This window comes from Centruroides vittatus, unplaced genomic scaffold, assembly GCF_030686945.1.
Source record: "Centruroides vittatus isolate TY-2023 unplaced genomic scaffold, ASM3068694v2 contig_367, whole genome shotgun sequence".
NCBI lineage: Eukaryota > Metazoa > Arthropoda > Arachnida > Scorpiones > Buthidae > Centruroides > Centruroides vittatus.
The window spans coordinates 666,774-939,647 of NW_027122190.1; the positions used below are offsets into that span (position 1 = coordinate 666,774).

The window sequence follows — 272,874 nt, forward strand, 5'->3', positions numbered from 1 at the left end:
ATTTTGATTTTTTCCCTGAAAGATTTTTGGACCAGCTATTGCGACATTGCATTATATCAATAAACAGAATTAAATCATTACAAAAATCTTAGAATTTATCACCAAAAATTCAAATATTTATTGAAAATATTATCGTCGATAATATTTTCAATAAATATTTGAATTTCGTATATAAGATTTGCCTAATATTATATATATAAAAAAGTTACGTTAATATTTCTATCTGGTCTTTTGCCAAAATTCTTCTATTCTTGGCACAAAATCTCTTATTATGTGGCGTGTTCCAAACTATTGCGTTGACTAATAAAAGTTTAATGGTGCTTTTGGTTATTTTCTTCTCCTTTTTTTATTCTTCGTTGTTAGTATTCTATATTTGTGATGTCATTAATATATTAATATACCGCAAAAGACTTTAAAAATAATTTTTTAAATATGTTTTTTACCTCCTCTTTAAACCTCCCTACAACAAAGAAAACGGCCTATAATTAGGGAATGTAATTATTCAATTTTGTAATTATTTATTTATATTTTTATGTTCATTTTTAATAATAATATTTGGTATAATTAAGTAGTAAATTTCGTTATGTATTTTCCATAATGGAGCTAAAATTTTCTCGAGTGAGCTTCTATTTAATTACTTTTTTAGATATTATCTCATTTAAGTACTTGACAGGAAATAATTCATCAAAATCTAACGGGCGTAAGTCAAAAAACTAAACTTTAAAACGCCAAAATCCTCCACGAATACCAAACTTTCCGATAGATGGCAGAATTGTGATCTAAATTGTTTTTTTTTACGTTTTTGGGAAATTGCTAAATATAATTAATAAATATAAATCGAATAAAAATTTTTAAGTAATTTTTTTAAAATATAAAAAGCCATTACGTAAATAAATTGTATATTATTTACTTAGAAATTGGAATTAGAAAGAAATAAAATAAAATAAAATAGAAAAGTAGCAGAAGATAACCCATTCTCTAACGCGTGATGGTTACTATAGCAACTCTCAATCTTACGTGAGTTTGTTGGACTGCGCATGTCTACACTTACCTGCGTTTGGTACGTGATCGTGTTGAGTCGATTGAGGCGATAGTGTCGTCCGTACCGCACCTTGCTGTAGTTAGGCCTAGCAGTGTGGTGACCTTTCAGGTAAGAAACAACTAAAAATGAGTTTCACTTGAAATAATTTCGTTGCCAATCTCTTACAGAGAGTAATTTTCGGCTGTAGCGTGTAATTTAGATAAGTAGCGGTTAATTCTTTTGTTTTTTCAATTTTCTTTTTTTCCTGAAAGTTGTAGAAGTGAAAGTGTAGCAAGAAGAATTACTAAATATGGTAGAAAGTATCTTGTAGAACTATACGTTCAAACGCCTATTGATTTTTTTTGTGGCATTAAAAGTGGCCTGTAGTAGCTAATGGAGAAATTTATGCCTGGAAATTACTGGCAACAGGTTTTAATCAATTTTTGGCATAGTAGCCTGCTTTATCACATATCTGAACGTACTGTATCCAAGTGCTGGATTTCTCACTAGGCACGTGAGGCACTCCCCTAGAAACCTCTGATCTCTGGGACCCAATAGGTAATGCGAGGAACACTCTTGTAGGTTCTTGATCTCTGGAACGCAATAGGCACGCGTCCCTAGAATCCTCTGTTCTCTGGGATCCAATAGGCACGCTTGTAGGTTCTTGATCTTTGGAACCCAATAGGCACGCGCCCAGAGGCCTCTGATCTCGGAGACTCACTAGGCACGCGAGACACATGCCTAGAGGCTCCCGGTCTCCGGGACCCACTAGGCGCGTTCGGCAAATGGATACGGTCCCAAAATTGGAGAGAAAAATAAAACAGTTTTAAATTTACAATTGTATGTTATAATTTATAAATTTATAGCTACATTTATTAGTTTATTGTTGTGAAATTATGTAGAGATGCCCAATCTCCCGTATAAGGTACCATTAATTAACTATACGTACAGGACTATATACGTGAAAATATATTTATAATATCTTCGATTATATCGTTTATAAAAAGAAAAAAAATTACAAAAAATATATCGCTTTAACATGACGTTTCTATTATATTTTTTCACATGCTATAAAAATGCAATTAATTATGTTTCTCTTGGTTAGTTTTAAGAGTTTTACGCTGGTTTAAGTTTGTGCTATTGAGGCTATTGATCTTTTATGTTTAATTTGGTCGGATGAACATAAAGAAAAAAATGTGATAAACAAACTTTATGTCATAAATTTTTGCTTTTTTTCGTTCTGTTTACCGATAATGATTTTAATTTATATTTTCTCATTATTTAAATAATAATTAATAAAAAATATATATATTAAACTGTAGATCGATCGATACACTCTTTCTCCATACTTTTTCCCTCACTTTGCTTGTATTTTTTGAAAATTTCAATGTTTTTCACTGTCTAAAAATAGTAAGTAAACAAAGCTCATTTTCTTGTTAAAAACGTCATCTGAAAAAGCAATTTCCATCATAAAAGCTGTTAAAGTTAAACAAACGTTTGTAAAAATAAACATTTTTATAAATTTCTAATTTTTAAATGTAATTTTTTATTATTTTAATAACATAAAAATTGCATTATTTACAATGTATTTTTTTAAAAAAAAGTTTAATAATAACAAATGTAAAAAAGTTATTTTCTGTTTTAATTTTCTCTGAAGTAAGAATATCACTTTTAATGTTTTATTAATTAATATAAAACGTTTTTTTAAAGTTAATAATAATTATTTTTAAAAATCAATTGAAAATATATTTTAAGAATTATCACAACAATTGTCCCTATGGATACATGTTATTAAGAAAATTAATTCTAATTTAAAAAATATTTAAATTTATTTTAAAAGCAGAGAAAATAAAGTGAAATACTTATTAGTTAATGGAATAAGGTAATAAATTGTAGACGTATACATTTTTACTGTCGTCCGTCTGTCTGTCCTTCCTTAATCTCGAGAACAGAGTTATATAGATGAAATTCGAAAAAAAATATGGAAAGAATTAGGAGAGAAAGTTCAGATTAACTGTATAATAATGTTTGAGTTAAACCGAATATCACGTGATTTCAATTCAAACATTTCCCCCAAGAACAAAGTTACGTAGATGACCGGCTCGACTCAGTTGTTATCAGGAAAAGTATAATGTACCGTACAGGGGCAACACACTACTAATTTGAGATGGAGAGCGTATATTTTAAATTAAAGTAAATTAAAAAAATTTGATTAAAAACATTCACAATAATTTTTGCTCGTTTTATATAGATTATTATTATTAATTTTCATGCATGTGCTTAATAGAAAATGTCATTAAACATTAATTTTTAAAATTTAAAGCAGATTAAGAAACGGCATTATTGTGTTTTAAGAATTAACTTTATAATATCGTCCTTAGTGGAAAAATACATTTGACATTTTCAAAACAGTGAACCTGTTTAAAAATGCAAATTAACTGTTCTTTCGTCGTATATAAATTTATATAACTACAACTACTTTAGTAATATATATATATATTTATGAGATAAAACTTTTAGAAAATCAAAATTACTGCACACTTTTTTGAAGGCACGATATAAATAATTTTTATTTTTATTTTTAAGTTTTATGTGGATGCTAAAAACATTTTTTAATATTTACGGAATAATTTATTTTATTATTTTTAAAAATTAATACGTTGCATATTTTATTAATACTTTGCTAGGTGTTATATAAACAGACGGAAAGTATGGCGATCGGTCAAAATGACTCCCCCCTAAATATTCACATTTTTGGACATGGGGTACCTCGAAAATTTTTGAAATTTTGTAGGGGGTTTGTGTATTAGGGACATTGATTCTATTAAATTTTGGTGGTTAAAAGTCAAAGAGTAGAGAGATATAGAGGGGTCACGTGTCATTAGTTCAGTGGGGTTGGAATTAATGCAGATTTTACTCATTAACATTTACAATTCTTTTTATCTAAAACTCTTCCCTAAACTCAAAATTAAGCTTTCTGTCATTTTATAATAATCAACAATATTAAAAAAATTTAAAATAAAATCTCATAACAGATAGCGCCACACGCGCATTAAATTAGTAGAAAACGAGCAATTATTTATTGTGACATCGTCACAATGCCCGACTGCAATTTTTAATCATATTTTTAAAATTTATTTAATTTAAAATATGTACTCTCCACCTCAAATTAGTAGTAACTTTTTCCTGTAAATCATACTTTTTCTGATGACAACAGAGTAATACCAGAGTAATCGTGGTTCTGGATAAAAAAATTTTAATTAAATTCACGTGACTTCCTGTCGACCAGGAGTTCTTGTACAGTTGATCCGGGCCTTCGGCCCATATTCTTACCATATCTGGGCTCGACTTCTATTTACCTAACTGCATTTTTGAGATTAAGAAAAAACAGTCAGATAGACGCCAGTGGGAATTTACTATTGGGCAGCAGTTTTTTTAAATTACAGCCCAAAAATAATATAAAATTGTCATTTTGATCCACTTTAAATTAAGATGAAACAATTTTTAAATAGAAGCTGTTGTAAGTGTGATTTTAAATTCTTAACACATTTTTTTCGGTAGGGCTGTAAAATTTATAATTTAAAGTCTGATTTTAAAAAATTTTGTAGACAATGCAAACCTCCTTTAAACGTACATATAACAATACTTTTACAATCTCTTACCTGAGGTATAAGGGAACCTCTTGGGATAGCGGACACATTTTGAGAACTGCTTCCATAGTAATCTAATTTAATGCCGTCTAGACCGGAGTTTAATTATATTTACTGATCTGAGATGAGAATGGAAGATATTTGATAGCTTTAAAAGGATATTGAAAATTGGGCATTTGTATTATGCAATATTTTAATATATATATTCTTTTATTATGTTTGAACTGGGCTAAAGGATTCCCTCAAATTAGCAAACTGTGTGAATTTTAATAGAACTTGGCAATGGTTTTCTAATAAAGATTATCGATAGAATATATCGTTTCTATCGATAATCTTTGTAGGGAATTATCCCTATACCAAAAGTAATGGCCGTGGTTCGAATTGATGATATTGGGCTGCAATTTGAAAAGTATTGTAGATCTATAAGTTTCCACTGTCGTCCGTCAGTCTGTCTTTCCTTAATCTTGAGAATGGAGTTAGATAGATGAAAGAGGAGACCAGATATCAAAACTATAGGGCAAGAGGCCCCGATTAACCGTATACATATGCCCGGTATAAATTGGAAATCACGTGATTTTAATTCAAAAATTTTCCTCCGAAAGGTGTTAGATAGATGACTGGCAGGGGCTCTATCGTTAATGAAAACGTATAATATACAGGGGCAAGCCACTACTAATTTGAGGTGGAGACCTTATATTTTAAATTAAATAAATTAAAAATATGGAAAAAATTGCTGCCCAGCATTGTGACGATGTCACAATAAATAATTGCTTGTTCTGTTTATAAAATTATTTTTATGCTTGATTAAAAGCAGAAATTATTGTGACCTTGTCACAATGCCGGGCTGCAATTTCTAATCGTATATTTAGTTTATTTAATTTAAAATATATGCTCTCGATCTATAATTAGTAACGTCTTTCCCCTGTATGGTACATCATACTTTTCCTGATAACAACAGAGTCATGCCGGCCATCTATGTAACTCTTTTGTGGGAATTAAAATCACATTATTTTCAGTTCAGACTAGAAGTTATTGTGTAGTTAATCGAGGTCTTCTACTAAGAAGATTTCCATTTCTTGTCTCGACTTTCATATATCTAACACCGTTCTCGAGATTAAGGAAGGACGGACAAGTAGACGTACTACAGTAGGAATTTATAATTGTATAATTTTCTCAAATTGTAGCCCTATAGAGTTTATTAATTATTATATAGATGCTAGGAAAGTTAGTGTAAAATCCTCTCACTAATCATGCAAAAATGCGAATGGCTAACCTCATTTTATTGCAAATTGGACATTTTGTGTTGAAATATTTTCGTTGTTTTATATTCATTTGGTAGGAGATCTTTAAAATTAATAATTTAATCTCGTAATTTTAAAACTTTTGTAGACGAACCTCCTTTAAGCCCATCAGTGGATAAAACTACTAAACACTGGTCGTGGGTTCGCTCTACACCAAGGAGCCGTCACGTGGAGTTTTCCGAATTTTGTTGACTTGGGCCTTACTTTTACATAAAGGCCAAGTCTGTGGTTTGAATTGGAACTACTCTATGAAATTAATTAATTAAAATCGTTTTCAGAAATAACCGATAAAGTTTAGTAATCATTATAAACGGTAGATTAGTGTTAAATCCCCACACCACTCATACGAGTTTGGTTCATAATTAACCCCTGTAAGCTACTAAAAACCTCTATAAATTTTTGAATTTATTGAGAGTAGGACCACCATAAATCAAAAATTACGTGCGTTTCTATAATACAAGTCGATTATATACTTTTAACTCTGATAAGCACCCCCACTTATTATTTATTCGCAATTTTTCCAATGAAATAAATAAAATTCCTATATTTAGAAAATTAGTTTTCCTGATATCGGTGAGCAATCATTCTACACTAATTCGTTCTCCGTTAGTAGCTTATATTTTAACATTTTTGGAACACTCGGGAGGTATGATTACGTTTCATTTCCTACGTCACGTCGCGTGTACACGGATATAACGTTAAAGCAAATCGATAATTCATAATAAGTGATCACTGCTTTAATTTTTTTTGGCTTAAATTATTAAATTGTTTATTGCGAAATTACTTTTTTTAAGAATTAAATTTCTATTGCGAAAAATCAATGTAACCTGTGTAAAACGGAATCGCGCGGTACCGAATACTATTCCGTTTTGGAGGATTTTCTCCTATTTTTAACATAGGAAATTGCTCCATTTCGACGAGTTTGTCCTATTTAGACAGGTTCTGTTTTTATTAAACATAAGATATTGTTCCATTCTAAAGAATTTCGTGCGTTTAGGCAAGTTTTTCTTTGTTTTAAAACAGAAAAGCGTTCCATTTCGAAGAACTTTTCCTGTTTAGGCAGGTTCCGTTTTAGGCAGGTTTTGCTGTAATTATATATTTAAAATTTAATTAAATTTTTTCGTATATTAATTAATTAAAATTAAAGTAAAAAAATTATTAAATTAAAATGAATTTCTTAATTTTTACCTTCGTTTTCTTAATTTAAAAGGAAGGTAACTTAAAAAATATGTCCAACAAGAAAAAAAAATGTAATGTAGCTTATCAAATTTAAATTTGTAGGCTGTTATTTAAACTTTTATAAGTTCTTTATTAATTTTATTTTATTTTTGTTTTCGGAAACAAATATAAATTTTCGTAATTAAATTATTCCTCTGAAAGAAAGAAAGTAAAAAATATATATATAAAAAGAATGAAAGTCTCAATCTGATATTAAACTAAATGAAATCAGTATTGAATGAGAAAATTCCCAGAAAAACAATTTTTGGTCAATAATAAATTTCCAAGAAACCCTAACACAAATGCATATGATTTAAAACGAAATCGATGGGGAAAACTTCGAAAATAATCTAATATTGGATTTAAATATCAGATTATTTTTCTTCGAATTTTTTACTTTTCTCTTCTAAGAGAGAAATCTGACACTCTTATTCTTTCATAAAAAAATTATTTAAGTTAAAAAATATCGATCTTTCTTTATAGATAATTACTCTCTCTACCTTCGTGGAAATTGCAAATTCGATAAAGTTGATTATTATGAATTCGTTCTGCTCGACGTAAAATCAAGCAAATGATTCGTTATAACGCATAATTCATCACCCCTTTTCTTCGTTGTAACCCAAAATGGAAAATTCACTTCATTTGTATTATCGTTATAACGCTAGCTAACTTTCTACACGACCCTTCGAGTTGGCCCGTTAGTGAAATTAATCTGTAGATTAAAATCGAAATTTTAAAGTGGATAAACTTGTTCAATTTTAAAGTAATTGGCATTAATTTACAGCTTACAGAACACTGCAATCCATATTTGTTGGATAGTAACGGGATTATACAGTTGAATCGCACGAAAATAAGTTATATTGTGATAATAAGATTAACTCGATTGTTAAAATATAATCTGGCGGATAAAGTAAGATTATAACATAAAAAAACTGATTAAACACACGTTACATTTTTTCATATGAATAATTAAATAACTATGCGTGTTAGTACTGACACGTGCAGTATATAACTGGATATCGGAGTAGGGGGATTGGATTGTTGGAAGAAGGCAACGAAACGCTTGAGATCTTTAAAGTGAGGACTTTCTACGGGAAACTGGTCCCTATTTAGGTGTTAGACACGTGAAGAAAACCGGGAAAACTCCACGTGAACAGACCGTTGGTCGTATCAGAAACTGACTCCCAGTTAAATGCACTATGTATAAGACAGAGCATTTAACTGGGAGTCAGTTTCTTATACGACCAACGGCCGTCACGTGGAGTTTTCCCGGTTTTCGTTAGACACGTGGAGAAAACCCGCCGATCGGGTGCGAACCCGTGACTAGTGTACTGTGGTTTTATCCACTCGTCAACTGGTGGGTGAGTGATAGAGGGTTGGAGGGACACGTGTCTGCAGGCGCTAAATGAGAAAGGACGAAAGAATTTGAACAACAACAAAAAGTTAAGTGTTATACTAATATTAATATTAGAAATTAAAAAGTAATAATAATTAAAAAATGACTGTTTTATTCATCTTTATAGTAATTCCAATATGTGCAATTACTATAAAGTTTACGTTACTCCCGTAAATTTCAAATCAACTCTGCACATCTATGAATATTAATCAGCATTTTTTAAAATAAATTATACAAAATTATACATAAATTTTTATAATAGAGATAAAACTTTTCTAGTTTAATTGAAAGAATTCATTACTATAGTCGACATTGATTATAATGCAGTCTGTTTGTTTGTTTAGTTAATGAAGTTAGTAAATGGCTTCGCAGTAATATAAAATATCATTAACCTGCAGATTTTTCATTTAATAACTTAATTTAAATTAAGAACGATGACCCCAGTAATAAAATTTGTTTATTGCTCGGACATCAATTGTTTTGTTTGTATACCATCTAATTTACTGCGCTATTCATTTACTTTATTGCTTATGCAATTCTGAGTTTAGGTTACTTTACTTATTGTAAGCAATTACTTATAATTATTATGTATGTGATACTACCGATTAATTTAATATAATTACAATTAATAGAATTTCATTAAATGATTTCTTGTTTATATTTAAGGTATTGGTTTACGGAAATTCCGAATTACTTTTCAGATTTAATGAGAAGTAATTAGCTCTTAGGAATTAGATTATTTTCTTTTTGTTGGAAATTATTTTAGGCATTTCTGCTTAGACTTTTTCAAATTTACTTACTTACATAACAATAATTACATAAATATGGTAATTTAGTACGTCGAATGCGCCATTTAAGCATGTAACATTTACTCTTTTGGCCATACCATATTTGTTATTGATACTTTCTTCTATATTCTAATGCGTATTTTAAAAAGTAATTTCTTTTTCGGATACAAAATACTATCTTCTGAAGTGGAAACTGGAAAGGTGTGCCAAATATGACAGGCTGTCACGTTCCACACACCTTTTTTCGAATTATTGACTACCACAGAGCTGTAGTCTTCTATATATTTTCCGTCTTACAAGTTAGTATTTTTCAAGAAACGACTGTTTTTCTGGTAAGCGCAATAATGCCAGAAGCAGCTGAGTTGGTGGGGAGGATAAAAATGTCTATTAAACAGTCGAGAAATGTCCAACTTCAACGTTTATTTGTTTAGAACATCTATTTCGAGAGCCCCCCTATAATAGAGGGTAGGCCAATGGCTTTACGGAAAAAGACGTTTGTAAGAGTATTTAAGTAGCGAGTTATAGCCTAAAGCGCATTTAAAACATCAATACTACGTTTCCATCTTAGTGCAAGATAAAGACATGAAAAAGTCGATGCGATCTCACGAGGGGAAAAAAATGGCATTTTGTAAAGCCAAACATTATCGTTTAGATATTGGGCACATTAAAAATAAGAAGTCGAAAGATAATGCGTTAAAATAAGAGGGATGAATGTACCTAAAAAAAGCGAAATGGAAAACTGTAGTTCCTCTGGTTTACCAGAAATCGATTATTTTTTCTGTTTAGACACTAAACAGGTGTTGACACTTCTTAACAATACCCAGGTCTGAAGATCTTCGGCGCTGAACTCGAGGCACTTAAATTAGTAAACATCTACTTTAATGATAAGCAGTGGGTTTTTATATAGAAAAAGGGGTAACCCCCACCAACAGGGGGCCCGACTCATAAGGGCCCCCCAAACCAATCTCATATAAACTCATTACTGTAGTAAGAACATAGAAATATGGAAGAATCTAGATCGCAGAGGGAATTTTTTAGGGCTTCCTAATTCAAATTTGCCTAGGCCTAACTCACCACTGATGGTAATAATTGAAGTTTTTTCGTGATAAAGAAGGAACTAATGTACCAGAAGAGTGTTTGGCACATCGAAAACCGAAAAAAGTGATGGATGAATCGTATCTAATAACTGCGGTTTTGTCAGATAACACGGATAAACGAATCACAGATACATTGTGACAGAAGAGCGCTCGATACAGGGCTATTGTTCTGATAGAAACACGATGAATTTTATCACGTGACGGAAGCATGACGTTCATTAAATAGCTTTATGCAAGATTTCTATTCGTGGAGCGTATAAAGGGAAATTAATTTAAATGCAAGGTGTGGCATGTAAGAAGGTTTTTCATTTGCAGCTGTCACCATTGTACGCTCCAATGATTCCGAATAAAGGCATTGGAAAAACACTTAAAAAGCAATATTTCAACATACGCTTTATGGAGAGATGAGGCGGTAAACAAAATTTTTAAAATTTTTCTTCTATTCTTTGGTAATTTATTTATTATTAAAGCGTTTTGTTATAAATGTGTAGCAGTTTAACATATAAAAATTAGATTAAAATACATTTTCCAACACGAAATAGTTACTTATTCTTGGGGGAAAGCACAACAATCGATCGAAAATGCCCCCCAGAATTTACGTTAAAGACTCCCAGACTTTTAAACGTCGAGAAATGCAAAAAATTTGGGGTTTTTTTTCTATGTGTATGGATGTTAGTGTGCGTGAGGGGATGAATTTGTTTACCCATTTTTTAATAACTCCTGTGCCTTTCGGTCCACCAGTGGCCAAGTGGATAAAATCAGTAAACACTAGTCGTGGGTTTGCGCCTGGACAACGTGCATTTTTCAGAGTTTTCTTTACTTTAGTAACACCTAAATAGGGGCCAGTTTCCCATAAAAGGCCTCCCGAGAGGCATTCCCCTCGGCGGATCGCCCACGTATCTCTTTGTCGTATACGAATAAAACCAAACCGAACATGTGCCTTCCGAAAATGTCTGAAATTTTGCAAGGAAATTTGTGTATTAGAGGGAAATGTTTCTAGAAGTTTCCAGGAAATTCGGCCCCACCCCCTTAATATCTCTCCAACAAATCCGAAGACTTAAATTAGCGATTGTTAGGGACGAAAACAAATAAAGAATGGCGAGAAAGTCCAGAACAGCGTTGCTATCTTTTTAATTTATGTAATAATTCAAATTTAAAATTATCTAATAAGAATTATTTAAAATATAATTTAACGTGACAAATTTAATTTTCAAAATAACCTTTTACTATATTTAAATATTCCATTGCTAATAGACACAATTTGCTTAATTTGAATAAATTTAATTAATCAAACTTTAAGAACAATGATTTAATAATCTGCTCTTTAAATGGTACCCGTTAATTGAGATGATAATTAGATATCACTCGAAGCGAATATAGCTATTTAGGGCCTATTATTATTATTATTATTATTATTTCCATATTTTAAGTAGAACAAAGGCTTCATAGGATCCGTAGGCTGTCGCGTACGTAAGCTTACATTCTTGATAAATATTTGAAATTCTTAGAGTTAACAGGGGAGAAAAAAGCGCTGCAAGTTTATTTGTAATTTTAATGTAACAAAACAGAACATAATAGCTTTATTTGGCGGAATTCTGTTTTATGTTTCCTGGCCTCATAGGAACGCATTTAAACAGAAAATCGAATCCACCCAAACGTTCAACGAAAGCATGACTATTAGCCATAAATGGAGCAATAAAAAAATAATTAAACTATGTACTGATGTATATATATCCACTGTATCAAGTACAATAATATATATATTATTCAGCAGTTATCTAGTCCATTCACTGTAATTGGTACGGCCATAGAATGAGAATGACAATTCGTAAACTCTCGTTCAAGTGGAAGTTAGAAACTACTACACTGCAGAATATGTATATATATATTAGTACACTCGCCTCAGGACCCGAAGAATCTAAAAATAGTCCCCTCCAGCAGTACAGTGACGCCTTACTCTCCCTCAACATCGTCAGTGTTGCCACTAAAAGTCTGATATTTCATTTAAAGGAACAAAATAATAAACAGAATTGAGAAAATAGATAAAAATGAGGGCAATAAGTCGTAGCTCTCACAAAAATTATATTTATTATGCTAATGGGTTTCACTAATTATATATAACTCTTTGCTTTATTGGTTTTAAAATCGCAAAATGTCACTTGGATATAATTAGAGTAATTATTATTAAATAAGAGGTTGTCATATCGACTCAAGTTCTGGTTTTATTCAAAATTTCGGACCCTATTGAATTACCTATTATCTGTAAAATTCCCAAGAGTTCCAAATACGTACGAGCTATAAATATAATTAGAAAATGATGAGAAAGTACATTTAGTTTATCAAATTTATCATCATTTAGTACAGGACATCATCATTCTTTACGAATTCTTAGCCAGGACAATTTATTAGTCCTATATTTATGTTAATATTTAGCATAATTTAACACAATTAATATTTATAAACTGGCATCTCATTTGTATTCAATATTAAATGTTTAATTTTAAGATTTTAATGAATTTCCCTATACATCGCTGGAAAACATTTGGAGTCAAACAGAATTAAATTAAGGATGGAAGAAGTATAGTAAACAGTAAAAAGAGGAGTGGCTGGTAAGTAGCTTTATGAGACCCAGGAAAATTTGAATTAGGGGGCCCCACGTATAGTGTTAACTCCAGACATTCCTTATAAAAAATTTGTGGGCCTCTGCACATAATTGTCCTTTTTGTCCATAGGATAACGTGCCACTGGGGGTAATGCATATTTTCTGAATTGATTGATCACAGCAGAAAACAAGTAAAAGATGAAGTAAGTTTCAAGCTCCCCTACCATATTTATTCCAAACGAGTGACTTAATATACGAGACAACCCCAGGAGAAGCATTACTCGTGTTTGATCATTGATAAAATACCATATAAATAATATCTGAGGGAGAAAATGATATCAGCAGGGATCTATCAATCACATCACCTTTAATGTGAAATTCGACGATAAATAATCATTTAATAGTGAGGCAGAAATTCCAGATTTCAAAACTACGTAAACAACTCGAATGATGCTTTCTTCTAGACGTAAGAATCTATCAGTTGATATATATATATATATATATATATATATATATATATATATCATCAGCTAAAATGGGAAATCGATACAAATTACACGCAACACTCGAGAAGTGGCAATTAAATTACATCTGTATTACGTACGGTCTTAAAAAGGGGGGGGGCTTAAAATACAAGCTGAATTGATTTTAAGGACCGACAAGTTAATTTGTGTATGAAAGAAAAATTAATTTTTTAATAGAGTAAAATTAATGGATGATCCCTCATCCATAAATTTATGGATGAGGGATCATCCATTCATTTTATTCTATTAAAATCGTTCTGTTATTCTAGCATCTCCTTTGTAAGGCATCGTAACGATTACCTGCGTTACGTAATTTACGGGCATTCCCTAATTATAATTTCCTTCTGCATGAAAAAATCATCTCCACGACTCCAGCATTATTTGTGGGATTAAACGTAAATCTCGTTGGTGATGACTTGACAACGATTAGGATCCCATCGTTCAAGTAATTCACTTTTACCAGTTTGAATTATTGAACTGTAACACGACTAGTTATTTACAGGTTATCAATATATAATTCAAGAAAGAACAATAAAGAAGACAGGAATAATAAATTATAAAGATTTCTCTTCTAATTAATTCTTTCTTCTGTATTTTTTCTGATTATTTATAGATTTCCGAAGCAGTGAATAGTATTATTTACGAGTAGAGAGTCGCAACAACAGGAAGAAAATTACAAAAAAAAAACAAAAATCAAATGCGAGTTGCGTAACTTTCCCGGTAAAAATTTAAAATTGTATGTGGCGCCAATGTTATGTTACTAATTATTATAAATTAGCAAGAAGGATTGATTTTGAAGGTAGTTTTTATACATGAAATTGTAAAATCATCGTTACGTCTGATCCCACTCTAGAAAAACACATGACCCTTCTATATCTTCCCACCCAACAAAATTTAACAACACGAATGGCCCTAATACACAAACGTCCTTGCAAAATTTCAGAAATTTTCGACAAAAGAAACAGGTTCAAATCGGTTGAAAACGAATCAAGTTCCCCCAAACACACACTAAAATACATACATACAGAAAAACCCCTTAACTAGTTTTGCATTTCTGGACGTTACGAGGTCCTCCGACTCCAAAAATGTAAAAGTTTTTGGGGAAGGGGTCATTTTTTTTACCTGTCGCCATGTTTTCTCTCTGTTATATATACAACCAGTAAAGTAATGAGCACACAGGTAAAAATATCCAACTCTTCTATATTTTATACTTTCCTTTATTGAAAACTACAGCATTGTCACGCTTCCGATGACATTTTTACATCATTACAATTGATTACTATAATAGATAATATAAACGATCACGTGTTAAGCTAATTTAAATATAAATACCGTAAAATACAACAGACAACAATACAAGCAGATAAATTTCCAGTGTTCTAGTCAACGAAGTGATGAATATTTAAACAATTCATTTGAAAAAACGTGTGTGCAATCGAAGACTAGATAATGGCCAAAATCTGTTACTATGGCAACAAAATGGTTTATAGTCAGTGGCCAAGATTCAAATAAACACACCCGAAATGAGTAAATAAACAATTAAAACCCAGATAATGGCAATTAATATTTTTAATTAATTGAGTATAAGAAAGTGCGGAAAATATTTTTGTAGGGGATAATTTAATATATTTTATTTAAATCTGTCCCCACGTTTATTTTTAGTAGGAGGCGTGTCTACACACGGTGTGCGTGACGTCACAACCGGAGAACGAGCGCTTACAGTAGTTATACGTCATCGATCATGTCAGCACGTGCCGTTTTTGAATTAAAAAAAATTCCACGTGAATTTTAATTGTTTACTTTGTCTTTTTAAATAATATATAACGTTAAGATAAATTTATATTCTTTTAAATAATTTAAAGACGTGTTAAATATATAATTTCGTTCATGTAATAGTTCGAGTGAATCAGTTAAAATTGTACGTGTGTATAAATTGAATAACGTCGTAATTTTTGAATATTATACACCCGATACAGATTATTTTATTGTGATAAATGCTTATTTATATGTTTTCTAAGTATGAATTGATTACTGATAAAGATCTTAACCCATATGCAATGGGCACGGGCGTTGGCAGAAAATTTTCCATGAGCGAGGGCACAAATAATTACATCAATACGTTTAACCCCCATCTTTTGGGGTTTTTTCACAGGTAGATTATCAAATACAGTATTGCATCAAAGCCCCCATGGTCGAGTGTGTAAAGATACGTATCTCAATCACCAGGATTACAAATTATTGAATTTTTTAATCCATCCCAGGGGAGGGAAAGTGCTCCGTTACCCCCCTCTGCAGTGGGGTACTCTAGACCAAGAGATTCTAGAACCGATTACGTTGGTTCTATAATACCCCACTGTATTTCATTCGGTATATTGTTGTAAACAAAATAAATCTTTTTATAAATAAATTTAGTGTATTTTAAGAGAATATTTCCCGAATAATATATATAACTTCCGCTTTTATTCGTAAAGTAAGTATCGATATATTTTATGTTTTCTATACTTTTATCCATTAGTTTCCTCAGAAATTAACAGAAATATATTGTACTTAGTTCCTGTCATCAAAGCTTTATTAAACTAATAACAGGCACTTCAAAGGATAAAAATAATCGTTAAAGCAGACTTCTCCGGGATATTAAACCTTTAATCCCAACAGAAAGTTCTATAAATTCCGTTTTCAGCATTAGATATCATTTTATATATATGCGGTAGTGAAGGTATTTTCGTATTCCAGATACACATTAATGAGAATTGGTTTTGACGTTGGATTTACAAATCAATATTAATTTATTCCTTTTAATGATTGTCGTGGTGTAAGCAATAACAAGTTCGGGCGAATGTTTTCAACGTTTTACCTTTATTTTTGCCAATTATTAGGCTGAAACTCACGATAATTAAAGGTTTATGTAAAAGAAGTATGGTATATTTGCAGCTTTTCCTACGCGGTTCTTTCTTAAATAAATGCGAAGGAAATTCTAAATTTCAGTGTGTGAAAATTCTGAATATAAAATATCACTTTAAAAAATAATTAAATGATATTTCTCTTCTTCAAATAAATAAAAAGGCTGGCAACATATTGTTGGCTTTCCCGACATTCCTTGTTTTTATCCCTAATAATTACTACCATTACCTTTATAAGTCTTCACATTGGTTCTAAAGATATTAAGAGGGTGGAGTTATAACTACCGAACCAATGATTCGACTTTTATGAAAATTTCTGGACATCTAAACATTTTTTCTTAATAGTCAAATCTCCCAGCAAAATTATAGAAATTTTTGACAAAATCGTAGGAGTTATTAAGCTTCAAATTGATGAATAAAATTTTACTCCACCACACATTAATATCCATACATACAGAAAAAACCCCAGCTTTTTTTATTTCCTAATTTTATACCCCAATTTTTAATTATTACCCTACTTCCAGAATCCAAAAATGTAAACATTTTGGGAAGTGGATCATTTTCTGACCGATTGCCATACTTTACCTCTGTTATTTAACAGCCAGAAAGTAATAAACGTGAATACAGTGATATAAAATTAAAGAATTTAAAATTTGATTATGTATACTGTATATATATAGTTTTCAACCTTAGTATCGCTACTATTACCTTTACAAGTGTTTAGATTGCTTCCGGAGATATTAAAGGGGTTGTACCATATCTCCCGAACTAATAGTCCGATTCTCGTGAAAACTTCGAAAACATTTTCCCTTAAGGGCACAAATTTCACTGCAAAATTTCAGAAATTTTTAACAAAATTCACGGGAATTATTACGTTTCAAATTGGGTGTCCCACACACTAACATCCATACATACAGAAAAAACCCCAATTTATTTGGAAATTCTCGACGTTTCAATTTCTCCCGAGCCCTAAAATATAAAAATTTTTGGTTGTGATTTTTTGACCGATCGCCATACCATCTCTCTATTATACATAATACCCGGGAAAGTAAAAAGTAATTAGTAGTTTCCAAACGATTATAAAACTAGTGGACAGGGAATTTCCCCACGAAAATTTCTATTTTTCATATCAGTATTATTGAAATCGAAAATATTTCGAATCATTTTTCATCTCGGTGGAGACAGAAAGTATTAATAAAATATCTTCCAACCTAATATATTATTTCCAATATAAGTAAAGATAGTATATACGCGTGATACCATACGGCATCTTCTATGGAATGTGTAGTAAGAAGTGTCCTATCCTCTTCTGTTACAACTGGCTGATATGGGATTTATCATTTGATAGATAGAAATCGTTCATAAAATATATCTACAACTGTACCTTTCAGCACAGAAGAAGAAGAAAGAAAAAAAGGAATTGAACGTTATAACAGATTAACCAGGGAAGTACAACAGTAAGTATAACGTTAAAGATTATTAAATAAATATATTCTGACTCGGAAATTGAGTTTAATGTAAAACGAGCTTATGAAATAGGTGAAAGCGAGCTGAAAAATTGGCATGTAAGGGATTTAAACTGATCCATTTTACCAGAGAAAGTGGAGGAATTGACGTATATAGGATGTAGCAGATGAGTTTTTCGAAAGACAATAAAACAAATTCTTCTTATTCTTCAATATTGTTTTATATAAAGAATTTTTTCTTCTTTATGGCCACATTCAATTTAGAAATTTGCAAAGGATAGAAAGCAAATTTGAACTTCCATTTTTAAATGCCATCTGATGTCGACAGAATGTATAAATATTGATTATCAATGTTAGACATGCAGGTTTTTTTTAATCGTAAATTTTTTCTTGATGTTTTTATCATTTAGAAACAGCTGGACGTATCTGAGAATATTGCAGATGTTTGATAATGAAGTAGGATCTACTCGTGTTTTTAATCTTTTCGATATCTTTTTCTTGATTGTTTTCAATAAAAAGTAAATCCGTTTTATAAAAACGGAAAGCGAGAAGTCATTCTAAAATATAACAACTATTGTTTTTATTATTGTGAGTATAATGAATTAGAATGACAAGTTGATTGCTGTTTGCCTATTCGAATAAAATAAACAAGTGTAAACAGTGGTGTAACTAAGAGTTTCCTCTGGGGTGCTCTGGAGGGATGACGTAAAAAATACAATGAGAGTAAAGAGAAATTAAGCGTACCGTTTATTTATAAGCAATTTATTTTTGTTTACATTTTCTTCTGGGATCCAACTCTCATATAAAACCCCTAAGTACAGTACATCATAGAGTGAAAGTAAGATTAAAAAATCCAGCAACGAGTTGCATAAGTTTCCCGGCAACATTTGGTGGCACCATTATATTTTATTTTAAAAAACTTATATTTTTATTATTAATATAAATTAATATAAGCTGTAAAATAAAGTTTGTTGAACCTATTCACGTAATGTTATTTGAATGATTTGAATTAATATTATGCCCTTAAGGGAAAATGTTTTCGAAGTTTTCACGAGAATCGGACTATTAGTTCGGGAGATATGGTACAACCCCTTTAATATCTCCGGAAGCAATCTAAACACTTGTAAAGGTAATAGTAGCGATACTAAGGTTGAAAACTATATATATACAGTATACATAATCAAATTTTAAATTCTTTAATTTTATATCACTGTATTCACGTTTATTACTCACAAGCAAAAAGCTTTATCCTCACAAGCAAAAAGCTTACTTGTGAGGATATAGATAGATTTTATAAACGTTTTAAATGCTAATAACGAGTAAAATCGTCATTAAGTCCGACCCTACTGTAGATATGACACACGATTCCCTTTATCTCCCCACTCCGTCGACCTTTAACTACCAAAATTTAATAGCATCAATCACCTAATAAACAAACGTCCCTGCTAAATTTCAGAAATTTTCGACAAAAAATACAGGCGTTATTAAGCTTCAAAAAGCGTGAACAAAATCGTGCCCCAACACACTAATGTCCATACATACAGAAAAAAATCCCAAATTTTTTTATATTTCTCGACGTTTCAAGGACCCACGAGTACAAAAAATGTAAAAAGTCCGGAGGGGGTCATTTTTTGACCGATCGCCAAACTTTCTCACCTGTTATATATAAAATAATACAGTAATTTACAGTAATAAAAGAGGTTAATCATTGGATTTTACGTTATAAATTCATTTTATCGCGGTAGTAATTAATATAAAAGAAGCACTAAATCAAGAATGGCAAATATTTATTCACAAAGTTTTTAATCTCTTGAAAACTAAGCTGTAAAATAAAGTTTGTTGAACCTATTCACGTAATGTTATTTGAATGAATTATTGACAGTGCATAATATAACAGTGTCACGTAAACACAGTAACCGGTTGTAACAAATTTAAATAATAATATTATTATTATAACATAATAAATTTTGATTTTCATGACGATTAGACCAATAAGAGAGTGTCTATAAATAGTAAAAGTAGATTCGTCCGTAATTATTTTATTTCTATTGGCAGAAATAATATTACAGATAAAGGGGGAAAAAGGCAGTAATAAAATAAAGATAAATTTATCAATCATGTGATATCATAACACTTGATTGTGAAGAGAATTAAAGAATAAACGATGGTTACTGAATTACTAGGAAATTTCTTTGAGGAAATTACGATTTAAACAATATAAAAGAAGAAATTTAATAAAAGAAATGAAGAAAAAGTAAGATAAATAATTTACTTTTATTTCGTTTCTTTTTATGACTTGTATTAAGTCAATACTAATATTGATTTATGAGTCATGAAATCAAAATTTCGAAAATTGTTGATGTAAAATAATTCGATTTCAAACGTGTAACGAGAAATTATTTAATGCCAGACTACAAATTTTAATCATATTTTTAATTTATCTAATTTAAATTATATGCTTTCCACTTCAAATGTGTAGTGTCGTGCCCCTGTAAATCATACTTTTCCTGCTAGCGATAGAGTCGTGCCAGTCAGTCATCATATTTAACTCCTTTTGAGGGAAAATATTTCAATTGAAATAACGCGACTACTTGTGCAAACCGGAAGTTCATGTACAGTTAAGCCAAGCCTCATGCCCCTAGTCTTTCCATATCTAGCCTCGAGTTTCACCTGTCTAACTCAGTTCTAGAGATTAAGGAAGGACAGCCAGACAGACGCCAGTGGGAATTTATATTGAAGCCCAATTATAGAAATTCGAGTGACTGTTTAGGAGTATTATACTTTCGGCTTATATAAATTGTGCTCAATTTTTAATATTGGCCTATGAATAGAATATATCTAGGCCTACACGAATTGCTATTGTAATGGATATTTCCGTTGTTATGAAGAATATTTTTATGATAAAAGACCGGAAGTCGATCGTATTCAATGCATTCATTGGCTAAGCCAAGCGTGTAAGGCTGAATCTGATAAAGTAATAAATCTGTGTATTCGTATAAATCATGACCGAATTGCTTGTAATGCGTTATTTTATGTTGTTTTTTAAGAATATTTTTCAGTTGTTTACCATTAAACATTTTTAAACAGTTCCCTCCCCTAGTTGCCATGTTTACATGATTTCGTGATTAAATAGCGGAGTGTGAAGTATTATACTTTTTAAAATCAATTATTTTTTCTGACACCGTCTACAATTTTTAATCATATTTTTAATGTATTTAATTTAAAATATATGCTCTCCACCTCAAATTAGTAATGGCTTGTCCCTGTACATCATACTTTCCCTTTAACGATAGAGTCGTGGCGGTCTTCTATGTAACACTTTTCAGGGGAAGTTTTGAATTGAAATCACATAATTTCCGGTTTACATCGGAAATTAGTATATAGTTAATCGGGGCCTCATGCCCCTAAGGTTTCCAGATCCGGTCTTGTTGTTCGTCTATGTAACTCCTTTCTCAAGATTAAGGAAAGACGAACGGACGGATGACAGTGTGAATTTACAGATCTATAGTTTTTTTCAAATTGCAGCCCAATTATTTTACTTACATATAACATTATTACTTTAAACTATAGAGATATACAATTTTAATTTTATTTTTCCAGCTGTTATAACATAACACGAGAAAGTATTATAATCGTGTTGGATTTGACCCTGTTTTTTTGCAATTCTGGACATTTTGAAAGTTCTTAAATTCAAAAAAGTTGAAAAAGGAAAGGAAATTCCCTGTATGTGTATATGTGTATTTATGTGTGGATGTGTTGGCATCGTTTACTATGTCAGGATAGGATATCAACTGAGAAACGAAATTTGGCAGGGTAATCTTTATATAAGTTGACATCGATACTTAAATTTTGGAGCACAAAACTCGGAGGATAGGAAGATAGAGAAAAATAAAAATTTTCTCTAGTTTATCGACATTTACAATATTTTTAAAAACTCATCCATACCCTCAAAAGTAAATCTTTTTGCCTTTTTTACAATTAATAATATAAAAGTTATTTTATCGTAATTCGAAACTACTCCCTTTAAGTTTCTGTTATTGCTTAAACTTTTTATTGTAGCATAGTTGAATATTTATAGGGCTTTAATGTTCCATTCAGGCTCTGAGAAAATCGAGCAAGAGCCCTTGCCAACTTTATTTTTATTTATTTATTTATGAAAGTCATAAATAAAATAATAATTGAAAGGGGCATTAAGAATAATAGTGATAACAATAATATTTGATGATAATATTAACTTTTAACCTTTTCTGGCTGTAAATATACAACACTTGCGTACAATGACAAATATTGACGTAAAGGAAAGCAACATGTATCTTAAGATTTGTCCTTCAATGAAAATAAAATGAAAACTTAATCTATAGAAAAAAAAGAAGAAAGGAAAAATAAATGTGATTGAATCAGTTGGAAAGGGATTTCCAGTTGATTTTCACTTTGATTACTTCCAGAAAAAGTTTTTGATTAAACAACAACAAAGTATAGAATATATTACAGGGATTTTTTCCTTTTTTTACTCAAACATTTAATTGGTTTCTTCCCTTTTCTATTATTTTCCCGTTTAAATCGATGTTAAAAAATTTAATAAGATTTCATCCCGTTTTAAAAATAGCCCATACGAATCTCTTTTAATTGTTTAAATGCGTTGGTATTTCATTTTAAAGTAGTCAAGACGTGTTTGGATGTAATGGATAGGCACAGAGAATTTTTCTAAAACTAATTTTCCTAGTAGCAGAAACGTAATTACCAGTTACCACAAACGACAGATGTAAGTGATCGATGTAGGCTAATTTTATCCACATTGATAGAACTATAATTGTATTTAGACCATTAATAAATATGCAATAAATGAGGGTTATTTTTTCGGTGAATCTAACCGCGTGCCTCTCGTATGACCTGCAGAAAATATTCCTTCACCCACATCTGACACCAAGAACATGGGTCAAGTTAGATGTTGGCCTACTTCTGTGTTTAATAACTTATATTACAAATAATTTTTCCTTTTGACGTCATTAAAACTAATACTATTAACGGGAGCGAGTGTTATGTAGGCCAAGGTTTTCGTAATATAAATATAGGATATTGAGATTTTTGCAATGTGCCACTTGCTTCGAACCAATTTGCAGATTAAACTTAGTAGTAATTTCACTTAATGGCTGCTGTTTGTATTCATGGAGGAATCAGTTTTTTGTCTTCTTATTTTTACTTTATCGCTGTTATATATAACAGAAGTAAGTGTGGCGATCGGACAAAAAATAACCCCCACAGATGTTTACATTTTTTGGATTCAGGGACCTTCAAACATCGAGAAATTCAAGAAAAGTTGGGGATTTTCTTCTACATGTATGGACGTTAATGTTTGTGTATATGGGGGCACAGTTTTGTTCACCCACTTTGGAGATAAACAACGCCTATGCCTTTTGTCAAAAATTTCCGAAATTTTGCAGCGAGGTTTGTTTATTATGGGCATTGATGCTATTAAATTTTGGCGTGTTAGGGGATGTGGAGATAGAGAAGGGGTTATGTGTCATATCTCGAGTAAGATCGGACTTAAGATTTTATTCGTTTTTAGCATTTACATTTTTTTTTTTTTTTCCTCTTCCCTTGCCCCGAAAATTAAACTCTTCGCTATTTTATAATAATTAATAATACCAAAATGATGTTTTAATAAATCTTCGTAACAAATGGCGCCACACAAATCTAACTTTATTGCCCAGAAAGTCAACTCGCTGCTGTATTTTTAAATCTATTCCTCCTGCCCTCTAAGATGCAATTATGAATGCAATAATAGAAAAATTAATAATCGATAGCGTGACTAAAATATAAACTTTGATTTTTTTGTCTTTAAAATATAAAAAAAATTGAGTTGAAAGACATTTTTTTAATATAAAAAAAGTAAATTATAAAATGTAACCTCGTTAAATATTTTATCCATTATGTATATTTTATAAAAATTGTTAATCTACTTTACCTTCCAGTAAAACTTATTGATATACATTTATATATTTTTTAATGCCAAATAAGAAATTTTCTTGTAACAAATATTAAATAATACATTAGTTGCTTTATTATATTTACAAAAAAAAAATTTAAATTAAATTAACTTACTTTACAGATATTAAATAATGTTTTAAAAACTTATAAACAATGAAAAATATAAAATTGCCTCTCCATCTTGTAACCATCTTGACTGTAATAAAATAATTTGCCATATTAAATTTACATGTTGCTTTTAATATATATTCACTTAACCTGAAAAAAATTATATTGATAGTAATTTAAGAAAGTTTCACCTTGATTATAAACAAATAAATTTCCTGAATGAAATTCATTATATAAATTTGTATGCCATATTTATAAATAATTAACAAGAGGTATTCAAAGTATTATCGTTGAGCTTGGTTTCCACCTTACCAGAAAATATTCTAGAAACATGAAACAGAAACGTGATGTCACTTCTCGTCCAGAAATGTCGGATTGAACGGTTCCAGAACGGAGAAGATGGCTGAAAACGTTTCTATTTTTCTGTTACGCTTTATACATTCCTTTTTTTATAATACAGAAACAAAAAAGTGAGATTTTGATGACGTAATTTTTCTAATTTCTGGCAACACTTCGATAGTTAGAAGTTCTCAAATTAAACAGCGGATGGAGAGGATAAAGAATTCGTTTACGACTGATTTTACTTTACCGGTTGTTATATATAACAGAGGGAAACTATGGCGATCAGTCAAAAAAATTACACTCCCCAAGATTTCTACATTTTTAGACTCGGGGAACTTGAAACGTCGAGAAATGCAAAAATCTTATTTGGTGGTTTTTCTGTACGTATGGATGTTAGTGTGTGGGGGGTGCGATTTTGTTCACCCTTTTTGAAGCTTAGTAACTCTTATGCCTTTTGCCGAAAATTCCTGAAATTTTGCAGAAGTTTCTGTATCAGGGTCATTAGTGATGTTAAATTTTGGTTGTTAAAGGTCGAAGAGGTAAGGAGATAGAGGTCACCTGTCACATCTCGAGTAAGGTCGGACTTAATGATGATTTTACTTGTTATTAGCAGTTACAATTTTTGTAAAACTCACCTCTCTTCTGAAAATTAAGTTTTTTGTCATTTTACAATAATTAATAACATAAAAAGTTCTTAAAATAAAATCTCATAATAGATGGCGCCACACACAATTATAACAGTTTTGCTGAGAAAGTTACGCAACTCTTTGCTGGATTTTTTGACTTTGACATCATAAATGTAAAACTTGATATAAATAAGATGAGCAACATTATCATCCATTTCTCTTATTTCTGTTATTGGCCGTACAGAAATTCTGTGTTCATTTTGTGTGTGTGTGTGTAGTGGACACAGAACGACACAGAATAAGAACGGAAACAAAATTTTAAATATTAGCGTTTTTATTTTTATTAAATGCAGTTAAATTACATTTCTAATTATCATCAAGTATTCCCCAGCGTACGCCATTAAACAATGGGAATTATTGTTAAATCAGGGTATTCTTTACCATTCTAAAAGGTCTGCATGCAACGAAAATTTAATGGCACTTCCCGTTATTTTATATTATTTAATAAATTTTTTAAAACTTTATTCACTCGTAATTATCTTCGTGAAATTAATTAATTTCTGAAAATGCCATTTTTAAAAGTGGAGTGCCTCTAAAATTGAAGCAATGCGATTATATCATACCCCAAACATATTGATCAACAATCTTTTTAAATTAATTGTTTTTTTAATCAAAAGTAGATGATTATGAGTATAAGAAATTCGAGATTTCGGTAAAATTGTATAGTAAAACCTGTATAAACCGGATTCGCACGATGGCAGGTTTTCGCTTCGGACAGGTGTTTCTATAAGCATAATGAAAATCGCTCCATATGAAAGAATTTTTTTCCGTTTAGACAGATTTCCATTTTATTCAGGTTCCGTTCTGTAAAGGTTTTACTGTACAGGGATATCTGTGTAAACCGAACTCTTATAACACCGAATATTTTTTCCAGTTTGGCAGGTTCAGTTTTGAACAGAGTTTTAATACAAAAAATCGCTGCCTTCCTAAGAATTTTTCCCGTTTAGGCAGGTTTCCGTTTTAAACAAGTTTAACTGTAATAATTCGCTACAAAAATAGATTATAGATTGCTATGTTTTCGTTAAAAATATAAGTCTTATGTTTAAAAATTAAATAAAAGTTTAGAATTTCGTTTATAATAAACGAAGTTTAAATACTTTATTAATTATTTAAAATATTCAAACGGTCGTAATAAGCAGATTCTGGCTACAACGGACTTTCTAATCTGTATACATGCTATAATATAATATAATTTCGATTTTATATCGACGAGAAGGAACTAAAATTATTATAGAATTAACATAAATTCAGTAAAATCTGTCCAAAACGGAAACCTGTCTAAACGGGAAAAAGAAGGCATTGATTATCTGTGTTAGAAAAGAACCTATACGAAACGGAAACCTGCCAAACCGGCAAAGTACGAGTTCAGTTTAAACAGGTTTTACTGATTTATAAATCTTCTCGGTAATAAATATTTTATAGGGGTGCAGCCCACAGTTTTTCAGTTATATAAAAAAAATGGCGGGTACAATATACTTGTTGACTTACACAATAGAGTTCCTATTCAATTTCATTAAAGTTTTTTCGGAATCGTTCAAAAATCCTTAACTAAACAAGAGATTTTCGAGAATTACTTTCTCTGGAATACTTCACAAACTCGTCATTCGTTTCTTGTCAAGGGCTCTGAATTGTAACAGTCAGAATTCAGATACAAAGAGAGAGAATACTTTCTTTCTTTTTTTTTTTCTTCAACTTGACATTGAGAGTGAAGAGCACTTCACAGAATAGTAAGCAACTGTTGTCAAAATTTTCGAATTGCTACTGGCAGTCGAATTCAGACAGGGGGAGAGAGAAAAGTTCTTTCGCTTAAACACTGCAGGCTAAGAATATTTTTTTACAAATATAGAAATTTTATTTCAGTGTTTTTGTATATTCGTTTAATTTATTATTATTTAATTAATTATAGTCAAATAAAAAAATTTTAAGCCTTATTTTAAGCGAATTAGCAGTATTTTGAGCATTATCTTCAGCAAATTAGCAGTTTTAAAAATTATTTTGAATATTATTCATTTTTATCCTTATACAAGTAGAAAAACTTAATTATTTTAAGCGATATATTTTACTAATTAGAATTGATAAAACGATAAATTTAATTATTGGGCTACAATTTGAAAGAAATGACCCATAAATTCCCACTGTCGTCAGTCTGTCCATCGCCCGTCCGCCTGTCTTTTCTTAATCTCGAGAACAAAGTTAGTTATATAAAAGCAGAGACCAGATATGGAAACCTTAGGGGCAGGAGTCCCCGATTAACTATATACGAACTTCCGATAAAACAGGAAATCACATAATTTCAATTCAAACTTCCCCAAAAGGTGTTAGATAGATGACTGGCACTACTCTATTGTTAAAAGAAAACTATGATTTACAGGGGCAAGCCACTACTAATTTCAGGTGGAGAACATATATTTTAAATGAAATAAATTAAAAATGGCATCCTGGCATATTATGTTCTAATTTTAATATTTAAGTAAAAGGTTAGTAATTTCCGCTTAGTTTCGGAATAATTCAACATAACTACATTAATTACCAACCATATTAAAATTAATTAAAGTAATATTAACGGTTATAAATTTTGCTGATGAAATACCTACAAACAAGATTAAGAAACAAAATTAAACATAGTTTAATTTGACAGTATTATAGACGTTAACGTGGATAGAAAACGTTGAAGAGAGATCAACGTTCCACCCAGATTGGGTGTGTCTCTTCTGAGTGTTTCGTATTTTGATAAACTTCACGCGATACACGCAATTCGCTTATGCAAAATCTGAATGTTTGCAAGAAATAAGAATACTTATCACGAACACCACATCACGATTTCACATCAATGACAAAGCCTACGAGTTTAAATACTTGGAAAACTTATTATAATTTCTGAGTACAGTTTATTGTAACGCTTTTGATTAACGATAGAAAAAAATCGACAGAATTTAATCATATTTTAAATTTATTTCATCTAAAATATATGCTCTCCACCTCAAATTAGTAGTTGCTTGCCCCTGTACATCATACTTTTCTGATAACAACGGAGTCATGCCGGTCATCTAACTCCGTTCTCGAGATTAAGGAAGGACAGACAAACAGACACGCCAGTGGGAATTTTACGCGTGCAATTTGAAAATTGCAGCCCAATTATTTAAACAATCAATTCTTGGGATCGAGTAAAGAAATGCGAAGAAATTAAACGTGCTGTGACATACTTATGTCGTTGGATCATAATGTATTTTTACTTACGGAATATATAGTTGTTGCAATGTTGTTGTTGTTTGTACTTGAATATTCTTTGTTACAGTACTTTATTTTTCAATAAATTAGATAATAAATGTACTATTTTTTTCAAAAGTGCCTTTGAAAGATGGGGTGAGTATTGTATTCCAGAAAATATGGTAACAGTTTGGTAAAATCTTTATACTTTTCGAATGATTTGTGTGAATGTGATAGATTTAAATACTTTTATCATAGTTTAATTATTTAAGTTATTGAGAAAATTTAATTATTTCTGGTAGAACGTTTCAAAAAGACAAGATCCTTAGTAATTTATTCGGAATTTCTTCACAGAAGTGATCAGGAAACCACCTTTCTATCATATTGAATGAACATAAAACATAATCCGTTAACCATAAATTAGTTTTTCCTTAATTTAATCTTAAAATTTATTTTATATAATTATACTTACGCTCATTATTGTTGTTAAAAATAATAATAATTACAATTAAAAAATTTCACATTAATACCGATGGCTTCTATTCTGAATGCAATAGACATAACTTAAAAGGTAACGAAACTATTCAACTCTTCCTTAATTAATATTCTTTTTTTTACATACAAAAATTAACGAGCAAGTGCTTTAATATATTCTATAATTAATTTAAATTGAGATCATTTTATTTATCTTAAAAAGGAGCTAAAAATTACTTAAATTCCCTTTAATATCTAATCCTATATTAGTCTACTGAATTAGAAAAAAAGCCATTAAAATATATTCGTCTTTAACGTTATATTCATTTACAAACCATAAAGGTAATGATAATTATTCATAATATTCATGAATCATAATAATAATAATATTTTTTTTTCTTACTGAATGATTAAAAACGAAATTTTTACAAATAATTTCCTTCACGTTCGGATAAATGCTTTGTTTGAATAATTTATTTATTGTTATTACATGTGTATTTTTAGATACGAAAAACTTTCTATTCTAATGCGATTTACATACCTGTACAATATGCAAAAATCATCATTTTTTATTTTTATTGCTGGACGTCCTGGTTGCAGAACACTTCCACTCATTTATACAGATTTCTGCTGAGTTGAAATTTCCATTATTTTTTTAAAATTTTGTATACAATTTTCTACTTTTCAGCGTCAACATTTTCCCATTATTTTATATATTTTTTGGCATTAAATTACTGGAAAGTTAGGAGATTTTTACAATTCGTATATAAAATATATTATTTTCAATGTAATACTTTTTGCTTTATTTGAAATGTTTCCGCTTTCCGAACACGATTTATTTAAAGGGATATCAATCATAAATCTTCAATATTTTTACTGTAAAATAATTTTTTTTTCTCTCGTATTTTTTATTATTATTCTATTCCTCGAGAGGATGTAAAATGATATTCTAATCATTTCTTTTAGCACTTTATCATTTTCTTCCCTTCAGATATTTTTTGTTTTGAGCAATATGTGGCTTGTCTTATATCTTTATTTTCACTCTTATATTTCTTTGTACGTTCTCTACAATTTTCATACTTACTTTATTATAATACTTAATTGATATTCTAATTATTTTTCTTCGTATTAAATTATAATAAATGATATAAAAATCTCTAGTTAACTAATTAAATGTGAAATTTTATTTTAATATATTATACCCGTTTTTAAAATTAATAATTATTTAATTGTTATTTACAAGAGATATTCTAGTGTCGATTTATGCTTAGGAATCGTCCATAAATCACGTAACGCTATTTTTATAATCTTCAACTATACGTAACACTATCGCACGCACCCACCCTCCAAAATGACGTAACGTATATCCTCTTTAACCCTCTACTGTACTACGGAATAATACATAGCAAGGGGGGTAAAAACGTTACATTACTTTATTAGTTACGTGTATAATGTAGAAAGCAGTAACATAAACAGCACTTCACGAACAAAAACGAATTGTTCTCTTACTCTAGTATTACGTAACGTTTTTGCAAACAGCCTAACCCCGTTGTAACGCATCGTTACCCGCGTATGTGACGATTACCCGCATACCCACTCACCCAAAATTGCCTTACGTAATTTATGGGCTGCCCTTTATAGAAGAATTTAGTATTATTCTCGTATATGTTGATATATTAAAACGTTCTATTCGATTTTATTTATTTACTTCTAGATCTGTCAACGTAGAAAACTTTACGGTTTATATGAAATGATCCTGTCAAAAGAAAGAAACTATTTACTGCTATGGCAACGGAGCTTCGCTTGTCTAATGTATAAAAAATGCAAAAATCTATTTTCTTTTCTATCTTAATTATAATATTTTTAATATAAATTTTAACTCGACAACTTTCTTTTAAGGGGTGTCTGATGGCTTCGGGTGGGAGAAGATTACAGGTAAGTTTTAATTAATTTTAGATTGGACAAGAAACAAAACTAAAAAAAGAATAATAATAATTTTGAAATAGAAATATAAATGGAAATGAGTAATGACAATTTTTAAAAACAATGAGAATTTCACTTTTAAATATTACAGAGAACTTCTAGTTTCACGGAAATAACAGAAAAGAAACAGAAAAGAAAAATGTTCCAAGTAATTAATTTTATAACAATTAAATCTTAAATGCATATTCTTTATTATATTCTAAATTCTGCATAAAGAACGCTTCTGCTGCTCCATAAAAAGATTTAATAATAATTTTCGTTTTGAAGAGCCTAGGAAGAGAAGGGGCATCTCCAGAATATACGTCATATACTAGAGATACCGGATTCTGGAATCGCTCAAAGTAAATACAATTGCGTTATACGTAAGTAGACAAGAAAAATTACTCATATATAATTCAATTTTTAAGAGTGCAACCGAAAGTATGCCCGACACCGGAACGTCAATCACCCTCCCATCTTATGAGAACTAATACTGTGCCACAGCGCGAGACACCAGTCAGGGCACCATTGATTCGAAGACACGTAAGTGATTGTGTGACATATAGGTTTCGTTTTCAATTTATCAAAACTGTATTGATTTCGTTTGTGGTGCAGAGCACAACAACGGGAAGAACAAGAGTAAGGGATACTTCATGCCAAACAGAACTTGATGTCTTCGATATCGGTAAAGGTGTTACAGGTAATTTTCAAACGTACTGTACTTTACATAGAAAAAAGTATTTTTGGTGTTTTATTTATATAAAACGAGCTGTTATTTATTGTGACGTCGTCACAATGCTCTCGATTTTAGAAGTGTTTTGCCCCTGTGCATCATACTTTTCCTGCTTAACAATAGAGTCGTGTTGTTCAGGAGAAATTTTTGAATTGAAATAACGTAACTTCTGGTTTAAATCGGAAGATTTAACACAGTTATTCGTGGTACTCTGTAGTTAGGCCTTCCATATCTTGTCCCGATTTTTATCTATCTCATTTTGTTCTTCATATTAAGGAAGGACAGACAGACGACAGACCATAGAAATTTACGGGTCTAAAATTTTGGATAATGGTAGTTGTTAGTTAGAGTGGTAGGTAGATGACAGCATGACTCTGTTGTTATCAGGTAGAGTATAATGTACAGGGGTAAGACACTACTAATTTGAAACCGAGAGCATATATTTTAAATTAAATTAATAAAGCATATTATTAAAACTTGCAACACGGAATTGCGACGATGTCACAATAATTTTTGCTCGTGCTCATTTAAATTTTTTACTCTTTCAAAAAAACAGGCGAAGCTTTTTTTTGTAAAAGATATATAAAATATACATTTATAAATATATGAAGAAAGAATATATGAAAAATTATATAGACTACTTAAACAGGTCTATGGTATTTAAATCAGCGAGATACAAGGAGTCAGGTTAATAGTAGCAAAGGGTGGAAAGAAGAAAATAGCCCAAATCGCCAAGCTATACCGAAAGGTAAGAGATGTTAAACACGCTTATAATTTCCCCTAATTTGCATATTTTATAGTGCTTTAATTGCTACAGTGATTCATCCAGAGATATCAGGGATTGAAGTCGCAAGTCCAAAACCTAGATGTCGAAGGAGCCACTCTCTAGCTGTCAATCGTCCACGTCTTTCAACAGACACAGCATTTAGTGAAACATCTTTAGTAGAAAGTGTAGATTCTAGTGGTGACGGAGGAAGTTGTTTCTCGGCAGACATTGAATCCGATTCGGATTTCGTAACCGACGACGAAGAAACATGGGAGAATCCTAAACAACCGTTACTAGCGAAGAAGAAAAACCGTAACAAGCTACAAAAGCAAGAGAATCAAAAAGTTTTATACACAAATGAAGCACTGGAAAGTGTAAACGGCAATATATGCGAAGGGCAATCATCTGTTAAGCAACAGAACACTTTGAACACTAACGAGAATAGTCGACCAAGAAGACCCCCGTCTCCTCCTGAAGAATACGAATTAGAAAATATAAAGTGTTCCGAAGAAGGTTCATCCACAATAGAAAGTAGTTCGAATGACTCAGAATCGTCTTCACCATCTGATGAAAGTTCATCTTGTCCATGCGAAGACAGCAGTAATGGTGAAACTGAAGAAGAATGCCCTCAGTGTCTTCAAGAATTAGCCGTTGACGAAAGAGCTCTGTCCCCCGAAGTAGTGGTAATTAACGAAGAAACAGAAGAACAACAGGAAGAACATAATGTCGTGCCAGAAAACGAGCCTAAAAGACTCGAACCTTCGTCTCCTGTGTATCTGAAGCCACCCATGACTATAAACATGATTGGAGACATTATGCATACAGGAAAGGTGGGTGTAGTCTCCGTACAAGGATATTAGTTATTCCTGAACATAATACGCTGTATTTAAAAATTTTTAAAGCCAATTCCTGATGATCTCGAAGAAGGTTCGGATACAGGAGGATGCAGAAGATTGTCGGAAGAGGAATTTGTTGCCACGCTCAACATTCACGAGGCTGCTCGAAACGGAGATTTACATGTCGTGAAACTTTTATTAAAAAGAGATTCTAAACGTATGGAGTAAGTAAAAATAATAAAACTTATTATTTTTTTACCGTAATTGTACATTTTGAATTTATATTTATAGGACCGTAGACGAAAGAGGGTGGACTCCAATTCATCTAGCCTCCGCCAATGGTCATTCAGATGTTGTAAAGGTAAATTTGATACAGAATTTGTTTAATTTTATGTTAATTTGACGATTAAAACGTATTTTGTATAGTTTCTAGCATTGGAGGGTGCACATTTAGCAGCTTTGGATCCAAGTGGGTACAATGCTATCCACATAGCTGCGATGAATGGTCACCATGATTGCATAGAAGTGAGTCAATTATACCTTTAAGTAATAGCAGTATTTGTAATGTACTCAGAAAACACTTGACTTAACAAAATCCTTTATTCAATATTCTCGTAACTTGCCAGAGAGCGTTTCTAGCACGTTTTGCTTCTCATCAGTTGACACTGTAAAGTGATGTAAAAGCTCTGAAATACAAACCCTTAAGGACACTCATAAAACGGAAGCAGTGACCGAGAACGATCATTTGTTATTGAGCTATTAGTACAATTTTTAAAATTTTAGACCTATAAACCCCCCTCTGCATGTCTGCTCTTAATCGGGATCTCCGGCTTATAAGCCTTCCTTATATGGTCTTGATTTTCATCTATCTAATTTGTTCTCCTGATTAACGAAGAACAGACTGACGGACGACAGTGAAAATGTATCTTATATGTTTGAAATTTGAAAATTGCAGTCCAATAATATAAACTTTTATAACAATCTGGACGTTCCAGGCCACCGCTTTCTATTTTGTACTTCTTTAGTGATCTTGTACGTCACTTTAGTGGTAACTGATGAGGAGCAAGACGTATAGATAAATGAAAAACTTAAGAAAGATTATTAAATAAAATATGTTTTATAGTCTATTGCTTGCACAGCTGTTTTACATATATATGAAATTAAATTTAACTTTAACGTGTCAAATATTCCTAGGTATTGTTAAGAATGGGTGTGGATGTGGATACGTTAACAGCAGACGGCTTCACGCCTCTTCATTTAGCTACAATGAAGTAAGTGTTATCGATTTATTTTCAGAAATATATATATATCTATTAAAATAATGAATTCTTTCAACGCAGCAGTTACGTCGATTGTTGTCGCACATTACTCAGATGGGGAGCAAGTTTGGAAAAAGAGGATGCACTAGGAAGGAACATACACGACATGATCGAGGAATATTCGTTAGATGAAGTTCAGATTTTTCTAGAAATCTTCCAGCAAGATTGTTTAAGATTGACCATGAACAAAAGGTAGCAAAATGGTAAGTTAGTTGAAGGATTTTACAATACTTTATAAATTAAACTACTGTACTTTAATATCATATACACTTATTTATTATTATTAATTTTAAATAGAACTTTATATATATATAAACAGTCTGGTATTTTTGTAAGATAGTTTTTAAAAATGTATAAAATTCAATGAATATATCCTTTCTTGCTTTATATCTGAAAAGAAATTTTAAGTAGGGGAAATGTAAAAGTTCGCATGACTTTCATCTCTGTTAAATCATAACAATAATAAATTTGAATACAAAAGTTCAACAGAACAATTTTTAAGATATGACTAAATCAGTAAATTATTTTTTTACAATAAAATTTATAATATTTTTATGCACACAAACTTAATTTTTTCATTCTGTATAAATTTAGAAAAATGTAAGTTTAAAACTTAACATCGTCATAACGCTGGGCTTCAATTTTTAATTATATTTTTAATTTAAAATATATGCTCTCCACCTCAAATCAGTAGTGTCTTCCCCTTGACATCATACTTTTCCTTTAACAAAAGTGATATTTACATACAATATTGCAATATTTCTCCTACAGCAAAGGCCGAAAGTGTCCCCCAGAGTCCCTGTAATTTGAGGGAATGAGGTCCGGAAAGCTAGCACGAGATTATGCGAATTATCAATGCAATGGGTAGTCCCATAAACTAGAATATCTGTGAGCAAGTAGTAATGTCGTCCGTCTATTCGGCTACCTTTCTGCCTTTCCTTAATCTCGAGAATAAAGTTATAGAAAGATGAGACCAGATATGGAAATCTTAGGGGCAGGAGGCTTCATGATTAACTATATATGAACTACCTTTGCAAGCCTATTTCTTATTATTTCTCTATATCTAGAGGATACAAATGAAAGTCCTGTATTGATATATATATATATGTATATAATGAATATTAGCTATTTTAACTTAGTCATTTGAAAATACAAGCCATTGTTTTATGCACAATGAATGTTACACTGATTTTTCAGTTTGAAATTTATTTACATTTAGAATTTCGGTGATAAATTTCGTTTTCTTTTACAAAATATCTGTCACAATATTAAAAAAGAACACATAAAATAACAATTATATTCTGACACAGCAGCAGGATTAATGGTAGATATTCGTGTTGCAACACAGTACGATATTTTAATTTCGGTAATAAAAATACTTTAGAATGTTAGCAATCATTTTTCAAAATGAATTATTAAATAAGGAAACGTCACCGTTTCTTCCGGACTATTTATAGATTATGAATTAATTAATTTGATTATTTGGTATCAATTTCTGGTTGAATGAATTATATATAAACAGGTGAACGACTCAATAAGGACAGGTCGACGTCTGGTTTTCAACAGCTGCTTAAAAGACCCATTAAGGAAGCTTGCAGTCTTTCTGTAGAACTTGATATTTAATTCGAAAAATTTTACATAAATCGAATTAACGATTGCGGAAAGTTCGTTACCGTATTAAATTTACTTACATTCCTGATATTTTACGACGTAACTAAAGCATGTAACAAGAGCTTTATTTAACGTGATATACGTTTATAATAACTATTGGATGCATTAACTTATCGTAATTCATTTTTAAAGCATCATATTCCCTACAGACCTATCGAGTTTGTATTGTTACTCTATATATACGAGTATATAAAAGTCAAATTTGTATGTTTGTTAGGTAAAGGATTCTACACCGTTCAACGTAAGTGCATCAAATTTGACATGAATATTCTACACCTTAGTAAAAATACTATGAGGTCCTCACTCCCTAAGCACCCCTAAAGCCCACTCCTCTTAACTTATTAAGTATGTTTGTTTGGTAAAATGTTCTATACCATTCAACGATATTCTACGACACTGTAAAAAATATTGTTGGGATTCTCACCCATACAAACTCACTCACACTCTCACTTACTCACTTACATTCTCACAGTTATTTTAGTGACTTTAAAATCCACATTGAAATTTGACAAATTTTTATTTTAATTCAAATCTTATTTTGTTTTTTTTTTTCATTCGTTCCTTTGATATTTTCTTTGATTAATTATATTAATCAAAAGAATAGAAAAGATTTCATTGTCTGATAATTAAGAAAGGACATTAAAAAAAGCATCCTTTAGCAGTTACAACCGAAAATATTGAAGCATTTGTCAAATAGCTGACAGAACACATTAATAATTTCTATTAAGATCCTTTATACAGTAAATCAATAATCGTAATTTAATTTAAGCTTAACATAGGGGAAAAAATTTCAAAAATCCGTCTTTTTTTACTTAATTGATATTGAAAGCTGCTGAGTAATATATTTAAAAAAAGAATTCTAATTAAACATTAATTGAAAAGACACGCTTTATCTTTCAAAAATAAATCCAATATAAGTCAAAGTCTAAATATTTCTGGAACGAAATTCATTTCCTGTGTGCTGCTCTTACTTTTAATTAAGTAATATTATATAAATTACATACAAGTGGCGTAGGTCTATTGTTGTTTCTCCTTTATTAGGCTGCAATTTGAAAATATTATAGACCTATCTCTAGTCACGTGTGTAACAGTAGTGAATGGTGTCACGGAACGAGTTGGTGCCACGTGATATTCACACATAACTAGACTAGGCTTTCAGATGAGAGCAACAATTTATTAATTTTCATTTTTGATATGCCGTAGCTAAATATATATAATAATTGTAGTATTTATGAAATTTACAGTATTTTGAAATAATCTCAAAATACTGTAGTGAAATATAATAGGAACTACACATCATTTACTGTTCTTTGAACTCTACGATACAGAAAAATGGACGAATAAGTAAGAAACACGTTTCTCAGATCTAAATTTATCCAATTTATTCGTAATGGAATGAGTTAAGGTCACGTGTAGTTCTGTGATATCGATAGTCTACACGATAATACTAGTCCTAATTTCTAGACAGTAGTCTGAGAAAGAGAAGAGAGAGTTGACACGTTTTCATACCGTACGTTGAGTGTGGTAATTATAGCAATTATTGTAATTAACAGCTATAAAATGCTTGATTTAAGTGTTTTATAATTTAAATAAAATTTCCCAATTATTTAAGTTTGGACAGTTTTGTTTACGATTCAGTTTTGTTTTCCCCATTTTAATGTCTAGAATAAAGAAAAATTCAATTAAATTTTTTATAAAACACAACGAAGATGTCAAAAATAAATGTTGGAAACAATTGAAATAGTTTGAAAATTTTTAAATTTATGCGATTTTAAAGAAAACCTCAAGGTTTGGTATTTTACGTTAAAAACTCGAAGATGAAAACAGTGGCGCATTATAACTTCGTGAGGCCCATGCGAATTTGAATTAGGGGGCCCCATGTAGAGTGTTGACTTAAGATATTTTTGGGGGAAACTCTTTGGAGGTAATACTTTCTTGTAAAAGATTGGTTTGAGGCCCCCTGCTGGTGGAAACCCGGGCAATTACCCTTTTTTCCTATAGGATAACGCACCACTTCATGAAAGTGATATAAATAAAACGGCGAAAAATCGACATTAATGGTGATCAACAATTATCACACGAATATTTTTCTCGTGTTCTTTTCTTCTTTTGATACTGGGCAGTTACAAACTTGTGAATGATATTGCAAATACTGGAAAAACTGCCCTCTTCATGGACCCCTTATGCTAATCGAATCGACCATCATTTCCTTTATAGTGTCTTAAGATTAAAGAATGCATGCCCTCATTGTTGTACATCAGTAAGCGAAACGGCCTTAATTTTAGTTATTCAAGTAGTCCCCTATTCATGTAGACCCGCTGTATCATCATGGATCCACATTTACGACTGGTCTGTAATCTAATCACTTCACTATGTTTGATAGTGATGACAGTGAATTAAAATTGATAATTAATACTCCATTATTCGATACCGTCTGTGTGGGGCACTAAAAACTAATTTAAAATGTACTGTAAGTACACTCATAAAAGTAGTCTTCTTATCAATTTTCTTTACTTTCTAATCAATCTTCGTTTTCTGAAAGTTGATCATGCAAACTTTTTCATTGTATTTCTTTCGTATTTATTCCAAAAAAGCCCTCATAATATTATTAAAACCCGCGTAAAGCAAGGAAGTATTTAATTAAATACAAATATTTGATTGATTTTTGCTAATTTTTCTATTTTACAGGAATTTTTCCTGGGTTTTCTAACTTCCCAAAGAAAACTGTGGCCTATACCAGTGTTCAAAATTCTGGTAACGAAAAAAAATCAAACATTTATCTAAAAACTTCCTAAAAAAACACCTAACTTTTTGCCTTGCTCCATAGAGCAAAAAGAATATATCTGAACTATATTAAACGCTATTGTGTATCCACACAAAGAAGAACAAACTGATATAGCCCAAAGAACTGTTATACATAAATATTTTAAGCCTGACGTAGATAATTACATAAGTTAACACTTTTTTTTCCTTTTTTTGTGTAACACACAATTCATATCGACACTGGCTATTTGTAAGTAAGCACAAAAGTGGAGTTTGTTAGGTATTTTGTACAACACTTTCTTGTACTCACCTCTTGTACACTATTATATCTATGCACTTTACATACAAATATTTATTGAATTTTTGCACACTTCTATAATTACTATTGTTAAACGACACGGTAAAAAAAGAATATATCAAGTACACATATCAAATGTTTTCCTCCGAAAATTCCGAAGAGTTTTCAAGGAGGAAGAAACATAGTCATTAAATTATCACAGAAAATTGCATATTGCTACAATAAATTATTTTTAAAATATTTAAATATATATATACACACACACACTAAACACAAGAAAAATTAAAAAATCAATGGAATTTATTACTTCTCAGATAAATTTTATAGACTTTCTTAATCCGTTTCAATAGGGAATATTCATCTGTGAATATTCACAAGATGAAAGTTAAAAAAAAAGAATAGATTTTTCAAATTTTCTCTCGAAGACTTATAGGAAATTTAATGCAGAACGAGTTTAGTTTACAGATTTGACTGAAATTTTAAGAAAAAAGAAATATATATATAAACAAGTTTTAAACAGCCGTTATGGCGGCTGATAATATAAAATTTTCAGCAATATCAGTTATGCCATTCAGTTATATTTTTACTGAATGGAGGGGAAAAAATTGGTATAAAATTTCATAAAATAGTTTATGAAATGTAGATTTTTCTTTTTGAATTATGAAGAAAAACAAGCAATAAAAAGAATACGGATACTTAGACATGTTTAAGTATTGCAAGTTTCTTTTTATGTATAATACATTCAATTGAGAATTAAAATGTTTCATGAAGCGAGTGGCTTATTTATTTTTATTTTTTTATTTTTTACATGAAAATTCAGCGATAATACTAGCAAGCTTCAAAACTTTCAGCGTAAACAAACTAAACTGGTACTCTCCAGAGTCACGGCCATTAAGGTCCAGTAAACAAACAACAGTTCAGCAAGAGTTTGTTGATCTTGAAGTGATGTTTCGTGTAACAAGAGACTTCTATTGCAAAATACGTACCATAAACAAGTGATTTTACTTGGAAACTAATGACATAAAATGTAATTTAATTTTAAAAAGTGTGAAGTTTCCATTTTTATTTAAGTTCCTAAACGTTAAACCAGGCCGTTACTCATCTTTTTCATAAATATGCAGCGCCATCTTTGGATAATTAAACGAAGCAAAATACACTAATATCGATTTAATCCCCGCAATTTGTACTTTATGTTTATTATATCGTGCTTGTTTAATCTGTTCCAAAAATAAGTTTGTGGCGAAATCAATATTACTCTGTCGTATTATATTCAGAAAATTCTATTCTTGTTAAACCAATACTAAAGATTTCTGAATGCGATAACAGTAAATCCCTATTGAGTTGGACTTCCCTATTGAACGTCGGATTATGGGGTTAATCAAATGGCATTATCACTAATTGCTTACAAACAACACCTTTTGTTTGTTTATAAAAGTTTTTAACCATTAGCATAATTTTTATATTCAATCTTCTAAAGGTGCGATTTGATAACACTGGAAAGGGGCTGTTTAAGTATAACGTCAGCAAATTCTGCCTCTTTTTGATCCCATCGCCTTTTTTTTTTTTTTTTTTTTTTTTGTAATTCTTTTAATGAAATTTTAAGTCCCTGTATTTGCTCCTCTTAACAAAGAAACCATTATTCTCAATACTTATAATTATTGGATGATGCTAATACTTAGATATTACAATTGTTTAATTTCTCTACAATTTTTTAAACATAATCTGATACAATAACAATATATATATATATATATATATATATATATATATATATATTATTTATCACAGAACACTATGTTATGGATTTTCTTCATAGCTCTGTTCAACGTTTTATTTCAGGGCTCCCTAATTTTTGAAGAGAATAAAACAATTGTTTAAAAATCGTTTTTATGTATACGAGAAAAATAGAAGTCTATTTATAAACGCAAATATTACTACAGTATACTTGAAAAAATTTTTGTCAGTTCATTTCCACGTCCCTTCCCGGTCCTGTGCCTGTGCACCTTCTTAGTTACGGCACTGACAATACAAATGTTAAGTTTTAAATTGTTGAATATTTGTATACGTGTTGAAGCGTTGTATACGGTAATTTTCCGCCACGTGAGAGTGTGCCAAGTTTACTTTCAAGGCCAAAATTATAGCAAGTTTAACTGATGATTTTCCCCATGAATGAAATTCGTACAGAACCTGGAGAAAACTTAGAGCCCTGTAGAGCTTCCTATTCCCATAAAATTAATGTTATTTTTACTAAAAAATAAAATTATTTAAGGCAGCGTTTTATGAATAAAGAAACATTCTAGGCATTTCATGTGTTCAAAAATAAAAATTGAAAAGAGGCTTGCTCTATCCTACCCGTAGTTACGTTTAGTTTGTTTGTTTACGGCGAAACGACACGTGGACGATGTCTCCCTGGAGATCTTTCTATGGGAAATTGGCCCCTATTTAGATGTTACCAACATGAAAAAAATCTGAAAACTCCTCGTTGCCAACACGTTGGCGAAGCGAGAACCTAACTCATTAAAGATTTACAAGAAAGGCTTCGAGTTTGTATCTTGTCTATTGGACCCACCAGTGGCTGAGTGTATAAGACCACTTAACACTGGTAGCGGGTCGCGAGTTCGCGCCTCGCCAACGTTTGATCACGTAAAGTTTTCCGGATTTTCTCCATATTAATAACATCTAAATAGAAGCCAGTTTCTCATCGAAAGACCTCCAGGGAAACATCTCCTTCGGCAAATAGTCCACGTGTCGCTTTGCCTGTAGTGCCGTAATTCTAGCTGCTTCCACTGTCGAGAATTTTTGAATAAGGATTTTCCTATAGAGAAATTGTAGCAACGAGTTGAGTAACTTTCCCAGCCGTTATGAAATTTTATTTAAAAAATAACTTTCATATTATTAATCATAATAAACCAAGTTCTATGTAGCGCCATATGTTATGAGATTTTGTTATAAAATTATTTTTATATTATTAATTATACAAAAATGGAAAAGGGCTTAATTTTGAGAGTAGAGATGAGTTTTATATTTTAAAAAATTGTAAATGCTAACAAGTAAAGTCATCATTAAGTTTAACTCTCCTCGAGATATAACACGTAATACCCTCTATCTCCCCACCCTCTCAATCTTTACCACCAAATTTTAATAGTATCAATGTCCATACAAGAGCTATCGTGCCAAATTTCGTTTCTTAATTAGTGTTGCAACGAATAGTATATTCGACCTCAGGCCGAATACCGAATATTCGGCCAGGAGCGTGGCCAAATAGCCGAATATTTGGCCAAACTATTCGGCTTGATTAACGCACGTAAGAAAATTGGCGCGCAAACCGCATTATGGCAAGGATCCTGCTCTCTATTGGCCCGCTGTCACTACACTTCGCCAATCGCGTTAATTCTTGACAGTTGTAGCGGACAGACAAGAGCGTCATGGCAGTATGTGATAAATGATGATATCAAATGTGGATAACAATGAAATGACCTACACGTGTAAATAACGGAAAAAGAACAGAGAAGGACCGGAAGTGAAAATGTGAAAATAAATATGAAATTGAGTTGATAACATAATCGAACAAGTCGAGGCAGCTTATTAGCGCGAAATTCGCGGCCGTCAATGCCAAATAATTGTCCTCGTAGACTTCGGAAAGCTAAATGCTTGTATTGAAAGTCACTTACGTGCACGAGCGAAAACCTGGGGCCGTTCAGGCTACCAAGCTGTCTCGAATCTGTGAAATCATAACTGTGACTTATACCGACGCCCTATCTATCTCTTTTCTCCGTGATCACCAGGCTACGAGCCACGTAATTGTAAAATGGAAATCTACGACGGAAAAGTGACGAATTGAAAGTATCGTGCGCGCACATTATGATGTATGCATAGGCGTACGTGGACTAGAGCGATAGAGGAGAGAGAAAGAAAAGAGCAAAGACGAGCGCTTAAAAAGAAGGATAGGCAGTGTCAGACCCTCAGATATGCGACGATTCTGGAACGAATAGGTGTGTATGTGTGCTGATCTTTGTAATTATAAATTGTGAATACATGTGACTAATATTATTTTGTTTTTTATTTTGTGCAGGTTATAAATTATAAATAAATATAAACAAACAACACTAACCCGATAACATTAAATCTAAACACCAAAATGATTAATTTACTGTGTTTTTGTTATTTCTTATTCCTGTTTTTAGGTATTCGGTATTCGGCCGAATAGCGAAAAATAGGCCAAATAGGCCGAATACCGAATAGTAACCGAATATTCGTTGCATCACTATTCTTAATCATTATCCCATCTTGAGATATTAAACACAATAGACACATGCACGCACACACATACTCATCCATGAAATTTTATACGTTTTTTTTTTTTTTCATGTTTATTTTGGGTTCAGGAGGTTTCCAAAAACTTGGAGGGTCAAATTTGACACGAATCCAATATTTTCCCTTGTTATGTATACGTAACAATCAGGATTATATTTTTAACGCCAACTGCTGGAGATCGCATGCATAACCTGAGGTTACAATACCCTTAAACTTCATTTTATTAAAATAAAAATAGTACAATTTAAAATACATTTCATTAGCACCGATATGATATTTTTTACGATTTGTGAACACACTTACCATCTTTAAGTTCAAGAAAAGGCAAACCACAAGTGAGCTCACGACATTTTCTGAAAGCTGTATCGTAAACTTTATTTTCACAATAGCAATTACCGACACTAAAAAGACAAACGATATTTGGTGTCCCTGGAATTTCAACATTGATACGGGCTAATTCTCCACTAGAAAGATACGGGCAATTCAAATCAGTGACGTTGATTCCATTGCAAACCGCGCAATGTACATTTCTGTACTTAACTCTGTGGCGTGCCAAAATAATGGCCGTATATGATTCACACTTTTCTTTAATAGAATCGTCCTTCCAATTAGCAAAACAAGTAGATATCGTATCCGAGTAACAAGATCTTAAGTTCTGAGTGTTTTCGGGTGAAACTGGTACCAATTTACATCTTAAAAATGTTTGATTCGGCAAGAGCACACCCCACGTTTTCAAACGAGAATTGTACACGAGATCATTCGGAAAATCGTAACTTAAGTTTGCACTCAATTGCCGGCACGTTACACCAATTTTCCAAAATTCTATATCTCGTTTATCTTCATTGCAGCTAGCGCAGTAACGGTTTCTGTATGTTATTTTACTTCTTTTACTCGCAACTGGTATCAATGTGTAAGGATCTTCAGCATTTGGATTTTCACATTTTCTTTTTGTTTCCAAATCTCTCCAATTTTTTTTACAGTTAGAAACTGCAAAATAACCTTGAAAGTTATTTTTCTTCAAACAAATATTTCTAGTCTCCGTTCTTTCCATAGCTTGTCGATTTGGAGCATCTATGCAACAATCTCCATAGAATGCACAAGAATCGTCGCATTGACAACTTCTTGCTGGTACTTCAAGGTTCTCTTTAGTAGTGTTGCAAGTATCAAAAGGGCCGCATTGAGCATTCAAAGAAATTAATTCTTCGTATGATATTGCTCTTTCCTGAGAAATTTCTATTAGAACTGAAGCAGTGGCGATCAAATTCCACAAGTTCATCTCTAATCTTATGATAACTGTTAAAAGCAATAAAATACAAGAAATTATTTATAAAATCACAACGTAGAAAAACAAAATTGTATTTTTATTGGGCTACAATTTTCAAAAATCGCAGCCTGGTATTGTGAACATGTCACAATAACTTTGTCGATTTTCTACAGGGGATTAATCTTTCCAATATATTCTAATTTATTTATTTAATTTAATAAATTTACCTTTGTACAAATCAAAACAGTTATACTTACGTTGTTATATAAAATTAATCTGGTTACTCTTCAATTTAATAACGTTAAATAGAAATGCTGTTCATAAAGCACGCATTTAAAGTCATCTCCAAGAATATAAAGAGGATATTAACCAATGGAAACTTTCATAAAATTTACGTTTTCTAATGTAATTAAAATAATCAGAATTTTATATATATATATATATATATATATATACATAAAACGAATCATAACTTCTGTCTCATTAATTAAAATAATTATCTGTAAATATATTTTATAAGCTTATAGGAACAATTAATATTTTTCTGTTCAAGGTATTTAGAATATAAATTAATTACTTTATTATAAACCCGTGGGTGTTATAATTTATTACTATTCAGTTAAATTTTTAACGTTTACTTCTCATGTCTGTATCAAATGCTGATTGGTAATGTTTGGAATTTTCATTTAATATCTTCGGAATTTTCGGAAGACGGAAACAATTTTATGGGGCACGTCTTTCCCTTCTAAAGAAAGTTGATCTTTTCTTTTCAGACAAGCAATAATTCAGGAAATGAGCAGACTTTATTCTCTTCTGCGTAAAAACCGGGATTGTTCTTCGAATCACATAATAATCAAAGCCATTTAATGCCGTTGTTTTCAGAATGTCCATCTTTGAACGCTTCATCGGTGAAGTAAAATTTGGCTATTTTCACTGCCTATATTCAGGCATGTTCTTTCTTATTGACAATGATACTTCAGCAATCTGACTTGCAAACTTTGTGGAATGAGCACCATTTTTCGGCTACCGTTTCGCAGTAGTAAATACTGTGTAAAATCCTTTTTGTTCTACTGCGGAAGGGTTGTTTGTGAGATGTAACTTCCATGGTAAAACATGGAACCACGAAAAAGGAATACGAAAAGACAAATTAAATTTCATACTAAATTTACTAGGGGTTCTTCCAGGAAGACTTTCTATGGCTTCTAGTTAAATTTTCAACACGTGAAGGAAACCTGGTAAACTTCACAAGACCAATCCTTAAGTGAAACGCGAACACTGGACCAGTGTTTAGTGGTTAAATTGAATTGATTATTAACCTTTAGAATAGCCCAAATCTTATAAAAGACTCATTATTAATTTTCACGAAATTTTGTATTATAATATTTTAATATATTTACGCAAAGTATATAAAAATAGTGTTAAGCTGAAAAAACAATAAAAATTGTTTATTGTTTATTTAATTGTTTTATTATTTAAAAGATTAGAGTAAGGTCGTAAAATTTCGATAAACATCTGGAGGAATTTAATGCTTATAATTACTGCTTAGTTTTATTATTATTATCATTTCCGTTCTTTTTAAATTAATTTTATTCAGAAATATTTAATTTATAGTTATTACTTTACATTTCTTTTCAATAATCGAAAATAAAAATTTATTTGACCCAGCAATTGTTTATTGTGATATCATTACAATACCGGACTGTCCATATCTGATCTGCAATTTGAAAATTACAGTCTATTTAATACATAACGATAGCAAAAATTCTTAACAGAGAAGGTTATAAAAAAAAATTAAAATTCTTATCAACAAACACTAAAGCCTGTTTAACATTATGTAAATTAACTATAATGTAATATCTAAATTTAAAAAAAAACGTAAAATAATTTATAAGTGAATATTACCACTGTGAGAACATATACAGTATTTATCAGTAAAGAATAAATAATATTTAAGCTTATTTACACGATTACAAGGGTTACAGGGTTAGCCAAGTGTCCATGAAAACTTTAAAAATTTATTAAAAATGGAAAAAGCATCGTTTTGAAGTGTGTTTTTGCTATAAGCATTCTCAGAAATGGCGATTTTTTACCACATATAAAAGTTGTAGTTCGAAAAATCGCCGATAGATGGCGTTAAAAACATTCGTAAGGCAATGAAAATGTCCACTGTTCTTTCAAATTTTTTATTGGGACAGAAACTGACTGAAAATGTTTGATGTGGCACAATTGAGACTAGTGACTGCAAAGTGCAGCACGTCATGCTGTATGGCATTGTTTCAGTTCGGAAAATGTGGAAGGGTCTAATTGATACACTCTATTCTTTAAATACTCTGACAAACGTAGATAAACTGGTATCAAATATGGAGATCGAAGAGAGGATGAAATCTTGTAATGGCTTTAATAAGTTTATTCACCAAATGTTTGATCAAAAATTTCTAAAATGATGTTAGATGGTTCCTTATCCCGCATAAAAGTTATTGTAAGTAGCGCCTTCCTTTCTAGCATAAAAGACACGAATTGCTCACGCAGAATGTCAAATAATGCTGCACATTTACTGTAGTAGTTTTCCAGCTAGTTCTTGAATCTTCAGAGTTCTTCTCTGGCGATTCAATAGAAGATTTTTTCTCTGAAGATTCTCAAGAAAACATTTTTTCTCTGAAGGTCTTCAAATTTCTTCAGAAAAAAAATGTCCCACAATGTAGTAGGCAGTGAAGCCACACCAAACTGTCACTCGTGGTGAAGTGGGTGCACTGTAAACACATGTGGAATAGCAGTTGTCCATTTGCGACTATTGATCATGTTCGCTCTTCCATGCAATGAAAACATAGCCTCGTCTGTCCAAAACACTGGTTCCTGTGCGATGTTTGATAAACCTCCGTGTAGTAAATATCTTTCTCTGTGCGGTATCTATCGGTAAAAGCGGGTACAGTGATTGCAATTTGTACGCATAAAGATTTAAGACACAGTGAATGAGTGTTTAGTTTAGTTTCATGGAGAAAGGCAAGGCAACATGTGGGTCATTTGCCAAAAATTGCTGCCTCTCGAAAAGATTTTCAATAAAAAACTGGCCTCAACATAACCTCGTTTTTATTTCTTCCAGAGAATGTTTTAGTGTCAGCGCCATCTATTGGTAACTTTACAAACTACAACTTTTTCCTGTCAGAAAATATCCCCATCCTGAGAATACTTATAATCAGTCAGGGCCGGATTTACATAAGGGCATTTGGGGCCTGTGCCAAGGACCCCACAAAATAGGGGCCCCCACAAAACTAAAAAAAATTATGTTTAAACATAATTTTTTTCTATTACCGCGACAGCCTAGTGTGGTCTAATCATGAGGGCCACAGGCAGAGAAAACCAAACCCGGGAAAAACCTATGAAACATCGGAAAATTTCGGGAAAAAATTTCACATAGGTATTTTTCAGTTAAATTAAAATAATTAGTTTTACGCTATAAAATATATGTATGTTTACAATAACCTTATTTTTAAATGAAATTTACAACTTCCTAGTTTAAATCTAATTGAAAGTACAGTATTTTGTGTAAACTTTCTAAATCATCAAATTTGCCTACTCTTAAAGGGGGAACCCCCAGAGAATTTGTGCCCAGGGCCCCTGGATTGGTAAATCCGGCCCTGTAATCAGTGGTGATATTCAGCGGGTTCACACAGGTTCGGCCGAACCCCGTTGTTAAAATTTTCAGTTTTCCGAACCTTGTTAAACACACGGAACATTTCTCAATGGTTTTGTTTTTTTTAAATATATTAAAATATACATATTATACTCTGTAATACTACTAAACTAGAGCCTTATACCCCGTTCGCACCGAGCATTCCAATCTAGATTGTGAGCAAGGTCGGGGAACTATGTCTTGGTGCAATCTCTCTCGACCGTTTCAATCTCGACCAAAACGAGGTTTAATCGCGATCGATTCAAGAGAGTTCTTGAAACTAGATCCAGTCATAAGAGAGATCCCACAATCCCACGCGCGCGAGATAATACAAGATGGCTGCGGAAGACGTGTCGGGCTATGGACAGCGAAATAAAAAGGATATTGTATTTCGAGAGATGATGACATCTGTCTATTATCAGCAGTGCCATTCGGGGTAAAAAATTTCTCTGCCTTAAAAAAAAAAAAAAAAAAAAAAAAAAAAAAAAAAAAACAGGTCGACAGCACTAATATACTATTGTTACCTGGTCTTCGCTCAGGGCTCGTTACGTTCCAAATACGCCACTGATTATTAGATATATCGCAAGAAAAGGTATTGTATTTATTTCTATCCAAAACTTCCATTTCGTTTGTCGGTGATTGTCAGGGAAAAATTTTCTGCTAGCGAACCCTTTGTTAAATATTTCGAATATCACCACTGCTTATAATGCAAGCTATGCTTCATTATAAGAAGTTTCGCGATGATTTTTCTTTTTCGTTTGTTTATGAACTTTTAAAGTTTTAACGGACTTGACTGACTATTCCATTTCTTCAAAGAAAGAAAATAAAATGGAAAAGGGTTCGACACACAATCGTTGGATGGCCTTGCTTTTATATAAACTTATTTTGAAAAATAACTAATTATTTATTACATTAAATAGTCAAAAATCCAGACTAATTAAACCCGGACCCTTTCCGAATTTTCAAATGTATCTGTAAATTGAAAAATTTACACATTCATTTGACACATACAAGTACTGTAAATTCCAAATACACTGTAATTCAAGTTTAGGTTTTGTAGATTCAAGCAATATAACTTGTATTTAAACAAGCATATTCTAATCATAATTTTAAAATTAAAAAATTCCGATTTTAGGGGAAAACTGGCCCCTATTTAGGTGTTAAGGAAAATTTTCTCACCAGATGGAGACTCTACGTAAAAGCATCCGATAACTCCCTGGATACTGTGCCCAAAATTTTAAGTCATGGGGTATATGCTAATTTCCAACAATTCTCAGAAGTAATTAAGAAATCATTAACTATTTTAACAAACTACACTAGAATTGTAACAAAAAAAGTAATTATTCTTTAAATACAAATACTATTGAATGACTATATCAAGTGGATAAAATTGGATTGGAGTGATGAGATGAGGAGGGAACACGGGTGTTCTACGAAGGAAGTGTGTTTTCCGCATGGACTTTCAATAGCAAAATAATCCCTATTTAGGTTTTATACAGGTAAAGAAAACTAAGAAAACTGCACTCTGCCTGCCCGTTGGTCAGAAGCAACTCCGCAAACAACTATCAGTGTTAAATGGTTATATCCCTTCTACCAAAAATCCAAATTGGATTTTCAGAAATTTCATATTCAAATATACGAGTATTGGTTCCTTCACTCATCATCTACTTGTCTCATTGTGGATCTGGCTGTACTCATAATAAATATACAAAATACACCTTTTAATGCCTAGTGCCTGCAAAATGTACTTAGAGTTAAAATATTTAAAAAACTGTTAAAGAATGTAATAAATTATAGAACTAAAACAATTTTAAGAAAACGTCTATAAATTATTAAAGATAGAATTAAACTTAAGAGCTACTCAAAAGAAAATTTTGTTCACAAGTGGTGGGTGAGGTCGCGGGTTCGCTCCGTACTAACAGGCTGGCCGCGTGCAGATTTTTGGGGCTTTCTTCGCGTGTCCAACACGTAAATAGAGGTCGGTTTCTTATAGAGAGGCACCGTTTGGCCGTACGCGCAAGTGTTGATTGCCTTATTTTTATCAATCTTATCACTAGAAAGTGAAATTTTTAATACTGCAATATTTATTTTTCATTTTTTGGGTCTCTTAGCTTTGTGTCTATCAAGATAACTAATTTTTCCATGCTGATCGTGGGATCGGCTAGGCCCACAATTGGCCAACCGGGTGATGAGAAACGGAGCTCAACGCATCCGGTACAGATCATCCCGAAAAATTTCTGAGGGTTGGTTTGATGATATATGAAACGCAACATGAGCGATCTGCCAAGCAGCATATGCCTCTCGGGAGGACTTTCTACGGAGAAACTAGACGTTATTTAGGTGTTAGACCCGTAAAAAAACCCGTACAACTGCACGCGGCCAGCACGTTAGTGTGGAACGAATCCGCAACCTCACCAAACCGCTGGTAGGCAAAATTTTCCTTTCAATGTCAGTTCGAATTAATTCTATATCCAATAATTTATATAAATTTTTCTTAAAAGTACAAACACGAGTTAAATGTATATGGACTTCGATTTAACTAAAAAGAAATGACGTCACCTTTTTTAAAAATCTCGTTTTATAATCAAAGCCAAATGAACTGGCTATTTTCTGGCAATTATAATTTTAATTACTAATTAATTTGTCCTAGAGAGAAACGCCATCTCGTATCAAATTTAGTAATTATAATATAATTAAATTTAAGAAATTCATATCTTAAATGAACAATATCTGAATGTTCTAGTCTCTCACATTTTAGCTTTTAAAAATTGAATCCGTAATAAATATAAGAATTCGATTTTTGATTTTGAAAATCTAAAACTTTCCATTTGAACGTTATTCACAGAAATCCGGAATGAAAGTAGTATGGTGGCGCATGACGTTTATGGCCTTTACGTAGATCGAGTCTCCATCTGGTGAGAAAAGTTTCCTTAACTAAAATTAAACAATAGCGTGGAAAACAATATAAACTATTATATAAGTACGTTAATTTAAATAATTATATTCATGATAAAAATAATACATTATTGAAAATTATTTACCATTTTCAGAGGTAAATTGATATTCCTATAGTCAGTTTTAATTGATACTTGGAAAGGCAACGAAGGACGAATTCTTTTGGGAGGGGTATAAAAATTATGAAATATAATTTTAGAGAATGAGGAATAAGTAGCCACATAGCAAGTGTACATGTATACGTATAATAGATTTAATATATAGTTAAAATATATTAAAAGAAATTTGGCAGAGTTGCATTACTTTCCCGGCAAAAAGTTAAGATTGTGATAATATATATTATGTTATTTTAATTTAAAAAACTTTTTATATTATTAATTATTATAAAATGGCAAAATGCTTAATTTTGAGGGCAGAGATGAGTTTTGTAAAAGTTGTAAATGATAATAATTAATGAAATCTTCGTTTAGTCTGACTCAACTCGAGATACGACATATGACTCTCTCCTATTTCGTCACTCCTTGACCTTTAACCACCAAAATTCGGCCGGATGGCCGAGCGGTCAAGATGGCAGCCTACCGCTCTGGAGGACCCGGGATCGAATCCGTATAGGTCGAAAATCCCCAGGAATTTTTCAAGGGGTGGTCTGTCCGGATATGTCGGGTCTTGTCCCTCACCACCCGGCCGCCATATTGTGGTCCTGGCCGAAGCCATAATGGGCTTGCTAAAAAGAGAACCTCTTAGTGCTCACAGGGAAGAGTTTTAAAAAAAAAACACCAAAATTCAGACCAAAAATGTTAAAATATTGGGAGATCGTTTTTGAACCATCACCATACTTTCCTTCTGTTATATATAACAGCCCTGAAAGTAAAATAGAAATAATTTTTTGTCATTTTAATATTGCACTAATTTTATTTTTCCATAGTATGGAATTTTCAAAATTGTATCATTGGTTTACATTTCATTTCTAAAATCTTCACGACTTTATCATATTGCCCGTTGCAATAATCATGGCTTTCAGTGTATCCGTACCGAATTGTCTTTTCTGCTGTCCATAAGTTATTTGTTAATGATTGCCACCAACAAAATTACTAGTGGCAAATATATGAAGGAATATCAATTTTAATTAGAGAGCACTGCTCACATTTAACACTGATGGTAGGCCTTCTTGAGGACCCTTCTTTTTAAACTCTCTCCACCCTGTGGGCAGTAAGAGGGCCTCCATTAGAAAGCCCATTATGGGTTTGGCCAGGGCCACAATGGGGCGGCCAGGTGGTGAGGGAAAGGGCCCGATATATCCGGACAGACCATCCCAGAAAAATTTCTAGGATTTATCAACCCGTCCGGATTCAAACCCGGGTCCCCCAGAGCAATAGGCTATCACCTTGATCGCTCGGCCATCCGGTCTTTCTTGAGGACCCGTGCTCTATAGTAAGCTTGATTTGGGGTGCCATATTGGCGAGGGCCAAGACAATTGCCCTTTTTGCCCATAGCATAACGCACCACTGAGCAGGAATGTATTTGTAATTTATTTTAATAAATCTGATAATACTAATACATTTAACAGGAATCCCAGGGCAGCGGAGACGGATGAATCAAGAAGCTAATCTTGAGATGATTCGTGTTAATTCATATAATAAAATAAACAATATACAAAAGTTTTATTGCTTTAATATTAAAATAAACTACATAAACTTGCAACGAAATTGAAAAGTAGTAACAATTTATACGTTGATATTTTTATTATTTTATAGAAATAGTAAATTTGGTGTTAACGATGAAAAAAAAATCTCAATAGGGCAATCACCCTGTTACCATATCCTGAACCCTATAGTGATGTAAGTGGGACTCACTAGTAAGTTGTATTTGTGGCAAGTAGGGTTTCTCAAACGGAATCTCGGAATCCCGGTTGTTTTTTTAACCCGGAAAATTCCGCAAATTTCTTAAAAGTTCATTTTTTTCTTTTTTGTGTTGAGGAAATTTTGTAAACAGAAAGTATAATTAACTCATAAACTGTCAGAATACATTTGTATTTATTAATTTTAAAGCTGCTTTAAATATTTGCTTGATACGACATCTCACAGATTGTCAATAATCAATACGTATTTGTGGCAGAACTCTGAAAATTCTTTACTTGTCAGAACCTGTAATATCTGGAATAATTGCGCCGATGCTGTCTTAATTTTAACTATGCCCAGTAGCTTCAATAACTGCATTATGCCAGGTTGTGCAAATTGGGCAAGGATAGAAACGAGTACAAAGTATGCAAGTATGAAGTTTTTCTTCATAAACCTGATTATTAAAGCCAAACGAACTGCCGAATTATCGGGCTATAAGCTCGATACCGCTATTAAAGCAGCCGAGGTAGACAAAATTAAGAATACTTGAGAGCAAAAGAAGTACTGCAACGCATCTCGAAAACGAACTAGAAATCTTCCAGGCTACGGGTAAGAAAACACGTAACATCCGTCTTCTCTTAAATGCATTAAAGACGATTCCACCCACATCCATCGAATTGGAAAGGGCATTTTCAGTAGCGGGACTTTTCATTATTAAAATAAGAACCAGATTGAATGATCGGAGTATTGACCATCTTTCATTTTCAAGATCTGATAAAAATTTACAATAATATTTCGTATTATGCTTTATTTAAAAAACGAAAATTACCTTTTAAGTTAGAAGTTTGATCTAAGTTCATTTTTTTTTTATTTATTTAAATTTTCGACTCAATTTAAAGGCATTTTTGTAAGCAGTTTCCAACGAAGTTTAATAATTTCTTTTCTATTTGTGAAAATTTGTACACAATTCAGAGCTAATTTTAATGTATATTTTACACAGCATTATTAATATTGATTTTGGAGGTTGCAGAACGTATTAAATTACTTTTAAAAATGAAAAATAATTATATCATTCGATTTCAAGATATTTCTTATATTTTAAAAATAATTAATTATATCTCGGGATCCTTTTTCCCGAAATCCCGGGACAAGCAAAAGACCGGGAAATGAGAAACCCTAGAGGCAAGCTTATGGTGCATTATGCTTTATTTCATGCCTGGTCTTTGTGGACTTGATGCAAAAAAGTTACATGGAGAAAAATTAATGGCAATTAAAAACTAGAAAAATTTCAATTTGTACGTTCTAATTTCTTAAGTATGGTAGTGTAATTATACTTGCTGTATACCTGGTTTGTTATACAAATATCTTTTACCCTTTCTTCCGTGGGAAAGATACGACGGCTAATTTTTCAAAACCTTCCTAGGTTCTATCTGGCTCGCAATGAATGAGGTGGTTAAATGGTTAGAGATAGCCAAAATATCGAGAATAGGACACCCATGTATAATTCTGATCCCATTAGAAAACTAGTATTAAATATTCTCGGTAATACCAGAAGTAATGGGAGGCTTACGTCACACATTTTTTAATCATTGATCTCTTTTTTCTGTAACAAAATGATTTTGAATTCGTGGGATGAACAGAACACAGCAAAAATGGAAGTTAAAATTTGAAAAAGACCTATCTCTGAAATAGCTGAATAAACCTGTTTGTATGTTTCCGTATTGATCTTGACGCATTTCAGTGAGGACATTAATCTGTAAATGAAGGTGTATGAAAAGAAAGAAAGACTCCAGCAGACTAAGTTGATAGTCTGTCGAACTGAAGATAGTGAATATATGACGCTGCTTATACAAAGGAACACTACGCATGACGAGATTTTGGAATCTTACGTCACGTATGGGGGATGTTAGGAAACTTTCTGCCCCATTACTAGCTCTATCATTCTACAAAAACGAGATAAGTTTCCCCTATGACTTCAACGACTTGAATATTTTGTAAAAGCTCTGTTTTATTTCTGTCAAGTTCTGCATCCAGCCATCACTTAATCTTTCATAAACTGTACATACATTAACAGATACGTTGCCAAAAAGCTAATAATCTGTAAAATAATGTCGAAAAGTATTATTTAATAGAACCTGAGTACTTAATTGCAATTATCCACTTACGTTGCTTAATGTGTTTCCAGTGACGACAAAATATTCCAAGCATGTAAATCCAACTTTAAATCCATTGATTCTTTCCATAAATAAATTTAACTGCATAAAATATAGAAACGATAAAAGAAAATTGTAATTATTATTTTAAAAATATTTAATAAGTAATTAATATTATTTAAAATATACTAATTATTAAATAGAAAATTATTTGAAAAATTGTTTTACGTATTTTCGACGCCATTAAATATATATAAAACTTAGATTAATTAGTTTCTCAGCCATATTTGACCCTCTCTCTGTTATGTAGTGATGTACTTTTGGAAAACCTTCTTCCTATTAATTACGTGTACAAATAACTCATGGACCCCTTTACATTGAAGAAATTACTTCTTGTTTGTAGCCTATGTGGCAATGCATCTAGCGGGCGACCTGCCAAGGGACAATGTCTCCTAGGACGACTGTCTGTGGGAGAATGGCTCCTATTTAGGTGTTTAAAACGCGAAGAAAATCCAGAAAACTCCACGCGGCCAGCCTTTGGCGAGGCGCGAACCCACGACCATGTTCAATGGTTTTATCCACTCGGTCTTTGAAGGGCCGAGTGGATAAAACCATTGAACATGGTCGTGGGTTCGCGCCTCGAATGTCTTGAAAAAGTAATGAAAATATTTTCTGATATTCAAATAAATAATAATTAAGCATATACAAAGAAAAACAACTTTGTAAGCAACTAATACTCGTGTACAATGTACAGAACTCTTTGGGATTCCCAGTAGTGTGTGCACCTAATTAGTGGATGATCTCTAAAATCCTGTTTCAATTGTTAACAAACATACCAATTGTTTATAATATACAAACTTCCGACACGTGATTATCACCAAAGCAATTTACATAAAAATTCCTAAATTCTTACCTGAAGTCGAGTCTTTGAATGCAGATCGAACAAAGCCAACTCGTGTAAAACATCTCGAGGTCGTATACTCTAAGAATAACATTGCATAAATTAGATTTGCATTAAAAATTTATCATTACATCAGAGTTAAAGTAACATTTCAAATGTGGTTACCTCATTAGTAAGAGCTTCGCAAGTAAGAGTGATGATAAGTACAGTTGTAACCAACAAGCAATTTGAGTAGCCCATAGACAATGCTAATTCTCCAAGACTATTAGAGAAGATGAGAAAATGAGTATTGAAGCAAATGGCGGGAAGAAAGAGACAATAAGCCAGAAAGATGTATTTGTTGAAGAAACCATCTAAAACTAAGACCATTTTGCATATTAAATTGTGCTCGGCTTGAATACTCTTGAAATCCTCGTAATCATATTTTCTATTCAGAAGATCCCGCAGCTCTTGTACGATTCTTGAGAATTTCTTCCTGATAATCTCAGTGGTAACGAAGAAATAAGTAACTTGACCGATGAAGAGATTTAACCCTTGTGTGCAAGCCATAAAAATTATGATGATGTAGAATCCTGTGACGTACAAACCAAGATAGCCGATAGCTATGTGATAGCATCGATAAATGAGAAATGTCATGCAAAATATGCAAAAAATCTGCAAAGAGGGAGTAATTACTCGATAGATAATCTTCTGAACGAGGAATATTTTCTTGAAATCTTTATTCGATCGTGTCGAATTTTCGTTCCATATTTCCGAGATGGTTTTGGTGGCCTTTTTTCGATCCTTCCAGAAGTTGAACATGGTGAGGAGAGCAGCATTGTAGCAGCAACACGCGGATAATGTTAAAGAAAAGATTTCACCGGGTTGACCGTGCGCTTTTTTGATGAATTGCATATGCGGTACGTGAATTTTAAATCCGTAATGCAGGATGATCAATGTTAACATGTGAACAGTTATTATAATGTGGAAGACCGTAATAAAAAACTGCCAAATTTTCCTCTCGTGGTAACATTTCGATTTGGCGTGCCTGCAACTTCTATTAGGGATTATCCCAGATAATCCAACGTATTGCAAAAACCTAAATGTTTCCTGCAGTAGGCATAAGTAACAATCGGGATACTCCATTTATCGAATTTACTAGGATTTTACGTTTTACTACTAAAGTAACCAAGGTTACAATGTCAAGGACTGTAAATAGTTCGGAGTATGAGTTGTCATAGAAACGTCATAACAGTTCTATATATAAATACAACTACAAAATGGACTTTTTAGTCGTTTTAAAAACTTAAATTACCATCCTCTGTAGTCGTATTTTACCTTACTAATCAACAAGCCTTACTAATTAACAAAGGATAGATCGTTGATTAATAAGAATTTGTCGTCATAATAATAAATTTCACAAAAATATTAGTTTTAATCCTTAAATATATATTATAGTTTATCATTTTTTGGCAGAAGAGCCTTTAAACTAAACTGTGCCGGTTGTAAATACATACAGCAGGCACAGTTTAGTTTAATAACAAAATATGAAGACAAGATGTGTAATGAAAAACAACTCGCAGGCACTTTTAAAAATATAAGAAGTTTCAGGCATCGAAGCCCAAAGGGCACATACACGACTTGTACACCATTTATCTGTGCAAGCCTCTTGAGCAAATAAAGATGTACACACAAGAGACTTGCAAACTGTTTATCTCGAGCACTTTCGGGCAGAGCCCATTTCGGGTTCGGTACTAAAAAGTGCTCGAGGTAAACACTTATTAGAGCGATCTCCAAACTTAAATGCTTATATATTTATCATTTCCTGATAATGAATTTAGCAGGAAATGAATATGTTTGGGCATATTCCTGAATAAAGTTCTAGTATTAGTTCAGATTAGGTATTTAATTTCTTGTAAATGAACTAATTCTTCAGTACATTGATCTTTTATTGTTTGATTCTATGTTTGGAAATTATTTAGGATCAAAATGTTGTTGTGTGTGAATAATACTGGTACTTCTGTAAAAACAAACAGTTTTTTTGAATTTATAAATTATAAACTAAAAATTATTTTTTTTTAAATTCTCCAAACTAGTTAAAGTAAACCAACCATTTAATTAGCTGAAATCATTTTATTTCATCACTAAGAAAACTTTTTGAACATTTGAAAGACATTAAAACAATATTTGCTAGTTTGGAAAATTTATCTGATCAATTTTCATTTTATTTTAACTGTTACAAAACATGTTTTCATATAAAATCTTTTAAAATTTTATTGAATTTAATCTTAATAAAAATTCTAATTATATATATATTAATGCAGTATCTATACCGTTCCCGTATTGCTGGATTGAGTGAAAAATAGTGAAGTTAAATTCTCCAAAAGAAAAATAATTTAAAAAATACAAATTTCTGCACTGCAACCATATATTATAGTTAGTCATCAAAACTTTTACTGTACAATATTTTATTATTATTATTATTTTTTCAATATATAGGCTGTGTTTTCAATTTGGAACCGACGACGTTTTTTTTAATTACTAGAATGAATCTAGTAGATATTCCAGCCTATCCAAACTTTGCCGAATAAAGTATTTTGATCACAAATTTCTAAATTTTTTTTCAGAGTTACAAAAATAGTTTCGTTTTAATAGGTTCTAAAGTTCAAATATGAGTCGACAAAATCATTTCTGCAAGAGAAAAGTAATGAGTCAGAACTGATTTACTTGTCTATCAAGAAATTAAAAGATTTAAAAGCTTTAAAGTACAAATAAGAGGATATGCTTCTAAAGTAATATCAAGTTCAAACGAAAATTTAAAAAACAAAAAAAAAAAAAAAAACAGAATTATTTGGATACTTGAAACAGTGTACAATAACAAATTTGTTGCAATGACTTCATTTAAAAACACATCTTTGTTTTAATAATTTGACAGTCATATATAACAACAAGCTTTTACTATTTATACAATTTGTATATCAACCATGCGCAGTGTGCGACTGCTATTAAACTAATCGTCGTGTGCAGTAATTTCCGTCTTGAGTCGTCGCGTCTCACCAATACTACGGGAGATGTAGAATTTAGCGTGTGTAAAGGTAGTCTTGCTAATTTTTTAGAGTTATATTCCACTTGATATTTGCAACAGGGATCAAATTGCCAGGATACACCATATAATCCTGAACAGAAGAAACTAACACAACCCATTGGACAGCAGATGTAAAGTTTATCAGGCCACAGATACGTAGAAGCGATGGATCCGAATCCCATCAAAACGGCAGTTTTGTGGAGACAGTTGCCTATGGATATCCACCGTGCCGTCTCTTCTCCCAATCGCGAAGGCTCGATTATGATGGTGGCACAACCGGCTTCTAATGCTCTCTCTAATTCATTCTCAAAAGCTTCATGAGAATTTTCTCCTTCATATATTTCTTGTATAATTGCTACTTCTTGAAAATCACTGCAATTAAAAAGAAATTAAATAAAATTAATACGATACTTTCATCCATTCTTTATAAATTTTTCAAATTAAAAAAATTCTCCCACTTCATTCAATTATCATCATCATATATTGGTCTTCTAAAAAGAATACAGTAGAGCATCGATAAGTGGAATGGCCGGAAAGTGGAACGATTTTCAGTCGGATTGTGTGTCGTGCTGAATCGAATGTTTTTGAAACTAAATTTACTTCTAAAGTATAATTTTCATGTTTTTTATATTCTTTAATATATTTATTTTGTTTGTACAAAATGCAGAAATAATTTTTAACGATACGATAGCCTCGACGATTATTATAAAAATTTTCGTTAGGCTTAAAATCAACGAAAATTCAACACGAAGCGACACGCAACGGAGAAAAATTTGAACATTGGACAAGTTAATGTATTTTTTCGTACAAAGTCGGAAACTGAAACAAATCATTAACTGGAAGGACCCCAGTCCCCAATTGGTTCCACTTATCGACGCTCTACTGTATTACCATTTTAAATTATTATCTAAGAACATCATAATATACATTAAAATATTGAAAAATTGTCCCAAGTTTCACTATTGCCCATTACAATTTCTCAATGGGTGCACCTTGCGTTACACAGAACACATCCACAGAAATTCTTCCTATATTTGCTACAGCAAATCCATTGTCACTCCTCCCATAGCTCCTGCAGATTACTCGTGTTGCTCAATGATGAGTAATTCTGTCTTTCTGAACTGCGGAATACTCTGTACAAACCACCTTATTGTAGAGTCACCATTTTTGTTTATCACACTTTCTCACTTGTAGGCAGTAGACTACAAGATGTTTGAACACAGATGGGAGATGAAACTCTAACATTTACTTTATTAATTGGCATACTGTACATCACATACTTCTCAGATAATAATTAACATAATTACAATAATTTAAATAGATAGCATTCATTTTATAAGACCTTATATACATATAGCTTAGTTTTAACATGTAATTATCTTAATTAGAATTAATTACTTTAAAACTGATGATTAAAATCTATTATTTAAGAACAGAAGATTTAACAATCATTAATTTTTAAAACTTAATTACTGCTAATAAAGAATTTAATATAGTGTGAAATTTTACACTAATTATTTCCAGTCATCAATTTATTAATGCATTTTTAACAACTAAATTTCATTTCAAACATCGGAGACTTTAGAAAACACATTTTAATTTTCCTCCTCCCCATTTTCTAATATTAATGATAAGATTTAGGCAAAAAATGAAACCAGGTTAGCATTTAAACAAAAATAAAAATAAATAACTGCCATTCTATACAAATTGACAATTGCTCTCTAAAACAAAGTCCTGCTCTTCAGTTAATAAAATTTTGTTTTTCAATTTCCTCCCCTATTAAATCCAATATTTACTTTTATGTTATTTTCTACAACATTTAATCAAAATTTGAAAGTTCAAATCTGGGCAGTTGAAAAACTCCAGGAATTTTTCGGGGATGGTCTATCCTGGATGTTTTGGGCCCTGTCCTTCATCACCTGGTTGCCCCATTATGGGCTTTGCCTAACCCAATATGGGCCCGAAAAAGGTCCTCTTGGTATCCAAAGGACAGAGTTAAAAAATATGTATTTAAAATGAAGGTTTAATACATAATCATAACATTTAATATCCAAATAATGCAATTAAATTTTAAATAATGCAGGCAGATTTTATTTATCAAAATTTGTGTAAAAACTGAAAAAATAACGAACCATATTAAATATAATCCTTTTCAATATTCAAATATAATCTCACTTAACATTGTATCAAATATCTTTGAAGTAACAATGCTAGATGTATTCAATTAAACATTCAAAATGGGCCAAAAAAAATATGAATACAGTAGTATACTTCTTACATTAATTTATGTATTTATGTTCTGTTTTAATTCAGTTTTTAATTCTGTAACTTCTAAATAGTTCGTTTGCACATACGATAGTGTGTCCATAAGCCATTAATGAAGCAACTTATTCATTAAAGACACAGTTAACACAAGTGATTTTTATGTATAAGACACAATTTATTACATATTTGAATCTTAATTATCATCTATTATATAGAAAAGATATTTTATTTTATGAAGTAAAATTTCTTAACTAAATTTAAAACAGTTAATTGAAATTAAACACCAATGAAACGTGTCTTAACTTTAAAAAAAACTTCTGGTATTAACTTTTATTTTAAAAGTATAGCATAAAGGTAAAAATAAAAAAATGATAATATTATAATAAACAGGATAAGATATGTTAAATTAAACAACCTACGATAAAAATTGATAGATAAATTAGAATGTCATAATTAGGTTACTAACCAATGAAGATTATTATTATTATTATGTGGATAGCTGTAAATATGTGAATGATTTGTCAGGTGAATATATATAAAGATTCTTAAAAAAAATTTTGTGTATGTTGTGTTAATGCAACTAAATTATAGGTGGATAGCTGAGCAGTTAGGGTAGCATCTCTGGAAACCTGGAACCAAATCCAGACAGATAAAAAAAAAAAACCTAGGAATTTGAGAGGTTTATCTGGCTATGTCAGACTATATCTCTCATCACCCGGCTATCCTGTCATGGGCCTAACCAAACCTATAATGGGCTTGCTAAAAAGATACTGTAGTGCTTGCAGAACAGAGAGAGAGAGAGAGAGAGAGAGTTAAAAAAATGCAATTAAATGGTTAGGAAATTGCAGCAAAGCTTTCTTTCAGGAGTTATTTAATCCTCTGTCCAACCAAGTTATAGTTTTGTATTGAAGCTACTATTTATAAGTTGCTGATACATCTAGAAACACAACATTTTACAATCACAGACAAAACAATTACAAAATTAGCCAAATTTCAGAGTTTAATGATACATTAGATCTATTGTATTGTTCCATAAAGTATGTAGCTAGAAGTACTGTACATAACCATGAAATACTTAGTAGCTATGAATGTCTAATCTATGTACACAACTTTGTTACACTTCCATATTTCATACAAAGCAGCAACTAGGGATTGAATTCTTTGCTTGGCAAAAGGAGAAAAAATCAATCCGGTAAAGTATTATGAAACCTTATGAGAGTTTAAAAGATTTATTTATAGATAAAGACCAGAAAAAAGAACATCTTTATCTTGCATTATATTAATGCAAAACAGCAAACAGCAAAGATACTTAAAATCCTAGCTGTGGGTTATTCTACATCCTCCTCACAGTTGAAATCTGACACCACTGAACTTCCGATTGTTCTGAAAATTTAAAGCAGCATTAAAAAGTCAATGCTTGTTACTGGATGCTTAAGTCCAAACTGCTATCTGGGAATGGATCAAGGAAAGTCTAGAATGTTTTTTCATGCATAAATGGATTAAAAAATTCAAAAAACATGTCATTCTAAATGGTGATTATGTCACAAAATGAATATGTATGATTAAAATAAATGATCTATTATTATTCTTGCAACTGATCACATTATTACATCCCTTTGCAAATTAATTTAATGAAAATGGAGACATTATTCATCAATAAATCATTGTGTGCATCTTAGAAAGATCATAAAACATTAATCTTGTGATGTTTTCACTTGAAAATCTATCTAAATTTTCTTAAATAATGTCTGTAACCAGACTCACTGCATTTATCTAAAATCTAATTATTATTATTCCCATATCATGTGATTTAAATTACGATGTTCTGACTGACATTTATGTTATGCTGTTTAACATGTTTAATAATTTTACTCTTTTTTTTTCCTATTATTTTTGTATTCTTAAATTCATTAACTTAAATTTATGCTGTTATATTAAAAACTATTCTATTCCTTTGTTCTTATCCTGGTTTAAATGATAAAGTTGTACTCAGGATATTGATTTTTCCCCACTCTCACTTGTAGATTACATTTATCAATGAAATATCTTTGAAACCTTGATTACAGTAGTTCTTCACAGTCTTCTTGTTTCTAAATATAGAGTGAAACAAAAGATCTCACAAGAAAATTTCAAAATTTACATTATATATGTATAGTACAATTGTCTTGGTATCTGCAGAAAAATTTCTGGAAGGAGGAAGTTCAAACTATATATATATATCAATCACTTTATGAATATAATTTGTAAAATTGTTTCACCAAATCCCATGGAAAGTGCCTTGTTTTCCTCCTAAACTGACACCTGATATAATTATTATGAATGCATAATATAAATACATACACAACTTACACAAAAAATATAACATTAAAAACAATATTTTCTATTTTTTCAATACTTCAGATCAATAATGCCTTACTAATAATAAAATAATAAATATTTCATCGGCAATTAATCAATTGTAAAATTCATATTTTAAACTTAAAATTGGACTGTATTTCGAACTTCAGTCATCACTAGAAAAAGCATTTATCATAATTGAATTTAGTTGCACGAGTCTATTACTAAAGCATTTATCTCTGAAAGGACTGTTATCTCATTTACAGTTTATGAAAGATATAAGAAGTCACTTTCTAACTGTGATAACAATGATAATAAAATAAACAATTGTTAATTTAATAAAGTGAAATCGTACGATTTAATGTAATAAAAAAATGAAATGTACATAAAACCCATAAAATATTGGCATTTTAATAGGAATGATTATTATTTCTCTTAAAAGTTATTCAAAAAACAATCTTAATTTAATCTTTTAATGTTTTAAATCAGTAATTCATTACTGATAGTTTACTTTTATCATTGAACAATAGCATTTAGACACAATACCTATTTTTGTATTAAAAAATACTTAAAGATTTCAGTAAAACATTCATTTAATGGACAGCCCATAACCCAAATTAGTCTGTTAAATTGAGGTTTTACTGTAGTAATACTTTATGAAGTTTCTTAATAATGAAAATAATACAAATAAGAATATTTAGTGAATAATATATTGCATTTAGATGTAAGAAGCTATAATTTCTTAATAAGAAATTACAAATGTAAGCATCCGTAAGACCAATAGCTAGATTAAAGTTAAAGCAGCTGTTGCAGGTTTGAATCCCACTCCAGGCTAATTCTTTTCTTCCAGAATATTAATTTAATTATAATTATTAAATTTAATAAGATATGATGCCTAATGCCTACCTCTAGGTCAAAATACTTAGCATTTAATTATTAACAGTAGTGGGAATATAGACCAATGTAATCTGGCAATCATTTAGCTTTAATAAGAAAATTTTCAGACATTCCAAAAATTATTTTATTAATTTTCAATTAATATCTAAGCATTAATCACTTTTACCTGAGGAAAATAAACATTAACTTTTAAAAGTTAAGGACATTTTATCTAGTATGAGGTAAAAATACTGTAGAATATTTCTAATCATCTAAATCGTCTATATATTTGTAATCATCTAAATTTCATTAAATTGTTTAATTTTAGTAGTAAATGATAAGCATCTTAAAATATTTATACCAAACATTTGAAACTAATTGATTAAATTCAGCACTTTAAATTATTTTCAGTAAATGATTTATTATACAAAGTTGGAAATTAAATAAAATTATAAATTGATTTATCAATGTTCCAAGCTTTATAAGAGAGATGGTAAGTGTTAATTGGATATTTTGCTGGTACTAGAAAAAAGAATCTGAACTTACTGCAACTTAATTATTAATAAAAACTCTTGTAAACAAATCATTATGAACTAACAATAAGATTTTTTAATGGATTTTATTTTGTAATATGCCATTTTATAACATTATATGGTATACTAATACACAGTGTCTGGAAAGTTACTGAGCAGTGAAAAATTTGTAATGACATTAAATTTATACATATGGTATTGCATACAAGACCTGTAAGTCATATGTTCCACATTTCCATTTATGGTAATTCTTCCTCATAGATGTTCTGATTTTTGGACTACAGTTTTTAAAAGATTTCTTTGCCAACTGTATAATCTTATGTGAAATCTGGCCAGCTAGGTCTCCTGGTCACACTCCCCTGAATTTTCAGCATTTGCTGTAGGAGGAACTGTAATATCGCATATAAACCTTCACTTTTATTAAAACTTTTTCCACTGCACAGTAACTTTTTGAACACCTTGCACCATTTTGTTAGATATACAATATATAACTGCTTTAAAAACATTTTAATTTTAATATAAAAGCAGTCATTCTATCTATAATGTAATAGCAATTGAAACATTCAAACAAACTACTTCATTGTTTATGAAGTTTAATACTCATAAAAGTAACAACTATTTGATGCATTACATGTAAGATCATCATTACATGTAAAAGTAACAACAAGATGCATTATATGTAAGAGGAGGTACTGAAAGCAGCTTATTGCCCTTTAAACCACTTTGTAAATAAAGGTAAACAGGTGACATTACAAAACAATGGAACTATTTTAACCACATAAATTTTGCTTTTGATATAAGATTTAATCGTACGGGGGTAGTCCCAGAAGTACCCAACCTAACAAAGAGAGACAAAAAATTTAGAAAAACATATCTTTATTTCTCAACATAGTCTCCTTTTAGCTCGATACACTTTTCAGAGCAATGTTCAATAGCTTTGATACCCTGTTTATAGTGAGAACTATTGAGCTTTTCAAAATAGCCATCAACTGCAGATTCCACCTCTTCACTGTTTGCAAATATTTTACCACCGAGCCATTTTTTCAAGTTTGGAAAGAGAAAATAATCCAACGGGGCTAAATCTGGCAAAATAGGGTGCATGAGAAAGCAATTAGACCTTAATTCATTGGTTTTGGCCACTGCGATAACAGATGTGTAAACTCGTGCGTTGTCTTGATGAAATAACACTTTCTTTTTCACCAAATGCAGCCATTTTTTCTTGATTTCATCACTCAAGTGCTACAATAAGTTTGCATAATACTTGCTGTTGATTGTTTTACCTTTCTGAAGATAATCAGTGAAAATTATCCCATGCACATCCCAAAAAACTGATGCCATGACCTTGCCAGTAGATAAAACTGTCTTCACCTTCTTTGGAGCCGATTCTCTCCTTTCAGTATATTATTTCGACTGTTCTTTTGTCTCAGATGTGTAGTGATGGACCCATGTTTCATCTATGGTCATGAATCAATGCAAAAACTCGGCTTTATTGCTGAGAAACATCTCCAAACACTTGACTGAAACATCCTCATGACGTTGTTTTTGTTCCATTGTGAGCAAATGCGGCACCCATCTTGTGCAAAGCTTTCTCATGTCCAAATTTTCAATCAAAATACGATGTACAGATGATCAAAATACTTTTTGAAATGCCTACTATGTCTGCTAGCTCTTGCACTTTGAGTCGACAGTCATTTAATACCATTTTGTGGATTTTCTTCACCATTTCTGGTATGGTCACCTCATTTGGTTGACCACTGCAATGTTTGTCTTGGCAGCTTGTATGGCCTCATTTAACTCTGCCACCCAATATTTTATTGTTGGAAACAAGGGAGCAGACTCCCCCAGAGTAGAATCTAGCTCAGCTTTGATATTGGTTGGACTGAGACCTTTTAAATGAAAGTATTGTATCACATAATGATGACCAATTTTTCCATGTTTACAAATTCACTGAGATTGTTTACTATTGAAGGCTGTCAAACGAATACTAAACAATGTAGCATCCTCAAACTTCAAACTTAAGCTTTATAAGGTTGGTACTTTCGACCACAGTAATTTTTTCAAACTAACACCATCTATACATCAGGTTGGATACTTCTGGGACGACACACATATTGAAAATGTAAAAAAAAAAAAGGCTAATGTTATTAATTCAAAATGATCTATGATGAAATTAATAGTAAAATTATTTAATGTTCTTAATTTAAAAACCATTTTGAGGAATGTACCCTACAGTGATACATACTCTAGAATATTGCTAGAATGGAAATAAAACTTTCATTAATTCTACTCTACTGTATACATCAACTTCTGGAGCACCCATGACAGTGTACAAAAATTCATTTACAAAACTGCTTTCCCTGCTTTTAACAGTGCTAAATTAACGCCTTCAGCCCTTAGCCCGAGATATCTCGGGCTAAGGGCTGAAGGCGTTAGCCCGAGGGCTGAAATTTATCAATTATAGAAAACAAATCCAGTTCCACAGCAATATCCCTTTCAATAAACAGATTGAAAGTGAAGAAAGTCTCTTAACATGTTTGAATGTAATTCTTGATCAATTTTAACTAAAAATGCTCTAGTTTTAATGGCGGGAGGACACAATTCACCGGAAAGAAAAGACACCTGATCCCACCAAGCAACGTACACTCCATCCGGGAAACCAGTTGACCCGAGGAAGAGCGAAGTGATAGCTCGAAAACGTTTGTCAACCGCACTGTATTTATATGGTGTATACGTGTTACACACCGGTTATAGATTCCAGATAGCAGTAAAAATGCTCTTTCTGTAGATGCAACAGATATAACCACAATTATATTTTCAATAATTATCAACTTAATGATTTAAATACTAAAATATACTACCAAATTTGAAACGTCCCTGAAACATACAGTCCTAGCTTAGTTCAAATATATATTTATTAATGAAAGCAGACTGTGAAGAAAGATTTATTTTCACATAGCAAATTTAATTCTTACTGCTATTTTGCAAAATAAAAACAGAGAAATGAACAATCATATGCTAATATAGCAATCATCATTAACACAAAATTGCAGTTGATAATAAATTGTTTTTTTAAGCTTACTTTGTCTGTTTATTTATTGAAAAAAATCTTAAAAATAATTTCAACAATCATAAGAATATAATTAGAAAGTATATTCATAGCTGCTTCATTCAAATTTCTCTTTTATCTCCAGAAATTCATCAGTTTGATCAACATTAAATATTTTTCACTAAAATGCAATTGTGTTTCACAAAACAGAAAAATTTGTTGGAAAAGATGACATTGCAAATGTAGTAATCATTTCTCTTTCAAATTTTCACACATGATTTGCTGTCTATAAACTAAGCTTAACACAACTCTTTAAGCAGATTCTACGTTGAATGTCTATAGAAGGTTCAAAGTTTGGAATAATGCTGTTTTTCTTTGATGTATAAAATCTGCTTAACCTGATGCAGGCCATTGAAGGTAGCTGAAAACATTCATTTTTAATCAGTGAATGCTGGAATGTGAGAGAAAGGTGTAAATTTTAGTATTTAGAAGATAGTTCCAGCTTTAAATTAACAAGGGTTACTACTGTCTTCTAACGTGAAAATTATTTAATAATAATTTAAATCAGACAAAACAAATTTGTACATTAGAGTTTAAAAAATGAAGCAAATAAACTAAAACTGTAACAATGCCATCTTTAGTTTTGATTTTGTTAACAAAAAGTTAATGGCAGAAAGTAATGCTGTCATACATAAACAAAACTAATTATTGCATAAACAAGTTAGGGCTATTGTTTTAAATGTTTGCATTTAGTTTTAGTTGTCAAAATTCACTTTACAATGATGAAAAAATCAATGAGTTTAAAGCTTATTAGGATGACAATTATTGTGGCAAATGCCTTGAAGTTCTCTGAAATGATGTAATTATATAGATAAAGGGATAACTACAGGAAATTTATCAGCTATTGAGATACAAATTCAAACAGAAATGTCTATCCAATTCAAATCTTTGATTGAACGTACAGAAAATGAATAGGAATTTGTGATTTTGAGAAAAATCAAGACGGTAGACGAATGTGTCTATGGCACACAAAAGAAAAGTCGTCGGATAAGTTTATAATTGCAATTTAAAATTGGCACCTAATTCAACCTTTCCATCACATAACTCATATCCTCTTTCAAATTGCCTCCTGCAGGTTTATCAAGACAAAATTATAGCAATACAATTAAAATAGAGCATGATTGATTAGAACAAGTTTTTGTAAGCAGTTAAAACAAATGGCCAAAATTTATAACAGTTATATTATTTTATTTAATTACAGTTGCTACATATTATTACTTGAAAAACTAAACATATATAATGCTATATTAATTAATTGGCAACTTTGCTTTTGAATTAAAGTTTAAATGTTTTAAGGTCATAAAACTTTTGACTTGATGATAAAAAAATATATTAATAAGTTTTATTTATATTATCAGATTATATGTATTTTATCATTAAGTTCAATCTTGCTCCAAGCATTTTCTTTTTCTAAAAGTTAATTAGCCGAACTTATCTACAGATGACAGAATATTCATGTATACTGCTAAATTAATTTAAATTTACTAATTTAATTATAATTTAAAATATTGATTATTATTAAAAGTTTTGAAAGTATTAAATTAATATCTATAACAAGCTTAGGCCTATTGTTTTAATTTACCATAAGAAATTAATAAAGATGAGTGTAAAAATTTATATAACATTTATATTAAATCTTAATTCTCTTATAGTCAATTTTTGATTTTATGTTTTTTTAACAAAGAAATGATATACAAAATAGAATCATTTCAAATTGAAGTTTAGAAAATTGCATTTATCAACAAGTAGACGGCATGTGTAAATGTCAAATATCGCAAAGGAAATTGAATAGACACCTGTCCTAATCTGGTTGAAATTTAACTTCCTGTTGACCCTCAAGCAACAGATATCAAGTTAAAACAAGATATTGGATTATAAAATTAATCAAACTGTTGCTATGAGATAAACTACAGTTTATAAATTAAATTTCAAAGTGATATAAAAATTATTAAATATATTAATTTCTAATATTTGCTTGAACATTAATGATCTAATAAATTTAAATATGGTTATTAAATTGAAAAAAAAACACCAACAGTGTACTTAATCTGTCTGGTTTACCTGTAGTAAATAATTGTTTTCTGTAATGTGAAACAGACACTGTAGTAAATGAAAAATCAACACAAACTAAACAAACATATTTTGTTTATTAGTGAAATAGTTCCATCAACAGATTTCGCGACGACTTAATATATTAAAAATTATCTTGTTCGAACTTAATAATTAAAATACGTTACGCATGCTAAGAGCGTACTTCAACCAGATCAATGACTTATTTAGAGAAACATCTGCGCTGTTTTTAGAATTTATGAATGATGTACGTGATAGGATTTTTGTTTACATATAAAATTGTAGCTTCTGAATACTCTTCAAGCATGTAATCCTGTTTTCAATTTTAAATTTTGCTTATCTAAAGTATTATCAATTATTAAACAGTAATTTTTCCATATTAATTTATATAAAACCTACACTAATTCTTTTATTTTGTGTCTATATACATTTATTAACTGATATATAAACATTAAAAATAACTTGCCAACTGAAAATAGAAACAGCTACTTTTTTTTATAATTAGTTATTTTTAAAACATGTTAATAATTAAATATTTTTAATGTCTTTAAAAATTATTTCATCCTCTTTCTAAGAACTAATGTAAGAAAATTCTAATAAAATATTCTGTTTTTATTCTTAAATGTATTGAAATTATAAATATTACACACAAATAAATGACTAAAGATAAGATCATAAAATATTTAAAAATATAGAAATATATTGTAACTAAAAGCAAATAAAATTTATAAATAATAACCAATGAATTAAGATTGTAAAACTAGAGTAAGAAAAAAAAATTAATCTTGACAAGTTCTGAATCAAAGGATTTACTTTGATATTGAGTTTTTAAATAGAAAATAGTATAAATAACTTATATATATATAAAACAAGAGAGAACTTATATAAGATAATTTACTTTCGACGTCATAAATTTAGAAGTTTTCTACTTTTGTTTACAATTCTTTTTCTAGTGCTCGGTTGCATAAAACAGTTTGACTATTGTGCTTGTTGATTCTGAAAGCCCATTGTACTATTCGTGTATGCAGTAAAAGAAGAATTAGTATAGCAACAACATAAATTCTCAAGTTTTTCAATCTTTGATGACAACGATACTATTACGGGAGATGTATTATTGCATCATTTGCAGAAACTGTTGTCTCACTTTTTTAAACTGCCTAATTTGTAGATATCTTCCTTTACTATTCTTGAGAATTGCTTGAAACCAGTGATTTTTCTTGAATATATATTTCTTTTAGAAAAAAAGAAAATATATATTTGTTTATTTAACTTTTCAAGAAAAGTTAAATAAACAAATATTAGTTTTAACAGCCTTTTACGAATGCTGGTTTTAAGAAAGTTTATAGATATCAGGGTTCAAAATTTCATTTTATGAAATAAAAATAAACCACGACACAAAAAAATCATTATAATTTTAAATTTTATTATACAAAAATATAATAACCAGTTATTCCTGTCTCTTAAATTTAAATAATTTTAATCAATGCCAAATCTACAAATTTTACAATTATTCGGAACAAAATAACAAGTACGGTATAATTATGGCCATTAATAAACCTATTGTTAAAGTAATCCTAGAGTCTGTAAATATAAGGAATTTAATTCTTAAAGAATTTTGGAGAACGAAACCGAATTTAGTTGGTGAGAATGAGAAAAAAATAATTTTTACTGCCGATTTATGTAGGAGATCGAGGATAAGGAAAAAACATTTACAGGCCAGAATTAAACTAGAAAAGTTAAACAAGAAAAAAATAATAGTACGAGATGATTATTACATTAAAGATAACTCAGTATATACGTACGATATTGCCTCAAATAAGATCATCCAATTGAATCATTTTTTAGGAGATGTTTGACTACAGAGTTAGAAAAGGAAGGGGAAATAAGGTGTAATACATCTAATCCTGCTTCAATTGGAAATAATCCACAATTGGTTCAAAACTCTATCATAAGTCTGGATGATAGAGTCAACGATGTTAGCAATAATAATTTTGCATTTATAAGATATACTAATAACGTTAGAGACAAATAATTTATTAGTTTTTGGAATATACAAGGTCTCCGGGGGAAAATGCATAGGAAGTCAGTAAAAGAGCATATAAAATCTCAAATGATATGTGGCTTCACGGAAACCTGGATTGTTAATCTAAATAAAGAAGACGAGGAGGTGTTAAAACGTGAAAACACGGTGTTGTTCAGCAGAGCTCAGAGGAAGTGTGAAAAGGGTCGTCCAGCGGGTGGATTATTGCTGTTAATTAAGAAGAATTTTGGGCAAAGATAAAGAACATCCAAGTTCATTTCCGGCTGTTTAACTCTATAATAATGAATTCCATTGGCTATGCGGCCCCAATTTGGAGCCTTACGAACTTTCAAAAATTAAAAGTTATCCAAAATAGGTTTGTATGCAAGATTTTTTTGCTGGATTACAACACACCAGGTAGCGTGTTAAGACTGGAATTAAGCAGGTTTAGATTGAGTGCTACCTTAATAAGGAGATACATGAAATTTTTATTTAAAATAAGAGACGCTCGAAATCTTTCAACTGTATTATTATACCAATTGCATCGAAAATCTTTGATTAAGGTACAAAGCAAAAACTGGGTGTCACAAATTGCACAAATTTTAAAGCGCTTTGGATATTCTATTAAAATATTCCTAGATTACCTGAAATAAGTGAACAACATTTCCAAATGTTGATACAAAATGTGCTCGAAATCTCTTTATCACAAGACATAGAAGACATATCCACAAGAGAGAAAACTGATTGGTATAACATAATTCTTGAGTATTCATTTATTAATAACTACATGTTAACTAACCTGGCTTTTAACGTTAAAAGATTTTTCATACAACTCAGAATAAACAAAGAATTAATATTAATTAATAATAATTTCATTGAGTTTTCTAAGAGTATCTGCCCAAGATGCCAAAAAATAATTTCAAAATTTCGTATGTTTTGTGGATGTAAAGATGCAAAGGAACTGGCACACAATCTTGACTTGCATATGTTAACAAGGTGCACTAATGAAAGAGCTATGTATGAAATATTCCATACAGTCAAGATAGACATAATTTATAGGCTATATAAATATACCCACAAATTTTTAATGTAACAAATTCATTGAATACATAAATAACATAAATTAATGGTATTGTATGTTATAGAACCATGTGTATGAAGAAAGTTACCAGTTGCAGTATAGGTTGAAATCACTTTAAATTGATGTTATTAAAATAATTATAATTGGTAACTAAATGTGGAATATAATGCTTGGTTTGACTTGTGTTGCTAGTGTATTTTTTAACATTAATAATAAGCGATTGTTGTCAAAAACATCCTTTGTAACTGGCTATCGCCTTATTACGAATAAATTTTGAATTGAATTGAATTGAAAATTGAATTGAATAATTATGGCCATTAAGCAGAACAGAATTAATATTTAAATTATGTTCTGTGTTATTGATTATCTACAGAAACTAATACTTGTTTTCATTATTTTCTGATTAAATTAAATTACAAAGTTAAGATTTTATGCATGAAGAAGCAGGAAATCATGCATTTCGTCAAAGTTAAAAAAAATTACCTTTCCTCTATAATAAATTCATAAACGTGAAAAACAATCCAATCTGCAAGCATTAAAATTAGATCCATGTTACCATTATTGCTTAAATGGAGTGTCCTACACAGCATATATACTGATGCCTAGTGTTACGCTAGACCAGTGATTCTCAAAGTGGGGGTCGCAACCCCCAAAGGGGTCGTGAAAAATATTTGGGGGGGGGGTCGCTGAAAAATTGATGGCAGATCAATTTTTTCAAATATTTTATAAATTTACTATGGATTCATGTTTTGAAATAATAGAAATGAAAAATATATAAAATAATTTTTACTTAAATAAATTGCACACACAAATAATATAAATATTTAAATATGAGCCTAACTCCCTGCCTCCGGGATGTTTTTCGACACATACTTATTCTTCGGGGGTCCTTTGAAATTTTTAAGTGCAGAAGGGGGGTCGCGGTTCAAAAAGTTTGAGAAACACTGCGCTAGACCAAAGTCGAGGCAAAACAGAAAAATGTATTGTTGTTGTTGTTATTATTATCATTATTGTCCGTGCAGTCTCATCCCTTTTTTGAAAATTGATTTATTAGATAAATATAAAAGATAAAATTGTCTTTTAAATTCATTTGAAAGTACTTAGTCATGTCTTAAAAACTATTTCTTCTCTTTATATAATTGAAACTATAATCAAAACACTTGCATAATGACTGTTATGAAAGGAAAAAAACAAGACAATGCAATGCATGTGATGAATGATAATGTAATTTATAATGGCATGTTATATCAAATTTGTTCCACCATGCTTCTATGTTAGGTATCTAATGAACTTAGATAATGTTAAATAAACTTGTCATAATATTAAGTTGAGAATTAAAAAAAAAAGTTTTTATAATCTAAAACACTGTTAAGGAATGTATCAAGTAAATATAACATAGGATACTCAAGACGTTTCTTGTTATATGCTATTATTACACACACTATTATATCTATACTATGTATTACACTGTACATTATATAAAATATAAAGTATAATGAAATGATAAAATTAGTAGTGATGTAACGAATAGCATATTTCAGCCTCAGCCTAATACCAAATATTCTGCTTGATTAACGGACATACAAAAATTGGCGCACAAACCACATTATGGCAAGAATCGCGCACCCTGCTCTCTATTGGCCCGCTGTCACTATGATTTTTTCTTCCAGTAGGTCTAAACTATTTAAATTAATTAATTAAATTATAATTATTAAAGTTAATATGAGATGGAGCCTAACATCTACCTCTAGTGCCAAATTGGTTTATAATTTATGTAATAGCCATAAATAGCTTGATATGATTCGGCAGTTGTTGGTATTTAGATGTAAGTTATAACTTATGAGTTATTTTATTTGCAATCGATCTTTTTAACTCTTTAATTAAGCACTAAAATTTTGTTTTTACTACGTATTTGTAGACTGAATAGTACCCTAAAAATATACTTTAGTGGGGACATATGGTCTAGTTTTTCCCCAGTTGTGGAACAGTTCAAACATATTATTGGGGGTTTCTATTTGTGAAGTTTTGTGATATTTTGTTGCTATTGTTTTTGTCAATATTTTTAAAATTAACATGATTTCAAATGTTATCTTTTGTATATAATGAGAAATGCTCATTCTTTGCTTTATATATAAAATAAATTATATATTAGTTACTCATCTTCTACAAAATAGATAAATAATTCTTTTATTAAATACGATAAGTTTCAATAAAATGTTTTAAAATATCGTAAAAAATATTAAAATATAAGTGAATACGAATATAACATAATTAACTAAACAATAACATTAATGCTCGATACATTCTAACCTACACGCCATCAATGCCATAAGATATCAGGCTAGATAAAGGCTATATTATTATTTAATTATGAGATAATTTAATTTAATAATAACTATTTCTTATTAACTTTAATAATTATAGTTTAATGTTCAGCATTAATAAAAGTTACCAAAATGATTAATTTACTGTGTTTTTGTTATTTCTTACTCCTGCTTTCAGGTATTCGATATTCGGCCGAATAGTAAAAAATAGGCCGAATACCGGGTAGTAACCGAATATTCGTTACATCACTAAAAATTACTATAAGTCTTAAAACAGTTTTAGTAATCTTAGAATGAAAACAAGGACAACTCCTTGTTGAGAATTTATAAAAAAAAATATTTTATTATGAAAGAATTCTTATTTTCTATATCTTTACTAACTTTCGATTATTATTAAACATATGAATGGATGACTCAATGGATGAGCAATTAAAATGGCAACTACCATGCTTGGGACTGGGAAATGAATCTGAATGGGTCAAAAAATCTCCAGGAACTTTTCAGAGGTGGTCCCTGTCTTTCACTATCAAGCCACTCCATTGCAGGACTAGTCAAACCTATAAAATTATTACCAGTACCACTTTTGCCAATTCTGTATCTTTTTTAATTCAATTGCCTTTATGTCATTTTGTACTATTTTTGTTATATTATTGTCTACTTAGAACTTAGCATATTATTAGGGTTTATTATACTGGTGTTTTCATTTCTGCAAAAAGAGGAAGTCTTATTCAGAAAAAAAACAATCTTTCTTTTTCACCTGTACACATAATATTTGTGTGTACAGGTGGATAAGAAGAATTGCCAGGTGTGTATTGGATAAGAAAGTAATTAAAGAATTGGTGAGGGAGATTGGATATAGAGTTGCTCAACTTTCCTGGTAACATTTAAAATTTGTGGTGGTGCCACCTGTTACATTATTTTATATTTTATTTTTAAAAAAACTTTTAATATTTTTAATTATTATAAAATGGCAAAAAGATTAATTTTGAGGGTAGAGATGGGTTTCATAAAAAATTGTAAATGCCAATAACCAGTAAAATTGTCAAGAAGTCCGACCCTACGGGATACACACGACCCACATTATCTCCCCACCCCCTCAACTGTTAATCACCAAAATTTAATATCAACAATCCCCCAATAAACAAACTTCCCTGCAAAATTTCAGAAATTTTTAACAAAAAGCTCAGGAGTTATTAAGCTTCAAACAGGGTAAACAAAATCGTGCCATATACACTAACATTCATACATATAGAAATTACTTCCAATTTTTTTTGCATTTCTCAATATTCCAAGGTGTCCTAAGTCTAAAAATGCAAAAATCTGTGGGGGTAATTTTTTGCTGGACCACTATACTTTTTCTCTGTATAACAGCCTGGAAAGTAAAAATGTTAATATTAAACATATTTTCTGACTCCTTGAGATTTTTCGATGTTTTTTTGTTTGTGAATTTAAATATAATTAATGAAATTGATGAACTATTTGAATATAAGTCAGCTTAGAACTAGCACAAAAAATTAAATTCAAAGGAGATAAAGTTAAAACATTAATTTTATAATCAACTTTAGTTTTGGCAAACACTAAATGTAGGAATTCACAAACTAGGCAAACTTTTTAAGCTATTTACTTGATATTTCAAGAAATAAATATAAGGCAGATTAAAAAATTTGTAAAAATATACTTAATTAATTTGTGATTTACATAGTGTGCCAAAAAGCCATGTCATTCTATAAAATTATACCATATGAGATTTTTTTAATTACAGGTGATGAGAACTGTTAAGAACTTTCATTAAATCACTCTTACACCTTTACAATTATTCATTAAAATGTTTATAGCCGTCTAAGCAACCATATAATCCTACAATACTTTTCTTTATCTGTTATATCTTGAAGGTGCTGCTTAGACGGCTGGGAAAATAGTTTTTAACAGATAATTTTGCTGGTAAAGGTTTGAGAGAGATTTAAAATACTGACTACCAGTTTGTGAAGCATATTGTTTAAGAAATGTCTAATTTGTTGTCTAATAAATGTTTACAGAAAGTCCTGTTACACTTCAGAAGAATAATCAATTAGGAAGACATTCAATAAACATATGCTGAAGTAGTATTGTTGAATGTTTACTTAAGGAATCACTTTAAGAGTAATCACACAAAATGGGGTTTTCTTTTACCACATTAAGTCAGCATATGACTAACGATCTGGACTGCTGCCCAATGGTCTTATGGTCTTAACCACCTTGTGTCACATATCTGTGTAAGTGACAGGCATTTTGGCTCACCCTGTATATTTTATAAAGCTGGATTTTAAAATCAATAAATTATTTCAAAAAAAAAAATAAAATATGAAATGTATGCATTTGATTCTACTACAAAAGAATTAGTCTGCTATAAATACAATTCTAACTGATTATAAAATTTCAATCTAAAATATCTGAAAGAAAAAAATCTTTATTATCGGCAATTTATTTTTGGCCAGCTTCCTAGAAAAATTTTTTTTAAGTATTGGTAAACAATACTTAAAGTAATGAAAGAAAGAAAAATAAATAGCATTAAATTATTTTAATGTTTTTGTTTATTTGTAACAAACTGATAAGAAAAAATAGGGCAAGCTTTTAAAAGTTCTCAAAAGTTCTAAAACAAGAAACTTAAATATTTATTTAAATTTAAATTAAAGAGCTGACTTAAAATGGATATAATTAATTGAAAATGAAAGATTAATCTTGGAGTTTTATCTTTCATTTTCAATTAATTATATCCATTTTAAGTCAGCTCTTTAATTTAAATTCAAATAAATATTAAATAGCAAATACATTTAAATAACTTAAGGTTTTTTTTAATCTCAAGATATTAAATATTAAAAAAATAATAAGCATTACTTCATTTTAAAAAGTTTTAATCTCTTTTTACTCAACACAGAGTTAATCTTCATTTCAAGAGCTATAATCCTTTTTGTTTTTTAACATAAATTAAATTATTAAATCCATAGTCGCTGGATAAAATTTATTCATTAGCAAAAGAAAATATAATAATAATTTCTAAAATAAAATGATAATTAATGTTTTCAATTGTCTTTGGCAATCATCATCCAAATACTCACTTCTGCAAAAAAGTTTAATCAAATCAAATGAAACTTGCAAAAAATTCCAATTATTAAAAATTTAAAAGCATCTAAATAATTTAGATAAAAAATATATATCAAATAAATAAAAAGTAAAACAATTCTTTGACAAAATAAATGTAAACATGCAATCATCATATTAATCACATAAGGTCATTAATTATCAAATGTTTTGATGATGAATGATAATACCTACTACAAGTTAATTTTGCCGTTTTGTCATCCAAGAGACCTGTGTATGCTTAAAAGACAAAACAATAGAAAACAACTGAAAATTATTTTAAAAACTGTAATATGCAATAACATATGATTGCTCTCGTTTCATATTTTTGAACTATTCTACATAAATTTTTTGATTAATAGAATGCACTCATATTGTGTAAGTAAACAAATGATTAAATCATTCAATACACCTCACTTCCAATAATTAATGAAAAAACATTGGTACAACAAGGAATTGGAAGGGTATATAGAGAAAACTGAGTGTGAAAGAATTAATCACAACATAGTGGATACGTTGGACAGAAAAGTCAAGATACTGGGGAGATCACCCATTTCCTCATTCTTCCCTTTTCTCAAAGGATCTCACATCACAGTACCTAGATTATTTGGCTTTGCAAAAATGCATTAAAATAGCAAAAAAATTAGACTAGTAGTTGAAAAGTGTAAAGGTCTGACTTATAAACTATGACTACCTGGATATTTAACAGAGCTGATTGGTAATAACTGCTTTATCACAAGGAACTCACAAAACTTAATAATATCTGAGCTCCAAGTCATATCATTACTGAATGAAGAGATTAGATCAGTCATGGACTTTGAAAATTTGTATCCATCTATAAAATTGGAGTCATGCTAAAATGCTTTAATTGACACCTTGACCCAATTGAACCCACATGTGTTGGTCTTTCCCAAAGATATAGAGCTACTTGCAAATCTGATATATGTTTTCAATCATTCTTCAGCTTTGAAGGTAAAATATATAAACAAAAGAATTTCCTTTGGGCATCCTGATATCTGGCTTACTGTATGAGTTAGTTATACGTAGGTTAGAATGGATTACTATTAGGAGTTTTAGAGATGATATACTTGTACAAATTATATGTGGATGATGTATTCATTTTATGGAAGAATGATAGTAGAATACAACAGTTTTGAATGAGACAAATTCCAACAACTAAGATTTAAAACTTAAATTAGAACAAGTTAGTAATAAGGGTGTGCATTTTTCGGACAGTGGCATTTTATTCAATGATGATTTCTTAAGCATGAAAGTATTTATAAAGCCCACGCACGACCCACTAAACATTCCTTCCTATTCCAATGATCTGCATACATATAAACTTTCAGCATTTAGGACTCTAATTAGAAGGACATTCAAATATTGCCCCAATGTGTATGACAGATTATAAGAATTGGATAGGATTAGGGCTGTTGCTATGACATTGGGATTTGGAACAATATCATCAAGAGATTAATCTGCTCTTACTCAAATTCAAGAAAAACAACAAAGAAAAGTATCAACAGCAATGCTATGTTCTACTACTGATTGCAGAATACAGGAACACAAGATTAATTTACAAAAGAGTGCCCACAGTCTATAACTTGCTTGGGAATGACAAGGATAAGATCAAGAAGAACAGCCAGGATATACAAGATACCTTATAAGAATGATCAATTACACATGAACAAATAATACATAGGTGTCACCACCAGAAATCTCAGCAAAAGATAAAACATAACATATTTACAATGTGAACAAAGGGTACTGTTCTATGTGACTATCTAGAATAGTACAAGCAAATGGTTCAGTAGTAGAATGAAATGAAGCAAAGATTATTAAACAGATGCAGTCACCAACTCTGGCATAAGTTTACAGAAATTTGAAATATATAAATCCAATCTTACGGGCAAATGTTTAAATTACAAGGATGCCACAGGATTATCATCAGCATGGAAATATATGATCAGGAATAGCTCATTAGAATCTAATCCTTAATGCACTTTTAACATTCTGTTAACATATATGTATTATTGTATTTTATGTTATTTTATTTCGTTTTGTTTGTATTTATATTGTTAGTTATCTTTGTATATTTTTAGTTTTTAACAAAATATTAGAAAGTATTTGAATTCATCACACATGAGTTCGAATAATGACCAATTATAATGGTTCCAGGGAGTTTAAAATCTGACGATGGCCTGTTGATCAGGTTGAAAACGTTTCTTTGAATAAAGTAGTTTCTCAGAAGAATAAGGTGTGTGGTCATACTTACTGAAAAAATGTAACATATCACAACAAAAAATTAATTCTGAAGGAGTTAAATAAAACAGGAATAATATGAATTAATTAAAAACTCTTAGTATGTTTATGTTTATTGTTATAAATACTTGGTAATACCATAATAAACAAGAGAGTGAAAATTTAGAGACATTCCCTGCCAAGCAATAGGGCCTATTATGAAATTAACAACACAACTGTCTATCAGTGTTACAGAAAAGATTTACTTACACAAGTACTTTGGACAGTTTATAATTGTCCTCTTCATACAATATCATCATACACAGAGAACAGAATACTACTATTTGAAAAGTGAAATACAAATAGTACAATAAACAGAACATTTTTAAAGTAATTTGTTCTCTGTGTTTGATAATACTGCCAGAAGAGGACAGTTATATGATGTTGAAAGTATTCGTGTAAATAAATCCTTTCTGTAATTCAGATAGACAACTGTGTTATTAATTTTGTAGACAAGAAATGACTGCCCCCAAAGAAAACATTAAAAGCAAAAAGTCCATACGATAAAAACATACATGCATAAAAAAGCTAATATAAACACAAAAAATATACAATAAGAAAAGAAAGACAAATGTGAAAATGTCTACATTTCATTACTTATTTAATGCTGAATCATTTTCTTTAATAAGAATCATTATCATTACTATCTATGAGATTCAACTTTCTATTAATATGCATATACAAGGGAGTGCTGAAAAATTTGAGCTTTATCCATACCTGAGAGCAAAAGCACCATAAGAATTCATTATGACCATTAGCTTGCTTACTTTGACATTTTAATTCATGACAGCTGCATTGGAATTCAGTAACATTGAGAAGTGTGCGGTCATGAAGTTTTTATTCCTGTAGGGGAAAGGAATATAGATGATTCATTCCTTTCTCCTCTGAGATGCTAGTGTCTCTAGAGTAGGACTTATGCTTTCCACAAAAATAGTGAAGAAATGAGTGGTACATTTCTTATTTGGCCATTTTGAAATAATAGATAAGTCAAGCTCTAAATGATCCACCCATTTATGCAACAACAAATGAAAATGTGGATGAAATCCATGATGTGATGAATTGCAAGAAGTTTTGACAAAAATGGTAGAAAAAATTGAGTTAAGATGTGCTCTTTCTACAAAACAATGTCCCTGTCTACACAGTCCTTCGAACCACAAAAAAAATCAAGGATCTGGGGTTCAAATTATTGGACTATCCAGCCTATTTACTGGTTCTCACTCTTTTGGATTATCTTCTTTCCTAGCTTTAAAGGAATACCTAGAGGATTAAATATGCTTCTGATCAGGCAGTCAGGGCTAGGAGGGTTCTTCCTTTTTATAAGGGCTAAAAAATTGGAGGAATAATTTCAATAAGTAGGTAGAATTGAGGGATGATTATGTTGAATAAAATATCTTTGTCAAATTTCTTTCCTTCTAGGAAAAGTTGTGAACTTTTAAATATACCCTCATATATACATATTATATTAATAATATGGTAAGCAAATATTATCAAAATTTTAAATGCAAAATTGGAAGATTAATACAATTAAATATTCCTATAGATTTGGTCTGTATCATATTTAATTTTTCAAGCATTCTTAAATGTCTATTGTTTTAAAAGTAATGGAATTTTATGCAGTGTACAAATGTTTAAACTTTACTGCCTCTGCTGATTAGCCAACTGGCTAGAAAATACTAAGACAATTTTATTAATACAGTAGACACTCCCACGTTCCAACTGATCAAAGGCAACCAAAAATTTTCAAAAATATTGCACACTACTCTGAATCTTTCTTTCCATGCTGTAGTGTGTACATCTAAAAAAGAGTGTTTTTATTAATGTTGCCTTGAAGTTCACAGAAGAGCACAATCATCTACACTGATATGATAATTATGAGACTCTGGTGTAATGTAGTAGCTTGTCAGCCAAACGAGAAGAACAAAGTAAACAACTTTAACACAATACTTTCAAAATTAATTGTAAATGTCAAAAATAAGTATCAAAATCAAAATAAACATGTTTTATACATACAGTAGGCATACATATTATAGTCTTATTTCAAAATTATCACACTTCCTTATGCATATCACTCCCATTCACATTAGTTCGAATATGGAAGTGTTAACTGTATTAAACTTTTTCTGCACTCCTGAAAAAAGCAGAATGAAACTATTTGTTTGATAATTAATTACTTTTAAGTATGTAAACAGGAAGAAATTAGAAGTTTTCACATTAAACCAACATAATTTAAATCCATTAGCGTGTGTGCCGTTTCTAATCATCATCACGTTCTGATTAAATATTAGTTATCAACTCACCAATTTCGACTAACAGAACTTCCGAATGCAATAAATGACATTCCTAAACCATCGACAACGGTTTCTTCTTCTAATACTACTCCAGACATTCACCAGCTGAGACTTAAGAATTTACTCTAATCACTTTCAAGGTCAAAGTATACAATACAAAAGTGATAGCAGCAAAATTATCTTCTCAGCACAACATATCCATTTGTCAAATTTTGCATAATTGACTCTAAAATACCGTAAAACCAATTCCTTTTCGAGCAAACTACTATAAAGTTTCACAGAATGAATTATCAAAAAAACACAAATCATTCAATTGTATCATTATATTATGTATATATTGTATATTAACTGTACTGTACATATTGTATATTATATATTGCTATGTATTAAACTGTATATTATATATTATACATTGCTGTATATTGCACTGTATATTATACAGTAATACCTCGGTTTTCGTCAACTTTGGTTATTGTCGGTTTCGGTTTTCGTTGTTTTTTTTTCTGCAAAAAATTTGTCTCCATTTTTGTCGGCATGCCCACATGACCTCGCTGTTAATTTCGCAAAAACAAAGGGCAATGCATGTTTTTCTGCTCAGTGTGGCATCTGTGTATCTAGCCAATTCCATTGCTTTACTTATCTTTTAGCTCCATCACAGAACCAAAGTTTTCAGAGCCAGCAGTACTTCGAATGCAATGTTAAATGTTCATTTGTTCTTTACATTAGTATTTTATATTCATTTTATATTAATTTCTTATTGTTTTTAGTATTTAAACACTATGTTTATTCTCTATAAAACGTGTTTTTGGTATTTATTTTGGAATGTCTAGAACAAATTAATTGGATTTACATCGATTCATACGGAAATAATTGCCTGGGTTTCAGATTTTGCCAATTGTTTTCGGACAGATTATCGAAGAAAACCGAGGTATCACTGTACATTGCCGTGTTTCACGCACTGTACATTATACATTGCTATATATTACGTACTGTATGATATATAATACACATTGCTGTGTATTATGTATTGTACAGTACATCACACATTGCCATTCATCATGCACTGTACATTATACATTGCTGTGTATTATATAGTGTACATTACATATTGCAATGTATTATTTAAACATTCATAAAATAAATGACACAAAAATATAATTTAAATTAAATATTTCTTTGGCTTAAAACCCTTCTTCCTGCAAAAATCTGTTTACATAAGAGTCTAACGAATTCACAAAAGGTAAAACAGTAAACGAAATAAACTACAACCGACTAAATTCAAATCGAAGGCGATAGCATTTAATTTCAAATAAGTTTTAATCAAAGTAAAAAACTGCAATTCCTCAGCAAACTTTTAGGCTTAGAAAACTCGACTAAAATTAACTTCCATAAAGCTAATTCCATCTCGTACACGGGTTTAAACACATTAAAATCCATCGTACGCGCTAGAAACGTTCTAAAATTGAAATTAAAACTCGTACATAAGCGAAAATTATACCTAGGTTCGTCCTCGAAGTTCGCCATCTTCTCCCCAACTTCCCCAAAGAAAAAAAAATTAAAAAATAAAAAAAATCCAGTGCACTATCGATAATTGCCGAAAGAGGGAGCCAGTCGACACCGTAACCATAGAAACCAAAATGGCTACTCCGTTGGAGCAGTTCGTGGTTAATGTCAGAGCGTTATCCTCTCAGGGTTAGTAAACGGAACGTTTCCTGCGGTTTATTTAAATCGTAAACTTTGAAAATTATCGCGTCTTACTTATTTCGTCCGTGTTTTATGTTAATTTTCTTATTTATTGCGTGTTTTAATGCCCATCCAGTTAGGCCTAGCCGATCAGCCTATCGGAGTTCGTGTTTCAAAAGTGCATTGGCGATTTCCCGGCACTTTAAGGAGAGACGAAAATAAAAATCCGATAATTTTTCAATTATATCTTCGCCCTTACCCAAAATTAAGGCTAATAGCCTTAATTTTAGGTAGGGACGAGTTTTTAAAATTGTAAATACCATTAATTAGTAAAATTTTCTTGAACTCTGACCCCACTTGAAGATGTCATTCATCTCCCTCTCTCCCCTTGACATAATTTTCAAATTGTAGTAGCATGGATGCACGAATTGAAGTACAGTATTCCTGCCAAATTTCAAAAGTTTTGATCCGTGGGGTCTTGATATGTAAAGGAAAATAGGCCAATACGCGTGTGTACACACGTCCTTAAAGTTTCAACTCCGAATAAAGGATCTCTCCCGCAGACAGAAAAAGTTAAAGGATCCATATCTTGGTGAGATATTCACCTTTGAAGTACGGCCGGGCTACTTCTAAATGTGTGATGGCTTAACAGAGTTTGCGGTGTGCACCCTGGAAGTATTCTCATGTTTTAGCAACGATCTTGTGGGTGTCTGGGAAATGGTTGATATTTAGCATCATTTTGAGAAATAACTTTGGAGTTTTTCACTTTTAAATTTTATCCCATTTTTGAGGGTCTTCAGGATAGGCCGATTTTGGGGGCTGCATCTTGCAAAGAATGATGTGTAGACTGTCGGTTGCTTTTGCTGTTTTTCTGGAAAGATTCAAGCACTGAATGAGGTCTTCCACACCTTCCAAGAATTGTAGACCCCTACATGAGCAAAAATGTCAAAGGAACCGTACCTGTTTCATGAGATATTCACCTCCAAAGGTCAGTTTTTAACATGTATCAGTATGCCTATTCTCCGTGCTTCGTGTTGTCAAGGCAAGCAATAGCAAGCCTTGACTGATGCTCTGCATGTAGTTGTACACTTCAGTGCTTGCTATCACTTGCATCTTAGTGCCCAGGTGGGGGCAAGCGCCCTCACCCCTTAAAACTATATAACATCAAGTACTCCACAAACAATCAAGTGGGCTACTCAAAGCTGGCTTAGTTGTATGTTCTAAATAGTTAAATGCGATAGTCTCTAGTTGTGTCGCTCTGCTAAGACCGCCCCCCCCCCCCACAACTTGTTTCGAGGGGCTGTAACTTGCCAAGGGTTACTTCTAGAGGTATGGTTCCTTTGATTTTTTTCTCCTATAGATATGCTCACAACTCTGATAAGGACTCAACCAGTCTCATTCAGAGCTTGAATTGAACCATTTTTCTCCTGTGGACATAGTTTATGGCTCCGATAAAGTCCCAATTGTCTCATTCAAAATTGCATTTGTATATACATACACAGAGTTTTGTTTTCCTTTTTGGGGATACTATAGATTACCACCTATGGAATTTTGGGACTTTGAGTATACAGTCAAACCTGTTTTTATGCGGGGGATAGGGACCGCATTAAAAAAAACGCATAAAAAAATCTCACGAAACTTCACGAATGGCTGTAAATAATAGTTTTCGCAACACAATTAAAAAATTTTTTTTTTATGCGGTCAACAGGGACCGCATAAAAAAAGTCTCACATAGAAAATAACTCAAAACCGTACGAAATAGAATTTATTGACAACAGATGTCAGCACTTGACTGCATCGTCTGGTCTATCGTCTGTTTTACATATTTTTGTCCAGGTGGTGTTTTGTTGACTTAAAAAGTAAATTATTTCATTTTTCGCATATTCATGCAATAATATTACTATAATAAGTGCATTTATGCTATAATAAGTTTATTTAGCTATAATAAGTCAACGTAAGACATGACGAATCGCACGAGACTAGTCGCCAACTATACCGCATAAATTAAAAATTCGCATTAAAAAAATCGCACATAAAAAGAGCGCATAAAAACAGGTTTGACTGTATATCTGAACTGAGGGGTTCGAGATGAGTTCAACGATACCCTACTTTTGGACTGGAGACGAAAAATAAAAAAGTTATCATACTTTTTTTGCCAATTGTGCAATGATCGGGAGTCGTGACGCTCTCTTCGCTAAGACTATCGCATGTTTAACAGGCAGTCCGGCAAGTCGGCCATATAATATACCTTCAACAGAGGCATTTCATTACATATATACCATTCAACAGAGGCTTTTCATTACATATAGCAGACATGGTCAAATGCAGCTCTTTTTGAGTTACATGTGGCTCTTGCTGAAAGTGTTAATTTCTGCTTTTTATTATTATTTTTACAGTTTTATTTCCACAATTTTATGAAAATATGTTTATTAAAAAAATTCAATATTTATTATATATTATATAACAAATATTGTTATATAATTATATATATAGTTATATATTATATATTATTTATATTGTATAAGAAAATTGCAGTACAGAACTGCAGTACAGAGTAAAAAAGTACAGAACTGCGGCTCTCGTGCATTTTGCAAAACCTACATTTCAGCTGGTATAAGATGATCATTTCAAAATCAGTTAAGAAACATTTTGTTTGTCTTTTACATATATAGTGTGTGTAATTTTACTAAGATTTATTAGTTTAGCATTTATCGTTTTTATATAGAAGAAAGGTTCTTTCATTTCTCAAAAGATTTTTTCATTTTGATAATTAAGATCTGTATTATTTTTGAGTGATTGATAATGTACGATGACATTTAATAAATATTTAAAGATCGAAATAACGGGTTTTTGTAAATTTCTGATTTTATTAATAGGTAATTGAAAACTTTTAATGCATTAATAATGGATTTTTTTGTTTTATTTGTCATGTATTACGTTCAATAAAATTCTTGTTTTATTTCTGTTAAAATGTTCATTTCTCTAATGTTATAGCGTTTTGAAAGAAATTTTATCACAAACATAGCTTTGGTTGGAAAAATATATTTTAAGTAAAGTTTGCAATGTAATAGTAATTTTACATTGAAAGTAATTCTAGGGACTTTCCAAAAGTTGACAGGTTAAAAATGGCAATGGTTGGATGTTCAGGATTGCATATATGTTACTCAAATTTCATTTGACTGATTTTCGCCTCTATTAATGTCCACAATGTTGGCCCTAATGTATTCAAATTTCATGGCTTCACTTACACTCACTGCCCTTCAGACAAAACTTACTATTCATGTGAAAGTCCTAATAAGAATTAGCTGTGAAGTATTTACTCTTTCAAATGATATCATAATTCTATCAAAGCTTATTCAAAATTCCAGCAATGAGTTGCTTAACTTTCCTGGCAATATTTGGGGATGCTATCCGTTATATTTTATTTAAAAATGTTTTCTATTTTTAATTATTATAAAATGGTGAAAAACTTAATTTTGAGGGTAGGAATGGGTTTTTATAAAAAAGTAAAATCGTCATTAAGTTCGACCTTACTCGAGATATGACACACAATCTCCTTTATCTTCCCACTCCATCGACCTTCAACAACCTAAACTTAATAGCATCAATCACACTGATACACAAATTTCCCTGCAAAATTTCAGAAATTTTCTACAAAAGACACAGGAGATTGTTAAGCTTTAAAATCATGCCCCACATATACACACTAACATCCATACATACAGAAAAAAAACCCCAAAATTTTTGCATTTGTTGATGTTTTGACTGATTGCTATACTTTCCCTCTGTTATGAATAACAGAGCCAGAAAAGTGAAATTGAATGATTTTGCAAATGGAAAGTATCCTATATCCTTCCTGGGACTAGCCTGAATACCTGTGTGTGTACTGTATAAACCTTCAAGGAACTCAGGTTAGCCATTCTCACATGATACTCAGACTGCTGTGAATTTAAATTCACAGTTATATATATAATTGACAACTGATACATAACGAGAACTGAATTCAGAAACAACTTTTCAAGAGATGGCCTTTCAAAACTTGTGTTCTATAGTATTGAATGATATGCAAAATTAGATGAAAATTATATTCAAAAAGAATTGGAACATTATCATAAAAGTGTTTAAAATTGTTGTTTTATAATTTAAAAGTGGGAATTAAAAATGCTTGTATGATGAAAAGTCTATTTCTAACTTTAAAGTATTTGCTAATGTACTTCTAGTGCAGGGATGGCAAACCTTTTTGTGTTCGCGTGCTATATTGTAAGCATACTTAGCTTTAAAGATGTTAATGCGTGCCAAAGTTTCAGACTTCAAATAATGATATTTAGAGAAATTAAACAAATACTCTTTAATTAGAATAACTGTAAAAAAGCTGATTGAAAAAAGGATGATTAGGTGATAAACTGAAAGGATGATTGAAAAAGACAGAAATCATATGATACATTACGTGCCAGATGATTTCTCCTTACGTGCCACTTTGGGCATGCATGCCATAGGTTTGCCACCCCTGTTCTAGTGCATATCATTGCTGTAGTATGATGCATTGTAGCAAAATTAATCTAGCTATTGAATATAATATGCAGAATATAAGTAGAGTGGAAATTTTTGGTGTTTGTGAGTGGTTTAATTATATTTAACCAGATTTTCATATGATGATTGCAGAGTATAAGGTTCTTTCTAGTAAACATTTGAAAACAAATTGTTAGGAGTAAGCATATGATTGCTTGAGAGAATGAATCACACAGAAACATACAACGGAGATAGATATGCAGGCTTTATTAATTCTAGAGGATATGTATTTCAGACTCTGTGTACGTATGAGGCTCCGGGCAGCAGATCTTTGTGAGGCCCTCATCCTTTGTGCAAAGTATGTGAATTGAAATTAGGTATTTCTGATGATTGACAAGAAATGTAAAAGTTATAAATAAATAAATTTAGAATTTTAAAATATTATATTAGAAGATTTATAAAAGTTAACGAACAAAGACAACAAATTATTAATGATGATAAACTAAGGTACATAAATGCCTTAAAAGATATACACATGGATTTAGAAATGATGTTTGCAGCTTTTCCTAAGACTAAAATGTTTAATTAAAGCACAATAATCTAATGAATGAGATACGTCATTTTCAATTGAAAGAATAGCAAGGGCTGAAAGCTGATCTTGTGTCATCGGATTCCTCAAATATGTTTTAATAATTTTTAACCTTGAAAAACTTCTTTCTGCAGATGCAGCTGTCACAGGTGTGGTGGCAATAATTCTCAGGACTACTTCGATAGTGGGGTACATTTTAATTAAATTTTTTTCTATTATATATTTTAGCACCAAGATAATGTTGTCATTTCCTTCATATACACAGATAAACATATTCAGTTCTTCATACAATTCATATCCATCAATATGCGATGTTCCTCCTACTGTTAGAGGTATTTGCGAGTTGCTGCATTGCTTCAAAAGTTCACAATCACTAATTTCCTTTAATCTTTTTGTGTTATACATGAAACCAAATATGCTCTCATGATGTTTAAGTGCCTCAAATCTAGGTTGGCAGCTTGCTTGCACATTGTCAACAATGACAAAAATAGTTTATTTTGAAAATCTCTTTCATAGGCAATTCAAGAGCTTCATCTTTCCTGTCATAATCAAAATTCGTTCTTTTATGTCTCCTCCTCACGACTTTGAATTTTCTGTCAGTATCGTTTTCCTCAGCTATTTCTCTCGTTGTTACCAAGGATGATTGGAAACCATTTTTCCGATAATTATCAAGCCAATGTGTAAATGCATCTAGGTGTTGTATAGCCGCATCATGGTGCATTTTTTCACTCTGCCACATTTTACTTATAACATTTATCTTTGAAAGAATGTCATACCATACAACAAGAGCAACTACAAATTCATAGGTAGTTATTTCCTTTTCTATAGAATGGCATTTACTAACCAACTGACAATCTGTTGTATTCTCTGCTAAATCCTTCAAAGCATCACATGCTTAGTTGGTATTTAACGGCCTTCCCCGATTCTACCCTGCATTCCCATCTAGTTTTGGAAAGTGGTTTTAGCAATAAGGATTTTACATGTACTTTTAAAATAGCCCACCTCTGACTCGAGCTGGCAAAACAGTGTGTACAGCCTTTGTAGCAAACCAAAAAAAAATTTTGCTTGAACACAAGATGATGATGCATCTCCTAGGATGAGATTCCAGCTGTGACTCCCACAAGGTAAAAAATAAACAAGTGGATTAATTTCAAGTATATGTTTCTGGACACCACTTTTTTCTCCACACATATTGGCTCCATTATCATATCTTTGGCCTCTGCAGATTTGCAATGATATACCAGGCTGTTCTAGCTCTGTGATAATATAATTAGTCAAACTCTCAGCTGTTGTTTTTTCAACGGCTAAGAAGCCAATAAAATGTTCTTCAATGTCAGCTATATTTGTGTTAAAAAATCTTATAATAATTGACAGTTGTTCAACACGAGGAATGTCACGAGTACAATCAAGAATAATTGAGTAATATTTATTCTTTATCATTTTGTTAACAATTTGAGTCTTCACATGACTTGCCATTAATTGTATAAGTTCATTTTGAATATTTTTTTCCAAGATAGTGGTCATTAATTGTCTTGTCTGTTACTTGTTTTAGGTGAAGTCGCAACATTGGATCAAATCAGGCTATTAACTTCACTAAATCTATAAAATTGCCACTAGTCTCACTTGAATCTGTGTTATATATCAATTTCTCTTTATGACCTCTAAAGGTCAAATTGTGAGATGCTAAAAAATTTACAATTGCAAGTAGTCTTTCTAAAATATGTCTCCAATGCTGCCTTTTTTGTTCAATTTGAGTCTGGGCTAAAGAGTCAATAGTAGTACAGCTTTTTAACCCGTTTTCGAAATTTAACCATTTCAACATACAATCATTGTGCAGTCGGCTAGATTCATGAGACTTTAGGTAATCACCCAAGTGTTTTCAATCACACACTCCTTCACTGGATCCAATTCTTGTATTTTCTAGTCTGAACATTCAACACGGAAAGCAGTAAATGGCATCCTTTGTTTGTGAATAAATCATCCAATGCCTGTCAAGTTTTTCACCATTAGCTAATAGTTTACTATAATGATATTCACTGAATTGCCATCCATTATCATTTATGGGAAAAAATCAACTTTAACCTGGATTGGACCTTTTAATACAATCTCAGTTTCGTCTACATCAGTAATTATTAATGGCCACAAACCTGGGTCATTTTGAGGATTCAAATTTTCAATTCCACCAGTCATGGATGTAGATATAGACTCAGATATGTATTCTTGGCTGGATAGTGTTGACGGCAGTGGTGTAAGAGACAATGATGATGTTGACTCATTATCCTTGCTATTATTACTAGGTGGCAGCAGTACCCATGATGATGATGAAGGAATAATTTCAGCTGGGTTAGGGTTACAGTGCAATAATATGTCACTTTCAGTCAATGAAGGGTTTTTAGTGGTTTCTTGAACATCACTTTATATATGTTTATGTAAAGACCCACGTAGATTTTCTTTTTTTCTTTCTTCATTTGTTTTGTTTATCTGGAGATTTCAGCCACCTAGGCTATTTTCTCCGAAGTGCTGCTGCCTGGCAGTTAAAGAAAGCAGCCCATTTGTTTTATGTATGCTTCCAAGGCTGCGATGTGTTGATTCGCGGCATATCAGCTGTTGGCCAATAGATCAAGGTTAAAGTCCGAGTGAGATCCGGATTGACGGATATAGTCTTGCAGAGGGTTCGTCTGGGTCCGTCGTAGCTTGGGCAGTGCAGCCAATAGTGGTGGGGTGTTTCATCTGCGCCGCACTTAGGACATGCTGGCAAATCACTAAGGCGGCGGGAGTGAAGGGAGATCTTTAGTGGGGCTGTGTCCGTACGGAGATGGGCTAATAGCGTTTCCATATAGCGAGAGGAAGCATGGTGGTATGGCCACTTTGAGAAGGGGCAGAGGTGGTCTTGCCCTTTCCTTCGCAGGGTTGGTGTCCACGCGTCTGTGAGGTTCCGAAACGTCGAATGTTGTGTGGTTCGGGTAATGTCATCCGGTTGTAATGGGCGCCATATTGTTCTGATTGGGGTGCCAGAGCATGCTGCCTAGTCTGCCTCTTCGTTTGCTGGAATTCCCACGTGGCCCAGGGTCCATACAATCGCGATTGGGATCGAGGAGGATGTGATCGTCTCCGCCAGGTTTATGATTACCAGTTGGGATGAATAGGTGATTGTTGCCATTGCTTGAAGAACGGAGCGGCTGTCTGAGAGGAGAATGGTCGATTGTTGTGAGGACTGACAAAGGTGGATAGCCCTCTGGATGGCTAGGGCCTCTGAACTAAAGACGCTACAGCTGTCGTCGATTTGCCATGTCTCTGTGATTCCCCAAGACAGGATGACCACTTTGGCTGTTGTTTTAACCGGCGTTTTAGACGCATCCGCTCCGATGAGCTCCCAGTCTTCCCAGCGGGTGGTGACCTTCTCTTGGAAGCGGGCATTGATGATTACTGGTAGGCTGGGCGTCGCTGTCAAGAAGGTGTTTAGATGAATAAGCGAGTGCAGCCTTGTAACATCTGGTGAGGAGTGGCTTTAACTATAGACTTTTGATAGAGGTAGGCCAGTCTGTTGTGCTAATAAGAGGGCTTTTGTTATGTATGACTCCTGATATGGTCACCAATGGTAGTAAGCCAAACTGGCCACCATCATGTAAAGCTTGTAGAGTGGGCTATGCAAGCTGTGTGCAAGATGAGTGGCGACGTGTGACATGGCCCGCATGCATAGCCTTGTCTTATAGGGAATATACCCAGTTTGAGCGTAAAGGGACAGCTTGGGGGTAGTCAGTGGGACCCCCAAGGCTGTATGGAGGGCTGCATGGAGTTTCTTCTCGATGCGGTCAAGCATGTTGGGAGGGGTGCCCGCTGGGAGCAGCGCACCAAACTCGGCCATTGGGCTGAGGGTTGCATAGCGTAACTGGAGGATGTCTCCTGTCCAGGCTCTGTTCTGTCGAGTGCAAAGTATTTAAGATAAGCACCTGCCCGCGCTAACTTTGTTTTCAAAAATACTTTGTGGGCCATACAAGTCAAGGAGTGTGTGAAGTGGAGTCCTAGGATGCGGAGGGAACTCTTCTGTGGAATTTGTCCCGTCCGGAGGGACAGCGAGACAGGCGGGCGTCGGTGTTTCGGCGTGCAGTCCAGGATTGCGCTTTTGGAGGCTGAAAACGTTAGGCTCCAGGCGGAGGCCCACTGCTCCAGATGGATCAATGCACTTTGGGTGTGAGCAATGGCCTGTGCATATTGTGTGCTTGAGGCGATGATGAAAAGGTCGTCAGCGTATACAATGGCTGTGATGTCATCTGGGAGTGCTTTCCATAGGTCACACATGTAGCAAGTGAACAGAATGGGTGCCAGTACACTGCCTTGTGGGACCTCATGGTGGAAGGGGTGAGGTGCTGATGTGACTCCTCTCCAGCAGACCTAGAAGGTTCACCGTAGGATGAAGGATTGTAGCCATTTGAGCGTGTGACCCCCAACACCGATGGTCGATAGTTTTCGCCAGTAGGCCATTCTGGTTTACCGAGTCGTAGGCGCCTTCCAGGTCCAAGGCGACTAAGATTGTCCAATGGCATTTCGCCCTGGCAATGGTAATGTGGTAATGAATTGCAATCAGCATTTCCTTGACTCCTCTGTAAGGGAGGAAGCCGAAGTGGTTAGGGTGGATGATGTTTTTGTTGGTGAGCTGAGTGAGGACCCTCTGTAATAGGAGTCACTCGAAGGTTTTAGCGACCTGAGATGTCAGCGAAATGGGGCGGTACGACAAACAGCTTGTCGTCGGGCAGTTGGGTTTGGCAATCAGAATCATGGTGGCTGTCTTCCAATCCCTGGAGCACGTCCCGGATTGCCATACCTCGTTAAATTGTTGTAAGAGGAGGTGAACACCTTTTCAAGGGAGGTTCTTCTGGGCCTGGGCCTGTATTTCGTCCGGTCCCGGCATGGTCGTTCAGAGGTGTCTCAGTGCCCATTGTAATTCCGCTGTACTGAATGGGTGGTCCATCGTCCTGCAGTTTGTATGTCTCGGCTTTGGGAGTGGTGCGAAGACCCCGTTGGGTCATGGTCAGCCAAAAAATGTTGCGAGGGCCTCTGTCTGGTGGGTTGGGTTTGTCAGGACTTGAGGATTTTGGAGAATAAGGTGGGAGTCAGTCGGGCCAAGCGGAGTGCACAAACGCCAGAAAATTTTGTGAAGGGCGTTCTGGGTGGGGGGTGGCGCAGACACGCCCCCACCACTCCCAGTAAGTCTGATGGACCGTACGGCAAAGGAGGGCGCCGAGCTTTTTATATGTTGCTCACCACTGGAGGGATGCCTGCTGCCGTACTTTTCGGAAGGCTCTTTGTTTCTTCGCCTGTAGTTCGCAATAGCATTGAGTCCACCATGGAGGAAAAGTAGACGGGCTTGCATGCTGGGTTACTGTGTGGGTTTTCTCTGCCGCTAGGATCTGATGTATGAACTCCTGGTAGTTCAGAAGGGTTTGGTGGTTTGACCAGTTATGGTGAAGGTATTCAGAGTACTGATGCCAATCCGTGTTGTAGAGTAGTCTGGTCAGGACGGGTGGACCTGGGGTGCCTGGAGGGAGCACCGTCAGGAGGACCAGTGCATGATCGCTCGTGATGGTATCGGTCTCTGGGGTACAAAACGTGATGTTGATCGCTGACGCCCCGTCCGGTCTGAAGTGCGTAGGGGCTCCTGTGTTCCAGCAGCTTAAATCCACTGTTAGAAACCACGGAAACAAAATGCATCCTGTCGTGTTCAGGAAACAGCATTCGTCGTCCCTATATGGGTGATGAGCTTTCCAGTTGCCTGCAAGGATTCAGGGGTGGTATTGGTTGCCAACTATTATGTTTAGTAGGGTCGTCTGGAGGCAGTTTGGAGGTGCGTATATATAGACAAATGAGATGGGGGTGTCTGTGACGTAGATGTACACCTCCAGGTATTCCATGTCTTGGTCCGTTGAGTGAGCCGCCTGTTGGCGTGCTGGCCAGCAGTTCGCCACCTCTGTTAGTAGGCCGCTGCCCCCATGTGTTATGTCGGTCGAGGCGGAAAAGTGTGTAGCTGGGTAACATTATCCGTGTATCCGGGGTCAGCCAAGTTTCCCGTAACATGATCACGTTGGCTATGCACCACCAGTCTGCGGCTAACAGGAGTACCTTTTTTGATCTGAGTCCCTGTACGTTCCATTGAGCGATGCGGAGTATGTTTGAGCCTGCATTTGTGTTAGGCATGTGGGAGCTATTGGTGGGTGGCCGTTGTCTTAGCTTGACTATGTCTGCTGAGGTGAGGGAGCGAGGGTCGGTGGGGTTTGCTTCTGTTGCATTCAGGACGGGGCGGCAGTCCATGTCAGAATTGCGGCTGTCGGTTTCCAAGGCAGTCTGTTCTGGCGTTGGCCGCGTTTGTGAGCTTTGTTTCTTTTTGTTCGTGGATTTAGTGGTCGGCTGGTCCACTGGGCAGGACTGACGTTTTGGTGGTTGAGGCACTAGCATTTGTTCCTCTGAGTCAGACGGGTGGGCAGCGGGCTGGATGGGCCTGCAAGGGTGTAGTTCGAGAATCTGGCGTAGCTGGCATATGTCCGTCTGGAGGGCTGCAATTGTAGTCTCCAAAGATGTGACTCAGTCTGCAAGGGCTTTAAGGGTCAGCGAGCCATTGTGTGGTGTTGGTGTTGGGTCCAGTGACGGCGGTTGCCGATTCGTCGAGGGGGTCTTGGTTCGAGGAGTTGCGTATGTTTGTGAGGGGGGTCTGTGGGGGAGTTTTGCCTCTGCATATGAGCATTGTTGGAGTGTGCTGGCCTTTAGTAGGCATGCCTCTTTCTGGTACACTGGGCAGTCGGGAGAGTCCACCCAATGTTTTCTCCCCCCGCATCGGACACACCCACATCCCATGGAGGAGCAGCCTTCCTCTGCATGATCCTTTCCACATCGGATACACCGACGGCGATCACTGCACATCGCAGGCGAGTGACTAAAGGCTAAACAGCAGGAACACAGTTGCAGATGGGGGATTAAATGGTCACAATGGAACCGTTAGAAGAAAATTGTAACGTAGCTGACTTGGCAAGTTCCGGCCACCGAGAAATAGACCGTTGAGCTGGGTACGGTCATGCCCGCATTTTGACGGGTGAATCAACGGACCTCTAGGATTTGGAGATGCTGGGCTGTCAAGTTGTCAGCCACTTTCTGTGCGGTGATGGATTCATCCACCCTGCGTGGAGCAGGTACACTGTCTGTGCGCAATCGGATGAGAGCTGACCACGAAGTTTGTGGGCTGCGAGGGATGTTATGCATAGTGCCTCTTCAGTAGTCTTATAGTCTCTGATCTTGAGGATTATGAATCCCCCCTCAAGAATATCGCACATTCAGTATTAGGTCCAGAGACTGGAAGTGTTGTTGCAGAGCGCAGTATAATGCCACCAGTTGGAGTCTCGGTAAGGGCGACTTGCCCTCTAAAAAAACTGTGAACGTATGGTTCAGGGGGAGGCCCAGCTTACTTTGCCCAAGTTTCTCCTCCTCTGCGAGTGGTATAACCACCCTCATGCCGTCCGGGCGTGCCTGCGGTGCCTCAGCCATCTGCAGAGGCAAGATGTTGCCCTGCTCCAGGACAGGAGCCGCTATCAGTGCTGTTTACAGGTGAGCCGGTGAACAAACTTCCAGGCCCCGCGTGGAATGAATGGAAATGAAAGGACTGACTTGAGAAAGACAACTGGAAATTGCTTCCTTTCTCACGTTTTCCTATGACAGGTTGTTCCGGCTACGATACTTTCGTCTACTATTCTTAACTGCTTCTTCCTTCTAACTAAATTCTGACCGTGAGTCTGTCAAGTCAAAAAACCTTCTTCAACACCCAATCGCTTTCCTGATTCTAACTCGACCATCCGATCCTAACGTTTGTGTTTCTACCTGCTTTCTTTTGACAGCTCATTTCCTTTTTGAACTACCCAACTCAAATTTTATACCAGCATCACGATCACGCAAACTCATTTTATAAATCTTGTTTCGCACATAAAACTAATTCAGAAATAATTTACAAGCAATTTTTTTTTAACAATTCACTCTTTACCATAAGTACTGTTAATAATGTAAGATTCACTAAAACTTAATATCATTTAATGTTTATTTACCTACTGAAAGATATGTGCCATACAAATGATTATGTAACACATACAGCTGCTAGCAAAATAAGCATAAGGTGACAAGAGTTGACAAACGAAATGAAACACGGGGATTCCCTGAGCATAAATCGTAAACATGATGAATGATGAAAGTAACAAAACCGCACATTCAAGTGTGTTTTCTAATGCGCGAGGCGCAGGATCCAAATAGTAATGAATTTTTCAAATATGTTTTACTGTCAAATTACAAAAAATAATCTTATTCACTGATAAATTAATTAATTTTGATATTGTTAATCTTACTTTTTATACAAATGTGAGATTGAATAAATCTAAATGAGAAATTTTATTTAGGCATTTATTAATATTAATATATACTGTACTATGAATTAATCAAATTTATTTTATTATTATAACTTATACCTAAGAATAAAATAAAAAGCTTTAAATATTAACTTTTTTCTACTTGGGTTGTTGTGCGAGGCCCCGGGCGATTGCCCTGCTCGCCACCTCCTAAGACCATCACTGCTCCACAGAGTAGTATTGGTGTTTTTGGGGCATGCGGGATGTGGGAGACATGTTGTATATGATCCACTACACTGAGAACATCCTGACACCAGAGATGTAAATATGTAGCAAGTTTGATTCATTTTAATTTAAATTGTTTGGTTTTGTTATTTTTGGCTGATCTTTATAAATTTTAATTTTTTTAACATTTTACAGTCTTTGGAAATATATTGTAAGATCCTATAAATTTGAAAACATTTGATGATGGTGGTAAAGATGGAAGAGCATTTTACATTACATGAAAACATTAAATTTTAAAATTGTCTATAACACCATATGAATGTTCGACTGTTATGTTTTGGAGTTGGACCCTGTAGAAGATCTAAAAATACTTCTCTAGTAAAAAGTTTAGTTTCCTTAAAAAGCTATCTTTATTGCATTTATTTTAAAAATTTACAATTATTTGAAAAAATAAAGTGTTTACTACTAAAGTTCCCATATCCCATATATAAATATAAACAATCCTATTACTTAAAAAAATGTATATATATACGTTTTTTTAAGTAATAGGATTGTTTGTGTTTCTCTTTCAGTTGATGACAAACTAGAATCACTGTTATACTCCTTAATATCTCTTTTGGATATCTGCCTTCTTTTATTTAGTTTCTTGTTTGCTTTTCTTCAGATGCCGACATACTGTAATATTTAAAATTATGTAAAAATATTTTTTGTTTGTTGAGAAAACAGAAATTCTGTAGAATTTAATGTGTTTTTGGATAAAATTAGCTATTTTAAGAGAAATTTATACATAGAAAAAAAGCATCTCTATAAAAGTTTTGAATTTTGTAACTTATTCCATTCTCTTCTACTCAACCTATCATTGTATTCTGATATAACAAGACTCTTGTTTCAAAATCTTCCAAAAGCATTCACTTGATCAATTTTTTGTAAACTTAAATCATGTATATACAGTTGAAACTTTAATAATGGCCACCTTCCAACAGCAGGAGTATATTTTTATTTTTAACAAAAAAAACACTGCATATAGAATAAACCTCCAAATAATGGCCATATTTTATGTATATCTGTGGCTTTTGTGCAGAGGTTTAATAGTTATGAAGCAATTTCTTGTTTATATATGTATATACAAGATTCTTAGTAAAGTCCTACATTTACATAACTGACAAATGCAGATAGCTACAGTTATGAATGTGACATATAGTTATAGTAAAGTGACTATGTGCTACCAGATGAGACTGCTTGTGCACTCCTGGCAGTAAAATTAAGAAGTTAGTGCTCCTGTCTGGAAAATAATTCATGATATTGCCTATTCTTTTGTATTAAATCGATCTTACTCTACAACTTTGTACATCACGTACAAAGTTGTAGAGTAGGATCAATTTAATACAAAAGAGTAGGCAATATGCTTGAACAGAGAATGTGAAATGCTAATATTCACATCAAGTATACAGATGGTAAAATGTGTATTTCTTGTGTTTGTTCATGTGTTCTCATTCCTTTCTTGTGTGCTTCTTTACAATGAATGTATTTTTCATTATCCTGTGTCTTCAAGCTGCATACATTACTGTATGTAGTGTGTTTATGTAAAACTATGTAACTGGAGAAATTACCAACTCGTAATACACCCAAACTCCAGCAGTAATGTGCAATATTTACACTGTAGAATGAACATTTTCAGTCATTCTACAGTGTAAATATTCCACATTACTGCTGGAGTTTGAGTGTATTACATAAGTGTATAGTATGTTTTGCATGACAAACGTCACTGTATAAGAACTTTACTATGTATGCATCCTGTATATTGCTGTATTACGTAAACTTGCACTCATATGTTTTATAACGTTAGAAATTTTTTTAGATAAAATTCCTATATTTCTGTCTAATTATTTCTAAACCAGCTTTTTATATTAATTTTCATTTTTATGTGAAATACTTTATATTTTTATTGACACTATGAATAAAAAAAAATGATTTGTTTCAATAGAAATCAAATAAATTAAAATGAAATAAATCCATTGTCTTTTTACATAATAGATATTTTTCTAGATATATGTAAAATTTTAACTAATTTATTTACAGGTAATTTTGATTCGTTATGTGATTATATCAATAAAAGTACTGAAGTATTAGTTAAAAATGTTCCGCACTTGGACGACGTGTTGGCGACTTTAGACCTTCAAGAACATTCTTTAGGAATACTAGCGATTCTGTAAGTAAACACTGTAGTTACTCTTCTCTTTGTTTTTTATCAAACTATCATTCTTTCATTGTAATAGAAAATTTAGGAACAACAAACAAATTAAAATATTAAATCTCAGTGTTAACTTCAAACTGAATGGCACATTGATCATGGCAACAAAACTAAAATAGCGTAGCCAACTGATAGCTGTTAATGATGGTTTCTATACAAAAAGATAATAAATTTATACAGATATGAATTTTAAAACTGTTTTTCAGTGTTATTAGCCTTTACGCCAAGAAAATTACATAAACTAGTTTTAAAAAATCAAATATACTTTACAAGGACTTTCAATAACATTAGTTATCATTATCAGGCATTTACAGAAAAAGTACATTTACTATAAATTCAAAATAATAATAGATTTTTTATGTTTATTCTTCTAAAATAATTTTTATGTTTGTTGTTGTTATTCGTAATTACGTAAGAAAGTATATAATATTAATGAATTAAAAATCTTCAAAGTTGAACTGGATGAACGTAACATTAAGTGTAATTTCCGTCTACCTCAAAATAAGTCCATCAAATTTTACCATCTTTTTAATGTCTTTGACCCATTTCAAAAGTCTTCATCAGGAAATTAGAAAATAATGAAATGTTCATCAACTCTTGAAATAGGAAAATTTAATTTCAGAACAAATAGAATTGAAATTGGCTGTCATTCCCATACCATGCAATGTATGGATTGGGTATTCTCAAAACATGATCATACGATACATGATATGCACCCGACATCCGATTTAAATTGTATTTGATTCAAATTAAATTTCCCTGTTCAAAGATTCAACAAACATTCCATTGTGTTCTAATTTCTTGATGAAGAGTAGGTGGAAAATGTTAGAAAGGTAATAATTTTGATGAGTGCTAGATTAATTTTTGAGGTTGGTGGAGATTATACTTACTAATATTAATATAGTAATATAGTATATAGCAGGGGTGGCCAACAAGTCGATCGCCAAGCCAATTTTGGTCGATCGCTAGCGATGTCTTGACTTAATGTATTATATTTATAACTGAACGCAACTGTGTGCATGCAGTTATGACTCAACTCACAAGCAGTGAGTGCACTTCGTACTGAAACAGTGTATAAACATAGTATGTATTTCACACTTCCCCCTCCCCACTTAGACTATGCCTATGACAACAAGTCAATCGCAACACATTTTTACGATAAAAAGTAGATCTTATGAGCACAAAAGTTGGCCACCCCTGGTATATAGAATGTAATATATAATTAATATGATAAATAAAATAAAGTTTTACCTAATTATAATTAAAATGGTGAATTTAGCATAAGACTAAAGAATTTATCCAAGTATCTAATAAAGAATATTCAATGCTCTAAAAGGTCAAAGTCAGTTGGTTATATTGCTTGTTGATTGTTTACATGTGTTTTCCTAATGCATAAAAGCCTTGAATCTGGACAAGTTTGTAATAATTATATATTTGCTTATATTGGAACCAAACTCTTATGACACATCTATTTAATTTAGTACAGTATTTTGCTGCATCTGTTTGTAAATGTGGGCAGATGATGATTTGTATGATGTTTCTATGCATGAGGAGTAGATATTGGAAGAGTAATGATATAAGGAGATTTTGTACACCAAACTTTTCTATTATTGAAAAGTTGTCCCTATTATTAGATACATTTCTTCTGAAATTGGGCTAGGAACAAATGGGTAAGATATAATTGTTCTTTGGAATAATTTTATTATTTTGAAGGAGATACTTCCTAAGTTGGTGAATGATAACTTTGCTTTAGTGTCCATTTTGTAAACAGGGTAAAATGAGCATAATTTGAGAAAATTAAATTTACCGGATGAATAACTTGCATTTAAAGTGCCCAATAAAATTCATCTTAGTTCACCTCTGATGAAAGGAAGGCAATTCATGCACCACTCTATGAATTAGGGCAGAGATGGTCACATTTTTATAGAATTTAGATTGAAATGTACACAAAAGAATGATTGTGGGTTTTTCTATTAAAATTACAATTCACACTTTTGCATTTTATCATTATTTTGTAAAAATTCAGTCTTAAATTATTACAAAATATGACAATGAACTTAAGAGAGAAATGTTGAAATTAATTACGAGTAGTTTGAGTTAATTTTATGATTGATTTAGATTATAAGATGAGGTTATTGATCATGATTTAAATGTTAGTGATGATATATAAGTTAAAATCAGCATTGATTTATTGATATATAATTACGTAACTTTATGTTTTACTTTCTTTACAGTTGTGTTAAATTTAATTGTCCTGTTCTTTCTGAATATGAAGTTATGTATGCTCAAGTTCAAGAATTTATTATGGGCTGTAATGGTGAACAAGTGAGATTTGGAACAGATACATGTAAGCTAAACTTATTAAGTTATAAATATGACATCTGAAATAATTTATAATGAGAGTTTATTACATATATGTATTAACACTGAAAAATTTAAATCTTCAAAAGTGTGTCTCATTTCTGAACATTTTTGTTATCAGTTTGTATTAGGAGATAAATTATAAAAACTACTAACTTGCTTTATATAAAGTAGAATGAATTAAAGATGAAATATTTAACAAATCAACTAGCAAATTATTTAGAAGACTATATGTGAAAATAAGCTCTTAGCTCAAAATATTTAGAAAAATAGTTCATAATTCTTAAAGTTATCATATATGACTTAATGTTGTTTTATATATTAATTTAATTCTTGTGATATCATGGATATATTTTATCACATCTTATATAATTTATGTGCTTATCTGTAGATAGCATTGAACTTACAACAAATCACATTATAAAAAAATAATAAAGTAAGCCTGTAATGATGTACTTACTGCTAACATCATATTTAATATTAATAGAATGGAATGTGTTTATTATAATTATGGTCAAATATTGTTTATTTGGATCTCATTCATCTGAATTTCCAGAATATCTGGATTGATTTGAATAGTTGTTTTCTTTTTAATTTTTACACCTTTTGTGGTAAACTTATTTTTGCAATATGAGATCAATGAAAATTATTTACAACCTTAACCCGTTAACGCCCAGTAATGAATAAAATCCGTCTCCTCTTGAGATGTGATATATGACCTCCCTGTATCTCTCCACCCCTGGATCTTTAATTACCAAAATTTAATAGCATCAATGCTTCTTATGCACAAGCTACCATGCCAAATTTTGTTTCATAATCTTTTCCTTATCTTGAGATATTAAATGAAATACATACAAACATACATACATGTGCACACATGCAGATATACTTGCAGGAATTTTTTTTCTCAGTTTTTTGACTATTTTGAGATCAGGGGGTCTCAAAACATCAAGATTTGCTGAAAATGTGGAGGATTAAATTTGACATGATTCCAATACTTACCTGTGTAAATTTACATAACATCCAGGAAAGTAATAAAACTGAAAACTGGAGTCTGAAGTATTTAAGTATTTTTATGTTTTTTGTGTAGTTGCCGAATTATGTCATCTTCTGACACAGAGTCTTGTCGAAAGACAGCAGGTAAGATTTTTAATACAAAGACTGTTTCTTTTTCAATCTCTGATGGCCCATCAAATGTAAATAACAAAATAAATTTATTACCAAAAGTTAGGTACAAACATGGTTACTTTTCGACATAATCAGTATGAAGATTGAGGCATTTGTCTATCTGTGGATGAGCTTTGAAATCCCCTCTTCATAGAATGTTGCTGCCAGTGACTTGAGATGGCCTTAATAACGTTTTGAAGATTGTCATTGGTCTCAAGCTTCTGCCCTCCTAGCCACGTTTTCAGTTCAGGAAAGAGGTGGAAGTTTCACCACCTTTAAACACCCAACATATAGCCCCAACTTAGCATCAAGCGATTTCCACCTCTTTTCTGCACTGAAAACATGGCTAGGAGAGCAGAAGTTTGAGACTAATGACAATCTTCAAAACAACATTAGGGCTCATCTCAAGTCATTGGCAGCAACATTCTATGAAGATGGGATTTCGAAACTTGTTCACAGATAGACAAATGCCTCAATCTTCATACTGATTATGTCGAAAAGTAACCATGTTTGTACCTAACTTTTGGTAATACATTCATTTTGTTATTTACACTTGTCTTTGTTTTATAGACCATCGGAGGTTGAAAAAGAAACAGCCCTCATAATTTAGAAGTATTTAAATGTTTTATGACAAAAAGGCAATAGTTATATCAAACTTGACATTTTTTTCTTCCAGCCAATGAGAGGGATTGACTTATTATGTCATGCAATTAGTAAAATTCAATTGAATCCATCACAGCTGACTTCAATTCATGCAGATTTATGCCAGGTAACTTAACATATTGCACGTATTATGTTTATATGTATATGGGTGTGTGTTTTATATATTAATTTTTGTATATCTTTTTAGCTTTGTCTGTTAGCCAAATGTTTGAAACCAGCTTTACAATTCTTAGATATAGATATTACCGAAATTAGTAAAGAGGTAAGTTTTCTGCAAGATTCTAAGTAAATGATAATTTTAATATATTAATATTCATTACTTTTTATTAAGACAAAATTTAACTTTTTAGGGAGGCCATTATGATTCAAAACATTTTCTCTTGTATTATTATTATGGTGGAATGATATATACGGCTTTAAAGAATTATGAACGAGCTATGTATTTTTTTGAAGTGGTAAGTTGTTCAAAGTAATTGATAAATTCTACATCAAATTATTTGTATTTTAACATTTATTATGATAAAATAAAGTTTACATAAATGTAAAAAAAGACACAATAATATTTGAAACAAAATTTAGATGTTTGACTAAAGCATTAATTAATTTTTAATAACTGAACCAATATGAACTAGAAGTATTATCAGCTCGAGTAATTAGTATGTTTACACTTGTTTTTTGTTTTCAATATAGCACTTTTTTCATACATTATGAATTAGGTGCTGATATCTTTTAAATATCCATAAATATATATTATAATTCTAAATTAATATATGTGTCATACGATAAGGTTGATTTCTTTTGAGTGCATAATGTGCGCGATCCATAATTCTTCATTAACTGGACAACAAAGACATAAAACTTAGTAAGCAAATTAGCCTGTTTTCGAGGCGAGCAGACAACCTTCATAAATTAACAAAATGATTTAATTAGACGAACATTTTCTGTCTCCTTAATAGGCCAGCTTCAGGTTATACATCATAAATCAAAAGAATATGACATCCTATTAATAGAATGCATAGGCATTTGACAATACCTTCAGAATATATGATTATAATTTTATAACTTTTGTAATTGGCTGTAATATTTTTGTGTTTAATTTGCTGATATTTTATAACAATCTTTGATGTAAAAAATTTAAAAATCATTCTTATAAAATATTTAAATTTTGGAATGTATAACAAAATTATTGAACATCTAGGCCAGTGATTCTCAACCTTTTTTTCGTCATGATACACTTGTAACCAGTGTTACCGGCAGTTACCGGTAACACTGGTTACAATTTCCAAGTGTGCTCTAGGAAGGTAGTACCGATTAAACTACTTGTCTGATGTTGCTTATGTATGGATATTTGCAGTGGCGGAACACTTCAAAAATCTCCGGCACAGTGGTTGAGAATCACTGGTCTATTAATAGATCATCATATTTCTTTTAGTTTATGTTGTATGATTTGAAACTGGCCTATTAAGTAGGCCAAAAATATTTATATAATCAAATCATTTTGTCAGAATTTAGGAAGATCAATCTGTCTTCTTGTATTTTTTATTTTAGTTTATGAAAAATTTAAATAGCCTGTCTTTATTTCATTTATCCAAATTAATCATTATTTATTGAATATGAAGCGTTATCATCATCTTTTTATTTAGAGTTTTTTCCTCTTAAATCGGAACTCAACAAAACAGTTTTTAATACAAAAAGTAAATATAATTAAGAATACAGTGGTGCCTCGTATAACGGATGCTGCGAATAACGGACTTTCTGTTTGGCCGTTACGTGACTCGAGCAACAGACTGGCTGTGAACAACAGACTTTCCGGCATAATTGGTGACTGCTCCATGGATGCGTTCTTTAATAGCGGTCTCTCTGCGTCTCCACTACTACGAGAGTGCACTGCTGTTTGTAGGCATTTAGGAACGACGGTGAAAGAAAGAAAGATGGCAGCGCCTGCACTATCGATAGTATCGTGATGGAGGAATCTATAATTCTAAAATATGAGCTTTTAAAGGCAAAAGAAGGGTTCCAATTGTAAAATTTAACCATAAAATGGATTATTTGTTGAAAGAGCATTCAAAATAGCCACGAAAAAAATTAGAACGCCAGCTACCATTCGAAAAAAATTCGTAAAGACACTTGCATCACCACGTGCGCTAACTCTCGCTTTCACAATTTCTAAATTTTCATTCATAAAACCACATTATGGACCCGGAAACGAAACTATCTGAGCCATGGAAGACGTCGTGTCGTTTTCCACCATAAACTACTGCTACAAGCGGCCATTTTTGTCGTTCGACGGCACGCACTCCCACCGGAATTTAGGAACGCGTTCCTCAGGCATTTTTAAACGGATGTCGCTTGCGCAGAGTTACGCGGAGGAATAAAAGAACGCACCCTCGTGTTCATTTTTTTATGATGCAGTACAGTTATTTTATGCTGCGGAACGAATTAGATGTTTTAACATGTATTTCTATGGGAAAATGCATTTCGTATAACGGACGTTTCACTTAACAGACGTGCACCTGGAACGGATTAAGTACGTTATATGAGGCACCACTGTATTTAAAATTTTAAGCTTATATTTTTGTGATGTAAAATCATTGCATCTGTTTATATAAATTCTTTAAACATATTTATATTTTAAAAAATAAATAATAAACACTAAATAATGTAAAGTGGATAGTTTTTATTTTGTGTAGATCTATTAAAATTGAATTTAAATTTGATCTACGTAAGAATATATTATATAAATAAGGAGATTAAAGTATCTAATGTAATATTTAAAACAGCATAATTCAAATTTTGAGTTGCATAAAATAAAAAATCTTTTATAATTAATGTTAAAGAAACATTAGTAGTGAGCATTATTCAATTATTTTTATAATAGATGCATCACAACTTTAATAGAATATTTAATAAGTTAAAATATATTTAAATGAATCAATGAGATACTAATTTTCTTGTTTACTTTTTAGGCTATTGCTACACCAAGCATGGCTGTTAGTCATATAATGTTAGAAGCATATAAAAAATATATTCTGGTAGCTTTGATTTTACAGGGAAAAGTAAGTATTGTAGTTTAAATACCATTTAATTTTTTTGCAGTTTTAATGATACATAGGCAGTATATTGAATTCAATTATTCAATTGATTATTACTTTTACTAATCGACTGCAATGTAAAAAAAATTGTAGACCTATAAATTTCCACTGTCGTCCATTGTCTGTCTGGCTTTCTTTCTTTAATCTTTAGAATGGAATTAGATAGATGAAATCAGAGACCAGATATGAAAAGTTTAGGGGCAAGAGGCACCAATTAACTTCCAATGCAAACCAGAAGTCATGTTATTTCAATTCAAAAATTTTTCTCTGTAAGGAGTTAGATCAGTGGTTCTTAACCAGTGTTCTGCGGAACACTGGTGCTCCGTGAACTTAGAGAAAGTATTCCGCCAAAATTTGAAAATCAGTGAAAAATTAAAACAGTTATTAATCAAGGGAAAAAGTTTTAAAAAATAGTAACAGTATCTAAAAAGTGCAAATATTATCATATAAAGTTGGCAATTGCTAAAAATTTAAAACCACACATCATAACAGAGCATCTGATTTTACCACCATGAAATAGTTCAAATTATGTTGGTGATGATGCAAAAAAAGAAATTATAAAAATTTTTAATTTGGACGACATAATAAAAAACAATTATAAATATGTCAGATGATATTGAGAAAACATTTACTAATAAGCTTTCAGAACAATACTTTGCTTTACAAATTGATGAGTCCACTGATATCAGCAGTATAGCTCACATACTAGGATTTGTTCGTTTCATTGATGAAAACAAAATATTGAACAATTTTTATGCTGCAGACAAATTACCAGACGCAGAACAGGACAGGATATTTTTGACTCCATTTCGTCATATTTAGATAAATTTAACACAACATGGGACCAATGTGTAGGAATCTATCTGTACCAATGGTGCTCCTTTAATGGTTGGTTCTATTAAAGGATTTATTATTTTTGCAAAGAAGGAAAACCTTAATATTATATCTACACACTGCTTTTTACACCAAGAATCACTTGTCTCAAAAACATTACCTATGACATTAAAATTTGTATAAGACCAAATTGAAAATATGATAAACTATGTCAAATTGAAACTCTTACAAACATGCCTATTTAAAAAACTTTGTGCATCTATGGAAGCTCAGCATGAATCTGTACTTTTACATACTGAGGTAAGGTGGTTATCACAAGGTAAAGTCCTAAACTGAATTTTAGAACTTAAGGATAAATTGCCAACGTTTTTCAGAACGAAGGAAATGATATTTTTTAAAACTATTCTTACAAACAATATTTGGTGTATTGAAATGACATATTTAGCTGATATCTTCAATTATTTAAATAACATGAATATGGTATTCAAGGTAAAAACAAAAATATTTTAACATTTACTGACAAACTCAGCATTTCAAAAAAAAATATCATTTTGGAGAACATACATAATTAAAAAAAACTCTAGATATGTTTCCTTCAGTTCAAAATAACAATATCAAAGAAATAATTCCTATTATAACAACATTTAGTACATTTAGTATTATTAGCGAGGTTGAGGCCGAAGTTTTAAACACAAAAACATGTACGTCGGACATTCGGTGCCGCTTTCCTGTAAGCCTAGAAGTTTGACAATGGTGTTTGGAATGTTGAACATGATTCCACTGACTTTCCAAATGCCATTGTCAAACTTCTAGGCTTACAGGAAAGCAGCACTGAACGTCTGACATACACGTTTTTGCGTTTAAAACTTCGGCCTCAACCTCGCTATTAAAAGAAAAAAATTGCGAAATACTTTCCCACATTGAATATCAAAAATTATGATTGGATACAAAATCCATTTTCTGCGGTGAACATATAAAGTTGAGTTTGAGAAGAGGAAGAATTCGTGTCAATGCATCATACTCTCAAAATGAAATTTTCTGAAATAATGGTTGAATTTTTGAATCTCTGTTCAAATCGAGTTTAAAACTACACTCAAACCTGTTTTTGTGCGGTCTTTTTTGTGCGATTTTTTATATGTTCAATGTGTTTTGTGCAGTATATCAATTTGATTGAAATTCATATACCACACACAAAACAAATTGCACAAATAAAAAATTGCATAAAAAAAGACCGCACAAAAACAGGTTTGAGTGTATTTCTAAAAAAGCGATTAAAATTTTATTACAATTTTTAACATCATACTTATGCGAGCTTGGTTTTTCAAACATTAACGAATATTAAGACAAAGAAATGTGAAAGACTGACAAATATAGAAGAAGAAATGAGAGTAGCTATTTTACATATAAGACCAGATATTGAAAACATTTGTAAGTCATCAGGCCCAAATATTCCATTAAAAAATTGACAGTGTTTTTTTAAATTTCATTTACTGATTACATATCAGTCAATAACAAATAACAATGTAAGTAAAAATTATTTACAAAAAACATGGCCGGCGTTATTACATTTAATAATATAAAGAATATAATACGACATTTACAAAGTTAAAAACTTTGTGTCTTGTCCTTCTTTTCGCCGTATTACACCATCAGCAGTCCTCAAGTCCTCACAGTCCCTCGGAGACGACCTTTCTTTTGAGGCTACTGCCTACGGCGAAAAGAAGGGCTTTTCGCTGTAGGCAGTAGCTATTGTAACTTCTATTGTATTCTATTGTAATCTATTGTAACTTCTCAAAAGGTTGAAAAAGTTAGAAGTATACACACCCATGGATCAGTACTCTAGGACATTCCAGTACAACTCAGAGCCTTCAACAAAAACATTATAGAACTTGTTAAAAGAAAACATCTCAAACGTTATTTTCTGAATATTCCAGACCATTCTCTCTCGTTCCACCACACCCCACAAGATGGCACTAGTCTCCCCGGGAGCCAGCGTGACAATGTTATGCAACATAAAAAGTATTTACTGTTTTATTTTACGACTATGTTTCACAAAAATCTTGTAAACTTGTAAATGTTCTGTGATTCTGAAAAGGTTAAGAACCACTGAGTTAGATAGATGATAGTATGACTCTGTTGCTAACAGGAAAAGTATTATGTACAGAGGCAAGACACTACTAATTTGGGGTGGAGAACATATATTTTAAATTAAATTTAAAAAATATGATTAAAAATTGCAGCCTGGCATTGTGATGATGTCACAATAAATAATTGCTCATTATGTATTTTTATTTATTATTTGATTTATCAATATAGTTGAATAGAGTGGATATTTATGTAAATTTAAACATTATTTTGATAGTGCCAGACAGGCTATAAATTAAGCCAAATGATCTTGCTGAAACTATCTGTCTACTTTTTGGCTATGTTAATAATAAATTATTAATTAATTCAAGTAGAGGTTGAAGTAGAGGTATTAATTAATTTTAATTATTAATGTAGCCCAAAAGTAGACTGATAATTTTAGTAAGATTGTTTGGCTTAATCAATTAAAATTTGGTTATGAGTTGTTTATGTATATAGAGGCTATAAAGTTTACGTATACATACATAATTATGACATTTAATAAATATGACATTTACAAATTTTGAATTTTATGTGTACATAGATAAAATTTAAAATTTGTAAATGTCAACTCTATGTTAATATTTATAGGTTTTCAAATTTCATGCAAATGAAGTTTACAAAGCTTCGTTAAAATGAAATCCTATGTTACTGACAATTTCCAGTAAAAATATTTTCAAGTGAAATAAATAAACCAGAAAAGAATTAAGAATATGAATGGCATTTTTAAATTTCTAAGCGTTTGATATAATTTTTAATTATGAAAAATATTATGCTATTTTGGAAATTAAGTAAATTAAGGAAGACAACAAGGATGCAAAGTCAACTTTTATGTGAAATAATAAAAATATTTACTGCAATAAATATAAGATATAAAAGTCTTCAAATAATAATATTTTTTATTATTTTAACATACTTTGTTATAAGTTATATAAATACTAGCTGATGTACTCAGCAATGCTTGGATCTTCTTAAAATATTAAACAGGTTTGAAAAATTCATGTTAGTTGGTGAGTATATGCATTGAATAATTTCTTGGGTTTCAGTGTCAACAAATTTCAATAAAATACTACGGAACAAGTTCATAGGAAAGTATATAAATAAAATGAAAGATAAATTTCTCAAGCAGTTAAGAGAGAACAACACAAAATTCAATGTCACCATCCAAATGAAAACATGTCTGCAAAGGCCACAAACAAAATTGTTTTTCCATTTATAAAAATATGAATTATTTTAAAGTTAGAAAGAAGTCCTGTGTTACACTTCAAAAGGGATTCTTTGTTTGTTTAAAGTATGTTACCTGGATGTTACACATGCTAAGATTATCACTCAAGTGTTATCAGGTGCATTAGTCATTTCAACATGACTAACAGTTCAGAAGGTTGGTACAGAAAGGGAAGACCAAGGAAAACTATCATGCAAAATGACCACAGTCTTATTCAATTGAGCTTGAAAGTGTGTCTAAATGGCAGTTATGCAGCTCTCTTACTTTTTCCAATGGACAACAAATTGCACACTGAAAGAAAATCGCTTAAAAACCAAAAATCTACAAAGAAGACTTTCATTAATAAAAAACAGAGGACCAGCATTTACAGTGGCCATGCAATCATAAAGGGCAGACTATGGATCAGTGGCATAAAGTCGGGCAGAGTGACAAAACAAAAATCTGTCTGATATCTGACAAAGGAGTAGCATTTGTATGATGTCAAAAAAATGACTGAACAGTACAATATGGTTTAAATCTAATAGTAAAGTGTACTACTATCATTATTATAAGGATTACATTTCAGCTCATAGATGGAAACAAATTGTTGGAGGTAAAATCTATGCTATCCAATATATTCATCTATTAAAGATCAAAAGGCTTTGTCATGTTTGAAAATAGCAATTTTATCTTTTAGAATGACAATGAATCCTTCCATTGAACGCAAATAATTGACAGGTTACTTGTTTTAAAATTACGCTGGAGTTTGCAATAGCTTGCACAATCACCACATCTTAATCTGATTGTAAACTTTTGGATGAAACTGAAAAATAAGATAATTGCAAAGAATCCATCAAACTAATTACAGAAAGTAAATTAATTGAAGCTATAATTTCATGTTGGTATCATCTAAAATTATAGGATTTACTTTAAAAGTTTGTGAGTAGTATGCTTGGAAAATATGTTTTAGTAATTAAAAGTGAAGGCTTTCCAATTAAATATCAATTGTTTGTACATCTTCAAACATATCTAATGTTTACTGACTAAAGGTAAAAGCATCATTGAGTTTCAGTTTTGTATTTTTTCTTTCACCTGACTTTTTGTAATTTGCAATTTTCAAGGAATATTTATGTTATCATTGATTTTTCATTTTCTCATCCTACAACTTGCTGATTTATTTTAATTCTGTCAAGAGTTTTAAATTCCTTATAAAAATAGTCTTCAAATGGATGTATTATTTATTATGTTTAGAACTGGTAAGTAATCCTCATGGCTCTCTAACATATATAAAGACAGACTATAATATATATGCACTCTCACAGTGCACTACAGATAAGCAACAGTTGCAGGGTAACAGACCATCCAACTTTCAACAGTATACAACATCATCTCCAATTTCTCAAACATGCAGGAAATACAATAGTCTTTTACTGGCTGCTCGGTCACATAGGAATCCAAAGAAACGAAACAGTGACTAACTTGCAAAACAAAAACGAAACAGGAACCAAACAAGAACGTTCTGACCATACTGTAAAGACCTGTATATCTACAAATGGCAAGAGGAGTAAGACAAACTACATAGCATAAAACCAGATTTAATAAAATGGACAACTAGCGAGCAGAACAATTGGAAAGAAGAAATTGTACTTGCCCAAATGAGAACAGGATATACACAACTCACATAACTATCTAATAACAAGGGATATCCACTACAGTGAAACTTCCATTAACAGACACAAATAGTGGACAACTCTACTTAATCAACATTTTTAAAATCTCCAGATCCTCCAAATAGAACATCTGTTATATTTACTTTTAAATAGTAGACACTGTCGTCTTCAACCAATCTTATGAAAACACAATGTTCCATCTTCAATATTATGAAACAATTAATTATTTTAAAACGAAAACAAGGAATTGGTTCAAATACTCTTTCATATGATGAATTTTGACTGAAGGCATCAAATAAAGACTGGCTGAGGAGGAACCCTGGCTGAAAATAGGAGTGGAGGAAGAGACAGGTTGTAAAAAGCCAAATAATATTCTTTATCTATTATAGAGGACTAATTTGGTTAAGTTGTCAAGCACCAATTATCATATGTATTAATGTTATTAAACTGTAATGTTGTTGGAATTAAGCTTATTTACCAAGAAACCATAAATCTTTCTTGACGCAACAAGAGCCATAGTACAGTAGTAATGAAAAAGAAACTTAAAATAGTTATGACAATAGTATTTATGTGGTGAAAGTTCAAAGGTCATTTTACAAAGACAATTGCCTACCACTTTATAAGGTAGGAAGGTATTTGGTATTCTTGTATTTATAACATCATTTATGATCTTAACTGTCACTTACAGTTGTGGCCCATTGTTTAGGACCAAACATGGTTATGGCAAAAATCATTGATTAAATACAAAAAAAAATGGAAATAAATAAACAATTATTCAAAAATCCAATTGTTTGTATTTGTATAAGACATTTATAGAACATAAAATAATTTGCATAATTTGTTGCGGAAAAATTACGAGTTGTTTAGCAATACACCCACATACATCTGGTCATTAATTCAGTCACAATAAATCCTACAAAGTAAGTACATTCCAGAAACTTACTAAAACATATCAAAACAATTGAAATGTAAGTAAAGTAATATATATTTTCTGCTTCAAGATGGGCAGAGGAAAGAATTTGAGTGCTGAACTTTATCAAAAAATTGTAAGTCTTCATAGTAAAAATATCAGCTATGCCAAAATTGCAACAACATTGGGGTGCAGCAAAACATCGTGTATTCGTGCAGTGAAGCTATGGCAAGAAACTGGATGTCTTTTGGATCAGCCTAAATCTGGAAGACCGAGAAAAACCACCAAATGTACAGATTATAGAATTCAGAGTATAGCAGAAAAAATCACACATTAACATCAACTTCAAATTTAAAAATGATAAAATGTGGGATGCCTGAACTTAGTACCTGTACCATTAGGCGTCGATTAAATGAATTTAATCTATTTGGGCGAGTTGCAAGGAAGAAGCCACTCGTATCACTGAAAAATAGACAAGCTTGTCTGAAGTTTGCTCGTGAACACTTGACCTGGACAAGTCAAAACTGGCAGTGTGTGCTGTGGTTGGATGAAACGAAGATAAGTCTGTTTAGGAGTGATGGTTGCAAATACATAAGAGGACAAAAAGCTGAGAAATTTCGTCCTAATTGTATTCAACCCACTGTAAAGTTTGGAGGTGGATATGCAATGGTGTGGGGATGTTTTTCTTCGTATGGAATTGCACCCATTCACCTCATAAATGGGATAATGGACTGATTTCAATATAAACAAATTCTGGAAAACATAATGCTGCCATTTGCTGACGATAATTTGCCTCTGAAGTGGATTTTCTAACAAGACAATGATCCAAAGCACACCAGTAAACTTGTCAAAAAAATTGTTTCAGGACAACCATCTTAGGATAATGGAATGTCTCCTTGATGACAGCTGTAGAAGGTGCAAAGTTTCCATTTTAAGCTGTGTCATTATGGATCCATCCATCAGGTTAAACTTCTTTTCATCACTGAGTATAACAGGTAACCGTTTGTCCTTGCAACATATATGCAATTTGTCCCACTATATCTGACCTTGTTTGCAATGAGGCTTTAAACATGCACATATACGAAAAGCATGATTATTACATCATAAACATCAATGAACTGTATCTTTTGGCACAGGAGGGGATAAAGCAGGGGAAATTTGATGCAGCGATTTATCTTAATCAGATTCTAACCTCAAAATCAATTGATCATCTCATCGCTCGATACTTGTGGTTGTCCACAATGTGTTTTTATTACAGCTGTTTTCATTTGATGAAACTTAACAAATTTCAGTCCTACTATTTGTTTTACAAGGATTGCAAAACAAATGAGATGCAAATAACTGAAAATACTCTCCGATTTTAAACATTATACTTTAGCCACGTCAACTTGAGGAAACTATACTCTGCATGGCATTTTGCCGACAGCACAAAGCTAAAATTATCTGCAATTTGTAATGTCTTGGGAAATATGTCACATGTCCAGAACTAGGATGTGCAAATTTCAGACTTTTTGACATAGAAAGATGAATTATCTGAATTTCCATAGTTTAGAGATAAAAATAAAATAATACAAGTTTTTGGTAAGTTTTATTGTAGGAAAAACTGAGAATCTACTCTCCATAAACTTTTAAGATGGATCTTAGTTTTAATGAAAGTAAAACAACTATTACATAATGTAAGAAGAGAATAATAATATTTATTGAATGTCAAAAATCAGAAATATGTCCGATAATTGATACATGGCCCAATTACATAATTTAAAATAGTGACGGCATAAAACAATCGTCCTGTAAATCGCCGATTCCTAAAATGGATCCTACCCTACCACCCTCAAAAGGTTGGTAAAAGACACACGGTATTGCTGGAATGCAAAGGATGGTAGGGGTGTTGGAATACAAGGGGGCAATATAAGCATTATAACTTATACCCACCCGAAAGGGGGAAATAGTTTAAAAAGTTTGGGAAATGTTGCCGTAAATAAAAAGCCATAAAAATTATCAGTTTAACAAGAAAATATCTTAGACACATCTGTAAAAAAAATGTTAAAATTCCAAACAGTTAAGTAAACAAGAAACAGTTGATTCTAAAGCAATAATTTTTGGAAAATTGTTTGCATTTGTCTCAATGAACATTTTACAAAGTTAAAAAATTAAAATTAAATTGTATCTCATTACAAAATGGGAATGAGCTCGTAAAAGTAGACAGAGGAATGGAATTAATTGAATATATGATTATCAAGAAACATAATACTGAAAAATCCAGATGTTTGATAGATTTTGTAGCAATAAGTTTTTCTTTGGCGTTGAAACATGAATAAATATCGTTTTGACTTCAGTGTCAAAATATCATAATCAATTAGGTCATCTGTAGGATTCAAAAAATTATATATATTTTAAACAAACTCGTTAATTCTAAGATGTACAGTACTTTGATTCCGACTTACCAGACAAAAGCAAAGTATCGGTTACTTTGGAAACGAAACTGTTAGTTTTCAGGATGTTGTATTATGGATTTTTACAGGTCAAGTCACTTTTGCAAGAAAGAAATTTTATTATTCAGCCATTTTGTAGATCAAATAAGAAAAAAGTAAGGTCAAAAAACTTACCGATCAACAACATTTAAGTAAAAAAGTGAATTAAAACTCTTAAATGGAAGAAAATAGCATTAGTATAAACAAAAAAACTTGCAAAATCAGTATCGAGAATAATTTTGTATCTTATAAAAGCAAAGGAAGTCAAGTAAAGTATTAAGAGTGATTTTTGAATGCAAGATCCAAAGGTTTTCTTTTGCGTATAATGTTTATTTCCAATCAGTTATTTAAAATAAAGTAAAATCTAATTGTTACAGGTAATTTGCATAATTTTATTAACATGATTCTCTTTCGTTTAATAAGAATAATAAATGTAAAACAGTATTAATATTTTTTCTAGTTTTTACCATATTCATTGTTTATTCATTATATTCTACTCAATATTCTATTTGTATTTTTGAATGCTGACGTTTAATTGAATAGTTATGATGATACTAAACTTTTTGTTAGGTGTTTTATTTTTGTGTGTTTATGTATATATATATAACTTATTCAATATAAATATCACATGATGATTTATCACCTATCATGTTGCCTAACAATTTTACCTCTTGAAAGCTATTCAATTGTATTAACTTTTTTTTGTTTTTTTTTTAGCTGCCTTGCCTTTGTTTTATTATGTTGTAATGAATAATGATTATCTTTTAGGTACCTACATTACCTAGATATACATCTCAAGTAGTCGGAAGATTTATAAAAGTAAGCATTATTTTTTCCGTCATTAATATTTTCAGTTAGAAAGATTGATAAACATTGCTTTCTTTATAGCCACTAAGTCAACCTTATCACGATTTAGCTACCGCATACACTACGAACAGTCCAGATGAAGTTAGAAATATCGTCAACAGGCACTCGGATACGTTCTTGCGGGTTAATTTAATCTTCAGACTTAGCCTTCACTTTACCAGAGTTAAATGATAGTTACATTAAATTCTTTTCATTTGTAGGATAATAATATGGGGCTAGTTAAACAATGCTTAGCTTCACTTTATAAGAAGAATATTCAAAGACTTACAAAGGTAAATTTTGATATTTTGAAGTATGTCAGTGTTGCATTTTGAATTTATTTTATTTTTTATCATTTATAGACATTTCTTACATTATCCTTAAGCGATATGGCAAATAGAGTTCAGCTCTCGGGTCCGAAGGAAGCCGAGAAATATATCTTACACATGGTAAATAAAAAATTTAAGCATTGTGTTAACTCGATAGAAGTCACTTAATATATTTTAAAACTATTTAGATCGAAGACGGAGAAATTTTTGCTTCAATAAATCAGAAAGACGGAATGGTGGTATTCTTAGATAATCCCGAAAAATATAATACTCCAACGATGTTTAAAAGATTAGAGGAAGAGGTTATGGGCTTTTCCTATTTGTTTTCTTTGCAAAACTTCATTGTATTAAGTAAAAAATCTCCTCTTACAGATGAGAAAATGCATTCAACTAGACGATAAATTGAGGCAAATGGATCACGAAATAGCAATGAATCCCAAATACGTTCAAAAGGTAAAAATGTAATTCAATTTTGATCTTTTTTATTGTGGAAAAATATCGCTAGGAAAACTGACAAATGTGTGTTGCAGAGTTCGGGAATGCAAGACGACGACCTTCCTGCTAGCACGGGATCCCTAACTGCAGCAAAAGTTCCAACTTACTCTATGTAAACAAATAAAATCATAGTTTACTTAACTATATTTTTGAGTTGCAGATAATATGTATTAACAATTGCGAATATTTATTTGTACGATATGTTGAACCGTCTGCAATAAATTTGAATTTTTTTAAAATTAAATATTGCTTGTTGAATGGAGAAGTTGTTTACATTTTGCAATTTGATTCTAAAATTTGATATGCGGGGATTATCGTAGACGAGAAGTCAAACGAGTTTGTCGGAATGACCTTGTAATTGCGTAATCGCACGTATATTTTGATTTTATGTTGTTTCGAATTAATTTCTATAGTAAACAAGAACTCTTGTTCTTACTATAATTGAAATAGGGACAATGTTTGTTTCAAATTTTTCAGTAGAAACTATCAGTAATTTCATTTTCTATATGTTAAACAGCTTGTACGAAAGAAATGATTGTAGATGATTTAATTTGAAGCTCGCAGACCTAAAAGAATTTACTGTTAATTGTAGTTAAATAAAATTTTAATATGTTTTATACTTGTTTTACTATAGATCTATATCTTTTATTATAATCTATTATTACTAGGAAGATAAAGCAAAAACAGAAATGAAGGTCATATATATTCTCATCCTGTTTTAGCCTCTGGCGTTATAGAGGGTCAGGCCAATTGGGATGTCACCTATTTTCCTAGAGTACATTAGCTTCAAAGAACAAATCTGGTATTAAGTATAAAAAGTAATTGCCGATAATTATCGGTTTTTTGTCTTGAAAGAAAACTCGGAAGTTGTGCTTTCATTATCCGTTTCTGTATCGATCTCTATAGACACTTACCCATTGTTTGATATAAAAAAACAAATTTATTTTTAAACTTTTTACATACATATATAAAATTAATGTTTACATATGGGGAAAATTTGATCTCACTATTGGAGAAATTTTATTTTTTGGAATAAATAGATGATGGTTTGGCAAAAATCTGATTCATTCCCCTTGTCCGAGAGCAATTCGTTTATTTACATACTCGTTAATGATATCCTCCTACAGATACACCTCCTCCACCTTTATTTCCTCCTAAACCCACTCCTTTTTCTAGCACCACGCCGAAAACTACACGACCGTTTAAATTAACTTTTGGTTTGGGCAAAAATGGTAAGAATAAACTTTTGATCACACTAAATGGTTCTACGTGATGGCCACCGTGGGAATGATAATCCGATCCTCCGTAGCCACCCTGATTAGATCCGAACGTTATAGTCACTCCCTTGGGTGCTTCGTATCCTTGACCGTATCCGCCATCCTCGACGCTCCCCCATCGATTAGAATCGTATCCTTGAGCTTCACGATTTGGTTTATGAACTGCAGCAGGAGGCGGATGCTGCGGAGGCAATTGTTCCGGTTGATGGAAGTAAGGCACTGCTTGTTGCGATGCTTGCTTTGGTATATATCCGTGGCTCTGCTCAAAATTGGGCGGGGGATGATGTGGCCTCAAATGTGGTGGTGGCGGAGCATATTGTTGTGGAGGTGGTGGCGGTGGGGGAGAATGATGTTGAGGTCTCGCTGACGGAAAGTGAGGTTGTGGCTGATGTTTTTGTGGCAAATGATGCTGATTATAGTAGGCCTTGGGTGGATTGACAGGTTGTTGTTGTATTTGCACTTGTTGTGGTTGTTGTTGTGGAGCATAATTACCACCATTATTAGCAGGATAATAAGTACGAACTCCCTGATCATCAAAATTATCGCTAGAACGCTTTGGACCATTTTTTGGTTGTGGTGTTCTACGACCAACATCGGGTTTTTTAGATGTTGGTATTACTTCTTCCTCTTCAACTGTTGTTGTTTCTTCGTCATCGTCTTCTTCCACAAAGAATTTAGAAGTCGAAATTTTATTTGTATCCTCTTTTTGTTCATTAGTTAGAGAACCGGGTATAGGTACCACAAATATCTTATTACCGGATTCTCTAGAGGCCGAAATTATTCTGGACAAAAAGTCATTCATATCCGTAACTGCTAAGGGCGGTTTAGTCGTCGTAGATTTGGTCGGTGCCGTCGTGGTGGATTTCTGTTCTGGTATTACCATATGCATTACATAGGACGGACTTTCCACTCCAGTTTTTTCAGTAGACGAACTTTCTACATGTAGATTATCTAATAACTGATTTACCCTTCCTCCAACTGGAAGTCTGCCGTCATACATATTATCACTTCTCTCTTGTAGAACGGGATCTTCTAAAGATTCGTCCTGTAAGAAGAATACCACTTGAGACAAACAGATAAGAATATCCACCACATATATAATGCAATCACAATTATTGTTTGTGTATTTTATTTTTGTACAGTTCATTTCAATGTAGAAATCATTAATGGTTTGTTTTAATGTAAAATTTAATATTATGCAAACTTGGCATTTAAAAAGGATTTTCATGAAAAAATTCAGAGATGATTGGAATCAATTATAAAAGGATTGCATACAACTTGAAGAAAATTGCATACTTAACTATGGTATACCCATTGTTAAGTATAACAATTTTCTTCATGATACCAAAAGTAAATATACTTTAAAAGGATTTATTAAATGGCAAAATCTGTTAGTAATGATATTAAAGTATGCCATAAATTGATGTCTAAGTTAACTTTCTAAGCTTGAAAATGCACTATTGTATGATCAATAAAAATATTGTATACCTTATTTGCATTTCATTTCTAATCTACTTTATGTTAGTATAAGACAAGTGTAGATTTAAACTAGAATTTTTAATCAAAAACTCCTTAGTTTGACTTACATGCTGAATTTTATGATAATTAACAGAAAATTTAAACTGAAGTATTATATAAGTTCTATTACATTGTAAACTTTGAAGAATATCTTGATCTTTTGCTCTTCCAATCATTTTTTTGATCAAAGGATCAAGAAGGTGGAAATAAATCAAAATGAAGAGAGAGTTGTTTTTGAAGAGCACTGTAATTTTAACACATTCATTGCTGGTTTAAATACAGATTTCCATACCAATATACTGAATTTAAAAAAATTTTTTTTAATCTTAATAATCATACTAAAAGTGCCAAAGGAATCTTTGCTATTGCATTTTTCCCCTAAAAAATAGGGTGTGATACTTTGTATTGATAAATAATTAATATACAGAATGGATGGTAATACAAATCAATGGATGAAATATATTCTTTGAAGTTTATGATAAATGTTAGAAATATACTATCTTTGTTATAAACAAACAAAAAAATTTCCCAAATATGTCAGAGTACATCCCAAACTTATACAATATAATGTATTGGATGGCCCAGCTGTTAAGGTTTTAGCCTGTCACCTGAGAATCGGGAATGAATCTGGATGGGTCAAAAAATATATATATAAAATATTTTGTTTGATTGACTCTCTTCCATTTTGTGGGTACTAAGAGGATCTTTCGATCAAGCTCATAATTGGAGGCTGGGTTGTGAGTCCAACATACATGGTACTACCTGCAGTTTTTTGACACATTCAGATTCATTATATATATACTGTAGTAATTACTTTTATGGTAAAGTGAAATTCTTTGTTCTTACTTTTACTGTTTGTTTATATATTCTGTGCATTATTTCTGTTTATATTGTTGAGTTTGACCTATTTACAACATTGCATTGTTAACATATATAAGAGAGATACTTGCATTTGCAAAGTGATGGAATGAAATGTTTTTGTAGATTAGTTTTTTTTATTAGGATATGCAGAAGTGATGAAGTGATCATTATTTTAGTCATTTTGGCAAAACACAGAAATGCATATACTGGGTGTCCTGTATGCAGACCTAATGAGAGCTGAAGATATTGCTGTAGTAATGGGACTTGGATCTTTACAGGGAATTTGAGCACCCCCCTTTTTTAAGTAAATTTCTTTGTTTCTTTGAAAGGAACTTACTATGGTCTGTGGAAGAGGGAATGTGGAAAAAATCTTTCCTAAAATATAAAGATTGGTAGGTTGGATCCAGTTGAATGGGATAGGTGGAAAATGTGATTAGAGGAGGAGTCCATGTTATTTCCATGGGGCTGCCCATATGTCTAAAAGCGCACGAATTAGATTAGGCTCTGTTTTTTTTTACCAGTGGCACCGAGTAAGGAAGAATGAATTAAGGAGGAAGTAATTTTAACAGAATTAAAAGAACAAAATAAAACCTGTAATCCAGTTAGAAGGAACCAATTTTTTAATCTTAATTTGAGGGTGGGTCCCACGGCAGCAAGTTGTTCAAGAGTTTCAAGCTATGTTCATATATATATATATATATATATATAACAATGTCACAGATAACATTTTGTTACCTGATTATGAATCAGAGCTCATCACATTTTGAACAGAGAGACAATCATTTTGACACATTGTTTTGTGCCATCATCAAAATGTACCATTTTGTATGGCACTTAGTCTAGTGAACACGTAATTGGCCATAGCTGCCTAAAGTAGATTCATGCTCGTATATTCTCTAGGCAACTGATCAACAGCAAACTATTTTGCAATTCTTCAAGTGACATTAAGTGTCTTAATGCCAGGTCTTTTGCATTATCCAATTTGATTTATCAAGCGGTAATGTGATAACGTTACATAGATGCAGAAAAAGCTTAACAGACTGCATTTAGTTCACCATGTGTGACTAGGTGCAGCCCTTTAAACTCTTCAACAACTCCACACCAACTATGGGTTTTCACCATCAAATTTATTCCTCCTTAACCAGTGCTTTATCTTTATCAGTGCTTTAGACTAAAAGAATAAACAAAGCTCAACATACCTCCTACAGTTCCAGATTCCTAAGACACCCTGTATAATGCTACAATTATAGATTGAAATGCTAGAAATTCATTTCCTAAATTGATAAAAATGATGGCAAATCACCATAATAAAATATTAAATTTTATTATTTTTACTGTGGAAACATTCAGGAAGTATGAACTAGTTAAAATGCCTTTTGATTAGTATTATTTGACACACTAGCAACTCTGATTTCAAATTTCTAATATGGTTCAGATTGAATTTTATTTTTCTATACCTAGACAAGTATGTAGCAAAATATTATTAAATACAGCTAATAATAAAGATAAGTGTGTCATAAGAGCATTTGGATATGGTGTACACATATCCATTTGCACGTTGCCCTATTATGTCAGCCAATTCTAAATTACTAATACAAAAAACTTGCCCCGTGCTCTGACTATCTTTATTCTTATGACCAAGTCCTTGGAAAGGGAACCGAGAGACAAGATTGGTACCAAAAATATTCGATATTGTCAAGACAAATCTGTTGCATCCCACAAATTAATGAGATGGAAAACTGCCTTTTTTTCTATTTGGAATGGTGCTGTATAAGTAATCTTTGCTTTAAATGAGTTTATTTGATTTTTTTAAAACTTGATCCCAATTGCACAATTCTCTTTCCTTCTTTATTGTAAGGAGGGAGTTTCTGAATAGTTTTCATATTGACTCCTTTTTAACATTACATTTAATTCACCGACTAATTTCTATACAGACTGAGTGATACAAGCCAGCAACTAGCTTGGGAATCCTCGCTGTAAAGCATGAGGATGTAGATAAATTTGATCAGGATTCTTGGCATTTTTGGTTCTAGTTCAAAAAGATTTTACTTCCTAATTCTATTGCTCTTCTTTTAATAAATTTGCCATTATATTTATCCTTAGGATACATATAAATAATGTTTATTTTTTTAGTAATCATGTATAAGAATTGCAACGACTAGGGTAAGGTACTTATCGAAATCACTAACCTCAAAACCTTAAAACTTTTAATTTTATATATATATATATATATATATATATATATATTCCTGGCTTCTAATATGAATTTCTCATATTTTTATCATAGTTTAGTTCCTACATATCCAAAATTTATTTTTAAACAATGTCCTGAATATGTTTAGAAGGAAGAAAATCCAAAAACTATTGTTTACCGTACGTGTTTTCCCTTCAGCGACCTTAAAAAACTAATTATTCTGACCTTCATATGGCACGCCTGATCATCCGCATGTTTAGACTTCTGTTTGCAGGGGTAAGTACATTATGCAAATGTGTATATTAATTAATATTAAACTTTAATCACATACTTTACTGTAATAATATATTTAAAAATAGAACAGTGTCAACAGTTCTTGAAGGAAAACATCAAATATGTCAGAGCATTCACTCTTGTTCCATTTTTTTATTTGGTAGTAAAATATATTATTTTTTAACTCAATTAAGTTCTAAAAGTAATTTTGTACACCTTTATCACCCAATTAAACTGGTTTTGATGATTGAAACTGAGGTTTTTCTTGAAGTTTTGTATATATAACTTTATTGTACTTTGTAGCAAAGCTAGTTAACTTGTCAAATTCACTTGATTTATAACAGGAAAATATGGCAGAGCACTTTAATTCATTGTCTGAAAAAATAACACAGCTCAGCTTAGGTTCTGGATTTGCACATAAGCTAAATAAACAGCAGTGTAGGGCCTTACATTATGAGTATAGCTTAGGACCTTACATATTTATATCATTATTTGGAGGAAGAGAAGGGCCTGCTAACTACAAGTCTATCAGGAAAGATACTGTAGTAGAGCACTGTGAACATCAATTAAACTGAGCCCATTTTTAGTGACACTCAGGGCTGTATTTGCACTTAAGCTAAATAAGCTGCAGCTTAGGGCTTCACATTATCAGCGCCGGATCCAATAGGTGCGAAGCCCGATTGAATTTTTTTTTTTTTGCGGGGCCCCTCAAACTTTAAATAACATAATTAATTAACTGTTAATTTACATATTGAAATATGTTGTTTTATTTTTAATAATAATATACCTAGATATTTATTTTTGTAACATGTACTATTTTTAAATATATAAATTTTGACGTGATGCGGGGCCCTTTCAAGCGCGGGGCCCGATTGGCACCAATCGCTCCAATCGCCTAAAATCCGGCCCTGCACATTATCATTATAAAAGGAGAAGGGTCTGCTATATGTTATAGCTTAAAGCCACAACCAACAAGTATCTAACAGGAAATAATAGAGAACTAATTGATATCTGAAGAATAACATAGCTCATTTTCGATAACACCCAGGTTTGAATTGCACACAAGCTGCAGCTCAGTGCCCTCCTTATGACTATAGTTTATGGCCTCATATTTTTGCATGTATCATTATTTGTTGGTGGGGAAAATCCTGTTATGTATAATAGCTCACAGTGGTGACACTTCACACCATTGTTGAGTGTAAGTAGTTAATCATCTACTTTGATATTAATACAAAGAAACGTCAGCAAGTAGCAACCCAAATAATAAGTTTACTCTAATTTTTTTTTCTTTTTAATCAGTCGAATGCACCGAATGATTGCCATAACGACTCCCTACCGAAACGTCACTGATATAGATTCTATAATAAAATTCATTATGAAAAATCCAATATTTGTTTATAAATAAGTAAATTATTAATTCAGAGGTTAACATAAGTTAACCTTAAGAAAAACGAAAATTGACTATGTTTGGCCAATTGCCCCATTTCAGAAATGATTATCCTTGATGGACATACACAAAGCAGTACCGATCTGATTAAAAAATACACAAAAAAAGGAATATTTAATGCTCCAATGATAATGATGCGACCTTCTTTCTTAAATTTTCAACAACATGAGCTAAATTCGGTTAACCGATACCGCGTATGCAGCATATTGGCATCTTGTAGGCCCTACTGTTATCTTTTTGGTAGGCCTATATCGAGTTTAAAATCTGATAGTCGAACAATTCGAGTAAACATTCGAGGGTATAAATGATTAATATACATATCCCTGATGGTGTTGCGACCTACTTCCACTTATCAGTAGCGTTGTTTGTGTTTATTTTTAGGAACCGCTGTGTCCTGCAGGTTGAGATTTTCGTCTTTAGACACTGTACTGAAAGCTGTGCATTGTTGTTGAAGGTTGCAATCGCTAAAAACATTCTACTAATTAAGTTGCAAGGTCGACGGACTCGTATTACTTATCAATGAAAGTTTATCGATCACGTCATCGAAGTAACAATGGTGTTGTTTAGATCACGTGATCGATAAGAAACCATACAAAGCAATACGTCAATTTCGTAACCCTGGTCGTTAATGAATTTCGAATCCTGTCCTTTAGTCAATAAAATAGGTAAACTTCAGACCTACTATTCTATTAAAATCACAGTGTTAATTATATTGTTGAAGCATTACGGCAACCTTAAAAACTTTATATCAAAAACAATATAATTAGGACACGTAAGAACAAAAGCGTAATTAGATGTTATCGTTTCTTCTGTGATACTACGTAACACCGATTTATAGTCTCTACTAATTGAAATAACGGGTCGTAGTTACGGTATTTTCGGTGTTAACTTACTCTACAAAACTCGAAAACTTCGTTTTATACCCTAATCACATCACGTACAGCAATATATTCAATTCCCATAAGGAAGTTACCTTACGTCGATCATCCCTAACTTACTAATTGTCTCATTAATTGCATTTTTTAAATACCAGTTCAACTGGGAATTCAAAAAATCGTACATAAACGTAATTACAGGTGTCACGATCTACAATATTACACCCTAAAGCTATAGTCTGGGTCATGGAGCACCCTCCCACTTCATCTTCAATCACTATTATAGTTTCGGTCTGCTAGTTTTGAGGCCTCCCCTCATATGATCTTTACATCTGTTAACGAGAGAAGCACGACTTTGACTGCACATCTTCAGAAGTAGAACGACCGAAACTTTAATAACCAGTTATAAATTTAATGTAGTTTTCCTCTAATGCGGTGTGTTTATAATTGTTTAACACTTACTTACCTGTAGCCTCTGATTAGAATTGACGACACTGTCCCTTGCATGCCCCATAACTATGTCCGCACTCACAGCCCATGCCACAACACCTACAGAAAAAATTATACATGCATACATATTAAAATCGTAAATTTAGATCACGATGTTACGTCATTTTAACCTTTATCCTTAATTTAGTTTACCCCCAAAGATGCAGGAAGAAAGTACAGAAATGCCAAAAAGAAAAAAAAAATCTATGTGAAGGGTTTACATATTTTCTAAACTAGGAAAAAATTCCTATTATGTGTAGTTAATTAGTAGAGTTGTTGGCCCACTTCGCTTCGTTCAAATAGAGCAAAACTATACAAAAATTTAACTGAATAGTAAATTAGTAAAATTCCTGTACTTAGTTTCTTAACCTCTTAAAAGTACTTGTTATATTCATACATAGAATTCTATTTATATATTGTTTAAAAAAAATTTCGATATAGCGTCACTTAAATTGGCTCTATATCGGGTTCAGCGCTAAAACGAAGAATCTAGAAAAAATTAAAATAATGAAAAAGTCGTACGAAACAATGCCAGATCCTAAATTCAGAGATGACGAAGGGATGGCGCTATATCGAGGTTTTCATAACAATTGTCACCTTTTAATAATAAAGGAAACTTGCTTACAGCGATTGTTAGTTAGTTTAAAACCGATTTTTCTGTGTTTAAGTGTACGAATTGTGCGCTAAATTCAGTAGAAATATCTTAAATTTATTTAGGAATGAAAATAGGAAGAACGGTTACTCTTGAGTTCACACTGGAAGTGTGCGCTAAATTCCTTATTTAAGAGGAAATACGAAGTGTAATTTCGTGTGTTTGCTAGTATGTAGATCCCCCATTATATTACATAAGTAATATAAGGGTGGATCAATAAATAATCAGCCGGAGCAACCAACCGTGCTGTGGCATTTTGCTGATTATTAATTGATCCACCTTTGTTATAGAAATATATTTTATTATCACGAATAATGGTTGTTCCTATTGTTATCCATCCTTCGCAGCCTATCACTACCTGCAGTTTTGTGTAACATTTTTAATAATAAAAATAAATATAGAAATTTGAAAATTGACAAGAAAAATCCGGTCTTTAAACTGGATGGTTTTATAACGGGGGACGTTAAACCGGATGGATAGGGAACTTGACGTATTAACTAGCAGTGAAGTTCCTACTTAACAAGTGGAAAAAAATAGGAAAAAAGTTTAGAGACGTCGCTTCTAACTGGGTCGATGTATTCTTGTGTGGTTAGGTCTTAACAGTAGTATTACTTGCTGTGTACTCGCACCGTATTATTATACAGTACGAGTTTTTACCTGCAGGAATGCAGATTGAAGTAAATTTTACTGAAATGCAAGGTCGATGGTACATTAAAACAGTTTCAAAAAAGTGTGTTATACGATGAATGAACATGGCTGTAGTAATTTACATTTTTGAAACAATGCCGCCTTATCTGCTATCGATTTTTCCTCTATTTTACGCCATTCTTTTCCTTTGTTTTCCTACAATAATTTGTTTATTTTTCCTGTTTTTCATTTACACTATCAACCGCCGCTAAATTAACTTTCTAATGATTAGCCAACCATTGTAAACCGTGGTATTTTCACTGTTTTCCTTAATTGGAGTGGATCCTTTTTTTAAACTTATGGTAAATTAATTGCTAATTTTCCCACAACAATTTATATTTCAGTGTTTTTTATCTAATTTACATCACTTAGAAAGTTTATAAACCGGGAAGTTTCCAAGTACAGTAGGAAGATAACCTTGAAGAGTCATTCGCGCGTAAGGGATTTTTGCAGTTTAACAGAGGAAGGAGGATCAATCAAGTGGACGATTTATCACTCTGATTCTCACAGTCTGATGTTAGTGATATTTTTTAACGAGATTTTTTTAAAATCTGATATCAAAATATCACGAATTTTTAATGGCTCTTAACAGTTCTTTGTATTTAAAAAACCAGGAACAAATCTGTCCCGATTTATATAACCGTTACAGAGTCACTATCAAAGTAGAAAAACTAAAATCATCCTGATTTTCTCCATATTTAAAAAAATAATAATAATATAAAATATAACCTAGATTCATCTGACGATTTTAATTTATTATAGAATTTTTAAAAAATTCATGTCTAGCCAAAAAAATCCAACGATTTTCCGTTTTGGCATAATGAAAAATTCAATTAATACAGGCTCAAGTTCGCAGATTTCTTAAATATGGAGGTTTATTAATATAAATGATGGGTAAATTTAGTTAAATAATAATATGTATTGTTAAAATAAACTAATTTCTAAATAAAAATTCAAAATTTCAGAAAAAAAAATCTAGAAAATTCAAGAAATCATTTTTGTTAATTGTGCTCCAAGGATTTCTTAATTAAAATTGCTGAAGAACAAATGTCGAAAATTACGTTTTAACTCGACATTTAGACAATTATTTAAATCATAATTAAGGAGAGCCGAAAATAGTAATTATAGCAAATTAATTCGCATTAATTAGCTGTTTAATTAAGGCACTAAGCGTTAAATTAAGACAGAAGGAGCGATTATAATGAGCGAAAGTACAATAAGAGGAGGAAGACGGATGGCGTCAAGTTGTGAAAGAAAATGAATGGGGTAAAGAAAAGTCGAAATGACTTACCTATGACAGCCGCTAATGCGGGTAGGACTAGCCCTACAGATATAAGACATTTCATCTTCCTTCTCGACTTGTAATCAGCCTTTAAAGGCGCACCTGGCCGACTGACTGTTCTATCTGCAAAGAGATGTTAACAATATTGGTCAGTGATGAACTGGTTGGCTGATATATGTGGGCCAAAGTCCTACTTAAACACGAACCGATCCCTTCCCCGACTTTGCTAGGTGGTCCAAACCGGGATTACCCGGCTGTGACATCATATCCGTTATCTTTCTCTACCCTATGCTGACAGGGAAATTTTCTAGCAAATGGGGCTTTGATAGGTGCCGAACGTCTTTGTTTTTTCTCTTTCTAGGTGTGACGTCACGTTCTTACAGACATTCGAGAAAGCGCAACGGACTTTATCGATGGAGCTCTCTTTCTACGCGTCACCGAGCTTATTATTTATACGCTCTCCCCAAAAAACGTTCTTTAAATAGTAACATTCTCTAGAAAAATGTGGGTTTGTGCGTGCAGTAGTCTGTAAATTATGCAAATTTATTTGTATTTTGCTGCCAATTGTGTAAAGAGGTACCTTGCCTGAAAATTCTTTTCCTTATTTTGTAACGCGATTAGGCATTACCCCCCATATACATATATTAATTACTGTTCAGGTATTTCCATAATAAATTACGGTATACCTGAACGGGTGCTCCTGAACGTACTCACGTACCGGTATACCTGAACGTATGAATGACAGAACTCTGTTTTTCCATCCATACATTCAGATATTCAGGTGTTTACGCTACGTGTTTACCAGATAAAATTTACTTAATGATTAAGTTAAATCGACCAATTGTTGTTCGATAATTTGATTAGTGTACAATTAAATGTTAAGGACGTAGAAAAAAAGATTGCATTTAAATGGTTACATACTTGGTTTGTTGTGTAATTAGTAACTTAATTTAGCCTGTATTTTGTTTTTAACTCGGTTTTTTTAAAATAGATATTTCACTAACGTCTATTTAACTCATCATCCGTGATATTCCGCTTCCATTTTTACCGAATTGAATATTTACTATTGAAATTATTTAATACCGATACCGATTAATGATGATAAATCATCCTCTTTCGAATTAAAATGAATTTAACTAGAAAAAATGAAATCAGAATTTAGTTTTTTAATGTTAAAATTACAATAAACATCACTTTAATTACCATCGGATCGATCCTAAGACCAGAATTATTTATGATGATGATGATGAACAATTCAAATTTAAATATTTTAAACACATTTTAATTCTAAAATTTCTCAGATTATTAGAATTTGTGGGAAAATTAATTAATAAAACTAATTGAGCACTTTAAAACTGGACATAAATTTATGCCCAATTTCAAGATACTCTTTCACTAGAGAGAAGTAAAAGAGCATCTCAACTTGTTGAGTAGCATACATTTTACGTCATTTTGACGTAATTTTTAAGCTTGTTCAGTGTAAAAATGAAATGGTGACGTGAAATTGACGTTGATCTTCCCTTTCTGGGAGAAAGAACACGGCTTATGTAAATTAGACTGTATTAAACTACGAAACATCCCATTGCTACTAATGATGATAACGGTAGATAACATTAAGCGGTTTTAAGTAAATAAGAATACAGTTAGTGGACATTCTGGTTTCATTGATTAAAAAAATATATATAATTTTGCAGCACTAACTTTACCACATCTAGGACAAAATTGAAGTAAAACCTGCCAACAATTCCAAATATTGCCAACAAATAACGGTTAAAACATTTAATATTGATAATGATAGAGCGTAAGACAGCTTTAAAATATCAATTTATCCGAAGTTAACGCTAAATATAATTAAAACCCTAATTATAATTAGCGAAGTTTTAAGAGAGGTGCTAATTCTGTTAACGTTAAATGATTGTTAATGATATCGTGATTACAATAAGCGAGTTCTATTCTACAGGGGGGATTTAGGAGTTTCTCGGGAAATCAGCCCACTCCCTTTTGGGGTTTTTCCAGGAAATTTATCATAATTCAAATAATATTTGTTATATTATAATTTAAAGAGTAAAAAATATTTGTATACTTTTTCATTTAACGTCATTTTGTATGTTCGTTGTAAATCTGCAGGTGTAATGTCAAACTAACACAACCAATAGAACAGAGCTTGATATATTGCTCTAAGAAATTCGTGTAAAATATCCCTCAGATAAATTTGATTAATAAAATAATGTTTGTAAGGGGTGACTTAAAGGTTTTAATACAAAACACAGATAATTGTGACGCGTGTATGCTCGTGTTAACACGCATTTGCCACGAGTGGGTGGCGAGCACTCATACGTGTATTCAGTTAAATGGCGCTCACATATGTCATATTGTGACTTAACGACTGCGTAATACGGCGAATCCTTTGTTTATTTAATTACTCAATTGTAATTAAACTAATAAATAATTGATTAAACTAAATTTACTTTAGTTCTGTTATTTGTACAATGTATTTGAACCTATTCTAAGCTTCATGCATTACTTTTTATTGATGTTTTCGCAAACATTACATTAACAATAGCCGATATATTAGGCCTACTTTTATACTGTTTACGTGTAATATTTACATGAATCATTACAGAAAGAAGTTTTTATAATTCGGTTAAAACATCAGTTTATAATAATTAAACTGTGGGGTAACGTGATAGATTGATAGTTGTAACATAAACCAAGTGTTTTGCAAGGCCTTTAGCATTTAGAAACCCGCAATTTAACCGGCCAATTTTATTTTTTCGCATAAATTGTGAAATGTTTAACCGTTACACGTGTGAAATTTAAGTCTGATTTCAACACTTTAAACTGTATTTCTACAATTTAATGTAGATATACTCTGTATACCTCCTTCTGTCATGTACCTCCCTCCATGAATGTCTGCAGAAGAGCAAACGGGGCACACATTTTACGTCATTTTGACGTAATTTTTCCCTCCCCTGGAATCGAGTATGGGGTCCATGGGGACAGAAAATGTCTCATTGTTCCCATGTCTAAAAAATTAAGTAAATGAGTACAAATTTATTGATGTAATTACGTCTTCAAGTTTTTGCCCCCGGAAAATATTATGCGGATGCCCCGTCTATTGGATTAATTAATGTACACGGGGGTATAGCCTACTCTGTCTACCCTGTGTATAGACTCTATACAGAGATTATTATTAAAAAATAAAAGTAAAAAATTCAAAAATATAATAAATTTGATTATATTCTTGACCCTAAGTACAAAAGTGTGCATAATTTTACCATGCGAACGAAGCTACAAATGTAGGCTATTGTACTAAACACTATTGTTATCCACCATTTTAACTGGTCAATCGTTAATTAATTATAATTATCGTGTTAGTACTTAATTATTAAGGGAAAAATTAAACGTTATTAACTAGTATTTACGAAGAAATTTCTATATTTGGTTTGAATCAAATATCAAAATGGTAACCTTCGATAAATTTACACGCCGGCTTAAGGTCAAGTTAAACTATCCTGTTTTAAGAGATACCGGTTTAGGGAGGGTTTGCTATTCCGGGTTCGGGTTTACTACAAATAATTTCTACAGTTTTAACTGATTATTACGAAAATAAATTGCAATTATTAGTAAATACTTAACGAGTGATTTTATTTTATTTATGGGAGAAACATAATTAATTTTACATGCTTGTGATTTTAATAATATAACAATGTTTTATACGATTCGGTATCCTGGTACACGCCATTTTTCTTTCAATCCCCCGAAGCGGGGGATACTGTAATGTACCGGTACAGCAAACGAAATCTTTCCGTTTTCGAGTAAGAATTAAAAAAATGTACTCACCGAATTCCGATCTCCTCATTATCTTGTTGTATAAATTCCTATTAGGGGTGTATTTTTCTTATAAACCAACACCATTTCTGCTCACACAATCGATGCGACAGGGCAATCAAATAACGTCCATCCCTTAAGACGTTGAACGTCCATGTGCTGTAAGACCCAGTTCTAAACTCGACTAACCTATTTTTTACATCACTTGTTCCGCCTGTTTGCATTCAGTGCCAAGGGCATTCTATATCCAACTGGTTCTTGTGTTTTGTATACTCCCTGACGTCACTGGTAATTTGCTAATGGTGACTTATCTAACGGAGGGTTCTTTACATTTTTTCATCTGTATCACTCTTGTCTGATGTACCCTCTTTTTTAACATGAAATTCACTGGTGTGTGTGTGCTCTTGTTTCTGTGTTTTCTGTGTATACGTGTGAGGCGTAATATGAGCTACTGACCCAATTAGTTCTTTATAAAATTGGGCATTTTGAAAAATTTTAATTGCATAATTTAAAATAACATTTATCTTTTCGCTCAGTATAAACCTGCCAACGAAAAAAATGGCGTGTGTTTCTTTCTCTGTTGTTTCGTAGTGAAATTCGAGCGATTACACAATAAATTGCAATTAAACTGTGACTTAACTATTACACTTACGTAACGTAAACTAGTTGTAAAGAAAATTAATTTTCTAAAAAAAAAAATTTAATATCGTGTACACGGGTTACTGTATACAGGAAAATTTAAAATATGCTAATGTGTAATTCCCAGAAAGGCTAAGCAAATGACATGAGGAACGAGAACGTAAAGACGATACGGACATTTTTTTCCTGAATTAGCTACTTAATAAACACATCTGTACTTTGTAAATTACAAATTACACGGCAAGAATTTAAATTATTTACTTACCAGAAGGTAATTTTCTATATTTCACAGGTCCGAGAATTACGGAAGAGACTGTAGGTACCATATCTGTTGGGGATTTCGAATTTTCATGATAGATGCTTTCGTAAATTGTATGAGTGTCTTTATCCATTTGCTGGCTGAAAATAATGTGCAAGAAAGCAAAATGAAATTTTAATCGAATGCAATTTACTTGCTAATCGAATGTACAAAATGTCTGTCCGATTAAATCTATGATTTTGCTCCTGGTACAGAAGATAATTCAATTGTTATGGAAGGTTTGTTGTAGTAATTACAGAGGAAGAGATGCGCTTGATAATTTCTATACTAAAACCCCTTCTATTTATCGAATTTGTAGGGAATTTTAAGGGTAATTATTGCATTTTTAAAGTTAAAAAACTCAATTAAATAATCATTTATTACTTGAAGTTGTATCAATGCGGCTAATTAACAGCATTAATGTAAGTTGGAGTGGTAAATGATTGATAAAAAAGTCGCTTTTGTATGAAAAAATTGACGATTTACTTCCAGAAATTTCAAATTTTTAATTTATTACAGAATTCGTTTATGGAATTTAATGATATTTTAAGCTTTTGTATATTTTTCGTTCAGTTAATTGAGGATTGAAATTTAATTGTGATGCGAATTTATTTTAAAAATAATTAAATTGAAATATTAAAAAAACGCAGCAAATTCTTCAGTGTTTCCCTAAATTAATTAAAAATAATCATTAAATTCTTTACGTTTATTTTATATTTGAGGATACATTGATGATGTCTTGAGGACTGGTGATGTTGAGGAGAGTAAGTTGATGTATGAGGACTGGTGATGTTGAGGAGAGTAAGTTGATGTATGAGGACTGGTGGATGTTGAGGAGAGTAAGTTGATGTATGAGGACTGGTGATGTTGAGGAGAGTAAGTTGATGTATGAGGACTGGTGGTGTTGAGGAGAGTAAGTTGATGTATGAGGACTGGTGGTGTTGAGGAGAGTAAGTTGATGTATGAGGACTGGTGATGTTGAGGAGAGTAAGTTGATGTATGAGGACTGGTGGTGTTGAGGAGAGTAAGTTGATGTATGAGGACTGGTGATGTTGAGGAGAGTAAGTTGATGTATGAGGACTGGTGATGTTGAGGAGAGTAAGTTGATGTATGAGGACTGGTGATGTTGAGGAGAGTAAGTTGATGTATGAGGACTGGTGATGTTGAGGAGAGTAAGTTGATGTATGAGGACTGGTGATGTTGAGGAGAGTAAGTTGATGTATGAGGACTGGTGGTGTTGAGGAGAGTAAGTTGATGTATGAGGACTGGTGGTGTTGAGGAGAGTAAGTTGATGTATGAGGACTGGTGATGTTGAGGAGAGTAAGTTGATGTATGAGGACTGGTGGTGTTGAGGAGAGTAAGTTGATGTATGAGGACTGGTGGTGTTGAGGAGAGTAAGTTGATGTATGAGGACTGGTGATGTTGAGGAGAGTAAGTTGATGTATGAGGACTGGTGGTGTTGAGGAGAGTAAGTTGATGTATGAGGACTGGTGATGTTGAGGAGAGTAAGTTGATGTATGAGGACTGGTGGTGTTGAGGAGAGTAAGTTGATGTATGAGGACTGGTGGTGTTGAGGAGAGTAAGTTGATGTATGAGGACTGGTGATGTTGAGGAGAGTAAGTTGATGTATGAGGACTGGTGGTGTTGAGGAGAGTAAGTTGATGTATGAGGACTGGTGATGTTGAGGAGAGTAAGTTGATGTATGAGGACTGGTGGTGTTGAGGAGAGTAAGTTGATGTATGAGGACTGGTGATGTTGAGGAGAGTAAGTTGATGTATGAGGACTGGTGTGTTGAGGAGAGTAAGTTGATGTATGAGGACTGGTGGTGTTGAGGAGAGTAAGTTGATGTATGAGGACTGGTGATGTTGAGGAGAGTAAGTTGATGTATGAGGACTGGTGGTGTTGAGGAGAGTAAGTTGATGTATGAGGACTGGTGGTGTTGAGGAGAGTAAGTTGATGTATGAGGACTGGTGATGTTGAGGAGAGTAAGTTGATGTATGAGGACTGGTGGTGTTGAGGAGAGTAAGTTGATGTATGAGGACTGGTGATGTTGAGGAGAGTAAGTTGATGTATGAGGACTGGTGGTGTTGAGGAGAGTAAGTTGATGTATGAGGACTGGTGATGTTGAGGAGAGTAAGTTGATGTATGAGGACTGGTGATGTTGAGGAGAGTAAGTTGATGTATGAGGACTGGTGGTGTTGAGGAGAGTAAGTTGATGTATGAGGACTGGTGGTGTTGAGGAGAGTAAGTTGATGTATGAGGACTGGTGATGTTGAGGAGAGTAAGTTGATGTATGAGGACTGGTGGTGTTGAGGAGAGTAAGTTGATGTATGAGGACTGGTGATGTTGAGGAGAGTAAGTTGATGTATGAGGACTGGTGGTGTTGAGGAGAGTAAGTTGATGTATGAGGACTGGTGGTGTTGAGGAGAGTAAGTTGATGTATGAGGACTGGTGGTGTTGAGGAGAGTAAGTTGATGTATGAGGACTGGTGGTGTTGAGGAGAGTAAGTTGATGTATGAGGACTGGTGGTGTTGAGGAGAGTAAGTTGATGTATGAGGACTGGTGATGTTGAGGAGAGTAAGTTGATGTATGAGGACTGGTGATGTTGAGGAGAGTAAGTTGATGTATGAGGACTGGTGATGTTGAGGAGAGTAAGTTGATGTATGAGGACTGGTGATGTTGAGGAGAGTAAGTTGATGTATGAGGACTGGTGATGTTGAGGAGAGTAAGTTGATGTATGAGGACTGGTGATGTTGAGGAGAGTAAGTTGATGTATGAGGACTGGTGATGTTGAGGAGAGTAAGTTGATGTATGAGGACTGGTGATGTTGAGGAGAGTAAGTTGATGTATGAGGACTGGTGATGTTGAGGAGAGTAAGTTGATATGGGAAGACTGGGAATGATGGGGAGATTGAGATAAAAATATTTCAAACTTGTGCTGATATAATTGGAAGCCATTTTTCTGCAAAATTTTAGCAAAATAATTCTATTTTTAAAAAATCTGGATGATAAGACCCTCAATTTAAAAATTGCGGAAACGTTTATTTCTGTAAAACAGATAAATTTATTGATGAAATGTCTGGACTTTATTTGAAACCAATTGGGGCAGTCAGTCAGTAGGAAAGCAGAATGTGTACACCAGGAAGGAAAAATCTGTGCAAAATTCAATCATGCGAAACAATATAAATTTATATATATTCATATTTTTCGTAAATCCGGTTTCCAAATAACTATGATGATGATGATAGTGATGATGATATTTCAAAAGATTATTTATTATTGATCACTTGTAATTAATTACAAAAAACTCTTCCTATTAATTCCTCGTTAACGTCTTCTGCGTTCAGATTTATCTTGATTTTTCATAATCAATTTTCCTGTTTTTATGCTAATTTTATAGGAAATTTTAAACATTATTATTAATTTAATTTCTATTGTAAATATAAACTTAATGTCTACACAGACTTTAGCAGAATTAACTGATGTAACGATGCGATTAAGGGTTGTCTGGCTCTTCCATCCATCCGCATCTTTTAACCTAAAAAAATATGATTCATTATACTGATGGACTACACATAACTATGATAATTATGGCACAGGTGCATTGCCCTTCGGGATAATAATTAATTATTTAAATATCACTGCAATAACTTCTTAATTTATGAATAATTCGTGATGAAATCAAGGGATAAGAATTGATGAAGGAACACAATGAGCAGCTAGAATCGTGCAATTGAAGCTACTTATGGAAAGGTTTTTTTACATTTTTATATAAAATACAACTCAAGTAAGACTTAATTGTGTTTTTGTTTACTTGCAAACTTTTATCCTCTCTCACTTACAATAAACCAGACCATTTAACAGTAAAACTGCAAAAATGATGGCTTCTCAAATATGCTGTAAATACTGTAAAATAGGAAGTTTAACCTAGATTACGAGTGGTACCTGTAAACATAATTGCCTCAGGGTATTTATTATTTCGAGACGACTTCTGCTGACCGAAGACGCTTTAGGTGCACACCATTCGTTTTAGTGTACATCGACCTATTTATTAGTGTCAAGCATTTGTTAGTAATAATTACAGTCCTTTTATGTGCTTGCCAACGAAAGATAAAGGGAAAAAAACAATGATTCGAAGGATGTGTCTTAATTAGGTGTTTGACAAGCGAATTATTTGAGAACCAGAATGGGGGGTTTCGTTTGTTTAAGGTAAACTTTGTATTGTTCAAATGAACTTGGAATAGGATTTCCTACTATTCTATAGATTTGTACGAACAAATAGATGGAAGGGGGTGATAAAGTATCGAGCAATACGATAAAAAAAATATAGTAGGGCGTTCAAATGGATGCTAATATTAGAAGAAGGTTGCATTGTAAAAATAAAAAAAAAAAAACACAAATGCTGCCTTGTCAATTAATGAAAAGTATTTCATTCATTTCTTCTGTGTGACAAGAAGTCTTTGAAGGTGATTTGCATTAATATCAGGATATCTATGCCTTTAAATTAGCATTAAATATGTACTCAATTAGTCTCGCAAATGTTTTTACTAGTGTATATTAGCGTGTATATTATATAAATACTTTCTTACTATACATACAGGGTGATTCAAGAGTCTCCACGCAAAGCGTAGGCCATCAGAACAGACCAAACAGGGCGATGTGTGCGTAACACCAGATATGTTTGCATGCATTTGTCGTGAATAGGAAGAAAGCATTCGTACGTGTTTTCAGCTAAATAGAACTCATATAGTTGATTGCATAATAAAGTAAATCTTTCGCCTGTGTGTGATTCCTGAAGTATCCTGTGAAAATTTATCTTACTAACATAAATATTGCTTTGTATATAATAAAAGTATGCTTAATGTGTTTAAGTATTACGTTTGATGTATAAATCTCTTCACATACCCACAGTGTGCATACTTCAATATTCAATATTTTAATAGAATTTGTACAATAGTACAAGAAGCAAACGAGGAATGTGTATTTTGTCGTGTAGTGTGATTTAATTCGATGGAATAAGGCAACGCAACACGTGAACGATCTGCCAAGGGGGGTGCCACTCGAAAGGACTTTCTAACAGAAACTGGTGCCTATTTAGATATTAAACACGTGAAGACTCGGAAAACGCGGTGAAGTGCGAATCAGCGACTACACAACCAGTATTTAGTGATTTAATCCACTCGACCACCGGGGGAGGCTAGTACAGTAAGAGAACAATGATAGTGTTCTGCCAATAAAAACAGGCATCAAACATATATTTACTTTAGAAATAAGTACATACATCAGAAACTGCAAGAATTAATGTTTAATACACATTATTTAATGTTTAGTACACTCGAAATGACCCAATTTATTAATAATATTTTTGTACAAGAACGTCCTTGAGAGCCCCCCTTCTACCGTACAACCCTCATCGACGTTTGCGTGGTCACGCTCGAGTGTCTTACCCGTTGACAATAATTCAGGTTAACAATATTAAATTATAGTGAATGTTTGTTTATTTCATGCTCAATTTAAAATGGAATCGTTTCATACAGGAATCGCTGTTTTGCACTTTCCTGTTTTTCATAGCTAATTATTGTTGTGACGTATTAATTTTTGTAGTTTTCCATAATGGAACGTGGTACAATTTTATATTATTTGTAAGAATTTTTCGCTCCCAGGCAATGTTTAGAAATAAAGAAGAACATTGTAAGAACGATCCACTTTAAAATGGAGCAACAACCTCTTTGGAATGAAAAGGGTGAAACGGTAGCAAAGATGTGCCATTTTTTTTTTTTTTTTTCTTCTTCTTCTTCTAAGACAAATCCAGAAAAATGGCACATTTTAAACTTTCTCTCCCCCAAAAAATCCGATAGAAATAACATTTATTTGAAACTGGAAGATCTGCATTTTAGGTTATAAGGTTAACAATTAATAGCATTGTCGGAAGTGAAGGTATTTAAGAATTTGTTATTGTTGTTGACCTTTTAGTTAGTCCGTCACGTCACGAGACGAATCCCATCTGTAATTTGTACGTGAATAAGGACAGGAAGTTGAACTATATTTAACTACGACATTTATAACTCGGGTGGTTACAAGGTCGTTCGTTTACTTGACCTCAGGGTGCGGTTTTTTTTTTCGAGACCTTGATCTTCTCGATTCCGTGGTCTCTGCTCACTTATTTCTGTGATTTTGCGAGGTTTTTTAAAACGAATTTTAAGTCACTAATCGCGATTAAAACAGACTTTTCACTTGACACACGGAAGATTTAACACACGTGCCACGCCCTTACCTATACAGGAACATTGGTATTTCCTTAAAGAATTTTAATTAACTTATATCATCAGAAAAATAGAATATTTAACGAGAAATCGGCTTTAGATTTGCATTTTCAGCCGCATATTTGTTTTACACTTTATGATTTAGGCGTAAAACAGCCGCTCAAACAGGCAGTGTGCTGCGAACTTCTCGTGGATGTGCCACAAAATTTCAAAAAAAAAAAATTAATATAAAATACGTAGAAAATTAACGTTAATTATCATTAATGATTACAAGAGCATCTGCGAAGTGGCACGTGCTCGTCGGTGTGTCAAATCGCATTTTACTATGACGTACTTAATACGTCTTTTGTTTAACTACAAATGAAATGTTTTCGAATTTTATTCGATTTTTTTTCGTTCAGTAACGATAGATAACCCCTTAGAAAGTTGTGTAATTAGGGTACTCACACATTCAATATAAGTTATTAGTGTATATATACACATTTTCCTCGTGTCAACGCCTTAAATTTCTTCTGGCCTCTCAAAAAGTCATAAAAAAATATGTACTAGTAGGGAAAAGAAACTCGATTTTACTTCTCCATCACCCGCAAAGGGCCCCTTGACGTAACAGAAAGTTACCTTTCGTGGAATGATAAAAAGCGGGGCGATCTTCCTCAATTGTTTCAGTACTTTTTCGCACGTCTAACCTACATTTCTGCCAAGTTATAATTTCCGAGAAGAGCTAAATGTATAAAATCGATGACGTCACTACTCCCTCTGGAGAAAAGGTGGATGACCTTATCCGGAACCAAGGCAACTAATAAAATTCCTAAACTATATGCCACTTACTTATTAAATATCTTCATCGTGGTTTAAATGTTTCTTCTGATTCTTTAACCTTAATTCTACAATACAAGACAAGTGTCAACACAGATAATGTAGTGAGGTATTTTTTTAAAGATTTAATCGATCTTTCCGGAGCTCCAACTAAAAAGTCCAATTGTATAATTGGATTTCTTGTAAGAACCCGAAATTAACCACTCCAATTTCATTATAGACGAAGGGAAACTTTCTTATAGGGTTAAATACACGACCTTTGACTCGCATTCGAGAAGTAAGCTGGCTACTCACCTCTAAGATTCTCTAACGTCCTACTGACCTCAAATGTGTCGATTCTGTCTCATACAGGAAGAGCGAGATACCTCATCGGGATATCCTCCTTTTTCTCATTTTGTATAGTGTTTTACATAAACGACCTTTTGCTCTCGTAGGGCCCTCGGGGTTTTCTTCCTTGTTCTAGATTATATCCTCACTTATAATGAATTAATATACCCAACAGAAGAGAAAGGGTAAAATCGTGAATCTATTTCTAGAATCTTATCTCGTCACTTGAGGCACAAATGGATAAATTTATGGAATATAACAGGGAAGCGAGACTTTAACTTATGTGACATTTAATAACATTAAATTATTGTAGTGTTAGAGATTCATTTCCAGGTTACATTTGTACATTTAAATATGGCAAGACGAAGTTTTGATGAATTTGTATGCTAATTTTCCTGTCTTTTTTGCATGAAGAGTGTCAGTTCATTAGTTAATGTTATATCAATTGACGTTTCCTTGTATGGAAAAAATACAATATCAATAGAAATGTGGCCTGTATAGTATGACGTGTCAGCTTAAAAGGCCCATCAAGATGATACATCATCTTACAGATCATCCAGGAATTTTTCGGGGGGTGGTCTGTCCCGGATATGCTACCACACTGTGAGTTTGACCGAACCCAGGTCGGACCTGAGAGAAAGACCCTCTTAATTGCCATAGGCCAGGTTTAATAATAAAACTAGTGTAAAATCTTTCATTTTGAGTGTATTCCGCAAACATTTCAAGAAATCGTGTCACTAATTGTAGAAATAAATCATCATCAGACACGAATGAAAGATTTCTATGAATATTTTCACTAAATTCTTCGAAAGCTCAGACCCCTACAAGTTTACACACGTGAATAAAAGAAAAAAATGTCAGAGATATAGAAAATTGTAATATACGAATTATTCCGCTCTTAGATCATCATAAACTTGAAAATTAATTGGAGCTCCGAAACTCGTGCCCTTCCTCAAAAATTCAATGTCACATCATTCATGCAAAGAGTTTTTGCTATACGTTTCCTTTATTAGTTTGATACTCCTCGCTCCAATTGTTATCTCACTTTTCTCTCGATACTTCGGCACATTTCATAACTACGTGGCGATTTCGTTGTATCGAACACGGGATCGTAATTGAAGACATAGGATCAAGTGTCATTCACACAACAGTCGCTTTGTTATGCTGCTAGAGCAATAAAAACGTTTAGGAGGGGGAAAACGGCATATGCATGATTGATTTCTATATATTGAATGTTAATTCCCTGTTCTACTTTTAGATACGAACAATTTTTTGGCACGCTACCGAAATATCCGCCATATTTAACACGAATAATAAAAATCTTTTACATATATCTTCTCGATTTATAAATATCTCTTTGAAGATCGTTCAACCGCATTTGTCATACATATTTTTTCCATAGTCTGACAGTTTATTTTCTGTACAGAAATAAACTTTTCTACAGAATTCTTTCGTATGCAACATGTATTGTAGGTCAGTAATACTGTATAGAGGGGGGCTCTATGTGTTACAAAAGACTAATATAACAATGAAGTTACTATTTTAATGTACTAGATTTTAATTAATTCACTGGAATTATATATAATACTTTTTAATGTCTTCTGATACGGAAATTGATTTGATAACACAACTTATATTGTATTTAGGTGTATTCCGTCGGTATTTTTCTAATATCTTCTCCAATAAATTCATTGTAGTCTCCACAATGGATTTATTAATGGGATTTTGGATGAAGTGATGGAATTATTAATCGTACAATGTCCTAAAGTCTACTCATATGCGAAATTAGGACTTACAACTCAACAGCAAGAATTTATTCTACTTGTATAAAGGATATTTGGATTGAGGAATAATTCATACGGCAAAATCAAATAAATAGAAAAATACCTCGGTTTAATGCGGAAATTAGTTAAAGCAGAATGCATTCAGCGTATTAAAAGGAGTTATTAATAGTTTACTCGTGTTTTTTTCGTTATTATTTTTATTTTTTTAATATATATTAAAGTTTTTAGTTGCTTCTATAAATGAGTTAGCAGATATTTTAAGTAATAAATCTTCAAAAAATTAATTTTTAGAGCTTCTTTACTATTTAAAAATAGAAAGAACAATTTCCTCATTTACTTGATCGTATTTTTCTTCAGAAATTAAGATCCAAAATAGTATCATGGTATATCTGATAAATTACGATGATTTGTACATTTTGACGGGTTGACATTTTGGCACCCACAAATATCGTCGTCTACTCATTTTGATATGCTTATTTCATCTTTATCATAATCAATTTTCACTACGAAACAGGTTTTCTACATTCCATTCTATAAGAGACTCGTGCCATTTCTCTGTCCCTTACACCCTCTTCTGTCAAGCCACATTGTCTCGTGCTTCTTTTCATTCCCCTTCCCATGTTTCCTTGGTCTTCTCATTCTCTGTATTCTCCATTTCACTCGTACTCGTGGAAGCCGTTTTTCATGTCTCATATGTCATACCACTGAAGCTGTCTTTACTTAATTTCTTGTATTCAGTTTTCGGTTTTTCCTTTAACTCCTGTATGATTCTTCATTCATTACTCTTGATTTTCTTGCCGCTCTTCCCAGAAATCAATTTCTATTGTTAGCAGAGTAGCCTATTCTCCTGTGTTTTGTTCATTCTCGCCAGCATAAGATTGCTTGTGTGAACGAATTCTAGTCTATTCTGGATATTGTATATGGCATTGCCCTACACAATATCCTATACAACAACAAAATGGAGGCGTTTGCAGTCACAATTCTGAAAAATTTTTGATACAAACCGAACTCGAATCTGTTTCCTTCAGAACGCCTTCACCTGATGCCCAATCAATTTGCATACTGTAAATTTATGATACCGTGTAAAAACGTCTTTCACACACTTTTGTGACATTTCGGAAAAAACCAGAACGATTATTTCAATTAAAGTAATCTTTTTGTAATTTATTTTAGAATCGCAAACGATCTTATCTTTAAAAATATAATCTTCTAAGGCTTCTTCATCCAGTTCTTCAAGAAACTCATTTCCGTTAAGGAAGCCAATGAAGGATTTGGAAACATAAAAACTTCTCTAACTAGAAGTTCCGGAAATTATTTTAAATCGAGGAAAATATTTATAAAAATTTAATTTAATATAAATATAAAATGAAAGAACCGGATGGCCGAGATGTTTAAGGTGTCAACGGAGCTGAACTTGGACTGGTCGTGGCCCCAAGCTGAACACATAACAGGCCTTTCCCTTCTACCAATGATGATGGATTTAAAAATGCGAGGCCCTAAGCTATATACTCATAAAGTCCGGGAAAAATGAAATAACATTCGAGCCAGATATAAATGGTTCACCGTTCAATAGTAGATCCAGGAATCTTTAGAGGGGTGAAGAAAGACTACAATATACGTAGAAAATGTTTACTATCCGAGGTACCCGGATTTCTCGGAAAAACCCCTAGCTGCACCCGTTTCTGGGGGTTTTTCCCAGTGGTCCTTAATCCTGTCCTAACACAATTATTCGAGTGACTATAACATCACTGAATCGTGGTACTTGATGGATTCCTGTCTGACTAAAGAAATGGCACATGGAGTTTTCCGGGTCTTCTTCACATAAATATGGGCATATTTTCTAATAGAAAGTCTTCCCGGGAGGTACCCCCTTGGCAGATTGCTTATATGTTGCGTTGCCTTAAACCATAAATTCAATCCAATCCGGATTAAAATGTAGAACCCAACTCTCTCCTACAATCAAGAAATTACCTTAAATGAATAAAATCAATAAAACAAAACGATTTTTTCATTACTTATCAAAAGAAACTTCAATTTATATCAATCACTTCGCATAAAATCCTTAATTTTGAAGATCGTTTTCGTCCGAGGAGCTGGCCAAATGGGTCCTACTGTCACCTTTCCTATTTGGATTGGGAATACGAGTAATTATTTTCAATAACACCCATAAAATTTATTACTATTCTCAGTAAAATTGCTGGAACATACTTTTTTTAATAGTAAAATTGCGTGACTCACTACACGATTAACTTTATTAATTTATATGGATGATAAATTGGGCCATTATCACGCGAGCTCTAAAATTTCAGGAATAGCACAAAAAAAATCTGCTATAAAATATTAAATTAAAATATATTGTGGCACGAATAGACACGCAGACAGGTCGTGTAAAACAATTTCAATTGTGTAATTTATTGTCTTGATCTGATTAAGTATTCACAAGTAGCCTTACAATATTAATTTCAGTTATTGTAATTCATAAAATGATTTTAAATTAAATTAATTGGTATATTATACAAATTTAATGGTTTTATATTCGAATAATATACAATCTTTCAGGCACAAAGTCTACATATACACGTTATGTATATAGAATTATACAGTATAAAATTGTTATAAGTTATCAAAACATACCGTGAGCCTCTTACTACCGAGTAATTAATTTGGTACGATTAATTATACATTTTGAAAGTTTATTTAGGGAATTATCAGTAGGAAAATCAAAGAATAATTAGAAATGGATCATAATTAATTTAATGCATCAAACATTAACTGTTTAGCGATGTTTTTACACCTAGGGGAAATTCCTTGAACGAAAATATCGAAGAAAAAATAACTTTCCGATTTAGAAGAGGTCGATAGGGCGATCACCTCTTTTATTACTAACAGAAGCTTTTCTATGTTGTTCAATATATAAATTAAAAATCACTCCCCTAAGACTTCCTCCTAGAATTTTTTTGGGGTGATCTGAGTACATCACACTTTTATCGAGCAGTGGATCATATAAGATTCATAACGAGGAATGTATGTCTACATAGAATTTTTACCGAGAGAAGAAAATCGTACATACAATACGCCCGTTTCCCAGTAGGGTGGGCAGCGAGCAAGAAAAATTACACTCTCATCCATTTATCGGATTCCTCCACACACTTGCATCTTTCGCTCCTTCGAATACTCATCCACATGCTCTAACCAGTAATTCTTTGAACCTGGCAACAGGATTTTCTCCCTAGTTGCTTCCCCTCTGCTGTACTCAAGTATAGGAAAACCTCTTTAAGACGACCACTTAACACAGGAAAATTGCTCGTCTGAAGGGGTGATTGTCTTAAAAGGGTGGTTATGTGGAGAGGTTTCACTGTATGTGCTGTCACAAAATTTTTTTCCCATTCATTTTCTCAATGCAAAGCATAAAGAAAATCATGAAAGGCTTAAAACAAAATAACTATAAAAAGAAAATAAAGTATTAATTTCAAGTAATCTTAACTATCATCAGATACTGTACGTTTATATAATTTAATACTTAATTGAGTTTTATATACAAAATGCTACAATAAAATTACCTTTATTATATACAATTAAAGGTATTAATTTTTTGTTTTAAATTTTATTATAATTGTCTCAATAATTTGATATTAAAAAGAGTTTGAAAGCTATTTAGAATATTTCTCATTAAAGTATTTAATTTTCTTGACAACAGATGGCAGCAACAGTAACATGAACACTAAATAATGAACAATTGTTGTGATTTGATTTAAAAAGTTTAAATCAGCTGAAAATATTCGAATTTTCAAAATATTAATGCTTAATACCCGTAGAATGTTATTCATTCTTAAAAACAGTATAAAAGTAATCGAATATGTTTCATGGAACACCTTTCAACTACAGGATTGTAGAAATTAAACTTCTCAACTCAAAGGACTGGAGTGTTGTACAGTACTACTCGAAATGAAGTAACATTTGGACAACAGGTACTTCAGATGATGCGCTCGCCATTTGTTAAATAAAAATTTTGGCGTACAAGTCACCGAAAGGTGGCGCCAGCTCCACCGATCGCGCTGAAAGCTATTCCAGCGCCACCTATCGGTGGTGTGTACAGAAACTTGTAAATCATATAGAGCCTATAATGAGAGTGGTCATACGGATAGCTGCCGCCATGTCTTTTCCAAACTGCTTATTTAGCTGCAGCACATACTTACTTGGAGAAACAGAAATAATCTAGCACTTATTTAAATGGAAATCTGGACAGAAAATAAATATCGTTTTCGATTTTTAGAATTAATTTTTACTATTATTACTTGTTTATTTAATAATTTTTGGATTTTTTCTATGATGAACATTTATCCGACGCGATAATATGTATTAGTATTATCAGTTCTTGGAGTTAGTGATGTTTCATCCAAAATTAATTAAAACACATTGCTTTTCTTTATCTGTTTCCAACTCTTATTATTATTATTTTTTTTAAATCAGAGACTTCGTACAATATTCCACTTGCAAATCTCAAGTTTTCCAGTCATCTACGTAAGATTCTTAAAGATGGATAAGACAGATTGCATTTGAGTAAGCTGTCATGCTGTCATAACCTTTTGAATCACAGCTAAATATCAATCTTAATGCTGTACATACTGTTTCATTGAACCATTTTTTTAAAACGCATTGATCTCCGAGAAGTGCAGGCTAGTTGATCCTCTTTAAATATATTTTGTACAGCTGTTTTAACTTTCTTATCATTTTGACAATCTTTAAATTGTTGAATTTTCCAATGGTAGCTGTATTATTAGTTGAATAAGTAAATGTCTCTTCAATCTGTCTCACTGTTGCCAAAGTTGCTAAACCGCCACTGCTGCTTCCAGTTGCCGAACCGTCAAGACGAAAAATCGACTTGTGGCGAACAGAAGATAATCGCCCAGTTTGTTTCCATTGCGGACGTCCAGGACACATTGTGCGTTATTGCCGAGAGAGGAGGCAACCGTTTGACGCTTATCGCACTAATAGAGACACACAGGCTGAGCAGCAGTCCCGCCGACCTTTCTCCAAAGACTACGCTCGCCCACCCAGGTCTCGAAGTTTTTCGCAGTATGCTGGGGAAGAAAGAGGACATTCGCCGACTCGCCGATGCATTAGATCGCCATCACCATACTGCCGCCTTAGTCGATCTCCCAGTCGCAGAGAAGAGGAAAACTAAGTGGTGCAACCTTTCTTGGGGGTGAGGCCGCTTGCGAAGAAAATCCTCCTTCGACGACTGTTGCCCGGATGACCAGGAATTACGTGGACATTAGTATCGATAATTAACCTATGCATGCCCTAGTCAATTCTGGAGCATCTTTTTCTGTACTCTCTGAGGCATATTGGTGGCAACTGCGTAAGACCATGTTCACCGACACAACGGATGTCATACTGAAGGTGGCAAATGGAAATTACGTACATCCAGCCGGAAAATGTGTAGCGCGTATCAGTATAAATGGGAGGTACCAACCATTTGAGTTTGTTGTTTTGCAGCATTGCAGTCATAATGTTATCCTCAGCTGGGATTTCCTGGAAGCCTCTCAAGCCATGATAGATTGTGGGTGTTCTGCCCTCCTCTTGGAGGACGACCCTCCCACGAAGGGGATAGAAGCAGAAACGATAGCCAAACCTTTCTGCTTATGCGCTTTAGAGGATTGTTTCATCCTGCCGTACTCTTCAATGAGAATAGCTGTTTCATGCCCAGTAACTCACAGGTCCTTTGAGACAGTAGCGGAAGGCAACAAACTCCTGCTTCTAGAGAAAGAAGTTGCTACTCCCTCTGCTGTCATCCGGCTGACAAAGGGCAAGGGAGCATTATGGGTCGCCAATGGTACTTGTGAGCCTAAAACCCTTCCAAGAGACATGTGTGTCAGTGTAGCAGAGTGGTTATAGGAGAATAGCCTAACTGCCATTGACAAATGTGCTCCACCAGAGCCTATAATGGCCACCACTATGGACATGAAGACAGAAGTCCAGCATGAGTGGAATGTGTCTGCCACCTTGACTGAGGACCAACAAACGCAACTTCGGGACATCTTTCATCACTTTTCAGAAACCTTTAAGTTTGGCAACAGGAGAGGTACTGCAAAGACCAAGGTTAAACACCGTATTAACACTGGAGATCATCCACCAACCAGTCAAAGGGCTTATAGAGTATCTCCCATTGAACACCGAATTATCCAGAAGGAAGTTCAGAAGATGTTGAGGGATAACGTAATTCAACCGTCTGAGGGCCCATGGTCTTCGCCAGTTGTCCTTGTGAGGAAGAAAGATGGAAGCTGGTGTTTTTGTGTCGACTACCGGCGACTGAATAAGATCACAAAAAAGGATGTTTACCCTTTGCCATGCATTGACGATACCCTAAATTGCTTAAGAAGAGCCAATTTCTTTTCCTCAATGGACCTTTATTCAGGGTATTGGCAGATTGAGGTCGATGAGCGCAAATCGAGAGAAAACCGCCTTCATTACCCCAGAGGGGTTAAATGAATTTAAAGTCATGCCATTTGGTTTATGCAATGCACCAGCTATGTTTGAAAGAATGATGAATAACTTTTTACGCCATCTGAAGTGGACTATGTGCTTATGTTATCTTGACGATATAGTCGTGTTTTCGAAACATTTGAAGCTCATCTGTTACGGTTAAAAGCCGTTTTAGGCTGCACACAGGATGCAGGCCTTCAACTGAATCTGAAAAAGTGTGTCTTTGGTGCACCACAGATAAAGATCCTTGGACACCTAATATCAAAGGATGGGATACGACCTGATCCTGAAAAATTACGAGTCGTCACCGATTTCCCTACTCCAAAAACACGCATGACGTAAGAAGTTTCCTGAGTCTATGTTCTTATTACTACCGCTTTATTAAAAATTTCTGCTGTAAATCTCAACCATTACAGCAATTACTAAAATGGGAGTCCACGTTCATTTGGGTCAACTAGAAGCTGATTCCTTTGCTACCTTAAAAAGGGCACTTACTTCTGACCCTGTGTTAGGATTGTATGACAAGAATGCACCAACAGAACTCCACACGGATGTCAGTGGTTACAGGATTGGGGGTATCCTAGTCCAAACGCAAGATGGTGAAGAGAAGGTAATTGCCTATGCATCCCAGATGCTTACCAAGGCAGAAAAGAATTATTCGACAACAGAAAGGGAGTGTCTCGCAGTGATATGGGCAATCCACAAATTCCAACCCTAGCTCTTTGGTAAACCATTTGTTGTGGTAACAGATCATCATGCATTATGCTGGTTAGCTGGACTAAAAGATCCCTCTGGAAGGCTCACCAGATGTGCCTTAAGACTTCAAGAATATGATGTTTCCATATGTTATAAAAGTGGACAAAAACACAAAGACGCCGACTGCCTTTCAAGGAATCCCATAGACGCTGACACTTCTATGGCAGCTGGGTTACTTGCCACACTTACAAATGTTGCTGTCGACCAGAGGAAGGATCCAAAGTTGGCTCTGCAGTAATTCATGCTCTCGAAAGGTCTGAGCTTATCAAAGGATAATTTGAACTTCTCAATGGCGTTCTCTGTAAGAAAAATTACAATCCGATTGAAAAAAGATGGTTACCTGTAATCCCCAAGCACTTGTGCCTAAGCATTTTGCAACATTTCCACGATGCCCCTACGGCTGGTCACTTAGGGTTCGCTAAAACTTATCACCGAATCCAAAAGCAATTCTTTTGGCCAAGGTTATACCGTACAGTAAGGCATTTTGTCTTCCATTGTCAGGAATGTTAGAGAAAAAAACAGGTACCACAGAAACCCCTCTGGTCGCCTTATTTCCATCCCACCAGCGATAGCACCCTTTCATCGAGTTAGTATGGAATTACTTGGTCTGCTCCCAAAATCCCTCAAAGGGAATAAATGGATTGTGGTCTGCACTGACTATTTCATGCGATATGCTGTCACCAAGGCAGTGCCGACAGCTGAGGGCCAAGAGATAGCTAGATCCCTTGTTGACGAAATCTTGTAGAAACATGGTGCCCCAAGAGTACTCATCACTGACAGAGGAAAAGTTTTTCAATCCAGGCTTGTGTCTGAACTTATCCAGTGCTGCCAGGTAACACACAGCATGACAACCGCATACCATCCAACGGCTTAACCGAATGCTTTAACAAGACATTGACCGATATGATGTCTATGTATGTTGATGTGAAGCAGAAAGACTGGGACTCAGTGTTGCCCTTTGTCACGTTCGCATATTATACTGCAAAGCAGGACATTACCGGATTCACTCCCTTCTATTTACTCCACAGATGTGAAGCCGAGACAACAATGGACACGTTATTCCCATATCAAGCCAACGATCAACCCAACGATTACCTGGGACACTTGGTCACGACAGCCGAGGAGTTGCGACAATTAGCTTGCTTATGTACACTAACGGCTCAGCAGAAGGATTGAGGACGGTATGACGTTGCACATCAAACTGTATCATATCAACCAGGTGATCTTGTGTGGATATTTACACCTGTTCACAAGGTGGGTCTGTCCGAGAAGCTCCTTAAACGTTACTTTGGCCCGTACAAAGTCCTTCATCGCTTGTCTGATGTAACCTATGAAGTCGAGGACTTCGATCCTGCGTCTAGGCAAAGGAAACCGAAGGATACCGTCCACGTCCTTCGCATGAAACCTTCTTGTGACTCCAATATACAAGACTCTGCTTCTACTTGTGATGTTGATAATGCTGCTGTTAGTGAAACTGACACTGGAGAGTCGGGTGTGCTCGGAAAAGAACCCCCAAGCACAACATCGGCCAGGCCAATGACTCGTGCCAGAGCTAGATCCAACTGAGAAAGTGCCTGAACGACAACGAGGCGCTGTCTTCTTGGGGGGGGGGCATAATGCTGCGGCTCACTTCTCCCACCAGGTCATTCATAGTCCAGTGGTCAACGTCGTCGCCTATCAAACGGAAGGTTTCCGGTTCGAACCTCCTTGATGTGGTTCTTTTTTTTTGGGTATATGTTCTTCTGGTCTGAGAACAAATGCAAATCTGTTATCATTTACATATTGCAACCCTGTCCTCACAGGATATAATCGCAAAGCTCTCAGGTTGAGCAGTGCTTTTTATCTGGCAGTGCAAGCTGCAATGGTTGTAAGTTCTCTGAGTGAATAAACACCCCTTTCTATTCCTAAAGACTGGTTGTTGTTTGTCTACACGACAATATAACACAACATGCCACCATTCCTTTCACTTTATAATACCATTAAAAAGAATGCATAACTTTAGATATATATCTGTAATAGATGTGATAAATTGAAATTATAAAGTATGCCACAAATTTCCATGTACGCTAGTTAAAAGTCGTGTATGCACTTGTTTATATTAGCCAAAATTTTAATTTTTCCTATTTTCTTCTTACTCTCTACTGATTTTAGATCTTTAATTGTTATAAATTTGGATAGTGGACATTTCTCTTTCATTACATTCCAAAGGAAACTATCATGTTGCTAAATTTGGAATTTGAGGAGTCTACACTATCATACCATATTTAATATATAATTTTCTATAAATGCCACTGAGATATCTTTTTTTTTAACTCTCTGCCCTGTTGACACTAAGAGGACCTCTTTTAGCAAGCCCATTATGGGTTTGGCCAGGCCCACAATGGGGCAGCTGGGTGGTGAGGGACAGGCCTGACATCTGGTCGGATCACCCCAAAAAATTCTTAGGGATTTTTTGACCTGTCTGGATTCAATCCCGGGTTCCCCGGAGTAGTTGCCTGCCATCTTGACCACTCGGCTTTAATGTTAATATAAAATTATCAAATGTGAACATTGTATGGAATCATCCCTTTTATAATTTTCTTGTTGAAAGTATTTGACAGGAATGTCAAAGTACCACTTTTAAAACATACATCAAATATGAGGTATGGAAGGTGTACCGGTACTTTTATATGAAGTAACCGTTTGTGCAGCCTACTTGATCTCTCTCATAGAAACTGGCTTATATAATTTATAAATTATACATTTTAGAAATTTTATTGTGTGGGTTTTATGTTTAAACTTACAATAAATTAAAATTATAACTTTTTCAAATCAACTGTAACACAACAGAAAGGTAGTATGGTCTAATAGCCATGATGATAAAGGTATCAACCTACCTCTGATCAGCTCTGAAATTTTCATAGATGGGGTTTTTTAATTTTTCCTTCCTGTGTGACTAAGAGGGTCTTTTAACCAGGCCTATTGATTTGGCCATACCCACAATGGACAACTGTGTGGTAAAAGACAAATTCCTAAGGTTCTCTGTAATGTATAGAACAGAGCATAGTTAAGGATTTTCTATTCAAGGAAGTTTCTGAAGCTGTACTGGACAACAAAAATTACACCAAATTTTATATGTATACTATTTAGAACATGGGGGAAGATTCCACTAAAAGATTTTAATTCCAAATTCTGCCAACAAATACATGTGGGCACTGTGCAGGTTGAAAAGTACAGTGGAACCTCGCTTAACGAACACCTCGCATAATGAGCAAAACAAACTGCCTCACTTAATGAGCGATGTTTCGCATAACAAGTGATGAGAGCGGAAATCCCGAATTGTGTGCATGCGGTATGCTCCATCAGTCTGTGTTTAGCACTCGTTCCAATAGCATCTTAGTGTCGCTTGTGATCACATATTTTTCCAAACTTGAGTTCACACATATTACTTATAAACATCAACAACCAAAGCCCGTAATATAATAAACATGCCTAACGATATGCCAAATTCTTGGGTCATTAAATTTAGTAATCAATTCCAAATTAAAATTTAGAAATGTCTGAATTAAAAATTAACCATTTATAATTATTAAATTTAATACGAGATGGAAACATAACTGCCTACCTCTAGTCAAATTAATTAATTTCTAATATTTAATTATAGCCTTTACATAACCCAAGAAGTTGGCATATCATTTGGAGTGTTTATCAAATCTGTGATTTTTTTTGTATACATATTATATAAATTATAAGTATATTATCTGTGATTTTTTTTGGTTTTCTGAAAATCGAATTCTCATTCCAGGATGGTTCATTCCACGCTAGAAGAAATGATGATTCACGCTTCTTAACAGTGTACATTGTACAATTTTTTTTCTGAATAAACGTTATACATAAAACATTTGAGCATTTTTTGGCATGGAACGCATTATCATATTTTACATTAATTTCTATGGTAAAAATTGTTTCGCTTAACAAGTGTTTCGCATTACAAGTAAGACTGGAACGAATTATGCTTAATAAGCGAGGTTCCACTGTATTACAAAATACAGACAAATGAATAATACAGATAAACCAAAGATTAATTTTTAAGTATTGAACTTATAATGCTTTAATTGATTTATCAGTTAGTCTTACTGGCTGATAAAGGGAATTGTTTTTCATAATTTAGGATCACCAGCATTTTGCTTAATCTCTTGGCAAACAAACCAAAAGTACTCTCTATGATTCAATTTTAATCAACTGGTTGAGATTAATAATAATGAACATTAGTTGATCAGAGACTTGTAAAGAAAATACCATACATTATGTAAACAATCAGCAATAACAGATCAATATCCTAAAGTATTTCTCAATGTGGCCCAATGTTGTTAAAGAGCATAATGTACTCATAGTACAGAATGAAATTAATACAAATGGTGTTCAAACAGTATGAGCAATGAACTTTAAAGAAACTGAGGTGGTTATCTTTTAGAATTTACTAAATAATCATAAGACATAAGTGAACAAGGTACTTGAAGAATTAGCCGAACAACAAGGAAACAATTCAAAAGACAAAATGAGAATCATCCGAGAAGATATTTACAGTGATCTTGCAAATTCCCTAAATAAATTGATTCCTGCACTAGAGATCTCAAAAAATGATCCCAATGCTTTCATTTCTAAGTTCTGATCCTGAAAATACCATTTAATTGTACAATAGCCAACAAAAAAATAGTTTTAAACAGAAAATTTCACATAATTATAACAGAAAATTTGTATCAGACGTAAAAGTATGATAAAGCAGGGATCTACTGATTGTGTTTTCATTTAAATGTTATGATATTGGAACAAAGAAAACAATTGCTAACTGGAAAAAAATTAAAAGAAAAAGATTTCTGACAATTTAATTTTGTCAGAATATAAAATACTGTTGCATAAAGATACATAAATGTATAAAGTATCACATGCTGTTTTCATATTTTATGTACTTGATTTGTATATTAACTAAAATTCTGTAAGGTTAAAAATATTTTTAAATATTTGTCAAAGTTAAACAAACAACATTTTACATAAATAGTTTTATAATAATTAATGTCAACATTTATTACAAGTACATATAATTCATAGTTTTATAATATTCAGATTAATTACTAGCTATATATACAAAAAGTTCTATACAAACTACATTTCAGTTTTTTCTCTTCCTAAGTATTTGATTAGAAAGTATTTTTGTAGTCCCTTTCTTCTTCCACAAATTTCTAACTCTTTCTGCATCTGCTTCTCGGAAATGAAAGTCTCCATTAGATAGCAATTTATTTCTGGAATCCTTCAACTGACGTTCCATTTTACTGCGATAGTCTCGACGTATTTGTTCCAACACCTGACAGAAAACAATTGACAAAATAAGAAATTTTAGTGGAAATAAAATCTTTAATTATACAAGACAATATATTTTATTGATATTCCAAATTCATTATATGCTAATTATATCCCTCCCTACCTCTCTCCCAATCACTCTCTAGTAGAGCCATTAAGAATCCAGGGAATCTCCAGTAAATATGTATGAAGCATGCAATGCCATAAGGTTGTATTGCCATTTTTCTCAAAATACATTTTATTGAAGAAATGAATTTTAAATGCAATGTTTTTTCTACAAAAAACTATTGTGGTGATAATGGCGCTCTAAATGGCTGTATTTTGAAGATGAATTTATGTGCAAGCCATAATGTTTTAAGCACCAAAGTGCAAGCAACGTGACTTTTGACATGTAAAATGTTATGGTTTACATTTACATCATTTTGTTATTCCAATTTGTAATGCAGTGAGTTTTTTATGATTTTATTCTAAAATTGAAATGAATTCCTTAAAGTATGAAATACTTAAAAGAAAGAAAGAAATGTGCAGAAAAGTGGAAGAGCATTCAAAAGAAACAAAAAAATAGTGGTGGCTTAGAGTACATTTCCCCCATATCACAGAAAGTTAATCTGAGAAAGGATCCACCAACAGGGGTAAGTAAAAGACTTAATACTTCAAAAATATAGATATAGACTTGAGATTTACAAGATATGAATAATCATTGTATCTATGCATGGGTTTACAACTTGTAGATGACTGTTTTCAACAAGTTTGTCAAACTTTTTGTTATAGGTGACGTGCAAGTGTTCCTTCACTTGCAAAAACATAAGTTGGTTTACCATCAGGAACTTTTCCAACAATTTTATGAACTGGCTGACTACAATAAGCAGCAGAGTTATCTTCAAAGATCTTCATCCCAGATGATAAAAAGCAGATGTTATGGGAAGTACCACCATCCTTCTGAAAGTAGAAGGCTTTCTCTTTCAGTTATCATTTGCTTCTTCCTGGCAGAAGGAAAGTAAGAGTTTGCCTTAAGACTTTGTGTAATACATCTGGGTTACTGCAAAAAGAATTCAGTTGATTGGAGAAAAGATTTTGGAGGAAAAAATGGATGCAACTGATCAAAAAGGAGGCCAGCAGAAAGCAGCTGTGGACAGAAAAAATAATTGAGCACATTAGGAGTTTTCCAAGTGAAGAAAGTCATTATGCTCGAGCCAAAAGTACAGATGAAATGTACTTATCATCTGATCTCAATGTTAGCAGAATATATAGAACCTTCCTGGAGAAATATTGTCAACAGTACGCTGGGAGCAAAGCTGCAGTTACTCAACAATAGTACAATGAAATTTTCCTGACCAAATTCAATCTATCTTTTCAAAGACCTCACATGGATACTTACTCAATTTGTGATCGTTTTGATGTACGAATAAAAGCTGGTGATACATCAGCAAAAACAGAACAGGAATTACATCATCGCAGAGCTGAAGTAACCACAAAACACACATCCAATGACACAAATAATGCAAAAACTTCAGATTCATGTTATATCTTTTGACTTGCAGCAGTAAATGTATATATTGCAATTAACACACACTGAAATGTACTATGCTCAACAATTGGCATGCTACAACCTTGGAATTCGCGATTCAATTAAAGAGAAAGGATGTTTGTGGAGTGAGAATTTTGGAGGAAGAGGGTCTTTGGAAATATCATCCTGTATATACCATTATATTACTACTGAGGCTGCTATTGGTGACCAACAGAAGCTGACTTTGTGGTCAGACAACTGTGTTGGTCAAAACAAAAATCAATACGTGATAGCCATGTATCTGGTGTTATTGGCCAATAATGTATTTTCAGAAATATCACATAAATATCCTGTAAAGGGTCACACATTTCTCAGCTGTGATCGAGACTTTGCTCCAATTGAAAAACGAAGAAAAAAATGCAAAGCCTACACGCTAAAGGATCTTGTGGACATCATTAAAAGTGCAAGACCAAAAACCCTTTTACCTGCATCGTATTTGAGAAATTTCATGACTTTAAATCGATTGCCCTTGCATTTTTGAATACAAAAGACCTGGGTATCTCAACAGCATCCCAAATTAGACTCTCATCAAATAACTTTGGTAAAGTTATGGTTGCTAAAGGTAGAGGTAAAGCAGCAAGATGGTGCAGTGGGGTTAATGTGCAGAAAGATGGAGTTAGCATTGATGATTTCAAAAATCTTCTACTTCCTCTTGCTCGCTCCCATTTTGGATTCCTCAAAACAAGAAACCTGACATTGGTAAAATGATACCATTTTTAAATCCAATAGCACAAACCTATTTCAAGAAGCTAGCAGAACCGGGAAACTGAATGCCAGTTTATTAATAGTTAACCTGTATAACTTTATTATTTGATATTTCAAAATGATATTCGGACGTAAATTAATCTTTCAAATTTGAAGCTTTTAAATACATTTTAACTTTTATTACAGTAAATTAATATCTTATTGCTTATATTTTCCTTTATCTATCATAATTATATTACAATTGATAAAGATTACAGCCCAATTCCAAGTACCAAAACTGTGGGCCCAACATTGTTGAAGCCAGGAAGCAGTCACTAATAGATTTTAATGTTAAAATTGATATTGAATTTGTAAATTGTGTTTAATAATTTAAATGTAAGTTTTTGGTATTCAAAACTGCTTTTTAGCTGTAGAAACATTAATTTTATGACTGCAATTTTTTTTGGCATTTACAACTTTATTGCTCTAACCCTGTTTTTAAACTTTTTTTGCTTCCTTACTATCATACTTAGGTGTTTGAAATTAACCCAATGTTTTATTCCACAGTGTAAATTGTTAAAATAATTTTTCTAGCATTTGATTAAAGTTTGTTCATTAGAAAAAGTGTTTTTTCTCTCTCCTGAAAATTCTGTTTTTTGGCATTTACAACATTATGGCATTGCACACTTCATATTACATTACTAAATTTTCTTCATATCTGACATACTGATATCAGTAAAACGTATTATCTTTCTATAAATAAAGTTCCTGTTTCCTCTGAAAGCATTAAAAAATTCTTTAAAATACTCACTCTAGACTGAGCTTTTGCTCTTTGTTCCAGTAGATTTTTCTCTGCGCTGATGGTTTCGGTAAGCATTTCAAGTTGATTTTTATAACTGAATTTTATTAAGGAAAACAACTTTCATGTTTAATTAAACTAAAGTTCATATATGGAAGAAAGAAAGATTATTAAAATTATATTTAGTGTAAAGCATTTTAACTTTGCAGTTTTATTGTGATTAATGGAAAAGTGTGAGTAAAGACAGGAAGAAGGAAAAGACATTTATTTACAGTCTTCTACAAGATAATTGCTGAAAACTTATTATGAACGCTATCTTGTTGTAATAAGTAAATTTCTATTATGAACATATCAAATGCATAAATTTATAATTACATGTTTTAGACAGTTATAGAAAACTAAGACAAGCAAAAGCAAAACCAAAACAGAAAATTTTGTTTTGATTTTGATAGTCATGATACATTCAAGGAAGCACTGAAATCAATAAAAATTTCATTTATGTTGATCATATTGTTAATTTTTTATGCAAAATTAATAAGAAAAAGATCAACTAATATTCAGCTCCTAATTTTTTATCTAGAAAGTAAAGATTTCAAAATCAAAGAGTTGATTTATATTTTGACCAAGATGGTATTAAACTTTAATACAAAATATTTTCAATTTGCAATCAAAATTATCTATACATATATTCATGTGTATAAAATCAAGAGTGTGGAAACATGTAAACATTTATTAGAGTCCTGTATTAGGTTTGTTTACAGATGACAGAAAAACAGGCAAAAAATAACTTTCAGCAACAGATTTTTCATTTATGATGCAGTTTATGCAGAATACAGAATTGAAGTTCTCACACATTATGTGAGAGAAATGCATCAGTTTCCCTTGTTGTCAAAAGTTCAATCTGTTGAACTTTCTCTCATATTTTTCTCTCCTATCCTAAATTGGTGCATGCATAGTAGTTTGGCAGCCTCACTTCTTTTCAACAACAATAATAAAATGGCATCAGTAAAGCATGTTGAGAATCTGTTGAACATTAATGTCGAGAAGCTGGAAAAAACACAGGATGCAATTTTATAATTCAACTGTACTGTACTGTACATGATGCCAGCTTAATAAAATGTGGCAAATGGATATAGTACACACTATAAAATTCATTGGCCTTCTCCTTCCCACTTTTTCATGAATACAAGTAGAAGGAAAACAAGGTGTGTACTCCTATAGGTGTTTGACATTGGTTTGCTTAGTTTACCCTCACTATCTGTCTATCTCTTTTTGCATTTCTTATTTCTGCATAAACTCAGTCTTAAACATTGTATTATTATTTTAAACACACATTTAAAGAAATTAATACACAAGTTTTAAATATTTTGTTTAAAATAAATATGAAATTAAAGGTATACATAATAATAAATAATCTTAAACTGTTAACAGTTACAAGGAAAAAGAAATCAATTTTAAGTTATATTATCAGATTTATACAATCTGGCACAAATACGAGTGAGTGGTGTGGTAAATATGTCTTAGCCTACAAGTTTGTACAGATGTTGTTTATTCGATTCTTGACTTTTTTTTAAACCTAAGGTATAACAGGAAGTAGTCTGACTGTTTGTATTACATAAACATTTTACAAGGATGCAAGAACGTTGTGCTATTTATCTTTCTTCATTTAATATATTGTAATTTAAAAAAAGGATACAAATTTTCCATAGATTCCATATACATTTTGTGGTTTTGAGCTTCCTTCTCTTCTCTTTCTTTTGCAAGTTTACGCAGTTCTCGTAATTCTTCCTTCTGTATTGCTAAACCTTCTTCATATAATTCTCTCATTAACTAGAAATTCAAATTTTTTGTTTTAACTAATTTTATGTTAACAACAAGAATATTCAATTACAGAAATTTATCATTTATCTAATTGTAAATGGCAATAATTACTATTTTGTTAATCAAAACCGAGTTCAACTGTAGTTATCCATATTTTATTTAATAAAATATATAGAAACTTAATTTGTTTATTTGTATTTTATAGTTATTTTTGTTTTATAACATAGGCATAAAGTATTATAAGTACAAAGTTCTTGTTAATAAAAAAATGTTTGGATGACACCCAAAAAACAGAAAACCTTTGTACAGACTTGCACAAAAATTAAAAGAACTTCATGAGATTCATAGTTTATAAATAAGAAGCACAAAATTATTAAAAATGGAAAGCAGCAATCAAAACTGCATTGCTGTCCATTGAAGGCATGTTCTTACATATTGAAAATCATCATGTAAAAATTTTTAATTTCTTCAAGAAATCTCCATTAAACAAGTAAGATTATAAAAATTTCACATATCTAAGGTTTCACTATCAACGCTACTCTTATTGCCTCCAATATATAATATTAGTAATGTAACTTTGAATTCCTTTCTTTTTTGTCATATAGAAAGCCTTTTTTCTTATTTTAGTTTCTCAGTATTAATAAATATATGTAAATGCACTTTAAATGCAATCACAATTTTGTATCATCATGTGACATGTATGATTACCTTAAAGTGAATCCCTGAGAATGTAGTATAATCACCATGTAAAAGACTGAATTATCTTAAATCCATTAATTGTTAAAATGATTTCAGTGTCATTTTAATTATTCAAATATTATTTGTTTGATTGATAATGTTTAATAGTACAATCTTCGAACAATTGTGTACATAGCATTAATCAAGCACAAATCGTATTCAAATCTAAATTGTTATAATTTAATTAAATAATTTAGACCGAACTGGAAGAAAAGAATCGGTCCGAAGCGGGACTCAAACCCGCAACTCCTGCTTACCGTGCAGACACGTATTAAATTGTTTAAAGACCAATAAAAATGAATTCAAACACAGAAGGAATTTAAACTGAGAAAAAGATTAATGAGATTAAGATTAAAAAATGAAGAGCTATATTTTGTATAATGATTTCCATGCAAGTTCTTGATAGTTAACCTACCCACAGCATGTACTTACTTTGTAATGGAATCTCTATTGGTATTCATTAATGAACCTAACATTGAGGTCATTTAGAACTGCTAAAAGCATTAGATCTACATACAAAGTGAAGAGCTCAAGATAAAGAGATACTTATATATTTTGAAATTATTATAATACAAACCACAGATTCATAGCAATTAGATATAAGATAAATTACTGTTTTTAATCTTAAAATGCAATCTAACATTTTCTTCTTTTGTCTTCTTCCTGTTCATCTTGCTCTTTATAAACTGCTGCTGCTCATTATAACTATGTTTCATTCGGATCCTGCTAATTTGATTGTCACGTAATGTACTTTTTACTCTTTGTTGTAATTGTTTTTCTTCCTTTAACCTTTTCTAAAGCAAAAAATCAAATTTTACAATCATTATATTATTTGTAAGTAAAATCAAATTTAACTCACCATCCTTTGATTGTGTTCTCTTTCTTTCTGAAATATTTTTGATACTAACTGTTTCCGTATCTCCGCTTCTGCGTACTATTATATATAAACTTTAAATATTTACATTTTCATTAATTCAAACTGCAGTAAATTAGAGATTCTAACCTGTTTCTCAGTTTTCGATTTTTTAAAATTATGATCTCTAAGTTGGCTTCCAACATGGTATAGATGTCGGCGATACTGACTTTCCATGCGTCTTTTAGTTGCCGATGATAAATGAATGCCTGGCAATTCGTCCCGAAGATATCGAAGAAATTCATTATCATCAAGAGTACTTTCTTGGGTTTCTAAATAAAAAGTTAATTCAATTTTAATCTTTAAAAAAAAGTTCAGACTACTATACCAAAACACTCAATCAACCTATCACATTGTCATGACTATTATCTTCTTCCTTACTAGTGTTTTGGGATGTCAAAGGATGCTTTTTCCTTATTCTACAAACTATCATTTAGTAAATTGTCATTAATTATATGCATAAATATAATATAAAAAAGTTAATCAAACAAAATATCTGTTTTACTATATCTCTTGCGAACTGGTGTCAGCTTTTGATTCGACGTATTGAATATACCTTTGTACACATTATCCTGAAAATTTTCAACAAAAATTGTTTAAATTAAACCAATTTCACATTACAAAATTTTTTAAATTGTAATTTTTTTTTACCACAAACTGAGATGATTGGGACACAGCCTGAAAATTTTCTAAGTCTTCTTTAACTTTCCCTTCATAGATTTGTAGATTTTTCTTGCTGAAATTCTATCAAAACAGTTTTATACATTATAATGCTATGAAAAATCTAATAAAGATGATTCAATTTCTCAATCATCTTTATTAATTAATTAGTTAAATAAAATTAAATATAAACATTATTTCTATAAACTGCTCCAACAACCTCTACTTCCAACAACATAAAGTAAAAACTTTTATGATTATTGTATTTGAAAAATTTCAGAATATAAAATAAAATTTCCAAAAATCATTTTAGTACTCATATATGTTACAGTAAAAACCCGTTTTTAGTTAAAATGCATTTTAACTAGTTGAAACTAGTTTTTACTGGATGTCATTGTTATAACTAGAATTTACTGCTAGTCAAAAATGAATTTGAGTTAAAACTAGTTTTAACTAGACAAAACGGGTTTTAACAAAATGGCTTAATAAAAACTGTTTCGACCAAGGTCATTCAGCTAACACATTCCTATAGTGTATGATGAATTTCGTATCGCTTTAACCCTTTTCCCCCGACATCTTGTTTATGTTTATTTTGCGATCCCTCCTAAGACAATATATGTCAGTCAGGCAATATTATTTTAAAAATTCACCAAAAATCAAATTATCATTATATCTATATGAAAAAAATCACTTACAATTATTAATATCTTTAGTTTTAAATATGATATTTTTCAATACATTTTATTAGAAAAATTTATAAGAAACAAAAATAATATATATCAGAACTGACACATAAACTTGATAATTTGTAACATTTTGTGAAAATTAACATTGTCTAGTTACATAGTTGTTTGCTGGCACTGACCCAGAAAGAGGTAGAATATTGTTTTGTACAATTTGATATAACACTTATGCATGTATGTTTATTCATTGTGAAGTTATCGCATATTATATCAAACATTTGTTTGAAATCAAAATTTTATACTGCTATCAACTAATATAATGAATTATTATACTTTATTCACTTCATATTGAACGAGATTATATCTGTTGTTAATAAATTTTAAAAAATCGATATTTACCAAAGTAACAATGAATCAGTACCCTCGAAATTTTGCTTAAAAAGCCAGGGTACTGATCGATCGGTGCCTTCAGGGACAAAGGGTTAATTAATGTTAATAACACAGATGTGTGACCAATATTTTCAATAAATATCGTATTAAATAATACAAATGTTTTAATCCCAATTATCACTTTATTTATTTCCCTCAAACATATTTATGTAGCTAAATTAGTTTTAACTAATGTTAAAAGTTAAAACTAGTTTTATCTAAAATCAAAACATGTACAGCAGTAAATTCTAGTTTTAACTAGATAAAATGGGTTTTAACAATGACATCCAGTAAAAACTAGTTTCAAGATGTTACAGTAAAAACCCATTTTTACTGTAACATATACACTAATCTAGCAAAACATTATAATCATCCTAAAGTGTAATGAATGATAGAGGCTGGAGATTCCGTTTGAATGCGTAAATGTCAAATGCTTTATAAGTAAGAAGCCATCATGATGAGCTAATAGTCACTGTTTGTAGTGTTACTAAAATAGGAATGGGCATAGATTTAAGCAAGGATGAGTTGTGATGGCAAAGTAATTGGAGACAAGAATCTTCAAAACATTGAAGCTGGTGGGATGTTTCCTTGTAACTGTGAGGAGTACCTACCAGGGATAGTCCAAAAAAGTATTAACCACATTTCAGTTACATCATAGAAGAACAAAGAGAACAAAGACTAAACTCCCTTGTAAAATGTAGTAAAATGACAAATGTGATAGAAATTGCAGGTGACTTTAATGAAGAACCTAATAGAAAAGTTTCTCAATGCAAACTGCACAGAACATTGATGTGCACAACACTATGCAGCTGTTGACTCATCAAGGTGCCTTTGCTAACATCAGTACATTGTCAACAGTGCCTACAGTTGGCTCATAACAACTGATGACCAAGCAAAAATATGCCCATAGAAGTGGTGTAATGCTTTTGAGATGTTTCTGTTGGAAAGCCTTAGGTTCCCTCATTCCTGTAGATGATATGTTGATGAGATACACCAACCTATATATTGTTCAGATCAGGTACAGTCTTTCACAAGAATGACATTCCCCAATGGAGGTGATTCCCTTTATCAACAAGACAATCTTGTCACAAGGCACCATTTATTCCTCAGACCTGGCTATGAAATTTGTCAAATCTCAATCCTACCAGTAAATGTGTGGATTGAGTCAGGACATTGTACAATATAAGGTCCACTCTGCCATTCTCACACCAAGAAATTTGAAAGAATTGAAAGACTTATTTATAACTGCACAGTCCCAGATACCACAGAATACCTTTAAAGTCCATGCCTTTGACAGTCCAGAGTACTTTAAGAGCATTTTAGCACACAGTCACAATGTTTTGCTCAATCAGTGTAATCTATTTCCTAAAACAAGTTATGTATTTCTATAATATATTATATAAATACTAGTTATACTAATATGTAAACAGGACAAATCCCAAGAAGTAGCTATATCACTACTCTTCAAGTAGTTTGCAAAAAAAGAAATAATAATAAAATTAGAGGAATATTGTGAATGCTTCATTTGCATTAAACATTTCATTTTTTAGGAAACAGAATGTCACATTTTACAACCAGTATTTTCATTTTTAACTAATAAGATATTAAAATCTTAAGCTATGAATAGATATATACAATTTCCTACCTTAGCAGCATCACTAGCAAAAAATCGAACATTCTTTTTTTTCGAAAAGTTTTCCAACCTGCAAAAAAATTTCAAAAATTAATTCAATTAAAATACTTTATTATAAAAAAAATTTAAAGTATTTCTATTAAAAATTAACATCACATTAATCAAATCTGCAAATATTTTAAAAAATTATTTTGAGTTATGTTCATCATTATTTTATAAATGTCATAAACTTTTCGGGTAAATTATCAGAATGTATCAAGAAGAAAACAAGTTAGAGCAAGGAATAAGTGACAGATACAACCCATGTATCAAGTTTATTCTTTGATATAATCACTTTGTCTGTTGAGGGAATTGACATAAGCTTAGAGATAGATCAAGAAATTAAAATTTAGACAGAGGAAAAAACGTGTCCTGCAGATGTAGCACTTAAGACTTCTTAATTACACTGAAAGTATACTTCTTTAATTTAGGAAACAGTTTTATACAGATGTATATATTCAAAGTAAGAGCATTACTTAGCCCATTTGTTTATTTGTCCAACAAACTGGATCTAGTCATTTCTGTATTTGCAATACACTTCCACACTTGTTGCAATATTGTCACACTAGGACTGTAGGACTAATTTCAGTTTATGATGGAGTTCCATAGATTTGATGCCTTTTGCTGAAATAAATGACAGATTTCACCTCTTCATTTGTCTAGACACTTGCAGTGGTAACTTTTGCTGAACTAACATGGTCCAAGCACACATGGCTTATGTGTGTAGATACTCTTGCAATGTGGCAGAGGATAAAACATGATGTTGGGTTCTTAAACTTTTAAGAACCCAAGCTTTTATAAGTATTTTAGTATTTTAAAGATAAAAGCCACACTATTATACATTTTTGATAAATTAAATGTATAACACCTATTGGAAAAAGCCGAGAAAAGAGGGCAAAGACCTGAAGCGTGTCTCAGCAAATGAAAAAAAGAGAATTACACAGATGTAAAGAAAGCCTTATATCATTTATATTAAATTTCATCGTGAGAAATAATCAAATAAGAAAACTGACACAATTTCATCTAAAAAAGAAATATTTGAATTGAATTGTGTGTGCGCTTTTTCCTTTTTAGCTGCCATTTTTTTGCAAGTAACAAATTTTTATAAGACACTACAATCCACTTTATGATAACCAACTTTTAATGTTCAAGTTATCATTACAGCTTTACATATTTCATAAAATTCACTGTTAAATTGAAATATATTTTGCACAAGAAGTACTTATTACAATTAATTTGTAATTTTTTTCTCAAATGCTTGTATGTTTAAATTTGTTATGTTATAACATTATATAATTGAAATTTTAAAATTTATTTTCACTTTCTTATTATTTATTTGGTTTAAATTTTGAAGAAAAACCAATATTGTGAAATGTCAATTGCAGATCATATTGTTTGTTTATATGTTATACTATATATAATATACAGTATATTTAAATAACATTGTGATTTTTTACATGCACACATAAGATTAATTTATAGAAAAGTTTATAAAATAGTAATTAAAATCGTTCTTATTTTTTCAATAACCAACAAATGTAAATGTAAAGATAATTTATAAAGTAACTGCTACAGTATATCATATTGTGCTGATTAAGTTATATACTGTACAGCAGTATATCACTCAATCAGCACAATCTTGTACAGCAGCAAAAGGAAAGGTTTATTTAACTGGAAAAAACTAACATTTTCAATCAGATTTAATGACTGTCATCAGATTGGTGTTCCAAAAATCAAACATTTACAAGTACTAACAGAAACAGAATAGAAATAATTGAACACCAATATGTTTAAATGTAAAAAGAATCACTTTATATGTGCAAAAAATGACAAAATAATAACAAAATGCATGTTGCATTATGTAGTACGGCCTCAAACCTGAATTTTCAAGCACTCAATATTATGTTTAGGTCATTTTAAGTTGAGTTCTCTTACATATTAATTTACAGATTTTGTTCAAAGTTGTGTGTGATTGAATGGTAAAAGTAGAGATGCATTATTTCAAAAGTTTTCTATATTTTCACATTTTTTGTCAAAAACATTCACTTTGATATGGGTAAATATACTGAAAATACACAATTTTTTATGAATCAAATCATTTAGCTAAAACTCACCTATCACTTGGTTCTTGATGTCTTTTCTTCATAGGTGCAATTTTACGATGCATTTTCGAGTTAATCTATATAATGTAATAAATTCTTGATTATAGAAAACAAATATGATTCTTGATTTTAAAAGTAGATTTTTGATCATGCAAATTATTTCAATAATTTCAATTAAAATAGCCTTTTATGCTATTTCTACTGGAAACCATTTAAATATATTCCAATTATTAATGCAAAATAATTTTATGTGCTGTTAAATATTCTACAACCCTTGGAAACAGCTTGAGTCATTGGAGCTAATAAATTAAATTTCAGTACTTGAATTTACACGATACAACTATTGCCAACATTTTGTTGCAGCTGAAACACACTGGTAAGATGTTTTAATGATTCAGACATTTATATTATGTGCTAGAATACAGCATATGAGTTGTTCTGAACGTGTGCAAAAGTATTAATTTCTCTCAAGAATGGCAGAATACAATCTAATATACAATGACACTGACTGGTTCAATAATGAGACAAAGAGCAAAAAATCGGTCAGATTAGATTCTTTGTGACATGGTTACAAGTTGTGAGATAAAGGTCTCAAACAAGTCACAGGTTTGTTTAAATGAGGCAAATCTGTGCATATTGAAGTTTCAAGAAACAAAAATTGACGATATTTGTATTGCATAAAGTAGCCTTTCAGGTTAAAATGGTTTATATTATTTCAGCAACTAAGGACAATATTTTTCTGGACACATTATTGCATAAAAAGAATATTACACTCTTCATTAAGCCATACATAACAATTTATAGCAAACACCTCAATTACCTGCTACAGTAATATTCCTTAACTGTTTTGAATAGTTTACTTATATAGAAATGATACTTAAAATTAAAATGGGATACTGGATCTGGTCACATGGCTTAGTCTCTTCCTAAATAAATATTATTCTTGGCTGCAATATAGCCTATTATTTGCATCATGTCATGCATTCATGTGTTATAGATATGGTGTGTAAAGGATCATAGTATCAGGGACTCTGATAACAGAAGAAACATTGAGCAAAACAGACAATAAATTAGCAATATCTATCAAAAACTGGTAAGCAACAGCAGCAAAAATCTATAAATAATTTTAACTGCAATTATAATTTATTTCATTATTATAAAAAAATTAATACAGAATGATATATAATATATATACAAAATAACACAAAAATACAAATTATGTGGTTTTATGTAGTGTGTATGACTAATTACAACAGTATAATGTAAATTCTAAACATTAAAAGAACTGGCAACATTAAAACATACATACATACAAGAAAGACACCGGCCATACACAAAGTGTTTAGCCGGCAGAAAAGAGGGTAAGGAAAAGGGGAGGGGAAGAAGGAGGGAGAGGAGATAGACAGTAGAGAAAGATAGGATCCCTCTGAACAGCATACATATGGCTACCCTCTATGTTTGATGTTGGCATGCAGTTTTAATGCTGCAAGGTTGTAGTCTCCCAAAGGGTCTAAAAGAAAACCTGAGTGTAGCGAACACCAATAATTGAGTGCTGCCATGAATAGCTAAGTGTAGAAGTTAGTGCCAAGTGGCTGTTAGTAGGAAGACTTATATCTACTTAATACTAATAAAACTGAATGCAAATCTTAATACTACTTAACAGCTAGACAGACAGCACAAAAAGGAAACGAACACAATGACAAACTAGATGAGATGAACGGACCGACAGAGACAAACAGGCAAGACCCCAATTTTTTTATTATTATTATTTAAACATTTAAACAGGAAAATCATTTGAAAAAGCCATCTGTTATTTAAACTTTAAAATAAAGTAAATAAAATTGTTTGAAAGTATGCCTTCTTTAGACTATACAGTTTTAGAAGTAGGGGTCAAATTTTCTAACTCTGAAGAGTCACCAGAATGAGATAGAGAGCCAAAATTTGAAAAATATTGAGTTATGTGGCCTATGTGGTTTGCAGAGATTGTCTAAGTTTGTCATCCTTTAACTATATCATTCCATTTCACAAACAAATGATTACTGAATAGTTCTCGGATAAGTTACATTTAAGTTAGAGGAGAATATCTGGAAACAGTGAAGATAATTTTACCTGTAACTTCTGCTATAAATAAAATCTTAAAAGGAAAAAATTAAACAAGTTTGAGACTTAGAGTTTACATTTTTATTTATAATTAGTTACTCCTTTAGAGCATTACCTTTTGATTTAAATTACCACATGATTATGATCATTATTAATTTTAGTATACAAGCATTTATACTTAATGTTATATATATATATATAATATCTTTCCTATTTCCTTATATAAAAATATCATCATAATTCTTTTTAATATCAATTAATTATTTCATGTTGATGATAAACAATTTATTTAAATGCTTACCTGACTGATATCAACCAAATCTGAACTACTTTCACTAGGAAACATTTCTGTTTTTGAGACTTTATCTACAGAATCTTTGATGATAAATAAAGATGAATTTTATAAATTATGTAATTAAAAATGTTTTAAATAATTTTATCTACTTACCAGCTGATAACTTTCCATCATCAGACTGCACTCCTACTTTTGCAAATTCTGGCTTCAGATAACGAATTCCAGAAAAATTCTCCGGAATTAAGAGTGGTACAGAGGAGCTCTCTGATGTGTCCTGTCAAATATCTCAATTTAATTAAGTAATTAAATGAATTAAATATCAACCAAATATAAATAAATCATAAATACAATTTACCCGTTCTGGCAAGACTGAAGTGGAACTGTTAGACGAGGATTTAGTGTAAGGATAATTTATTGGTGGAATAGAATCAAATCTTCCTGGTAGTGTTTTATAAAATGACTGATTACTAATATCCTTCAAAATATTTGTACTGTCTTCTACATTTTCTCTGCTTCCATCCTGCAAAATTTCAATATCCTCGGATGTACAAGTACAGAGAGGACATTTATTCTCAGAATGCTGATCTACTTTATTAAAAATGCACTCTTCTAATTCAGACTGAGATGTTATTTCTTCAGAAACGGGATCAGTTTGTGTCCTACAAAGAGTATAAATGATAAAATAAAAGTATATTTATACAAATTCCTTATATTACTGTTATCATTTTCCAAATATAGTCAGCCCTTCAAATCTGCAGATTCAACCGATCAGACATCAATAATAGTCGCAAAAACTTCCAAATTTAAATTTTTGCTTGTATTTTAAATATTCTAAGCTTTATTCCATATATTTCTCTTTCAGTTTATTAAATGAAAGTAATCTTTAAGTGATGAAAAAAAAAAAATGTTTTGTTATTGCTGTCACTTACTACAGTCAGGCCTACAACAATTGGGTCTGTACTAAACATGTAGTGACTTTTTTCTTGTCATTGTTCCCTAAAAAATGTGGTACAGAAACTGTTTACATAGCAATTATATGTATTAGTTATAATAAATATTCTAAGGATAATTTAAAGTATATGAGAGGATGTGCATAGGTTTTATGCAACTACTAAGCTATTTATAATGTAAGTGATTTGAGAATCTGCAGATTTTGATATCTGGAACCAATCCCTTGTTAATACCAAGAGATAACAATACATAAAGCAGATACTAGCTCAGCCAATAATTATTCTAATACACAAAATAACACCTTTTACTTATAGCTGAGATAATTTTAATGAGAAAACTAACGTTTTCGGCTTACTCAATAAGCCATCTTCAGGTTCTAACATTCGAAAAAAGGAACATTATCGTTCCATTAAAAGAATACAAATGTTTGAAAAAATTCATATCGTTAGTAACGGACAAAAAAAGGAAGAACATGGTAATATAAATAAATAAATATACAATAAAATCGTTATAGTGGGAAACGATTCCACTGGTGATGCTTTTTTTAAAAAGAGTGGCAGATTATCGAGGAATGATGCCAAAACAAGCTAAGACAAGCCTATGAGTTCGTGATACATCTCTTAACTACGAATTTCCAAGCTGTTGGTAGGCTGTCAGCGTCCCTCGCATTTATGCATGCCTCTCCCAACTTGCTTTTATAAATTTCAATTTTTTCTGCGGTGCCTTTTGAGTAAGCCGAAAACGTTAGTTTTCTCATTAAAATTATCTCAGCTATAAGTAAAAGGTGTTATTTTGTGTATTAGATGACAATACTTCAAATTCAAGTTCTTTAACAGACATGTGTATAAATTTTCAAAAAAATAAACAAAGATCTCAATGCAATTAGGATAAGTGAGCATTGTACTGTACATATGATTTCTTTACAATATAATCCTCTTGCAAAATCATTTAATTATTATTGATTTATTTAATTTTTAAAGAAGTTTTTGCAACCAATTCCACTGCAGAAATGTTCCTTGCAATAAAAGTGAAGTGTGTTACAAGAGTTGTTTGAAAAGTAGTGAGCCTACATGTGAAGGTGTCAAAGCTAAATAAAATTTGTGGCACTTTGAAGCACAGCTATTGACACATAATTCTTCATCCTTTCTGTGCCATCTTGTGGCACTGAAAAAAATGCACCATCAATTGATATTTAGCATCACTGGGAGAAGTGCATCACACTCTTCATGAATTATATAATGTTAAATTTTTTGTAAATTTCTAATGTAATTGAAAAACTAAACAAATATGAAAAATTCTAACATTCATATTATAGCTTTCTGCTTTTATTGAATACATTCTATCATTTGTTTTCTGTAATCTCCAAAATATTCTGCACTTATTCCACTAGAGTAATGACTGGTTTAGTTTTCAAAAAATATCTTTTTGAACAAACACTTGATCCAATTTATACCAAAAATTCTAAATAGGATCCTGATGGATTGGCCAATGCAGAACTCAAATTTTTAGTTGTGAATTAGCTGTCTTTTGGACAATCATCTTCCAATTAACACATCATAATGTGAATATGACATGGAATATTTTTTCATTAACCACAGTATTTCTGAAGTTCTGCTAAACTAAGTAATACAGTACATGATTATTCAGAAGTTTATAAGTCTTGTCATTCATAGTTTTACACAAAATAACCAGTGGTTCAAGGGAAAAATATGAAAAACAATCTCAAATTATCATCTGTCCTAATATAAAGAGAAAGTTAAATATGTATATGTAACAAGTTTATGATATACTGAAGCAGGGGTTGCACTACATGGTGCCAAAATTCCCATTTGGAAATATTTTTACTAAAGTGACAATAAAAACAAGTGCACTTATTTCAATAAGCAATGAAAAATTGAATCAAAAAGCACACTTTAGAAAAAGCAGCAGAATGTTGAACTCCTGTGTTATATGCCTATATCCTGTTCATTACACAGTCTGAACTTGTGTGATGTCATGTCAAGCAACAAGTTCAGACAGGAAAACAGAATGTAACATTAAAAACCAAAGGCAGTTTTCATGAAGTGCTGAGCAGCATTTCTAGATTGGGAAATTTTTTATTGACTGACAGAAACTTTGGGAAATTTTTTTGGGGTGACATATTTTTCATTTTGATCTCTTTTCAGTAGACTAAAACATGAAAATTTTCACACAACAGAACATGTGAAATACTGTTTAAGCATTGTCATCAAATGTGTTATTCAGAATTATTCATTAAAAAATTATTCAATAATGATTCCTATTTATAAATGAAAGCTTAACATGTTAATTTTGCTTTCCAGACTCCAAACTGATAAGGCTACTAGTACCTATGTTAATTAGTAAGTAAAACTGGTAGCAGCAATAAATAATTTGAAGTGGCAAAAAAAGTGATGATTATTTTTAATTTTTCAGAGCAACCTGTGCTGAAGATATTGTTTCATTGTCCTTCTTAACATGGCTTCATACTCACTTGAGAAATATTCAGCAGTTGCCATTTCCCATTCCTCATCAGTATAGTGTACTAAATCAAAGGAAATGAATCTCAGACAAACATTCGCAATTCCCACAATGAGCTGATGCTTGGCAAATAATCATGTGCTTGTACCTGTGTGCTTGTCACATGACAAACACATTGGCAAAAAGGCAATTATTTGGCAATTGTCAAAAACTGAATTATACATATTCAACGAACAGCACATTTCTTCTATAAAACGAGATAGAGCACCATTATACATATGGTTTTTATGTATAATGGTGCAGAGCACCATTGTACATAAAAACTATAATTTTTGAGATGTACATTTTCATAATAGTAATACTAATATTTAATACTATAATATTTTAAATATATAAAAATTCAATGCAGTGAGAAAACAATTCAAATTTTGTAAGTAAATCTTTTAATATTTTCTACTTCCAGATGTATATTTTATTTAAAAATTGGCTCTAAACATTCAATTCCAGCTGATAGAAAGATTTAAATGTATCAGAGTTTTATCTGAGCTAAACTATTTTGTTTACAAGTTATTAACTTATGTCTTGCATATACAATTCATAGCTAAAAAGATAGTTTAATTTGCAAACAAACAACAATTGCTGTAACTTCACTATATTGGTATTGTAAAATACAGGGTAGCCATAATTGAAGTTTCCCTATTCAGAGCACTCTGTAGCTGTAACCAATAAAATTAACATCAAAATTTGTGTACAGACTAAGGAAAGGATGCAGTAAAAGATTTTGCAAAAAAAATTTTTGGTTCAAAAACTTGGACTAGGGGACACTTTACAGGAAAATACATGAAACAAAATACAGTAAATTTCAAAGACCAATCTCAAAGAAACATTTTAATCTGTTATTTTAAACATTATAATACTAATGAAGTCAAGTCAGTGTTTAAATGTTCATTACATTTAAACACTGCCTTTAAATTTTAAACCTGAAAAATGAAGTACACATTGTGTAACATTACTTACATCAGTAAACAGTCTCTACTAAAGGCATGTTCCTCGAGAATGAATAAATGTGTCTTCTTTGTGCTTTTTTTCTTTTTGCAAAATCCTTTATCACATCCTTTGCGTAATCTTTATACAAATTTTAATGTTAATCCACTTATTGGTTATAGATACACAGTACTCTGAATATGAAAACTAATTATAGCCACCCTGTATTTATAATTTTTATGTCTAAAGCACAATTTCATTCAATGCATTAAATAACTTAAAATATCTGAATTCTTTTTCCAATTATTAACATTTTCTTACTTATCTAAGTCAAATCTTCTATTCTTACAATTACTAAGTATATTTGAAATATTATTTTTATCTTTTATGTAAAATGTAAATAATAGTTTATTCTCATTTTCAGGGCTGGCTAATTGTATCAGACTTATCACACCTCATGGTGTGATAAGTCTGTACAATACAAAAAAGGATGCCTACGTCCCTGAAGGAGAGAAAGAAAGTGTAAGAAGAGCAAGATGTGTATAATTTGCTAACCCGTCAAGAATTGTGTAAATTACTACCCAAGAAGTATGCACCAATCAATATAGTAATTGTTCAAGTTTCACATGCCATCTGCATTCAAATGTCTTTTTGTCTGTTGCCACTAGGAAGAGCCATAAACAAAACTAGCAACTCCGCAACAGAGAAGACATTTTGAACTCTGCAGTCTGCAAACTTGAAATCAGTTGTCATTGTGAGGCATGAATTTCATGGACAATTTCAAAGTGATTCACCTTGTAAGACAAACATTCTTGTTGTCTGATAATGACTGATTCTGAGTTTGCAGACTGCAGAACACAAAACATCTTCTCTGTTGCAGAGTTGTCATTTTTGTTTATGGTAATTCCTATGGTGGTAGACAAAAAGACATTTGAATGCAGATGGCAAATGAAACTGAAACAGTTACTCTATCAATTGAATACAACTCATACTTTTCATATAATAATTAACATAATTACAGTAAATAATAGCATTCTTTTTGGAATCTGTACTTTTTACTTTACATCAATTTTATCCTTACAATATATAAATTACATATTGTCTATGTTTACCTGTTTACCTGTCATTTTTATATTTTAACAAGGCCACATTTGTTGCATAGGGGTAGTAATCTCTTGTCTTAACAGTATTACTAATAATTGGTGTAATAAGTAAATAAATTTAAAATAAATATACATAATAAAATGTAATATTTATTTTGCTTATTAATGCATTTAAATTTTATTTATTAGATATAAAATGAACTATATTTTAAAATTATGTTAGTAATACAAACAAGTAATACAAAAATACTGCAAATAAGGTTATTTTTCTTAAACTTTTAATATTAAATATCTGTATTTAACTTTTACTTAAAAATTTTTAAATCTAATCTACTCATAAACAGTGACAAACTAAAACAGATCTAACAGTAGGCCAACATGCCATTAACGATTCCTAACAGTTGACTTGATATATCAGTATGCATTGTGATATTTAGACGACACACTCCAAGTATTCAATAAACATAATCAATAGAAACGTTTCCTATAATATCCTCATCTATTATTTATAGCGTAATATGTTTTTGATGTATAGTTGTATTGATTTACCAATTTTTGTATCAAGTTGACTCTGAGCTGTTGTATTCATTCTTAAAGTCGTATCTTACTGTACAATTGTAAATTTCATTTAATTAATTTTTTAATAAGTTTTATTCCTTACCTATTTTTTTAAAACTCTTTCAATTCATTAAAGCAAGAATTTCATCTTTATAGTGAAATAGAAAAGTCAGCTTTATTAAATATTTATTGAGATGCAATTTTTAGATTGAAGACTATACATTCCCACTGTTGTCTGTCCATCCATCCTTTGTTAATGACAAGAACTGAGTTAAACAGATGAAAATTGATACCAGATATAGAAAGCTTAGGGGCCAGAGCCTCCAATTAACTGTATACAAACTTCCAGTCTGGACCAGAAGTCACGACTTTTTAAATTAAAATAAGATTAAAAACTGCAGGCTGGCAGTGTAACAATGTCACAATAACATGAGCTATAATTCATTATCAAACTATAAATTGGTATTTGAATATACAAAAAACTTGTCTAACTAAACATATTTTTCCTTCCAGAATTTTCTAAGTTATTTAATTTAATTCAAATTATTAAATTTAATAGAAGATGATGACTTAATCACACCATAAGTTAGGTATCCAAGTTAAAGCTCAATAATGAATTTGGCTTTATCATTTAATTCTTAATATAATTTAAGCTTAGTTTTCTATAAGAAGGAATTTTGAAAATTTTTTATCTTATTGAATAATTCATAGATAGTAAAGAATTAGAAATAAAGAAATTAAATTATTCAATAATAATGAAACAACACCTGTTGCAGCAGCATGTATTCAATATGTCAATATATGTTGCTGCAACATATATTGTTTCATTATTAACCTATGCCTAATCTACATTTATATTCAAACATAGATTAAAATAATTTGAATTTTATATATTTTAAATAAAAATAATACATTCATATATCTTTGTATGTAAAAGTCCAATCATGAATTACAAGAATCCTCAATTAGAAAATATTAGCTAGAAGAAAATTACCATATTGATGTATTCAAAGGAATTGGCTGATCATCACGTAACATCTGCTTATCTCTCTCTGCTTCAACACTTTCTTCTAAACAAAATAATTTAAATCATTTTATATTAAAAATTTATTAAATAATAAGTTATAATTATCTCTTACCAGATCTTAGTGTGTTCTGTACAGAATACAAAAGGTAATTTTCCATAACTTCTAATAAATTATAAATAGAAATTACATTTTGCTTCACAATATCTTCACCGATGATGTGTGAAAGAGATATGTTTAAAATGTCTAAGGAGAGAGTGTCAATAATCATTTGGATGTTGTGGGCTTCATCTTCAATAGTTTTTGGTTCCTTTATTAAATCTATATTAAATATAAATGTTATAAAACAAACATTTATATGTAAATGATCTTTCAAATATTTAATAAAATGCTACCATGGAGAACTACTCCCGTAATCTTTTTGAACAGAAGTACGAGCAGTTGGCTTTTGATGTCGGAAAGACTGCTAATTCGTGGAAATGTTAAGTTGCACAAGACAATTAAGTGATTTGTCAATTCTATACAAGCTACAATGAAATTTTATTTTAAAAATTTAATTTAATAAATCAAATTATCTTCATCAATAACAAATACAAACCTTCTTCTCTACTCCAGGATTCTTCTCTTGAATTCTGTTGTTCCATAATGCTTTCTGAAGAAAATAATTAAGTAAAAATTTAATTAATTATTTATAAGAATATATTAACTTAAACTTTACATAAATGAATAAATTTATGAATTTTCAATTAAATTTAATCTGATGACACAAAACAGACGATAGAAATACCTCTTAACAGTGTAACATTTCTAAGTGTTACTGTATATTTTTTAAAGTCTGACTTATTTTAGTGAAAAAACTGCAGCATGTTATTCGGCAGTAAATCTTTCATTGCAAAATGACATGCAGCAGTTGCATTTGGCAACTACTAGCTGTTCAATTTATAAGTGCAGCTGAATTATTAGATAATTTAAAAATTTGTTTCATGTTTAAGGCAATGACATGTGCATAAATTTTATTTAAATTTGTAAAAATTGTATTTTAAATGTTAATACAGAAATAATGTATACTTAATAAGCTATGTCAGTCTTGTTTTTGTAATCACAAACTTAAAACTTACAGAATCAATGTCATAAACACAACTGTTAAAAAAAAAGCTAAAAACTAATCTAAATTTTTCCAATAATATTTGCAAAATGTGCAAAACAATCTCAAATATTATCAAGCTAACGGATTCCAAGAATGTTTAGCAGTCATTAATAAATGGAGACAGTTCAAAACAATATTTGATCCATTCATTCCTTTTTCTTCTGGCCAGAAAATCATTTACAATATATATTACATAACATTATCTCTATGTAAATTTAGATTATAGAATATCTTCAAGCATTTAGTTTTCACATAAAAGTAATAACTGACATAAAAATATAATTAAATATTGTTTCCTAATTTAATTATTTACATTAAATAAGAACTTAAATAACATAGAAAATATTTAAATTAAAAAAAAAAATGGATTTAAGTTACAGATAATTGTTAAATGTTTGGAAAAACTTCCTATTGAATGTATTATTTATTTTGTAGTATAAATGAGAATTTCAAGTAACGTGAGAAATTTATTGATGAGTGTAATATCATTCTATAATATAAATGATATCATTCCTGTTAGTTCACCAATACAGTTTGGAATAGAACAATATAAAATGCCAAAAGGTTCTAAATACAAACACTTCAAATTTAATTTCAAATAACTGAATACAAAATATTTCTAGAGAATGCATCTTCAATAAATAATTAAATAAATAAAATACAAGATAACTTTAAAAATATATTCTGCAGAAATTATTATTAATTGATCAATTAATGTATTCAGTTTTTATTACATCAATAAAACCTTTGCATTTATAGAATTTATATATAGACTTATATAAAACCAAATGTTTAGCAGTTGCAGTAACTGATGTAACTCTGCCATCTGAATTTATAACCACCTTCCTGTAAACTATGAGGGAAAAAACACATTTAAATTCGTATCCTTCTGTGTCATGAAACAGAAATCACAAGAATTATATAATAATTTAAAATTTTTAAAGAAAATTAATATAAACTTTGGATTACTTTATTTTTCTCTTTATTCATGTATTTGTAATGATTTAATAAAGCAAAATTGAAATTATAGTCATAACTTAAACTATAAATGCATTACTGTACATTTTATCTTTATATAAAATATTTTGAAAAACTTTATATAAAATTTAAATCTCAAATGATGTATACAAGTAACATGTTATTTTAAGAATACATCAGTAATTGGAAAATTCCATTAAACAAAGACTAACTGTTACATTAAACCATACATCAAATACATTTCGTATACCAGAGATTGAATTGTACAACAGAGATTAAATCTTTAAAGAGATAATTTTTTGATGATACTGATTTGTCAACAGTGAAACCTTATTCTTATGAAACAGTAGCTGCATGTTTCCTGGTCTACATCTAAGCACGTACAGATTCAAATATCTCTTTGCATCGAAATGTTATAAATTTTTTTACTAGACGGAATTAATTCCGATCAATTTTATCTAGCTATGTAAATTCTATCTTTATAACTTTAGATTAGATGATTTAAATAATAGATTAGTTGTGATAAGCAGTTTTAGCTGCATTACATATGATGATAATGTCCAAATTAAAACAATTTGGTATTAAAAATAAAATTTGATCATCGTTCAAAAAGAACAAATATGCTTATGTTTTTAATAATGTTTAAATATAAATTCGACCAGATAAAGATACATATAATGTTAGATACGGTATCAAAGTTATTGAGAATCTCCAATACAGTTTAATACGATAGCAGTCGTCACATTTAAAGCGATAATATAACAAACTTGGCTGCGATATCTTATATATATTTTAATAATTAAATATAATTTTATAATCTAGTTTTTTACGACGCAATCCAAACCGATGTTAATATCCCAGGCACACTTTTAACCAATTTAACTCCAACATTTTAAGTATTATCAAGGAATTCAATGTAAAATATTTATCTCACCAGTCATTTTTAAAAGATAACAAATGGCACTTCACGCTTTACCGGCACAAAATTGGTATAAGGCTAATTTGACCCTTAACACTTATTATATAAAGTGAATTATTCTACACCGTGGCATGTTGCAAAATATTTTAAAAATCTTTATAAAGTTAACAACCTTTCCCTTTGATTAAGAAACGTAATACATTAAAGTTCACTACACGATATTATTAAAATTTATGTTTAATTGCAAAATATAGCAGCTTTAAGAATGATGAACTGTGTTAAGTCAAGCGTATTATTATATCCAGACTAAATTTATCTGACTCGGACCAAAAGCAAATTACTACTAAGTAGTTTATCTGTAAGTTAAGTTGGTGCAAAGGGATCATATGACATAATTCGCCCTCTATAATCGTCTGGAGCGAATCATATGTTCGTCATTGAGAACATACAAACAGACGTACGGCCGAAAGAATGTATTTTGAACAGCTTACCGAAAAGCCGATAACAGTTCATAAATTGCTATCATCCATAAGAGGCGAACGTAAACGAAACGAGTCACGGAAATATTTGAAAATTTTCACGATTCCACGTGTACTTTGTTTTTGTTCTTTTTATTTTCTGTCCATTACACGAGCAAGAAAACCACGTGTCGAATTTTTCAAAATTCAAAATTTCAAAATTCGATAATCATCCCCCCTGGCGTTATAAAAACTAATTACCACACTCCACCCTAACCAGAAATAGATCGGGGTTACGCGTATCGGTTTCCTGTTATTTCCCGACGACGATCGAGGGGAAGATTCGATTAATAATTTATTAATTCCGGCTTTCGCCTTTCCAACAAAATTCGAATTTATTATAATTCTTCGTTAACATTTTCTCGTATCTCCCGAGTAATATTAATAATTTAAACTCGACCAAAAACGAATAAATTAAATTTTTAATTGGACTCTTACCCAGGTCACCGTTGGACGGATGATTATCGCACCGATCGTTCGGTCCAATGGGAGACGACGTAGCGTAGATGTAAAACTGTCCCGTTCGGGTCGGTTGGAGTGCCAACGTCGCCGTCCGGCACGCCATCTATCGTCGTTTATCTTCACTTCATTGTTTGTCGGAAGGGAGACGGCGGTAATGGCAGAACCGACCGATTCTAGTTTGGTATTTTTCACCAAAGCGACGCCCGAACAGTGGAATTATGTGTTGTCTCTGTATAAAGACGTACTGAAAGCCAAGGCATCGACTAGGACTAAAAAAGGAGGACCCGAAGAACTGGTCCGTCTCGACACTTGGTGAGTTCGTCTCAAGGACACCTTTTGTTACATATACTATTTTGCCATCCCCGAACTTTGCTTCTATCTTTCTCTAAACCCATCCTGTTTATATTGTGCCCGACTGTTCCAAGCGCGTGTTTTGACGTTCCATCAAAGGATTAAAAAGTTTAACGTTGTCCCACGTCTCGATATATGCGTTAGACGATCGCCCGAGCTAACCTTAAATGGGCCTCATTACGTCTACATCACTTCCAAAAAGTTTCGCTTAAAACTATTCCACTTTGCGTTTTCGTCCATTTAACGCTTCCAAAATCCCTCTATCGGCGCCCAAAACTCTATCAAATTCGAAAAAATCCCCCGATTTAACGCGCAGAATGTTTTTTTAAACCATTTTTAATAATCCGAGCCGCAAATGACCCTTTTTTTCCCAACTCGAGACCTAGAAAAGTATTTAAAAAATTTATTTTAATTAATTTACTGACCTAAAACTTTACATTTTTTAAAGAAAAATTACTTAATTAAAGGTTTTTTTTTAACCTTTAATTCTTTGATTAAATATATATTTTTATTGTAAATACTCTTAAAAGATTGGTACTTTTTTAATCTGCTTAAGGTGTTTTACTGCTTTATTTAATAAATAAATATTAAAAAAGAAAGCATTAATATTTAAGAGCAGGATTAAATTGAATTTTAATCCCGAAGAGTCTTTCTCGGTTTACAATGGTGTAAAAAGCCGTTGTGGATTAATCTCGGCAAAATCTTTAAGGTCGGATGTTTTGGTGGAGAACTGTGGAATCGGCGGTGTGGATTCGGATGCTCCTGAATTGTTTCGGACTTCTGGGGCGAGGCGAGAGGATTTCTCGAGAGCTGTATTGGCATTATTGCCTATTTTTTATGGGGGTCGTTATTTATACGCTCTACTTATTTGGCCGTGCGAGACGACGGTATAAAGGATCTCTTCGTTGCAACGATCGTTTATGTGCTCTATTTATTGTGTGGTTAAAATTGATATTTCTGCGGACGGTAAATTTCTTTTGGAGGAATACGCCGGTAAACGGTACTACGTGTATCTGTGTTTTCGGTTTGGCTAAGGCGGATGGTTGTTTTCTTTGCTAATTTGTTTTGCAAATTAATATAAAAATAATAATAAAAAATCCTGAAGTAAATTAAGGATTTGTGAATGCTTCGCCGGTGATGTGGATAGAGTCGTGGAGGTATTTTTTGAGCCAGTAGTTTGAAAGAATATCAATTTAACAAGTTTTTGTTTTGCATCTGAATTAGTTTAAGAAAATGCAAGAGGAAAGCACAGCAATTTTTGCTTTCAGAGTGCTTACAATATTGTAATTAACTAATAAAATACAACTTCGGTTTAACTTCTAATGCTATTTTTCTGTGTGATACTTAAAATTGATTACTTGCAGAATTAAAGATTTTTATAAAAATAGAAACGGTAGATAAAAGTATTATTTAATGGATTCGAGCATGTTTAAGAACGAACGATAGTAATCGGGCATAAATCAAGTCTGCTTGTAAATTTGGTGCTGGCGTAACGTCATTTTAAAATCTGTTATGTCAAAATGAACCCAAAACAATGATAATGCATTGTTTATATTTTATCTCCCTGGGTAATTTCCTCATAATGTAGCAAATAAATAGGAAAGTTTTCTAAATAAATGTAATTTCTAACAACATTCCTTCTACTGTCAATATTGCACATCCTCTTTCTTATAATATTATGCAGTGTGATGTTATTTGATTGCAAATATCTTTATAATGTCAATATTGGGTATGTGTATGATATGTGTGTGTATATATAATATATTGTGTGTGTATAAAGCAAAATCTCTAATATACAGTCTGATATAGTTGACTGCAATGTTTATTCTGGTGATAAAATATTCCTGAAAAAAATTACTCTTATCAAATTGTTTGTTATAATTTCTGATAGTTAAAAGTGCTTAAATTTTTAACTTATAAATGCCTAACCGAGCAATTATATTAAATTTCGAAAATTGTAGAAAATTCAATATAATATTTCTTCGGCGGCACTCTCGGGTTATCATTTAGAGAGACTTAAAAACGTTTATCTAGACGGAACGGTGAATTTTTATTGATTTTTTTTCTTTGTCCCCTTTTCTCTGTCTTAAGGATTATGTATAGAATAATATTAATAATGGCAAATTGGCCAAATTAGTTTCAGGTTAGACAATCCAATTATGAACGGAGTCGGATATATTTCAAGACTGCCTTTTTTCTTCTTTTTTTTTTTCCTTCGCCTTCTCCTCCTCCTCTATTTTACTTCAAAGTGGAGAATGCCTTGTTGTCTGGCACCACTCTGAAAACCTCGGTTCCCAAGCCACGCAAATGTAAATATTGCCACAGCAGAAAGCCAAATGAAAACAAATTTATCTAACTGGACTTATCCGAATGCCAAATAAAATAATGACCGGAGTAAATTAAATATTATTATTAACCCGTCCACCGAGGAGACATCCGGCGGGATCCCGACCGGTTCCGAAAGCCAGTTTTTCCCAAATATTTTTTGGTTTGGCATAATCTGCATGAAAACAACTGACTGTGCAACTGCAAAGTATTAAGTTTTGCTGACTTTTGCAGTTATGGTAACGTTGCTAGACATGCCGGTAAATTGAATTGTTTCGAAGTAGAGGGGGATAAATTTGCTTTGATGTGTTTATAAGTATTGGAAAGATGCATTTTTAGAGCTTTGCCTCCCCCGCTCTCCTCCTCTTCGGATGGGAGAGATGGAGATGTAGAGGATTGATTTATACCTCCGTCGGATAGAAAAATGCTACGTTTTGTTGCCGCTGTAATAATTATTTCTACGACAGGTCTGCTTGATGGAAATGGCTTTTTTTTCCCCTTTTTATTTCCGAGAATAAAGCTCGGAATTGGATGTACTGTACAAGGTTTGTGAAACTTCCCGACGACGCCCTTCTGGCATTCTGTCGACTTTATTGATTGTCAGGGAAAGACATCTGCCGGTAAAAAGAGAAATTACAGCTGCCGCTGCTTGCTGCTTGATCTAATCTTTCTGACGTGCGATTCACTCGATGAGGATGGGGAACAAAAACTTGTTGACCCGATCGATATTCATTTTTTCGAAATAAAAAAGAAAGAAGCGAAGCGTCAGGCGTGACGTCGAACGGACGTCACGTATCCGGGCGGGGCGACCTCTATGGAAGTATAACGATTGCCCCGAGTGAGGTTTACAACTTCCGCGCTCTCACCGTTTGTCCGGTATAATTTGTGTGGTCGACACGTGTCCTGCTCTTCTCCTTACCAAAGGTTGGAGCAGTTCCCCCCTTTTATTACTATTATTTTTATTTTTTTAAATCTTTAAACCAGCGGTTTCTCGCTAGATGGCAGCACGGCCATTTCCAGGAATAGCCTGGCAAAGGGGAACAACAACACGGTTTAACCCGGAACGGCTGCAATCAATAAAGCATTCTGTGGAAATTAAAGCAGAATTGTCTGTAGAAAATGTTCGATAAATGTTTGTTTCGCTGCGTTTTATCTCCCTTTCCCGCAAAACAGACGTCGGCCCGGTCACGTGACTCGGGCGTGACGTTACCCAGGGAGCAGGATAATTATATGAGAACTAGATCGAGTCTAATTGAGTTTTATCCTGTGGGAATTTGTGTATAATTAACTATTTACATTCGCGTTTCTTTTTCTTTTTTTCCCTTCCTTCTTTTCGGAGGGGGAGGTACCGCCATTGTTAAAGTTTTTCTCCCTCTCTGACGTGAGTTTCTGCCGTTATGCTCAGCAGGAAACATCCTGTGTTAGTCATGTTTCGCGAACTGTTAGCAAATATCTCTTCCTGCTGATGAAAGTCTGAGTTTGGTGCATTATTGAAGCCTTTTCTCCCACTCCTACCCTATGGCTTCTTAAAAAAGGAGGGGTTTCTCTTCCCTCCCATCCTAGATTGGCGCGTGCAAATGTTGCCATTGTCTCTGCGGACCATTATGTTTTTATTAGCTTTGTCCTCCGCACGCATATCGTTTGTGAATGTAAAGTGGGTCGGGTGTTGCTGTGGGATTCTAGATCCATTTTAATGTTTAAAAAAGTAAGGGGGGAAAAAACTAAGCAAACAGGCTTTAGAAATTAGGTTTGTGCTTGTTTCGTGGTGGATTTATTTTAATTTGGAGTCGGATTTGAATTAATTCCGCTTGCGGCCGGCAGATTTTTCTCTGTGGAAGATTGGACCGTTACGGGCAGACATTCGGTTGCAAATACTGTCTACAATTTGCAAACTGCATTGTAATAACTACAAGGCAGGATGTAGTATTATGTATTAAAATTTAAATGTTATAAATGAGGAAAACCGATTTAGCGGCATTCGTTAATTTGAAAGCTTTGCTGCCAAATATTCTTCCATTATTTGAGATAAAGACCTGCTTAAATGGCATTGATTAAATATTTTAATTGTGTTTGTTTGGGAACAATGGGTTCAGTTTTGTATTTCAAAATATATTCAATTTTTTACGTGAAAATTGTACGTTATCCATCTAAAGTAATACGAAATAGATCTTGAATATGTTTTGATTCATTTCTGCATTCAGAAAGTCTACCTTTAAATCTACAAATTGTAAGATTATTTGATCAATTTAATATAGATTCATGTTTCATCATTCAAATTTTTATAAGATTTTTTGTAGACACAAATAGACTTTGCCGAGTTAAATTCATTTTAGAAGATGCAGGATTTGCAAACATTTTTATTGGCATTCTTGAGTGCTTTTAAAATATCACCGGGCTGCTTCAAATATTGTTTTTAGTAACTTATTATAATAGCAATATCAGTTTTTTTTTTCTACATAACATATAATGATATGGGATAAAACAATAAAATGGCTATTAAGCAATGCAATATTGACGAAAGGATGTGCCATTTACCAGCAATTCCAAAAGTATTTGAGAGCGAAACTGCAAAACAGAAAAACATAGTTTTGATATGATTGTAGGTGAAGTAGACTATTGAAGACGAGGGGAAACTATTTTGAGAATGTAATAACCATGTAGTGCAGATTGCGTTTAATCTTTCGTTATAAATTTAGTAAGCCGTTTCTTCTGCTTCATTTCTATTTTAAATTATCCTAAATTAATTTCTGGCAGGAATTAAAATTAAGGAATGATCATCATCTTTTAAATTTCTTAAGAGATTTAAGTTTGATTACTTTGTTAGATTGTTACTTGGGAAAAAACATCATGCTATTGATTTTTATGATTACAGTCTACAATAACTTACGTACTATTAAATATATTTTATTTTTTTATTTTCTAGTTTTAGATAATAAACTTATTTTCTTTTAAAGGTATCAAGAACAATTACCCAAAATAATTCACTCAAGAAAAGAGCCTCACATAACTCACGAAGAGCTTATTCAGATCATTAAATGGAAATTGATCGTAAGTTTTTCGAATGTAACGTTTATTATATAACCAATTTACCAAAATGCCTTTTTACATAACATGTTTTTTTATAATTATCATTGCTAAAATTTTTATATAATAGGATGCGATAAAGTAACAAATTCTCTGTTGTAATAATTTGAGTCCTAACTATTGATCGTGCATCTGGAATTACATCTGAAAATTCTATCTCTAATGAGTTAGACATGGAATTATTAAAAAATAAAATAAGAGTTTTTACTGTTTACCAAACAATAATATATTAAAGTTAATATTACAATAGTGGTGATATAATCTTGATAAAAAATTGAATATAAACATAAATGATATAAAACTTAATGTATAATGGTAGTTTGGGACATACTGAAAGGACCAATGCTAAAGTGAGGAGTACAAGGTAAGCAAAAATTAGCAAATGTCCTCCAAAACTATCTTTTAAATAAATTGGATGACTTAACGAGAAGCTTGCTATCATTTACAATATATTTGTGTTGGGCAGGTTTTTCATCCGAAACTGTTTGAGATTGATATTTTGTTATTATTAATTAAAGAAAAACTTGGCAGTGGTATCAGTTGCACCATATTTTATTATCTTTGTGCTGAGAAACACTCAAATTTTTAATGTGATGATGATGATAGTAAAAATTATCATCATGCATGTATATGTATGTTTAGAAAGCTTATGATAAAGCATTTGCAATTTTTTAATTATACTAATCAAATTTTGAATTTGTATAGAATCCATTCATTTTAATGCTTCTAATTACTCCTTTTGCAGAGAGGAAAGTTTCGACCTCGTCTTATAGATTTAGTACGAATTAACACGGAATCTTCAGTCTTTCAGATCAGTAAAAAAGCTTTCAGGAGAATACCAAAAATATCTAGTGCCATCAATGCACTGACTTCACTTAAAGGCATTGGACCTGCATCCGCTTCTGGTAGTATTTTTAAAAATACTTTGACTTAATAACATTCTGATATCAATGTTTTTAAATATATATTTTATTCTTCAGCAATTTTAGCCGCAGCATATCCAGAGCATGTACCTTACATGGCCGACGAGAGCATGTTGTCGACCCCCGGTGTCGAGGGAACCGATTACACGTTATCAGAATATTTAAATTATTATGAGAAAATTAAAGTCTGCACTAATCGTCTTAACAGCTTAGGTTGGTAATAGAATATACGTATATTTTTTATTTTTTAACTTCATTTTTTAACTTTTCATTTTATAAAATTGTAGATTCTGAGAGAAGGTGGAATCCTCATAAAGTGGAATTGGCTCTTTGGACGCATTACTTAGCCCGGGAATTGAAGGCGTCCCTTCTGGATAATATGCCAAAGTCAAAGGTGGAAAAAGAACCCGAACTGCCCAACGGTAATGAAGATGGTCATGCGAGTGAGAAAAAAGATGATGCCTCAAACGAAGAGGAGAAGTCTGCAGACGAGCTCGTCGATGACACAAAGACGAGTCACTCCGATAAAGAAGAGAATCAAGATAACACCGACAGGAGTTCGATCACTCCGAAGAGCACTGCCAACGACACAGACCAAGAAAACGAAGAACCCGAAAGCAAGAGGGCCAGAATTGAAGATTTGGCACAGTGACCTGAAAATAATTTGTTTTTACACCAGATGAATGAAGGTCTGTGTACACACACATTTACAGAACCTCGAGCTATTTTTCTATCGTTCATCGGTCATCATTCATATCCTTGTTACTAGTTGTGTCAGTTCTCATTTGATACCCGACACAAATCGAAAAATTATCAGACCAAAGGGTAGCGGATGGCAAAGTGCTTACAAACAATCACATAGTTTAATTTTATACGCGTTTACGTTGTTGTATGTTTAAAATCAGGGCTAAGTATAACATTTTATAGGGGGTATGGACCCTTTTGTGACTTAAGAAGTTCTTTTTATGCAGGATATTAGGGAACAGGGTTTATTTTTTGAAAGCATTTGATTAGATTCCATACTTTTTTTAATATATATATTAGATATAAAGCAAAAACAATTAATAAATACATTGCCACCATCATTATTGCTCGTCAGTACGATTCATTTATAACAAACACATTCCTGATTTTGACTGATTTATTTGTTAGTATCATTATTCTTGATGTGATGTATCTTGTACAATGGATGTGAACTATGCCTTACAATTAATGGTTTGTGGAATTTTATTATATTTTTTTGTAAATTTCAGATAGCAAAACTTTCATTATCACCTTTTTATCACACTTAATTGATTTTTAAACCTCCTTAGCTAAAAATAATAACGATCAACAGCAATGAATTCAAGTTTAACGCTTATCAAGATTGTAAATTTTAATCTGAAAATTCAATTTTTACCTTCTGTTTGTATGGACTCTGAGATGTTTTTGTGGTTGTTACTTTAAAATCCTCCAAGAGAGGTAAATTTTTTTTTCTTTTTTTTTTGTTTGAACATTAAATTTTATAAAAAGCTTTTCAAATTAAGCACCATACTCATTTTGGGAATTAATAATTGAACTTAAAAAAAATATATATAAATATAAAAACTGTGATCAGATTAATGTTTAATCCTATCTTCCTTTCGACGCTTCCATTTATTTCTTTCAGTTTCCCAAAAAACTGCATTGTTAATGTGTGTTTTTTTTTTCTTATAATTTACTTTGATCCATTCTAAATACAGTATTTATTTTTTCATACTCTGAATATACAAGGATGTTTAAAGCTGTTTTAAAAAATATACCTCAACTAAATGCAATGAATGAAAGTGTAAAATCCATCGTTTGTTTTCCTTAGATCTGATCAAAACAAAAAAATATATATATAATGTAACTTATTTTCAATTATTAAGCTTTGCTTCATAGAAGAAAAAAAAATGTATAAGTTTATAATAAAAACACAATTTATAGACAGTGTATTTAAAATGCCTATAGTGCTTTATATCAGCAAAATTTTGTTAAAATATGATTTGCATATATTTTGTAGTTGTGTAACAGGCACTGTAGGAAAAACTCATGTTATACGTAATTAAACTTCCGTTTTCTAAACCTTAAATTTGTCTTATGATTTTTGCACTCTGCCGTGCTTTCAAATTATCGGACCCGTTTAATGCGAGAAATGACGACAATGCAGTGTGTTCTCGAAATTATACGTATAATATATTTAACACCTTTTATGAAAAGGCCCACCAACAGCTAATTGGATAATCCCACCGACTGCCGGCAGACTGTTGCCCGACCATGCAGTTTTCTGATTTCCTCATGTCTAACATCTAAATACGGACCATTTTTCCTATAGAACTCTCCCAGCATCATTCCATTAGCAGATTAACCATGGTATGATGTCGGAAGTGGCTAGTGTATTGCTTGTGTACTTGTGTAATGATATTTTTATGTACTAAAAAGCAGGAATACAATACAAATTTTTCCAATTTCCAAACAAAAAGACACCAATAATAATGTGTTAAATGGATTATATTTCTATATCCAGTTTTATCTCATTACAGGGGAAACAAGAATTATACTAAAATAAGGATGTTTATCTACTATTACTATTTTTGATGGTAATGATATTGATATTTCATAAGTTTCATACAAAATCAGTAAATATAAGCCAGTGCTTCTCAAGCTTTTGTGGCAGGAACAACAGAAAATTTTTCTAGTGCTGTTACTTAGTTGATTGCAGATGTGATAAGTTACACAAATGAGTTACTCATTTTATTTTTATAATAATTGAATAATTCTTGAGTACCACAGCATACTGAGAACTAGTCAAAGCTGTTGTTCAGTATATGGCATTTGAAACTAAAGATAATTGTATATAATAGAAAATCTTTACATTTGTTACTATATTAAAGAAGTGCTTATGTTAATTCATGTTTTCTAAGAACCAATTGGAACATTAACTAATGCAGCAAACTTCAACCCAATAGTAATGTGTTATATATGTGATTTAAATCTGAGTAATTCTGTGATTGTGAGCGCGTAAGCGCGCGTGCTTGTCTACGTAATTCAAAATTAACGTATCAAATGTGTTGTCTTTACGCATTATCAGACTGATAGCAAAGGCATTTTTTAATTTAAAACAGTTCTAAATGGACATAAAGATAAATAATTAAAGTATTTTTTATTAAGTAAAATTCATAATCCTACTTGAAATCCATAGCTTTACATAATCTCGTATCGAACGTGAACTATGCGGTAATGGCGTATGAATACAGAATAAGACACGAGACGAATAACAATTAGAAATTATACCACCATCGAAAATAGTATTGGCGAAATCAGTTAGAAAACTTTATTTTAATTCACCTCTGTCAAATCCGATGCGGTTTATCGAGTAAATTAAAATACCTGAAATTTTAATTTATGACGTAATCGGTGTATATATGACGAAATGTTTTTTTTTCCGTTTTAAATTCGTTTTATATATAAGGATTTTATATTACTAATTAACTTTTATAAATTAAATTGTTTCAAGCGAAAATCTTCGTAAAATTCTAAAATTAAAATTTTTAAATGTCGGTCCGGAATTTTTCCCGGTAGAGGGCGCACGACGGCGTGGAAAATGGAGAACGTGTTTTAGTATAAAAAGGTACACGTTATCGAATATATTTTTGTAATTTGGTAGAAGCATGAAAAAAAGAAGTCGTTCCTAATGAGATTTTTAGTGTAAATTCGTTGAACTATTTGTGTTTGTGGCTTGAACTACGCGAAATCTTTTTTAAATGACTTATTTCTCTTCCGTAACTGGGAAATCAAGGAAGAATTCACATTTAACTAGAAAATAATCCAAAGATAGTGAAGTGGAAGGAATCTGCACGTGGTTATTGTGATTAACGTGTATAATTTCAAAGAATTTTTTTTTTTTTAGTCAAAACTTATAGTTTGCTTCTAAAAGGTAAAAGTAAGACATTTCAAGAATTCCCAGAAATACTTAAAATGCCAAACATTCAAATCGTTAGATAATGTATTAACAGTTGGTAAACTTGCTTAAAATTGCTTTTTTTTAGCAAATCTTATGTCATACGGTACCATTAGATAATGTATTCGCAGAGTTGTGGGGATAGATTATGTCAAGCTATACAGTAAGATACTATATTTGTCAAAAACCAATACACTACCAAGGTTATAGCCAATTCCTATAGGAAACAAAATCCAAAAGGGATCCAGAATCCAGGAGTAACCCTTTAGAGATATTCTGCACCAAACTTTCCTTACATTGCTTGTTTTGGCTCACGCAAACAAATTGGCTCTTACTTAAAAGAGGCTGCTGTTTACTAAATATATATAGATAAGGTTAATCCTAGCAAATAGTTTTTAGTTTTGTTATGGTAAATTAAACAGCGTCGACTATATGTGAGGTAATCTGTAAAACAATGCAAACATACTTTATCTTAGGTATTTTTAGTGATCTCTTGAAGAAAATCAATTTTAACAAGTATTTTAGGATTCATTTGTAAGATTTTAAATTGGATAAAATCTTATCCAAAAGTACTTTATCATTTTTGTTTTTACAACGAATTTTCTATTTTAAATTGCTTATTTCTAGATTCACTACTTTCGTAAATAAATCGAAATTGTTGCATACAGAGGATATTGATCATCCAATGCATATCGTTTCTTCTGTAAGAGGAAAATATGCAGTTCAAATGAATCCAAACAACAAATTCTCATACAGAATCTGTCAGAAAATTAAGATTTTCTTGCTATGAAAACAATTTCTGGATGATTAAAGATATTAAAATTGATTTTTATCTGTAAAAAAATTGAGGATATTATATCATTTGTCCCCATTAATGTTCTGTGATCAAAAACAAATATTTAAGCTCCACATTTAGAATTTATATTTAACAGTTCTATATAACTAATAATAATAATAATATACACACAGAAAAACATGATGCCAGATGGTAAAAGGTCACATTATTGCTACTACAATATCATACTGTTTGGCATTTTTATGTTAAGGTGACTATAAAAAAATAGTCAATGTCATCACTAATGACAAAAAAGTACATTAAATAGTCATTTATTAAAGCTATTATGAAGTTTATTGTAAAGTATGAATTGGTGTGTAGTTATACAGCTGCCAGCTGTATAACTGTGTGCATTATTTCAGAGTTTAATAATATTTAAGTGGTATTTTTAGTCAAAATAATTTGTTTTGCAGAGTAAAAAAGAAATGCCTTTATTCAGTAAAAAGTTTTCGCCAAAGAAATCGTCACCTCGCAAAATACCGTCCATATCCAGATTGCATAGGGAGTTCGATCCGGCCCAGAACCAGGCTGAATTTGGTTTAGAATATGGACCAATCACCGTAAAACTTGGAAATCAGGAATCCATATTCAAAGATGGAAAATGGCAGTCAAGTGAGTGAATATTTTTATCATCATCATCATTAATGAGTGATAAATTTTAATTATGTTGTGTGTATTATTTAAGAATCTTATGCTGAAAGTCCCAAAACTGTGATACAACTAAAGATACAAAATGAAGAGTTGCAGAAAGAAAATAACTTACTCAAATTAAAAGTAGAAATATTATTAGATATGGTAAGCTAAACTAATTTAAGAAATTCTTTAAATACCGGTATATTTAATATTAAATTTGTTTGGCTGTGATAGAGGATACTTTATTTTCATTCATTATAAAAATGAACAGTTTCAAATTGACATAAAAGCATATATCCAAGGTGGCCAATCTGCAGCTCATGAACTACATGCAGTTCTACACCCTTACTGCAGCCCATGTATTTAATTATTAAAATTAAATACACAGGAATACATAATCAGTACATAAAACAGTTTGAATAGAGAATGCAGCTTTCACATTTCTGATAAGTGATTTACAGTACAGCTCCTTTTGTGATAAAGTTTGGCCAGCCTTGGCATATATCTACTGTATATTAAAATAGTTATAATATTTAAACCAATAAGAATAATATATTATTAAAATAGTAAATATGTTATTCTCATCTCTATAAAATTTTAGAGGGTGATCCTTTATTGACTGTGTATTAAAAATGTCCACATAACAATTTGTAATTTTAGTGAAAGTTACTTTCTTGAGTTGAATATTTTGTTATAAAACATTAACTAGGTCAATTTAATTTTAAATGCTTTAATAAAGAAACAATTATTATTATATTTTATTCATTAGCAGTTCCACATATGTGTGATGATTCAACATTTTGAGGGTAAATTCAAAAATCTCTTAGAACAAGCTAACAAATAGAAATTCCATATTTTAATTGAATCAAAAACATTAATTACTGAACATTTTATCATCATAAAATGTCAATTTTATAATTTTTAATGAAAAATTAATTTAAAAATTACTAGAAAATTGTAGACTTTTAGTATAAAGGCTGATCTTAACCTCTTTAGTTATACATGCAAACACCAGCAGATGTTGTTAAAACTATAATGCTTTTTCTATAGGGAAACACCTTTCCAAAAATTCTCAAATATAAGCAGATAGAATCCTATTTACTTATTTTAGTAATGTACAGTTTAGAATTTTGAAAATTGAATACACTAAAGTGTACGACAATAGAATTAAATAGGATTCTAGCACAAAAAAACTGTTTGGTTCCATCTGCTTCCATTTTAGAGTATTTTTTGAAAAGAATTTTCCCATAGAAGCAACATATTTTTAATGCCATGTGCTGGAAATTGATTATAACCTCTTTGGTTATGTATGCAGCCTTAATAATTCAATCAAGGATCATCTTGCAAGTAGACAGTGTTTAAAATAATATATTACATTTTCTATACTTCACATTTAGAAATCTTTGAAAAGATTTAATTAGAATGTTAATTTTTTGTAATTTTTTTAGCTAGCAGAAACAACAGCAGAAGTCCATCTACAAGAAACAGAGATTGAACAATTGAAATCAAAACTTAATATGAAAAGTGCAATTTAGTGCATTTGTAGAATTGTTATGCATTTGTAATATATTCAGATAATTTTATAACTTTGCATGAACTTTGTATAAATTTCCATTTTATCATAAAAAAAAATACAAAATAAATAAAAAACTTTTATTTTTAATACCATGACTATCTAGCATTCTAAGCATTCTATTTGAGCTCTCCGTTTTCTCTTTTTGCAATTTTTTCTTTTTTTTTTTTCTTTTTATGTATCAGTGGTTATATAGCTCAATGTGTACAGAAACTGAATCATTTCAAGTAAATGTACAAATTTCATATATTCTTTTGTACAAGAATTATTTCTCCAGAAAATAATAAATCCGAAAGATACGTGGAGAATCAAATTTACGAATGCCTAATTCACCTTCTCCCGGATAATTTTATTATTGTTCTATATTTTTGTTTAGATGAATAATCTATGATACAGCTGTTATATGCAACAAATCAATGGAATGATACTAAACACACACTTCCCTAATGCACTAGTCTGTCCCAAATTTCGGTGTACCTATAAGTTGTGTTACGTTATGTCGACTGTTTGATATTCTGCAGCAGTCTTTCACCCCAATACAGTTCTAAATCGAAGGGTTCAAAATCTATAAAATTATAAACAAATATATATAAGTTTAAGGTTTATTATTAACCAAGTCAAACACTAAAGAATCAAAAATATTTTTCTCACTAGTACTCACTCTTTAATCTTTGATTTGAATTTCTGTCTTGATAATATACAACTCTAGCTACTGAAAAGATATCAAAACAATACTTTTTTATAATGAATTAAAACATTACATTGTGATTTTATAATTATATTTATAAGAAATTTTATTAAAAATGTGAGGAAAATTACGGACAAACCTTTCCCATCAACAGACGTCTGTTTCGTAGACTCGTATTCACGGAAAATTAGTTTCCAAGCTTTAAGGGAAAACAAAAACACAAAATCGATTAATGTAAATTGTAAAAATATTAAATGTTTATAAATTTATTTTATTTTATATTATTTAAAAACCAATAATCCAACAGATATTTGATAAGAACTGTTTAGTTTGATAACTTTTTCGGTTGTTTTGATTACAGTAAATGAAAGTTCAAGAGTTAGGAAATAAACAAAGGTCAAGCTTGCTCAATATCTTATCTACTTCCTTTCTGTATGATACAGAAATCTGATAGAAGACTTTACAATATATTTGTTATTCTAATAAACATTAATATTTTTTAGCAGTTTTCAGTAAAATTACACCAAAACAATTAATTTTTGATTTAAATATAATGAAAAACTTCACTCTCAATATAAATTAACTATGACTTTCATGTTAAAAAATAAAATTGTAGATTAGCTATTAAAGAAATAGATAAGTAGACTTAGTGAGTATGTAATCCGCAACATTAATTTTTAAAAAGCTGTATTGTTTTAATAACTTTTTATCCTATTTTCATAAATATGCACATCATTATTATCCAAAGTTATGTAGTTCATAATTTGCATGTAGCTAAAAATTGATTAAAAATTATGCTCAAATTTTTAATAGTAGAATTCGTTTCACTTATTTTAAGGTGTTCTAATTATCTAAGATGCTAATAATAATTGTTTTATTCATTCAAATGAATTAAAAACATATATTTTTACAACGATTTAATCACATGTTTATGACTTTTCTTTATTTACATATATATACACACACACACACACACACACACACACACACGTCAGTTTAATATATGAATTCACAAAACTTATACTTCCAGTCTCATGAATGTATGTAGTGATTTCCTCGTGTTGTGGCGTAATTGTTTCTTGATGATTTCTATGCGAGTGAGATCGTCTATCATTAATTGGTTGAAACACAGGTTTCGGAGAGCTACTATCACAAAAAATAAATTATAAATTTCACAGATATTATGAAAAATCAACACAAAAAAATCAAAATTTTGAATTATTGCTAGCATAAAATATTTAAATTCAATGAACCGATTTGAGGTATTTGGGTGAACTCGAGTGATGAAACGATCATTTTCTAGTCAATGCACACGCAAAATGTTTTTGTGTAGAAACAATTTGGCCATTTTACAATTTCAAAAATCTTTTAACAGATAATTGCATAATATAAACAAACTTTCTATGTATAAAAAAAATACACAAATGCATTTACATAGTACCATTGTAAATAAATTACAGAGCTCAAACACAGGAAAGTTGGTTCATTTAGTCAACATTTTTTCTTAACGAATGAATGAAACAATTGCTACTAAAGCGGTCTGCCTCGGGTAACATTTACTCATTCTAAAAATAGTACAAACATCTATAAACAAAGATGTTGCAGACAGCAAAAAAGAAAAAAGAAAAACAGGCATTAAAAAGAAGAATAGAATATTTTGAATAATATATACGAATTTGTGAATGCTTTAAAAAAACAAAATCAAATTTAAAATACATATTTAAAAATACGAAATATAAATTAGAACAAAATTAACATACACCTTCATTAATTAAGAAGTAAAATAAATAAATACCCAACAATAATTAATTTTTATCTTGCTTAAATTACGCAAGTAAATTATTTCTGTGGTCAGTACCAGTAACTATCACTTGATCTTTTTACTCTCATCATTTGCATCTGTGCCAAGCGATGCAAGGTTGACATGATTAGACTTTTTTAAGGCAACACAAGCAACAAAATATTTCACTAGCTTCTTTCTAACAAATCTTTAAAATGGCAGCACTAAATTTTAAGTAAATTATGTTAAAAAGTATAAAGTATATAGATTTAGTTGAAAATAAATAAATCATAGAGGAAAACTTATGCAAAAATATGTGCATTATATTTTATTATTCACAGCATCATTGTTATGTAAAGAATGAAAACATGACCTGCAAGAATAATAACAAACAGTATATTATCGGAAACAAATACTATAAGTTACGTGTTCTGCCAGATATAATATATCACTAGTATGCGACACATTTATTTTTGAACCAATCTAACTTTGCAGCCGAGAAACTTTTTATTGCGGCTTGATTTCCGAAATCGCTCACAATGGCTCTCTGTAAATAGTTAAAGTAGCCTTCAATTGAATGGTTAAGACATTTTAAATGAATTACTAAATTACACACAACCGTCTGTCATTTAAATAAATTATAAGACGTCGGCTTAATAACCAGAGACAGTGAAACACGATGCCGCTACACATAAAGACCATTACCGCGTGTTGTAATTTTAGAAAAATATTAAAATATTTTGGATTATTTTAGCATAACTCAAAATAAAAATAAGGTATCCAATTACATTAAATTGTCAAAATAGTGCCAAATTTATTATCTCAAAATCTAGGATTTTATATAACAAAATTTTGAACTAAAAGTCTTAAATACAAACATTATATTATATCTATATCTGTTAAAATAAGAACTACAAATTTTTTTGTTATATATATATACATACACACACACACTTTGAAATCTAAAACTGTTACGTTTTCAATTTTCACATTTTCAAAGCAATGATGTTTCACTTATTGAATAAATGTGCATTGTAGCTTGAAGCATGCAAGGAATTTTGTAGGAAGCTGTACAGCATATAATATCATTTAGATTATTATTTAAAGACAACATGACAAATTTGCATTATTACTTATATAAAGTGAAAAATTAATGTAATAGTTATCATTTATTTTCTTTAAATTTTATCCCAGAATTATATATATATAAAAGTACTGTCATATTTGAAATTAAACATTTCAAATATCTCAATTTTGATAAATACTTTCAACTCTTAAGCAAATTTGTATTCAAAATTCATCAAATTATTTATGAATGGCATTGGCCTATCACTCTGGAGGGACCCTGATCAAATCCAAGCGGTCAAAAAACCGCAGAAATTTTTTAGGAATATCCGAGCTGGACGTATCGGGCCCCATTGTGGGTTTGGCTCAACCTAAGACAGGTATAACAGTTAAAAAGCCATCTCAGCATCCACGGGACAGATAAAGTTAAGAAAAGAAAAATATATATTTATTTAACTTATGAAAAAAATTGAACGATAAAAGTGATTTTATTTATATAAAAAATCAATATTTCTGTTTGCATATTACATATCATAAAATGCAGAGGATCTTTTTAAGGAAAGAAATTTAGCCATATTTTATCTAAATTTTCATGAGCAAGTTTTATTTTCAATATAACTGGAAAAAATATTCTTATATTTGAAAATAAAATTTATTTGAACAGTACATTTTTTCCTATATAATGGATACCATATCAGATATTTACAATTTAATTTAAATTTCTTTCCTTTATCAGCTATAATACATACATTCAATTTTAAAAAAATATTTATACGGAATTAAAGCAAAATCAATGCAAATTAGCAAATGAAAATAATTAATTCTTTTTTATGAGGAAAACAAAATATAAAATATAAAGCAAATTTGAAAGTTGAAATAGAATCAAATTAGTTTAAACACAAATATCAATTCTTCTATTTTAAAAATGTAATATATCATTAAAATTTAATTTAAAAAGAAAAAAAACATAGTTTTTTTAAACAAAAATCATTATTAATTTTTAAAAAAGTTTAAAAAATTTAATTAATTTACAAAAATTTAATTTAACAAATAATTTTTTAAAATTTATTATAAATAGTTTATTCCTCCTTTATATTTTCAATGACGTTTTTATTTCAGAAGATAAAACAAATTTAATTCAACAATTTTACATTTTAGAGTATCATTGCTCTACTTATATTTTTTTCAAAACAGTTTAAAAATTTTACTTAATACATTCAATTATAAAAAGTATTCTTTTTTTTTTTTTAATGATATTTGTGATGCACTTGTAATTTTCTGCCAGAAGCTTTATGAAGCTATATTTATCTCAAGAAAGAAGAATGAAGATGCAAAGTATTTAGGATAGTCATGCAGATTAATATTTATTCATTGAAATGCTTTGAAAATTTATTTAACTATTCTTGAATTAAAATCAGTGATAAACCATATCACTGATTTTAATTCCAGAATATAGTTTAAAAAAATATTATTGTTCACATAAAAAATGAGTTTAAGAAGTCTAAACTACTGCTATGTTATTATTTTTAAAATTTTTCAGATAAAATTTAGATTTTATAGAATAATAATTAAATCAAAGTTCTATAAAATCATAACTTTTTATAGATGTTAAATTTTAAATACATTTTCACATGTTATGAATAATAAGATTTTGTAGTATGCAATAACTTTATTATGTCTACATAAGAGAAAGCGTATGGTGACATAGTGTCTGGTTATTTCAAACAGACCTTTTCTTATCATTTTAAGAGATGTAGTTTATGTCAAAATGCTTAAATATTTTATTAAAAAGATTTTCTTCAATGAATTGGTCATATAAATAGAATTACCCTTATAAGTTTGCTTGTTTTTATTAAAATAATAATTGCATTTTTTAATAGTCTTCCTGAATAACTTTTTTCAATATCTTGTCTACAAATTATATATAAATAAATGTAATAGGTCTATATAATAAATCAAGCAGATGTCTACTTGTACTACAAAAAGAACACTTAGTTATAAATTTATATAAATATTCATAGGTTCTACATAGTTTTATATCAAATTTTCAAATATTCTTGATACTTTATTTTTAAAAACCACTTCTTGTATATGATGTTATCCTATTATTTTCTAGTACCTTCTTCGTAAAAAGAAACGGTAAAAATGTTTCAATAAAATGTCTATTTTGTAAGAGACTGATTATATATGTTTGGATTTCATTTATTAGTTTTTAAAAAAAATTACTTTTGTACGCATTATATTAATTTAAATAATATTCAGTGAAATAACAAAAATTTATTTGCTTCTATGGAAAGTAAAGAACAAGAATAAAAACAAAAACCAATTTAAAGAATGATTAAAGCTATTGAGTATGAATCTCTGGAGAGTCCCTATTCATGTTTTTCCTCCCCAAAATCACATTTAATAGTGATGTTGATAATATCATTGATAAAAACAAAAACTTTAAATAATCTGATACCACAATATAATAAAAGTTCACAAAACTTACTTGTTAGTGACATTGATAAAGAAATAAACAAGATAACTGCTTAGTTCAAATAGATGACACTTATTAAAAGAAATGTTTCCAGCAAAACATCAGATGATCCACAAGAATTAATTTTACATGCATATGTAAATAAAATAGGGTGTACTATAGAATTGTGTACTATTACCACCTATGGAATTTCAGGACTTTGATTATATATTTGAACTCAGGGGACCGAGACGAGTTCAACGGTACCCTATTTTTGGACTGGAGACGAAAAATAAAAAGTTATCATACTTTTTAAGTTACCATACTTTTTTAATGCTCTCATGAAGACGGCACCATAGTTGCTAGTACTGCCATCTTGCGGTAAAGTCTGCAAACCATGATGTCGGACTACGGTCATCTCCAATAGGGTTAAACACACGATACGAGAGTGAAGAGAGCGATGCGATCATCGCGCAATCGCCATTTCGGTCGGTTAATGTTACTTATGGCAGCGAACATGGCGGCCGTTCCCACTGTTCGTTCTCCCAACTGACCTCCCGGAGGGGAGCCGCCGGCAGGCCGCCATGTGCTAAACGTCACTAGTTATTGATTCACGGTAGTTCTTGAACAAAGTAAAAAAGGGGGGGGGAAACGTCTACTAAAGGAAATTTTAACGGCAAGTGACGCGACTCCCGATTGCGATAGCGAGGCAGACTTAGCGGAGAGAGTGACGCGACTCCCTATCATCGCGCGATCGCTGGAAAAAAGTATGATAACTTTTTTATTTTTCATCTCTGGTGTAAAAGTAGGTTATCGTTAAACTCGTCTCGGTCTCCTGAGTTCAGATATATACGCAAAGACCTGAAATTCCATAGGTGGTAATCTATAGTATCCCCATAAAATATATTAAAAAATAAAATAAATTATGTGTGTGTGTACTTTATTTACTCAATTTTTAAGCTTGCCATTATTGTTAACATGCAAGATACATTATCATTGACAATTCCTTAAAATGAAAAACTGAATGAACTTAAATATTTCTATACAAAACTATTTTCAAAATTGGCCTATTTGATAATTTAATTTTCTAAAAATTCTGTGTTCAGTTATTAAATAAAATCTTTAATCTTAAAAATAAAACATTTCTATGCATCTATTTTAATTTAAAACTTCATTTTTCTCGTAATTGTTTTGCTTACTATTTTGCTTCAAATTAATAAATTCAAAATCATAATTAATTATTCTTGTATATTTTACTTTGTCCTAACAAGAATTTGTTGTTTATGCATTTTTATAGAATCAAATAGGTATAAATCATTCTAAATCATTCTAATCTGTGAAGTTATTGTGAGTTGAGATTAAACTTTTAATACAAGAAATGTTTTTATTCAAACTGTTGGCTATTTGAACTAAGCAGTTACTTTGTTTATTTAACTTCAAAACTTTTAATTATTATAAACTAATTCATTCACAGTTTTCATTTATCAAAAATTCAGTTAAATTACTTCCTATTTCACTAGAAATATATTTAATTATATGTAGTAAACATATCAACTAACTGAATAAGCAAAGAAACATTGTATAGAAGATTATACAAATAATTTATTTTGTATAAAATTTGCATTTAATCAGTGCATTTATCATATCATAGTCATCATAACCTTTATCATGTTACAAGAGTAAAATACACCAATTTAAGGAACCCAAAGTTTAGACAGAGAAACACTTTCAGACTTTTATTTGGACTGGCTTTAGTTCACGATAATGGTAATGTGGAATACATATGAATATACGAATATATATATTGTCATATATATATATTGGTTTATCATTGTTTGTTTGTATACAGCAATGCAAGACACAAGCAAACTGCTGAGAGAGATGCCATCTGGAAGGACTTCCTACAGGAAATCAGCCCCTATTTAAATGTTACAAAAGTGAAGTAAACCCAGAAAACTCCACATGAGCATAAGGGCAAAACACAAACCTGCAATAGGCATTTAGCGGTTTTATCCGCTCGGCCACCATCACGTATACAAGACTCAAACATTGCAAAGAAACAACAGTTCAGAAAGATCATCTTACAATTCTAATTACCATTATTAAAATAATAATGGTAATTAGAATCACAATTAACTTTGCAACTTTACACAAAAAGCAATCATCTCCAACCATATCAATAAATTTAATGTAAAAATCAAAAGAAAATCCACTTTACCCACTTAAAACCTGTGCAACATAGTCAATGAACTTGCAACTAACATCTGGATATAGAAAGGGTATAAATAGTAGCTTGAATTATTGTAACTTATCAAACAGGTGCATGGACTCATGCCCTATGTACATTACCAATGCAACAATACTGATCAATGCAAGAATTACCTCATATCAGCAGTAATTCCAAAATCGCCAGATTTTTTCCCAGGATGATCTCTAGGGTTTTCAAGGTTGTCTAATTTCTGGGTTAAACCTGCAATTAAATAACAGTTAAAGTTAACATGTTTTGACGTAATTAAGTACTGCAGTTTATATATAATCGAAAAATAACGCATATTCACCTCTTCTTGTTCTGTTTAATACATTATAAGGACCTTTGCTCAATGCATACATCACTAGCTTCCTTTCCTTTCCTGGCAGTGATTGGAACTCTATCGAACGTCTCACACTGAAATGCGACCTCTACAAATTAAGATCGTTAGATTTATAATATTTAAATTTTAAATAATTATGTTATATTTTTTATGATATTAGATTTTAATGAATTAATAAATTATAAATACTTTCCAATAAATTATATTAATTAAATAATTATAACGGGGTTAATTATTCGTCGAAATTTGTTAAAATTCGCTTCGTTTCGGCGTTCTGAAAAATTTCGTTTAGATTCTAGAATTTTCTATGTGAATAAATATAATTTAAATTATTATAAGTAAATACAAATTAACAATGTGAACCAGTTTTTTTTTATAAACAGATTTAATGTTATAGTATATTGATGAGGCGACCGGATGGCCGAGATTTTAATGCGCCGGCCTACCGTTCTAGGGTACACGGAATCGAATCTCGGAGGAGTAACACCGGGAATTTTTCGTGAGTGGTATATTTCAGATGTGTCGTGTCCCGTTCCTCACCATTTAGTCCAATTGTGGTCCTTTTAGTGCTCATTAAGACGAAAAGAACCAAAAATAAATCTATCAAACAGTTTTCTGTTTCGTAATCGCAGTATAGGGAAAACATGACTGAAGCAAACCAAGATCACAGAACAGACACGTGCAAGACTTCTTTGTGGCCTACAGAGCGTGCTCCTTTCTTGCAAACTTAAAAATAAGCATGAGCGTCGCCGATCGTCGCCCGGAAAATCCAATTGTTGAATCAGAGTCATCAAAGAAACCGCCTACTTTTCGTCGAAGAGTGTGACGTAGAGTGAAGTTGAACCGATGATCGGCGGTCGATGGTGGACCCTGCAACGATGGAACGAATTTCATTCGACGTCACCTTCGATCAGATTGCTTCGATATTATTTATTTTGCGCCGGGCTTTTTTGGGACTGGTCTATCCTGCATATCTTACCGTTCCTCACCACTTGGCAGCCCCATTGTGGGCCTGGCCAAACACATAATGAACTTGATGAAGACTCTCTTAGTGTCCACGGAGCAGAAGTGAGTGGAAATGCCCATTATCCAATTATAAACTAATTAATTAATCATACGAAAAAATTAAAGACATTTTAAATTCAAAATTTTGCCGAATCTTAACTTTTGCGTGGCCCACCAGTGGTCAAGCAGTTCCGTTCCCTGAATACTGGGAGTTCGGTCGTAGGTTCATGACTCGACAGGATGGGCTAGCCACGTGGTTTTCCTGGTTTCTCCACGTGTGTAACGCCTTAATAGGGGCCAGTTACTTTAAAAAGACTTCCCGGAAGGCAGATTGCCCAAATGTTGCGTTGCCGTAACTTAACTAAACAAACAAACTTTACTTTCTCGTTTAAAAGTTTAGTGGGTATTAGTTTATTTTATCAACACCAACGTTCTTCTTAATTATATTTATAATAGAGACATACATGCTAGACATGTCCAAAACACAACGAAATTCACAAGCTAAGGTTTGACAACGACGATTTTCGAGATTAACTTGTTAAAAAGAGAACAATCAAATTACTTTAAAATTTAGATTAAATGTTTATAACTATAAATTTATAAACACGTGTGTTTTACATAGCCTAACTAATCCTTTAAATTTAAAAATGTAAAGTTATATAACAATAATTTATATGTAAGATGTGGGTCAATAGGCTACTACATAAAGACTTTTCTGTTTGGTAATGTTTTGCTTAAAAACAACAGACGCAACACGCGTCAGAGCGAAGTTCTCACACCCAGTTTTTTTTTCCATTCCAATACCTCGCGGACCAATACTTTTGTGAATTAAAATAAAAGTAATGATAAGGCGGATCACAGTTTGAGTACTTCCAGTTAGACCGCGAGCGACTTTCTTTTAATTTCTTTTATGAATCGCATATTATAAAATAAGTTATAGTTATCATATACAAATCAATTTATGATTGATAATGTTAAAATGAAAGATGTATAAATGAAATAAAAAATGACGACTTCCTGAATATCGTGTAATTCCTATTCGACTGATATAATAAGTCTAGTTTAGAACGTGGATAAGAATATGCCGACAATAAAACTATTTCGTTACTAAACGGTACACCTTTATATTTCACCTAAAAAAGATAAAAGTAATAGGAATAAAAAATCTAACCATGGACTAGCCCAATGAATATTGTAATTAATATCTTAGTTTGGTAAGATACAGCTTCATTCACGGGAACAATGCGTAACGAAATTTCATATCGGTGATCGAAAAAATTACAATTTTGGCTAGGAAAAGGTGGAAGGAGTAAAACTCACATTTTTATTTAAATATCGTAAATAAGCAAAGTAATTAAAAACTATTTCAAACATGTATTAAGTGGCAGACAATACACGACTTGAACGTAAGAAGTTACACGATACTGTTTGTTATAATCGTGCCGTCAAACCAAGAAAGCCAAATCAAGATGCCTTTCCTATTAGTTCAAAATCAAAATACGTATATGATACTTTTTTTATTTCAAAGGATGACAATGACGAAGAGAAATGACTCGTCAACACAGAATTATTTTTAAAAGAGCGTCTTTTTAAAAACACGTTATTTTATAAAGTTTAGTTATTTAAAATGCGCAATATAGATCTTTCTCGCTAGACTTATTATACCATCAATTAGAAACAGGACAAGCTTTAGAAAATCACATTTTTTTCCCTAGAGTATGCATTTTTCGAACTTCGAGTCCCTTATCAACTGTCATGTAACTGTTTAGTTGCACTGTTACAAAATTTGTAAAATTTTTTAACTTACATGGTTATGAGAAGCACAGAAATGGTGACGATTGATAAAATACAGATGATAATTATTAATTTATAGGTATTTGCTATCGCAATAGTTAAAATGTTAATGATTTACAAGAACAAACATGCGCACGAGAATTACGTTTTTCTGTTATTCAGAGGTTAACTAAAATCCCATTCGATGTCTTGCCTAAACGCATTCCTAAGCTTGTAAATAAAATTTTTATAAAATTTGACCATATGGGAAGTGTTTAATGTGAACATTATATTGTAATTTATCTTCGATCGTTACATATACGGTATTTATTGTCAGTTAATTCTTTGATGAAATTGGTATCAGAATATTGCGGGTGTAACTCGTAATAATATCATCGTCTGCTTGAATTAATTAAAATATTTTCTTTTGAAATTATTTGGAAAAATAATTTGTTTTCTTACACCCCATAGCTACCTGTCAATCTTCATTACAGACCCTTTATAACGTTTGAGTGGAATCCTTTGAAGGTCCACTGACAGTTTTACAAGTTCTGGGAATTTGAACTCGACTAATTAGACGCGTAAAATGTGTAAAATATTTGAATAAATACATCAATTCCCCAGCTTAAGGAAGTATGCGGCAAAAATTCCAACGTTATTTTCTACATAAAGCAGATTCTAGCTCAGCCAATAATTAGTCTAATTCACAAAACAACACCTGCCACTTTTTTAAAAAGTATCACCAGTGGAATCATTTTTATTTTCGTTTTTTTTACTTCTTATTCCCACTATAACGATTTTATTGTATATTTATTTATTTATATTACCATGTTCTTCCTTTTTGTTTTTATTTTTTATTTTTGTCCGTTACTAATGGTTTGAATTTTTTCAAACAATTGTATTCTTTTAATGGAACGATAATGTTCCTTTTTTCGAAAGTTAAAACCTGAAGATGGCTTATTGAGTAAGCCGAAAACGTTAGTTTTCTCAATAAAATTATTTCAGCTATAAGTAAAGGTAGTTGTTTTGTGAATTTGGTTATTTTCTACAACTTTTGCATGTGAATAGTTTTTCGTAATGAATTTAGTAAGAATTAAAACAAGAAACCGGCTAGCAGACACATCGAAAATAATTTAAAACTAGCAGTGACTAATATTTGACCAAATATTTCTGATATATTACGTTTACATCATTTCTAGAAGCTAAATTAAGTACAGTATATGTTTGTTTAACTAAACAACATTATGGCCATTGGCCTTTTCCAAGTGTCGACAAAAATACATGTACAGAAAATAAACAATCAACAAAACAAAAAAAGAACAACAAAAATAAATAATACACAAAATTAGACATCGTTCAATTTTTTAACAACTTGTTTAAACTTATTTTAACTTGTTAACAACTTGCCCATAAGTTCTCAGATCTTTATATGCTTTTAAAGAATTCCAGTTATACATCGGTTGGTAGATCGGTGCATCTCGCCAAAACAGTGCTTAACTCTTGGTAGAATCAAATTCTTTTTTTCCATTGACAGTTATAGTTAGAGGTCCTAAAGTGTTTATTTAACTTATTATATAAGTGATGAGTTAAGATCAAGAATAATATTAGCTAGAATCTTATACTAAGCTTAAGATTAAGAATAACAACTAATAACTAAGCTTCTTAACTATAATATAAGCCAAACATTTATTTAAACTTCAAAATAATGTTTGAAATATGAATATATATGATTCTTTCCTGCCAGCCAGAAGCTGTATCCCATACGGAAATACCATATCGAAGTTTGGTTCCATACAAGCGTGATATAAACGCAAAACAGTCTCAAAATTTATGAAACTCATTATTCTTTTTAATATTCCAATAAATCTAGATAAAGACAATGTTAGATTATTTATATGATTGTTCCATCGTAATTTATCATCAATTTCAATACCGAAATATTTTACGGTATTAACTCTTTGAATACGTTTATTATTAATTCTTACTTGTATATCATCTAAGTTGACTTTTTTGTTCTTATTTGATAAATAAACATATTTTGTTTTATTCTCATGTATTCTAAAGTTATTATTCACCATATATTTAATTAATTTAGCCAACAATAAATTCATGTTATTTTTAATTAATTGAAGATTCCAACCCGCATAGGTTATAACAATATCTTCTGCCAACAATATATTATTATTTTCGGGAATGGTTTCTATAATATCGTTTATATAAATATTAAAAAGCAGCTATGCTAATTTATGATTACATATTAATAAATAATTGCGATTTACTGGCATTTCTTTTTTCTCTTTTCTCTCGTTTGGGGCCCGCGTTAGTTCAAAAGTTTTTAAATACGGCCGTTACATAGAAAAAGGTTGCCCATCCCTGATTATACTAAATGATTAAGTATAAGAAGCGCGTATCAACATATTAAAGTACGAACTTAGTTTTATTTTATTTCATTCATTTAGAAAATATTACATTTATTGCAGAAGGAGAAATCTTATTTCAGATAGAAAATAGTTAAGAAAATTTATTGAAACATCAAATAAATACATTTTAAAACAGTTTTAGACGTTACTAGTAAAATTTCATTTCATAATATAATACTGTAAATATTCTTCGATACAACTATGTAAAATTTTAGATTAACACTGTTTTATTTACAAGTTTAATAAGGGCGCTTTCGTGGATATCTGATTAATCACAATTAAGTGTTGAGACTTTGAAAGCCATATTATGTGCGAAATAAATTTAAACTCTTGCGAAAAATTTAATGACATTTTAAACGACAGCAATCTACTAAAAAATTCACTCGACTGAGAAATATGCGAAAAAAGAAGCGTTTTTAAAGATTTATAATAGTATATAAATTTATTATATTTGTAAATTTTACATACATTGAAATTAAAAAAAAATACAATTTTTGCGTTTTTTGATGATAAAATTTTGATCTAGAACAATTTTTTTCAAGAAGACAACAACTTCCTACTACCCCGTCAATTTTGTCCCGCTTCACAAATGTTAAAATCTGGTCACCTTAAAGAAAATAGAACTTAAATTTAATTACTTTATACTCCATTTACACTCATTCTGAAATGGATCCCCTGCTGGACTGTAAATGGTCAGCTACTCGTACCTAAAGAGAGAATTACTGTCATGTGTGTCATATGTACTGTACAGCTAGAATAGTGATAGTTGAAGAAAATACTTTAATTAATCCAAGCAGACGATATTGTTCCTTATTCATTTAGTACAGTGGTTCCCAACCTTTTTTTGACCAGGGACCACTTTGATTTCATTGTTGTTAGCAGGGACCACAAGGTTTAAGAAAAATAAACTTTAATCAAAACTTTTAATATAAGTAAGTAATCGTTAAACTCAAGACTTTTGCTTTAACAGTACCATTATAATAGAAAACATAACATTTTTAGTAAAAATTAAATTCAGTTTGTATCAACGTGGGAATAATAATTTAAAATAAATAAAAGTTTTAAATCTTTCGCGGACCATATTTTAGCTCTTGCGGACCACTGGTTGGGAACCGCTGATTTAGTATAAGGCCTACAAGTTTACTAACATCATTAAAAAAAACTATTTTTTCCTCAATGTATTCTCTGTTTTGCTTACGAGCAATTCATGAAAATGTGTCATTTTTGTTATTTCCCGAGTCTACACAGTACAAGAAAAATTTATCTGTGCAGTTTTCGAAATGGACTCGCATTATGGTGCTTGTATATGTAAATATTTATGTAAAAATGAATTATGTAACATAATACATGTTTTGCGTTACTTAATGCTGTGTTTGTATTCCTTTCTTAAACGTTTAACCGTTAACAGTAATATTAAAAATATACACTACTTTTTCTACAAAATCTCTTTTAAAAGAGTAATTTTCTAGAAAAGATTTAAGGGTGCTCAAATCACAAGTAAATTATAAGATTTTACTGTTTTTTTAGGATTGATTGTCGCTTAACGCGTTCAGAAGTCTTTCATTTATCCGACTTTATTCGACTCGAAGCAGTAGGAAAAATTTCTAAGTTTAAAGATTTGTTTTTAAGCCGGCATCACTAAAAAATGAATAACCAAACCTTTTTAGATATCGAGCACAACTTTTACCAGGCAAACGTTTTCGTTACATTAGGCATTAAGAATCCAGCCAAATATCTAGAAAGGTTACGTTATTCGTTCTTTAAATACATCCGGGTTGGCAATTTTCTGTCGATTACGTTACTTCCGATTTCTTTCAATATGGAATCATTTTTGTATACCTTTTGATGTTAAAAGCTGCAGATATTTGCGTGTTTAATTGAAAAGTCTGATAAGAAATAAAATTTGTGCGATTCATAAAAGAAATTAAAAGAAAGTCGCTCGCGGTCTAACTGGACGTACTCAAACTGTGATCCGTCTTATCATTACTTTTATTTTAATTCACAAAAGTATTGGTCCGCGAGGTATTGGAATGGAAAAAAAACTGGGTGTGAGAACTTTGCTCTGACGCGTGTTGCGTCTGTTGTTTTTAAGCAAAACATTACCAAACAGAAAAGTCTTTATGTAGTAGCCTATTGACCCACATCTTACATATAAATTATTGTTATATAACTTTACATTTTTAAATTTAAAGGATTAGTTAGGCTATGTAAAACACACGTGTTTATAAATTTATAGTTATAAACATTTAATCTGAATTTTAAAGTAATTTGATTGTTCTCTTTTTAACAAGTTAATCTCGAAAAATAAATCGTCGTTGTCAAACCTTAGCTTGTGAATTTCGTTATAGAATGTTACGGTGTTACGGAAGCGTAACTAAGCAAAGTTCGTCAAACTGGTCCGCGGGCTGTCCACGCGGGTTTTTGTGTCCATTATGTAGTTTTATGAATGAAAATTTACAAGTTGTGAAAACGCACGTCAATATATATAAGTGTCGTCTCGAGTTTTTTTCGCAGCTACTTTGGATGCTATTGGCACCCATCTTTTAAATTTTCTCTCTAAAAACGCATATTTTAAAATTATAGATCACGATATTACGGACGTCTTTTTTTTTTTTTTTCACCGTCGTTCGCAAATGTCTACAAACAGCAGCCCTGCGGAGCCACCGCTATTAATGTGGGCACTGTAGGGTGTCTTTACTCTATCACGTGACGCCTGCGAGGTATAGTGCAAACAAAACGAATTCTTCCGCCACAAGAAAAAGTTGTCCGGAAATGCGTCAGAGCTGTAGTCACGTGAGCGACTGACGTCGAATCCAGGTCACGTGACACGCTGTGTGCGCGTCCGCCCTACAATGTGCAGCTCCACGACCAAAACAAGCTTAAGCGATGGCGGTGCACAGTCGGTAAGTAGTCCTATGATTTTTTGTTTATAGCGTTTTTTAAATGAGTTGCCCTTCATATATTCGATGTGTTTTGGACATGTCTAGCATGTATGTCTCTATTATAAATATAATTAAGAAGAAAAACGTTGGTGTTGATAAAATAAACTAATACCTCCCTTCTGTATCTGTTTTATACTACCCCCTTCACTCCCGCTGAGTTTATTACCCTTCTGGGCACGAAAACCAAAAAGACAAAAGAGAAAGAACATTCCAGAAAACAAACAATGACTAAAAATATATGAAGACAGCTAAGTGACTGTCACATTTGAATTTCACGGTTTTAAAATTATTTTATCTTACAATTTTATTAACTCATTCAACACTGAGAGTGGATTTTTTAATATTGTGGCCAGGTAAACAATGGGGCGGCCGGATGGCGAGGAGCAAGATATTATTATTATTATTTGATCCGAAATCGAACTCGGATTCCTCAGAACGGCAGGTAATATCTTTACCTTCTTGGTAACGCGACAGGGGCCTTTTTTTCTTCAAAGTGGCTACTCTTCTGTTTACGGTGTTAACTATTTAGTATCTGTGTATGTAAAAAATTTACGTGTAATCCATTGTGGGAAGATAAAAAAAGATTTTGAATAATAATTCTATTTAAAAGAGTCGTTTATAATTAAACGTACAATAAATTAAATTCTGTATTAATTACATTATTTTTCTTAAAAGTAAATATTTTTAATGTAAAATATTAAAGTAAATTTGTATGTCCCATTTATAACTAATCTTCCCTTAAAGGGTATGCTTTTTACCCTTTGAAACTTTGGCCTTAATCTTAAAGTACAAACTGATATGTTGATAACCGATAACAAAACGAAGTTTACAATAAGATTTTATTTTTAAAATTTAATTGATTAAATACAGTTTATTAGAATTTAGTGCCATGAGATGCTGTATTTTACAAAATTTTACATAACAATACTTTGACAAATAAAAAATTGCAGTAGAAATCGTAATTCTTGGCCCCAGAATGTAAAATTTTTAGAAAATACTGTAGCAATAAGACATTTATAATGAATAAACTAACTTCAATTACTAGAAATTTCTTTGATTATGGAAAATTTAATTATAGTAAGAAGAGAAATTTGACATTTTAAAGCATTTTATACTCTATAAAGTTTTTCTATTTGATATTTGGTTTTATATTTATTGTATAGTATATTATAAATGTTTATTATTTAAGTTAATATGAATAATTAATAATTTATGGTTATTCTTTTTTCAAGGAACTAATAGAAATGACGAATCAAACACAAATTCAGTTTATGGTGGAAGGATACAATACAAGGATTTATACGCTTCCAAGTTAGTCAACTTGGAAGCACATAAATCCTTAAGTAAATTAATAAGTAAACAAGTAACAAATATATAGGAGAAACCGGGGCAAAACTTCCTTTAGTTTTTTATGAGTGAGTGGTGTAAACTAGAGAGAGCTTCCCTAGTTTACAGCATAATAACAGACTATAGCACGTGTCTGCAATGTCGAGGTTATACTGTAGCACCACCCAGTGGTATGGCGATAAAACCACTGAACACCGATCGTGAGTTCGACCTCGTCAACGCGCTGGCCACGTGAAGTTATCTGGATTTTCTTCACGTTAGTAACACCTAAATAGGGGTCGGTTTTTAATGAAGTGCATCGCCCATCCGTAAACAAATAAACCAAACCAAACTCTTGTAACGCATTGTAAAGGTTACCTACAAACCCACCCATATCGGAGTATATACGTAATTTATGGACAGCCCCATACATGGTAAATATTTTATATAATAGAAGCAAATAAGATATTGTCTTCATGGCAAAGCTGCCAACTTTTCACGCTATTTACCTCAACTTATGGTAGATAACGCTTAAATTGTTATCAGTATTAACCAGCTCTTTAACTGTTAAATGTCATTGTTCGTATACAATAGTTCAATTGTTTTCTTACATAAATGCTGCAAAAATATAGCCTAACAGAAACTGGATGAATTACTATTAATTCACATACTAATAGGGGCCAGTTTTCCATAGAGTTACCCACAGAAAGACATCCCTCTTGGCAGTTCGCTCACTTGTTGCATTGCCATAGCCCATTAAACCAAACCAAAGCAAACGAAGTGGATATACGTTATTATTTATGCCATAATAAATAATAATGCTTTATGTTTCCTAGTGAATAATTAGATTTGAAAATTCCAATTAGAATTTTTGAAAATAAAATAAAATTTTCCAGCTAAGAACAGGCCTTTAGTATGTTTATACTGTACACATAAAGCACTTACCATTTTCTGCATGGTTCAGTTTTCTGTTCTAGAGAACTTTCGGCAAATCCTAGGCAAATAATATACAAACTCTACATTTTATGGTAATTTTCTCTAATATAGACCAGTTTTTTCAAATGTAACTGTAAAATTATAATAAATTATGCTTGGAAGTTTGTATCCGGAAGTTTCCGTCTCATATCTATAATAGACTATCACGTGTCAGGAAATGAAATCTGCAGATTTCCCTTTTATTCTAACTGGAAGTTTTGTGTTTACCTGTTTAATTTAATATTTTTAATTTAATTTAATGTACATTTTTAAAACAAAGTTCTAGAAATAAATTGGATTTGATTTGACTTTTCTTTAGAAAAGTTTAAAATTGCTAACCATACGCACTAATGTTATCCGATGTTAATTTAAGAATGAGATCCATAATCTTAGAAATATTATAAAATTTAAGTGTTGTTGCTTGTTATATGTGTAAAAAAAAATAATAATAATTATAAACAATCTTCATTGTATTTAAACATTGATTTATTTAAATATAATCAAGAAAAAACTGATTATAAGTGATTTTACTAACAAGTAAGTGCCATTTTTCTTGAATGGTTAAATCAATAGATAATGACATTGTGTGTTGCTCCGAAAATTTCTCGTATTTCACAGTTATTTAGGCCTGTATGGTTATTAAGCCTAAAATAAAAAAATAAAGTTATAATTTCGACTAAATTTTTACATAATTAAAATTAACAATTATAAATATTCTATTTGTGTAAATTAATTTTCAATGCAATTTATAGTGTTTTTTAATAAGCCAATTCTAAAGAGCAACAAATTAGTCATAGAAATGCACGTCAATAGTAATTATTATTATATAAAAGAATTGCTTGACTATATTAATAAGATATTAATTAAAAGAAATTCAAAAAAGTTTATGCTGTACGTCTTGTTACCAGACCAGAGGATGCCTGAACGACTGGGCCTTCTCTTACCTTTGTAAATAAATAAATGAATAAAGAATAAATAAGTGCAGGGAAAACATTTGTGTGACAAACGCAATTACATACATGTATACATAATGACATGTATTGTACATGTAATTGTATTTACAGTACATGCTCTTAGATGCACCTGTAGTCTTAGGTACCCTATCTAAGATCATGCAATGCCATATCTACACAATGACGTGTGTATGCCTTGGTATTTAATGCTTTGATGTAGTCACTAGCGCTGTGGATGAACAGCTAGAAGCTTTTCATCCACAGCGCTGGTGACTACATCCACAATGGTACAGGGATGGAAACAGTTTTGCAGGTTCTAATTCGAGCCACCCTTAATACCGTTTCAAGTTACTTTATTTGATTTATTATTGCAACTGTATGCAATAATTAAGACCATATTTGCCATTACATACAATATACGTTTACCAAAATAAGGCGCTGATAATTGCGAATAGAAACCAATGTTCCACCAAACCAGTATACATAAACCAAATGAAAGATCTGGACTTCATACAGTCGAACCTTCAATAACGGCCACCTCTAAACGGTGGCCATGCTTTTTTCCGTCAACGTTTTTTTAATTGAAATTACGTGCTAGTCCAGGCCGGAAGTTCGTATGTAATAATAATAGTAATGGTATAGTAAGACAGGTATCACTCTTTGGTACAACCTGTGTTATGGAAAAGGGAGAAGATGGGGGTGGGAAAAAGGGGTGGGGTGAGAAAGAAAAGGGAATGAAAAAAGGATTGGGATCCATGGGCGTCCCACGACGGTGTTTTATAAGGAAATGCTCAGTAAAAAATACAATAACAATAACAAGAATGTTACAGAGGAATACAAGTTGGGAGTGCTATGTTACAGATCGCAAATAGCACTAACATATATACAGGTAATAATGTATATACAGTATGCAGAATAATATTGGCACAGAGTAGTTACATAATGAGTGCTGTTTGACAAACGTATGTACAGTATGCGGATTAACTGTGCGTAAACTAGATACAGGGTGGGTGCTAGGTGCCAGATTACCGAACAAATTATCAGGTTACAAACGTATTTACAATTGACATTCCTAAGGTTACACTAAAAGCATAGACAGTGATTTTTATTAACGTGTGGTGTTAACATCGTAGTTCAGTAGATTTGCATGACTACGAGGGTACTGCCACTGTCTAAGTGTTTCTCGTCCTCTCTGTAAGCACTTTGATGCTCTGCAGATAATTATTCAGATGATTGTACATGTCTTTCTCATATACTAGGGCTTGTAGAGGACACGACCAGTTATGGTTGTCACGAAGTGCAGCCTCAATGAGTCTATCTCTGTTGCTGTTGAAGAGTTCATATGTAGCTAATTAGGACCTATAGTTACTAAGCATTCCATATCTGGTCTCGATTTTCATTTATTTAACTCTGTTCTCGATATTAACGAAGGGCGGACGGACAGACAAAATGTATAGATCTGCAATTTCAAAATTGCAGCCAAATAATGTTTATGCTTTTGTGATGATACTATTGTGTTTTAGTAATTTAGATCACATTCCAAATAATTAAGAAATTGTAAAGTTTTTGACAATTCTATCAGCAAAATTAACAGATACAAGTAGCAAATTCTCCAGAAGAGGAAAAAACATAATTATTATTCCGTGTAAATATTTAGGCCAGTTCATTCCACTCTGTTTTTTTGCTTATTTTTTCAAGTGATATTTAATTAATACTGAATGTAATGTTATAAATCCAAAAGATGGGTTGACGAAATGTCTTAATATACAGTTCTATTTTATCTAAATTATTTGATAATTATATAAAGATATTGTTTTTCTTAAGTACATTTTCACGTCAAATATCCATCATAAGTTGATAGTGAAATAATTCTAAACCAATGGTTCTTAATCAGGGTTATAAGGACCCCAAGGAGTCCATAGACCACTGATTAAGAAGTGCTGGAAAGTTTTTAGGGGTCCGTGGAAGGATAGAAATGAAATTATCATCTGCTCTAAACAATCCGATAGCCAAATATCTTTGTTTATTAAAGATAACTTTAATTAAAATGCTTGCTTGCCGGTGGCCGAGTGGATAAAACCACCGAACCCTTGTATTTGTTGTGGTTTAGATCCCGATCGATGGGCTGGTCACGTGGAGTTTGTAGAGTCTATTCATGAATAATGTTTAAATGGCAGCCAGATTTCCATAAAGTCACACAGGGAGGCTTCCTTGGCATTAATCAATCCTAAAATTTGTCTTCATTTTCTTAATTTCTTTTTTTCAATTTAAAAGCAAATGAATTTATTCTGTGTAAAATATTTGGTTTAAAATTGCCAAGACACTTTTTTTCCAGGTAAAAAAAAAATGAAAAAAAACGAAACAGCCACACTGGAAATCGATAAATCTTCACGAAATTTTGACAGTTTTTGGAATCGGGACCTTTGAACGTCGAGAAATGCAAAAAAAAATTCGGGGTTTTTTCCGTATGGATGTTAGCATGTGAACGACCCGATTTGTTTACCCTGTTTGAAGCTTAATAATTCCTGTGCTTTTCGTCGAAAAATTTCTGAAGTTTTGAAGGGAGATTTGTCTATTAGGGGAATCTATGCTACTAAATTTTGTTAGTTAAAGGTCGAGGGAATGGGGAGATAAAGAGTGTTGGGTGCATCTGTAGTATCTCCAGACATAATGACGCTTTTACTCGTTATTAGTATTTACAATTTTTTTTTTTTAAGCAAACCCATCGATATCCCCAAAATTAAGCTTTTTAAATTTTATATTGTTAAAAATGTTAAAAGATTTTAAAATATCATAACAGATAACGCGATCAAATGTTGCCGGAAAAGTTAAGCAACTCGTTGCTGGATTTTCGAGTAAGTGAACGAAGCGAGAGAGTTCAGATATATGTATGAACATTCGCTAATTGTCTTTGGCCTCTTTTACCTTCAAGTAATCTTCATCAATAAATATATTGAAAAATTGCGTTATTTAGCATTGTAAGTTTAAATTATTTTTAATATTTTGCATTTTTTAAAGATCCGAGTGATCCCCAGGGTACATTTGGTGTCATCTGCTTCCTCCATGGATAACCATGCAGACATTAATATCTACACAGATGGGTGTAAAAGCCTCCTTCATGTTGGCTCAAGTATCTGTATCTTCCTCCAAACTGACATATTTTGCCCAAAAGATGTTAGAAGGTACAGATATCTCCATCTATCAAGCTGAAGAAGATGCTGACTACCAAGCTGTTCAGTGGGACACCTCACTACCAAACAAAACTCTGTCTATCAATATTTACAGTCTGTCCTAAAAGCTCTATTAAATCCCAATTGCAATAGCAATAAAATCACATATATCCAGCGCCATATTATAAATCTTGTAAATAAGATAACTTTTATATTTTTCCTGGCCTTACTGGCATACTTGGAAATGAAAAAGCCGACTTTGAGGCTGTCAGCTGCAAAGGATACTGACTTGGACTACACATCCCTCTCTCACGTAGCAGCCTTAAAAATTATATTCGTGACAACGCTATGCAAAAGTGGAATCAACAATGGTTGATCAGTAAAACTGGTAGAATAAGAAGACTTTATTTTCCTGGTGTTAAATGCAGGTTCTCACCTCCACTTAAAGATTTAACGTTTGCTACTGCTCAACTACTTACTGAGCATGGTAATTTTAGAAGCTACCTGGCGATGTATAACTGGGCAGAAACTGTTTCTTACTTTTGCTCTACAGAAAACCTAGACACCGTCGATGATCTATCATTGTCCAATTTACGAGCAACATAGACTTATTCTAAAATTAGAAATCTTTACGCTAGGTTTCAGGTGGCCATGTCCACTCGATAAGCTTGTTCAGAAGCCACTGTTTGATGCTTTTTACAATTATGTTCAAAAAACATGAAAGATAAAACTATTTATAATTTCTAATATCTAGTTTTACATTTTAGTTTTCACTAAAAGCTGAATACTAATTTTATGTTTACTTTGTATCATGTATTTTGGTTTATGTATTCTTAGTGTTATACACCCATAGGAGTGGTGCATTTATTCTAACAAAAAGAAAGAGAGAAACCACCACACGGCTTTTCTCCCATGATAAAAAATGTGTAGAGCATGAGTCTGCTAGCGTTATTATTCTATCACGTCACACTTGATGGCGTTAGTACAACGAGCGTTCTTAATAGAAACCGCCAAATTGAAACCAAATTCAAAACTCTATCATTCAACGAAATCGAAAAAATAAGAATATTACGTAAGACGAGATCTAGTATCCCCCTACCCCTGAGTAAGAAATCGTAAGAAATCCTTGACCCCCACCCACCCCAAAATACCTTACGTAATTTATGGACGGCCCCTAAGTATTATAGAACAGCGTTTCCACAAAACGTGCTGGAGGTAATCCAAAATATTGGAGTATGAAATAGCGAAAAAGTATGAATATCATCATTATAATTTAATTGAAATGTCTTATTACGTATTTCTGCACGCTACACGTAAATTCGGTCAGTTACTACGACGGAAATTGTCTTACATGCGCGAGATGGAATGTGGACCTCAAAATAAAACTACAGTCTACAGATCTAATTATTTGTGTAAGGCAACGCAATTTGTGGGCGATCTGCCGAGGGGGATGCCCCGTGAAAACTTTCTATGAGAAACTAGCCCCTATTTACGTGTTAGAAACGTGAAGAAGAGCGGAAAACTCCACATGGCCGGCAGACGCGAATCCAGCGCCAACTCTGTGTTAAGTGGTACCACTCGACCACTGGTGGGTTGCAGATCGGATACGAGTAGACAAAACTACAAAACTCTGGTAGTTGCGGGTTCGTGTCTGTCCAACGGAATGCTCAGGTAGAATTTTCTGAGTTTTCTTTACGTATATAACGAGAAGTTTCCCAATGAAAGTCCTTCCAGTGTGTTGCGTTGCGGTATCATCAAACCAAACTCTAACTGAAAAAATTCCAGAAAATGTTACATAAATTCTAGATTACCTACAAAAAATATTTTATTTCTTTCTAAACAGAATCGTTGTGTTTTAAGATGAAGTGGCCCATAAAAACAAATTAAAATTTGTTGTTAAAACAAGTCATTAACTTTATTGAAGCTATTCATTTATATAACGATAATTGATTATAATAAGCATAGAATGACGGTGATGATTATAAAAAAATAATCCTCACTTTATAGAAAAAAAGGCTAAAATGAAGTATTGCAAACTGACACAGCATCATAGGAACATTTAACAAACAGGACTAATTCTGTAACGGCTTATCTCATGGAATGACTCATTCATTTGACTCGGAATGAGTGAGATCCAAGGACAAATGACGTCTGTTAATTGGTATACAACTTACAGCTGTGTATGTACTGTACCTATTTTGACTTCCTAAACATTCTAACCGTTCATAAAACTGTCGGTTTCGGATTTATAACTTTACATAAAATAGAAGAGAATATTCAAAACTTTTTATTAAAAAAATAATATTTATGAGCGTAGTATTGATTGTTTTAATAAAACTCTGTGAAAAATAAAGTAATGCACGTGTTTTAAGGTATTCCAGGTATAGTTTGAGTTTTTTTTTAATGGTATCAAGTGCGGGTGATATTCGTATTTCGTGAGAGGCCAATATGATGATGGCACCGGTATCTCGTACTTCGAACGCTTCTGGCAACCATGTTTAAGATGCCGAAGTCGACAGTGTGCGATCAGTTAATGCAAGTTTCATTTTGTTCTACAGTATTTACACATTTTATTTATTGTTTCCGTGTTTTGATTTATTATCAGGCATTTGATTGTGTTATTTTTACCTTAAATTATGTGTATTCGCTGTTTTAAGTTTATCGTTTAGGGTCTGAGAATGGATTAATCAGCTTTTCATTATTTCTAATGGAAAAAGATTGATTCGTACTTCGAACGATGCAGTTTTGGAATGAATTAAACTCGAAGTACGAGGAACCACTGTATCAGATATCCGAAGAGAAACTCATTGATTAATAACGAGACTGTGATAGAAGCTAAAGGTTTTTCCTCTTTTATTTTTTTATCTGTAATGGCTTGCCCATTTACAATGTTTATTTATATTTTTCTGGACGATTATTTCAATTCCGTCTTTATTATACGGTAGGGTATGCCAGTACGACTCCATACACCAGTGACCAAGTGGATAAAACCACCGACTACTGGTAGTTGGTAGTGAGTTCGCACGTGGAGCTTCCTGGTTTTTCTTCATGTTTGTAACACTAAAATAGGGACCAGTTTCCCATAAAATCCTGTAATTTTTTTTTTTTTTTGGAGGACTTTTAAAGAAAACTGGCCTCTATTTAGGTGTTACAAACGGGAAACCAAGAAATGGCTAAACTCTCACGTAGACTCGAAGTGGCGCCATTTCTTTGGAGAAAAGTTCGAATTGGTCAGATTAGAGTCGATAGATATACTGGTTTTTCAACACCCAAAAGCTGTAATGCTACGAAAGTGGAGTAATAAATATTTCTGCCACTTCGAGCGCTGTGATAGCTTTGCGGCGAGCCAAACTTTCGTCGCAAAGCGATCACAGCTCTCAAAGATTGTATCAAGGTTTAACGTTAAGTTCATATTTTTTATTATTATTATTATTAAAATACTAGCAGATAAACCCGGGTGGCTTTGCTCGGGCAAAAAGTAACGATAGCGAGATTAAGATTATTACATTATAGCCAATCTTACCCGTTTTTACAAATGCAAAAATTAGGTCTCCCTGTTTCCAGACTAATTAAAGAATTTTTAGATGGGTCTAAAAAATATGTTCGATTTTCCACAAAAAACGCAGAAAACCGCATCTGCACCTGTAAATCACGCACGTCGCTTTCTCTTAACACTTCAATTGTTAAGGAATACACTTCTTCCATCCCCATGTGGTACCCTACTAAAACGCAGTTAAAAATAACAAATTGCATCTAAAACAGTACAGTAGAAGCCGAGTTCTTTAGGATAAGCCTTAATCCTTTCGAAATTGTGCACTAAGAAGGGATTTTTGGAATTTCCAAAAATCCCTTCTTAGTGCACATTCTCGTGACGTACCTTATTAAAAAACAATCAAAAATGCAAAAAAAAACGCATATAAAATAGTATAATAGAAATCGAGTTATTCACGGTAAGCCTTAATCCTGTCCCTCTCCCCCGCGGTGAGAATTTCGTGTGACATCTATATATAGTAGGTATATAAAAACAAACGCGTATTCGAATGCAGTGTTGTGTCAAAATTTCAAAGCAATCGGCAAAGAACTTTCGGAGATTTAAGATTTTGAACAAACGAACATTTACATTTTTATTTATATAGATTATGTGAATTATTGCAGGATGCAGTGACAAAGGAGATCCGGTATATGTTATTTACGATTGATATTGCGTTTATTAATCAGATAGAGAGTAATTAAAGTTGGGCCAAAAAAGGTTAGGAACAGATTAGAGCAGGGGTCCTCAACCTTTTTGTACCTAAGAGCACATTCTAGAATACCGGCCGGACGGCGGGCGCCATTTATTTTATCAGGATGAATTTATACTTGGACATAGTTAATAATACATACACATAATGTACAGAAAACATTTAATTCCAAAAATGTAATAAAACATACACAAGACTATTGACAATAATTTTACAAAACAAGTAATTACTAAACAATGCATACAAAATCTACAGAGTATAAAAATTCTTTATAAAAAATATAAATCTGAAAGTAAATGTGATTTTTGGCATTGCATTTCATTGGCCATTGCTTCGTAATTAGGAGAGTATGATGATATTCCTGCTCGTAAGCAATCGTCAAGGTGTTCATCTGTAAGTCGTGATCTGTACTTTGATTTTATGATATTCAGAACGGACCGGTTTATTTCATTTCAGGTATGGGAAATTTGGTTGGTGAAGATTTGGCGGAGGGGAAAAAGAGATCGGTCGCATTTCGCTTTGTGCTGTTATCTGTGTTGGATGCCATTTCTACTTTTGAGTGGTTAATCATTAAAAACGAAAAAACTTTTACATAGCATTTTATTGAAAACCGAAATATTTATATTTTTATCGTGGTCTCACAGCGGCGGGCACATGTAAAACGATCGGCGGGCGCTATGGTGCCAGCGGGCATAGGGTTGGGGAACACTGGATTAGAGAGAAGAGTATTAAAAGTCAATTTTCATATTTACAGACAGATAATGAATTAAAGGTTGACAAATAGAATAAATGTAAGACGCCAAGAACTCAAACATTATCATTAGATATTGACAGTAATAACAACGAAAAGACATTTACCTGATATATATCAATATACACAGACCAACATATAAACAAGGAAAGATGTCAGAGTAGGCTATTAGTAAATCTGAATTTATATTCTTATTTTAATGGTGCAGAATATCTTATAAACCACTAAACTATGTAGACACAATGTGAATGTCATAAGAAAAGGAATTTCATGTGTCAAAACTATTTGGAATGTCATACAAAGTGTATGGCATTCCAAATAGTTTATTACTATTTTTGAATCAAAAGCAATTGAGAAAATTCGAAGGATAAGCATCCCGTGCTAGTTAACATTTTCCACAGAGAATCTCAACTATTTACCCTCAATTATGTGCACATAATTCTTAATCAGAAATCTTTCATCGAAAATGCAAGTCACGTATTCGCGATTTTCTTGTGAGTTGTCTTTTCGAAGAATTATGCGGTTAAGAAAAATGCTACTTCTCACCAGATTTGCAGTAGCCAGACTTACACCCAGTCACAAAACACTTAGTTGGCACGCTGTTGTTTTTCTCGTAGAAAAAAATAAAATTATAAAAATGCTTGAAAATGGCAAACTGTCTACTAACCAAATGGATAAAGCGACTCGAGCGCCAGCTATCGGCAACTTGACATATTAACTCCGCTTTAGAACGTAGCTGAAAGACCAGTATATCTATCGACTAAGGTCACATTAACAGTCCAAATTTGATTGGCCAATGGGGCCTCCTACCTTATTTTATTTTTTGAAATATTCTCAAAACTTCGTTTTATTTTATAAAAAAAAATTACATTTTTTTAAAATCGAAGTTCATGCTGACAGGTGTTTCTTCATATTAGTTTTATCTACCACATTCTTTATATATTTTTGTATGACCTTTTATTGTACGCACGTATCACGTGTTTTATCAAGCGTGTTTCCTCCCACGCGATGATTTCGTAGTCGTTGGAAGATGCTTATCTCATGTTATATCAAATATTGCTAATATTTAGATGCAATTACGAAACGGTAAATAAAAAGTCAGTTTTTTACATGTAAATTAAATTTCATTAGCAATCCACTATATTTCATAGGAACAAGCAAAAGGAGAGCTGATCAATCACTATACAGACTTCAGTAATCTCATTAATACACATAGAAACACACATTCAGCTAATAAACTTTAAATATCAGCAAATTTAACGAATTAAATGAAAAATTTGCATTTTTTTAATTTTTGTAAGCAAACCAATGTCATACCCAGTTTGAAATAAAACGAGCTATGTTATTGGTTATTCAGCTGTCCTATTAAATGTTTCACCACGCAACACGCCTTCTACATTATTTGAAAGTTTGCTGTTTATTACAGTAAATTCTTGTTATTTCATTAACCATTGACTATTAATCCACTATTCTTTTGAATTAGATAAATTTACATAGTTCGACGTTTGCATTTATATAAACACATTCACCAGAATAAAGTAGGCAAAGTACACCGTACTCCATTATTCATATTTGCTGTTAACTTAAATTTTCAATAATATATAACAAGGTATCTCATAAGCCTGTAACCGTAGGTGTTGTATTGATCTTTGTTTTATTCTTCCATAGCTAAATTACGACACTGAGTAGAGGAATAAATTCAAGCTATTTTGATAGTGAGGATTCGCAGTTGCAGAGTTTAACACGTTGCATCGATTAGTGGGATGCAGCCTGTTGAACTCCACTGCAAATTGTTGAATTTATTTACTCATCTTCACGCTTTAACTACAAAATAATAAAAATCGACCTAACTCCTACAGAACACCGCGTATAATAAAATTTTATAGAATAATCCAAAACAGCAGCAATTTCTGTATTATATATTATCGTGTTAATTTTAATCAGTATCAAAATTACATTTTCATTTATTTTATTACAAATATTAACAACAAGTAACCTCGGACTAACAACTATGACATCATAGAAGTAAAATAGCTTCTAAACAAAATTATTCTTTTTTAGTATATTCAAATTTATTTACATTAATCATTTATGGAATAAAATATAAAACTGACCAAAAGAAACATGGCATAGGTAAATAATCGTTGTGTTCGGAGCTTTCGGGATCGGCATAAAATGGGGCTTTTGAGAAATTAACTAGATTTTCACAAGAGTAGAAGGCCTCGACCCCTCTGAATACAAATTCAAACAATTCGTTTCTCCTTATGAAAACAGGCGGATGAAGTTCAATTATTCCTAAGGGATCGTCGACAAGTTTTCTGTATCTGATACTATTTTCTACAAGAATTATAAAGTCTCCTCTCCTCCTGCAGTCCCTCAACAGAACAGAAGTAATAAAAATGGCTTTGTCCTTCGATCTGAACTTGACTTGCACTGTTGATAACACATTTTTATGCTTATTTTGGCAATAATTGACTAAAGTGTTGTCTCTGATGTAAAGATCTTCGATTTTTTCGGGGAACGGTTTCCTTTTCTCCCTGATACGACTGCCAAACGGGAGGGATATCCTCGACCTTTCGTCGGCGATCCTGTCTAACATCTGAAAATTCTGCTGTTCCGTGAAGAGAGAAGATTTGACGGGCCCCTCTCTGTATTGCTTCTCTGTCATGCTCAGAAATCTTATTTTATCAAGAAAAGGCCTCATCTTCGACAAGACATCGGATGGAGTTATATCGATTTTCTCTCTTATTTCTGTTTTGGCCCAGTAGACTAAGGCATCGAACAGCTGGACTTCATTTTCTACGTTCATTATGTCCTGCGACAGTACGAGATCTAAGGTGGAAGGTGGCAGCCCTCGAATCTTGTGCGCTTTAAATATCTCACCCGCATCTTTCAGGATAAAGTGTAATGTCTTCAGAATTAATTTTTCGTTCTGGACATCGAGTGCTTTTTTGTATACGTCACAAACATTGTCTACATTCGTATGCTCTACAACGTAACTAACAGCTAAATCACAGAGAATCGGATATTCAAATCTCTCCGCTAATTTTAGGAAGTTCCAAGCCTGTTTCAGGTGTAAAATTTTAATTTGATTTCCACGTGCAAAGCTGTAAAGATAAAAATTCCATTAATAATTTCTATATTTCAAGTCTTTCTATGCATAATACAATAATTTAGTATAACAGTATAGGGGAATTGTTTTAGTAGTTAGGAGAATGTATATGCTTGAGTAGTTCCATTCTATACTCATGTATAATTATAGAAATCATTTAATAAATTTAGATAATACATGAATAAATTATGAGAGTTGTACCTTGTTACTGTTTATACCAGTACTGTTTGTTCTTTTATATGTTAACTTCGCATTATAATCCATCAATCGTCAGAATTTATTTCTGCAAGTTATCAAATACAGTCGAATCTCCGATAACGGCCATCATTTTTTCAGTTACTTTTTTGGGGGAACAAACATTAAATACAAAATAACCTCCAAATAACGGACATTTTTTACATTTCCGTCCGTGAACGCTGTTCAGAGGTTTGACTGTATTTAACACACACACACACACACACACGTGCGTAAATCATTAACATCGATAAAGAAAAACAGAAATACGCTAGTGATTAATGAAAGTAGCACCAATTGTTTATTACCTGAAATAATTTTCTTGGTACAAAATTCTTTCATTAAATTTGTGATTCGAAATTATGCAGATTTATAAAGAACAGACCTTATAAAACGACTAAAATATAAAATACATTTCGGATTAAAAACATAACTAGTTGCATGTTAATGTGATATCGTCACAACGCCAAGGTTGCAATTTTCAGTCATAATTTCAATCATAATCAAGTGATTTCCGGTCTAGACCGGAAGATATAGTTAATCGGAATCATATCTGGTCTCGCTTTTCATTTTATCACGTTCTTGAGATTAAGGAAGGACAAGTGAGAATATAAGTCTGCAATTTGAAAAATGCTGCCCAACAATATAAATGTAAGCTAAATTCTAGAAATTGTGTGTGGTTCTGTTAACATAAAATTTTATTTTTAAAATTTCATATTATTATTAATTATTATGAAATAGTAATAACCTTATTTCGGAAGTAGGGATAAGTTTAAAAAATCGGAAGTACCAATAACGAGTAAACTTTTTATTAAATCTGATAACACTTAGGATATGACATATGACCTCTTCTATATCTCCACACACCTTGACCTTTAACCACCAAAATTTAATAGCATCAATGCCGATACATAAAAATAACTCTGCCAAGCTTCGAAATTTTCGCTTATTATATATTTTGTCAACGTGGACATTAATCATTAACAGGACAATTATACTGTAACTTTGTCCTGTTAATGATTAATGTCCACGTTGACAAAATATATAATAAGAAATTAAATAAGGATGGTAAGGCAATAGGCCCCTAATAATTATTCGAAATTTTTTGTTCATCCCACTATTAGTGATTGCAATCCAGCAGTGTTTTCAATCCAGCTGGATTTTTGCTGGACCGACATCATTCCAGCTGGATCCAGCGCCGATGTATTTTTGGTGCAATAGTGTTATCTATCTATCTATCCAGCAATTTATGGGTTTTTTTTAAAGAAATAAAACATTTTTTAAAATACTTAAGAAACTTTTATTATTTAGACTGGTCACTATAAATCAGTAAAACTTCTTTCACATTTAGGTAGTAAACTTAACTTCGGTTCGGTTTAACACTTGAGATAGAGATAATTAGTTAGATTATAATTATAATGTAATCTTTAAGTTAAATAATAGCAAAGGTAATACTACTAATTACTAATACTACTAAAGGTAATACTACTAATTAATTTATATTAATATATTATAATTATGTAAGGACGGATAATCAGTGGCTATCAGTCTTACCAGTTTTCTTATAAATAAGACTGATATGTAGAGCCTATATAAGTAATTTAATTATTAGTGTTAGTAAAGTAGTGAGTAAGTAATTAGTAGTAGTTTAGTAGTTAGTTATCATCATCGCAATCATGAACATCACATACATTCATATCATCATATATCTAAGATACTGATACTCATTAATTTAATTAACTATTTAACTAACTAGGTAGTCTCAGTTTCTCACTAATTTTCACAATAAAATTGCCTAGCCTAGCCCACTAACCACTTATAGAATAAAAGTTAAAACTCTTACTTAATAGAATTAGAGTAGAAGTTATAAAATATTAGTCTTGTCTTGAATAAAGTATTTTAAAAGATTAAATAAAATTAAATCAATCACTTCTGTTATTTTTTTGACTTTTCTGGAAGTAGGATCTCAAGAAACAAATGGTATTGATGATGATGTCTCCCAACCTATTTCTTAACGAACTGTATATATATCCCGCTGCGGAGAAGACCCTTTCTGCCTCTACGCTAGTTGGTTTCAGGGTCATGAAATAATCAAATCGTTCGTCACGTGATTCATTAACGTCACAACCGACCGTAAATTAGAATTATGCACCAAGACTAGGAGAGGAGTTACTTATTTTATTAAGCACTAAGACACTTTATTTAGCGAGAGCGGAAAGTCAACTGGCAATTAGATCAGCAGAGGTATGGTGCGGTATACAAAGGGGGTGTAGCACGTGCCACACTGAACGGCAACGTCACTCTCGCCGCCGAGCGATAGCGCACGTAGCAAAGCGGCAACGCCGACAACGTAGACTTTTTCGCCATTATTCAGAAAGTTAATTGAGTATTTGCGGATCCGCAGCGCTGGATCCAGCAATTGCAATCCCTAACCACTATATGTCAGGATATAGTGTAAAAGAAACAACTGGAAGAGAGAAAAATTTTCAAGTTACAGAAACTATGTGGTCGTGAATATCACAATACAAATAATATAGTTAGACTTCTTTCCTGCATATAGGAGCACTAAAATATTTCTTCTTGACAGGTTTATTTCTTCATGTCTATCGCTTACTTCATTTTGACAATGATATGTTCAGATTGGGGAGAGGAAATCCTTAGTCTGGAAGACATTTCCTAGAGTATATTAAAATAAATAAATAAATAGAAATAGATATTTAAGTGTTACCTAGGAACTCGAATTCAATTCGTTCCTAGAAGGCGTTCGAATTCCAAAGCATTTTTTTCCATAAAGAATAGTACTGTAAAGTGAAATAATCCGTTCCAAAATCCCAAAAGTGCTAAATTCTAAAAAAATTCATAATTTCAGCTAAAATAACATAACTAATGCCGTAATACGTAAGACAATGAAAAAACAAATAATGCAATCGGACATAGCCGACTTCGGTATCCAAAACATGATCGCTAGAATAGACACACGTAGATCTCTCATACTTAGCAATGAGTTCCTTTTTTACCTCAATCGTCGTTCTTTCAAGCTTTCTCTGAGCTTCCTTAGCCTCAACACTCTTCTTAGGCACTATGATGAATGCACAAGGGTGTTATTTATATACACAAGCGAAAAAAACAGGTTATTCGTGGATGCATTCGGAACGAGTGCCAGAGTTGAACTAAGCGTGGCTAGGCTCGTTCAATCGGCCAACTCGTATGAACGAAGTTACAGTTACTGTATGTAATGTGGGACACTATGTAGGTGTTTATATTTATAGGCAATGTGCCTTTAGAAAAGGGCTTTTCATTGTAGCTGAAAATGAAAATTAACCCAATCCAGCAACACTGCCGCATCACACGTAACAGTATAGATATAACATACCATACAGTATGACAGTCATTGTGTTCGAATTCAAGAAAAGTTCGACCTTGCGACAAAACTTACTTGAAAAAAGTGTTCGGGTTCAGTTGTTCGACCTCTGGGGCGTTCAAGTTCCGAGGTAGCACTGTATTTAAGGGCCTTAGTCATGCATTTTACTCAAATATGACGATTAATCAACTTTCACGGATGCCCACTTTCTCCCATTAACGGTCACATTTGCCTATCGTATTCGAATCTCGTGGTTGGTTTCACACCCACCAGCCTCCGGGAAAACTTCCTATTCATGCGAAATACCAGATAGAAATGCAATGTGAACGGTACTCCTTCAAATGGTATCACAATTATATCAAAGCTTGAATGATTTCGGAAGTGGAAAACAAGCCTATATCCTTTCCGGAACTAACTTGAATACGAGGTTTGTTCAAAAAGTTCCCGAACTTTATTACAAAAAAAATACTTCTTACAATTTATTGGTCAGAGTCCCGTTCAAAGTAGTCTCCTCCCCAACAGTGTTTCCACTTTTTGAAACAGTCCTGGAAGGCTTCTTCGGAATGCTGATAAGCTTTTCCGTCAATTTTCTCTATCTCTGAAATGTTGGCAAATCTTTTTCCTTTGAGCGGGATTTTAGTTTAAGGAACAGGAAAAAGTCGCATAGTGAGTAGGATGGGTGGGGAAGCACAGCAGTCTTGTTTTTAGCCAGAAACTCACGAGTTCTGAGGGACGAATGAACCGGCGCGTTGTCGTGGTGAAAAAACCACTCGCCGCTCCTCCGAAGTTCGGGCCGTTTTCGCCTGATTCTGTCTCTTACGCGTTTCATAACACCCAAGCAATACTCTGTGTTGACTGTCTGGCCTGTAGATAGGTACACACGATGCACAACCCCATTTGCATCGAAAAAAAAAAGAGTCAACGTCACCTTAACATTTGAGCGAACTTGTCGAGCTTTTTTGGGAGGGGTGATGTTTCACCTACCCTCAGCATAAGTCTTGGTAATCAACTCAAAAGTTTCCGTGAAGGATTTCCAGAGTTTCACAGAACAACACTGCTCCTTCAAAGAGCTCATTTCCGTGGATCCGATTTTTCGCCGAACCCCACAAACACCCCTTCACATAAACGGCCATAACTAATCACCAAGACAAGATATCAACAAACGGATTGAAAGAGGCTACTCGGAAGGTTTCCGCGGACACAATGCCTCCAAGCAAATTAAAAAATAACCAACTAGAGGCGCTCTATTCAAAAAGTTCGGGAACTTTTGAACAGACCTCATAGGGGAGACGGAACAACTTCGGCACATTAAGAATAAGTTAAATTTTGTGTAATAAATACTGCTTTAAACTGAAATAAAAGCGTTGTTTATTGTCTACCAGGATGTAACCTTACCATAGAACTGGTTAAAATCAGTTCGGAAATAAAAATATCATAATAACTTTATAAAAAGATAGCAATTGCCAAAGTTGTCCCCTACCAGGGGCAAACCTTGGCAACAGTAATGAGGCAAGACAGGCAGGTATATAAATTTGTGTTATTAACAACATATAAGTTGGAATTCACTATTAAAACATCCTAAGTCCAAAAACCTATTCAATATTATAACAACGAAATACAAGTTCAAAGGCATATTTAAGTAAAGAAAACGTAAACAAAAATTAATTACAAAAAATTCAAACAGATAATAAATGAAAACATCCTAATGCAAGTTAAAAGCAGTATAAATGAATTAGTGAACTCAAACAAACAGTAGAAATGAAATATGCTTAACAGCAAATTGTTTATGCCCGACACATATCGCAAATAAATTGAACCAACTCATTTTCCACATCTGCACAGCCACATGAGCCCACAGTTCACACTTGCAGCACAAAATCCACTTTTCCTGAGTATCTCTATATTATTCATTGCAATATATGCAATAAGTATTCATCGTCATTTTCTGGTTCTTTAGGACTTTTCTGCCCCTTTCCTTTAACGAACTTCGAATCCGATTTCTCCAAATCCATTGCCCTTCTGCAAGTTCCAGATTTTTTTAACTTTAGCCTTGGCTTCTAGTGTGGCTTTGTATGGGGAATCCAGTTATTTCTTCTGTTTGTTGTTTGCGGCCAAATCAAACCATAGCAAAACACGATCAGGAACAAGATCGGCAACACTGCCGAAGATACCCCAATAGTCACGATTTGGAAACATTAAGTGGAACCCTGAGAATAGGGTACCAATCCATGATCTGCTCACGTGAGTAAGTTAATGTTTTTATCCTTCTAACAGGAAAAATAACTTTCGTTATTATGGAATTATAACAAAACATGCCAATTCTATATAAATGGAAGCAAAATATTATAAGAAATTGAATGAAACAGACAACTTATTTGATATTTCAACTACGCTTGTCGGAGAACAACACAGACACCACCTACAAGCCGTCGTTAAAACTCAACTGTCTAGCCTCTAAAGAGAGTCTCCCCTTTATTTTGTTTCAAAGAAAATTTAATTGACGAACTTGCCCCGTATGCCGAAGTTACCCCGTCCTCCCCTATATTTACAAAGTTTTATACAAATGAATTCAGCCATTCTCACGTGATACTCGAAGCCATACAACCAGACAGGTCAATTCCATTTTACATATTAAACTTCTTTCAAAAAGAATGAAATAGATCTGTACTATTTCCAAATATTATATACAATTTGCAACAGGAGATGACACTGATGAGGAGAATTTATTTTGATAAACAAAGTGTGTGTGTAGGTAAGATTCTAGCTCTGAATGAGGCAGTTGGGAGCTCATCAGAGCTGTAGACCAGTGGTCCCCAACCCTATGCCCGCGGGCACCATAGCGCCCGCCGATCGTTTCACGTGTGCCCGCCGCTGTGCGACCACGATAAAAATATAAATATTTCGGTTTTCAATAAAATGCTATGTAAAAGTTTTTTCGTTTTTAATGATTAACCACTCAAAAGTAGAAATGGCATCCAACACAGATAACAGCACAAAGCGAAATGCGACCGATCTCTTTTTCCCCTCCGCCAAATCTTCACCAACCAAATTTCCCATACCTGAAATGAAATAAACCGGTCCGTTCTGAATATCATAAAATCAAAGTACAGATCACGACTTACAGATGAACACCTTGACGATTGCTTACGAGCAGGAATATCATCATACTCTCCTAATTACGAAGCAATGGCCAATGAAATGCAATGCCAAAAATCACATTTACTTTCAGATTTATATTTTTTATAAAGAATTTTTATACTCTGTAGATTTTGTATGCATTGTTTAGTAATTACTTGTTTTGTAAAAATTATTGTTAATAGTCTTGTGTATGTTTTATTACATTTTTGGAATTAAATGTTTTCTGTACATTATGTGTATGTATTATTAACTATCAGTGGCGTGCCGTGACATTTGATGACAGGGAAGCTGTGTTTCTGTAAGAAGCCGATTTCCAGGGGCAATCAGTTAATTGCGCGTCAGTGATGGTCTAGGGCAGTGGTTCTTAACCTTTTTATACTCGCCGCCCACCAAATATTTCATAGTTTTTTGTGACCCCCATTTTTTAATAATAATTTATATTTGATAATTTGATAAATTATCTATAATAAATTGATTTTTTTATTATTGCTTTATTTTTTATATAATAAATGTAAATCATAATTTTATTATTTCATTATCTATTTAAATAACATTCAAACTTCACAATTAAACATGAAAACTCATTAATTTTTAACAGAAAATAAAATAAGAAACATGTCGGTAAATCGATCCAATGTCGATGCTAAAACTAAACTAAAACTAAAACGCCCACTTGTCGTAAGGATTTTGCATATCTTTTGCAAAAATATTTAAATTTTCAAAGCCTACTATTTTTCCTAATTATTTTTAAAATTCCAAGCATTAATAGTTTCTTAAAATTGCTTTGGAATAAAAGAAGTAAATACTGCGGTGTAAGTAGCATATTTACATTTATTTCTTCTGTACTAACAAAGTTGTATGTAGGAAGAAATACAAAATAAATAAATAAAAACTAAATAGGAAAACTTTATCTTTCTTATTTCACTTTTCAATACGATATTCGGATTATACATCAATTTTCTTTTTATTATATTCTGAAGGAAATTTTGCATAATTTGGCGGCCCCGGCAAACTTCTTATGGACCCCCAGGGGCCGCGGCCCCCTGTTAAGAATCACTGGTCTAGGGTCCATTCGTATTCATTTGTTCGATAAGCCAGTAAAAACTGTAGACTTCTCTAAATGTATTTTTAATATCACAATTACATTCTGAATCGCTAGCCACGATATAAGGGCTAAAATTAAAAATAAATTATAAAAACTTACTCGGTGAAATAAAATGTGCGCTGGATATACATACCTGATACAATACATATATTGTTCAATTGTATTAATATACTTTTAAAGAAAATTATAATTAAAATATAGCTTTGTAAAGAAACGTACATAAAAATAACAAAATATTTTTTACTTTTTAAATCTTAAAACAATCCACTTAGTCAAATATCTTGATACGAGTAGCTAATGGATGGAACTAGTGACGGTCCAGGTAGGTGTGTAGTGAGTGTGTGCGTGCCAAATCCCGAGGGTGCCGATACCGGTCAATGTCAAATGCCTCTTTTGTCGCATCACTAGTATATCTCAAAGGACGCCACAGGGCTGTTGTAAATTTTAAACGTTTCTCACCGTAGCTGTAAAAATCTAACTATGTTAAACTTAATAGTCATTCGTTTTCTAACTAATTCGTTTTAATACCAGGTGTACACGGAAATCAGTTTCCCACTGTACTGAGCGAGTGATTGGTTCTGTTAAGCTTTTGTTGAAGTAAAATTCTGGCTCTTTCAACAGGATTTTATTTATGTCCCCATTCCCTAATCTCTTAATTATTTAGTCACTTCTTAAGTAGAAATAAGTCGAAACCAGTTACTTTGTACCTGAATATCTGTAGTCTTGGGAAAACAGTGGAAAGACAAATTTTTATGACAACGGATATATAAATCGTAAATTTAAGGAAAATAAATTCTAGAGCTTTTTTTTTGTACCATTGTATGTACTGTACGTCTCATTCATTAAATTTGGTTGTAAATGATGCTGCCAAAGTAACAGTTAATTTTTAACACTGTACTAGAATTGTACACGTTTTTTCTGCATCCCCTTACAGATGGAACATACTAAATCGTAATATCACCGGTTTAACATTGAAATCCGTAAGTAATATAAGATGGGAGAGCGGAATAAACGCAGAATAAATATATCAAATATTTTAATGGAGTTTTTTTAAACTCCTGTCAACTATACAGAACTATCATAAAAACGTGCCAGTAAACTCCTATCGGTTGGGTTGTTATAAATCTAGTCTAGGGTGGGCAACCCTTTTTATAACATGGGCCAGAATAAATTTTACGTTTTTTTCCGCGCCGTAGTAGTTAATTGACGCCTTCTTGTGACTCGTAATTTTTTTAGTCTGCAAATATGAAATAAATAAATAAAAAGTTAATTACTACATTTATTTCTCTTGTCGTTTTCGAAAATTACAAAGAATTGGAAAAATTTAATAATCTATTAAAGATCTCGCGGGCCGGATAGAAACTTTTCGCCAGCCGTAGCTGGCCCGCGGGTTGCCCGCCGTTGATCTAGTCTGCTCATGATTCACATAATCGGGCGAGGTGGCCGAATATCTAGCAGGCGGCTAACAGCCCACAACCGCTCCGGGATATAAAGTCGCGTACTCTTTACGCGTGTGTCGCTTCTACCAGCTAAACCGTGACGTTGGTGCTCTGTAAACGCATGCGCCAATGCCTATAATCTGGCTGCTTGGAAGTTGACAGGCAGGCGGCTAACAGCTCAGAACCGGTCCGGGTTATAAAGTTGGACTCCGTACGCGTGTGTCGCTTCTACCAGCTAAACCGGGTGAGGTTGGTGCTCTGTAAACCGCATGTGCTAATACCTATATAATCTGGCTGATTAGAAACTGACCCGGTTTCGACATTCCTTCCGCCACCGAATTATTCGAATATACAATAGCAATCTTATCGTTTTTTTTTTTTTTCACAGGTAGTATAGAAATTTGTAAAAGATACATAATGCAGTTATAATAAAATATTCATTTTAATTAATTCAAAGTACGTTAAAATATGAAAATTTATATTTTATAAAATACAAGGGAAGGTCATTGGAAGGTGGAATCGGCCCTTCCATCGCTTCCAATGACGGCACGCCACTGTTAACTATGTCCAAGTATAAATTCACCTTGAAAAAATAAATAAATGGCGCCCGCCGTCCGGCCGGTATTCTAGAATGTGCTCTTAGGTACAAAAAGGTTGGGGACCCCTGCTGTAGACAGTGCTTAAAGGAGTAAAAAAAGTCAATGATAACATCCCAACCGCCTCAGTCAGAGCTAGAAACTTACCTGTATGTAAGGTTATAAATATACCTTGACTAAGTATTGTGTGTGGATGTGTGTGTGGATATAAATAGAATAAAAATAAGTATGTTATACTAAAGCTGTCAAACTGTTTTTTGAAACTTACCTGAGAAATAATTTAACATCTTTTTCACTAATTCCTTCGATTACGATTTTTTTGTCTTCGGCTTCCCCATCGAGTATTTCTTTAAATTTCGGACTAGAATTAACAAGAATGTGTTTATGAACGTGTATTTCTTTCCGATCGTTCTCATTCACCACTAGAATGGTGGCATTTTCGTGGTCTTCCTGTTTTGAAGCCCGCCTGACATTCTCCGAATTCTTTCCTTTAGTTCCAATATTCGAAACCGTTACATTACAATACGAAGCTGCATTTTCTTTTTCCTTAGATTTTACAACATTCTGTTTAATTTCTTTCGTATTACCTTTCCGTTTACCTATATCACATCACGAGAGAGAGAGAGAGAGAGTAGCAAAATTTAATATCCGACCATCAAAAGAACGTACCAATATATAAAAGAAACTCCTAAGGATAAACCATTAAATTATACAAACTTACCCATGATTAATGCGATAGAATAACGAAAAGGAAGACAATTCTATTACAAACAAAATCTACGTCTTAAATTAGCCGACACGTGATCTCCAGTATGAGCCAAGAAACGTTGCCAGGATGATCCAACTGCCAGATTACAGATTTGGGCTATTTTTTGAATAATTATTCAAATATTTAATCTAAATCAGGCTTTAAACGCAATCTATAAACACTACATTTTAAATAAATAAACATGAAAAAATATTACAGAAAATAATTCAATTATATTTTTAAATTTTCATGAACAAACACGAATGTTATTAAATGGCGCCGATATCTAATAAAATTGCGTCTTAATAATATATTTCACGTTGTATTAATAATATTAAATATGTAGTAAATACTTTTAATTGTGTAAGTTGTATTTATAAAAAGCACCGTAATAAAATGGACTTATTTACGATAAATTTGAAGCGTGTACGAATCGGAAATGCGTACATTTAAATATTCAAAATAGGCGATTGTAATTTGTAAAAATTGAATTAAAAGAAAACGCCGAGTCTAATAATCTGGCATTTTAGAAAATAATTTATATCGGTTTATATCTAGAAAATCCGTCGCAATAGGTCACTATAATCTGTGCATAAACAAGCGCGTCGCCTAGTAAAGCGTCTTTAATACTTGATAAGCAAACCAACGCTCATTTTATTCAAAACGGACTATGTCATTGGCTTGCTTATCAAGCTGTATTAAAACCGCTTTACCAGACAACGCGCCTATACATGCACGTGTCTTTACTCTTGCTGTTTATATTTTGCAGTGATTCATCTAAAACAATATTTCTAACCTTTGTTCATCTGATAACAAATGGCGATATGAGTCTGCAAAGATTTTTTTTCAGATTGTTTTTATCTATAGATTTAACTTATCTAACACTATTACTACTGTATTATTATTAAAAAGTGGTGTCGGAAAAACCGCATCACCTATATATTTTTACATTTTCTGTTATTTTAGAGCATTGTTATTGCAATAAAAATCAACAGAATAAATTGCAAAAGTTATAACGTTATAAATAGTACAGATAAACATACAGTACATTTGTATCTGTATATTCTGTTATATACAGTGCCGTAACTAGCCATTCCTGTGCCCTGTGCAAGAATTTGCATTTAGGCCCCTTAATTAATCAGATTTGGGAAAATAATAAAACAAAATACATGCATTTTGGGCACCCCTTCCAAGTGGGCCCTGTGCAGATACACCTGTTTCACCTGCCTAGTTACGGCACTGGTTATATACGTAATTTATATACGTATTTTAGGGGTGGGCAAGCAAGAGTTCAGTGGGAGCCGAAATGTAGGTTTTGCAAAATGCATGGGAGCCGCAGTTATGTACTGTCGTGGCGGATAGTATGGTAAGGCGCGCGATTTTATTATATAGTATAAATATAATATAAAAGAAATATTGAATTTTTTAATAAACATATTTTCACAAAATTATAAAAATAAAATTGTAAAAAAAATAATAAAAAAATAGAAATTAACAGTTTCAACAAAAGCCACATGTACTGGACCTCAAAAAGAGCCGCATTTGCCCATGTCTGATATATATTGTGGAATATGCATATTGTTTAGAATTATAGAGCAATAATTCTAAACAAAACAGGAAATTTATGCAAGCTTCTAAAAGAAATTCTTGCTGCTTTCATTTGTTTTTATAGCTGAAAGTATTACTTACTCATTTCTAAAAAATAAAATAATTATATAGTTTATATGTTACTAAGTCGATTAAAATTTAATTCTTATAGTTTATTTAATTATTTTTATTCATTAAACAATAAATTAATGCTTTACATTTACTCGGATTTTAAATTTGCTTTATTCAACTTCTATGTTAATTTTAGGGGAAAAAAGGGCCTGCTTCATACAAGAAAATTTATTAATTAAATTTTAAATGAATCTACTATAAAATAATAATAATTATTAGAAAAATTAATGTTAAATGCATTTATTTATCCTATAATTATGTATAAATTCTAATTAAAATGTGGAAATAATATTATTAATTATATAGGAAATAATTTACATTTACGCGTAATCGATAAAACTCAATGATTATTAAAAAATTGATCAATATTTATCAACAACTGCCGAATTATCGGGCTAGCAAATGGCTATAGTAATATTAATAATTAAAGTTAATTTGCTACTAGAGTTAGGCATTAGGCGCCATCTCTTGCTAAATTTAATAATTAGAATTTTAATTAAATAATTTAAATAAATTTAGGCCTAACTGGAAGAAAAGAATCGGCCTGAAGCGGGATTCGAACCCCCAACTTCTGCTATCCGTGCAGACACGTTACCAGTTACGCTACCCGGACCTTCGCTCCGATCTTCCCTTCCCGCTTAGTAGTGAGTCTCCGAGACATAGTCTTGTCCCAAATACGGCCTTGCCGTTTTACTCGTGTTAAATTATGCTTAACCCTTTCGCTCTCAGGTAGCGGGGGTAGCTGTTTTACAAACCTGCACTAAAAGACTCGGGGCAGGTTGAAGGTCATTTGAGTGAATGTACTTGTATTATTTTAAAAATTCGTATAAAATCAAATTTTTACATTAGAAGTATGAAAAAAATATATTCTAGTACGCAAATATCAGTAGTTTTGTTTGGTACACTTTACATCCGCTTGTATTTTTTACTTTTTTCAAAAAAAATTCGTTTGTTTTGTTTACATTAACGACTTGTAAAATCGTGTCCAATCAAATTGCAGGAAAATCATTTATACTCATATTTTCTGTTTGGCTATATGCTATTTAAATGAAGAATTTTGTTTTCTACATTTTCATATATATTATGTTTGTATAGTTATATATCTTCGCGAATTATTAGACATTATATGAAACAATCCTCTGACCTGTAAAAGCTGATTATGTAAATTTGTGATCATATTATTGACGACGTGAAATTTGTCGAATATTAAATTTTATACTAGAGATATGACTATCAGTTCTTCTAAATATTATATTATTTAATATTTTTAACTTTTAGAATGTCAGAAGTAATATATTTAAGTTGTTTTTTTCTGTGAGAAAGTTGATATATTGGCATTTATAAGAGTTTTATGAATGCAATTAATATAATTTTAAGTCTAATTAATGTACTATCCGATAGTATACTATTTATTCCTGTGTATATGCAAATATTAGTATATTATATTTATTGTAAATTATTTTTATTTGAATTTTAATTTCATTTTTTTTAACGGTCTTTCTGTTCGTCAAACTCTCTACAGTGCTGCCAGTCTTCGTACGCTTTTACATTTACGTAAATTCTTTAATATATAATAGATTTATTATAATATATAATTAGTTTATTTAATTAATCGGTAGATATTAGTAGTAAATAAATTACACATTTTTAGCTATATTATAATTTTTTTAAAATTTTATTTGTACAAAATTCATTTATGTATTTTTATTTTAATATGTTTTCATTGTAAAGTATTATTAAACTGAAATTTTTATTTTATTATAGAAAGTTTTACACAACGGTTAGGGAAATTTCTCTTTGTCCTTTTAAACACAAAGAGATTTAAACGGTTACTCGTCAGACTAGTTTGACGTAGCGGAAATAGAGTATTTACGTGGTCTTGGGTGGTGACGTATTTCGTGTTTCGTCATTATAAACAATAATTTCACTTAATTTTATATTCTTTCATAATTGTTTGAAATGGTTTTTCTTAATAGATAGATTAACATATTTTTTATAAATAAACTGAATTTATAATTTATATAATTTATTACTGTGTTGATATTTTCGAAGTAATAAATTATTTAAACATCGAATCGACTCCGTTATTATGATAATTGTCTTTACATTCTTAAAAAATAACAATAAATTAAATTTTTTATTAAAAATATATTTTATTTACGATTTTCTGAATAACGTTTAAATAATTTAAATTGTTTGCGATAGATGGCGGGTTACTCTTACTTAATATAACTGATTTTTCAAACGATAGATGGCGGGTCACTCTTTCTTAAATGATTTTTCTAACGATAGATGGCACTCCATATGTTTATCTTGAAAACATAATTACAGTATATAAGATTATTCTATTCGTGGAACACAGTTTTAAGTAAAATATGTCATGTTCTACTAATTGAAATGCTTTTTTAATGTTTATTATTTAATTTTTTAATATATATATAATTATAATTGTTTAAATGTAAAAATATATCTATTCTGCAAACCAAAAAAAAAAATATTCTGCAGAAAATCCTGCAAAGAAGTGTAAATCAGAACTGACATGTTCTGTTCTGTAATAATAATGTCATATATTCATTATTTGCAAATATTTTAAATATGTCAGAGTAAATATAACACAATAGACAATAGAAGCTTACAGAAGAATTCATTTTGTAAATAAAATATTGTTATTAATAAACAATTTGTCATTTTACTTTTGGTAATAATATTTTATTATTAGTCTATGAATGTACATACGTACGGTACGTTACGATTCGTATGGATGTTACTAATATAGCGTATTAGTTATTGACACATGTGGATAATGTGGATGGATGAAGACGGGCTAGAGATTCGCAAGAAATTTTTCAGTGTTAAACCTATAACTGATTGAGATATGCGAACTAGCATAGGGATTTATTTGCATGTTAAATCAAGCCGGTTAACTCGAATTCATCAAACTTTTGATAACTCGGAAGGGGTATTGATACAGTATTTTCATAAACTCGCAGGAATTATAATTTATATAGTGATATATATTTATTATATGTTTATAATATAATATAAAATATAAATTATTATAATAAATATATAAAATAAATAATGTTTGTCTATCGAATATTATTCGATAGACAAACTTATTTATTTATATATATATTAAGTTTAAATCGTTATGCATGAAATTAATCAGGAATTTTCTGTAAAGTACGTGGGCAGTGGTGCTTCAGGTGTGACCTAGAATTCTAGGTATGTGACTGCTATTCGAACCGGCTTACAAACCCAGAAATTATTTGTTTCATTTTATTCCGATGGATTTTTCGGATTAGCCGACGTAAAAAATAAATGGATTTTGGATAAATTAATTTAAGAAACAATTATAGTACGATATAAGTAATTATTATAATTATTTTATATAAATAAATCTTTGACAAAAATCACAGAAAACCATGATAATATCACAAAAATATTGCATATAGGACAATAAAAATATCAGTCTTATGATTACCAAAAAATTAAATTAATAGTATTTACTAAACGTTTATTCTTGTTTTTAATTATAATTATTAATAAATACAAACCCTTGTCAAAAATTACAACAAAATATTGTGAAAAATTATTTGAACACATCACAAATTTCTTGCATATAGGTACACAACAAAAAAAAATCAATCTTATGATTACTAGAAACTATAAATTTAAAATTTTTGTTCATTTGGTATACATTGCTAATGAGAAGATTGCTGCTGCTCTTCTTCAATTAACTTTTCAACTGTGGGTTGTAAATTAGTCGAGCCGAGTCGGAGCGGTAAAATAATTGAAAGTCGATTTCTAAATTTAATTTTTGTTACCGTCATAGTCGAAAATTCCGCTTTACATAAATATGTTGTTGCGAAGGGGATTAACATTTTCATCCTTTTCTCGTGTAGAAATGGATATTCATTTTTCCTTTTGATCAAAAATTTATCTATAGACATTGTTGAAAATCTAGTTTTCAGCATATCTGAACTAATTTCAAGGATGGACTCGTATTCTCTGTTACTTAAATATAATTTACTACTATCATATACTATGAAAGGGTTTGTTATCCACAAATTCCTTTCACGTGTGGTTTTTTTCTGACGGGAAATATTTTTCGACACTATTACTTAAAGATTGTAAGTGTTGCTCGATGATTATATTTATTTTTGATAAGTTTATATCTTGCTGCGAAGTAACAAACTCAGAATAATTATTAAATATATCAACATTATTATTTTTACCTTATCCAACTAAAAATTAATTTTTTTCTTAAATCCATCTATTTTATTAAATAAATGAAACGCATTTATTGCAGTTCCTTGTAAACTTAAGTTTAAATCGTTAATGCGTGAAAATATAGCGCATATTTTCATGCATAATATATAATATATATATATATAATTTTTTGGGATAATATACATCGCCTCTTTTATATATTGGAATAACCAAAGATTCGATCCATTTTTCCAGAAAAGTAATATCTCTTTTAATAGCGTTAAAAGCTTCCAATATTGTAAGAAGAAAGTTTTCTGAAAAACACATTAAATATTCTGTTCTAATAAAATCGATTCCAGGTGAAGTACCAGATTTAAAACGGTTAATAGTTTGTTTTGATTTCTCCAGTGTAAAATCTGTAAAACATTTCTTTTTTATTGGAAACACTTTATACAGATCCAATGACAATTGTTCACCATTAATATATAAAGAATGTTCTTTGGAGATTTTTTTCTCGTGATCGAACACTCGCTATCATACCATATATTTGTTATTTTTTTGAATTGAAGATTGGCATTGAAATTTCGCATGTTTTTGATGGGATTAAAACAAAAAATTCAATTCGATTTAATCATTTTTTTAAAGAAATTTTAGCAAATATTGTTTGTGGCGAGTTTCGTGGAATTTTTATCTTACTAACTTGTAAAAATAGGTCAATTTTAGTCGGGCACCAGTTGTGAGCCACACACCTGTGATCGAAGGGTGCGTGACTCACACTATTGTAAAGATTGAACACTTGTAAAGCTTTATAACAAAGAAGTTATCTACATATATGACAAACAAATAGCTGATTTATATTCCTTACATTACACTGAACATTACAGCAACGAACAGTTTATCGTAGGCATATATCATTTTTTCATAACTCGGAGACATCTTACATCTATAAAAATATGCATTTTTTAAAACTTAACAACAGGTTACAAAATAACTTATAACATTCGTTACATAAATTTAGGTTTTCTGAGTATATTATACACTTCTGAATAAAATGCCACTGTAATTTCGATCGTAAACATATACAGTACTAAGTCGAGATACGTTAATTTTAATTCTCGTTTCTTTGAGTCATTACGTGATAATATTGTCGATTTTTTTAAGACGTAAAATAGTTTTCTTTGTTAAAGTTGACATTGAGTTGAGTAAATCATTCATAGTCTTGTCTATATTCCATCTCTCTCATCCAACAGAAATTGATTTTTATTGGTTTTAATGTTGTGAGAAGTTAAACACATAAATACATTACCTACAACTTGTCCGTTAGCATTAATTAAATATTGAACATTGTAGGAATGCGCGACTTTATTACTTGAAGAATGTGCAAATCAAATAGTATTTTTTCTCCTTTATATGAAAGTGTTCTCCGTGAAGTCTTTTCGTACGAAAAACCACACTGATCTGTATTGAATATAAAGTTACGCGAATAAGATGGCAATAAATTGTTTACTGTTGTTTGAAATTGAGCAGCTTTTATTAAAATATCCTTTTCGTTTAATATTTCAATTTTATTTACAAGTTTTGTAGTTTTTCGAGATACTAATCTGTATTCTTTTTTGCATTTAGCAACCCAGGAATCACTAGTAAATTTAATTGAACTATTTAGCTCAACAAATTTCTGTAATTCCCATATTTTTAATTGACTACCTTTAACAATTTTATAGCTGTTTTGTATGATGTCACAACTTGGTGAATTTAAAGACACTTTGCAAAATTCATCGATATTTATTACATAAGCTTTACAGAAACGCGTTTCGGGCTTTCGCCCCTCGTCAAACCGGTAAATACTCGAAGCAAAGATAAAAGCAGTCTAAGATACACCCCCTTCCCTTACATCCGTGGTTTCTTCGAACAGATAAATAAAAGTTTTGATAAAATGAATATAAAACTGGCACCAACCTATAAAAACCTACAAAAAAGAATCCAGCAAACTAAACCTAGCGCAAATAATCAATCAGACAAATACAACACTACTGACGTCGTTTACAAAACTTGACTTCTTTACAAAATGACTTCTTTAGCTTTTTTCCACTGTAATATGCGTAATTTTCATTTTGAATGTTTCTTATGTAAGTTAAGAATTTCTTCTTTTCGTTTTGTTGAAATTATATTTTTATCAGCTTTTTCATCATCATTTGAATATCCTGATTCACAGTTGATGTCTACCTTATCAACTTCTTTTTCTTGAAGCAGGCAAGTGTTTTTTTTTTCATCTGAAATATCTTTAATCAAATTCTTATCTTTCATCCGACAAAACTGTTCGTCATTTCTACTTACATAATTATTTAAAATATCGCTAAATGCATTTAAACTGCTTTTATAATTATTTTATTTAATCGAGCTAATTTAACAGCGGGGGCGACGAGGAAAAAATAGTCGAGTTAAAGATGTAATTATTGTTCGAGGTACATGTCTTGTTTATTTATTTTTAATGTTCGTTTGAATAAAATTACTATAAATCATATTACTATTTTCACTATGAAATGAGTGTAACGTATAAATAAGATACGTATGTTACATGTTTTAATGAATGTAACAGATAAAGTTTGTCTGAAAAGTGCAAGTATAAAATCAAATACTTGCTTTCACTGGACATATTGACAAGTGTTTTGTTTTCTGCTTTTTACAACAGAATGGCTGTTTCTAAAGCCAAAATTTTGAATGCTGCTATAGTCCATGCAGTGAAAGAGTAGACACAAAGTCAACTTGAGCTAGAAGGGTCGATTGAAAGGGATGGAAGATGTGTGAAAGTTGTTACGTGGATCTGATCTCTTTTCGTTGTTTTTTACTCGACCAAACAATCCCTTTAAATGATTGGGCTGTAAATAAGGTTTTGGCGGGACAGTCCCGATTTTTAACAATTTGTCCCGCGTCCCGAGGTGTTTTAAGAATAGTCCTGACTTTTTGGAAGGATTAAATTTTTGTCAATTATGTGTCATAAACATGCGTCTTATGTTTAACATCTAAGCCCCTCCTCAGTGTAATCCTACAAAATCAAAAAACACACTTAGCTATTTCATAAATTTAACGCGTGTAGATCATCTTTACAGACATAAAAGAAAAAAAAATGTTTATACCAAAGAAGGTAGAGCAGCGTTTTTCAAATTTTTTCGATACACCTATATGATACTTCTGGTTATGTTTTTTTTAAAAACATGAGTATGTATCGGATGATCTTAAAAAGTTTTCATAAACATGACGATAAAATCCATAGCGGTACATCTTTTTAAAACAGTGATACAGTAACTGTAATATTTTTACAAGCTATTAAATAACAGTATAAACAATTAAAAATATTATACAACTCCTGGGATATATACCAACATTGGTATTTTCCGAACAGAATAATAATACAATTCAGTGAAAGAAATTTTTATGTGGTGTATTCTTTAAAAACGTTTCGGAATAACTGTAATTACAGTAACAGTTTTACAGGTTGTTTACATACGATAAGGAAATTATTTAACAAATTATAAAGGATAATGCATACATTATATTTTCTTTTCTATTATCTACAGCAGTGTTTCTCAAACTTTTTTGTCTGGTTGCACACTGAAATTATTAAACAAAATTCACGGCACCCCTATTATTATTATTATTATTATTTTATTTTATTCTTTTTTTTTTTTTGCTTTTTTACGGTTAGTAAAGATATGAAAGATGAAAAGTCTTTGAAAAAAATAAAAGTTTTTTAAAGTAAGTAAGTTTATTTCCAAACAACACAAAAACATTCAAAACAAAAGTTATTATTATAAAGGTATCTGGTGATAAAATGAGCTCTCAATTTTTTATGATTTACTAGTGCTAATTGATTCCTTAGCTTTGCTACCAGTAACCACTTCTTGATCATTAGAATCTTCACGTTTTTTTTTTTAATGAAAAAATTATTCATGATATTGAACGACATAATTAACTTCAATATTTTATTATAAAATTTAATTACACGTTAATAATTTATTTTTTCTTGTTGTAAAGAAGAAAAATATTTTTATATGATGCTTTTTCGTTATTGTCTGAATATATAACAATAATAAAAACAATTACTGCATTCAACGCATTTATATTGCACTTCTACTCGCTGCAGGAACAGAAGAACAGACAACTAGTAACTAGTTCGTTTTTTTTCTAGTATTTACGTATCGCCAATTACCGAGTCACTGAGACAAGTGGCGACGTAACAAGATTAGTAGAAAAAAACCAATATTCATTTTTTATAATTGTTTTAATTATTTATTTAATTTAATACTTTAATTCCATTATTTTAAGTAATTTTAATTTAATTATTTAAAAATTTCTCGGCACCCTTGTGGCGTACTTGCGGCACCCGCTTTGAGAACCACTGATCTACAGTATTACATTTGTAAACAGAGTATGACACCTACATTATAGGTTACTTTTTTCTGTCACGCCCTCTATCATACTGTTTTGAAAAGGTGTACCGCTATGGATTTTATCGTCATATTTATGAAAACTTTTTAAGATCATCCGATACATACTCATGTTTAAAAAAAACATAACCAGAAGTATCATATAGGAATATCGAAAAAATTTGAAAGGCGCTGCTCTACCTTCTTTGGTATGAAATTTTTTTTATGTCTGTAAAGATGATCTACACGCGTTAAATTTGTGAAATAACTGTTTTTTAATTTTGTAGCATTACACTGAGGAGGGGCTTAGATGTTAAATAAGCCCAAAATGCTTATGTGAATATCAATAAAAGAAGTACTTAACCTGATAGCTGTGAGAAAGTGTACCGAAATTAATTGAATATTCGGATTAAAGAGGCATACATTTACATAACCAATATAACATTTCTACTATATTAAAATAAATGAATAGTTTCATGATTGATATTTGTAGCATCATTGGTTATCAGACTTACAAGTTAGACTATGGTTTGAACATGGGACATAAAATAGATGGGAATTTAAATTTAAAATTCTTTTTGTAAACCTATATTTTTGTCGCGCATATTAGAGTTGTTATCATAGCCTTCACTTGTTAACTTATTTATGTCTAAATTTAATTTTTTTAGTAAATCAATAAGAATTAATTAATGACTTGAAACCGTGTCGCGCTTGATTCTTGTTGACTATGAACACAATATAGTGCTTACGACGATCACTTGGCTTTTCTTCTCCCTGTTATTTAGTTGAACGAAATAACAGGGAGAAGAAAAGCCAAGTGATCGTCGTAAGCACTATATTGTGTTCATAGTCAACAAATCAATAAGAAATAATGTCAATCCAGCCACTGTATTCACTATAGTTTGATAGAATGCTACAGAGTTTTCATGTTTTTCAAACCTTTTATATTCCGAATTAAAATGAACGAATCGAATTACTGTATCTGACTATTTGATCAGTATGTGATAGATCCGGAGTATAATATAAAATAATTGAAAAATATTTGTTTTGTTGACTCAAATTAATAATATTACTTTAATATTTAATGCCAATAAAACGAGTATTTCATTTTGAATTTTATCTTCGAATAGGAATCGCAACAGGAAAACATTTTTAGTTATAATCAACAACAACACGATTCGCGTGTTGCTATTGATGCGTGTTGTTGCGATATAAAAGAATCAAACTTTTTTAATATGTCAGTGCAGTTTAGAAAATTGTGATTGTTGCGATCGTAAAGTTTTGTACTTTTACCATGAAGAGCTAGATTTTGTTTTGCCTAAAAACAGCACTATAAAAATTATTTTCTATAAATTTAATGGAAGATACTATACTATACAACTACTATAAAACTGTACTATAAAATTGTACTATAGTTTTACTATACTATAAAAATTATTTTATAGTACAGCACAATTATAGTACAATTTTATAGTACAGTTTTATAGTAGGCTATCTTCTATTAAATTTATAAAAATCGATAAAGAAATCAACTAATTAAAAGCGTTAAATTTTTCTGGAATTTAAGATTCGATAAAGATCGTTTTGTATTGTGGCTGTACGCCATATTAGATATATATTCTGTTCCTTGTAGAAATTTCCTTCCCAACCCTTCTGGTGACTAATCCCTTTAGAACAAAAGAAAGGAATGGGACCCTGAGGGCTGTATGTGCGAATAACAGGCATTCTTTGTTGGGACATTACAATGATATCGAACATTTTCATTAGGTCATGTTAAAACAAGAACTTAATAGGAAAGATGTGCAAAAATCATTCGATTAGATTATTAAATTAAAATTATAGATTTTGTAATGTTTTAATAGAATCTTTTATATTTTTTATCCCAAGTATCTATCTTGTGCATTGCTAATCAATGCAATTAATTTTAAATTATTCTGTGTTTTATTCATATAGTGACTGCCCAAAAAATAAATTATATAGATATGGATAGGTGGGTTTGCAGATAATCATTATGATGCTTTAAAAGGGGCGGGGTGTTTACAAAAATGTTAGATAATGCTAGAGTCTTTGGTAACATAATGATTCCTTTCTGTTTCTGGAGAGTTAAATAAAAAATTACGCAGTTTATGTCACTTCTTTGTACCTAAGTAATAAAATATGTAATGTTCAATACGTTATGATTTTGTTCAATGTAGAAATTCTTTAACTCCAAAAAATATAGTTTTGCATGGTTGTTTTTAGTTTATTTAAATGATTTAAACGTTTATGATGGCTACCAAAATTTGTTTTACAAAAATTAGTTTAAAACAATTTATATTTTCATTCTAGAATAATTTTTAAAAGTTTTGATAAATAAATTGAGCGTATATAAATTTTCTTAAATTTAATAAATTTCGATTAATTAATTACAATTTATTAGATGTTTATCTATAAAATATAATTGGTATTTTAATTTATATAGTGAAGTTTAATAAAAACTGTAATGATAAATTTATCCTAGAAGAAAAAACTGAATAAATACTTTTTTAAAAGACAATTTAGTAGTTTGTAGTAGTTCCTCACTGAAAAAATGCAGTTACAGATAAAAAAAAGACGGTTAAACCCTAGAAGTTGTTTAATTTTTTAAGAAAAAAATTGTCTTTAAAATATATTAAAAACCCGCACTATAAATAAATACATATATTTGTTACTTATACACGAATAAATCGTTGGTGCACAAGAATAGTGACACAACTCAAAAAAATAGTTCTTCCAGAACAGCCACTTAAAAGTTTCTTGTTTCCTGTAAGGCTTTGTCATGATCTTGGATTTTTTAAATTTTCAAATCTATTTTGGAAATAAATGTTAGTGTTCGTTCTTCCACATAAAAATATGGGGAGTTTGCTATACATTTCTACAATAAACTAAAATTGGAAATTTTTGAGTTGTGTCACTATTCTTGTGCACCAACGAAATAATTCTTATCAGCCATATATTATTAAAAATGCATTTATAAAAAAAATGCAGAACTGGGAACGGTTATTTGTGGTTTAGCCTAGTGACAAGTAAATTCGTGTTTCGACAATTAAAAAGTCGGTAAAACTAACACGAACCATCTTAAAATTAGACGATGCTTTAAGTAATTCCTAATTCTCGGATTTGTTTAATTAATTAGAATAAATGAAATCATGTAAGAATTTTTATTCTAATTTAATAAAAATTTATAAATTTGAAGTCTTTTGAATATATTTTTCTTATATATTACTTCAAAAAGTTTAGTTTCTCTAGAAGTATGCCAGAACAACTGAATTAGTCGATTCTAAGAAAAACAATCGAATCGAATAATTGGCTTTTTACAACTGATTTGTGCCCAACACTAGTACGATCCGGAGACAGTGTCCTAATTCTTTTTCTATGAACTATTAACCATGGGTCATTTCACAATTCGGGAGACTCTCTTGTTTTTAACCTATTTCACCCACAGTCACAGATGGTGAAGTTAACTGTTTCCTCTTTTACATATATCTATATATGCTTTTACTGTCTACGCAATTTTCCCCGTATATCGTGATACGCTTTTGAAATGTAGTAAATATTTTATAATGAACACTAATTTATGGTATATTATATATTGGTAAATAAACCATGCTAAGCATTTCCTTGTTATAAAAATGCAGCGTATCGTATGTAATGCACAGACAAACGGGAAATGTTTTTATCAATGCGTTCAAAAATACGAAAACAACAACGTTTTTATAATTTTCACATTGTTCGGAAAGAGAGAAAATTTCACTTTTCAAATTACAGAACATATTCCTTAAAGTTTTCATTAAATTTCAAAATAGTACTTTTTATAAATATTGTTATTAATTTCAATGCATCAAAGATGTTTTGGATTTTTAAATTTTTCTACATTTTCTTTTTGTTGATTTTAAATCTCCAACCGATATATATTGTTTATTTAATAAAACGATTCATTCATATTTTTATCGGACCATTATATAGCCCGATAAGAATTTGAATGTATCGTTTTATTAATTAAATAACTAATAAAAGTAATTTGATAATATACGTAGTACTTTTAATTTACATTAAAATTTTACTAAACACCATCAATTTTTCAAATAATAATTATTTTCTAAATAGACTAAAATGATAATTTAATTAATTCAGTTTATTCAAAACGTTGTTAAAAATGAAAATTAATTAATCTAAACACTGAATTGGCTTGCTTTTCTATCATATTTTGCCTGGGAAGTTCGATTATGCTTAGTTTTATTAGAAAAACATTCAAATTTATAGTTCTTTAATTAAAAACGGATTAACATATTTTATTTTTAAAACATTTGAATAAAAACGAATGTTTTCATGTGGATAACAAAGCTTCGATTTAAAATAAGAAAGTACACGATGCAAGAGCAAAGTGTTATAATTAGAAACATTGTAGATAGTGGAAGTAACGACCTTGCTGTGAATCAATTCCACCTGGTTTAGATAATAGTCCTAGAGAAGCTTACAGAAAAGGCATTTCGGAAACATCGAAAACTAATAGTTTCTTCCTATTGAAGCGGTTATTGGCTAATCATAAATAATTTAGCATGATTAAGCTACACTATATATAAAAAAAAACCCATTCTTCATTTTAATGGCGTGTTTTGTTTTTGTAGGATAGTTCAAGATTAAAACGCAATTAGAACATTATAAGGTTGTTTTAGGTATCATCGAATTAAATTCAATACTCTAAAATCGCCAATTAGTTTATGAATTACTTTTTGTATTTTTATTGTCTGTCTATTATTTTCTATATATGTTCATTATTCCTTCCAGTTATATCAATAGGGTCAAATCTGGATTTAAATAGAGAATTCTGTCATATATATTGTTAATATAAATTCTGTATTAAATAGATAAAGGGGCATCCGTCTCTGATATTAATGCACGTAAGTCTTCAATATTCTGTAAAAGATTTCAACATTCTTGTTTCTGTAAAGTGATCAAAGTGCTGTACAGTACATCTGATTTAATAAAATTGCAAATTTCTCGCTTTGTACTATACGTGCATTCGAAAATATAATACACTAGCACCCCCCGTTGCGGCCTCTCCGGCATCTGAAAGTTTGATTAGTAGTAAACATTCCGGGGTTCATAAAGATGCCACAGTTAAAACGATTGATTCAGTAGTTTTCACTGTTAGTGGTCACAAACGAAAAATACGTTGTCTCTTTATATAGTAGTATAGATATAGATATAGATTCGTCGATTTTTGTATCTCAGAATGAATGTAGTTCTAACGAAACCAACAGAACAGCCGCGTCTTAGTAATTTCAGAAATTGCGTCGTCCTTTGATACCAAATATTTGGTTCGAAGTATTATTAATCGAAGACTAATTTAAATTATAATAATATAGGCTAAACGATCTTTCGAGAAGGTTGGAATGCGTAATCGAAGTAGGGGTGACGAGACAACCATAACAAAAATCATTTCCGATTGTTTTTTGTAAGTCACAATACATGAAAAAGGCACACGCACTCATAAAGTAATATCCTTCTAGTCCTTCTCCATCCTTAGGATCATTTTTCTCTGGTGCATTGAAGATATCCTCTAATTTTCTCTCTTCCTTTCCTGAATCTTGTGAACTGTAATTAGTGTTTTACGCGTTTTGACTTTGGTAACTCTGCGTAATCGATGTCAATTACAGGTGGAAAGTTTAGAAGGCATTACTCAATGGTATTTCCTTTAAAGGGGATGAAAAGGATTGAGAAGTTGTTAGACAGAAGGAAAAGTTATTTGTGGCAGAGGCCAAAAGGGATGAAAATGTGAAAGAGAAGTGAGAAGGGGAAGGGGAGGTCACCAGCCGCACCGGGATTTTATTTGAAACAATATGTTACATAGTAAGAAAATAAATTTGACTACACAAGAAAATGGTTACACGGGTGCAAATGGAAGCGGCTATACAGTGGATATACAGTGCACAGTGGTATAACAATAAGTGATAATCAATACATACACGAACAAGCAGGTACGCGCGTTAACGGTGAACTGTAGTGTTATGAACGAAGCCCATGCCTGAGCATGTGTGGGGCTAAGATAAGGAATGATTAAACTGTAACACAAGGTGACAAACGCTGAAAATGAACGTGTAATCGATGTCGCTTGTTTTGGTGAAAATTAGTGATGTAACGAATATTCGGTTACTACCCGGTATTCGGCTTATTCGGCCTATTTTTCGCTATTCGGCCGAATACCGAATACTTGAAAACAGGAGTAAGAAATAACAAAAACACAGTAAATTAATCATTTTGGAAACTTTTATTAATGCTGAACATTAAGCTATAATTATTAAAGTTAATAAGAAATAGCATCTAACTCTAGTATTAAATTATTTCGTAATTAAATATTATTATTGCCTTTATCTAGCCCGATATCTCATGGCATTGATGACGTGTAGGTTAGAATGTATCGGGCATTAATGTTATTGTTTAGTTAATTATGTTATATTCGTATTCGCGTATATTTTAATATTTTTTACGAAACGTTTTATTGAAACTTATCGTATTTAATGAAAGAATTATTTATCTATTTCTAGAAGATGAGTAACTAATATATAATTTATTTTATATATAAAGCAAAGAATGAGCATTTCTCATTATATACAAAAGATAACATTTTAAATCGTGTTAATTTTAAAAATATTGACAAAAACAATAGCAACAAAATATCACAAAACTTCACAAATAGAAACCCCCAATAATATATTTGAACTGTTCCACAACTGGGCAGAAACTAGACCATATGTCCCCACTAAAGTATATCCTTAGGGTACTATTCAGTCTACAAATACGTAGTAAAAACAAAATTTTAAAGAGTTAAAAAAATCGATTGCAAATAAAATAACTTAAGTTATAACTCACACCTAAATACCAACAACTGCCGAATCATATCGGGCTATTTACGGCTATTACATAAATTATAAACCAATTTAGCAGTAGAGGTAGACGTTAGGCTCCATCTCATATTAACTTTAATAATTATAATTTATAATTAATTTAAATAATTTAGACCTACTGGAAGAAAAAGTCGTAGTGACAGCGGGCCAATAGAGATCAGAGTGCTCGATCCTTGCCAATTATACGGTTTGCGCGCCAATTTTCGTACGTGCGTTAATCAAACCGAATAGTTTGGCCTAATATTCGGCCATTCGGCCACGCTCCTGGCCGAATATTCGGTATTCGGCTGAGGCCGAATATACTATTCGTTACATTAGTGAAAATCCTTTCATTGTTGGTATTCTGTTGTTCTGTCAAAATTTGTGAAATTATAAGCAAAAGGATGATGCTAAACATGAGTAATGTTCAGTCATTGTTTATTTGTTGATTCTCGTGAAATAGCTAATTAATAATGAACAATATTATTAATTGTCGAGTATATTATTGTGACAATACTTTTCGAAGCATTACTAATTGGAGATTTAATTAATTTGATTTAAAAAATCGCATTAAAAACAATTAAGCGTTAATCGCCTGTCAGTAAAGGTAGTTACGCAATTACTAAAGTAGATCGTAACTTGAAGTAAAAAAAAAATTTCTGGTGTTTTAATGAAAATTTACGATTTGCTATAGCTATGCCATCTTTTAACGATAATGTAAACTAAAGACCTGCTCAAATTACAGTAGAGCGTCGATAAGTGGAACGTCGGTAAGTGGAATGGCCGGAAAGTGGAACGATTTTTCAGTCGGACTGTGTCGTGCTGAATCGAATGTTTTTGATACTAAATTTACTTCTAAAGTATAATTTTCATGTTTTTTATATTCTTTAAAATATTTATTTTGTTTGTACAAAATGCAGAAATAATTTTTAACGATACGATAGCCTCGATGATTATTATAAAAATTTTCGTTAGGCTTAAAATCGACGAAAATTCAACACGAAGCGACACGCAACGGAGAAAAATTCAACAGGAAGCGATACGCAACGGAGAAAAATTTGAACATCGGACAGGTTAATGTATTTTTTCGTACAAAGTCGGAAACTGGAACAAATCATTAACTGGAAGGACCCCAGTCCCCAATTGGTTCCACTTATCGATGCTCTACTGTACTTTAATACACTGTAGCGTAAATTTTGTGAGTTTGCATTAAAACAAGTACAATATTTATACACACATTTTTGGAACCTCTTTTTTTTATTAAACATTAATTTAAAAATAGAAAAAATCATTTAACATAAATATATAGAAAAAAGTGAATATTCTTATGAACCAAATTACAAGTAACATTGAGAATTGTGTATTTTCACAAATTTTGAATTATGTTGAATTATTTGAATTTTTTAATTTAAAAAAAGTGAGAACGTAATCGAATTTACGAACGTAAAAACCTTTCGGACTCGGTGGCGCACTTCTTCGCCATATGCCAAACCGGTTTGAGAGGTTGGAAAACTCTCGGTCGGCGCTGAAATCCGCCAACGTTTTAATATCATTTTTCTTGAGAACTATATATCCTAGACACAAGCAGATTACACCATCGTTTTTTTCTGTGTTTATTCTACATAGCAGTATATATTTTGGGTTTGATTTTTAAATAAATTCGTCATTTTCGATTTTTTAAATAAACACACTACTTAGATGGAAGTGTGTCACCTTTAGTATTGATTTAAATGTTCCTTTTTCTCTTTGTTTCTTTAATTTTTTTGCTTATTTCTGTGATATTACAAATTTATATACTTTATTACATATATCTGTTACATTTTTCATGACTTCTGATAATTGTTTTTCTTTTTTACGTTGGTTTAAACTCTCTGGTGGATTTTCTCGCCGGCGTTTTTCTTACGCCTACGTTTTTAACTCTATTTTCCTCGAGAACTATATATTTTAGATAAATGCAGAACATGCTATCGTCTTCAGATATTTTTTATTCGTCTTCGATTTTTAAATTAATTCGTCATTTTCGATTTTTTAATAAACACACCGCTTAGATAGAATGGGTCATGTTTAGATTACAATATAAATTTAAATTACAGTGTAATTGTTGTATTGTACTTGGGGAAATGTTTCTAAGACTTAACAATGTGTTTTGTCAGATTACGTAATTAAAAAAATATTACAATTAATTAAATTTATTTGCCCTAATAAATGTAAATTATTTATATTATTTTGTTAGTTTTTGTACTAATTTACGCTCTTATATATTTGTTATTCATCGCTTACTATAATTTATTACATTTTTATTTAATTTTGTTAATTAATTTACCAAATATAATAGCAAGAAATGTTGTAAACAAAAACACGTGTTTGTGACAGGTCACATGACCGCAGAAACCCCTGCGGCAGGTCAGGTGACGCCATTCTATTTCCTGTCACCTTCCTATGACGTAGAAGCTATTTAAGAAATAAAAATAATTTAAAATATTACATGTTTTCCATTATTTAAAAGCATTATTTCAGTACATCAATTCATTTCTCATTGTTTAGTTATTTACCATTAATTGAATTTAAACATAATGAAATAATGAAATTATTATTATTTATAATTATAAAATTTATAAAAGTTATCATAATAAAACATAGATAATACTTTCTACTTATTATTGTGTAATATTTAATATTTAATAAGTTAAATATTTTTCTTTTTGTAATATATAAAATACTATTTGTGTATGTAAAAGAGTTACTATTGTGATCTCTAGATGGCGTCAATGTAAAAGTTTGAAAACTTTCCCTGGCGCAAAAATGCGCCGTCGTTTTTTTAATTTTATTTTTCCTGAGAACCATACATTTTAAACATTAGCAGATTACACCTTCGTTTTCTTCTGTTTTTATTTTACATAGTAGTATATTTTTTGGATTTTATTTTTAAATAAATTTGTCATTTTCGATTTTTTAAATAAGCGGATTCAATGGATTATCTATTGACTCTGGTATATGTAGTGTATTAACACAGGCGTTACTAGGATTGTTATCAGCAAATGCTGTAACTTGTGGTATATAGGTCTCGGGGATAGAGTGGGCCCCTTTTGTTTCTTAGGCTTTTTTGTTTTTCGAACAAATGAAATAAATAGTACATTTCTTTATCAATAAAAAGCAGTCTTAAAGATGTTATTTCCTGTTAGTAAAAATAAGGATAGGAATCATTACGACCCCTTCAAAAATTCCCTGCTCCTCCTTCCTCTCGAAGGCCCTTTTCATGGAGTCAATCCATGGATCTCTTTGGGTACCAGACCATACAGAGTCCTTAGTAAACACGTGAGATAATCTAATTTACGATGATTGTAAACTGTTAAATTTTATTTAGGAATTTAAATTATTAACGTTTTTTTCAAGTTCTTGTAAAAATATTTATTATAATTAATTGAAAGCAAGTTTAATTCTATCAAAAAATTTAAAAATAAGTGTATACGAGAATCGTAGAGTATGGATTTTCACAAATTTATACGAATGGATTTCTTCTGAACTGCTTTCTTTAAGAATCAATTATTAAATTGTAATGTAATTTAAGTAAAATATGTTGTGATTTTATAAATATCCTGTAAATTAAAAAATTATTGCAGTAATAGGGAAAGGTCATATAACACTATGCGTCATCTAGGAGTACGAAGTTTAATTTTCTCGATACTGGCAATAAAACAATTAATTGTTCTATTGGGGCTACAGACAGTTAATGAAGGAAGATCGAGTTTCCATAAATTGTGAATCATTAAATTAATCTTGTAATTTAATAGCTAAGTGATAATTTCAACCTTCTTCCGAAATATTTTATGCGTTGAAGTAATGAGTACTCAGATCTTTAAAGTAGAAATAGTGATTTTCGTTTGTTGATAGCAAGTTAGGTTATTTTGTTAGTTACCTCTTGGTCAAATTTGCTGAGGCATGCTTGGAATGTGCTGCCAATTATGGTTATTTTTCTGAAGCATTAAGACAAATGCATTCGAGAGTACGCACGTACTTAGAGTTCCTGACGATGCACTCACATAGACATCATTGAAAAAATGTTAAGTCTGTGCTTATTTTATTTTTTCAGCTTTTTTCTCTTAAAACCCCTCATTTTTTATAAAATGAGGGGCTTTAAGAGAAAAAGCGATAGAAAATTATTTTTTACAAAAGAAAATTGCGAAGAGACTCATAAAAGGATTACTGAAGGAACAATCAAGATTCAAATTCGTTCAAGTTCGTTTCAAATTAAAAGAAACTTCTTTATAAATTACACAATCGAATTTTCAGAAAATTGTTCTCCTTAAGATGTATGTGTTGACAATATTTACAGAAAAATAGATTTCTTTTGACTATACATAGCGTGTGAAGGGACAAAAAATGGACTAGACTCATGTATCAAGTATATTTCTTTTGACTAGATGAGTCTAGTCAAAAGAAATAAATTTTTCTGTAAATGAGCTTTTAATGCCGTAGGTAGGAATTTAATGTGGAAAAAACTCTTGAAATATGGTATTAGTTTTAAATCTGCTTCTTTGCTTACAGAATTATATAAAGAGTCTAATGTTTAGATTAAATGGGGCAGTCTCTGTTCTAGGTCTTTTTTTTTACTGCTACTGGGGTTAGACAGAACTGTGTTTTGAGTCCTGTGTTGTTTAGTATATATTTAAATGATTTAATTGAACAAATAAATAATTTTGACTATGAAGGTATTGAGGTGAACGGCATTAGTATTAAAATTCTGGCTTATGCAGATGTTATAGTTTTGATTGCTGACTCTGTTAGAGGTTTACAAGGATTTATTAACATTTTGGATAAATATTTATCAGAAAATAATATGAGTTTAAATCTTATGAAATCTAAAGTTGTTGTCTTCCGTAATGATGGTAAACTTGCTAAGTTGGATAAATGGTGGTTTAGAAACGATGTAATACAGGTAGTTTCCCAATATAAATATCTGGGTGTCATATTCAAATATAATGGAAAATATAAATCCCATATTCAGACTGCTAGAAGGAATGCTTTTATTAAAACTGATAGAGTTATTCAGATGTGTAGATCGGCTAAATTACGTAATTTGAATGATTGTTTAAGGATTTTTAATTCAATTCTTACATCATCTTTGTTATATGCTTCTGAGGTTTGGGGATATCAATCTGACGAGTTAGATCCGGTCTTGGCTAATTTTATTAAAAAGTTATTTGGTTTGTCTCGTTGTACCCAAGATACTTGATTTTTATGGAGTGTTCGCTATTACCTTTGTCTTTTACAATATTAAATAAGTGTTTGAATTAGATCTTTAGGACAATTGAATTGGATGAAAAGCGATGGAGTAGAAGGTGCTTAAGCTACGTGTTAAATAAGAGTGACTTTCTGTGGTCTAAAAGTTTAAGGAAAATTTGTGTTAATAATGGTATTAATTTTGATGAATTACTAAATAATTGTTACTGTTGTCCTACATTGAAATTAAATTATTTTGATAATTTTATTCTTGATTTGAATAGACGTATTAATGTCAGCTCATATAATGTTTGGTATAAGCATTTAAACAAATCTTTTTTTGATTGTTCACTTTATAATAACAATTTCTCCTTCTATATTAGCTATACGGTAATACAAATAAGATGTGACTCTCTCAATTTTTTGCAGAATCATCACAGAGAAATTTGCATATATTGTCAAAATGATCAGCTATTGGATGCTTTTCATGTGATAGCTAGGTGTGCTAATTTAGAAAAAAATTCGTGAAAGTGTTTTTGGTATTCCTATTATTGCGTTTGAGAATTTTCTGGACCTTATTGGTAATGCACGCAATTTTAATTTAATTAATTTTGTACAAAAGGTTAAATCTTTTTTTTTAGGTAAGCTTATGTTGTCTTATTTTGTGTCCAGTGATTCTTTGTACGGAGAGTAACGTACATTTTGTTTGGTTTTGCATATTGGAATATTCGATTTTGCCCAAAGGCGGCGTTTGCTTTCTTTCTTTAAAGTGTGTTCGTGGCTAAGAATCTTCGGGAGCGTCTATCAGAAGAAAGGCGAATCAAGGCCGTAATCTCCATATGAACCAGGAGGAGAAAGAAAGAAAGAAAAAGAAAAGGATCTTCGGGAGACTATCCATTGTTTGACGCGATAACTTAATCCTTTTTTTGTCTTATAGGTGGGTATAATTAATTTCTTTATATAATGTTTTTGTCTTTTTTTTATTGTTTGGATAGTTCTTTCCACAATTTATTTTTTGTTTTTATATATGGATATTTTGTTTAAACATTTCTTAGTATCGCTTTGTATAATTTGTTTTATTTATGTATATATATATATGTTTTCTTTTTCTCTGTAATAACTTATGAATTGTTTACATGTACAATGCACACTAATGTAATGTAATGATTTTGTTGTATGTATTCCCCGCATCATGGGTTCTTCCCAGTATGTCTAAATAAGTAAATAAATAAAATGACATGTACAGAAAAATATTTATTTTGTCCTGGCAATTTTTATTAAATGTGTTGACAATATTTCGACCTTAAACGTATCTGATAATATTTCAAAGAAACAACTGGTAGTATGAAATCCAAATTTATCCTCACAATAATAATGCAAAATCAAAAGTGTTACTTTTATGTAATCTCATCCTACCTCTACATAATGGCGACTGATGATGTCCATTGTTTGAAGGTTTTGTACACATTTCAAGAAGAAACGTATCTGAAAAAATGACCCCCGTTTGGAAGTAACCTTTACTAAATCTTATTGTATTATTATCATCTTAATTAGCCAGTTCCACAGTAATGAGTATAAAAGAACATTAGAACTGCATTTTCTCTTATACCTACCTATTCGATATTCAATGAGTAAACTGGTTTTATATTATTTTTTGTAAAGTTTTAAATGATATCGCCTGAAAATTAAATAACTAAAGAATAAGCATACCATATCGAATTATAAAAAAAATTTAGAATAAACTTTTAATAAGAGGTGTGTAATTTTACTGTAATAGTGAAGATAATACCTATATTACATACAATATATTTGCTATTTGTGAACAATACGATGATCACATTGTTCATAATATAGTCACTGGTATCTTCCGGCGAAAAGGATATATACTATAAGCTTACATACATCACAGCGTTATCTCATCTTTACAAAAGATAAATTGTATTTGTAGCTATGCAAGTATATAAATATATAAGCAGAATGCTCGAGCGTTTAAGGTATAGTGTATTGCTCTGGGGGATCCGGAATCTAATCCGCAGGAGTCGAAAAACCTCCGGATATGTCGAGTACCTTCCCTCACCACACGGTTGCCTCCTTGAGGGCCCGCCTAACCCATAATCGGCTTGCTGAAAAGTCCCACGCGATGAGAAAAATTTTAAAAAAAGGACATTGGCGTTGATCGTTTGTCCTCGTCTGTAGCGGATCTCACGACCTTGCTGACACTTAATTTCTTTAAACACAATCGTTTTAACACTAAATCTTCCGTACGTATGTACAGGTACATATTTTGATATATTAGTTAATATATAAATGCTGATCTCTATGTGGAACATTTTCCATTTTAACGTCTGCCTTTTTTAATTTTACATCTTTATTTTCATAAATGCGTTTCGGAAGTTCTATTTTCGATTGTAATTTTGATTAAACCGAATATTTCGGAACACTGATAAAGTGGAAAGAACAGTAAAGAGGTTTCACTACTACTAAATGGCAGAAAAAGTGGCTATAAAATATTTAGAGAAAGATCTTGAGTAGAAGGATGTTTCGAAAAAGAAAATATGCAAATAAATATTCGATATATACAGTAAAAAATCCAGCAAAGAATAGTATAATTTTCCGGGAAAAAGATTTAAAATTGTAGTAGTGCCATGTGCTTTGATATTTTATTTTAAAATATATTATTTTTATAAAGGGACAAAAAGCTTAATTTTAAGGGTAGAGATGAGTTTTATTAAAAACTGTAAATGCTAATAACGAGTAACATCTTCATTACGTCCGAACCCATTCAAGATATGGCACGTGACTCCACCCTCTAGTTCTCCAACCTTTCGACCTTTAACTACCAAAATTTAATAGACAAACCTCCCTGCAAAATTTCAGAAATTTCCGACAAAAGATACAGGAGTTATTAAGCATCAAACAGGGTGAACAAAATCGTGTCCCTTACACATACATACATACGGGCCGGATGGCCGAGCGGTCAATTGGACCGGGATAGAATCCGGACGGAGTCGATCCTGGACCCCCAGGGCGAAAAATCCCCAGGAATTTTTCGGGGGTTGTTCCAACTGGATATGTCGGCCCCTCCGTCCTTCATCATCCGGCCGCCCCATTGTGGGTGTGGCCGAACCCATAATGGGCTTGCTAAAATGAGGCCCTATTAGTACTCACAGGGCGGAGAGTTAAAAAAATCCCGGCTGCAATTTTCATCATATTTTGATTTTAAAAAAGTTTTCCATATCTGTCTCGACGTTTATGTATCTAACTGGAATCTAACTGTATAAAATTTTAAATTAAAATCACGCGATTTCCGGTTCGAATCGGAATATATATGGAAAACTTTGGGTTTGGTTTATGTGTTTATGGAAACATGACACTTGGGCGATCTGCCAAGGAAACCTCCCGCGAAGACTTTCTAAGGGAAACTGGCCAATATTTAGGTGTTACAAACATGAAGAAAATCAGGAAAACTCCACGTGGCCAGGTAAGAACCAACAACCAACTACTTTTGTTTAGTGGTTTTATCCACTCGGCCACTGGTAAGTTTTAAGATTCATCAGAACTTATCGGAATAGTGATCAAGTTTAATAATATTAATTAACTCAAGGTTAGCATCACTACTGATATGATAAATTATATTTAAATTCTATTAATTAATTACATTAATCCGGAATTTTCATCACCTATCAAAGAACAAATAGTTGTAATTAGTTATCGAAGTGAATAAAAATGACTTATTTCGACAAATTATTTCGACAATTTATTAAAGGTTTTCTTTGAAGGTTTATCAAGAAAAGCATTACTAATTTCTAAACCACACCACTACTAAAAACTTATATAATGTCTCCTGCCAATGGCCAATTAGTCATGGATTCGTGCACCTCCAATGTGCTGGTTGCACGATGTTTTCTGGATTTTCTTCACCTACCTAACCTCTAAATAAGGATCGGTTTCCCCATAGAAAATCTTCTGGAAAGGCATCCTCGTGGTAGGTTGTTCATGTACTGCCTTATCCCATAAATCTTATCTAAATTACTAATTGTATAAAATCATATATGCGTATTCAATCTCAATTTCCTTCGATATGTTACGGAATTCGGCAATTTAATATTTTAATGAAATTTTCTGTAATATTTTACTTATTGACAAAATTTTGTTTCGTACTACAGCACTTTATTCTTTAACTCATGGAACGAAATACATAACTGACCAAAATAAACAATGCATTGGTAAATTATTACGATTATTGCCGTCAGAAGACACCACATAAAAAGGAGCATTCTCAAAATAAACAACATTTTCGCAAGAATAAAAACTGTTGCCTTCTCCTTCAAATACAAATTCAAATTGTTTGTTTCTTCTAATGAAGATGGGAGGAGAAAATTCAATAACTCCTAAAGCATCCGCTGATGATTTAAATTTAATATCATCTTTAAGTTTTAGGATAAAGTTACCCTTTATCCTGCAACCCGTCAATATGACTGAAGTGAGAAAAAACGGTTTTTCTTTAGATTTAAATACGTTTCGTACCCGTGAGAAAGGAATGCAATGATTTTCATAATTTTGGCAATAATTAACAAAAGTTATTTCATTGATATAAATATCACTTTCATTTTCAGGAAACCGGCTTCTCTTACCTAGCCTGGGGGAACCAAAAGGGAGAGGACTTCTTGATTTTTCATCTATAATCCTTTCTAACAGTCGAGCTTTTTGATCGTTTGTAAAAATAGGATATTTCTCAGGCCCTTCCTGAAATTCCTTTATTGTCATACTCAAAAATCGTATTTTATCCAAAAACGGAAGAATCTTCGAATATACGTCAGCAGGAGTGACCTCCTCTTTATCTTTAATTTCCGTTTCAGCCCAATAAACCAGAGCATTGAAGAGCATTACTTCATTTTCGATATTCATTATATCCTGTGACAATATGAATTCTAAGGTAGAAGAAGGTACTCCTCGAATTCTGTTCCCTTTCAATGTGTCATCGGCATTTTTTAAAATGAAATAAATTGTTTTCAGTATCAATTTTTCATTCTCCATTTCGATTGCGCCCTTATAAATCTGCCAAACATTCTCCAGATTAATATTATTTAATATGAAGTTAGTGGATTCGTCATACAGATCTGAATATTCAAATTTTATGGATAAAGTCATTAATGCCAAAGCTTGTTTCGTATTTAAAATCTTGATTCGTTTCCCTTTTGCATGGCTGAAAAAAAAAAAAAAATAAACAGGACATCTGTTAAAATAATTTCTATTTTACTTATTCTTGCTGTATTTAAATTAAAAACAGAATTAATAAAATTCTATTTATCCTAATTTCAACACGCCTGTTCTTCATAGAAACTGATTTTTCTAGAATCCCTATAATTACAATTACAAGATAAATGGCTGAAAATCGCAGTGAGACGAAATACAATTATGTTTCCTCATACATTAAGATTAAAGAATATGTATAGAGAAAGAATAATCTTGAAAATTTTATTGATATAACTGGTCTGTGATAAGCTTATAGTTACAGGTATTTAGAACATTGCTACATAAAAAAAACATGGTAATATTTCTTATGTAGCAATTTTTACATCAAAATTCAGCCACTTAGGCGAAATTGGAGCTGTTGTCACTTTAATGTTCATATTACGTACGTTTCTAACGAATTTCGGGAATTAATGAACAAAATTCAATAAATTTATTTCGATTGCAGATATGGAATGTGGGATTGGTGGCTACACCAAACATATGACACTATGTGCCCTTCATTCTATTGCTCTAAAACAAACTGCATTTACTGCACGAAACACTTGACGGAGAACACAATTCACCCGCTTAGAATTGTCGCATGTGTTGTGAAATTCTAGTTTTTTTTTTTTTTTTTTTTTAACATCTAAATTGAGAACATAAACCTCTTAAACGAAACTATGTATTTCCATAGCCAAATCTCACGGTGGTTCAGATCTAGTGATCATGGTGGCCATGACGTTAGAAATAATCGAATAATCACTCTCTGGTAGAAAAAATTTTGTAGCGAGGCTTGCAAGTTTCAGCCGATATGTAAAGCTGCACCATCTTGCATAAAGATTGTGGTGTTCGATTTCTTTGATGCAGTGTTGAATAATGGAGTTTTGGAACATACCTCTGAATCCGGCGGCATTAAGAGAACATGTCACTGATCCATATGCAGAGTTTTAGTTTTCTTCAAAAAACAAAGACCAATGATAAAGGATGCTGTGGAATCACATCACAATGTTTGGCATATGCGATTAAATTTGCTGGTGAACGTGATGATTTTTGTTAGACCAAATACGGCACTTGTGTATTGACATCATTGTGCCTATGAAAATTTACTTAATAGCGCCTTAGAATTTACCAGGGACATGCATCATCAACCATCAACCGAATGTCATAATAAATCCGCCTGTCATTATCACCAGAAAAAAATTCAAAATTTTCAAAAAAATTGACTGTGGGATATCTTGTATGAATTCAAAAATACACGATTTTTCGCAGGACTTTCTACACTGTCTTTCAGGCCATGTCTAATTGCCGTAATATTTCACATAATTGCCATGATAATTCTCTCTTCGGTGCTTAAGTACAGCAACGTCTTTCACTTTCAAGTGTCCGATCGATTGGCGACCCTATTTTGGGTATCTAGTCTCGAGTAATGCGGATAACAATACGAGAATATCACGTGGTTCTAACTCGTTCATTGGGACCATTCACTAAACGAGTTCGTGAAACGTGACACTTAAAAATTACTCGAGATTAGGCACACTAGCGAAAGTTCTATTCCTCTCAAAACCCAAGGTTTCTAAAAGTCAGAGGACCTCTTCGCAAAGCTTTCAAGCACCTAAATTTCTCATGTTTCGAGCTGGCATTACCCTTTCGTTGACAGAGTTTAAAAACATTACTTATATTTCACACTTATCTTTGTTTTACAATTCCACTATCCTATCTGGGTCGTGTATCTTAACCTACAGCTGCTCGTGAGTACATTTTACAAAAAATATTTTGCAAGCAATAATGAGTACGGCGACTCCCGCAGACTATGAAAAAGATAGGGGCACAAGGTGTAAAAAAGGACACGGTACATTATGCATAGAGCTTCAAACTCTATGATTCAACGTCGGATCAGTGCTTCCACAAGGTGGGGCTAGGTGAATTCGGAGCTAATTTGGCCTCAAGAACAAGAAATGGGGATTTGGTCAACATTTGACGAGGTTTCATGGGTGAATGAATAAATTTCGTTCATTACTTTCTATTATATTTGCAGAATAGGATATAAGTCACAAGTTTTCTGTTTTGGGGCCCTCTTCGGGATTAGGAGATAAGGGCAAACGAGACGAAAAAGGAGAGGAAACTTTGGGGCACGTGCCCCAAGTGCCCCAGAGTATAGGGCCATGAATGCATTAATAACGTAACGTAATATATACGTTATCTTAAAGAATGATAACAGTAAAATATGATAAAAATACTTTAAAGTTTATTTAATTTACATTAAAAAGTTTAAATTACAAAAACTTAATTTAACAGGCAAACTATTGTAATTGTTAAGTAATAAATATAAAAGTTTTGCGAATATATATTAACAATTCATAGTTTTGCGAATATATTTCTACAAAAAAGTTTTCGGACGAATATTTATTAATAAAATAAAATAAATCCAAAGATTAATAAAAAGTAAAATGTACTCTAATCATTCAACACTACGGAATCGAAAGTAATTATATTTTTCTTCCCCTCTACACTCGTCCAAAAGTTACTCAACAATATCGTAATTAATACTTGCACTAATACGCACATACCCACCCCGAAATTCCTCGAAAACCTTCTTAATTGTACCAAGGAATAATACACAGCACGTGGTGCCGAACGTTATATTATTAATTACGTGTATAACGTACAAAGCGGGTGGCATAAACAGTACGATCCACTTACTCGTTAGGAAACAAAATTGGGTAATTTTATTACTCAAAATATCTTTTAAAATGGAGTTTTAATTTACTTACTTGATAAAAATTTCGAAATCTTTCTTGCTGATAGCCACGATTTCAATTGTTTTCGTTTCATCCAACTTCTCGTTAAGTACTTCACTCGAGTTAATCAGAAGCGATCTATCAACTCGAACTTCTTTACTTTCATTTTCATTTAACAGTACGAAGGTGACGATATCATTTAATTGATCGATACCACCATTTTCAACGATATTTACAGAACTTCTTCCTTCTGTTATTTTACTTGAAGTCGAAACACTGCCAACCACAATTGGATTTTCTTTTTTTCCTGTTCTTGTCTTTTTCTTCCCTTTGCCTGAAATAATTTCAAAATATAATTGATATATTCGACTGCTGTAATTATATTCAACATATTTACAGATAAATTACCCATATTTCTCTCGGTTATACGAAAACAGAAATAAATAAACGATAAAACGTACTTATGTACTTTTAAACCGAAACCGAAACTGAAACCTCGATAATAAATTTTTTTAATTGGTCAATAAATAGTACATTGATTATTTAACAAATTTATTTATTATTTTATAAATAATTGGTTTAAAAAATTATTAAAATTACATAAAATATAATCGGCGTGACATTAGCACAACATTTACTTTTCTGAAGTGACCTTGAATGTCTCTTAAAAGGCATTACAACAAACTGATTTCGCTTGTTTTTTATACGTATAAAAACAAGGAAGTAATTCAAAGTTAGAATAAGCAAAGTTATTGAAATTGAACTAAAAAATACAACCGTTTTATTTTTCAAAAATTTCATCAATCTGCCAATCCCGGGATTGATGCCGGGCGAGCAACTCTCCAGAATTTCATGAGCGGTATGTCCCGAATATACTAAGCCTCATCTTCCCCATAGGCCAGCAAAAAAGGCCGTTTTAGTTGGCCTGTGGCGTAGGACGAGACCTTATTTTTTATATTATATTTGCGGGGCTCTTTTAGCGCCTAAAGGGCGCTAAAAGGGCCCCGTAAATATAATATAAAAAATAAAAAATCCATCCAAAACGTTGTCAGAAGTTGTCTGTTATCGAAAGTTAATCTGTGATCCTACTGAAAGTTCTGCGTCTATATTAAGTTTGACAGTAAGTGAAATATTTTTATTTCACCAAGAAATTATATAAGTAAGAATTTATTTCATTAAAAAGATAAGAAGTTAAAAGTTTACTTATTACCTGCTAAGTAACATTTCTCTTGCAATGAAATGTAATTATTTGCGTTGGATTACGTAAAAAGTTTTAGTACTTAACAATAGAAATCAAATTACATTGGAACCTCGCTTAACGAGCACCGCGCATAAAGAGCAAAAAGAAATTGTAAAAAATTGACTCGCTTAACGAGCGACGTTTCGCCTAACAAGTGACGAGGAGAGGGGAAGTCCCGGATTGTGCGCATGTTCCATCAGTCTGTGTTTAGCACTCGTTCCTCTAGCATCTTAAGGTCGAGTTATAAACTTCGCGACGTAACCGTATCCGTATTCGTAAATGTTTGCTATACTGGATATCTATAGCAATAGTTAGCTACAGTTATAAAATATCGTAAGGCTGGTTTCGTATCCTGTAAGGAACAAACTTTTTTTTACGTCTTACGAAGCAGTCCATCGTGACAATGCGCAAAATCATCGGCTGAGTTGCCACATCTAACACTATAATTATTATTCATTTTATCATTTTTCTACTTTTTATGACCAAAGTAACTCTTATCTTTAAATTTTATATTGTTCAGAAGTAGCATAGTCAAAAGATACGTTTCAATCAATTTGTTACTTCCGGCACAACTTCCGATTGTATAATAATAATAATAATAATTGGAAAAGAGGGGCTCCAGGTTTCACTCAGAGGTACGACGTGGAGGTAAGAAAGGTGGTGAAAGAAGGATGGGAGAGTGGTGAAGAGAAGTGGATGAAGATAAGGTCAGGGTACAGATGAGAGGTCGGGGGGCCTGCAATACAATTGGCTTGTGCCAACGATAGATCTGACACCTAGCGGTATTAGCACGAACTACATAATGGCGGCTGCTATGGGTATAAAGTAGTTTGTTAGAATAAAAAGTGTTCACCCTATCTAATATAGGCCATCGTCAGGTTTAATATTATAAATGTTCCAAAATGGAACGTACCGTTTTCGAATATTTTACATATTTAAAATTCAAAAAAGTAATTTAACTTTAAAATAAATTGAAAGAAGTGTGTATATTAAATAAATAAATAAACAAATAAAACACAGAAAACAAAGCTAAGTAGAAAGAAATGATTTAAGGGTTTTTAAATGCCATTCTTTTTTCTATTATATATTTCCACGCTGTTGGAAGCGCATTAGCACCCGTAGCATTTAGGCAACGGTTTTTAATTTTACTTTTATAAATTTTCACCTTTACCATTTCCAACGCAATGGCGGGAAAGTGCACCGTTTAAATGACTTTAGCCTCTTCCCATTTTACAATCGCTCCTTCAGTCTGTGCCATAATTGCTAATACAGTCAAACCTGTTTTTATGTGGTGGATAGAGACCGCATAAAAAAACGCATAAAAAATCGCACGAAACTTTACGAGTGGCTATAAAAAATAGTTTTCGCAACACAATTAAAAAAATATTTTTTATGCGGTCAATAGGTACCGCATAAAAAAAGTCTCACATAGAAAATAAATCAAAACTGTACGAAATAGAATTTATTGACAACAGATGTCAGCACTGCATCGTCTCGTCTATCGTCTGTTTTACATATTTTTGTCCAGCTGGTGTTTTGTTGACTTAAAAAATAAATTATTTCATTTTTTGCATATTTATGCAATAATATTACTATAATAAGTTCATTTAGCTATAATAAGTCAACGTGAGACATGACAAATCGCACGAGACTAGTCGCCAACTATACCGCACAAAAAAAATCGCATAAAAACAGGTTTGACTGTATTGTGTTGTGTCGTTTGTCAACATTGTATCGAATGCTCTTTTTTTTTAAATAAAAATCGAGAATGATCTATAAAAGAGCACCTAATATCTGTAGCTCGCTACGGAACGATAAAGACAGCGTAAAAAAGGAAGTGAAAGCTGTGGTATATAAAATACCATTTGAAAATCAACAGTTAGGAATCGAAAAAGATTATGTGGATGCGACTAGAAGAAACCTGGCGGTACGACTGCGAGAACATACATACAATTTGACAAAGACACGACACTATTAGCAATTATGGCACAGACTGAAGGAGCGATTGTAAAATGGGAAGAGGCTAAAGTCATTTAAACGGTGCACTTTCCATCCATTGCGTTGGAAATGGAAAAGGTGAAAATTTATAAAAGTAAAATTAAAAACCGTTGCCTAAATGCTACGGGTGCTAATGCGCTTCCAACAGCGTGGAAATATATAATAGAAAAAAGAATGACATTTAAAAACCCTTAAATCATTTTTTTTTTTTTTTTTTTTTTTAACTCTTTCCGCCCTGTGGGCACTAAGAGGGCCTCTTTTATGGGTTCGGCCAGGCCCACAATGGGGCGACCGGGTGGTGAGGGACGGGGCCCGACATATCCGAACGGACCACCCCCCGAAAAATTCCTGGGGATTTTTCGACCCGTTCGGATTCGATCCCGGGCCTTAAATCATTTCTTTCTACTTAGCTTTGTTTTCTGTGTTTTATTTGTTTATTTATTTATTTAATATACACACTTCTTTCAATTTATTTTAAAGTTAAATTACTTTTCTTGAATTTTAAATATGTAAAATATTCGAAAACGGTACGTTCCATTTTGGAACATTTATAATATTA

The 272,874-nt window shown here is 31.7% G+C and overlaps 13 protein-coding genes and 1 long non-coding RNA gene across 18 annotated transcripts; 5 read left to right on the top strand and 9 right to left on the bottom strand.

The window, feature by feature from the left end:
- The first annotated feature begins 1,036 nt into the window (after positions 1-1,036).
- LOC136975243 (uncharacterized) lies at positions 1,037-39,230 on the top strand. The gene is made up of 15 exons (XM_067270273.1): positions 1,037-1,150; positions 30,483-30,580; positions 30,668-30,703; positions 30,843-30,899; positions 31,019-31,092; positions 31,159-31,273; positions 31,346-31,430; positions 32,113-32,211; positions 32,281-33,059; positions 33,132-33,289; positions 33,357-33,426; positions 33,492-33,590; positions 34,260-34,336; positions 34,406-34,587; positions 38,744-39,230. The coding sequence occupies exons 2-14, from the start codon at positions 30,554-30,556 to the stop codon at positions 34,578-34,580; spliced, it is 1,851 nt and encodes a 616-aa protein (XP_067126374.1). The 5' UTR covers positions 1,037-1,150; positions 30,483-30,553; the 3' UTR covers positions 34,581-34,587; positions 38,744-39,230.
- A 4,403-nt stretch (positions 39,231-43,633) lies between these two features.
- On the bottom strand, positions 43,634-45,006 carry LOC136975244 (uncharacterized). The gene is made up of 2 exons (XM_067270274.1): positions 44,952-45,006; positions 43,634-44,723 (listed from the first exon to the last, which is right to left on the bottom strand). Exon 2 carries the CDS (start codon positions 44,704-44,706, stop codon positions 43,711-43,713), a length of 996 nt encoding a protein of 331 aa, XP_067126375.1. The 5' UTR covers positions 44,707-44,723; positions 44,952-45,006; the 3' UTR covers positions 43,634-43,710.
- Positions 45,007-48,597: 3,591 nt separating this feature from the next.
- On the top strand, positions 48,598-52,974 carry LOC136975263 (uncharacterized). Its single transcript, XR_010880770.1, has 3 exons — positions 48,598-48,800; positions 51,210-51,279; positions 52,887-52,974. It is a non-coding gene; the product is annotated as an uncharacterized lncRNA (long non-coding RNA).
- Positions 52,975-55,175: 2,201 nt separating this feature from the next.
- On the bottom strand, positions 55,176-57,551 carry LOC136975264 (uncharacterized). The gene is made up of 4 exons (XM_067270297.1): positions 56,377-57,551; positions 56,224-56,292; positions 55,323-55,412; positions 55,176-55,255 (listed from the first exon to the last, which is right to left on the bottom strand). The coding sequence occupies exons 1-4, from the start codon at positions 57,334-57,336 to the stop codon at positions 55,199-55,201; spliced, it is 1,176 nt and encodes a 391-aa protein (XP_067126398.1). The 5' UTR covers positions 57,337-57,551; the 3' UTR covers positions 55,176-55,198.
- Positions 57,552-59,086: 1,535 nt separating this feature from the next.
- On the bottom strand, positions 59,087-85,236 carry LOC136975248 (transmembrane protein 11, mitochondrial-like). Its single transcript, XM_067270281.1, has 2 exons — positions 85,092-85,236; positions 59,087-59,647 (listed from the first exon to the last, which is right to left on the bottom strand). Exons 1-2 carry the CDS (start codon positions 85,115-85,117, stop codon positions 59,149-59,151), a joined length of 525 nt encoding a protein of 174 aa, XP_067126382.1. The 5' UTR covers positions 85,118-85,236; the 3' UTR covers positions 59,087-59,148.
- On the top strand, positions 85,151-120,008 carry CSN3 (COP9 signalosome subunit 3). Of its 2 annotated transcripts, none has more exons than XM_067270280.1 (15): positions 85,151-85,285; positions 101,054-101,183; positions 103,460-103,572; positions 104,677-104,726; positions 105,430-105,522; positions 105,604-105,678; positions 105,767-105,871; positions 108,383-108,472; positions 118,490-118,540; positions 118,610-118,711; positions 118,789-118,860; positions 118,930-119,016; positions 119,085-119,198; positions 119,269-119,357; positions 119,427-120,008. In XM_067270280.1, exons 1-15 carry the CDS (start codon positions 85,231-85,233, stop codon positions 119,473-119,475), a joined length of 1,275 nt encoding a protein of 424 aa, XP_067126381.1. In that variant the 5' UTR covers positions 85,151-85,230; the 3' UTR covers positions 119,476-120,008. The 2 variants fall into 2 exon arrangements, with proteins under 2 accessions (XP_067126381.1, XP_067126380.1); XM_067270279.1 differs by having other exon boundaries at positions 119,269-119,349.
- A 289-nt stretch (positions 120,009-120,297) lies between these two features.
- LOC136975245 (activating signal cointegrator 1 complex subunit 2 homolog) lies at positions 120,298-135,879 on the bottom strand. Of its 3 annotated transcripts, none has more exons than XM_067270276.1 (4): positions 135,682-135,879; positions 130,956-131,069; positions 128,303-128,385; positions 120,298-121,713 (listed from the first exon to the last, which is right to left on the bottom strand). In XM_067270276.1, the coding sequence occupies exons 1-4, from the start codon at positions 135,806-135,808 to the stop codon at positions 120,499-120,501; spliced, it is 1,539 nt and encodes a 512-aa protein (XP_067126377.1). In that variant the 5' UTR covers positions 135,809-135,879; the 3' UTR covers positions 120,298-120,498. The 3 variants fall into 3 exon arrangements, with proteins under 3 accessions (XP_067126377.1, XP_067126378.1, XP_067126379.1); XM_067270277.1 differs by lacking the exon at positions 135,682-135,879 and adding an exon at positions 134,790-134,961; XM_067270278.1 differs by lacking the exon at positions 135,682-135,879 and adding an exon at positions 131,153-131,339.
- Positions 135,880-136,372: 493 nt separating this feature from the next.
- Positions 136,373-138,671, bottom strand: LOC136975230 (uncharacterized). The gene is made up of 2 exons (XM_067270259.1): positions 136,442-138,671; positions 136,373-136,383 (listed from the first exon to the last, which is right to left on the bottom strand). The coding sequence occupies exons 1-2, from the start codon at positions 138,669-138,671 to the stop codon at positions 136,373-136,375; spliced, it is 2,241 nt and encodes a 746-aa protein (XP_067126360.1).
- An 18,509-nt stretch (positions 138,672-157,180) lies between these two features.
- Positions 157,181-183,171, bottom strand: LOC136975250 (centrosomal protein of 95 kDa-like). 2 transcript variants are annotated; one of them, XM_067270283.1, is made up of 19 exons: positions 183,045-183,171; positions 179,643-179,696; positions 179,440-179,571; positions 179,159-179,365; positions 179,014-179,089; positions 172,301-172,604; positions 172,099-172,219; positions 171,952-172,025; positions 169,563-169,627; positions 167,422-167,479; positions 164,656-164,748; positions 164,510-164,576; positions 164,350-164,430; positions 164,095-164,276; positions 163,951-164,025; positions 163,733-163,885; positions 162,229-162,362; positions 160,545-160,629; positions 157,181-157,486 (listed from the first exon to the last, which is right to left on the bottom strand). In XM_067270283.1, the coding sequence occupies exons 1-19, from the start codon at positions 183,169-183,171 to the stop codon at positions 157,295-157,297; spliced, it is 2,280 nt and encodes a 759-aa protein (XP_067126384.1). In that variant the 3' UTR covers positions 157,181-157,294. The 2 variants fall into 2 exon arrangements, with proteins under 2 accessions (XP_067126384.1, XP_067126386.1); XM_067270285.1 differs by lacking the exon at positions 183,045-183,171 and adding an exon at positions 182,580-182,957.
- Positions 183,172-183,222: 51 nt separating this feature from the next.
- On the top strand, positions 183,223-191,843 carry LOC136975252 (uncharacterized). Its single transcript, XM_067270287.1, has 5 exons — positions 183,223-183,380; positions 188,699-188,792; positions 189,574-189,733; positions 189,809-189,964; positions 190,039-191,843. Exons 1-5 carry the CDS (start codon positions 183,223-183,225, stop codon positions 190,401-190,403), a joined length of 933 nt encoding a protein of 310 aa, XP_067126388.1. The 3' UTR covers positions 190,404-191,843.
- A 1,488-nt stretch (positions 191,844-193,331) lies between these two features.
- Positions 193,332-196,851, top strand: Cby (Chibby). The gene is made up of 4 exons (XM_067270289.1): positions 193,332-193,382; positions 194,961-195,159; positions 195,233-195,342; positions 196,629-196,851. The coding sequence occupies exons 2-4, from the start codon at positions 194,973-194,975 to the stop codon at positions 196,713-196,715; spliced, it is 384 nt and encodes a 127-aa protein (XP_067126390.1). The 5' UTR covers positions 193,332-193,382; positions 194,961-194,972; the 3' UTR covers positions 196,716-196,851.
- LOC136975231 (MAPK regulated corepressor interacting protein 2-like) lies at positions 196,820-216,374 on the bottom strand. Its single transcript, XM_067270260.1, has 7 exons — positions 216,312-216,374; positions 205,303-205,423; positions 205,127-205,214; positions 198,455-198,584; positions 197,581-197,674; positions 197,415-197,465; positions 196,820-197,318 (listed from the first exon to the last, which is right to left on the bottom strand). Exons 1-7 carry the CDS (start codon positions 216,357-216,359, stop codon positions 197,248-197,250), a joined length of 603 nt encoding a protein of 200 aa, XP_067126361.1. The 5' UTR covers positions 216,360-216,374; the 3' UTR covers positions 196,820-197,247.
- Positions 216,375-226,804: 10,430 nt separating this feature from the next.
- On the bottom strand, positions 226,805-238,760 carry LOC136975249 (kelch-like protein 41). The gene is made up of 3 exons (XM_067270282.1): positions 238,598-238,760; positions 238,145-238,475; positions 226,805-227,998 (listed from the first exon to the last, which is right to left on the bottom strand). The coding sequence occupies exons 1-3, from the start codon at positions 238,599-238,601 to the stop codon at positions 226,981-226,983; spliced, it is 1,353 nt and encodes a 450-aa protein (XP_067126383.1). The 5' UTR covers positions 238,602-238,760; the 3' UTR covers positions 226,805-226,980.
- Positions 238,761-265,263: 26,503 nt separating this feature from the next.
- On the bottom strand, positions 265,264-269,489 carry LOC136975232 (uncharacterized). Its single transcript, XM_067270261.1, has 3 exons — positions 269,486-269,489; positions 269,111-269,411; positions 265,264-266,310 (listed from the first exon to the last, which is right to left on the bottom strand). Exons 1-3 carry the CDS (start codon positions 269,487-269,489, stop codon positions 265,287-265,289), a joined length of 1,329 nt encoding a protein of 442 aa, XP_067126362.1. The 3' UTR covers positions 265,264-265,286.
- Positions 269,490-272,874: the final 3,385 nt, after the last annotated feature.

Coding starts and splice junctions, on each gene's coding strand:
- LOC136975243 (XM_067270273.1), top strand. CDS start 30,554: ATGGCAACGGAGCTTCGCTTGTCTAAT. Junction 30,704..30,842: donor CGGGTGGGAGAAGATTACAG/GTAAGTTTTAAT, acceptor TAAATATTACAG/AGAACTTCTAGTTTCACGGA. Junction 33,060..33,131: donor ACATTATGCATACAGGAAAG/GTGGGTGTAGTC, acceptor AAATTTTTAAAG/CCAATTCCTGATGATCTCGA.
- LOC136975244 (XM_067270274.1), bottom strand. CDS start 44,706: ATGAACTTGTGGAATTTGATCGCCACTGCTTCAGTTCTAATAGAAATT.
- LOC136975264 (XM_067270297.1), bottom strand. CDS start 57,336: ATGGAGTATCCCGATTGTTACTTATGCCTACTGCAGGAAACATTTAGG. Junction 55,413..56,223: donor ATTCAAAGACTCGACTTCAG/GTAAGAATTTAG, acceptor TATTTTATGCAG/TTAAATTTATTTATGGAAAG. Junction 55,256..55,322: donor CTGGAAACACATTAAGCAAC/GTAAGTGGATAA, acceptor ATTATTTTACAG/ATTATTAGCTTTTTGGCAAC.
- LOC136975248 (XM_067270281.1), bottom strand. CDS start 85,117: ATGGCGAACTTCGAGGACGAACCTAG. Junction 59,648..85,091: donor AACTTCGAGGACGAACCTAG/GTATAATTTTCG, acceptor TTTTAATTGCAG/TGATTTTCAAGAAGTAGCAA.
- CSN3 (XM_067270279.1), top strand. CDS start 85,231: ATGGCTACTCCGTTGGAGCAGTTCGTGGTTAATGTCAGAGCGTTATCC. Junction 118,541..118,609: donor TAGTCGGAAGATTTATAAAA/GTAAGCATTATT, acceptor CTTTCTTTATAG/CCACTAAGTCAACCTTATCA. Junction 119,199..119,268: donor TTAAAAGATTAGAGGAAGAG/GTTATGGGCTTT, acceptor CTCCTCTTACAG/ATGAGAAAATGCATTCAACT.
- LOC136975245 (XM_067270276.1), bottom strand. CDS start 135,808: ATGGATAAAGACACTCATACAATTTACGAAAGCATCTATCATGAAAAT. Junction 131,070..135,681: donor ATATAGAAAATTACCTTCTG/GTAAGTAAATAA, acceptor ATCTCTTTGCAG/ATAGAACAGTCAGTCGGCCA. Junction 128,386..130,955: donor CGCATTAGCGGCTGTCATAG/GTAAGTCATTTC, acceptor TTTTTTCTGTAG/GTGTTGTGGCATGGGCTGTG.
- LOC136975230 (XM_067270259.1), bottom strand. CDS start 138,671: ATGGCTTCCAATTATATCAGCACAAGTTTGAAATATTTTTATCTCAAT.
- LOC136975250 (XM_067270283.1), bottom strand. CDS start 183,171: ATGGCGTGCCGGACGGCGACGTTGGCACTCCAACCGACCCGAACGGGA. Junction 162,363..163,732: donor AGAAGACAAAAGAAGAAAAT/GTTAGATTGCAT, acceptor TTGAATTTCTAG/TTAATGAGAGAATTATATGA. Junction 160,630..162,228: donor ATGGAATCTATGGAAAATTT/GTATCCTTTTTT, acceptor AATAAAATTCAG/TTATAAAAATCAACTTGAAA.
- LOC136975252 (XM_067270287.1), top strand. CDS start 183,223: ATGGCAGAACCGACCGATTCTAGTTTGGTATTTTTCACCAAAGCGACG. Junction 189,734..189,808: donor TGGACCTGCATCCGCTTCTG/GTAGTATTTTTA, acceptor TTTATTCTTCAG/CAATTTTAGCCGCAGCATAT. Junction 189,965..190,038: donor TAATCGTCTTAACAGCTTAG/GTTGGTAATAGA, acceptor ATAAAATTGTAG/ATTCTGAGAGAAGGTGGAAT.
- Cby (XM_067270289.1), top strand. CDS start 194,973: ATGCCTTTATTCAGTAAAAAGTTTTCGCCAAAGAAATCGTCACCTCGC. Junction 195,160..195,232: donor AGATGGAAAATGGCAGTCAA/GTGAGTGAATAT, acceptor GTATTATTTAAG/AATCTTATGCTGAAAGTCCC. Junction 195,343..196,628: donor TAGAAATATTATTAGATATG/GTAAGCTAAACT, acceptor TAATTTTTTTAG/CTAGCAGAAACAACAGCAGA.
- LOC136975231 (XM_067270260.1), bottom strand. CDS start 216,359: ATGTCATTATCTATTGATTTAACCATTCAAGAAAAATGGCACTTACTT. Junction 198,585..205,126: donor GGAATTACTGCTGATATGAG/GTAATTCTTGCA, acceptor TTGTGATAGTAG/CTCTCCGAAACCTGTGTTTC. Junction 197,319..197,414: donor TTCAAATCAAAGATTAAAGA/GTGAGTACTAGT, acceptor ATAATTTTATAG/ATTTTGAACCCTTCGATTTA.
- LOC136975249 (XM_067270282.1), bottom strand. Junction 227,999..238,144: donor GATGTTAAATTATTTCTCAG/GTAAGTTTCAAA, acceptor TTATCTTTACAG/CTTTGCACGTGGAAATCAAA.
- LOC136975232 (XM_067270261.1), bottom strand. Junction 266,311..269,110: donor GATTTCGAAATTTTTATCAA/GTAAGTAAATTA, acceptor TTTTTTTTTCAG/CCATGCAAAAGGGAAACGAA.